Raw genomic sequence first — 288,358 nt, 5'->3', positions numbered from 1 at the left:
TTATCTTTATTCAACACCTTGACACACCCCCTATACAATTCCTTCCCATTCACCTCATCCAAACCCACCTCCTCCAACCCTCTCAAATCCAGCAATAACGCCTTTCTTTCTGACTCTGGGATATTTGGTGTAATCCCTATTTTTGGAAATGAGACGTCTTCATCTTGCACCTTCTTCTTGTGGCTACTAAGCATACCCCATTCTTCCGCTGACAGAGCCTTCCTACAGCTCCCCAGCATTTGTCCGACAATCCTTTCCGACCTCATCCCCAAATGTTCTGCCACCCGTCTTCCATCCATTAAGGCGGGCCCAGCCATGGCCATTAACTGTCTTAAGGTGATGATTTTCCCCTTCACCAGAATCTTGGAGAAATGTGGAACAGCTGCAGTTGTACAATCCAGTCTTGCCCCATACACCAGAGGTTCCTCCAACAGCCAATGCACTGACTCCGCTGAAGTTCTTCTGGACACCTTCATTACGCTCCACACTCTGAGAAGGCCTCTGTAAAACGGAGGTACTCCTTCCCTAGAAATCTGGCTACTATCAACCAGAAATAAAGCCTTCTTTAAACCTAATCCTCCAACCCGCTGTAATATAAGACCTGTCACCCCTCTCCACACCACATTTTCCGGTCCATAAAGCAACCTTTGAATAAACTGAAACCGAAAAGCAGCAGCCCTACTAGCAAGATGTACAAGACCTTGTCCCCCCTCCTCTTTTGACAAATACAAAACACTTTGTGGAACCCAGTGATACTTATCCCAAAAGAAATCCACAATAATTGCCTGTATCTTAGCCAGAAGGCCAGATGGTGGTTCTAAAACTGACAACCGATGCCACAGTGCAGAGGCAATCACATTGTTAACTATAATAGTGCGCCCCCTATATGACATACGAGATAGTAACCAACGCCATCTCCTCATCCTCCCTTCCACCATTTCAACCACCCCACTCCAATTTTTTTCCATAGTCCCCTCATCTCCTAGGTACACTCCAAGATACTTAAAACCTCCCTTACACCATTCTAGCCCCCCTGGCAAAACCATGATCCCTCCAGACCATTCTCCAATCTGTAAAGCACAACTCTTTTCCCAATTTACCTTTGCAGAGGATATTCCCCTAAAACGATCAACCATTAGACTCAAACTATCCACCTCCGCTTGATTTTTCACTAGCACAACTACATCATCAGCATAGGCTGAAAGACGAATAGGAGGAATATCCTCTGAAAGGCACACCCCTGCAATGCGACTTCTAATGCTATTTAGTAGTGGCTCTATAGCAATAGCATATAACATCCCAGACATAGAACATACTACCTAATACCTCTACACACTTTAAAAGGAGCACTCAAACCACCGTTAACTTTCAATACACTTTCAATGTCACCATATATCACCTTTATCATGGCAATAAAACCAGAGCTGAACCCAAACGCCTCAAACGTGTGCCATAAATATTGATGTTCAACTCGGTCAAATGCCTTTTCCTGATCAATTGAAATTAGACCAGCATCCAACCCAATAGCCTTAGAGACGTCCAAAAAATCACGAATCAGAGAAATGTTATCCCCTATCTGCCTGCCAGGAACACAGTAGGACTGATCCGTATGTATGATTTGCCCCATCACCTCCTTCAGCCTGTTGGACAAAGCCTTTGACAATATTTTATAATCAGTACACAATAAAGCCACCGGCCTCCAGTTCTTCACCTCCCTCAGGTCACCCTTTTTAGGCAGTAGGGTGAGGACAGCCCTTCTGCAGCTTATTGGTAGTAACCCTCCGGTTAAACTATCATTAGCTACTTCTAACCAATCCTCTCCCAACATAGCCCAAAAAGACTTAAAAAAGTCAACGGGAAGCCCATCAATGCCTGGTGCCCTTCCATTTTCCATGCCATTTAATGCAGTGTATAAATCCTGCAAAGACAATGGTTGCTCAAGCTCAACCTGAGCTTCTGCAGGCACCTTTGGGAGCCCATCAAAGAACTGCTGTGTCACTGTTTTGTCCTCTTTGTACTCACACTTGTAGAGCTCAGCATAGAACTCTACTGCCCTCTTTCTAATTTCACTAGGGCTAGTGAGCTCTTGTCCAACAGCTGATTTGAGACAATGAATAATTTTTCTTTGTCCATTCTTTTTCTCTAAACCAAAGAAAAATTTGGATGAGGCATCCATTTCAGATATGCCCTGAAATTTACTTCTCACCAATGCCCCCTGTGCTCTGATACCCAGCAGATCTGCCAATGCAGCTTTTCTCCTCTTGAGGGCCTGAGTATGGCCTCGATCTCCTGTGGTCTCAACCAACGTCATGAGTTCCACTATTTCAATCTCTAGGGCTTTCATTGATCTGGTGATATCCTTGGTGACATTCTCCGTGTATTGATTACAAAATTGTTGAATCTGGATTTTCCCTATATCCCACCATTGTTGAAGGGATACAAAACTGGCCTTTTGAGACCTCCACCTCTCCCAAAAAAAACTGAAACAATTCCTGAAGTGAGCATCACTCAATAAAGTTATATTAAAATGCCAGTATGCACTTTTAGGTTTTACATCGTTAATGAACACCACCTCTGTTATTAAACAATGATCAGAAAATCCCACTGGAGTTATCACACTTGATTTACAGACCTGAGATTGATGCTCAAAAACATAAAACCTATCTAACCTGGCCATAGAGATGATGTTCTCTCTCACATGCGCCCAGGTGTACTGCCTTGTTCTTCCATGTTGACTCCGCCAAATATCACACAGTTCATTTGTTACAATAAGGCGTTTTAAAAACGTCCTTGAGGCTATATGAGGTTCTTGGTGATTTCTATCTAAATCACTAACTGTGCAGTTAAAATCCCCAGCAATAAACAAATAATCTTCTTTGTTACATTTCTCAATGGTATTTGATAATGTCTCTAAAAAACATACCCTCTCAACTGTCACCACTGGGGCATATACATTTATCAGACACATATTGATGTTTTCATACCTTGCTCTAACTTTTAATAACCTCCCCTCAACTACCTCTTCAACCTCATATGACAAAGGCAAAAACCCTTTTGAGAACAAGATAACCACACCCCCACTTTTTGAGTTTTTATGACTACACAAAACTGTCCCCCCCCCCACTCCTGTTGCCACATAACTTCATTTTCCAAATTACTATGCGTTTCTTGTAGAAAAATTATGTCACTTCCCTTTCCCCTCATTAACTCATACACCATGGCTCTTTTTTTAACATCTCTTGCCCCATTTACGTTTAAAGAAGAGATCTTAAAACTGCTCATGGATAAGAAAAAAATACAGAGGAAGATACAGCCACCACATCTCTTTACAGAGTTAAAACTGCAACTGAACTCTTTCATTTTCTTTAGAATTTGCATCACTTATTACTCTCGTGACCACTTTCTTGAGTCTAGCAATTTCAGGGCTTTTCAAACCTCCCCCTGTAATTTTTGACATCAGAAACTTTGCTGATTCAATAAACAATTCACGTTCAGGGAAAAAATCAGTTACATTGTAATCCTGCATATATTTCTTCCCTTTTGTCAACTTCAGAAATTGACGTATCTTCTCGATCCCATACCTCCCTTCCACCCCATCTATCTCACTATATTGTTGTGACGCGTCAGATGACTCACTCTCGCTATCCTCCCCAGAAGAAAACCCCATCTCTACAACCTGTTCATCTTCACCTGATTTATCCATCTCTACCTTTCTCTTAGAATTAGACCCTTCACCACCCCTTAAATTCTTCCTTTTACTCCTCGGTATTTTGAAAACATCCGCTTCCTTTTCCGTTATTTCAATCTCCTCTTGACCTCCAATTTCATTTTCCAGCACCACCTCAGCGACGGCAGTCGCAATCTCACCTACTGTTTCCCCTCCCTCTTTGTTCTGATCTACCACAATTGCCCCCGTATCCACAATGCCTTCCTCTCCTACTTTTCCAACCACATCTGCCCACCTTCTCTCTTCCCCTACACCTGTAGTATTTTCATCCCTTCGCTGTGGTACGTTAGTTGCACCCGCACTAAAGCTACTACCAGGCTCAGCGCGTTCATTCTCGGGACAATTACGCACCAAATGCCCCTCTCTTCCACATCCAAAACATTTCATTGATTCAGTAGATGCATAGAAGACATAATCAAATCCATCAATCTTAAAACTAAACGCTAAATTCAGTTCATCTCCTTCCTTCTTTAAAATCATATGCACTTGTCTCCTATGAGACACGACATGTTTCAACAACGGAGATTTGCATCCAAAAAGAACCTTCTTTATTGTAGATACGATTTGACCATGGCGAGATAACTCTCGCTCTAACACTTCATCTCTAACAAATGGTGGCACGTTAGAAAGCATAACTTTCTTCGCAGGATTCATAAGCGGAAATACCGGCGTCTGTGTCTCCCGCAACACAACACCCCTCTCAACTATCTTATTCACCTTTTCAATTGAATCTAAGAATATCACTACAGCGCTATTCATCCTTGAGGCTGATTTGATGCTATCATACCCAATGATAGCACCCACAGCCAAGCTACATTCTTCCACTGAACACCCAGCCGCAGCAGGAATTTTTACTCCATGCCTCCGACTAAGTTTTTCAAACTCTACATTTCCGCGAGTGGCCATTGCAACCAGCCCCACCCGCTGGTTGTGCCCTCGCGAAAAAACAACCTCAAAGATCCCACCACCCCTATACGTGCTCAAAGATCCCACCACCCCTATACGTGCTTAGTGATAGTTAAACAATATATCCGTAAAACAACTAAACTAATCAATATATATATATATATATATGTACATACCAAAACCCAATAGAGTGAAAAGAAATTCCATTCGCTCTCACAAACACTCTGCTTGACGACTCACTCCCAGCATGCACTCCGACGAGAGAGAGAGAGAGAGAGAGAGAGAGAGAGAGAGAGAGAGAGAGAGAGAGAGAGAGAGAGAGAGAGAGAGAGAGAGAGAGAGAGAGAGAGAGAGAGAGAGAGAGAGAGAGAGAGAGAGAGAGAGAGAGAGAGAGAGAGAGAGAGAGAGAGAGAGAGAGAGAGAGAGAGAGAGAGAGAGAGAGAGAGAGAGAGAGAGAGAGAGAGAGAGAGAGAGAGAGAGAGAGAGAGAGAGAGAGAGAGAGAGAGAGAGAGAGAGAGACATTCTGTAGTTCTGAGTAGAAGTTGGAAGTTTACATACACCTTAGCCAAATACATTTAAACTCACTTTTTCACAATTCCTGACATTTAATCTCAGTAAAAACTCCCTGTCTTAGGTCACTTAGGATCACCACTTTATTTTAAGAATGTGAAATGTCAGAATAATAGTAATATAGAGAGAATTACTTATTTCAGCTTTTATTTCCTTCATCGCATTCCCAGTGGGTCAGAAGGTTACATACACTCAATTAGTATTTGGTAGCATTGCCTTTAAATTGTTTAACTTGGGTCAAATGTTTCGGGTAGCCACAATACGTTGGTTGAATTTTGGCCCGTTCCTCCTGACAGAGCTGGTGTAACTGAGTCATTTTTGTAGACCTCCTTGCTCGCACAAGCTTTTTCAGTTCTGCACACAAATCTTCAATAGGATTGCGGTGAGGGCTTTGTGATGGCCACTCCAATACCTTGACTTCGTTGTCCTTAAGCCATTTTGCTACAACTTTGTATGTATGCTTGGGGTAATTGTCCATTTGGAAGACCCATTTGCGACCAAGCTTTAACTTCTTGACTGACGTCTTTAGATGTTGTTTCTATATATCCACATAATATTCTTTCCTCATGATGCCATCCATTTTGTGAAGTGCACCAGTCCCTCCTGCAGCAAAGCACCCCCACAACATGATTCTGCCACCCCCGTGCTCCACGGTTGGGATGGTGTTCTTCGGCTTGCAAGCCTCCCCGTTTTCCCTCCAAACATAACAATGGTCATTATGGCCAAACAGTTTCATCAGACCAGAGGACATTTCTCCAAAAAATCCCCATGTGCAGTTGCAAACCGTAGTCTGTTTTTTTATGGCGGTTTTGGAGCAGTGGCTTCTTCCTTGCTGAGCGGCCTTTCAGGTTATGTCAATATAGGACTAGTTTTACTGTGGATATTGATACTTTTGTACCTGTTTCCTATAGCATCTTCACAAGGTCCTTTGCTGTTGTTCTGGGATTGATTTGCACTTTTCGCACCAAAGTACGTCCATCTCTAGGAGACAGAACGCGTCTCCTTCCTAAGCGGTATGATGGCTGTGTGGTCCCATGGTGTTTATACTTGCGTACTGTTGTTTGTACAGATGAATGTGGTACCTTCAGGCGTTTGGAAATTGCTTCCAAGGATGAACCAGACTTGTGGAGGTCTACAATTTGTTTTCTGAGGTCTTGGCTGATTTCTTTTGATTTTCCCATGATGTCAAGCAAAGAGGCACTGAGTTTGAAGGTAGGCCTTGAAATACATCCACAGGTACACCTCCAACTGACTCAAATTATGCCAATTAGCCTATGCCAAGCTTCTAAAGCCATGACATAATTTTCTGGAATTTTCCAAGCTGTTTAAAGGCACAGTCAACTAAGTGTATGTAAACTTTTGACCCACTGGAAGTGTGATACAGTGAATTATAAGTGAAATAATCTGTCTGTAAACAGTTGTTGGAAAAATTACTTGTGTCATGCATGAAGTAGATGTTAACAAACTATAGTTTTGGCAAGTCAGTTAGGACAAGAAATGTGTGGAGTGATTGAAAAATCAGTTATAATTCCAACTTCAACTGTATATATCAGCTACCCAATATATATATAAAACAACACCTCCCCCATAAGCATTTCTGCCTATTCTATCCTATCTATCCTTGTATTGCTATTGCTGTATCATCAAAATACTTATTTAAGTGAGTTTCAGAAATGGCTAATATATGAATGTTATCTGATGTTATCAAGTGATTGATTTCATGAACACTATTTCTAAGGCTACCTATATTAATATGGGATATTTTCAGCCCTTTCCTGTGTAGCTTCTCAGAGAAAGACATAACATGGAGAAGAACAAACAAAGCAAGAGAACAAAAAGTAAAACATTCATCAGTCCATTAACCAGTTGGTGTGTGTAAGTGTGTGTGTGTGTGTGTGCTGCGGGGTTGAAGCTACAAACCCATAGGCTTGGCTCTCTCATCCCTTCTAGGCTTTTGGGTCAGGGTTAAGCTCAACACAGGGACACATCTGTGTGTGCGTGAATGCATGCTCACAGTTACGTACACTGTTAGAAGAGACAGGGTGATCCAATAGAGAGGAATGAAAGGAGTAATCCAGGAATGTCTATACTCGGGCATGATTATACTGCATATTTACTGGTGCTACACCATCATAACCCTATAGAATGCACTATAGTGACATCTCCTCCCTTCCTTACTGTGACACAGAGACAGGGAATGAGCTGTGATTCATTTAGAGCCAAGACTTTGAAACACAGTAATCTAATCAGACTTTAATTAGAATAGCTGAGCATATAAAGTTAGTGTAACGATCCCTGTATGTTGCCAATTCAGGAATATGGGTAGCATCCGTGATCAAATCAAGTTTATAGAAAACCCATTCAACTCACCACTCATAACAATGATAACAAAGATAAGAAGCAAAGCTGCTTCAACAATTTCATTATAATTGAATAGAAGGGAGTATAATCTGTTTAAGTAGAATACAGTGGTTCCCCTCGGGCCATACATCATCTGTATTCTGCACCTTGCCCACCGCAGGTCCCTATTCATCCCGTCTGACAGGTAGTGGAGGTAGTGGAGGTAGAGAGGTGAGGCTCTCAGTTAGCTGACAGTGATGGATGTCTGTAGGCTCAGCTACCCAACTCAGCCCTTCCTTTTACTCAATACATTTCAAGCTTAATTGCCTCCACCATGTACATTCCTCCTACAGAGAACCATTAACTTCTGGTGTTGGCCCTAGACTGTAGCACTCAATACTTCAATAGGATACGTGATAATTAACACTATTTCAAGTTTAGGAGTCAGAACCCTGAATCCATCACCAGAGGGCTACAGTTGGCCTACGGACAGGGGGAACCGTAAGAACAGTGCCCTGCCATTCTCTTTATTGTCTTAGATAAAGAATAGAGTAGCATGGGTTCAAACTACAGTATAAACTGTAAAAGTCAAGGTTCAGCTTCATCTAGGCAACCTGTAAACCAACAATGAACTATAAATCAAATCAAATCAAATCAAATATTTACTGTATTTAATGTAACAATAAGTAATATATGCCGTTCTTATAAAAATAAGAAGGGATGCAGTCAGTCTCTCTTCAGCTCATCTTTATAACCATTGAATCCAAAGCAATTTACAACAGTGAGTGAATGTATAAACCTTAGGGCAGTGTCTCTCTCAGCTGTAGTGAAAAACAACTTTCCCTGTAATCCTCCCTATTGATAATGCTACTAAACTGACCCTCTCCCTCAGTAGCTAGTGATGTCCCTTCTTACTGATGTCATTAGGCTGACCTCTCACTCAGTTGCTAGTGAGGTCACTAGGCTGGGTACTGGGACCTCGGAAATCTCTGACTTCCGACATCAGTGCGTTCAAGACAACCAGGAACTCTGAAAAAAACGAGATCCGACTTGGATCCATCTTTTTAGAACTCCCACTTTCTGGCCTGAAGATCACGGACGTCATGATTTGACCTTGTTTTTTTCAGCGTTCCCAGTTGTCTTGAAAGCACCATTATTCAGTAGCTAGTGCTGTCCCTTCTTAATGATGGCACTGGGCTGACCCTTCACTCAGTAGCCATGTCCACAACATTCTAATTATAGCACTGCCACTGAGTCCTGAATTAACAATGATGTAGCTTACTAATGATGATACTGTAGCTGACCCTCTCACTCAGCAATGATGTTCTGCTCTATCTACACTACAGAATGAATAATGTTCTGCTCTACAGTACGTCACTACACTGACCTATGAGTCATCACTGATGTTCCTCAGAAGGGAAATGTGTCATGTGGCAGGAGACCAGAACTAACCCATGGTCTGATGTCTCATCCTCCTAGTCATGGATGATGTACCCTGTCTGTTTGTCACCACTCTCCAGCATCTAGAGCCGCCTTTCTTAAAGTAGGGGTCGCGACCCATGGGACCTGTTAATGGTGGGTCGCGACGTGTCAGTGTACATTTATAATTGTTTGATTAATTACTGGAATTGATTTGGCCAAGTGCACGTGCGCTCTCTGTTCAATGCGCTTTCTGCTTAATTTAAGCAGCGGCCTCTGCTCAGTTTGGCTGCTGCGCGAGTGTGAGAGGGAGATGCCCGTGTGCTTTGCGGTTTACCGGATCTTGTTTTCTGTAGTTTTCTTGAAGATCACTTCACGACACACGTTGCAGCGCTGTCGTTCAGGCAGCTGATGATGCGCTGTCGTTCAGGCAGCTGATGATGCGCTGTCGTTCAGGCAGCTGATGATGCGCTGTCGTTCAGGCAGCTGATGATGCGCTGTCGTTCAGGCAGCTGATGATGCGCTGTCGTTCAGGCAGCTGATGATGCGCTGTCGTTCAGGCAGCTGATGATGCGCTGTCGTTCAGGCAGCTGATGATGCGCTGTCGTTCAGGCAGCTGATGATGCGCTGTCGTTCAGGCAGCTGATGATGCGCTGTCGTTCAGGCAGCTGATGATGCGCTGTCGTTCAGGCAGCTGATGATGCGCTGTCGTTCAGGCAGCTGATGATGCGCTGTCGTTCAGGCAGCTGATGATGCGCTGTCGTTCAGGCAGCTGATGATGCGCTGTCGTTCAGGCAGCTGATGATGCGCTGTCGTTCAGGCAGCTGATGATGCGCTGTCAGCTACTGACTTGTCTTTTTTTAAATTGTACTATTATTATTTTTTATTGTCAATCAATCTTTTTTTTAAGGATTTTTTATTAACAACAAATCAATACATAAAGCACATGAGGGAACACAAGCATACATAGATGACAAACAATGGACAATCAAGCTAGGGGGTACAATATCACATTACAATTACACAAGGACCTTAAGGGACATAAGTACATATACTTACAATTCTAACAGCTTTTTTGTTAGTAGAGCATTTAACCGTCTTAAAATACAGTTCAATTTCTTTTTGTAGGGTACGAAAATGTAGTTTTCTGTTTGTAAATGTACGTTTGTGTATATCAAATTTGGCCAAAATAATTCTTATTATAATTATTATTTCTATTGTATGTAAAGAATCTCTCCACAATAGTGTAAAATCTTCATAAATGTGTTCAAATATAAACCTACTGATGTCTCAGCTACTGACTTGTCATTCCCACTCGCCATCACTCACCACTGTCATCAAACGCACTCATGACTGACTGAGCTCAATTGTCATGAAATGCATATACAGCGATGAGTTTCTCTCTCTTTCATACAAACTTATAACAAGGAGCCCCCACAATGTGTTTTGTGTGTGGAAGTGCTTAGTAATGAGACTTGCATAACAAACAAATTAACAAAATGATACGTCCTGACCAAACATCCACAACATCACGGTAAGCCCAGGGAGTTCTTTCAGAACAGAGCAGAATGCTTCAGGAAACAGTGCTTCGACAGTGGAACAGTAACGTTAAGTCAGCTAGCAAGGCATTGTTGTCATTTTATAACAGGCGATAAGCAGTAATAAGGGAGTACTAACTAACGTTAACTCTCATAGTAGTAGATGTGAGCTTCTCTTTCAAACAATCCCCTGGCCTTGTACACAGCTAATAGCTAACATCCGCCAAAGCAAGCTAGCTACTGATAGTGAAACCCTAAGTAACAGTACAGATGAAGATTAAAAATTATCAGGCCTACTGTACATTTTACTGTAGAAATGATTGTTGAAACCTAGTCTAGGTTGGAACTGTTGCTGTTAAAATACAATAATAATTGTTATTCTTAACTGGAATAAACTGATTGAAGCAAGATGTTTTTTGAGGCAAACACACTCACACAGTTCGGTCTCCTGGCTGGCTGAGAAAGCAGTAGATGTTCTGGTCCCGTTTGGCACCACATACCTATGCGAGTCAGGGTTCTCAACTCTTAAAATAAAATAAAATAAAAAAAACAAGTAGAGAAACACACTCAATGCTGAGCATGACCTTAGGGTTGCACTGTCAAAAACTAAGCCCAGAATAGAGACTTGTTGAAAACTTCAACCAGCCACACACCTCTCATTAGGACTGTGTGTGTGTGTGTGTGTGTGTGTGTGTGCGTGTGTGTGTGTGTGTGTGTGTGTGTGTGTGTTTTGTTTTCTGGTCTACATCTGTGTGATGTGATCAATCAGTTTATTCCAGTTCAGAATGAAAATAATTTATTGTATTTTAACAGCAACTGTTCCAATCTAGACAGATATGTACAAGTGTTTTTAATGGGGAAAAATAAACATGAATGGCAATTTATATGGGTACTTCATTTCATTGTCATTTGTTTTTGTCTGTATTGCATTTGTTTTAGGCATAAGGGCAATTAAATGTACAGATATTTACATATAGTTGCATGTTTTCATCAGCTTGGGTCCCAGGAAAACACAGAATTTCTAATTTGTGTCCCAGGCTGAAAAAGTTGAACCACATGGAGCAGAGCGCCTAGTCCTACTCCCTGTATTGCACTGTATCGCAATGCTTGGAAAGTGTTACATGGAGGGAGGGAGGTAAATCCTTTCCTCATTCATTGGAGAAGAGAGGTTTTGGCACAGGCACTGTGTAAGGTTCTGGGTGTAGCTGGTGCAGAGGAGTCAGGCGCAGGACAGCAGAGATGAATACATGAAGTAATACCAAGCCCACAAAGATCGGACCAAACTTACAATAAAACAATCGCTCACAAAAACCATGGAGAAAAACAGAGGGTTAAATAATGAACATGTAATTGGGAAATTGAAACCAGGCGTGTAAAACAAAGACAAAACAAATGGAAAATGAAAAGTGGATCGGCAATGGCTAGAAGGCCGGTGACGTCGAACGCCGCCCGAACAAGAAGAGGGACCGACTTCGGAGGATGTCGTGACACACTGTCAGGAAGCCCGACACTGCTTTTAATAATTGGATCTTGTTTTTAGCCTTTGATGACACTGTTTAGAATCTGAAATATCTAATAAGTCAGGCATTCTGTTTAAAGCTGTTGCCCACCGCAGGTTATCCTGTCTGACAGGTAGAAAGGTAGAGGAGGTGAGGCTCTCATTTAGCTGACAGTAATGGGTGTCTGTAGGCTCTGTGATGCTGTGATACTGGGTTAACGGTATCGAAAATGTTTACACTCACTATTGTAAGTCGCTCTGGATAAGAGCTTCTGCTAAATGACAAGAAATAATAAGAAAATACATGTAAACTTAGATTGGACCATTTGCTGAATAGCCTAGTGGTTAAGGCGTTGTACTAGTAACCGAAAGCTTGCAAGATCGAATCCCTGAGCTGACAAGGTAAAAAATCAGTCGTTCTGCCCCTGACCCACTGTTCTAGGCCATTATTGAAAATAAGAATTTGTTCTTAACTGACTTGCCTAGTTAAATAAAAGGTTCAATACATTTTGAATAAGGCAGGGTTTTTAAATAATTCAATGTTTATGTCTTTAGGATGGATGACATTCAGCTGTGTAAGGAAATCACTCGCCTCAAGAAGGAGCTCCAGAAACTGGTGTCCGTACCAGGTATAATTCATGTTGACATTGTGTGCCCAACTATTATTTATTTATTATTATTATTCTTTTTTATATTGTTTTCTTCGCTTTAGTTAGGGCAATGAGTATGAGAATAGTGTTTTCTAGACATACTGTAAAACTTGCCGTCAATGGCAGTAAAGATTGCCTCTGATTGGACAGACAATCTCTTCCTGACCTCTGTCCAACACCACATCCTCTACAGCACATATGTCAGAGTCAAGGCCCGCGGGCCACATCCGGCCCGCAAGAAGGTTTTTTACGGCCCCTGGGATGATCTTGATTTATTATTAGAACCGGCCCGCAGCAAGCCGGCAGCCCGCAGATCTTTTACACGCACCAATACTACATTTCCCACAATGCAAAGGTGACGCACCGAGCAGTAGGCTGCTTCATTTCAATATTTATTGGCACAGCAGTCGTCAGCATCACAGTAAAATTAACTTTCAGATACCCATCAAAAATGGCAAAACGGAAGGTGGATACTGAGAACCGGGGGTTTCAAACAAGGTGGGAGTCGGAGTATATGTTCACGAAGGTAGCTGGAAAACCTGTGTGTCTTCTGTGTGGAGAAAGTGTGGCGGTACTGAAAGAGTATAATCTGAGACGACATTATGAAACGAAACACGCGGACAAAAACAAGAATATGGACATGGAACAAAGGCTACAAAAGGCAGAGGAATTAAAACGAGGCCTCAAATCTCGACAGGCTCTGTTCAAAAAAGCCAAATCACAAGGCCAGGCTGCTGTCAAGGCCAGTTTTATTTTGGCAGAAGAGATCGCTAAATCAGCCCGGCCATTTACGGAGGGGGATTTCATCAAAAACTGCATGATTAAAGTTTGTGACGAAGTTTGCCCAGAAAAAAGGCAACTCTTTTTAAATGTGAGTCTGAGCAGAAACACCATTGCCGAGAGAGTAGACCAGTTGTCCATCAATCTAAAAGAGCAGCTTGTGAAAAAGGGAAAAGATTTTATTGCATATTCCTTGGCTGTGGATGAGAGCACCGACATTTCTGACATTGCCCAGTTGTCAATTTTCATCCGCGGAGTGGACTCCAACCTAAGCGTGACAGAGGAGTTTTTGGCTTTACGTCCTATGCATGGCACAACTACGGGGCATGATTTGTATGAAGAGGTGTCAAGATGTGTAAATGAGATGGAGCTGCCTTGGGAAAAACTCGTGGGTTTGACAACCGACGGAGCACCTGCGATGTGTGGACACAGGAGCGGACTGGTGGCGAAGATACGGGAAAAGATGCAAGAGGAAAACGCGACAGGTGAGCTGACAGCTTATCATTGTATCATACACCAGGAAGCGTTGTGCGGTAAAGCCTTGAAAATGGAGCATGTAATGAGCATCATCACGCGCACAGTTAACTTTATCAGAGCCAAAGGTTTGAATCACCGCCAGTTCAAGGCATTTCTGACGGAGTTAGAAACGGAGCATGGTGATTTGCCTTATCACACAGAGGTGCGATGGCTAAGCCAGGGAAAGGTGCTTCAAAGATGTTTCGAGCTTCGTGAGGAGATTTGTCTGTTCTTGGACAGCAAAGGGAAAGACACAACACAACTCCGAGACGAAATGTTTCTGTGTGAAATGGCTTTTCTGTGTGACATTACGAGTCATCTGAATGCAATAAACTTGCAGCTGCAGGGTCGGGATCGTGTCATCTCTGATATGTACAGTACAGTGAAGGCATTTAAAACCAAACTGACTCTGTGGGAGACGCAGATGCGGAAAGAAAATTTGAGCCACTTTCCCAGCTGCCAGACCATGAAAGAGAAGCTCTCTACCAGTGCGTTCCCGAGCACACAGTTGGCTGATAAAATAGGTATGCTTGCCGCTGACTTTCGACGCCGATTTGCTGACTTTGAAGCACAAAAAAGCAGGTTGGAACTGCTCGGTAACCCATTTGCTGTTGACGTGGAAAGCTCACCACCAAACCTCCAAATGGAGTTGATTGACCTCCAATGCAATGATGCACTGAGGGCAAAATATGCGGCAGTGGGTGCTGCGGAGTTCGCCCGTTTCCTCCCCGGCACAATGCCCCAGCTGCGCATCCAGGCTGCTCAAACGTTGTCTATGTTTGGCAGCACATACCTGTGTGAACAACTGTTTTCTTTGATGAACCTGAAAAAACATCACACAGAAGTCGACTTACTGCTGAACACCTCCACTCAATTCTGAGGATTTCTTCAGCTCAGAGCCTTACCCCGAACATTGATGAACTTGTGGAAAAGATGGGACACCACCAAGTATCACCCTCAACCTCAAACAAGTGAACATTACTGTGCAATCACATATTTAGAGTTTTTACTCAGTTCAAGTTTAAAAGTTAAAATTTAATATTTGTTTTCACTGCATGTTACTTCTCCTTAAACAAAGTGTTGTTTTTGATTAATAGATTTTTGCACTTTATTTTTTTGTATTTCAATCCAATTATATTTTAAAAATATTTCAGTTGAGTGGATGATAGAAAATTGCTATTATTGTTTTTTCTTTGAAGTAAATTTAGCCCACTTTTGCTAAAATAGAAAATATAGTCTACTGATGGTGCCTTGAATACCGGTTTCTTTCATTTAATGTTCATGTTATGGGGATATTTATATAAAGGAAATTTGTCTTTTGTGTCTGTTGAAAATTAAAGATTACTGACAGAGCCATAAGAAAATATTGCTTTATTTATCTGATCATATTGTAATATATTTGTTAGGTTTTCAGTAGGTTCAATTAGGTTCACTAGACTATATGCGTCATTTAAAAATTTTTCAATGAACATTCGAACAGTCCGGCCCTCGTCTTGTAGCTGATTTTTTTATTTGGCCCTCCGTCCATTTGACTTTGACACCCCTGCTCTACAGGTTCAGAGTACACAGAATCAAGAAGTGGCGTTGTGCCATAAGCATAAACACTTCTCGACAAACGATACCTATCTTTCATAGTCAGCTGGGACCAATTCATTTGTGCTTAATGAAACTGACATTGTCTTTGTATCCTGTGATATGTGTAAGTTGTTTTCTGATTTCAGATTTTTCATGGATTGTAAGTGCTGTAAAATAATTGGTAACAGTTCTGTAGGTGTTCTTATGCATGCATTCATAAAGCCTTATAACAGTTATATTAAGGCCAGAGGGGGTGTGATATATGGCCAATATACCATGGCTAAGGGCTGTTCTTATGCACGACGCAACATGTGGTATATTGGCCACATATCACAAACCCCAGAGGTTCCTTATTGCTATTATAAACTGGTAACCAACATAATTAGAGCAGTAAAAATACATGTTTTGTCATACCCATGGTATACAGTCTGATATACCATGGCTTTCAGCCAATCATCATTCAGGGCTTGAACCACCCAGTTTATTATGTCTGATATACCACGACTTTCAGCCAATCATCAACCAGGGTCCAAACTACCCAGTTTATAAAACACATTATAACATTTGTAATAAGCTGTCATAACTAGGTTTAATGAATCATAATTTACTGCATAAGATGTTATAAAACCGGTTATATTTGGTTTTAAAAATGACTGTTCATCCTGTCATATATTGAGTTTGTTCTACCACTGATTTAACCCCTGTTGACAGTGTATATATTTTGGTAGATATTAGGGAAACATTGTTTAAAGAATGGTTTGAGTTTGTCACTTCTGTCATGATAATGTATACAGTATCTCTTCACAGGACTCTGTTATTATATACAAATTATACAGCTATTACATTTTGTGCATGGTGAAGGGACTACTGACCTCACTTAATAATTATTTGGTAAAACTTTATTGTAGGTGTCCTTATGCATGCATACACAAAGCCCTTATAACTTTTGTCATAAGTTGTCAAAAGTTGTTGTAATTAGTTAAGAGTCACTGCATGATATGTTATACAACTGATTATAATGGGTTCTGAAAATGACTATTCATCCTGTTGTCATATGCTCTGTCAACGGTTAATAACAACTACTATTTTACAGTCTGCGTGACAACTTATGTCATATGTTATTACATGCTGCATAAGAGTCTGCATACCAGATGTTTTAACAGGATGTAATGTAATTTACTAATCTCTGTGTCACATTATTACACTGAACGGAATGATGGTTGTCATAACCATATCATATGCCCATATAGAGTGTGCACAGACACCTTAGTAAAGTGACATTCATTTTAGGTGTTATAAAAGTTATGAATCTGCTTATACCATGTGATGAGTTGAGAGTATCACACAATGTTACCAAAGTATCTCCAAGAAATATAGACAAATGGGAGCACAGATGTACTTAGGATTTATTAAATAAAAAAATGACACTTAACGTCAACAACTTGCCAAAAAAAAACACACGTTTAAAATGAAACGGAAGCAAATATAATTTTACAACAAAAATTTAAATTGCTGGGGTAGCCATTTTGACATTTACATAATTTAGCATACGCTCTTATACAGAGTGACTTACAGTAGGGAGTGCATTCATTTCCTACTTTTTTTAATCCGGCCCCTGGGCCCAGATTCACAAAACACTCTTAAGAAGAAATGTCTTCTTTACTGCCATTTTTCCTTACCTATAGACTTGTGAAGAAAGTTAAGCAAAGTTCATATTCCTCAAAAAGGTTATTGGAAATGTTATTGCGTTATTTCTTATGTTTCTCCTTAAGCCAAAGGTTAAGAAGAAATTAGATTCTTGAACATAAAGCTCTTGGATTTGTTCTTGGAAATGTTCTTATTTCCCATATAGCTAAGCCCTTGTCTTAAATTCAGGGCAGTGAGAAAATAAGCTAATGATAGCAGTATTTATTATTTTAAACTCAAGAACAGGTTTTAGAACAGTAATCTCAGTACGAAATATGCTAACATGATTGTTTGCTAGCTACAGGAGTAATTCCTTACTTTGCAGAACATCCCACAATATATTATTTCACATACTTTCACGTATCCAATGAAATGTTATTGAGAGCTCTTGTGCCAGCGAGATCATACCCCAACCAGAAGCCATGGATTACAGGCAACATTCCCTCTGAGCTAAAGGGTAGAGCTGCCGCTTTCAAGGTGCGGGACTCTAACCCGGAAGCTTACAAGAAATCCTACTATGCCCTGTGAAGAACCATCAAACAGGCAAAGTGTCAATACAGGTGTCACACCCTGACCATAGTTTACTTTGTATGTTTCTATGTTTTGGTTGGTCAGGGTGTGATCTGAGTGGGCATTCTATGTTACATGTCTAGTTTGTCCAGTTCTATGTTCGGCCTGATATGGTTCTCAATCAGAGGCAGGTGTTCGTCATTGTCTCTGATTGGGAACCATATTTAGGTAGCCTGGGTTTCACTGTGTGTTTGTGGGTGATTGTTCCTGTCTATGTGTTTTCACCAGATAGGGCTGTTTAGGTTTTCGTTACGTTCATCACGTTCTTTATTTTGTAGTGTTTGTATTGATTCGTGTTTTACGTTTGTTCATTAAAACATGGATCGAAATCTACACGCTGCATTTTGGTCCGATCCTTGTTCTACCTCTTCATCAGAAGAGGAGATAGAAGAAAACCGTTACAACAGGGCTAAGATTGAATCATACTACACCGCTCCGACGCTCGTCTTATGTGGCAGGGCTTGCAAACTATTTGATAGGAATTTTATGAATAATGACTAAACAATATCTACATTTAAATAGAACTATAACTAATTAAACTATACCCTGTTTTATTATATCTGATTAATAATGTTAATTCATAAGGAAGATATTATGTAGCATGAACAAGGAGTAATTAAACATAATAAACATCATTCCAACTTAGTTGGAGAGGTATGTGTTGTATGTGTTTGGAGTAAGCAGAGAGGGTCATTAACCTATGGTTGAACATTAACTCTGGGGCGTTTAGATAAGGCAGCAAGAGTCTACCTAGGTTTTCCATTATCTGGCACTGTCTGCTAAATAGTGATAGATGATGGTGAGACTTCAGAGGTTAATCTTGATATAGTGGGTGTCTGGAGTGCGCTAGTGGGTTGGAATAAACTTTTGAACCTGCTTTGTTTTGGTCGAGAGGAGGTGATTCATTCTATAACCAATGACATCATATTTTGTATATAAACTGTTGTTCGTGGTTCAATGGGAGCGCTCTCACGAGAATAAATGCTATTGGCTGGTTCTGAGACTGGTCTCTGTCTATTTTATGCAAATAAGGCTCATACAAATTCTTAGAAACAGACAGAGTGATTGAACAATAGACACATATAGGAATTATTAAATTCTGTTGACACTATTACGGAATACAAAGGGAAGCACAGCCGCGAGCTGCCCAGTGACACGAGCCTACCAGATGAGCTAAATCACTTCTATGCTCGCTTCGAGGCAAGTAACACCGAGGCATGCATGAGAGCATCAGCTGTTTCGGATGACTGTGTGATCACACTATCCGTTGCCGAAATGAGTAAGACCTTTAAACAGGTCAACATCCACAAGGCTGCGAGACCAGACGGATTACCAGGACGTGCTCCGGGCATGTGCTGACCAACTGGCAGGTGTCTTCACTGACATTTTCAACATGTCCCTGATTGAGTCTGTAATACCAACATGTTTCAAGCAGACCACCATAGTCCCTGTGCCCAAGAACATAAAGGCAACCTGCCTATATGACTACAGACACGTAGCACTCACGTCCGTAGCCATGAAGTGCTTTGAAAGGTTGGTAATGGCTCACATCAACACCATTATCCCAGAAACCCTAGACCAACTCCAATTTCCATACCGCCCAAACAGATCCACAGATGATGCAATCTCTATTGCACTCCACACTGCCCTTTCCCATCTGGACAAAAGGAACACTTATGTGAGAATGCTATTCGTTGACTACAGCTCAGCGTTCAACACCATAGTACCCTCAAAGCTCATCACTAAGCTAAAGATCCTGGGACTATACACCTCCCTCTGCAACTGGATCCTGGACTTCCTGACGGGCCGCCCCCAGGTGGTGAGGGTAGGTAGCAACACATCTGCCACGCTGATCCTCAACACTGGGGCTCCCCAGGGGTGTGGGCTCAGTCCCCTCCTGTACTCCCTGTTCACCCACGACTGCATGGCCAGGCACGACTCCAACACCATCATTAAGTTTGCAGACGACACAACAGTGGTAGGCCTGATCACCGACAACGACAAGACAGCCTATAGGGAGGAAGTCAGAGACCTAGCCGGATGGTGCCAGAATAACAACCTATCCCTCAACGTAACCAAGACTAAGGAGATTATTGTGGACTACAGGAAAAGGAGGACTGAGCACGCCCCCATTCTCATTGAAGGGGCTGTAGTGGAGCAGGTTGAGAGCTTCAAGTTCCTTGGTGTCCACATCAACAACACACTAGAATGGTCCAAACACACCAAGACAGTCGTGAAGAGGGCACAACAAAGCCTATTCCCCCTCAGGAAACTAAAAAGATTTGGTATGGGTCCTGAGATCCTCAAAAGGTTCTACAGCTGCAACATCGAGAGCACTGGTTGCATCACTGCCTGGTACGGCAATTGCTCGGCCTCTGACCGCAAGGCACTACAGAGGGTAGTGCGTTCGGCCCAGTACATCACTGGGGCTAAGCTGCCTGCCATCCAGGACCTCTACACCAGGCGGTGTCAGAGGAAGGCCCTAAAAATTGTCAACGACCCCAGCCATCCCAGTCATAAACTGTTCTCTCTACTTCCGCATGGCAAGCGGTACCAGAGTGCCAAGTCTAGGACAAAAAGGCTTCTCAACAGTTTTTACCCCCAAGCCATAAGACTCCTGAACAGGTGATCAAATGGCTACCCAGACTATTTGCATTGTGTGCCACCCCCAACCCCTCTTTTATGCTGCTGCTACTCACTGTGTATCATATATGCATTGTCACTTTAACTATACATTAATGTACATACTAAGTTTGTGGAAATGTGAAATTAATGTAGGAGAATGTAACACATTAGATCTGGTAAAAGAAAATACAAACCCAAAAAATGTTTTACATTTTTTTTTTATCCATCATCTTGAAATGCAAGAAAAAGACCATAATATAATATTGCTGTTTAGGCACAATTTAGATGTGTGTGTAAAGATTCAGATTGATCCAGTGAAGCATTGCAATGCTGGACAATATTCTGCCCAAATGTGTCGAATTGGTCAATTGATACATTTTCAAGTACATAACTATAGAGAACATACAAAAATGATATGGTAACATAACATTTAAGTTTACACACTCCCAGAAATGTCATACCCGATGGATCATTAGCTTATACACTAACTTTCACACATCTAGATGGCTGGGCGGGGTGGGTGTGGAGCCGGAGACAGCAGCGGTTCAAACTGTAGAACCCAGTTCCTACATTTGAATATAAAAATTGACAAACCTATGCTACATTTTATCTCTAGGACCCTCACATGCTGACCAGACACATCACGTGCGCGAGCATCGCAAAATAAATTTAGAAATCCATGTTAGTCAATTATTGCAAACACACTGCTCGCGCGCGCCAACGAGAGTCTGCGACACCAAGGGCTAAGATAGAAGTTGTTCCTATTTCTGACGCAGATCGCGGTGAAAGTCCTGCCTCTCCCATCTCCTCATTGGTTTATAGAAGCAGGTACCTACGTGGCATCATTGGTTATACCTACGTGGGTGATTGAAAGACGAATTGTGTTGCCCGTTGTCGTGGTAATACAATGATAGTAGTGGATTAATTTGTCGGAGTAGAGGACCTTGTGTAGTTCAGGTAAAATAACAAATCAATGTTTATATCCCAGGACAAATTAGCTAGCAATAGCAAGCTATCTAAATAGGACAAATTAGCTAGCAAGTGCAAGCAAACTAGCTAAATTGCCATACATGTTTAATGCTTTTCGACCTGTCCCCAAATTAATGTAATTGGTTCAGAGTTTGTTTTGATATTTTAACCTGCGTGTCGTGATCGCGTTTGGGGGGGGCAAAATATATGTATGCACGATAGCGCACGATGGCGCACGCGCGCAGCCGGTTTGAGTTCCGTGTCAGGATGACAAATCAGAGCAAGATACTGAATGTAAGTACATTATTTACCTTCAGAGGTTTTTTGTTGCTGTGCACTCTCCTCAAACAATAGCATGGTATTCTTTCACTGTAATAGCTCATGTAAATTGGACATTGCAGTTAGATTAACAACAATTTTAGCTTTCTGCCCATAGAAGAAAGTTTGCTGTTACTTACAACGTCATGCTAATCACATTAGTGCACGTTAGCTCAACCGACCCAGTATAGGGACACCGATCCCGTAAAGGTAATTGCATTTAAAGTGTAAATAAAAGAGGATGTTGATGTGAAATGTGCTTAATTCCACCTGTAGCTAGTGAAGTTACCTAGATAGCTAGCCATCGGTGGGCCAACTAAATGTTGCAATTGTAACATCAACTAGCTACTTTTACCTGATTTAACTAGCATTTTTTCATAATATACCTGTCATTGTTACTGTAGCCTGCACATGCAACTTCTTTTTTTCACAGCTGTCACATATCCTGTTGTGCCCCAGCAACGTTGATTTTGTGTCGGTTTCTTTTCAACATTGTTGTGTTTTCTTGGCAAGTTGTTAGTATTATAATAATAATGTGTCCTTTTTTAAATAAATAAAAATCTTAAGTACATCTGTGCTCCCATTTTCCCATGTTTCTTGGAGATCCTTTGGTTGGATAAAGCTTTGTCATACTCTCAAATCATCCTGTTGTGTAAGCACATTCATAACTATTTTATAACATCTCAAATTATTGTCACTTTACTTAAGGTGTCTGTGCACATTCTATAAGGGCATATGACATGGTTATGACAACCATCAATGTAATAATGTGACACAAAGATTGGTAAATTACATAACACCCTGTTATAACATCTGGTATGTAGACTCTTATGCAGTGGTGTAAAGTACTTAAGTAAAATACTTGAAAGCACTACTTAAGTCGTTTTGTGGGGTGTCTGTACTTTACTATTTATATTTTTGACTACTTTTACTTTTACTTCACTACATTCCTCAAGACAATTATGTACTTTTTACTCCATACATTTTCACTTACACCCAAAAGTTACACTTTTAATGCTTAGCAAGGCAGGAAAATTGTCTAATTCACACACTTATCAACAGATCATCCCTGGTCATCCCTACTGCCTCTGATCTGGTGGATTCACTAAACACATGTTTCATTTGTAAATGATGTCTTAGTGTTGGAGCATGCCCCTGGCAATCCGTACATTTAAAAATACATGTAAATTATGCCGTCTGGATTGCTTAATATAAGGAAGTTGACATTTGAAATGATTTAGACTTTTACTTTTACTTTTGACACTGAAGTATATTTTAAACCAAATGATTTTAGACTTTTTACTCAAGTAATATTTTACTGGGTGACTTTCACTTCTGCTTGCGTCATTTTCTATTACGGTATCTTTACTTTTACTCAAGTATGACAATTGGGTACTTTCTCCACCACTGCTCTTATGCAGTATGTAATAACTATCATGACGTTGGCCTGGGGGTAGGTTTATGACAGTCATAAATACCTCTCCCCCCTTTTCCTCTCTCTACCCTACTGATGTGACATTTGAAAATCCTTTGGATAACATAGAGATTCTGGGAACATCAGAAGGTGGGGGGGAAATTAACTATATTCTGGTAATCCGACCAATTGAACATATGCGGTGGTACTTAATGAATATGATGTCAATGATAGGATGACACAAACTCTACAGTGGAAAGTCTGCACATTGTAGTTATCGGATGTAGTTATCGGATTCACATGGAATTGTTGTTCAATTTAAATGTTTGATAACATTTAAATGAGATGAAATGTAATTTTAGCTTCCAAATTAGAGATTTGGGTTTTAATAAGGTTAGGGCTCTGCTCAATCAGTGGGCCGCCCCTGTGAAGAGACATGGGTTATAAAACTTTTCAAACACACCCTTCTCGCTCCACTATATAAAGCCTTGACGAAAATGTAACCTCCTGTTCCGAGGATGTGAGGACGACGGTCCATACGTTAAAAGGACTAACATGTCAACTACAGAACTAAGCCAACCGCAGCGTGAGCTTTGGTTGCGAATGGTATGAACTTTGAACTCTTATTCACTACAGAAGTAATACCTCTTAGCCGTTGAGTTAGCAACAGCAGCTGCAAACGTGGGCTAGGAAAGAACAGACAGAGTACCACACAATGACGTTACTACAACGTATCCAATTTACCACCAGAGACATTCTTCAAAGGACAAAGGACTCGGTTGGGCAACACGGCATTCCATCTACCACCAACCTACCGAAGCGCAGATCAGAGTAAATATTTATTGCATTTTCCTTTTCCAAATGGGTGGTAATTTAGAATGCATAAGATGCTGTATTTACGATAGAGACATCGCTTCTCCCTTTGTTCCTCAGTCTTCCCGCTCTTTCACTCAAACCCAACCCCCCTTTTCTTTGTGTAACCAGCTGTCATATCTGTTCCGCCCGCTAGGGACTTTTTCCTTTATGACGTAATTTGTCATCAAGGTATGATTCATTCTGTGTATATGTAATTCTGTGTGATTAGTTAGGTATTTAGTAAATAAATAATTAAACCCAATTTTGTATTGCTGATTCAACTTGTTAGCCAGGGTTCGTGAAGATAACTAAGAATTAACAACTTTCAGATGAGACTGAATGAAATAAGGTGACGATTAATATTGACTGCTATTGATGTAAAATATTACTAGGTCTTTAAGAGTTTATTCAGAAGATAACAGCTCTATAAATATTATTTAATGGTGCCCCGACTCTCTAGTTAATTACATTTACATGATTAGCTCAATCAGGTAATATTAAGGACAGAGAAATGATTTTATAGAATAGCATGTCATATCACTTAATCCGGCATAGCCAAAGACACGACATAACATATGACATAAGTTGTCATTCAGACTGTGTAGTAACAGTTGTTATTAACAATTTACATTAGAGCGTGTGAAAACAGGATGAAAAGTCATTTTTAACACCCATTATAACTGGTTTGATAACATCTCATGCCATGACTCATAACAAATGCCAACTACTTTTGACAGCTTATGGCAAACGTTATATGATACATAGATTTTATAAAGGTGTTGTGAATGCATGCATAAGGACACTTACAGTAAAGTGTTAAAACTAAAAAAACGAAAACTATGATGATAACGAGAAGACATTCCATGGGCAAAAAAACGAGAACTATTACAAATTACTTTTCATTTTAGTCAAAGAAATAGTGACGAGACAAGATTTCGATATGCGTACCGCGGCGCAAGACAGAGTAGAGCGAGTAAACATGATTGTTTCTAGTTGCGGCACCTGGCTTCGCATCAATTAAAAATATTGACGAGTGACTGAAGTGACCCCCTGGGAACTGTGTGGGAGAGCCGGGCAGATCAGCTGAATCAGACCGCGCAACTGAAAGATGTCAATTCTGCCATTGAGAGGATTACATAAAATATTCTGCATGCATGCATATGTTTAGGATTGGACTAAACAGATGAAATTGCAAAACTCACATTGGCAAAATGTATTTCAGTTGCCGGGCTCTCCCACACAGCTCCCAGGTGGTGACTTCAGTCACTCGTCAAACTTTTGAACTGATGCTAGGCACCAAGGTAAAGTTGGTTTTATATTCACACATTCGGACATTCAGCAGACATTCAAAAGATATTCAGCAGACATTCGCCAAAAGCGTAAATGTATAACTAATGAATTGATTGTCATAGACACATAAAAATAGATATGGTTTATTCTATAAATGTCTAGCATACTTTTACAACCTTTATTTTGAATACAAATTCCAGTTTTGATTTGATAGAAATACATAAAATCTATAAAATGCCATTAAAAGCGGTATAAATCAATAACTAATTCACCGTTTGTCACAGAAACATCAAACTAGGTATGATTTATTCAATTTTTTTCTATTATGTGACTAAAATGGCTGTGATTAAAACTTGACAAAAATTGTCCAGAGTTTTAGTTGACTGATAATAATTAAAACTAACAAAGGATGAAATGGCTAAAATGTGACCAAGACTAAAAGGTATTTTAAGACTTTAACTTAACTAAATCCAAAATGAACACTGCTCCTATCACCATATGATGGAACTGGATATTCAGAGCTTTTTGACTCATCTAATAGAATATATGTCTGATTTTGATGCTTACATCATCATGAAAAAGCCCCTGAATGGAGAGGTCAACTACTGAGAGGTCTTGAACTGCAGACTAAGGTGCAGTGGAGTGTAGATAGTCAAATGGCAGACATACTGTAAAAATGGCACTAAATGGCAATGAAGTTTGTCTGTCCAATCAGAGGCGATCTCTTCCTGACCTCTGTCCAACACCACACCCTCTACAGGTTAAGAGTACTCACAGAACCAGGATGTGGCATTGTGTCATAAGCACAAACATTTCTCGAGAAATGATACCTATCTTTCATACTCTGCTGCTCAGTCTGTTAGTCGGGGCAGCAAAATGGCGACAGCCAGGGACTCAATCAGTTGTTCAATCTGTCTGGATCTACTAAAGGACCCAGTGACTACTTCCTGTGGACACAGCTACTGTATTGGGATGTATTGATGGCAGCTGGGATCAGGATGACCACAAGGGTTTTTACAGTTGCCCCCTGTGTATGGAAAGATTTATCCAAAGGCCTGTTCTGAAGAAAAACACTCTGTTGTCTGACTTAGTGGAGAATCTGAAAACAGGACTCCAACCTGCTCCTCCATCTCACTGTTATGCTGAACCTGGAGATGTGGAGTGTGATTTTTGCTCTGGGAGAAAACTCAAAGCTGTCATGTCCTGTCTGGTGTGTCTGGCCTCTTACTGCGAGACTCACCTCAAGCCTCACTATGAATCTCCTACCTTTAAGAAGCACCAGTTGGTTCCAGCCACCACACAGCTACAGGAGAAAATCTGCTCTCATCATGATAAACTACTAGCGGTTTACTGCCGCTCAGATCAGCAGTTTATCTGTTATCAGTGTTTGTTAGATGAACATAAAGGCCATGAAACAGTATCAGTTGCAGCAGAAAGGATTGCTAAACAGAGAGAGTTGGGGGAGAAATCCCAGCAGAGAATATAGCCATCTCATATAAAGGGATAAGCAGAAAAGACGGAAGCGGCAGGTTGTTTGGGAAGAATGATCAATCCTGGTGTTTAATCTGCTCTGACTAAAGCTCCACCTTCTACCACAATGATGAACAGACTGATATCCCTGTCCCCTGCTCTTCCAGAGTAGGAGTGTTCGTGGACCACAAGGAAGGAACTCTGTCCTTCTACAGTCTCTCTATAACCTCCATAGAGTCCAGACCACATTCACTCAGCCCCTTTATCCTGGGTTTGGGTTTAGGCCTGATAATTTTATTTGCAACGAAGCAGATTTGGAGATACTGGCATTCACACAGATATGCACTTTGATAATAACATAGACCTGCTTCAAGCAATTGCATCTTGTGATCTGGAAGTATTATCTAACAAAAATTGTTTATCCATCTATTTCTCTTGTCTAATTGTATCCACTGCATGTGTGACCTTTCTCACTCTGGGTAAATTCCTTTGAAAACGTATGTTGTCTTTGTATCCTGTGATTTGTGTAAATTGTTGTGGATCTTCTGATTTCTGATTTTTCATGGGTTGTTGTGCTGTAAAATAATTATTAAGTGAGGTCAGTAGTCCTTTCACCAAGAACAAAACGTAACTGCTGTATAATTTGTAAATAATTACAATGATGCTTCAGCAAAACAGAGTCATGTGTTAATATCAATTTGAGGAGAGATACTATCATAGAATAAGGAATTAGAGTACTAGAATAGACATTAACTTTCTTATCAGCCATTTTGGTCCGGGAGTTGGTCAATCATGGTTTGCCAGTGCTGTGATAAGATATCAGCTTAATTCACTAACAGGTACTGAGAAAATAAATTCTGTTACTTTTTTACTTGTTACTTTTGTTCAATATTTCCATTCTGGGATAGTTGTTCAATTAATTGCTAGCACTAGTTGCTCGCGCTGCTACATTGGCTACAATGTAAACAGACGTAGCTAGCTAACATAAAAGCTAACTTTGTCGACGCTGCAGTTCCCAGTTTAGGTTAGAGGTCACGTCAAAGTACATTTTTTAAGTGCTCTGAGAACGTCAGGTGTTCTTGGAAGATCACCCTAGAAAGAACGGGAGAACGCTGAACATAAATGCGCATTTTGGAACACAACATTGTGTAAAATAAAGACATTTAATAGTTGCTCTGCACTGTAGCCTATGTTTGTTAGCTAGCCAGTTTTAGAGGAATGATTCCATAAATGTAGCTAATTAACTGCCAATATGCCAACATTCCATTCAAACAATGCAGTCCATCCACAGCCATACACTGGCTCATATAGGATTTATCAGCACTTGTTGTAAATGCAACAAGTATTGATATGGTATCATATAAAAGCTCTCACAGCTTTCCAAGAAAACAAAAATGGAGACATTTATGATCTGTTTACATGTATTTTAGAGGCTATTTATACAGAAAATGTGTATAAAATCCATATAAACTCCATTTATAATTATATGACAATATTTTAGATTGACAATAATTATATTACACAATTTCTGATATATCACATGCCTTACTTCTATTTTCCTGCTTAAATAAGATTAGGATTATGCCTCTACTGCCAATTAGACTGGTTTGGAGTTATCCCTGATGGGGCTGACATTTTCTTTCCATTCTGGAATTTTGAGGGTTTATGACATCGCCCCTAGAGCAATTTAATAATATCTATCTCTATGGATACTACAGTATATACAGTGCCTTCATAAAGTATTCATACATATGGACTTATTCCACATTTTGTTGTGTTACAGCCTGAATTCAAAATGGATCAAATAGATTGTTTTTCTCTCACCCATCTACACACAATACCCCATAATGACAAAGTGAAAACATGTTTTGCAAATTTACTGCAAATGAAAAACAGAAATATCTCATTTAGATAAGTATTCAAACCCCTGAGTCAATACTTTGTAGAAGCACTTGTGTCAGTGATTACAGCTGAGTCATTCTGGGTAAGTGTCTAAGAGCTTTCCACACCTGGATTGTGTGACATTTGCCCATTATTCTTTTCAGAATTCTTCAAGCTTTGTCAAGTTTGTTGTTGATCAGTGCTAGACAACCATTTTCAGGTCTTAACATAGATTTTCAAGTAGATTTAAGACAAAACTGTAACTCGAACATTCATTGTCTTCTTGGTAAGCAACTCCCGTGTAGATTTGGCCTTGTGTTTTAGGTTATTGTGGAAAGCAGACTGAACCAGGTTTTCCTCTAGGATTTTGCCCGTTTTTAGCTCTATTCCATTTATTTTTTATCCTGAAAAACTCCCCAGTCGTTAATGATTACAAGCATACCCATTAGGGTTGGTCAATATTTGGGAAGACGGTATGCTACTCCCAAATATCGCGATATCCGATATATTCGCTTTGCGCCGTTAATGACTAAATCATTCCAGACTGTGCAATTGTTGTACTTATTAACAATATTATGGTTACATTCTCATGAATGAATCCTCATAAGGCATAGTTAATTCATTTAGACTTCATTTTCAACATATTGATACAGCTTAACTGATAAAACTGCACAGTTTTGATTAGAGTATAGTCTTGCACATCACGATATATCATCAATGTCAAATATCACGATATTCGATTTAATCCTATATCGCCCAACCCTAATACTCTGAGATGACGGAGCTGATCAGAGCCCGGGAGAGGGCGAAAGGAATTCTGGCTGAAGAGCAATTGGAGCAACTGAAGCAGGAGGTGGCTGAGCTGCGGAGGAGAGATACTGAGCTGGAGGAAACTGAAGATCACATCCATATCCTCCAGAATGTCCAGTGTCTCTGTGTCCCGCCTGGATCTGAAGCCTTAACCAGCATCCCTGTCAACCAACATGTCTCCTTTGAGGACGCAAAGAAATCAGTCTCCGGACTAAAACAGCGACTGTAGGATGTGTTGGAGGAGGAAATTGCCCATATATCTGGATATGATCAGCTCACAATATATCTTAAACCAACAAACTGTACCTGTCTGTGGGGAACAGAGATGTGACATGGAGATGTGACAATATCCTGACCATCCAGACAGATTGACCTTCTACCCTCAGGTGCTGTGTAAGGAGGGCCTGCTACTAGGAGGTAAACTGGGACATGGATGGGGTGGTCTCAAATAAAGGGATCAGCAGAAAAGACTGAGACTTTTTGGGGGAAGAATGATCTCATCCTGCTGTTTAATCTGCTCTCGCTACAGATGCTCTTTCTACCACAATGATAAACAGACTGTCCCCTGCTCTTCCAGAGAAGGAGTGTACCTGGACCACAAGGCAGGAACTCTGTCCTTCTACAGTCTCACTATAACCCTCCTCCGTAGAATCCAGACCACATTCCCTCAGCCCCTCTATCCTGGGTTTGGGGTTGATTTTAGTGGGTTCTGTGAAGATAATGCCATTACACATGTGAACTTTGATAAGAATGTAAGCAGAAAATTGCATCTGGTGATCTGTTTCTTTTGTCAAAATGTATCCACTGCATGTGGGACCTAAAATCATTTGTGCTTCATAAAACGGATGTTGTCTTTGTATCCTATGATGTGTAAATTGTTGTGGATTTTCTGATTTCTGATTTTGTATGGGTTGTGAGTGCTGTAACATAATGATTAAGGGCTGAATTCAATCCCTATCGCTGAAGTTCAGCGCTGTAGCGCAATTTTAAAGGTGATGATAATTTCCTATTGAGCCGAAGTATGCAGCGCTTACCGTGAATGCAGTCTAACACGGGAACATTACCTTTAAATTTCTATCACCCTGTAGCACTACATCACCCTTCAGCACTACAGACTAAATCCAGTCCTAAGTAAGATAATTAAATTCTTCACCAAGCACAAAATGTATGTCGTGTCAATAATGATTACAATAATGCTTCAGCACAGCAGAGTCGTGTTATATCAACTGTGTAATCATACATTATCATGACCAAAGTGATCAAACTCAAGCCACCCTGTAAACAAATGTTTCCCTAAAAATGAAATACATAAATATATGTGTATATCTCCATTGTCAACAGTGATTCATCTGGTGGGAGAACAAACTCCTATCACCTTAAGATGCGTTAGGGGTTAAAGTTAGGGGTCATGATCTCCAATAAATATCTGATTTTATTGATCAAATCATCATGAAAAAGACCCTGAATGTGGCAGCAGTTTGAAATCCACCACTGACAAAATCCCACTTTAACCGCTGATCGTCATAACATATTCTCTGTTACAGACAATGACAAGTCCAACGAGGACAGACAGAAAGAGGAGGATCTTCTCCAGCAGATTCACAAGCTGGTGGAGACCAGAGATTTCCTTGTTGATGATGTGGAGTTTGAGAGGCTAAGGCAAGTGTGACCGACTGGGGTTCGAAACCAGGTGTCATGCTCACCAGAACACTTTTATCCCTTAATGCTTAGGCATTACCTTGGGGTGCCAATGTACAGTAAGTCGTCAGGTCTCAGACCAGGTCATCATGGGAGCGTGGTTCTGAACCACCTATGTTCCATCTGTCTTGTCCCCCCCCCCCCCCTCCCCCTTATTGGTTTGGTCTCCAATGACATCCTGTCAGAAATACAAGCCAGTTCGACTCAGTTACATACAAACCACAGGGAATATCTCCATTCTCAGATTTTCTTACTGTTGAAATACAACATCTGTGTTTTAGTCTAGGGGACAGTGTGCTGTGAAACCCTAGATCCCACTGTACATGCACAAGTTTGTTCACAGAACAGAGGGCGGCGCCATACAAGCGCCAAAAGGCATTCTGGGTAGTGAGAAGCAGGAAGTGACGAGGTAATATTTTTTGTTTTTGAGGCATGTGAAGACACCTAGGCAGAAGACAGGGCATGAGGATATGGAGTCTGAGTCATCGCTAGTAGGAACAGACAGAAATGTAGAGTTTGGAGTTCCACTCATCCATCTTTCTCTCCTCCTCTACAGGGAAAGGGAGGAGGACAAAGAAATGGCGGATTTCCTCCAGTCCAAGTTCCCCAGAAACTCCAAGAAGAAAGGTGTGTGTAGTCATAGTGCGTCATAGTGAGTGTTTATTATTTTCCATTCAAATGCTCAATTGTATGTCTCAACGTTTTCAGGTATTCACTATGATACACTAATAGTCAGTGACCTTGATTTGATGGCCATGTCTTTTGGACAGTTACACGCCTCTTTCTTGTTCAAGTCTTTCTTCACGACAGAAGCATTTAGTTATGAAATTATGGATTTCACCCACAAAAATGTACACATACAGTTGAAGTCGGAAGTTTACATACACTTAGGTTGGACTCATTAAAACTCGTTTTTCAACCACTCCACAAATTTCTTGTTAACTAACTATAGTTTTGGCAAGTCGGTTAGGACATCTACTTTGTATGACACAAGTCATTTTCCCAACAATTGTTTACAGACAGATTATTTCACTTAAAATGTACTGTATCACAATTCCAGTGGGTCAGAAGTTTACATACACTAAGTTGACTGTGCCTTTAAACAGCTTGGAAAATTCCAGAAAATAATGTCATGGCTTTAGAAGCTTCTGGTAGGCTGATTGATATAATTTGAGTCAATTGGAGGTGTACCTGTGGATGTATTTCAAGGCCTACCTTCAAACTCAGTGCCTCTTTGTTTAACATCATGGGAAAATCAAAAGAAATCAGCCAAGACCTCAGAAAATAAATTGTAGACCTCCACAAGTCTGGTTCATCATTGGGAGCAATTTCCAAACACTTGAAGGTACCACATTCATCATCTGTACAAACAATAGTACACAAGTATAAACACCATGGGACCACGCAGCCGTCATACCGCTCAGGAAGGAGACGCATTCTGTCTCCTAGAGATGAACGTACTTTGGTGCGAAAAGTGCAAATCAATCCCAGAACAACAGCAAAGGACCTTGTGAAGATGCTGGAGGAAGCAGGTACAAAATAATCTATATCCACAGTAAAACGAGTCCTATATCGACATAACCTGAAAGGCCGCTCAGCAAGGAAGAAGCAACTGCTCCAAAACCGCCATAAAAAAGCCAGACTACCGGTTGCAACTGCACATGGGGACAAAGATCGTACTTTTTGGAGAAATGTTCTTTGGTCTGATGAAACAAAAATAGAACTGTTTGGCCATGACCATTGTTATGTTTGGAGGATAAAGGGGGAGGCTTGTAAGCCAAAGAACACCATCCCAACCGTGAATTATGGGGGTGGTAGCATCATGTTGTGGGGGTGCTTTGCTGCAGGAGGGACTGGTGCACTTCACAAAATAGATGGCATCATGAGGAAAGGACAATTATGTGGATATATTGAAGCAACATCTCAAGACATCAGTCAGGAAGTTAAAGCTTGGTCGCAAATGGGTCTTCCAAATGGACAATGACCCCAAGCATACTTCCAAAGTTGTGGCAAAATGGCTTAAGGACAACAAAGTCAAGGTATTGGAGTGGCCATCACAAGCCCTGACCTCCAACCTATAGGACATTTATGGGTAGAACTGAAAAAGTGTGTGCGAGCAAGGAGGCCGACAAACCTGACTCTGTCAGGAGGAATGGGCCAAAACTCACCCAACTTATTGTGGGAAGCTTGTGGAAGGCTACCCAAAACAAGTTAAACAATTTAAAGGCAATGCTACCAAATACTAATTGAGTGTATGTAAACTTAAATAAATAATTTTCTGTACTATTATTCTGACATTTCTCATTCTTAAAATAAAGTGGTGATCCTAACTGATCTAAGACAGGGAATTTTTACTATGATTAAATGTCAGAGATTGTGAAAAACGGAGTTTAAATGTATTTGGCTAAGGTGTATGTAAACGTCCGACTTCAACTATATTTGAACTGGCTCCCCACTGAGCAACATTTATTTTCATCAGCGTGTATTCACCTCATATCAGGTGTGTGTGTGCATGCATGTGTCTGCATACCCTTGTGTCTGGGTGAGTCTGAATGTGTGTGTCATTATGTCTGACCTGCTACAACATCACCAGTGCTCCACCTGGTACATCCCCATATCCTCTGACTGACTCCACCTCCTCTTCTCCAGGTCAGATTCCAGCCAGACGGCTAACGTCCAGGGCCCAGCAGACCTCGTCCCCATTCACCAAGACAGGCCTGTCCCTGCTGAAGGAGTGCTGTGGCTTTACCTGCTCCATCATGTAGGTCGGGCCCTCAGGGGCTCTAACATGGAGCCAAAATAGAGCCCTGTTACATCACAGTTTCAGCTTTCCAACCCGAGTAACACTTGAAGTATGGACAGACAATGAGCTAGTGGAGAATTTTCAAGGATATTTTGGGGATGTCGCCAGGATGAGATTGATAGTGTTTTATCTCCCAGTCTATGCTACATCCCGTCTGGGCTGTGTTTCTCTCTCTCTCTCTCTCTCTCTCTCTCTCTCTCTCTCTCTCTCTATCTATCTATCTATCTATCTATCTATCTATCTATCTATCTATCTATCTATCTATCTATCTATCTATCTATCTATCTATCTATCTATCTATCTATCTATCTATCTATCTATCTATCTATCTATCTATCTATCTATCTATCTATCTATCTATCTATCTATCTATCTATCTCTCTCTCTCTCTCTCTCTCTCTCTCTCTCTCTCTCTCTCTCTCTCTCTCTCTCTCTCTCTCTCTCTCTCTCTCTCTCTCTCTCTCTCTCTCTCTCTCTCTCTCTCTCTCTCTCTCTCTCTCTCTCTCTCTCTCTCTCTCTCTCTCTCTCTCTCTCTCTCTCTCTCTCTCTCTCTCTCTCTCTCTCTCTCTCTCTCTCTCTCTCTGTCACTCTCTCTCCCGCCTTTCCTCTCCCCCTTCCCCCTCCCTCTATCTCTCTCTGTCTTCTCTCCATCATTAGGGCTCCAGTCCTATCTGCACTTCTAGTTGGGTTCTATACCTATTGTCCCCTCTCCGCATAAGGCTCATCCCCCATGAGGCTATGCAATGATCTTCCATCGTCTGTATCAGACTATTCTCATTCATCATTGTCAGAGTCCCTCCCACTGCCTCTCCCTGCCTCTCAATGGTGTCACCAATGCTCTCAGAGCAGTTCATCCTGGTTAATCTCACTGGCTTTGGTACCTCTGTACCTAGAACCTGTCCCTTCACAAAGATTGGATGTAAACGTAATTTGCATAAGTCAGATATTGCTATTAAATTATGTACAAAGCGCTGCTTGTCTACCAGTGGCAGATGTTAAATATTGCTACCCCGGTGAAGATGATTATTTATGATGCATGAGACTAAACCCAACAGTGAAGATGTACTGTACAGTATTTTCTAATTGGAACATCATACATACATCTCTTTAAGCCCTGTTTAGCCTCCCTAACTCTTTTACCTTTCAAATGACTGTAGTTGCCTTTGAACAGACTTCACACTGGCTCACTAATTCATAGTCAGCGTTAATTGATGGCAGCCTAATCATGCTGCCAGGTCAACGTTAGCCAAGCATGCAACCGATGGGCTAATTCATGTTTTGTGATAAGATTATTGTTTCATGATAACATGACACTAATGTCAGAATTTAAGCAACTCACTAAGTCATTAGTCACTGATTTGGCAACTATGTCCAATTAAGAGGCCTTTATGGGTGACTGAACATACCGATCAACGGAGCTTAACAAATGAGTCATCGCACGCTTCCTTTCTTGTTGTTGTTGTTATTCAATACATACACTCAAATTATATATTTTATGGAACTGCAAAATGACTCATCCTTCCACATTGCTGACTTCACACACACTAAAGGTTAGTGTACAGTATACCGATCAGCAGAAAAGGTTTCCACCTTAACAACAGTCATTTTGAGTGGAACTGCAGCTCACTGCAGCTAACATTGTTGCACTGTATTACTGACAGCATGTTATTACTGACTGCATATTTATACTGACAACCTGTTATTACTGACAGCATATTATTACTGACCGCAGGTTATTACTGACAGCGTGTTATTACTGACCGCATATTTATACTGACAACCTGTTATTACTGACAGCATATTATTTCTGACAACATGTTATTACTGACAGCATGTTATTACTGACAGCATAGTATTACTGACAACATGTTATTACTGACAACATGTTGTTACTGACAGCAGGTTATTACTGACAGCATATTATTACTGACAGCATGTTATTACTGACAGCATATTATTACTGACAGCATGTTGTTACTGACAGCATGTTATCACTGACAGCATGTTATTACTGACAGCATGTTATTACTGACAGCATGTTATTACTGGCAGCATGTTATTACTGGCAGCATGTTATTACTGGCAGCATGTTGTTACCAACAACATGTTATTACTGACAACATGTTATTACTGACAATATGTTATTACTGACAGCATATTATTACTGACAGCATATTATTACTGACAACATGTTATTACCGACAACATGTTATTACTGACAACATGTTATTACTGACAACATGTTATTACTGACAGCATATTATTACTGACAGCATGTTATTACTGACAACATGTTATTACCGACAGCATGTTAAACTGTATAGGCCTACTGTAAACTGGCCAAATCCAGTGTCAGTAATTGTCAGTAATTACTAAGCAGTCCGTGTCAACACGGAACCACAGTTCAGTGTCAAGTCTCTCCATGGAGATGATAACGTTTCAGCCCTAGACTCCACTTGTGTCTTTTCTGTATAACACAGTGGGTACATAATAGGGCACTTAGTAGGGCACTCCAGTGTGTGATGGTGATGACAAGGGTCCAGGACGAGTTAGCCAAGCACCCAGAATTGGAGTCGTGAGTGTACACTCCACACACAGGGATCAAGGACTCTTCATCGCAGAGAGCCATTGCCATAGCAACCACAGCGTAGGCAGTCCGAACGTACTGTATACAATGAGAAAAAAGCGCTGCATTACACACACACACATGGTGGTTTCTGTTGGGTGTGTTTTTATTTATTCTCTAAAATCAGGGTTTATCTGAAGTCTCTTCTGAAATCAGGGTTCCTCTGAAGTCTCCTCTGAAATCAGGGTTCCTCTGAAGTCTCCTCTGAAATCAGGGTTCCTGTGTCAGGAGGACTTCGAAAGCTGGTGTCGAGGGGACTTCGATAGCTGGTGTCGGGAGGACTTCGAAATCTAGTGTCAGGAGGACTTCGATGGCTGGTGTCAGGAGGACTTCGAAAGCTGGTGTCAGGAGGACTTTGAAAGCTGGTGTCAGGAGGACTTCGAAAGCTGGTGTCAGGAGGACTTTGAAAGCTGGTGTCAGCCAGACCAAGAGAGATGGAGGAGAGGAAGGAGAAGCTAGTGTGAGTCATCAGTAGTAGAGAGAGGAGAGAGCTCAGACAAAGTTCCTGTTGTTGGTGAGCTGCCAGAAAGGTTAGCCTTGTCAATCAAACAATCCGGTGACCCCCACGCTCTATCTCTGCACCTCACAACGCTTTCCTCTGAGCAGGGGGGACACGGGGGAAGTGACACGCGGGTGACATGTAACTGTCATCACAAGGTTGCTATGACCTCCCTTGTTTTGGCAGCATACCACTGCTGAGTTGGTTCTCTCTCCTTGTATCACAGCAACAATGCTGGATTCTAGTGTTAGTTGTCAAGAACTCAATACTTCTGCATACGCAGGTGACATGTAACTGTCATCACAAGGTTGCTATGACCTCCCTTGTTTTGGCAGCATACCACTGCTGAGTTGGTTCTCTCTCCTTGTATCACAGCAACAATGCTGGATTCTAGTGTTAGTTGTCAAGAACTCAATACTTCTGCATTGCTCTCCCACCTAATCCGAATCTGTCAACCTCAACTCAATACTTCTGCATTGCTCTCCCACCTAATCCGAATCTGTCAACCTCAATACTTCTGCATTGCTCTTCCACCTAATCCGAATCTGTCAACCTCAACTCAATACTTCTGCTTTGCTCTCCCACCTAATCCGAATCTGTCAACCTCAACTCAATACTTCTGCATTGCTCTCCCACCTAATCTGAATCTGTCAAACCAGTATATTCACATAACAGTGCCCTCCAGAGGTATCATGCCCATTGAAACTGAGGGACATGTACCCACTTAATATCATCCGTTTGTAGGATGAAATTGAAAAAAAAACACAGTAGTAGTGATTGAGAGGTTGTTGCACACTTTAAGCAAGTCGATGTTGATGGGATGTTGAGTGTAGCCCAAAGGGTTTATCTTACTTGAGGATTCCAGAATGCACTCTAGTGTGTGTGTGTGTGTGTGTGTGTGTGTGTGTGTGTGTGTGTGTGTGTGTCAAATCCAGAGCGGAATTTCAAGAGGATGCGCTCGGGTCCTACTTTAAAGTGCGTAAGATGGAGACACTTCAATTATCTTGTATTACTCCTTCTCCACACTCTTTTGTCACTTTCTCTCCATCTCTCTGTTCTTTCCCCCCTCCCTCCTTCTCTGGAGCCTGATGTCTCACTCGCTTTATCTCTTTATCTCTCTCTCTTGCACTCTCCCTCTCCCTCTCTCTGTCTCTCTCTCTCCCTCTCTCTCTATATCACTCTCTCTCCCTCTCTCTCTCTCCCTCTCTCTATATCACTCTCTCTCCCTCTCTCTCTCTCCCTCTCTCTATATCACTCTCTCTCCCTCTCTCTTGATTCTCTCTCTCTCTCTCTCCCTCTCTCTCTCTCTCTCTCTCTCTCTCTCTCTCTCTCTCTCTCTCCTGTCTCTCTTTCTGGGTGTTAGGGAGCAGGATGTGTCTAATGTTCCACAGTCATATGGCCTCTCATGAAATCTGTCAGAAACGAGTAAAAACAAGTATTTTTGTATTTGACAGACCTGTTGTTGTTGGAAAGGTTTCATTATTCTGTGTTCATTGATTGTACAGTATGTTTTTATTAGATGTGTGTCTATCCTGAGAATAGTGTGTAAAGTCAATGCTTCAGCGGCTGTATTTGTTACTGCATGCATATTGTAGCAATTTTGAATTGAATCGTGTAGCTTACTATATTTATGTCCAGCCATTCAACATCTTTGCTTCACTGAAATATGTGTCGTAACTGGGTTATAATTCAATTTCCAAAGAACCTAAGTGGAACAGGACAAAGCGTAATTGTAAGATGATATATTAAAAGATTGTGTATGTATAATCTGTGCCAAATATTTGGGAATTGTAGGGAATTGTGTAGCATAACAAAATAAGCTATGGATTTAAATGTTGCATATTGAAAAATAAATATTGAGAATAAAATGGTAATAAGAAATTGTTTATTCCTACTAACTTGTGCTCCGTTTGTGTGTCCATTTGCCTCAGCTGCAGAGTTCGACCTGCCCTGCACCACTGCCCTAGAGAGTTATTTTATCTCAGCAGGGCCAGTATTGGCTAACGTTGCTAATTAGCGGCACAGTGGCATCTGCTGCTATCAGGATGCTAATTGCTGGAGCGTTAGTACCTTGGGCTTGGCTGTTTCATGATTTACAAGGTCTATGCCCTGACGGGTTTGTCTATAAAGAGTTACTCGGACTGATGGAGAGACCTGGTGGGTTACATAATAGTTTGAATGCAAATGTTAACCGTGCTACACCAACTCTGTGGTTAAACTGCTGCAACAGGTGTTGAGGGTTTAAAATGTGATAAGTGTGTTAAAATATTGTAACAAGTATTGAAGAATGAAACATTGTAACAAGTGTTGAGTGCTAATGGGAAAAGTGGGAAAAATAGAATTTCCTCATTTAATACAAACAAGATTTGAGTCATCTTCCATACATCCATCTATCCTTCATCCCTTTTACGTACGACACATACACACACACACACACACAGACACACACACACACACACACACACACACACACACACACACACACACACACAGACACACACACACACACACACAGACACACACACACACACACACACACACACACATCATCTAAATAATCAGGTGATTAGGATGCAGCGAGTTGCCAGCACAGAGACCGGATCACAGCTTATCTTCTTCTCATTATGTCAACAGCACCTAAATGCAAATGATGTTGTGGTCACAAGAATGACACAGGTCTGCAGAAGAACTGAGTGACTCAGAAAGTTACTGTTCATTGAAGTACAGTTGGTATTGTAAGTATTCACCGCCCTTGGAGTTTTTCACATTTTGTGGAATTGAAATAGATTTAATTGTCATTGAAATAAACAAAATACTTGATAATGCCAGTGAAAATATATATATATATATTTTTTTACAAATGTATAAAAATTAAATAACTAAAATATAGTTGCTGCATAAGCATTCAACCCTCTTTTTTAGGCAAGCCTAAATTAGTAAAACATATAAAATATGACTTAACAAGTCACACAATACGTTACATGCACTCACTCTGTGTAAAAAAAGGGTTTAACTGATATTTGAATGACTACCCCTTCCTCTGTCCCCCATACTTACAACATCTGTAAGGTCCCTCAGTCAAGTACTGAGTTGCAAGCACAGATTCAACTACAAATACCAGGGAGCTTTTCAAAAGCTCGAAAGAAGGGCAGTGATTGGTAGATGGGTAACAATAACAAATCAGACATTGAATATCTCTTTAAGCATGGTCAAGTTAATAATTAGGCTGTGGATGATTTATTAAACAACCCAGACACAAAGATACAGTCGTCCTTCTGAACTGAAACTGCTTAGGGATGTCACCATGAGGCCACTGATGATTTTAAAACCACTACAATGGCTGTTATGGGAAAACTGAGGATGGATCAATATCATTGAAATGACTCCACAATAATGACCTCAATTACAGAGTGAAAATAAGTATACAAATTTACAGAATAATGAATATTCCAAATCCTGTATGCAACAATGCACTAAAGTAATACTGCAAAAAAACATGGGAAATGAATGCACTTTTTGGCATAAAAAAAAACCTTATGCTTGGAGCAAATCCAACACAATATCAGGAATCTAGGTGAGCCAGATGCAGACTGTTGAAGTAACAATGTTTATTATAGCAACAGGGGCAGGTAAAGACAGGTCAAGGAAGCTAGGGGTCGGCCTCCCGGGTGGCACAGTGGTTAAGGGCGCTGTACTGCAGCCCAGGCTCTATTGTAACCGGCCGCGACCGGGAAGTCCGTGGGGCGACGCACAATTGGCCTAGCGTCGTCCGGGTTAGGGAGGGCTTGGTCGGTAGGGATGTCCTTGTCTCATCGCGCACCAGCGACTCCTGTGGCGGGCTGGGCGCAGTGCGCGCTAACCAAGTTTGCCAGGTGCACGGTGTATCCTCCGACACATTGGTGCGGCTGGCTTCCGGGTTGGATGCGCGCTGTGTTAAGAAGCAGTGCGGCTGGTTGGGTTGTGTATCGGAGGACACATGACTTTCAACCTTCGTCTCTCCCGAGCCCGTACGGGAGTTGTAGCGATGAGACAAGATAGTAGCTACTACAACAATTGGATACCACAAAATTGGGGAGAAAAAGGGGTAAAATTCACAAAAAATGTTTTAAAAATGTAAATAAAGGAAGCTAGGGGTCGATAATCCAGAGTATAGGGGCAAAGGTACAGGACGGCAGTCAGGGTCAGGTCAGGCAGAGGTCGGTAATCCAGAGGTGGGGCAAAGGTACAGGACGGCAGGCGGGCTCAGGGTCAGGACAGGCAGAGTAGTCAGGCAGGAGGGCTCAGAGACAGGATAGACAAGGGTCAAAACCAGGAGGGTCAAGAAAAGGAGAGACTAGGAAAAAGCAGGAGCTGAGAAAAACGCTGGTTGACTCGACAAACAAGACGAACTGGCAACGGACAAACAGAGAACACAGGTATAAATACACAGGGGATAATGGGGAAGATGGGCAACACCTGGAGGAAGGTGGAGACAATCACAAGGACAGGTGAAACAGATCAGAGTGTGACACACAATACATCGCTGAGTAACTGCCTCCTTATCTTCAAGCGCAGTGGTGGCTGCATCATGGTATTGGTATGCTTGACATCGGCACCGACTGGGGAGTATTTCAGGATAAAAATAAACGGGATGGAGTCAAAATCCTAGAGGGAAACCTGCTTCAGTCTGCTTTACACCAGACACTGGGAGAGGAATTCCCCCTTCAGCAGAACAATAACCTACAGCAAAAGGCCAAACCTACACTGGAGTAGCTTACCAAGAAGACAGTGAATCAAGTGATCAAGTTGTGACTTAAATCTGCATGGAAATCTATGGCAAGACTTGAAAATTGCTGTCTAGTCATGATCCCCAACACCTTCCTTGAAGAATTTAGAAAATAATAATAGGTAAATACTGCACAATACATGTGTGCAGAGCTCTTATGAGACTTACCCAAGAAGACTCACAGCTGTAATTGCTGCCACTACATGTATTGATTCAGGGGGGTGAATACTTATCTAATCAAGGTATATTAGTGTTTTTTTTTTCATTAATCTTTATAAAATGTTATAAAACTGTCTTCCACGTTGACATAACAGCATATTTTTTGTAGATCGTTGACAAAACATGACAATGAAATCCATCTGAATCCCACGCTGTACCTTTTAAGAAACCCAAGGGGGGAAATACTTATGGTAGACAGTGGATATCACCTTGGATCATTAAGAGATGTGACCGTCATTTATAGGAGAATGAAGTCCCTTGAATAATATATTTTATTTTCAATAAAAGGCAGGAGGGTGTTGAGCAATGAGCCTGTGAATGTGAGTGTCTAGAATAATACGATTTGAGTGTTGTGTGTGTGTGTGTGTGTGTGTGTGTGTGTGTGTGTGTGTGTGTGTGTGTGTGTGTGTGTGTGTGTGTGTGTGTGTGTATTGTGTGTGTGCTCCTGTCAGCTCAGCCCAGTCCAAGCTCTTCTCTGTCCTGGTACTCCGATGGTGGAACCAGCTTCCCCCCAGGAGCTAGAACAGTCCCTGCCCATCTTCCTGAAAACATCTGAAACCCTTCCTTTTCAAAGAGTATCTTCAATCAAAAATAAATCAGAATAACCGATAGCTACTTTAATGAGGAAAAGTGTACTTACTATGACAGTGATATGTGGTTGTTCCACCGAGCTATCTTGAGGTGAATGCGTTAACTGCAAGTCGCTCTGGATAAGAGTGTCTGCTAAAGGACTCAAATGTCACATTCGTCTCTCTGTTTGTATTATGCCCTTGACATTTATGGAAATCCTCTATTGAAGTCAACCATATAATTTGCCATTTGGCTGCTCTAATCATTGAGTGGTATTATCATTCAATGAGTGGTGTCATCATTACACCACTAGAAACTGCATTGTTGGTTAAGGGCTTGTAAGTAAGCAATTCACTGTAAGGTACCTGTTGTATTTGGCGCATGTGACAAATAACATTTGATTTGATCTCTCTGATATGCATTGGATATCACCTTGGATCATGTGACTGTCATTTATAGGAGAATGAAGTCCCTTGAATAATATATGTTCATGACGTTTAAATAAGCAAGGGATGACAGGGTATTGGGTGGTGAGTCTATGTGAATGAAGTGTCTTGAATAATACGATTTCAGTGTTGTGTGTGTGTGTGTATTGTGTGTGTGTGTGTGTGTGTATTGTGTGTGTGTGTGGTCCAGTCTGTTATATCCTCCACAGCCAGAGTAGCTAGTTAGATCTTTTAGACTAGTGTTGGTGTTCACTATGCTGGGTGTCTCTTACAACTCTTCAGCTGATCAGTATATTACGTGGATAATGGCTTACGAGGCTGTGCATAGCCAGACGATAGTCGTAGACGTGTTATGTATCTGTGTTACCAGCGTCAAGGTGGGTGGCCTAATGGAGATGTCAACAAATTACAGGGGACAGCCTTGATGGTGATTGGACGCCAAGTGTTACCATCTGACCCTTGACCAAACCTCTATAGTATCCTGGGGACCTGACGGTGTCTGTGATTGTTCTGGCAACAAGCGTGAGAATATAGTGTATATGGTGTGCATGCCACACACACACACACACACACACACACACACACACACACACACACACACACACACACAGAGAGGCAGCTTTCTCTGTCTTACACACACACACACACACACACACACACACACACACACACACACACACACACACACACACACACACACAAAACACACAAACACACACACACTCCTCAATGCGTCTCTCCTGAAGTGTGCTGCATTGCAGAGACAGTGGATGACTCATCCTCAGGTTTCAGGCAAACACACTTTGTATCGCCATGGGTACCAGAACCCATAAGCCCTTGCTGTGTACATGTACGTTAGTCACGTCATGTACGTTAGTCACTTGTTTCAGCTATTGATTCCTGTAGACCATTTTGGAGTTAGCTTTCCTAACTGTTGAATACCCATCCTACCGTAACTAATTTAATTATCTGATAAAAGCATATAATTGACCACGTGTTGCACCAAAGATGCATTATCTTAGAATTCCTTTTGTTGGGGGCTAATCATAATTGATCTGGCTACGCTGCATGAGTGAAAAAGCAATGCAAACCTTGGTACCGTGCTGGGTAATTCAGCTATCTGATTGATTCTCTCTCCCTCATTCCTCTCCCTCTCTCTCTCTCTCCCTCCATTCCTCTCCCTCTCTCTCTCTCTCTCTCTCTCTCTCTCTCTCTCCCTCTCCATTCCTCCCTCTCTCGCTCCCTCTCTCCCTCCCCCCAGCTAGTGACCTTGGAATCTTGGTTAAAGACTCTGATCAGCTGACATTAAACATTTATGTACAATCAATTTTTGTGCTAAATCCTTTTCTTTCGAAATAAGATAGGTTGCCATTAGTATACATTCTCTATACATTATTTATCGACATTTGTTTAGGGAAGAAGAGAAACTTCTTACTGTCCTACATGTCTTAAAATACAGTAGAGTAAATGGGCTCAGATTACAGTACTGATTTTCACACCATAATGCATCCATCCCATTGTCCCTATTAAAGAGGAAGGTTAGAGAGACCTCTGTCTCTCTCTCTCCCACACATACACTACAGAGATGCAAGTGTGTGTGTGTGTGTGTGGGGGGGGGGGGGGGGCATTAACCTTCTAGGAACGTATACTTAGTTTATGTGCATTCTGCAATTAGCAACCTTCACAACCGGATCCTACACCCCACTGTTCCTTAGCCAACAACAGCCAACAACCTGCAGCATTTACATATATATGGGGAAGTCATTATTTTCCGTCAGTGAACGAGATGCTGCTATGTATAGGCTTGCCTGCATGTCATTTGTGGTTTAGTTGATGGAGATGTCTGAGCTGTCAGTCAGATTTGTTGGCCCAATGGTAAGCCTATTGCATGCCCATAGCACACACAACTGGTCGTACGCAATCAAATGTTTGAAATTAATTGAATTAGTTATATTTAGTTTTTTGTACTTTACCCCCCTTTTCTCACCAATTTCGTGATATCCAATCGCAATCTTGTGTCATCCCTGCAACTCCCCAAGAGGCAAAGGTCGAGTCATGCGTCCATCCGAAACATGACCCCCGAAACCACCCTTCTTAACACCGCTCGCTTTACCCGGAAGCCAGCTGCACCAACGTGTCAGAGGAAGCACTGCGCGCGATGGGCCAAGTAAAGCCCCCCAGCCAAACCTTCGCCTAACCCGGACGACGCTTGGCCAATTGTGCGACACCCTACGGGACTCCCAGTCATGGCCGGTTATGACACAGCCTGGGATCGAACCCGGGTCTGTAGTGACCTCTCAAGCACTGCGATGCAGTGCCGTAGACCGCTGCGCCACTCGGGAGGCCGAAATGATCATTTTTTTAAAATGTTTATGGTTAATGCCTTTTGCTTTTTCAATTTGTTTCAAAGGTCACACACACACTTGTGGAAACTAACAGGCACTCATACTTGAACCTTTCCACACTAAGGTTGAGATTCTCATCAAGATCCTAAAATTGTTTTCTCTCAGAGGGTTTGGGTTAAATGCGCAAGACACATTTCAGTTGAATGCATTCAGTTGTACAATGGACTATGTATCCCTCTTTCCCTTTCTTTTCATCTATTTTACAGGGGAGTTCAATGAGAAACAAGAGTGTTTTATTTATTTTTTAAAGTCTTAGTAATTCGACTGATTCAGTGTCATGAATTCTGGTGGCAAAAAAGGAAACTGAGTCGTAGCTGTGGCTCAGGGGAAATTGAACATGAACTGATATTAATCTGACGGAGAAATCTGAAATTGTGTTGTTCTTTCAGGATAGGGTCGGACTGTTGAATGTGATTTTCTGAGTTTTCTCTGCCTTGGTCTACCGTTAAAAATTTTGGAGATCAACATTTATGAATGATATACAGTGGGGCAAAAAGTATTTATTCAGCCACCAATTGTGAAAGTTCTCCCACTTAAAAAGATGAGAGAGGCCTGTAGTTTTCATCATAGGTACACTTCAACTATGACAGACAAAATGAGAAGGAAAAAAATCCAGACAGTCACATTGTATTTTTTATGAATTTATTTGCAAATTGTGGTGGAAAATAAGTATTTGGTCAACAACAAAAGTTTATCTCAATACTTTGTTATATACCCTTTGTTGGCAATGACAGAGGTCAAACATTTTCTGTAAGTCTTCACAAGGTTTTCACACACTGTTGCTGGTATTTTGGCCCATTTCTCCATGCAGATCTCCTCTAGAGCAGTGATGTTTTGGGGCTGTTACTGGGCAACACAGACTTTCAACTCCCTCCAAAGATGTTCTATGGGGTTGAGATCTGGAGACTGGCTAGGCCACTCCAGGACCTTGAAATGCTTCTTACGAAGCCACTCCTTCATTGCCCGGGCGGTGTGTTTGGCATCATTGTCATGCTGAAAGACCCAGCCATGTTTCATCTTCAATGCCCTTGCTGATGGAAGGAGGTTTTCACTCAAAATCTCACGATACATGGCCCCATTCATTCTTGCCTTTACACGGATCAGTCGTCCTGGTCCCTTTGCAGAAAAACATGATGTTTCCACCTCCATGCTTCACAGTAGGCATGGTGTTCTTTGGATGCAACTCAGCATTCTTTGTCCTCCAAACACGACGAGTTGAGGTTTTACCAAAAAGTTATATTTTGATTTCATCTGACCATATGACATTCTCCCAATCTTCTTCTGGATCATCCAAATGCTCTCTAGCAAACTTCAGACGGGCCTGGACATGTACTGGCTTAAGCAGGGGGACACGTCTGGCACTGCAGGATTTGAGTTCCTGGCGGCGTAGTGTGTTACTGATGGTATGCTTTGTTACTTTGGTCCCAGCTCTCTGCAGGTCATTCACTAGGCCCTGGGTTCTGGGATTTTTGCTCACCGTTCTTGTGATCATTTTGACCCCACGGGGTGAGATCTTGCGTGGAGCCCCAAATCGAGGGAGATTATCAGTGGTCTTGTATGTCTTCCATTTCCTAGTAATTGCTCCCACAGTTGATTTCTTCAAACCAAGCTGCTTACCTATTGCAGATTCAGTCTTCCCAGCCTGGTGCAGGTCTACAATTTTGTTTCTGGTGTCCTTTGACAGCTCTTTGGTCTTGGCCATAGTGGAGTTTGGAGTGTGACTGTTTGAGGTTGTGGACAGGTGTCTTTTATACTGATAACAAGTTCAAACAGGTGTGGAGGACAGAGGAGCCTCTTAAAGAAGAAGTTACAGGTCTGTGAGAGCCAGAAATCTTGCTTGTTTGTAGGTGACCAAATACGTATTTCCACCATAATTTGCTAATAAATTCATAAAAAATCCTACAATGTGATTTTCTGGATTTTGTTTCTCATTTTATCTGTCATATTTGAAGTGTACCTATGATGAAAATTACAGGCCTCTCTCATCTTTTTAAGTGGGAGAACTTGCACAATTGGTGGCTGACTAAATACTTGTTCTCCCCACTGTATGTACTAAAAAAACTCGCAAACTTGAACTCTTTATAGGCTCCCTGCGTTCTCAGGACAGTACTACAGTACGCATCAAAACAGCAGCGTTCTAGTAGTATAATTCCATCTCACAGTGATAGCACGAAAGTAAAGGGTAGAAGCCATATTTACGAGCTGGCAGTTACAGCTCACAATTCGAAGACACGAATAAAGAACATCCCATTTTCTCTCCCATCACAGTGAGTGTGATGACGCAGGTAATGCAGGGACTTTGACATTCACACCGACTGGCTTCTTCATGTTTATCCCACATCTCACCTATGTCGTTGTCACATCTTCAAGTGGGGTCTGGTGGAGTCAAGTCAGAGGAGTTCTTGACTGAACAGGAACGCGCATCAGAGAGTTCTTGCAAAATGGCGTGCAATTAGGAAATCCCTTGAACACTAGTTCTGGCACACCACTTGTTTGGTTTCTTTAGCCAGAGAACGCTTCTTTTGGAAGAAGATGAGAGAAGAAATGGGACACTGTGTGACAAGTGTCCACTGCTGTCTGAAGCAAAAGAAACCAAACAGAACAACAAGAACACCATTGCAAAGCATCGAAACCTTTGCTCCATTTGAGATCATCTCAATCAACTACCTTCAACTTCAATAAGAATTTGTTCTTCACTGACTTGCCTAGTTAAATAAAGTATTCAATAAAAAATAAAAACATCTGGAGAGAAGCAGTTGTGGTATTGAATACATTGTGGTTTTGGTAGACCACTTCACAAAGTTTCCCCAGACTTATGCTACACCGAACAAGTCCAGCAGGACTGCAGCACGCAAGATCTTCAATGACATAATTGTGTGATTCGGCTAACCATCAGGGGAAGAAGTTCGAGAATGAACTGTTCGGAAAGTTGCAAAGCTACAGTGGGATACAACCCTCAATAACGACACAATACCTTCCACATTCAAATCCAGCAGAAATGCTTCAACAGAACGGATTACCTCACAAAGTTGTTCATCCCTATAACTCAACTGTACATGAGTCAACCCTTTTTTTTTCGTCATTGGACTAGAACCAATACTGCCAATCGACCTGCTATTCCTGAGAGAAGAAGAAGGAAGAACACGAACTCGAGCAGGATGTGCAGAGAAAAGGAAGACTTCGATGCAGGAAGTTAACTACAATCAAAGTACATGGAGTTCAGTACTGGAACCTGGAGACCATGTCCTGATAAGAAACCTGTCACAGAGAGGAGGACCTGGTAAAATTTGTGCTTACTGGGAAAACAATATCCATGTGGTCAAAGAAAGAAGGGGAGTGAACTGTCTAGTCTCTGTGGTTAAACCATTGGATGGAATCGGACAACAAAGAATCTTACACAGAAATCTTCTGTTACCCTGTCCTTACCTCATCGATGGTCAAAACACACAGCAAAACACAGAAACCAGAAAGAGAAAAACACACAAAACACAACAAACCTGAAAGAGAAAAACACACAAAAAACAACAAACCTGAAAAAGAAAAACACAAAACACTCATTTAAATTGTTCTTAGAACAGTAGGGAGGCAGTACTTCAGTTGGTACTTCAGTCTTTAGTTCAGTACTTTTCAGTTGGACCAGGTTTCAGACTTGGAGAACGGAACACTAATGGCAAAGGAATGGTAATGGTTCCTTGGGTTATTGAGTGATAGGATCGAAGGCAAGAGAGAGAGAGTGAGAGAGGAGGACAGGGATTTGGTGGCCTTAACGGATGGCATTTGCCAATGAGTGCTGGGGCTTGAGCGTAATGACTGCACATCATGTGAGGCCAGTGACGCAGGGAGGAGGACGGAAGAACAAACTGCGAGAAAACTGCTAGAAAATATCTGGTCCTGGGAGACCGGTGAGTCATCCATCCATCTGCGTCATCTGAATGGAAGAGAGAGAGAGAGAGAGAGAGAGAGAGAGAGAGAGAGAGAGAGACAGAGAGAGAGAGAGAGAGAGAGAGAGAGAGAGAGAGAGAGAGAGAGAGAGAGAGAAAGAGAGCGAGAGAAAGAGAAAGAGAAAGAGAAAGAGAAAGAGAGGGGGAGACAGAGAGGGGGAGAGAGAGAGAGAAAGAGAGAGAGAGAGAGAGAGAGAGAAAGAGAGAGAGAGAGAGAGAGAGAGAAAGAGAGAGCGAAAGAGAGCGAAAGAGAGCTAAAGAGAGAGAGAGCGAGAGAGAGAGAGAGAGAGAGAGAGAGAGAGAGAGAGAGACAGAGACTTAAACAACAGTAGGCAGGTAAGTACACAGTTGATAGCCTCAATGTATGAAATGACCTATGGACAAAGGGACGCCTGCTTTTAATACATGTGTTGTTTTCCTGCTCCTGTGAACTAGTACAACATGGTCTGTCCTGAACACCTGCCAATTAGTATTCATTAAACAGTTGTAGATGGACAATATACAGACACCAATGCTTAGGGAGGTGTGTAAGTAACTGAGCAACTGTGACACCTGCAGGTGCAACAGATTCAGGTTTCCTTCAGGTTTCGGCCAAACTCCGGTAGATCTGAATATGTTGCAAAACAGTAATGACACTGTAGACCTGTGTGTCACTTACTATAGGAAGTAATAATGGCCTAGCAACCATCCCATACCTTACATGCAAACATCATCCCAGAACTTAATCTCTGTGTATCATAATAGTAGCCTACCTAGTCTAGCAATCATCCCATACTTTACATGCAAACATCATCCCAGAACTTAATCTCTGTGTATCATAATAGTAGCCTACCTAGTCTAGCAATCATCCCATACTTTACATGCAAATATCATCCCAGAACTTAATCTCTGTGTATCATAATAGTAGCCTACCTAGTCTAGCAATCATCCCATACTTTACATGCAAATATCATCCCAGAACTTAATCTCTGTGTATCATAATAGTAGCCTACCTAGTCTAGCAATCATCCCATACGTTACATGCAAATATCATCCCAGAACTTAATATCTGTGTATCATAATAGTAGCCTACCTAGTCTAGCAATCATCCCATACTTTACATGCAAATATCATCCCAGAACTTAATATCTGTGTATCATAATAGAAGCCTACCTAGTCTAGCAATCATCCCATACTTTACATGCAAACATCATCCCAGAACTTAATCTCTGTGTATCATAATAGAAGCCTACCTAGTCTAGCAATCATCCCATACCTTGCATGCAAACATCATCCCAGAACTTAATCTCTGTGTATCATAATAGAAGCCTACCTAGTCTAGCAATCATCCCATACCTTGCATGCAAATATCATCCCAGAACTTCATCTCTGTGTATCATAATAGAAGCCTACCTAGTCTAGCAATCATCCCATACCTTGCATGCAAGCATCCTCCCAGAACTTCATCTCTGTGTATCAGATTGGCTGTCTCAAGCTGTTTCTCTCTCCATTTCTAAAGTTACTCTGACCTCTACCGACAGTAAAGTGTAAAGTCATGTCAGTTTTCAGTTCATTTCCAACATTTACAGGTTGTTGTATGTTTTAGCTTTTTTCCACTAGAGGGTGGCAAACATTCATTCATTCACCGCATGCCTCGGGCTGGTAATATATATACTCAATAAAAATATTAACACAACATGTAAGGTGTTGGCCTCATGTTTTATGGGCTGAAATAAACATCCCAGAAATGTTCCTTCCTTACAAAAGTATTTTTAACTCAAATTCTGTGGATAAATCTGTTTATTAGTGAGTGCTAGTGAGTATTTCTCCTTTGCCAATATAATCCATCCACCTGACAGGTGTGGCATATCAATAAGCTGATTATACAGCATGATCATCACACAGGTGCAACTTGTGTTGGGGACAATAAAAGGCCACTCTAGAATATGCAGTTTTGTCACACAACACAATGCCACAGACGTCTCATGTTTTGAGGAAGTGTTCAATTGGCATGCTGACTGCAGGAATGTCCACCAGAGCTGATTCCAGGGAATTTAAATTGGAATGTTCTACCATAAACTGCCTCCAACGTCGTTTTAGAGAATTTGGCAGTACGTCCAACCGGCCTCACAACTGCAGATTACGAGTAACCATGCCAGTCAAGGACCTTCACATCTGGCTTCTTCACCTGCGATATCGTTTGAGGAGTATTTCTGTCTGTAATAAAGCTCTTTTGTGGGGAACAATTGATTCATATTGGCTGGGCCTGGCGCCCAAGTGGGTGGGCCTATGCCCTCCCAGGCCCACCTATGGCTAAACCCCTGACCAGTCCTGTGAAATCCATAGATTAGGGCCTAATTTATTTATTTAAATTGACTGATTTCCAGGGTTGGGTAGGTTATTTTCTAAATGTAATCCGTTACAGTTGCTACCTGTTCAAAATTGTAATCAGTAATGTAACTTTTGGATTACCCAAACTCAGTAACGTAATCTGATTACATTCCGCTACTTTTAGATTACGTTCCCCTTAAGAGGCATTAGAAGAAGACACAAATGTATGATACCATTTGAACAACGTCTATTGCAGGATAAATCAACGTTAAGGTTTACATAGCTGACCATAAATGGATGGTAAATTTTACTTTATAGGTTGGTTATGTAGGCTTCTTCTAACTCATCGCTTTCTACTACATATAATAATGTGGTTAAATTGTATCTTTACATTAAAAACCAAAGTCAATCAGAATTCCAGTGAGTCCAATTAATGTTATGCTCCTTGATCTTCAAGAATAGGACTTGGAAATATGGAAGTATAGATTAACCAAATTGTTTTACCCGAGCATGACCCCTTATTCGCCAGCCCTACTCTGTTGTTTATGATTTTGTTGTCATGGAGGACTGATTGGGCTCGTTGATTCAAGTTGAAAAATAAATGCTGCGCTCATCAAATGGCATGCTTTGAGCACTACTGAAAAGTGCTTTTTACATGTACAAAATGAATGCCATATGCTGCCTTTGCTATAGGTCTATTGTTTACCTTTTTGTTGGTGACACTTTGATATCTTGATAATGTGCAGCTTTTTAAAGGGCAAATACACAGATGAAACGATAACAAAACGGTCGCCCGGCCTCTGTTTTGGTAATTAGCTGAGGGATGGGCCTGGAGAAATGTAACCACTCTCAGATAAATAGACAGAGCTATGGATGCAAGGACTGAAAATCCATGATATAAACATTGTTTTAACCACGCTATGAGGCTATACCGTGTTTGTTACATTTACAATGTTTAAAAACATTGGAGTAATACAAGCTTATATTTTGGGGTGACCGTTGAACTAAGATCATGAGGCATTTATAAGTTATATTCTTCAAAAATCTAATTATATATATATATATATATATATATATATATATATATATATATATACTTAAACAACACAATGTAACTCCAAGTCAATCACACTTCTGTGAAATCAAACTGTCCACTTAGGAAGCAACACTGATTGACAATAAATTTCACATGCTGTTGTGCAAATGAAATAGACAACAGGTGGAAATTATAGGCAATTAGCAAGACACCCCCAATAAAGGAGTGGTTCTGCAGGTGGTGACCACAGACCACTTCTCAGTTCCTATGCTTCCTGGCTGATGTTTTGGTCACGTTTGAATGCTGGCGGTGCTTTCACTCTAGTGGTAGCATGAGACGGAGTCTACAACCCACACAAGTGGCTCAGGTAGTGCAGCTCATCCAGGATGGCACATCAATGCGAGCTGTGGCAAGAAGGTTTGCTGTGTCTGTCAGCGTAGTGTCCAGAGCATGGAGGCGCTACCAGGAGACAGGCCAGTACATCAGGAGACGTGGAGGAGGCCGTAGGAAGGCAACAACCCAGCAGCAGGACCGCTACCTCTGCCTTTGTGCAAGGAGGAGCACTGCCAGAGCCCTGCAAAATTACCTCCAGCAGGCCACAAATGTGCATGTGTCTGCTCAAACGCTCAGAAACAGACTCCATGAGGGTGGCATGAGGGCCCGACGTCCACAGGTGAGGGTTGTGCTTACAGCCCAACACCGTGCAGGATGTTTGGCATTTGCCAGAGAACACCAAGATTGGCAAATTCGCCACTGGCGCCCTGTGCTCTTCACAGATGAAAGCAGGTTCACACTGAGCACATGTGACAGACGTGACAGTCTGGAGACGCTGTGGAGAACGTTCTGATGCCTGCAACATCCTCCAGTATGACCGGTTTGGCGGTGGGTCAGTCATGGTGTGGGGTGGCATTTCTTTGGGGTCTCTCCAGAGGTAGCCTGACTGCCATTAGGTACCGAGATGAGATCCTCAGACCCCTTGTGAGACCATATGCTGGTGCGGTTGACCCTGGGTTCCTCCTAATGCAAGACAATGTTGCACCACAGATTGTCCAGGAGTTGGCCACCTCATCAGGAGCATGCCCAGGCGTTGTAGGGAGGTCATACAGGCACGTGGAGGCCACACACACTACTGAGCCTCATTTTGACTTGTTTTAAGTACATTACATCAAAGTTGGATCAGCCTGTAGTGTGATTTTCCACTTTAATTGAGTGTGACTCCAAATCCAGACCTCCATGGGTTGATAAATTTGATTTCCATTGATAATTTTTGTGTGATTTTGTTGTCAGCACATTCAACTATGTAAAGAAAAAAGTATTTAATAAGAATATTTCATTCATTCAGATCTAGGATGTGTTATTTTAGTGTTCCCTTTATTTTTTTGAGCAGTGTATATATAAACTCAGCAAAAAAATAAACATCCTCTCACTGTCAACTGCGTTTATTTTCAGCAAAGTTAACATGTGTAAATATTTGTATGAACATAACTGAGACAAACTGAACAAGTTCCACAGACATGTGACTAACAGGAACGGAATAATGTGTCCCTGATCAAAGCGGGGAGGTCAAAATCAAAAGTAACAGTCAGTATCTGGTGTGGCCACCAGCTGCATTAAGTACTGCAGTGCATCTCCTCCTCGTGGACTGCACCAGATTTGCCAGTTCTTGCTGTGAGATGTTATCCCACTCTTCCACCAAGGCACCTGCAAGTTCCCGGACATTTCTGGGGGGAATGGCCCTAGCCCTCACCCTCCGATCCATCAGGTCCCAGACGTGCTCAATGGGATTGAGATCCGGACTCTTCGCTGGCTATGGTAGAACACTGACATTCCTGTCTTGCAGGAAATCACGCACAGAACGAGCAGTATTGCTGGGGGCATTGTCATGGTGGAGGGTCATGTCAGGATGAGCCTGCAGGGAGGGTACCACATGAGGGAGGAGGTCTTCCCTATAACGCAAAGCGTTGAGATTGCCTGCAATGACAACAAGCTCAGTCCGATGATGCTGTGACCCTCCAAATCGATCCCGCTCCAGAGTACAGGCCTCAGTGTAACGTTCTTTCTTTTGACGATAAATGTGAATCCGACCATCATCCCTGGTGAGACAAAACCGCGACTGATCAGTGAAGACCACTTTTTGCCAGTCCTGTCTGATCCAGCAACGGTTTGTGCCCATAGGCGACGTTGTTGCCGGTGACGTCTAGTGAGGACCTAACTTACATAAGGCACGTTCACGCAGATGAGCAGGGAACCTGGGCATCTTTCTTTTGGTGTTTTTCAGAGTCAGTAGAAAAGCCTCTGTAGTGTCCTAAGTTTTTGTAACTGACCTTAATTGCCTACCGTCTGTAAGCTGTTAGTGTCTTAACGATCGTTCCACAGGTGCATGTTCATTAATTAATTGTTTATGGTTCATTGAACAAGCATGGGAAACAGTGTTTAAGCCCTTTACAATGAAGATCTGTGAAGTTTTTTGGATTTTTACGAATTATCTTTGAAAGACAGGGTCCTGTGTGTTATTAGTTCAAGCACACTCTGTTTGTCTATTGTTGTGACTCAAATTTGATGACCAATTTATACAGAAATCCAGGTAACTCCAAAGGGTTCACATACTTTCTCTTGCCACTGTACTCATTCAAGGGTTTTGCTTTATTTTTTGTATTTTATACAGTGTAGAATAATAGTGAAGACATCAGAACTATGAAATAACACATATGGAATCATGTAGTAACCAAAAAAGTGTTAAACAAATAAGAATATATGTTATATTTGAGATTCTTCAAAGTAGCCACCCTTTACCTTGATGACAGCTTTGCACACTCTGGCATTCTCTCAACCAGCTTCATGAGGAATGCGTTTCCAACAGTCTTAAAGGAGTACCCACGTATGCTGAGCACTTGTTGGCTGCTTTTCCTTCACTCTGCGGTCTAACTCATCTCAAACCACCTCAATTTGGTTGAGGTCGGGTGATTGTGGAATGCCGGTCATCTAATGCAGCACTCCATCACTATTCTTCTTGGTCAAATAGCCCTTACACAGCCTGGAGTTGTGTTGGGTAATTGTCCTGTTGAAAACAAATGATAGTCCCACTAAGTGCAAATCAGATGGGATGGAGTATCGCTGCAGAATGCAGTGGTAGCCATGCTGGTTAAGTGTGACTTGAATTCTAAATAAATCACAGACAGTGTCACCAGCAAAGCACTCCCACACCTTCACACCTCCTCCTCCATAATTCACGGTGGGAACCACACATGCGAAAATCATCCGTTCACATACATCCGTTCACCTTATCCGTTCACCTACCATTCACCTACCCTCACAAAGACACGGCGGTTGGAACCAAAAATCTCAAATTTGGACTCATCAGTCCAAAGGATAGATTTCCAACGGTCTAATGTCAATTGCTTGTGTTTCTTGGCCCAATTGCTTGCGTTTCTTCTTCTTGGTGTCCTTTAGTAGTGGTTTATTTTCACCAATTTTACCATGAAGGCCTGATTCACGTAGTCTCCTCTGAACAGTTGATGTTGAGATGTGTTTGTTACTTGAACTCTGTGAAGCATTTATTTGGGATACAATTTTGGGCTGGTAACTCTAATGAACTTATCCTCATCAGCAGAGGTAACTCTGGGTCTTCCTTTCCTGTGGCGGTCATCATGAGAACCAGTTTCATCATAGCGCTTGATGGTTTTTGCGACTGCACTTGAAGAAACTTTCAAAGTTCTTTAAATGTTCTGTATTGATTGACCTTCATGTCTTAAAGTAATGATGGACTGTCATTTCTCTTTGCTTATTTGAGCTGTTTTTGCCATAACATATTATGGCAAAAACAGCTCAAATAAGCAAAGAGAAATGACTACGTGAATCAGAACTTGTTCTTTTACCAATAAGGACTATCTTCTGTTTATGGCCCCTACCTTGTCACAACACAACTGATTGGCTCAAACGTATTAACAAGGTTCACTTGTTAATTGAAATGCATTCCAGGTGTCTAAATCATGAAGCTGGTTGAGAGAATGCCAAAAGTGTGCAAAGCTGTGATCAAGGCAAAGGGTGGCTACTTTGAAGAATCTCAAATATATATATATTTTTATTTGTTTAACACTTTTTTGGTTACTACATGATTCCATGTGTTATTTCCTATTTTTGATGTCTTCACTGTTATTCTAAAATGTAGAAAATATAAAAAATAAAGCAAAACCCATGAATGAGTAGGTTTGTCCAAACGTTTTACTTTATCTTATATATATATATATATATATATATATATATATATATATATATATATATATATATATATATATATATATATGTATTATAAATCTATAAATCCAAAAATGGATGTAGCAACTACAGATTGGCCAAATTTGAGCATGTGTCCATTAGGACTATGGATTTTTTTTTTTTCCAGCATGAATTAGATTGAGCAATAAAAGCCCCACTTTGATTCCATAGGCTTGGATCCGCACTATGCAGCTGTTGCAAGAGCGCATTTTTCACTGGCTGTCCACTGGTTTCAAAAATATTTGTGAACAGCCATCCACAACAACCACAAATTGGATAATCTTTGGATGCCAACAGCAGTCGCACAATTGGAAGACATAGCTTGGACTGTAGCCTACAAAATCCTATTTATTCCTGCTCGTTTCCCGCGATCCCATCAAACACATTTGGTGTGTCATCATAGTGATCTCTGATTTGACTCGCTCAGGTGGAACAAATTTAAATTTGCGCCTTTTTTCAAAGCTGATTTGAATGTCTTGAGAAAACAGAGAAGTGTCAAATATTTTTTTCCGCAAACATCCTTTCTGAATTTAAAAGTAATCATCGAAGTAATCATCAAGTTATTTAAAAACAATCTGTAATCTGATTACACTATTGCTGCTGGTAATGTAACGGTTTACTGTTACCGTTTTTTGTAATCCTTTACATGTAATCTCTTACTCCCCAAATTTGCTGATTTCCTAATATGAACTGTAACCGTAAAATTGTAACAGTTGCATGTTGCGTTTATATTTTTGTTCAGTATAGTAGTCAAGGAGTGGACAAAAGACTTCTGATTTGTGATGATGGGATGTTGTTTTCTCATCTTTTTATACAAATGTATTAGCTACATTATTAGCTAATCCAGACCAGATAAATCTAATATAGTGGGTTATAAAGTATGCATAATAAATGGAGGCAGTTATGTGTCCATATCACATTAGTTGATAGGCTACAAATCCCACAAATAAATGGACCTTGTTGTTCACGGAAAAATATCGTAATTTGGGTGTAATAATCAATCGAAAGGCAATTTGTTGTGGGAGATGCTTTACCACTTCATCACAATAACTTGAGTTTAACTTGGTGCAAACAAATTGATGGGATGGAGAATTCATATTCAGAGGATGTGGTATGTGATGGACATGTCAAAGACCAGTGAATGGGCCTTTTTCGTTTGATATTATCCAATTATTATCCAATTTATTCACTGCAAGTATATCATGGCAGCATCCACCCGTCTGCAGGTGAAACGTTATGACTCGGGCGGATAATCAAGAATATCAAGGTTTTCAAACGGGCGGAATTTCAACCAATCGCTTGTAGACTTCAGGCGGTGGAATCCAATCATATTTGATCTTTGGATAGTGGGTGTGCCGCACGTCTGGTCCTAGAGGCGGGAATAGAAAAGTGCTGCATGGCGAGTTTGGTTGAGAAGAAGTTGGATGGTGGGGGTGTACCATTGATGAGAAGCGGCCGAAAAAAGGGAATATTTGCAGAAATTTCAAAGAATTCTGAGGAATATTACTTTGTTCTGCTTACCATCAGTATATTCATAAAAGTGTCTGACTTTCACTATCATCTGCACCAGGTGAGTTTATTAGAGTCGTTTTCATAGGGATGCCGGGGTGGCTAGCTGGCTAACGGATTATTTTGCCATGACTTTTCAACGATGGAAGACCTCAACCTTGCTGGATAGTTGACTCCAAACTAGCTAGCTAGCTAACATGCTCAATTGTTTCAATGACATTTTCTAGATAAAAAAAATAATCAATTGAATTAAGTGATCGTTTTAATAATAGCAAACTAATTGATATGCTCATTATAGGAACAATCTAAAATGTCTTTCCAGCTATACATTTCAGTGATGGTGCATGCAGCACGAGGACCCTAAACTGCATCAGAACTCCTTTGGATGTTAATTGCTTTAGCTCGTGCTTAACATATGGTATTTTAACACATTCATGTACTGCTCGGTTATGATAATAGAAGTTGAACTTTTATTTAGAAATTCAATATTGTATAAACTATGCTCACCAATGCAGCTAAATACAGAGCTTGCCCGACAATGTTAGCTAACGTTACCTAGCTAACATTACAGCAAGAAACAGTGTGATGTGGGCAATGCATTTTATTCTAACCAGGTTTACTCGGCAAGTTTATCAGCGAAGGGCTTGGTAATTTCAACAAAGGCTGGCAATGCCTTGGCTGGATGACTTGTTTGGCGTGCGGTCAGATATCATAGCGGTTTTCTGAGACGTAGAGAGGGGATGCAGTGGCACTACAGTACGCTTAGCTGCACCCTGATCCCTCTATCCAGGGATCTGGCCCAGTTTCGGGTTGAAGCAACACCGTGTAAACACCCTGCTTGCCGTCATCAGCTGAAGCTGGCATGCCCAGTTGTGTGAGCGGCGTCAATACATCTCTTGATTTTCTGTCAATATTCTCAAGTACAGCCTAATCTACTCGAGCCATAGGCTTTATCAAAAGTTCATATAGTTTTCAGAAAATGTTCCCACTATCAGTCTAGAAATGCTGAATAGCTCATGTCAGCAGTAATAGACTATTACAATAAGATAGTGTTATCGGAGTTGATGACATCATATCCCAATCATTCTTATCACAGTAAGAAATTACATGGCACGCTTGGCTACTACCTGGATCAGGAAGTGTGCTTGGTTGCTTCTTCCTATTTATTCTGGTCTAGTCAGCTTAATCAGGCTCTGTAAACACTAGATACTGATACAGAAGCTGGTGGTGGTGGTCTGTGAAGCATTTCAGCAGGGCTGGGCTTCATGGAAGACTGCAATTCCTCCACTCCTCCGTGGATGCTTCAGGCAAGGATATATTATGTTGTTTTTCTGCAGTCATGGTGCGAAGGAGGCTGAAGTGTTCTCCAAACACTGATCTAGGGTCAGCTTTCCCTCTTGGCTCTCCCTTCCAATCCCTAGCCTAGCTGAACTGGAAGTCATACATATGCAGTGTATGACAGACAGACCGTGGATCTATCTCTGTAGAGGGAGAGTCTCTAGTCTACCCACACATAGCTTGGCTCAGACATCAGGGTGATAATTGTCATGTGTGCTGTCTGAGGAAAGTCTCTTTTTGAGGGAGTTGGTGAGAGGGACACTGAGGGTACTGTACTTGGACTGGGAATGTGTTACTGTAGGAGAGAGTCTGATTTACAAGGAGACCTCAGAACTCAGCTCAGCTGTCTGTTGTTTTGGTATTTAAGCTCCAGATTTGGAGGATTACTGGTACTCTGTATCCCAAACTACCCCTGGGCATCACATTCATCATTAGATCTACAGGAGAGCTTCGGTAGGGGCTAGGGGTCGACCTGAGTTTTTAAATAATGGGTATAACTCAACCAATGTGTTAACTGTTTGTGTCTCCCCTCCAGGTGTCCTAGTGTGTTCTGGTTGTACCTCAGAGATGGCACAGCGGAACGGGCAGGAGGACCCGGAGCGGTACCTGTTCGTGGACCGCGCCGTGGTCTGCAACCCGGCCACGCAGGCCGACTGGACGGCCAAGAAGCTCGTATGGATCCCCTCGGAGCGCCACGGCTTCGAGGCGGCCAGCATCCGCGAGGAGCGCGGCGACGAGGTGGTGGTGGAGCTAGCTGAGAACAGCAAGAAGGCCATAGTGAACAAGGACGATATCCAGAAGATGAACCCTCCCAAGTTCAGTAAGGTGGAGGACATGGCTGAGCTCACGTGTTTGAACGAGGCTTCAGTGCTGCACAACCTCAAGGACCGCTACTACTCTGGCCTCATCTATGTAAGTAGGATAGAAGTCCTGCTTTTGACTTCTGACTTGAGAAAACCAGGTGTAGGCTTATTTACCTTACATTGGTATCTTAATGTAGTGAACCAGTAGCCTTTCCCCTCCCTTTTTGGTATATTGTACCCAACTGCCCATCACATCAATCAGCATTGTCCAATACCAAACCCACAGAGACCCCCAAAACCATTTGTCCTTAGTTACACCACCATATCCCAGGGTTCTAATAAGTTGGCAATGGCATTAGCAATGTCCCAGATAACCAGCGTTTCCCTTGTGATTACGACCCACTTAGTGACATGACATGCATTCCTGGAATAGATGGAAAGTCAGTTAGCCGCCTGAGACCCAGAGAGAAGGGAGGACAACTGTGATTGCCTCCACAGTTCCACAGCACCAGCTATTCCTGTGGTTCTCTCCCCAGGTGGCTGCAATAAGAGGCAGAAGGACAGCTCGGGAATGAGGTCATTTTGGGATGTTAATGAAGCAGAGGTTTTATTGTTTTATTGTTGGACATCGCTAAAATACTTTTAAAACACCAGGAAATCAACTCCAAGTGATTTTAATTTTGGAAATCTGTTCAAGTATTCCCACACATAATAGAGAGAAACATGGAATCATATAGGAATGGTTTTAAATTATTATGTTTTAGTCAAATATTATATCGGTTTGAGCTTCTTGCTTCAAATTATTTGTAATTATGTACCAGCCCCGTGACCATCTGGTCAATAAAAAAATGTTGATGATCCCTACTAGTAACAAAGTGGGCCATTTGTCATAGTAACTGACCTGCTAGAAATGACAAGAAGGCCTCTCGACCCAAACCCCATGCCCCGTCCAACACACTCCCTGGCAGGGGCTGGATTGCTAGGTGAGCACCAGGCTTTAGCGAGGCCCTGTCAGTGCTCCATCCATCCATGTGGCTAGTAGTGCTAATGTAATGGCTCCCTGCCAATGGGCCTGATCTGCAGTAATCAGCCAGCCAGGGAGGGAGGCTCGTGCTGAGTCATTCACACAGACTAACTGTACCGCCTTCACAGGGCTCTTTGTCTCCCTGCAGATAAGCAACAGCTGGCACAGAATAACTGGCATATTTTCAACCTTCAGTAGTACTGTACCTAATCCACTACTTGATTAAAAAATAACTCCCTGTCAAGTAGGGCTGACCACATTTAGTCAACTGGTCGATTGTTTGGTCGTAAATAGATTTAGTTTTTCATGGTGCACAAGACACCTGTCTATTTTTCACCTGTCCACAGAGATGGCACAGCCCATCACTCTTATGAGACGTGTTACTGATATTGTAAATGGTTATATAATTTAAGAATAATGGTGCAACACTAATAAATATATTATTTTATAACAAATGTGCTTTCTCCGGTGAGGGATAGCGGTCGCTGTCCGTGGTTCTGAAACGTAATCTTCAGGGCGCTGTTGAATTGGCGCCTTTCTCTATATGTTGCTTAGTGCATAATGGCGTAGTTAACCAGCATGTTGGTGTTGAGAACAATGTGGCGGAGGCAGCAGCGGAGTGAGGACATAAGGAAGCAGCCCTTGCCTTAATTGTCTAAGAAAATTGAGGAGAGAGGAAACCCCAACTTTATTAAGTCTATAATCAATAGCCTAACTGTTAAACGTGCCTGGCTTTATAAATCATCCATATATATCTACATTATATAACCAATAAGACAAATCCTGCTTCTGTTGTCAGAATGAGTATTTGTTTAATAGCCTACTGATTTCGTGACCACCAAGCCTCATGCAACCTTAAAATGTAGAATAAAGAAATGTCACAAATTCAGCTGTTTTTAATCTTTGCTATGCTGTAATAAAATCTTTACGACGTTTTTTTTTGTTAGAACAGACTCTGGTATTACATTTAATATATTTACTGTTGTTTACACTTTTCCAAACGGGCAGAAAAATGATATGGTAATCTAACTGCTCCTGTTTGACACACATAATGTGCATGCAGCTCTCGCTCCTATAGCCTCCTTTTTCTTGATTTTCTTGTTCTTATTTAGCTCTCGCTCCGAAACAATGATAATACTGTGATCTAAAAGCAGCTGTTTGGTACACAATACTCACACAGCACTTGTTCCTATATCCCCTCCTTTTTCTTCTTCTCCAATAGTTTCCACGACTAAGTCAAATGTCTTCCACACATCTGACTTCCCCTTTCCCTCCAGAGCAATTCCCCCGTTTTCTTTTTCATGTCCTCCGCATCCATTTTGCTGTCACATGGGTTACGATGTTCTGAGTTTGTTATAACAAATGTATTGATGTGATTGTGATAGGCTATAGGTCAGGACCTATTGGTCACGTGCATGCCAGTTATACATGTTTCACGTAAAGAGAGCAAGGGATGGCGGGAAAAGGTCATGTTTTTTTTAATACAAATGAGGTATTTTGGTAACAGAACCTTTCAGCCAGAGAAACAAGTAAGAAACTAAATGGCTGTAATTATGTGGCAGATTCAGCACGGACAGCGCGATAAACACTTGCTGTGCTGCGGTGCCTGTTTACAGAGGCACTCGCTGTCATTTGTTTTTAACACAGCGTGGCCATCGGGCTCCCTCTTGAGCTATTTGTGTCTTAATTATTTAATCAAACAGTATGCTTAAAGCATCAGACAAGCTCAGTGTATATAGTTGGATTTTATTCAAAGACATAGGGTGTGTCTATATATGGAAAAATACACGTTCTACAGATGACTCTCAGTCGACCAAGATTTTTTTTTGTCAGAGACAGCCCTACTGTCAAGTTCGCTAGATCTGTATTTGGTTTGGGCGGTATCCAGATTGTCATACCGGCTATGTGCCATCCTGGGATATTCGGTATTACCGGCACTGAACACTAAGGGCGCTATTTTCAAAAAGGGAAAGGGGGGATACTTAGTTGCACAACTGAATACATTCAACCGAAATGTGTATTGCACATTTAAAGATGCACTATGCAGAAGTCACCATTTCTTGGTTTCTGAAATGTGTATAGTTTGCCTACTTTCGGTTTATTTATGCATGCCGGGAACAGTTGTTTTTTTGGGAGTTACCTGACTTGCTCAAGGGAAGAACGGCAGATTTTTTCACCTTGCCGGCTCGTGCATTCGAACCAGCAACCGTTCAATTACAGGCCCAATGCTCTTAACCACTAGGCTACCCCTAGGCTACTCAACTGAACATCTTTAATCCGCAGGTTAGCAATGCTAACAGGTACATGTAAAATCCCATAGGGAATGCTAACTAAATGCTAACGAGAGCATTGCGAACATTTTATACATTTTATCCTAAACTATTGGCAGGACAGCCATCCCTGCTAATAAAGTTTTACAAGTAACAAAAAAAATGCTACTCACAGTTTGCTGCATGAACAAAACAAAAATTAGACAGCAAGGCTCTTGATAAGGGTCTCCGTTAGCAGGTAATAGCCCATAAAAAAATTTGAAAAGCAGAGAAATAAAATCGGCAACAGCCTGTCTTTGGCAAGGATTAAAAAAATTCCCATAGCGAAATAATGCTTTTTAGCCTATTCATTGATGGAAATACTAGTGGATGTAAATACATTTGACTTGTCATGCTTTTTGGTCTATAGGTTCATTTGCATAATTTAGTTTGATGAAATTGGCGCTTGTGTATATTTGTTATGTATCTTATTTAGCACACATGCATAGCATACAGATACAGAGCTTTTGAACGGTAAATCTGTCAGACAGCGCTTTTATAAGCCCAATCATTGCACATTAATTTTATATTGTGTGTTGAAAATAGTTTGCTTCAAAGTAACCTAGGCAAATCTGACCATATCTGTGGAGGCAATTACTTTTATAAAGACTTCCATATGCCATTGAAACCAGTAGTGTATTGTTTTATAAAGACTTCCATATGCCATTGAAACCAGTAGTGTATTGTTTTATAAAGACTTCCATATGCCATTGAAACCAGTAGTGTATTGTTTTATAAAGACTTCCATATGCCATTGAAACCAGTAGTGTATTGTTTCATAAAGACTTCCATATGCCATTGAAACCAGTAGTGTATTGTTTTATAAAGACTTCCATATGCCATTGAAACCAGTAGTGTATTGTTTTATAAAGACTTCCATATGCCATTGAAACCAGTAGTGTATTGTTTTATAAAGACTTCCATATGCCATTGAAACCAGTAGTGTATTGTTTTATAAAGACTTCCATATGCCATTGAAACCAGTAGTGTATTGTTTTATAAAGACTTCCATATGCCATTGAAACCAGTAGTGTATTGTTTTATAAAGACTTCCATATGCCATTGAAACCAGTAGTGTATTGTTTTATAAAGACTTCCATATGCCATTGAAACCAGTAGTGTATTGTTTTATAAAGACTTCCATATGCCATTGAAACCAGTAGTGTATTGTTTTATAAAGACTTCCATATGCCATTGAAACCAGTAGTGTATTGTTTTATAAAGACTTCCATATGCCATTGAAACCAGTAGTGTATTGTTTTATAAAGACTTCCATATGCCATTGAAACCAGTAGTGTATTGTTTTATAAAGACTTCCATATGCCATTGAAACCAGTAGTGTATTGTTTTATAAAGACTTCCATATGCCATTGAAACCAGTAGTGTATTGTTTTATAAAGACTTCCATATGCCATTGAAACCAGTAGTGTATTGTTTTATAAAGACTTCCATATGCCATTGAAACCAGTAGTGTATTGTTTTATAAAGACTTCCATATGCCATTGAAACCAGTAGTGTATTGTTTTATAAAGACTTCCATATGCCATTGAAACCAGTAGTGTATTGTTTTATAAAGACTTCCATATGCCATTGAAACCAGTAGCCTATTTCTCTCATGTTCTATTGGTTTTCAACTTTCTTTCATTGTCCGGTAGCCAAAGGGACAATCCTAGTCATTTTAGCAACCCATGCTAGTTGTTGCATATTAGAATTCCCCCAATTTCTACATTTCTAACTGTATTTTACCACTAATTGCATTATGAAACCAATTTTCACACGTAGCCTACTGCCCTGGGCACATTGCTGTGGTTATAATGTGAAGAAATCATTGTTTATTGACATTTTAAGCTAAATGTTCTGATCTGTTGCATCAGACTCATTGCTTTAGAATTGTTTCTAGGCCTAGGCCTCCTGCTGGTTGTATGAATTTGGGATCTATCGTCCCACAACTGTCAGTCTTTTTGTGCTATTTCTTTCTCGACAAGCTGACCAATAGAATAGGTCAATTTTTCTAGTATGAGGAGTAGTAGATTGACAGGGTCTTTTGATTTTGCTGTTCGTTACGCATCTTGTTGGCTGAGGAAAAGTAAATGTAACATCTTCAAAGTGTGCAGTGGAATTCAGTAAGAAGGACGCACGTCGTTGCATCCTCAACTTGCGTGTTCTGTTAAGATAAATGACCATAATCTAAATGGGGTTTCTGTCATTCTGAGCACGCCCTAATCAGGTTACGCACCCAATGGATATGGGTCGGGGAAATTTATCAAATGTCCTGGTTAATTAAAATGGTGCCCGTCAAATGTCCAGGGTCACATTTTCCTAAAGGAAACCCTGCTCTTGATCCGGGAGGGGATTCTCTGTTGTTACCAAACGAAGAAGCGAACCACTAAATTAGCAAACAAAATGCAGAACTGCAGAGCATTTAGCAACCTTTAGACAGTTAACTTAGTTATAAGATATCTAGCTGGCAAACATTTAGTTATGAATGTAACTACATTACCTGGCGCGTGCTGCACGACTGCGTGTGACTCACAAGGCTCCGGTCTGTCGTTGTTTTGTGCTTGTAAACATATACCACGTGACTGGGGACTACCGGTAAGCTTCATTATGAAAAATGTGACAGGTGAAATTAAGAACGCAGTCTTGATCTCCTAACTGATTGCACAAGTTGAGTGCAGGCATTTACTTAAAGTAGCTACAAATACTCAAATGTGTTAAACTTCAAAGAAATAGTTTCAATGGCAATGACGGTATTGAAAAACCATCCTGTGAACTAGAGGTCGACCGATTATGATTTTTCAACGCCGATACCGATACCGATTATTGGAGGACCAAAAAAGCCGATACCGATTAATCAACTGATTAAAAAAAAAAATAATAATATTTGTAATAATGACAATTACAACAATACTGAATGAACACTTATTTTAACTTAATATAATACATCAATAAAATCAATTTAGCCTCAAATAAATAATGAAACATGTTCAATTTGGTTTAAATAATGCAAAAACAAAGTGTTGGAGAAGAAAGTAATATGTGCCAATATGCAATATGTGCCATGTATGTGCCATGTAAAATATGTGCCATGTAAAAAAACTAACGTTTAAGTTCCTTGCTCAGAACATGAGAACATATGAAAGTTGGTGGTTCCTTTTAACATGAGACTTCAATATTCCAAGGTAAGAGGTTTTAGGTTGTAGTTAATATAGTATTTATAGGACTATTTCTCTCTATACCATTTGTATTTCATATACCTTTGACTATTGGATGTTCTTATAGGCACTATAGTATTGCCAGTGTAACAGTATAGCTTCCGTCCCGCTCCTCGTGGGCCTGGGCTCGAACCAGGAACACATCGACAACAGCCACACTCAAAGCAGCGTTACCCATCGCTCCACAAAAGCCGCGGCCCTTGCAGCGCAAGGAGAATAACTACTCCAAATCTAAAAGCTAGTGACGTTTGAAACGGTATTAGCGCACATCCAGCTAACTAGCTAGCCATTTCACATTGGTTACACCAGCCATTAGGCTGATAGGCTTGAAGTCATAAACAGCACTGTGCTTGTGAAGAGCTGCTGGCAAAACGCACAAAAGTGCGGTTTGAATGAATGATTACGAGCCTGCTGCTGCTCAGTCAGACTGCTCTATCAAATCAGACTTAATTATAACATAATAACACACAGAAATACGAGCCTTTGGTCATTAATATGGTCAAATCCGGAAACTATCATTTAGAAAACAAAACGTTTATTATTTCAGTGAAATATACGGAACCGTTCTGTATTTTATCTAACGGGTGGCATCCCTAAGTCTAAATAGTCTTGTTACATTTCACAACCTTCAATGTTATGTCATAATTACGTAAAATTAAGGCAAATTAGTTTGCAATAAGCCAGGCAGCCCAAACTGTTGCATATACCCTGACTCTGCGTGCAATGAACGCAAGAGAAATGACACAATTTCACCTGGTTAATATTGCCTGCTAAACTGGATTAGTAGTTATAACTAGTGATTATGATTGATTGTTTTTTATAAGATAAGTTTAATGCTAGCTAGAAATGTACCTTGGCTTCTACTGCATTCGCGTAACAGGCAGGCTGCGTGCAATGGTTAGAGCGTTGGACTCGTTAACTGTACGGTTGCAAGATTGAATCCCCTGAGCTGACAAGGTGAAAATATGTCGTTCTGCCCCTGAACAAGGCAGTTAACCCACAGTTCCTAGGCCGTCATTGAAAATAAGAATGTGCTCTTAACTGACTTGCCTAGTTAAATAAAGGTATAAAAAAATAAAAATAAAAAAATAAAAAATCGGAAATCGGCCCCCAAAAATACAGATTTCCGATTGTTATGAAAACTTGAAATCGGCCCTAATTATCGGCCATTGCGATTAATCAGTCGACCTCTACTGTGAACTATTTCCATATACCCCAGTATACGTATATACGGTATACTGCCCAAATCTAATCTGGAGGCCTTTGTCGCTCTTCCATTTCACTGTCTCTCGCTCTCTCCCTCTGTCTCTCCCTCCATCTCTTTCTCTCCCTCCAACCCTTTTAAAACATTTGTTTGAACCTCCTTAGGCATCATAGTTTGTTATTTTTTCAAATTTCCTCAGATCAAGTAAAGCAATGCATGAGTTACCAGGGGGGAAGTAGACTGCTGTAATTAGTAGTTAGCATGTCATGACAGCCTAGAAGCAGCATGTGCTGCCTGCAGAGAAGTGTATTTCTATTTTAGACAATTACACCCTGACACAGTTTGGAGGGGGAGATATTCATTTTATTCTGAGAGCTTTATATTATGTATATAGTGCATTCGGAAAGTATTCAGACCTGTTGACTTTTTCCACATTTCGTTATGTTACAGCCTGATTCAAAAATGTATAAAATAGTGTTTTCCTGTCACGTTCTGACCTCTATTTCCTTTGTGTTGTATTTATTTAGTATGGTCAGGGCGTGAGTTGGGTGGGCAGTCTATGTTTGTTTTTCTATGTTGTGGGGCAGTTCTATGTTTTCGGCCTAGTATGGTTCTCAATCAGAGGCAGGTGTCATTAGTTGTCTCTGATTGAGAATCATACTTAGGTAGCCTGGGTTTCACTGTGTGTTTGTGGGTGATTGTTCCTGTCTTTGTGTTTGCACCAGATAGGGCTGTTTTGAGTTCTCACGTTTCTTGTTTTCGTTAGTTTGTTCATGTATCGTGTCTTCATTAAAATACAATGAACAACCACCACGCTGCTTTTTGGTCCGCTTCTACTTCACAACAAGAGAACCGTTACAGAATCACCCACCACAACAGGACCAAGCGGTGTGGTAATGGGCAACGGAGAAAGCAGCAGCAGGAGCAGCGCGAGGAGGTATGGACATGGGAGGAGGAATTAGACGGAAGAGGACCCTGGGCTCAGCCAGGAGAATATCGCCGTCCCAAAGAAGAACTGGAGGCGGCGAAAGCGGAGAGGCGCTGGTATGAGGAGGCAGCGCGGCGTCGTGGATGGAAGCCCGGGAGTCAGCCCCAAAAATTTCTTGGGGGGGGGCTAACAGGGAGTATGGCTACGCCAGGTAGGAGACCTGAGCCAACTTCCTGTGGTTACCGGGGGGCTGGAGAGACCGGGCAGGCACCGTGTTATGCTGTGGAGCGCACGGTGTCCCCAGTGCGGGTGCACAGCCCGGTGCGGTACATTCCAGCTCCGCGTATCGGCCGGGCTAGAGTGAGCATCGAGCCAAGTGCCATGAAGCCGGCTCTACGCATCTGGTCTTCAGTGCGTCTCCTTGGGCCGGCTTACATGGCACCAGCCTTGCGCACGGTGTCCCCGGTTCGCCTGCATAGCCCAGTGCGGGCTATTCCACCTCGCCGCACTGGCAGGGCGACCGGGACCATTCAACCGGGTAAGGTTGGGCAGGCTCGGTGCTCAAGAGCTCCAGTGCGCCTGCACGGCCCGGTCTATCCGTCACCACCTCCACGCACCAGCCCTCCGGTGGCAACTCCCCGTACCAGGCTGTCTCTCCGGCCCATCCTTGCAGGGGCTCTCTCCTCTCCAGCGCTGCCGGAGTCTCCCGCCTCTCCGGCGCTACCAGAGCCTTCCTCCTCTCCAGCGCTGCCGGAGTCTCCCGCCTGTTCGGCGCTAGGAGAGCTACTCAGCCCAGCGTTGCCGGAGCTTCCCGTCTGCCCAGCGCCGCCAGCGCCGCCCGTCTGCCCAACGCCGCCAGCGCCGCCCGTCTGCCCAGCGCCGCCAGTGCCGCCCGTCTGCCCAGCGCCGCCAGTGCCGCCCGTCTGCCCAGCGCCGCCAGTGCCGCCCGTCTGCCCAGCGCCGCCAGTGCCGCCCGTCTGCCCAGCGCCGCCAGTGCCGCCCGTCTGCCCAGCGCCGCCAGTGCCGCGCGTCTGCCCAGCACCGCCAGTGCCGCCCGTCTGCCCAGTGCCGCCAGTGCCGCCCGTCTGCCAGGAGCCGCCAGTGCCGCCCGTCAGCCAGGAGCCGCCAGTGCCGCCCGTCAGCCAGGGGCCGCCAATGCCGCCCGTCAGCCAGGGGCCGCCAGTGCCGCCAGTCAGCCAGGGGCCGCCAGTGCCGCCAGTCAACCAGGGGCCGCCAGTGCCGCCAGTCAGCCAGGGGCCGCCAGTCAGCCAGGGGCCGCCAGTGCCGCCAGTCAGCCAGGGGCTGCTAGAGCCCCTCCGCCCGGAGCAGCTGCCCCTCTGTCCCGAGCAGCTGTCCCTCTGTCCCGAGCAGCTGTCCCTCTGTCCCGAGCAGCTGTCCCTCTGTCCCGAGCAGCTGTCCCTCTGTCCCGAGCAGCTGTCCCTCTGTCCCGAGAAGCTGCCCCTCTGTCCCAAGCAGCCCCTCTGTCCAGTGGGGTCATTGAGAGTGGTGGGCATGGTGAGTAAGCCACGGAGGCGGACAATAAGGCGGACTAAGACAATGGCGAAGTGGGGTCCGCGTCCCGCGCCAGAGCCGCCACCGCGGACAGACGCCCACCCAGACCCTCCCCTATAGGTCAAGGTTTTGCGGCCGGAGTCCGCACCTTTGGGGGGGGGTACTGTCACGTTCTGACCTCTATTTCCTTTGTGTTGTATTTATTTAGTATGGTCAGGGCGTGAGTTGGGTGGGCAGTCTATGTTTGTTTTTCTATGTTGTGGGGCAGTTCTATGTTTTCGGCCTAGTATGGTTCTCAATCAGAGGCAGGTGTCATTAGTTGTCTCTGATTGAGAATCATACTTAAGTAGCCTGGGTTTCACTGTGTGTTTGTGGGTGATTGTTCCTGTCTTTGTGTTTGCACCAGATAGGGCTGTTTTGAGTTCTCACGTTTCTTGTTTTCGTTAGTTTGTTCATGTATCGTGTCTTCATTAAAATACAATGAACAACCACCACGCTGCTTTTTGGTCCGCTTCTACTTCACAACAAGAGAACCGTTACATTTCCCCTCATCTATCTACACACAATACTCCATAATGACAAAACAAAAACAGGTTTGTAGAAATTTGTGCTAATTTATAAAAAAAATAAAAATGCCATATTTACAGAAGTATTCAGACCCTTTACGCAGTACTTTGTTGGAACACCTTTGACAGTGATTACAGCCTCGATTCTTCTTGGGTATGATGCTACAACCTTGGCACCTGTATTTGCGGAGTTTCTCCCATTCTTCTGAGCAGATCTTCGTAAGCTCTGTCAAGTTGGATGGGGAGCGTTGCTGCACCGCTATTTTCAGGTATCCAGAGATGTTGGATCGGGTTCAAATCTGGGCTCTGGCTGGGCCACTCAAGGACATTCAGAGAAATGTCCCGAAGCCACTCCTTCGTTGTCTTGGCTGTGTGCTTACGATCGTTGTCCTGTTGGAAGGTGAAAATTCCCAGTCTGAGGTCCTGAGCACTCTGGAGCAAGTTTTCATCAAGGATCTCTCTGTACTTTGCTCCGTTCATTTTTCCCTCAATCCTGACTAATCTCCCAGACCCTGCTGCTGAAAACCATCCCCACAGCATGATGCTGCCACCACCATGCTTCACCGTAGGGATAGTGCCAGGTTTTCTCCAGACGTGACGCTTGGTATTCAGGCCAAATAGTTCAATCTTGGTTTCATCAGACCAGAGAATCTTGTTTCTCATGGTCTGAGAGTCCTTTAGGTGCCTTTTGGCAAACTCCAAGCGGGCTGTCATGGGCTTTTTACTGAGGAGTGGCTTCCGTCTGGCGACTCTACTATAAAGGCCTGATTGCTGGAGTGCTGTAGAGATCGTTGTCCTTCTAGAAGGTTCTCCCTTCTCCATACAGGAAATCTAGAGCTCTGTCAGAGTGACCATCGGGTTCTTGGTCACCCACCTGACCAAGGCCCTTCTCCCTTGTTTGCTCAGTTTGGCTGGGAGGCCAGCTCTAGGAAGTCTTGGTGGTTCCAAACTCCTCCATTTAAGAATGATGTAGGCCACTGTGTTCTTGGGGACCTTCAACGCTGCAGACATTTTTTGTTACCGTTCCCCAGATCTGTGCCTTGACACAATCCTGTTTCGGAGCTCTACGGACAATTCCTTCAACCTCATGGCTTGGTTTTTGCTCTGACATGCACTGTCAACTGTGGGACCTTATATTGACAGGTGTCTTCCTTTCCAAACCATGTCCAATCAATTGAATTTACCACAGGTGGACTCTAATCAAGTTGAAGAAACATCTCAAGGATGATCAATGGAAACAGGAAGCACCTGAGCTCAATTTTGAATCTCATAGCAAAGGATCTGAATACCTATGTAAATAAGTTATTTCTGTTTATTATTATTTTTTTTATAAATGTGCAGATAATTCAAAAAACCTGTTTTCTCTTGTTCATTTTGGGGTATTGTGTGTAGATTGAGGGGAGAAATATTTAATGCATTTTATAATAAGGGGTCTGAATAATTTCTGAATGCACTGTATATATAGATATTATATAGAGGATATTTTGTAGAGAATATTATATATACAGTTCTGGATAAAATGAAGAGACCACTGCAAAATGATCTGGTTTAACTATGTATGGGTATGTGTTTGGGTAAAATGAACATTTTTGTTTTATTATATAAACTACTGACAACATTTCTCCCAAAATACAAATATTGTCATTTAGGTCATTTATTTGCAGAAAATGACAACTGGTCAAAATAACAAAAACGTTGCAGTGTTGTCAGACCTCGAATAAAGAAAACAAGTTCATTTTCATTTTTAAACAACACAATATTAATGTTTTAACTTTGGAATAGTTCAGAAATCAGTATTTGGTGGAATTACCCTGATTTTCAATCACAGCTTTCATGCGTCTTGGCATGCTCTCCACCAGTCTTTCAAATTGATGTTGGGTGGACTTTATGCCATTCCTGGCGCAAAACTTCAAGCAGCTCGGATTTCTTTGATGGCTTGTGACCATCCATCTTCTTCTTGATCACATTCCAATGGGGTTCAGGTCTGGAGATTGGGCTGGCCATGACAGGCTCTTGATCTGGTGGTCCTCCATCCACATCTTGATTGACCTGGCTGCGTGTCATGGAGCATTCTCCTGCTGGAAAAAACAATCCTCAGAGTTGGGGAACATTGTCAGAGCAGATGGAAGCAAGTTTTCTTCCAGGTCAACCTTGTACGTGGTTTGATTCAGGCATCCTTCACAAAGACAAATCTGTCCGATTCCAGCCTTGCTAAAGCACCTCCAGATCATCACAGATCCTCCACCAAATTTCACAATGAGTGTGAGACCTGGAGAGGCCTACAAGCCAGTGTCTCAGCAAGGTCTTTCCCAGACCGAAATTTCAAGGCAAACAGGGGTTTCCAGATATGCTGTCAAAGCTCTTTTGAAGAAGCACAAAGAAGCACAAACGGGCAACGTTGAGGGCGTAGACGCAGTGGTCGGCCAAGGAAGCTTACTGCAGCAAATGGAAGAAACATCATGCTTACTTCCCTTAGCAAACAGAAGATGTCCAGCAGTGCCATCAGCTCAGAATTGGCAGAAAACAGTGGGACCCTGGTACACCCATCTACTGTCTGGAGAAGTCTGGTCAGAAGTCGCCTTCATGGACAATTTGCGCCCAAAAAGCCATACCTCCGAAACAAGGCACAGCGACTCAACTATGCATGAAAACACAGGAACTGGGTGCATAAAAATGGCAGCAGGTGCTCTGGACTGAAGAGTCAAAATGTGAAATATTTGTCTAGCAGAAGGTAGTTTGTTCGCCGAAGGACTGGAGAGCAGTACATGAATGAGTGTCTGCAGGCAACAGTGAAGCATGGTGGAGGTTCCTTGCATGTTTGGGGCTGCATTTCTGCAAATGGAGTTGGGGATTTGGTCAGAATGAATGGTCTCCTCAATGCTGATAAGTAAAGGCAGATATCATCTGGGAGTCATCTGATTGGTCCCAAATGTATTCTGCAGCGTGACAACGACCCCAAACATACAGCGATATTCATTAAGAACTATCTTCAGCGTAAAGAAGAAAAGGAGTCCTGGAAGGGATGGTACGGCCCCCACAGAGCCCTGATCTCAACATCATCAAGTCTGTCTGGGATTACATGAAGAGAGAGAAGTACCTGAGGCTGCCTAAATCCACAGATGAACTGTGGTTAGTTCTCCAAGATGTTTGGGCCAACCTACCTGCTGAGTTTCTTCAAAAACTGTGTGTACTTAGAAGTGTACCTAGAAGACTTGATGCTGTTTTGAAGGCAAAGCTTGGTCACACCAAATATTGATTTGATGTAGATTTTTCTTCTGTTCATTCACTTTGCATTTTGTTAATTGATAATTATAAACTATTAACATGTCTATTTTTGAAAGCATTCTTACGTTACATTTTTTTTCCACACCTGCCTAAAACTTTTGCACAGTACTGTGTGTTTTGGTTGATGTATGATCCTGTGACTTTAATGACTCTCAGGTCACAGGTCTCCTCTGTCCCTCTGGTGGTGCTGAAGATATTGGTTTGTTTTTGCGAGGCTGTACATTGCAGTTTCTTTCTTGTAAAATAGGTTTCATATGCACTCCGGTCATAAAAGAACAACACCGAGGTATACAGGGAGCTCTGCCGATCCTGAACTCTCCTGGTGCCACAGGTTCTTGACCCCTGACTACCCTATGCTAATGAGAATGTTATAGGCTGAGAACTGTAGGACTCAGAGCCAAAGATAGTTAATAGGCATGACTGGTGCCGACCACGTTAAGATCCCCTCCCTGCAATCCAATACAGTAGAGGCCAGGGACATTTCATAGGGAACAGTCCCACTTTGAAACTGCCACTGACTCAATCCTCAACAACTCTGATGTGCTCCAGGTGCGTATTGAACAGAGGCTGTTGAGGTGGTAAGGAAGGACACTTGCCTCCAGATGTCTGTTTTTGGTAGTACTGAGCAATAAACATTTTTTCCCCCCTGTGAGCTCAATGCGCATGTTGCACAGTTTCTCTAGAAATTAATCAGATACAGCCTGAACTGTGCAATGTAGTAGGGAGTTTCCAACAGGGCCAATATTCCACATAGTTTAGTAAGATGCGGTAATTAACTACAATGGCCATAATCCATTGCGCATCTACTTGTCCGGTCTGTGTTTCTTTTACGCCGGCTGCAGAAGAGATAAAATAATGCGTGATTGTGAGAGGATATAGAGAGCAGCTGTTGCTCCTCAAGGTGTCTCTACCTGAAAGTGCATAATCTAAATGATTGATAATTGGTATTCAGCAGTCATGCCTTATTTACTTTGAAGATCTACAAAATAGTGATTTTGTCAAGACAGTATAGGCATCAGCTCTATAGAGATGAGATAATGACTTGGAATTAAACAATAGTCATCAAATAAAACACACAACAAGTGAGATATTTGAGTAAAGTAATGTGAATGAAGGTTAATAGGTGATAAGCAGTAATGGACAGTCACTACCATCATGGGACTTTTATTTATTGTTTTATTATGTGTTGTTACAGCATTTAACCCACATAATGCATAGTGCATTTAATGTTTTAATAATCGAAATCGAAACAGTGAAATATTTTTTTTTAATCGAACCGACCTCAGATAGCACTAATTGCTCAGCACTCGTTTTTGGTCAGCTGCATAGCATTCTCGTTTCCCCTTGTGGTCTGCGGCCAACCTCAATGCCCCCAGGAAAGGGCTAGCTTTTGGGCTGAATGTGTGATGTGTTATTAAATGCATGTGTTTCTGTAACCTTTTAAGTAACAGTATCTGCTGTATCCTTTGTACTGAAACAGTGCAGACTGGGAAGACGGCCCAAGGCCTGGAGCTTTGAGTTGATGTTTGGTTACCTTCATCTGCAGACATCCCCTCTTCAGTCTCCCCTAAGCCTGGATTTCACTGGAGCATGGGTCTCTGTTCTCAATTGAAACCAGTGCGTCAGTTATGTTTTTCCCATAAACAATATCAAGAGAATATTTTCTTTAAGTCCCCATAAGCAGACAGACGGGACCCAAACCACTCCTTTCCTGCCTGATGCCTCAGACTCGCAGCCTGGTCACAGGACCGCTGGGATGAGTATGAGGCAGAGATCAGTATGCAAACACAGCACACAAACATTCACACTGTGTAGATGGAGCAAAACGGCTTGCTCTGCACTAGTGCGCCGTTGGTCTCCTCCCACGCTCAGACCCCAATGCTATTGGACCACTGGAAATGAAGCACTGCTCATAGTGAACAATATTAGACCATTCTCTCTATAAACCCTTTGAAAATTCTATTCTCCATAATCATCACCTCTTTTCAATATGCTATGACAATTAAAACGGAGTGGCACTGAGCTAAGCTTCGCAGATGGAACAATGTTGAGAATGAGAATGAAAACATCCACTCTCTCCATGGAGAGGCCCTCAACTCTTGCCGTTGCTCAGCTACGCTCAGCTTGGGCTTGGCACGGGGGACCACTTGGACATTTCCGGAGAACTGGGAACCTAGTCAACTGTGTCAGAGTTCTCCTTTGTTAACCACAGCCTGGCTATCTGGGTACACTACTTTGTTGTACTGAGAGACAGGTTCTTGGCACACGCCTCCCTCCACCTAAGGCATCGTGCTGTGTGAGATATATATTTTCTTGGCCGGCGTCTCACCCCGATCTCTACTGTATTGAGAGAGAGGGACAGGTTCTTCGCCAAGGCCTCCTTCCCTTCATATACCTCCTACACGTCTCACCCCCGCCTGCAGACCCAGAGCCCCACTAATCCACCAAGTACTCCCCAGGGGGTGCCATCCAGGCTGGGCAGCCGAGTCCAATCTCTCCCTGACCCCACTGCTGCCTCTGGGTCTGGGCTGCGCCAGCCGGAGTGCTGATCCGTTTGCCTGGCGCTGCACCCACTGTGGCGGGCAAGGGGAAGGGGCGACACGTGGTGTGGTGTGTCCGCTGGCCCTACTCTGCTGCCAGCTAAAGGTGAGGCTTGCAACTATGTGGGGATCGGTGGATTCCGCAGGAATCTCTTCCATAACTCCATACATACTCATCGAGCAGTGCACCAAGATGAATTGCACTAGAATGTTAGTTACCCCTGTGTAGCTACATACCCCTTGCTAGTGACCCCTGCATCCATAATTTTTCTCCCCAAAAAGCGACCTAGTCCCCCAATGTGACTCATGAACATTCGTCCCGCTGTTCTTGATTTCTTCCTTTTGTGGTGTATCTTTCTTGACATTTTAATTGCATTGTTAGGAGCTAGTAACATAAGCGTTTCGCTGCACCGCTATAACGCCTGCTAAATTGTGTACGCAACCAATAAAGTTTGATTTGATTTTGATTTGAACAACAAATCTCTGCTTCCTCCCGAGCTTGTTGTTGCTGTGGCTGGACCATTACCAGGCTAGAGCATATCTCTGCCCTTCCGAGGGATCTGTCTGTGTACATATGAAAGACTGGCCATCTGGTGACCCACTCACCCCTCCCCTAATGCGCACCATGATATATATCACCCAAAATTACTGCACCACGTGTCCATTCTACAATGGTGATGGTGATTGTCTCATTTCCATTCATCATGACCTTCAATATATTGGCATTATTTTTATACCACATAACACAATGCCACAAACCCCAGTCATGCTGCAATCAAATAGAGTACAGTAAAAGTCCCCTGTGGTCCAAAGACTGAGATAAGAGGTGTAGCAGCTAGCTGGTGTGTGAGCGGACAACTTTGTTTTCTCTCCCAGAGGATAAGGAGTGTGTGTGACTCAATCGCATTTCCCGCTGCAGGCAGGCGACAGCTGTGGCGGTGAGCTTTGCTCCGCAAGAGTCTTTCAACTAGGACCCTGCCGCTACCCCCACCCCCCACCAGTATGCCGCAGCCACACCGCCATTGTTCCAGCTCAGCAACTTGGTTAGCCGACCTTTGGCCCCTCTGCAGCCCCCTGTCTTTTGCCTCCCCTGCCCCAACACGATAGACAACATAGTTACATGACATGAATGTGTCTCTGCCGCCCAGCCAAGCTTGGACTGACCGAGAGAGAGGGACTGAGAGATGGAGAGAAAGGGTGCATGGATACAGAGAGAACGGCAGAATGGGAAATGGACCCTTCTGCATAATCACCCGTCCCCCCTCTTACTTGGTTAATGGAATATCCTGGCCGGCAGACTGTAGACAGGGATTAACCCTCTCCTGGCCTGCCCTCCCCCAGTCTGACACTGCAGGGATGATATGGCAGTTTTGTACGCAACTGCAACGACCCCCATTTAGAGGTCTGCATTAGTGTTAAAGAGATCAGATTTGTTGCTCTCTGTTTCGGGTTATTACAATGCATCACACACAGCGTAACTCATTCCCTGGCTTGAGTGTGTTGGACTGCACTGAATAAAGAGCCGTCCTCTCAGCCGGATGCAATGAGCTGGTGGCGGAGGAGGAGAAAGCTGTGAGTGCCATGTGGGAGGAATCTCAAATGGTGCAGCACTTTGGCAGCCATCCTCCTAGCAGCATCTATATCACAGAGACTGTTTCTGTATGATCAGTTTTTGGAGGTCAGGGGGAGAGTGAGAGATAATGGAAAATAAATCTCGGCCAGTGTGCGCGGTGGCTCTGAACCAGAGGCAACCAGTCCTTTTATGATGCCTAATCATTATGATGGTAATGCTTTATTCTCAGTGCCTGTAGCAGCAAACTGAAGGTCAACCTTATCATTAGGCTACTTTGATACGGACCAGCAATGATCTTCGTTCTCTCATTCCCTCTATGCCACCTGTATGCATCCTTTCACATCTTCATTGTCCTTCCACCACCATACAAGCCAAGGTCAGGATATTATTCTGTTTGTGCTTAGTCACTGTCCACTAAGCAGTTCACACTCCTTTTCGTCCCCACAGTGACTGAACGTACGTACATACCCCAAACAGAAGCCATGGATTACAGGCAACATTCGCACTGAGCTAAAGGGTAGAGCTGCCGCTTTCAAGCTGCGGGACTCTAACCCGGAAGTTTACAAGAAATCCTGCCATGCCCTGCGACAAACCATCAAACAGGCAAAGCGTCAATACAGGGCTAAGATTGAATCATACTACACCGGCTCCGACGCTCGTCTTATGTGGCAGGGCTTGCAAACTATTACAGACTACAAAGGGAAGCACAGCTGCGAGCTACCAGACTAGCTAAACCACTTCTATGCTCGCTTCGAGGCAAGCAAAACCAAAGCATGCATGAGAGCATCAGCTGTTCCGGACGACTGTGTGATCACGCTCTCCGTAGCCGACGTGAGTAGGACCTTTAAACAGATCAACATACACAAGGCTGCGGCGCCAGACGGATTACCAGGACGTGTGCTCCGGGCATGTGCTGACCAACTGGCAGGAGTCTTCACTGACATTTTCAACATGTCCCTGATTGAGTCTGTAATACCAACATATTTCAAGCAGACCACCATAGTCCCTGTGCCCAAGAACACAAAGGCAACCTGCCTATATGACTACAGACCCGTAGCACTCATGTCCATAGCCATGAAGTGCTCTGAAAGGTTGGTAATGGCTCACATCAACACCATTATCCCAGAATCCCTAGACCCACTCCAATTTGCATTCCGCCCAAACAGATCCACAGATGATGCAATCTCTATTGCACTCCACACTGCCCTTTCCCTCCTGGATAAAAGGAACACTTATGTGAGACTGCTATTCATTGACTACGGCTCAGCGTAGTACCCTCAAAGCTCATCACTAAGCTAAGGATCCTGGGACTAAACACCTCCCTCTGCAACTGGATCCTGGACTTCCTAATGGACCGCCCCCAGGTGGTGAGGGTAGGTAGCAACACATCTGCCACGCTGATCCTCAACACTGGAGCTCCCCAGGGGTGCTTGCTAGGTCCCCTCCTGAACTCCCTGTTCACCCATGACTGCATGCCCAGGCACGACTCCAACACCATCATTAAGTTTGCAGACGACACAACAGTGGTAGGCCTGATCACCGACAACGACGAGACAGCCTATAGGGAGGAGGTCAAAAGAGACCTGGCCGAGTGGTGCCAGAATAACAACCTATCCCTCAACGTAACCAAGTCTAAGGAGATGATTGTGGACTACAAGAAAAGGAGGGCCGAGCACACCCCCATTCTCATCGAAGGAGCTGTAGTGGACCAGGTTGAGAGCTTCAAGTTCCTTGGTGTAAACATCAACAACAAACTAGAATGGTCGAAACACATCAAGACAGTCGTGAAGAGGGCACGACAAAGCCTATTCCTCCTCAGGAAACTAAAAAGATTTGGCATGCTTTCTGAGATCCGCAAAAGGTTCTACAGCTAAAACATCGAGAGCATCCTGGTTGCATCACTGCCTGGTATGGCAATTGCTCGGCCTCTGACCGCTGGGCACTACAGAGGGCAGTGCGTGCGGCCCAGTACGTCACTGGGGCTAAGCTGCCTGCCATCCAGGACCTCTACACCAGGCGGTGTCAGAGGAAGGGCCTAAAAATTGTCAAAGACCCCAGCCACCCCAGTCATAGACTGTTCTCTGTACTACTGAGCATGTAGAGGTCTGTAATTTTCATCATAGGTACACTTCAACTGTGAGAGACGGAATCTAAAACAAAAATCCAGAAAATCACATTGTATGATTTTTAAGTAATTATTTTGCATTTTACTGCATGACATAAGTATTTGATCACCTACCAACCAGTAAGAATTCCGTCTCTCGCAGACCTGTTAGTTTTTCTTTAAGAAGGCCTCCTGTTCTCCACTCATTACCTGTATTAACTGCACCTGTTTGAACTCGTTACCTGTATAAAAGACACCTGTCCACACACTCAATCAAACAGACTCCACAATGGCCAAGACCAGAGAGCTATGTAAGGACATCAGGGGTAAAATGGTAGACCTGCACAAGGCTGGGATGAGCTACAGGACAATAGGCAAGCAGCTTGGTGAGAAGGAAACAACTGTGGGCGCAATTATTAGAAAATGGAAGAAGGTCAAGATGACGGTCAATCACCCTCGGTCTGGGGCTCCATGCAAGATCTCACCTCGTGGGGCATCAATGATCATGAGGAAGGTGAGGGATCAGCCCAGAACTACACGGCAGGACCTGGTCAATGACCTGAAGAGAGCTGGGACCACAAAGAAAACCATTAGTAACACACTACGCCGTCATGGATTAAAATCCTGCAGCGCACGCAAGGTCCCCCTGCTCAAGCCAGCGCATGTCCAGGCCCGTCTGAAGTTTGCCGATGACCATCTGGATGATCCAGAGGAGAAATGGGAGAATGTCATGTGGTCTGATGAGACAGAAATAGGGCTTTTTGGTCTAAACTCCACTCGCCGTGTTTGGAGGAAGAAGGATGAGTACAACCCCAAGAACACCATCCCAACCGTGAACAACGGAGGTAGAAACATCATTCTTTGGGGATGCTTTTCTGCAAAGGGGACAGGACGACTGCACCGTACTGAGGGGAGGATGGATGGGGCCATGTATCTCGAGATCTTGGCCAACAACCTCCTTCCCTCAGTAAGAGCATTGAAGATGGGTCGTGGCTGGGTCTTCCAGCATAACAATGACCCGAAACACACAGCCAGGGCAACTAAGGAGTGGCTCCGTAAGAAGATTCTCAAGGTCCTGGAGTGGCCTAGCCAGTCTCCAGACCTGAACCCAATAGAAAATCTTTGAAGGGAGCTGAAAGTCCGTATTGCCCAGCGATAGCCCCGAAACCTGAAGGATCTGGAGAAGGTCTGCATGGAGGAGTGGGCCAAAATCCCTGCTGCAGTGTGTGCAAACCTGGTCAAGAACTACAGGAAACATATGATCTCTGTAATTGCAAACAAAGGTTTCTGTACCAAATATTAAGTTCTGCTTTTCTGATGTATCAAATACTTATGTCATGCAATCAAATTCAAATGAATTACTTAAAAATCATACAATGTGATTTTCTGGATTTTTGTTTTAGATTCTCACAGTTGAAGTGTACCTATGATAAAAATTACAGACCTCTACATGCTTTGTAAGTAGGAAAACCTGCAAAATCGGTAGTGTATCAAATACTTGTTCTCCCCACTGTACAGTGCCTTGCGAAAGTATTCGGCCCCCTTGAACTTTGCAACCTTTTGCCACATTTCAGGCTTCAAACATGAAGATATAAAACTGTATTTTTTTGTGAAGAATCAATAACAAGTGGGAGACAATCATGAAGTGGAACGACATTTATTGGATATTTCAATCTTTTTTAACAAATCAAAAACTGAAAAATTGGGCGTGCAAAATTATTCAGCCCCCTTAAGTTAATACTTTGTAGCGTCACCTTTTGCTGCGATTACAGCTGTAAGTCGCTTGGGGTATGTCTCTATCAGTTTTGCACATCGAGAGACTGACATTTTTTCCCATTCCTCCTTGCAAAACAGCTCGAGCTCAGTGAGGTTGGATGGAGAGCATTTGTGAACAGCAGTTTTCAGTTCTTTCCACAGATTCTCGATTGGATTCAGGTCTGGACTTTGACTTGGCCATTCTAACACCTGGATATGTTTATTTTTGAACCATTCCATTGTAGATTTTGCTTTATGTTTTGGATCATTGTCTTGTTGGAAGACAAATCTCCCAGTCTCAAGTCTCATTTCTTCCAGAATGGTCCTGTATTTGGCTCCATCCATCTTCCCATCAATTTTAACCATCTTCCCTGTCCCTGCTGAAGAAAAGCAGGCCCAAACCCTGATGCTGCCACCACCATGTTTGACAGTGGGGATGGTGTGTTCAGCTGTGTTGCTTTTACGCCAAACATAACGTTTTGCATTGTTGCCAAAAAGTTCAATTTTGGTTTCATCTGACCAGAGCACCTTCTTCCACATGTTTGGTGTGTCTCCCAGGTGGCTTGTGGCAAACTTTAAACGCCACTTTTGATGGATATCTTTAAGAAATGTCTTTCTTCTTGCCACTCTTCCATAAAGGCCAGATTTGTGCAATATACGACTGATTGTTGTCCTATGGACAGAGTCTCCCACCTCAGCGGTAGATCTCTGCAGTTCATCCAGAGTGATCATGGGCCTCTTGGCTGCATCTCTGATCAGTCTTCTCCTTGTATGAGCTGAACGTTTAGAGGGACGGCCAGGTCTTGGTAGATTTGCAGTGGTCTGATACTCCTTCCATTTCAATATTATCGCTTGCACAGTGCTCCTTGGGATGTTTAAAGCTTGGGAAATGTTTTTGTATCCAAATCCGGCTGTAAACTTCTTCACAACAGTATCTCGAACCTGCCTGGTGTGTTCCTTGTTCTTCATGATGCTCTCTGCGCTTTTAACGGACCTCTGAGACTATCAAAGTGCAGGTGCATTTATACGGAGACTTGATTACACACAGGTGGATTGTATTTATCATCATTAGTCATTTAGGTCAACATTGGATCATTCAGAGATCCTCACTGAACTTCTGGAGATAGTTTGCTGCACTGAAAGTAAAGGGGCTGAATAATTTTGCACGCCCAATTTTTAAGTTTTTGATTTGTTAAAAAAGTTTGAAATATTTCAATAAATGTCGTTCCACTTCATGATTGTGTCCCACTTGTTGTTGATTCTTCACAAAAAAATACAGTTTTATATCTTTATGTTTGAAGCCTGAAATGTGGCAAAAGGTCGCAAAGTTCAAGGGGGCCGAATACTTTCGCAAGGCACTGTAAATGCATAGTCACTTTAACCATATCTACATGTACATACTACCTCAATCAATCAATCTGACTATCTGGTGTCTGTATGTAGCCTCGCTACTTTTATAGCCTCGCTACTGTATATAGCCTGTCGTTTTACTGTTGTTTTATTTCTTTACTTACCTATTGTTCACCCAATACCTTTTTTGCACTATTGGTTAGAGCCTGTAAGTAAGCATTTCACTGTAAGGTCTGTTGTATTCGGAGCACGTGACAAATAAACTTTGATTTGATTTGCTTCATCATCATTAGTAAATGGTGATAGTGGTGATTCCCTGTGGGGCACTGAAGGGATTTGTTAGCTCTTTCTCATTACATGACAACTGGTCCACAATTGTTTCAGATGGTTTCTCTTTACCTGGCAAACGTGTATTCGTAAATGTTACAAAAAAAGGTGATATCAAATCATGGTGTCTTCAGATTCCCTGTTTTTCACACTGAATGACTTAATCTTCTTTCTCCTGCAGACGTACTCTGGCCTCTTCTGTGTGGTGATCAACCCCTACAAGTACCTCCCCATCTACTCCGAGAACATCATAGAGATGTACAGGGGGAAGAAGAGACACGAGATGCCCCCTCACATCTACGCCATCTCAGAGTCCGCGTACAGATGCATGCTCCAAGGTAAGTCTCAATTGGTTATGGTTATCCCTCCCTTTACTGCAACCATCAATGTCACTGCACAAAATATGCGCATATGTTTGCTACACAGGGAAATTGTATAAATGATCTGATTCAGTCTACTGGAACCAGAAAGTCAAAGCCAACTTAACCGGTTGTTTTGGGATTAAGGCTGTTGTTGAGAGGCAGTCAACCGGTAGGAACGGTACATACTGATATTAGGACAGCCTTGTCTCCACTGTGGCAGGTTATCTCCCAGGTCTGTGATGTTAATTGGAGCCTGATTGGATCATTTGTCATGTTAATTGTACATTGTCAGTTCCCCAAGGCCAGATGTTGCTGTTGTGTTTCAATTTAAACTGTTGCTAGGGGATGAACAGGCCATTGTGTCATCATTTTAGTTTTGTCGATTTTTTTAGGGGGGGGGATTCTGTAAATTGTCAAAATGTTACTTTTCCCCCTGTTGCCTTTGGCAGGGCATCTCCGTTAGCTCTACTGTTACATTACTCAAGGCTTTCGCTCTCAAGTAACCGAACCAAAACAAGCCACATGTCGCCATCGCCAACGCTCATAAAAGTTGTTTTACAGTCGCCCTGTGATCTAGGGGATTACTACTCAATTTCAACAGCTTTAGGGCCATTCATTTCATTAGAAGGCTTAATTGAAACCATCAGCTGAACCATGGTTTGTTGCATACTAAAGTCACCCCAATTATTTTGATTTAGTGCACTGGCCAACTGTAGTAGTTGCCCTATATTCATGCAAGCATCTCCAGCATTATGGTATCAAATTGCACACATTGAGGAAAAAGGGCTCGGTGGAAACAGTCCAAAGGAGCTGATCTTATTTTTCTGTTCATATTTCCACCTCCAGAGAGAAATTAATTTTGCCAGCAATGTCTGGAATGTGGGGAGCACAGTGGAAAGGGGAAGTGAAGGATGACTGCTTTTTTCCCCATGAAGTGCTGATAACTCTATAACTCGATAACTATGCACTTCTCAGCACCACTATGGGCTATAAGCACCAATGGGTCTAAATCTCAGCTTGAGAACCCAAAGCCTTTAGTCACTGCAGAGAGAATCCACTTCAGACCTCTTCAGATTGCCAGAGGCTTTGACTTTGTCTCTGGCATGGTCAAAGTCTGTTGACGCACCGCAAGTCTTGGGTGAAGAAAAACATACACCAAAAGTTTTATTAGAATTGCATCTGATTCCATAACACAAGAAGGGTGAATCTATGTGACTCAAGTAGATTCACAATCCTATATGTGATGTTAAATCCAGCTAATAGACTTCATCCCATTTGGGTTGGTTTTTACTCAACCGTAAATCTTCCAGGGGTTCGTGATGAGCGAGAACTTATCCCCTGCAGCGTCTACTAGCCTATAGGTTCTGCCCAGCAGGAGAAGCCTGCATAACCTCCTATTCCTCACATCAGTGGAAAAATAGTGACGGGAAGAATTGATTTACAAGGAGTTGCTTAAAGAAAGCACCCATTTCTCTATCATTCTGGTGCCAGTAACCTATTGCTTCTTTCAAACCACATACTCCATCTTTTTACCCCCTAATTGCCAATGTTCTTGGCTTTCTCTGAACAGCTCTGTTTCTTTCTTGGAATATATTGATCACCTTTTTTGCCTGTTGACATTTGGTTTATTTCATGTCTTTTGTATCTTATACTCCAAGTAGAAATAGCCACATTATCTGTCACAGACACCCATTATTTTTTTACCTTTATTTAGCTAGGCAAGTCAGGCAAGAAGAAATTCTTATTTTCAATGACAGCCTAGGAACAGTGGGTTAACTGCCTTGTTCAGGGGCAGAACGACAGATTTTTACCTTGTCAGCTCAGGGATTTGATCTGGCAACCTTTCAGTGACTAGTCCAACTCTCTAACCACTAGGCTACCTGCAGCTACCTGCTGATCTGTCCTGTCCCAGACACCTGACTAAACCAACATATCATTCCAGGCAGCAAACAATCCTTCCCAGTCCCCCTTTCGCTCCTCTTGACCTCCGCTAGCGGAACCCCTCGACAACATTCCGCTGAAAAGGCAGCGCGCAAAATTATTATTATTTTTTTTAGAAATATGTAACTTTCAAACATTAACAAGTGCAATACACCAAATGAAAGAAACTTCTTGTTAATCTACCCGTCGTGTCCGATTTCAAAAAGGCTTTACAGCGAAAGCACAACATATGATTATGTTAGGTCAGAGCCTAGTCACAAAAACACCCACAGCCATTTTCCAGCCAAAGAGAGGAGTCACAAAAAGCAGAAATAGAAATCAAATTAATCACTAACCTTTGATGATCTTCATCAGATGACACTCATAGGACTTCATGTTACACAATACATGTATGTTTTGTTCGATAAAGTGCATATTTATATCCAAAAATCTCAGTTTACATTGGCGCGTTACGTTCAGTAATGTTTTGCTTCCAAAACATCCGGTGATTTTGAGCTACATCAATTTACAGAAATAGTCATCATAAACTTTAATATAAGATACAAGTGTTATGCACAGAATTAGAGATACACTTCTTCTTAATGCAACCGCTGTGTCAGATTTTAAAAAAACTTTACGGAAAAAGCAAACCATGCAATAATCTGAGTACGGCGCTCAGACAGCAAATCAAGCCATACAGATATCCGCCATGTTGGAGTCAACAGAAGTCAGAAATAGCATTATAAATATTCACTTAACTTTGATGATCTTCATCAGAATGCACTCCCAGGAATCCCAGTTCCACAATAAATGTTTGATTTCTTCGATAAAGTTCATCTTTATGTCCAAATACCTCCTTTTTGTTTGAGCGTTTAGCCAAGTAATCCAAATGCTCAATGCGCGATCGCTTAGTTCAGATGAAAAGTCAAAAAAGTTATATTACAATTCTTAGAAACATGTCAAATGAAGTATAGAATCAATCTTTAGGATGTTTTTAACATAAATCTTAAATAATGTTCCAACCGGAGAATTCCTTTGTCTCCAGAAATGCAATGGAACTCAAGCTAACTCTCACGTGAACGCGCGTGACCAGCTCGTGGCAGACCACTGACTCAATCCCCTTCATTCCCCCCTCCTTTACAGTAGAAGCATCAAACAAAGTTCTAAAGACTGTTGACATCTAGTGGAAGCCTTAGGAAGTGCAATTTGACCCCATAGACACTGTATATTCGATAGGCCAAGAGTTGAAAAACTACAAACCTCAGATTTCCCACTTCCTGGTTGGATTTTTCTCAGGTTTTCGCCTGCCATATGAGTTCTGTTATACACAGACATCATTCAAACAGTTTTAGAAACTTCAGAGTGTTTTCTATCCAGATACTACTAATAATATGCATATATTAGCAACTGGGACTGAGTAGCAGGCAGTTTACTCTGGACATGCTTTTCATCCAAACGTGAAAATGCTGCCCCCTATCCCAAACAGGTTAACTCTTTTTCTGGATCTTGGAGTGAGGGGCAGCTCCCCAGCAATACTATCTAGGTACAGACTCTGGATGTACATAGGGCTGTGCTATTGGTGTGGATACACATCATGGAGCATCATCCCATTACTGTCACAACAGACATCATAGAGAGATGTCTGAGAGAGTTGTCTCTCTTTCCCTCTGCCTGATATAGCTGGGAGGCACCACACGCTGGGAGCTGTGACTGGGACCAGACCAATGAGAGCAGAGGGGATGACCTGCATTTCGCAGCACAATGGGACCTTTTGTCTCTGTGGCGAGGGCTTGTCCGTCCAGTGGGGGTTGGTTGTGACGAGTTGGGCAGTCCCGTCATCCAGGCCCTGCCTGGTGTCAGTTTAGACAAGGAGGAAGTTCTCTCTCAGTGTGGAGAATGTGTGCATTGACACTTCAAGTAGCGTCCTCTGTGAAGAATCTCTCCAAAGACACTGGTTGGATGTACTGGTAATGTAGTGGTAATGCCACTATTGGACATTGTATGTGCATGCAAATACATAGTGCTTCCCCAATCATACTTTTGTTATGAGCCCTACTTGTCCCATGACCCAGTGAGTTTTTCCCATCACCCCCTTCACACCCTCCAGCTTTCTCACACCCTGAGCATCTGCATGGATGTAGGGGTGGGGGGCAGGGACTGGAGACTTGGACTCGGAATAAGTGCCATTCCAAATCACTTCTTTGTTTTCGCTTCATTTCACCCATTTAAATGAGGCATCGGTTTCTACCAATAACCAATGTAGAAATGATAGGATACCTCTCAGGACCTGCAGTCCCTATGAACTTTTATGCAGGCTTGTCACAGTGGTAGTCATCGCCAGTATAGTCATCATGGCTAACCAGCCAACCAGCGGTTTGGCTCAAAAAGACATTTGTAGGTTGGAGATTAGCAGATACCAGCTGCTGCTCTGCCCCTGAGCAGGCCTATAACCTGATTCAGTTCAGTGATTTAGGCGCTGGTACCCTGTACTGGTTGTATGAAAATGTTGCTGGATCACTGCATAGTGTCATGGATATCATCACGGCATTATCTCAGTGCCATGATTTCATCCCTAAATGCTGTGATCGTGATGATAGTATCACATCCCTTTGGACATTGAAGTTCAAATTTAGCCACGAGGAACAGGCATTTGCTTCATGTCATTTATCAGCAGATTCAGCAGCTTATGTATACTCAACATGAACAATGCACATTGGTCAACATTTCTGCAACTGTGCCAGATTTAGCCAGCTGGATCATTTTCATCTGTAGTCCCTTAAGGGTGTCTAAACCTTTCCAGGGGCCATTCATTATCCCAGCATTTCTGAGATGCCAGCCAATTGCCAGATGGAGGGTTAAATGAGGGGTAACGTTACAAAGCCCGGTTTTGTAAATAGGCCTCCCCCCACCACAACTAGACCCACACATCTGCCATTAATTACTTCTCCAGATACTTTCCATAATCTCCCTCATTTTTCTGGACTGATGGCGTCCAGTCAGTTACAAGGGGCTAATTTGAACATTTCTGGAACGTGTCGTTAAGAAATGCGAAGCGCTAATGTTCTCTTGAATGCAACCATGTGTTGGTTGAGAGAAGAAACGCCCATGTCAGCATGGGGATTTCAAGAGTGGACTGAACTCGCATCAACGACAACACTGTCCCTCAACAACATAGTTGTCCAACAGCAAGGCTTTGTGAGATTGAAGAGAAGAATGGCCTCTGTAAGGACTCTCCCTTGTATTTGGAAAGGCCATTAGGTCCACTCAAGGCAGATCTATATTGGCCTCATAAGCTTTGAGCAAATAAGCCTACATTTGTCTCATAGGAACCCTCTCCGTCACTAAATGAATCAATCAAATAAAATATGTGCAAAGGACAGTAACTCATGTCTTTTGATAATAGTCTCAAAGATAACGAAATGTTAAGGAAATGGTGTGGAGGAACATTTCCGTGGATGGAGACCTCATGTGCAATGTACAGTCTAGACTCAAAAAGGATTGTGGGTGTGTTATTACGATGTAGGCCCAGTGTGTACACTCTTGAGACCCGCTCTGCATCCCTTGACCCATCTGGTACCAATAAGACCTGTAATAGTAATGGCCAAAGTTCTTTTGAAAAGAATCCAAGGCTTTGTGCCTAGCCCGCCTCGTCCATCCTGTGAGTACTAGAACACACGTGAGTACACACAGAGATGGTTGTTATTCTATTGAAAAAGAGACCCGCTACATTGTTTAAGGAATTCCAAGTAGAGTCAAGAAAACACAGGCTTGATCTAATTTTCTGAATCAAATCACATTTTATTTGTCACATGCTTACTTACAAGCCCTTAACCAACAATGCAGTTCAAGAAATAGAGTAAATATTTACTAAATAATCTAAAGTAAAAAAATAAATATCAAAAAGTAACACAAGAAAATGACAATCTGTTGTTTTGGTGAGTGTTCTCTTGCTTTTACCTGGTTCAGAAGAACAGTGACCAGATGCAGTTATGGATGCTGAAAGTACTTGATGAATTACGGTACTGATTAATGTGTTTAATCAAATTCAATCCCTCATTTCCTCTATACTCTTAGAAAAAAGGTTTCCAAAAGGGTTCTTCGGCTGTCCCCATAGGAGAAACCTTTTTGGTTCCATGTAGAACCATTTATGGTTCCATGTAGAATCGTCTGTGGAAAGGGTTCTACATGGAACCCAAAGCTGTTCTAGTTGGAACCAAAAGGGTTCTACCTGGAACCAACAAGGGTTATTCAAAGGGTTCTCCTATGGGGAAAGCCAAGGAACCCTTTTAGGTTCTAGATAGTGTGCCATGGGATTGTACCATGGTACCATGGGATTTTTATTAGCCTAATAGTTGGAACAGGTTGTGTGTACCATGGGATTTTTATTAGCCTAATAGTTGGAACAGGTTGTGTGTACCATGGGATTTTTATTAGCCTAATAGTTGGAACAGGTTGTGTGTACCATGGGATTTTTATTAGCCTAATAGTTGGAACAGGTTGTGTGTACCATGGGATTTTTATTAGCCTAATAGTTGGAACAGGTTGTGTGTACCATGGGATTTTTATCATCCTAATAGTTGGAACAGGTTGTGTGTACCATGGGATTTTTATTAGCCTAATAGTTGGAACAGGTTGTGTGTACCATGGGATTTCTATTAGCCTAATAGTTGGAGCAGCTTTGATTGAGTTAGCCTGCTCTGTTGCATTTCTCATATGTTATGGAATTGAGATTAAATTTGTCCCATTCCTCCCCAATTTCCAAGTCTTTCTGGCCCTAAACTCATTCAACCTGCAGGGAATTTTTACCCTGAATATCAGCAGATTCAGCACTCCTCGGATGTTTCCAGCTGCCAAACATGGGAAGGATGTCCCTGGAGACACTCTGCAGTCTGAGCACCTAAACGACCGTGCCCTCCAGACAGAGCAGAGATCTAGCTGTTTCTTTAGCCTCCCCTGAGATCCACGGCAGGTCCGGCAACACTGCAGCACATAGCCATTTTCCCTAGAGATATAATGCGAGCGTGGTTGATGTCATAAACCTATAAAGTTCTGGAATATGCTGACAATGATCCATTTCTATGGCCTTTTCCCTCTAGGGTTTTTAAAACAGTTGGCATTGAGCCAGTAGAGCCAAATACTCCACCATCACTATGCCAACGCTCCACCATCACTATGCCAACGCTCCACCATCACTATGCCAACGCTCCACCATCACTATGCCAATGCTTCACCATCATTATACCAATGCTACTTTGTACCACATTGAGGAAGCTAGAGAATATCCATTACCCTTGAACTTTTAAGTGTTTCTTGCAGTGACCAAACCTCTCTGCTGGCCATTACAGTTCAATGGCAAGGAATGCAGGGGTGGCCATTGGGCTGCTGTATATCCTCTGGGTGAATAAAGAATAAATCATTGTCTACAGAGGTGGGAGGAGGCTAAGAGGACTCCTTATGACCCTGGGCCTGGGAGGAATGAAACCACACAGGACAGTGAGAGGGCAAGACCTGCTGATTACCGTTTCCTTTTCTGTCCGGGGTTAGGGTGAGACTGACTGCAGCTATAGCCAAGTCATCCCTTTTCTGTTGTTTAAGGATTTTGGTTCTGTAGTGACAGTTCGAGGATAGAGAGAGAGGAATGACGTTAAAACATTTGATGAATGCGTTTGATCTCACCCGTGGAATTCAGCCTCGGTCAGTCCTCGATTGAACGATACAAGGGATGGGAAATGTCATCTCTCAACGTTCCATGGTGTCCAAAGTGTTCAGTATTCTACATGTGCTTCTCCCCTTGAAACACCTTTCATGTTTTGTCTTGAATTTAATTTATTAGAACATCTTGACTCAGGAATACAATGGCTTCAGATCAGGAGACCCAGGTCCACGTTCTCCCCTTCGTTTTGGCCTTGGCTTGGACTGAGCCCTGGTCGTTACAGGAATCCGTGCTCTAAGGGGGCCTTTCTGACGGTCCGGCAGGTGGTCTTGTGGCTGGCTTCTCCGGGAAGTTGTAGATGAGGTCACAATCAGTTCCTCTAGTTTGTGTGACTAATGAAAAATCACTTCAAACCACTACCCGCCAAATTCCTGCGCGGTGCGGTTGGTCGCCCGTCTCGGGACAGCTGGTTCTGTTCCTCAGTCAGGCCTGAGCCACATTGGCTGTCCACTCATCTGAAAAAAATACACTATGTGCCGTACTCACAGGGAGAATTCCTCTCTGTGTTGTCACCCAGTATGGATTGGCTTTTGGCAGAGCTAACATACAGTAAATGAGCCCTGTTGAAAGTCCTCAGGGCCTTGGTAAGCTCTTAATAATGGGCTACTTTTTTGTCATCAGACTTTCAACTGCTGGGTCTCTATTACTTTACCAGAATGGCAGGTGTGTGTTACATTGCATTATGCCCCGTGATCTAAGTATTCTAAATATTGAAGTAGGACAAGGCCTCAGGCTCTGGCTTAATTGAGATTCCCTTCCCTTACTTTCTGTCACTCCCCGTCACTCCTTCTGTCCTTGCTGTGGCAGCTGTAGTCCAGTAGTACACAACCTGTCTCCTGTAATTTATCTCACTCCTGAGGTAAATATTAAACACAGATTTCCTAGACGTGTACTGTACCAGGTGCCTTGGTCTGGGTCACGTAAACAACACACACTGAATAAATGTCCAGATGTCCGGGGCTGTCTAACTTCTCAAAATGATGAATCTGCCTAGTTAGCCTAGCCTAACACATTTCTCTTCTAAGGACCCATTTCTCAGGAAAGATCCACGTTGGAAATGGAAACTAGATTTGCTGGGTCTGTCCGTATCAGAAGCCCTGCCACTGCAGTTTAATGGCCCCATAGCAGAAGCCCTGCCCCTACAGTTTAATGGCCCCATAGCAGAAGCCCTGCCACTGCAATTTAATGGCCCCATAGCAGAAGCCCTGCCACTGCTGTTGAATGGCCCCATATCAGAAGCCCTGCCACTGCAGTTTAATGGCCCCATTATCAGATGCCCTGCCACTGCAGTTTAATGGCCCAATATCAGAAGCCCTGCCACTGCAGTTTAATGGCCCCATATCAGAAGCCCTGCCACTGCAGTTTAATGGCCCCATATCAGAAGCCCTGCCACAGCGGTTTAATGGCCGTTTCAGGGGCCAGGGGTTTTGCCTCTTAGACCCCATTCACAAGCAGGCACTCCACAGTGTTTGTTTTTGTGAGTGTTATATTGACTGCATTAAGCACAGATGACGGCTAACAGGGACCAGGCACAGAGAAACAGTCCAAAACCCCCTATTGACCGCCTGCCAGCTGTTAGCTGTCAAAAACAGCTTTGCAGGCTGTGAACGCCTCTCGACCAATCATAATGCCTTGCTGGAATTAACTGTTTTATAATGACACGGTAACATGGATTTAACAGTTGACATCAATAAGGGATTATAGCTTTCACCTGGATTCACCTGGTCAGTATATGTCATGGAAAGTGTCATATTTTGTACACTCAGTGTAAATACAGTATAATCTGACTAGACCCTTGAGCACTGCTGGAGTCCTGCCCGATGTACAGGCTATTAACTGCTCCTGAGGTGTTATACTAACAAACTGACCACTCTAATGCTTTAATGGGATAGCTTTTCCATCCTTCTCCACACATTGTAGACTGCAAAATTGGCCAAGTCCACCAGCAATCCTTCGCTCCCCTGCTTGCTGAATTACAGTTAAACTGTCAACAACATTTTAGGATGTTGGACCTGGTCCTTCTGAATGTACAGGCCAGGGCAACAAAACCCACATCTCATTTTTATTGTGGAAAGGCTGTAAACACCCAATGTTCCTCAGTCAGTCAAATGGATAGAGCAGTCCATACATGTTCAGTACAGGTGTTTTCCGTATATGGCCGGGTATTTGTCCATACATGGTCAGTACAGGTGTTCTTTGTACATGGCCAGGTATTTGTCCATATGGTCAGTACAGGTGTCGTCATACAGCAGATGTGAACGAGAGGCTTGCCTTCTGCCTTAGTCTAGAGTGAAGCCGAAATCACATGGAGAGACGCCCTTAGCGAGCGTTAATTCACATACACTGCATAGCGTATGCCAATGAAAATCCATAATTAACAGTTATCTAGGTTCCCTATGAAGCCCCTGAGAGTTATTGTTGTGAGTTCCTTAGATGTCCTACGGGAGCCACCGTACGTACCTGTGCTAAACCCGAGTCGTTTATAAACAACCAAGTCTTTCTTGTTCTTCTACGTAAGCGGTCCTCAAGTTTTCCAGACGTAGCCTGCCAAGGCTACATGCCAATGCTATCAACACAGGTAGTCTGCGACCTTAGCTTACAGCCCAATACATTTTAAACTACATATTTAGTCTACTTAGCATAGAGGAATTGTAATGATCTTCCCTAATTATTTTCTACAAACGACCCCAAGCAATCTATCTGGTTATTTTACCAGAATTGCTCCGTGTAAACGCGTGAAAAATAGAATTGCTTGCTAATTTGACGTGCTATGATGCTGTTGACACTCACGGAATGTCTATTCTCTCTCACCCATATGCATTCTATTTCCAGCATGAGCACACTTTTCGTTAGAATTGAGCTTGATGCTCGTGGCTGGCAGGGATGTGAACTGGAATGTGTGGAATGAGTCCGGTCACTGCATCAATCCAGCAGGGGTGGGGGGGATCTGAAGGGGAGGGGGGTAGTGGGGAAGCAGCCTGCCCACAGTCTACAGTGTGAGATAGGACCTATCCCCCCTGTCTCGTGGCTGGTTGGAACTTCCCCTGGAGGAGCCAGGCCAACCAACAATGATCTTCATTTTACTCTGGTTTGGACTCTGATATCTGCTGACTGACATACTACTGCTCACCACACAACACTTGGATGATGCCTTATTTGTTGAAGAGTGCATCTGCTATAAGTTATCAGTGCTCAGTTCATTTTGAGACATTTCCTCTTTTTTCTTAAACTGATGAAAACTAGACTATCCTCAATTAAAGCTACAGACCACCAGTTTGTCTTCATTATCCACCACGGCCCAGTGGATGTGTTGTGCCTCTATTTATATCAAACTGGTTTCTGAGGTCTTCCTCCTTCAAAACCACTTTGTTAACAGCACAGGGTCACAATGAGCTCACTGTCTGTGGGCTGAGATCAGCTCCCTCTGCCCCCCTCTGCTCTTCTCTCCCTCGTCCTATCCTCCCTTGTCTCCTCTCCGTCACAAACGCCACACGCAGAGCCACTGTGCCCAAGATGTCCTCCCATTTTTCACTTTGTCACAGGTTTGAAAGATGGTGATGTGTGTTTTGTTTTTGTTGTCTATGGTCTGTGGAGGAGCTCAAGTGGAGCCATCCATCCAAGCCTGGTGTTGAACTTGTTAATTAGGCTATAAATTATTAAGTAATTATTCTATTATTTTGAGCATTAATAACAAAACTTTGGTACTGCCTTTTTCCCTCCCATGAGACAGTCCGTTACTAAAGAATTGGCCAAACACCGTACAACTGAATAGGTTTTTAAATCATTTGTATTCTTTCCTCAAATATTTTAACAACCAATCCTATCCTATTCCGTGGAGCAGCCTCGTGAGGCCATCCAAAATAATCAAGTCATGTGAAGCTGGAAAGAACACTACCAATCATGTGAATCCCACACAACGGTTCTCATGACTAGACTATAAAACACTGTTTCAGAAATAACAGCTCTGCTTGGTTCTCCATCTATGCCCACCCCTCAAATAGTCATCAGAGTTTTACGATCTTGGAGAGGTTGTTGAGGTCAATGCATTGGCATGAATGAATGGAATTCAAGAACGTCCTCTTGACTCGATTATATCCTTCCCGCATCTGCAGCTGGCCAGATAAAGTGAGAGATGTTCCCACATCAGCCTTGCTGTCTGGGCTGTGTTTGTGTCTGAAAGAGATCAGGGTTTTTGATGTGAAGGGAGATACAGGAAGGATGATACAATGATGTGTTGCTCGTGCTTCTCAGTACGGCCGTGCATAGAGCAGTGGATGATGACATCATACAATGAAATGCCTGTAAATCCTTGTGCATCAGTGAGAATGTGTCAAGCCAGGCCCCCCGTCCGTCATCAAAGCCAGGAAGAACCTGCTCAAATCAAGGAAGCTGCACTGTCCCTGATGAGCCATCCAGTTGTGCCTGAGTCCCCCCCCCCCCACCCTGTTTTCCTCAGGCATCCCTATCTACAGAACAACCCATCCAGCTCTGGCCTCTCTCCTCTCTCCAGTTCACTCTTTCAAACCAGCCCTCTCCCTCCATCAGAAGACCGGGCCAGGACTGCCTCTCTCTCTGTGACAATACTGGGCCAAATTAGAATAGTTACGGCTACTGTAGCGAAGGACATTAGCATTTCTTAAGAGTTGGTGCGTGCAGTTTCATGGTTGAATGACCGCAAATGAGCTCATCCAGGACAGAAATTGCATCCGAACATTCCCTCCAGGAGGCCAGGTCCAGACAAAGCCTCACCTTCAGGGACATTGAGCAACTATTCAGGTATCATCCCTTCCTCTGATGGCTTTTAAAGGGTCTTAGTCTATTGCACAGGCTTGTGTCGTTACCGTGTCCAGGGGTGTGAAAGACCTTAATATCCGAGAGAGAGAGTGTCATTTCCAGTGACTCAGGAAGAGGTCATGGGAAATGTCAGTGTCCAGCCGCCATGTGTAGAATCTGTAGCGGAAACGGTGAAAGACTGTTGGCCTCAGCTCAGACAGAAAAGGGGGAAAACCCATTTGGAGAAGGGAGAAGCAAATGAAACATGTCCCGCTTCTGAGTCTGGTTTAATATCAAACGGTTTCCAATGTAGTTCTTCAGATGTGGTCAAAAACATGATTATTACGTCAAAGAATTAATATTTGCGACGCAAAGCAAACATTAATATGACCGGCTGCCAACAACAAATGGCAACATCATGCCATGTAGCCAATAATACATTGGTGGTATAACTAATTTAATTGCACGTCAAGACTTTTCTCCACAAGCCTTTTAATCCGCTAAGTGAGGATGAATGGAGAGGCAATTTACAGTACCTACTTGAATGCCCAGCAGCAACCCAAACTCAGTGTCAGACAAAGATGGAAACCAGTAGCACCTCTCTCTCTGTTCCTAAGAGATGGTGAAGACCTGCTAGATTTGAACACGACACGTTAAATTCATCACTTGTTACATCACAGCGACAATTCCAAATTTCACATGAATTCATCGGATTGCTTTGTAGTGCACCCATCTAGCCGTCTCGTAGGTCGGGGTGAAATTCCTGAGATTATTAGGAAATCTAATAAAACCAATGTTGTTTTGGCCGATTACATTGCACTCCACGAGGAGACTGTGTGGCAGGCTGACTACCTGTTATGCGAGTGCAGCAAGGAGCCAAGGTAAGGTGCTAGCTAGCCTTAAACGTATCTTATAAAAAACAATCAATCTTAACTTAATCACTAGTTAACTACATATGGTTGATGATATTACTAGTTTATCTAGCTTGTCCTGCGCATATAATCGATGCGGTGCCAGTTAATTTATCATTGAATCAAAGCCTACTTCGCCAAACGGGTGATTTAACAAGCGCATTTGCGAAAAAAGCACTGTCGTTGCACCAATGTGTACCTAACCATAAACATCAACGCTTTCTTAAAATCAATACACAAGTATATATTTTTAAACCTGCATATTTAGTTAATATTGCCTCCTAGCATGAATTTCTTTTAACTAGGGAAATTGTGTCACTTCTCTTGCGTTCTGTGCAACAGAGTCAGGGTATATGCAGCAGTTTGGGCCAACTGGCTTGTTGCGAACTGCGTGAAGACTATTTCTTCCTAACAAAGACAGCCAACTTCGCCAAACGGGGGATGATTTAATGAAAGCGCATTTGCGATAAAAGCGCAATCGTTGCACGAATGTACCTAACCATAAACATCAATGCCTTTCTTAAAATCAATACACAGAAGTATATATTTTTAAACCTGCATATTTAGTTAAAAGAAATTCATGTTAGCAGGCAATATTAAACTAGGGAAATTGTGTCACTTCTCTTGTGTTCATTGCACGCAGAGTCAACAGTCTGGGCCACCTGGCTCGTTGCGAACTAATTTCCCATAATTATACGTAATTATAACATAACATTGAAGGTTGTGCAATGTAACAGTAATATTTAGACTTATGGATGCCACCCGTTAGATAAAATACAGAACTGTTCCGTATTTCACTGAAAGAATAAACGTTTTGTTTTCGAAATGATTGTTTCCGGATTTGACCATATTAATGACCTACGGTTCGTATTTCTGTGTGCTATTATATTATAATTAAGCCTATGATTTGATAGAGCAGTCTGGCTGAGCGGTGGTAGGCAGCAGCAGGCCCGTAAGCATTCATTCAAACAGCACTTTACTGCGTTTGCCAGCAGCTCTTCGCAATGCTTCAAGCATTGCACTGTTTATGACTTCAAGCCTATCAACTCCCGAGATTAGGCTGGCAATACTAAAGTACCTATTTGAACATCCAAAAGTGAAACGTGTATGAAATACAAATGGTATAGAGAGAAATAGTCCTATAATAACTATAACCTAAAACTTCTTACCTGGGAATATTGAAGACTCATGTTAAAAGGAGCCACCAGCTTTCATATGTTCTCATGTTCTGAGCAAGGAACTTTTTTTTTTTTTTTTACATGGCACATATTGCACTTTTACTTTCTTCTCCAACACTTTGTTTTTGCATTATTTAAACCCAATTGAACATGTTTCATTATTTATTTGAGACTAAATTGATTTTATTGATGTATTATATTAAGTTAAAATAAAAGTGTTCAATGTTCATTTAGTATTGTTGTAATTGTCATTATTACAAATATATATATACAAAAATGGGCTAATTAATTGGTATCGTCTTTTTTTGGTCCTCCAATAATCGGTTTCTGTATCGGCGTTGAAAAATCCTAATCGTCGATCTCTACTTGAGATAGCTGTTTTTCAGTCTCTCGGTCCCAGCTTTGATGCACCTGTACTTGCCTCGCTTTCTGGATGGTAGCGGGGTGAACATGAAGTGGCTCAGGTGGTTGTTGTCCTTGATGATCTTTTTGGCCTTCCTGTGACATCTTGTGCTGTAGGTGTCTTGGAGGGCAGGTAGTGTGCCCCCGGTGATGCGTTGTGTAGACCGCACCACCCTCTGGAGAGCCTTGCAGTTGAGGGTGGTGCAGTTGCCGTACCAGGCGGTGATACAGCCCGACAGGATGCTCTCGATTGTGTGTCTGTAAAAGTTTGTCAGGGTTTTAGGTGACAAGCCAAATTTCTTCAGCCTCCTTCAGCCTCAAAACTTTGGAAATTAAATAATTTGGGTCATTGACGTCCTTGAAAAGCTGATAACGCTTAGCCTAGAGACAAGTGTTAGTCCTTTGGTGAATACAGGAAAATACACACCCCCTATGAAGGAGAAGATGCATCCCTGTCTTGAATGATTGACTACGGTACCTCACAGGAGACAATCTAATAATGCGTCACAATCCGTTCCATCCACCTTTCCACTGCTCATCATGACTCTCCCAGATTGGATGGAAACTCTTTAAACCTAATAAGGAGTGTATTCCCAGACACAATCATGTTATTGATGTCTTCTGGGCTAAAGGCCATCAAACATAGAAGTGCTCCTCCTTGGTAGAGTTACAGATTGGACAGAAGGCTGTCTTCAGGGCTACGATGCTGTTCTGCTCCTGATGAGTCATTGCTGGTGTGAGCAGCTCTCTCTCTTATGCTATATTGGTCATGGTCTATTATAGTCCAGTCTGAGAACTCGGCACATGGCACTTAGGCTATGAAACTTCATATGGGAAATCTGGTCAGTTATGTTCCCACCTTTCCCTCTATAAACTAGCTCACTGCTGTGCTTCTGGGCCCTTACTTTGGGTCAACCTCATGCTCTGCCTCTTACTGTGTGGCAGCCCCATGCTCTGCCTCTTACTGTGTGGCAGCCCCATGCTCTGCCTCTTACTGTGTGGCAGCCCCATGCTCTGCCTCTTACTGTGGGTCAGCCCCATGCTCTGCCTCTTACTGTGGGTCAGCCCCATGCTCTGCCTCTTACTGTGGGTCAGCCCCATGCTCTGCCTCTTACTGTGTGGCAGCCCCATGCTCTGCCTCTTACTGTGGGTCAGCCCCATGCTCTGCTTCTGTGGGTCACCCCTATGCCCCTTACTGTGGGTCTACCCATGCTCTGCCTCTTGCTGTGGGCCACCCCTATGCCCCTTACTGTGGGTCTGCCCATGCTCTGCCTCTTACTGTGGGCCACCCCTATGCCCCTTACTGTGGGTCAGCCCCATGCTCTGCCTCTTACTGTGGGTCTACCCATGCTCTGCCTCTTGCTGTGGGCCACCCCTATGCCCCTTACTGTGGGTCTGCCCATGCTCTGCCTCTTACTGTGGGTCACCCCTATGCCCCTTACTGTGTGTCAGCCCCATGCTCTGCCGCTTACTGTGGGTCAGCCCCATGCTCTGCCTCTTACTGTGGATCAGCCCCTTGCTCTGCCTTGGTGAAAAGAGCCCAGTCCTCGTCAGACTCACAGCCAGAACAGACCACAAAGGTCTATCTGTCGTCAGTGGTCTCCGCCGGAGCCCAGAGGAAGGGACTCACTGCAGAAGGGAAGGGAGCTGATGGCCTTTGTCTTATCTGTGGTACTCCAGCTTTGCCAGGCATGTGACACAGCTGAGAGGCCTGAGGAGGCGCTGATGCTGGCAGCCGAACCACAGTTAGTTCCCATGATCTCACACCTCACCACCCCCCACCTCAACACCCCCCTTACGCTCCTCTCTACTGCCACTCTCTGGTGCAAACCTGGCCGGCAGCCACGAACTTGGGTTCATTTGGAGCCCACTGCTTCCGGGGACTGATCGGATGCCTCCCATTGTGTCAGTTTGGTCTGGTGGCAGACAGTGCTTTATGTGGTGTATACGAGTGCGAGGAATGAAGTCTTAGAAACATGATCTGGTGGCAATTACTTGGACTACTAGCATGAATCTTTACATACTAAATGTATTATAACTCTGTAATATGATCATAATGATCAATACTTTGTATTTATGTATATTTTATCTAAATGTTTTTTTATTTTATTTTTTGAGTGGCAGCCCACAGGTAAATATGAACTGAATATTAAATTATATTAATTTGTATATTGTACCTGTACCCTCCCCCCCAATGAAAGACTTACAAAATATATGAAACTGTGGTTACAAAAAATCTAAAATATTTCCATCACCTATTAACTGGACAGATGTTAAGTCATGTACATTAGCGTCAACCACCAGTACTGTGTAGAGCTGTTCTGATTCTCCAGTAACTTACTCTAATCTGAAGAAGTTATGCAACCCAATGTCAAATCTGCTTACAATGAATGAAATCCAGTCGAGTTAAGAAAATTAAATCAAACCAGCTGTTCCCTGGACACCATATGTGAATTGATTGCCCCCCATCAAACTTCAGAACTCCTGCTGTTAGGCGACCTAAACTGGGACATGCTTAACACCCCGGCCATCCTACAATCTAAGCTTGATGCCCTCAATCTCACACAAATTATCAATGAACCTACCAGGTACAACCCCAAATCCGTAAACACAGGCACCCTCATAGATATCATCCTAACCAACCTGCCCTCCAAATACACCTCTGCTGTCTTCAACCAGGATCTCAGCGATCACTGCCTCATTGCTTGCGTCCGTAATGGGTCTGCTGTCAAATGACCACCCCTCATCACTGTCAAACGCTCCCGAAAACACTTCAGCGAGCAGGCCTTCTTAAAAGACCTGGCCCGGATATCCGGGAAGGATATTGACCTCATTCCGTCAGTAGAAGATGCCTGATTATTCTTTAAAAGTGTTTTCCTCACCATCTTAAATAAGCATGCCCCATTCAAAAAATGTAGAACCAGGAATAGATGTAGCCCGTGGTTCACTGCAGACCTGACTGCCGTTGACCAGCACAAAAACATCCTGTGGCGTACAGCATTAGCATCAAATAGCCCCCGCGATATGCAACTTTTCAGGGAAGTTAGGAACCAATATACACAGGCAGTTAGGAAAGCAAAGGCTAGCTTTTTCAAACAGAAATTTGCACCCTGCAGCACAAACTCCAAAAAGTTCTGGGACACAATAATTGAGAATTTCAATAAGTATTGTTCTACAGCTGGCCATGCTTTCCACCTGGCCACCCCTACGCTGGTCAACACCCCTGCACCCCCCACAGCAACTTGCCCAAGCCTCCCCCATTTCTCCTTCACCCAAATCCAGATAGCTTATTCTGAAAGAGCTGCAAAATCTGGACCCCTACAAATCAGCCGGGCTAGACAATCTGGACCCTCTCTTCCTAAAGTAATCTGCCGAAATTGTTGCAACCCCTATTACTAGCTTGTTCAACCTCTTTCGTATCGTCTGAGATCCCCAAAGATTGGAAAGCTGCCGCGGTCATCCCCCTCTTCAAAGGGGAGACACTCTAGACCCAAACTGCTACAGACCTATATCTATCCTACCCTGCCTTTCTAAGGTCTTCGAAAGCCAAGTTAAACAGATCACCGACCATTTCGAATCCCACCGTACCTACTCCGCTATGCAATCTGGTTTCAAAGCTGGTCATGGGTGCACCTCAGCCACGCTCAAGGTCCTAAACGATAGATATCATAACCGCCATCGATAAGAGACAATACTGTGCAGCTGTATTCATCGACCTGGCCAAGGCCATATAACTCTCCTTCCGTGGCCTCCAACTGCTCTTAAATGCAAGTAAAACTAAATGCATGCTCTTCAACCGATCGCTGCCCGCACCTGCCCTCCCGTCCAGCATCACTACTCTGGACGGTTCTGACTTGTGGAATATGTGGACAACTCCAAATACCTAGGTGTCTGGTTAGACTGTAAACTCTCCTTCCAGACTCACATTAAGCATCTCCAATCCAAAATTAAATCTAGAATCGGTTTCCTATTTCGCAACAAAGCATCATTCACTCATGCTGCCAAATATACCCTTGTAAAATTGACTATCCTGCCGATCCTTGACTTCGGCGATGTCTTTTACAAAATAGCCCCCAACACTCTACTCAGCAAAATGGATTCAGTCTATCACAGTGCCATCCATTTTGTCACCAAAGCCCCATATACTACCCACCACTGCGACCTTTATGCTCTCGTTGGCTGGCCCTCGCTTCATATTCGTCGCCAAACCCACTGGCAACAGGTCATCTATAAGTATTTGCCAGGTTAAACCCCGCCTTATCTCAGTTCACTGGTCATCATAACAGCACCCATCCGTAGCATGCGCTCCAGCAGGTATATCTCACTGGTCACCCCCAAAGCCAATTCCTCATTGGCCCCCTTTCCTTCCTGTTATCTGCTGCCAATGACTTGAACTAATTTCAACAATCACTGAAGCTGGATACCCATATCTCCCTCACTAACTTTAAGCACCAGCTGTCAGAGCAGCTCACAGATCACTGCACCTGTACATAGCCCATCTGTAAATAGCCCATCCAACTTCCTCATCCCCATACTGTTATTTCTTTTTTCTTTTTTACTCCTTTGTACTCCAGTATCTCTACTTGCACATTCATCTTTTGCACATCTATCATTCCAGTTTTTAATTGCTAAATTGTAATTGTTTTGCCACTATGGCCTATTTATTGCCTACCTCGCTTATCTTACCTCATTTTCACACACTGTATATAGACTTTTTTCCTATTGTGTTATTGACTGTATGTTTGTTTACTCCATGTGTAACTCTGTGTTGTTGTTTGTGTCACACTGCTTTGCTTTATCTTGGCCAGGTTGCAGTCGCAGTTGTAAATGAGAACTTGTTCTCAACTAGCCTACCTGGTTAAATAAAGGTGAAATAAAAACATGTAATAAAAAACCCATTGTGGTGCCCTCGTTCACCTCAGCCAATTAGATGAGAAGGAGCTCCGTGATTGGCTTGTTGTCGGCAACCTGTCTCAACCTCACTGTCACTTCAAATGGCTCCCTCCTGCTTCTTTCTCCTCTCTCTCTCTCCTCTATTTCCTGCTGACTGTAAATCACATTGATGCTCTGCCTTCTTCCTAGAGAGCTGTGTTTCTGTCATCAGCCAACCAGTTCAGTGATACAGGGCTCTAAAATAACAAGACTGTACATACAGGGAAAGATGGCATTTGGTTGCAGTATTGCGCCTACCGTGGTCTGACTGAGTTCAATGAGTTCATGTGTAAACTGTTTTCACATAGGCTACATGTACATGATGGACATAGCCGACATACAGCCTTAGAAAAAAAGGTGCTAATTAGAACCCTTTTGGTTTCCATGTATAACCCTTTCCACAGAAGGTTCTACATGGAATCAAAAAGAGTTCTACCTGGAACCAAAAGGGGTTCTATGGGGACAGCCGAAGAACCCTTTTGGAACTCTTTTTTTCTAAGAGTGTAGCTTTCAGCAGTTTTACGCTCAGCTTCCCTCAATTCCCCAGCCTAATAGCGACAAGGTACACTGTCAGCCCTTATCTCTGTAATGCAGAGGTTTGGCACTACAAAGCTTTCCTTTGAAAGACTCCTCGATTCCTCCTCCATTTTGTGTGCCTCAGAACACCTGTGAAATGTCTGGATCCTGAGGCTTTTGAAATGTTTAGTGAAATTACATTTCGTTCCTGGTGCAGACAATGACCTTCAACCTGTTTGAAGGGAGTATCTCATTCGATGGCAAACTCACCAAGCTCAGTAAAGTTGGCTATGTTCTGTAAAATGACTTTGGTGTACGTCTGTCAGTGATACATTTGGTACAAGAACTCATTTCATTTTGAAAGAGGGATTTTGGGGATTGGGCCATTGCCCGATGAGTATGCTAAATGCTGACACTGTGTATAATTTCTCTCTCTCTCTCTTTCTCTCTCTTTCTCTCCCCACCCATTTCTCTATTTCCCTCTCTCCCCCTCTCTCTCTCCCTCTTTCTCTCTCCCTCCCAGACCGAGAGGACCAATCAATTCTCTGCACGTGAGTAACCTCTGAGCCTTGTCTGCCCAGCCCTTTTCTTCTCTCTTTCCGTGTAACTGTGTTGCATGGGTTGCTGGATTTACAGGAAAGTGTCTTCTCAGTTTGATTCCTCGCATCCAGCCTGCATACCACACGTCACTGGTTTGGACCAGATGGTTTAGAAAGGCCATGCAGCGCCAGCTTAATTGCATAACATTCACGACTCAATTATCTTTGTTATGCGCGTCTCTTCATCACCTAGTTGTCCCGAAAATGAAATGGGGAAATGACCTGCTGCATTGCATTCCTGCAGAAGCTCTATTCAACTACGAATGAAGTGTAGCCTATTGAAGCCGACATGAATGTACTTAGCACTGATTATAGGTCGAAAGAGGAATCGATTGAATTGAACTAGAACAGAGCCAGAGGCCTCTATAGCTATTTCAAAAGGAGCAACTTAGTGACACAGAACAGTGAGACAGACACTTACGGGAAAGAGACTTAGGCTTGGGGCAGGGAAGCTGGGAAGCTGGGAAATGTTTGGTATTTCTGGCGCGCACACACACACACACACACTTTACCCTTTACCCTTTACCCGTTGGCTGTATTCCAGTCTAGCGCCCAATATCTACAGATGACATTAATGCTGCCAAGAAACATGTCAGCGTGGCATCTCATTGTAAGCCCCTGTGACAGGCCTACACCGATGATGTGTAAAAGAGTATACAGGGTAAAGTTTCTCCAGGTGTGTGTGTTCTCTCCCTGCGCTGGTCTGAACCCAATCCACCACCACCCAAAATGTCCCTGGAGCCGCCAGGGCTACAAGCCACCAGTCAACACATATTTTCCTAACCTCTCACCATACATGACTAAGTCTGGAAGCATGGAAGAATTTGGATGGATGTCGGAAGTGTGGCTTGAACACTATCATAAAATCTCACATCTGCTCTGATGCTTTTATATGCCAACTGTGACAAACACACACACACACACACACACACACACACACACACACACACACACACTGTAGGAGATGGTGGTCATAGCAATGTAAATGCTGCACAGAGATGCCATGTGATTGTAAGTCAGTCCCTGAGAATATGAGTCGTCTCCTCTGCAGCAAGGCGAACCAACCTGAGGAATCTAACACTTAAAGTTCAATGCCAACCTCATGGACATTGACGCAATCACTCACTCACGGTCTGTGTCTAAAATAGCACCCTATAGCACCCATGCCTATATAGTGCACTACTTTTGACCAGAGCCCCTTCATTTCAGACGCAGCCAGAAACACCCTCTGTTCCCGGTGGTTATTGAGCTCAACACTAAACACACAACTCATCAGCCATACAACATATTCATAATACTAGACTAGACTACGATAGGACTTCACCACATAGCCAGGTAAGGGGAATATGAAAGAAACAACACATTACTTTGTTATGGTAATTCGTTTTACACTCAGTGAGTATTCAGGGGCCTTGTCATTTATTTGAGGATCATCATGTCGTTAGTTTTATTTTGCAGATCATTTTGCTCAAATAGATATAACCTAGCATTGAGCTTGAGATCTGGGAGAAGGTTCAATGGTAACCACCCGCGATTATGTAGAATGAGTACCTATTTTAAAACCACTGGTATGCATTGTGTGTTGACGTTACTGTACAGTAAGTGTCACTTGGGGATAGGATTCTTTCTGCATGGCTTGAAGAGCTTGCAAAAACATACTTCCTTGCTCTAAAGCTGTCATCGCTGTGGGTCCGTGAGTCCCGCCCTCAACCACAGCCGCTGAACTAAACTAGCGCAAAGAAAATAAACAGCACATATAGATACACAAAAGCCCAGCTACACACCGCCTCATCCGATAAACCTTGCAACTGTGGTTTATTTTCATTCATTTGTTGTTTAGCGGAGTTGCAGGGAGCAGAGCGTGGCTAGCTCTCTCAATCCCAGCTCCAGTCTGTTTATGGAGTTTCCCAAGTGCCATAATCTCCTCGCAAAAACATCTGCCAGTCAGAAAGACAGTTCCGACACGCACGCACGCACGCACGCACACACACACACACACACACACACGCACGCACACACACACACACACACACACACACACACACACACACACACACACACACACACACACACACACACACACACACACACACACACACACACACACACACACACACACACACACACACACACACGCACACTTCATTCATCCCCATCTACTAACCTAGGAATCTGTCTTGTGTGTTTTCTATCTTCTCAGAGGTGAATCTGGTGCTGGAAAGACAGAAAACACTAAAAAGGTCATCCAGTACCTTGCACATGTGGCTTCCTCCCATAAAGGAAAAAAAGACCACAGCATTCCTGTAACTGTAAGTTTCTGTCTTTTCTTTCTCTATATTCCCCCTGCCATGTTTATCTCCCTACCACACCTCTAGATCTCCCCCTAAGCTCTGTTCTAAATGTCACAGTTACAGTATGTCTTTCTATTGAGGGGTAACTGATGAAAGAGGAGAGTTAACAACTTGTACGGCCCACAATGTCCCCCTAATACCAGGCCAGTCTGATCCACAATGTCCCCCTAATACCAGGCCAGTCTGATCCACAAAATCCCGTAATACCAGGCCAGTCTGATCCACAAAGTCCCCTAATACCAGGCCAGTCTGATCCACAAAGTCCCCTAATACCAGGCCAGTCTGATCCACAAAGTCCCCTAATACCAGGACAGTCTGATCCACAAAGTCCCCTAATACCAGGCCAGTCTGATCCACAATGTCCCACTAATTCCAGGACAGTTTGATCCACAATGTCCCTCTAATACCAGGGCAGTTTGATCCACAATGTCCCCCTAATACCAGGATAGTTTTATCCACAATGTCCCCCTAATACCAGGATAGTTTTAAGCACAATGTCCCCCTAATACCAGGCCAGTCTAATTCACAATGTCCCCCTAATACCAAGCCAGTCTAATTCACAATGCCCCTCTAATACCAGGCCAGTCTGAGTCACAATGTCCGCCTTATACCAAGCCAGACTAATTCACAATGTCCCTCTAATAGCAGGCCAGTCTGAGCCACAATGTCCCCCTAATACCAGGCCAGTTTGATCCACAATGTCCCCCTAATACCAGGTCAGTGTAATCCACAATGTCCCCTAAATGCCAGGCCAGTTTGATCCACAATGTCCCCCTAATACCAGGTCAGTGTAATCCACAATGTCCCCCTAAATGTCAGGCCAGTTTGATCCACAATGTCCCCCTAATACCAGGTCAGTTTAATCCACAATGTCCCCCTAAATGCCAGGCCAGTTTGATCCACAATGTCCCCCTAATACTAGGTCAGTCTAATTCACAATGTCCCCCTAATACCAGGATAGTTTTATCCACAATGTCCCCCTAATACTAGGATAGTTTTACGCACAATGTCCCCCTAATACCAAGCCAGTCTAATTCACAATGCCCCTCTAATACCAGGCCAGTCTGAGTCACAATGTCCCCCTTATACCAAGCCAGTCTAATTCACAATGTCCCCCTAATACCAGGCCAGTCTGAGCGACAATGTCCCCCTAATACCAGGCCAGTTTGATCCACAATGTCCCCCTAATACCAGGTCAGTGTAATCCACAATGTCCCCCTAAATGTAAGGCCAGTTTGATCCACAATGTCCCCCTAATACCAGGTCAGTTTAATCCACAATGTCCCCCTAAATGCCAGGCCAGTTTGATCCACAATGTCCCCCTAATACCAGGTCAGTGTAATCCATAATGTCCCCCTAAATGCCAGGCCAGTTTGATCCACAATGTCCCCCTAATACCAGGATAGTTTTATCCACAATGTCCCCCTAATACCAGGATAGTTTTATCCACAATGTCCCCCTAATACCAGGATAGTTTTATCCACAATGTCCCTCTAATACAGGACAGTTTGATCCACAATGTCCCTCTAATACCAGGACAGTTTGATCCACAATGTCCCTCTAATACCAGGATAGTTTTATCCACAATGTCCCCCTAATACCAGGATAGTTTTATCCACAATGTCCCCCTAATACCAGGCCAGTCTAATTCACAATGTCCCCCTAATACCAAGCCAGTCTAATTCACAATGACCCTCTAATACCAGGCCAGTCTGAGCCACAGTCTGAGTCACAATGTCCCCCTAATACCAAGCCAGACTAATTCACAATGTCCCTCTAATACCAGGCCAGTCTGAGCCACAATGTCCCCCTAATAACAGGCCAGTTTGATCCACAATGTCCCCCTAATACCAGGTCAGTTTAATCCATAATGTCCCCCTAAATGCCAGGCCAGTTTGATCCACAATGTCCACCTAATACCAGGCCAGTCTGATCCACAATGTCCACCTAATACCAGGCCAGTCTGATCCACAAAGTCCCCTAATACCAGGCCAGTCTGATCCACAAAGTCCCCTAATACCAGGCCAGTCTGATCCACAAAGTCCCCTAATACCGGGCCAGTCTGATCCACAATGTCCCCCTAATATCAGGCCAGTCTGATCCACAAAGTTCCCTAATACCAGGCCAGTTTAATCCACAATGTCCCCCTAATACCTGGCCAGTCTAATTCACAATGTCCCCCTAATACCAGGATAGTTTTATCCACAATGTCCCTCTAATACAGGACAGTTTGATCCACAATGTCCCTCTAATACCAGGACAGTTTGATCCACAATGTCCCTCTAATACCAGGATAGTTTTATCCACAATGTCCCCCTAATACCAGGATAGTTTTATCCACAATGTCCCCCTAATACCAGGCCAGTCTAATTCACAATGTCCCCCTAATACCAAGCCAGTCTAATTCACAATGACCCTCTAATACCAGGCCAGTCTGAGCCACAGTCTGAGTCACAATGTCCCCCTAATACCAAGCCAGACTAATTCACAATGTCCCTCTAATACCAGGCCAGTCTGAGCCACAATGTCCCCCTAATAACAGGCCAGTTTGATCCACAATGTCCCCCTAATACCAGGTCAGTTTAATCCATAATGTCCCCCTAAATGCCAGGCCAGTTTGATCCACAATGTCCACCTAATACCAGGCCAGTCTGATCCACAATGTCCACCTAATACCAGGCCAGTCTGATCCACAAAGTCCCCTAATACCAGGCCAGTCTGATCCACAAAGTCCCCTAATACCAGGCCAGTCTGATCCACAAAGTCCCCTAATACCGGGCCAGTCTGATCCACAATGTCCCCCTAATATCAGGCCAGTCTGATCCACAAAGTTCCCTAATACCAGGCCAGTTTAATCCACAATGTCCCCCTAATACCTGGCCAGTCTAATTCACAATGTCCCCCTAATACCAGGATAGTTTTATCCACAATGTCCCCCTAATACTAGGATAGTTTTAAGCACAATGTCCCCCTAATACCAAGCCAGTCTAATTCACAATGCCCCTCTAATACCAGGCCAGTCTGAGTCACAATGTCCCCCTTATACCAAGCCAGTCTAATTCACAATGTCCCCCTAATACCAGGCCAGTCTGAGCGACAATGTCCCCCTAATACCAGGCCAGTTTGATCCACAATGTCCCCCTAATACCAGGTCAGTTTAATCCACAATGTCCCCCTAAATGCCAGGCCAGTTTTATCCACAATGTCCACCTAATACCAGGTCAGTGTAATCCACAATGTCCCCCTAAATGCCAGGCCAGTTTGATCCACAATGTCCCCCTAATACCAGGATAGTTTTATCCACAATGTCCCCCTAATACCAGGATAGTTTTATCCACAATGTCCCCCTAATACCAGGATAGTTTTATCCACAATGTCCCTCTAATACCAGGACAGTTTGATCCACAATGTCCCTCTAATACCAGGACAGTTTGATCCACAATGTCCCTCTAATACCAGGATAGTTTGATCCACAATGTCCCCCTAATACCAGGATAGTTTTATCCACAATGTCCCCCTAATACCAGGCCAGTCTAATTCACAATGTCCCCCTAATACCAAGCCAGTCTAATTCACAATGACCCTCTAATACCAGGCCAGTCTGAGCCACAGTCTGAGACACAATGTCCCCCTAATACCAAGCCAGACTAATTCACAATGTCCCTCTAATACCAGGCCAGTCTGAGCCACAATGTCCCCCTAATAACAGAACAGTTTGATCCACAATGTCCCCCTAATACCAGGTCAGTTTAATCCATAATGTCCCCCTAAATGCCAGGCCAGTTTGATCCACAATGTCCACCTAATACCAGGCCAGTCTGATCCACAATGTCCACCTAATACCAGGCCAGTCTGATCCACAAAGTCCCCTAATACCAGGCCAGTCTGATCCACAAAGTCCCCTAATACCAGGCCAGTCTGATCCACAAAGTCCCCTAATACCGGGCCAGTCTGATCCACAATGTCCCCCTAATATCAGGCCAGTCTGATCCACAAAGTTCCCTAATACCAGGCCAGTTTAATCCACAATGTCCCCCTAATACCTGGCCAGTCTAATTCACAATGTCCCCCTAATACCAGGATAGTTTTATCCACAATGTCCCCCTAATACTAGGATAGTTTTAAGCACAATGTCCCCCTAATACCAAGCCAGTCTAATTCACAATGCCCCTCTAATACCAGGCCAGTCTGAGTCACAATGTCCCCCTTATACCAAGCCAGTCTAATTCACAATGTCCCCCTAATACCAGGCCAGTCTGAGCGACAATGTCCCCCTAATACCAGGCCAGTTTGATCCACAATGTCCCCCTAATACCAGGTCAGTGTAATCCACAATGTCCCCCTAAATGTCAGGCCAGTTTGATCCACAATGTCCCCCTAATACCAGGTCAGTTTAATCCACAATGTCCCCCTAAATGCCAGGCCAGTTTGATCCACAATGTCCCCCTAATACCAGGTCAGTGTAATCCACAATGTCCCCCTAAATGCCAGGCCAGTTTGATCCACAATGTCCCCCTAATACCAGGATAGTTTTATCCACAATGTCCCTCTAATACCAGGACAGTTTGATCCACAATGTCCCTCTAATACCAGGACAGTTTGATCCACAATGTCCCCCTAATACCAGGTCAGTGTAATCCATAATGTCCCCCTAAATGCCAGGCCAGTTTGATCCACAATGTCCCCCTAATACCAGGATAGTTTTATCCACAATGTCCCCCTAATACCAGGATAGTTTTATCCACAATGTCCCCCTAATACCAGGATAGTTTTATCCACAATGTCCCTCTAATACAGGACAGTTTGATCCACAATGTCCCTCTAATACCAGGACAGTTTGATCCACAATGTCCCTCTAATACCAGGATAGTTTTATCCACAATGTCCCCCTAATACCAGGATAGTTTTATCCACAATGTCCCCCTAATACCAGGCCAGTCTAATTCACAATGTCCCCCTAATACCAAGCCAGTCTAATTCACAATGACCCTCTAATACCAGGCCAGTCTGAGCCACAGTCTGAGTCACAATGTCCCCCTAATACCAAGCCAGACTAATTCACAATGTCCCTCTAATACCAGGCCAGTCTGAGCCACAATGTCCCCCTAATAACAGGCCAGTTTGATCCACAATGTCCCCCTAATACCAGGTCAGTTTAATCCATAATGTCCCCCTAAATGCCAGGCCAGTTTGATCCACAATGTCCACCTAATACCAGGCCAGTCTGATCCACAATGTCCACCTAATACCAGGCCAGTCTGATCCACAAAGTCCCCTAATACCAGGCCAGTCTGATCCACAAAGTCCCCTAATACCAGGCCAGTCTGATCCACAAAGTCCCCTAATACCGGGCCAGTCTGATCCACAATGTCCCCCTAATATCAGGCCAGTCTGATCCACAAAGTTCCCTAATACCAGGCCAGTTTAATCCACAATGTCCCCCTAATACCTGGCCAGTCTAATTCACAATGTCCCCCTAATACCAGGATAGTTTTATCCACAATGTCCCCCTAATACTAGGATAGTTTTAAGCACAATGTCCCCCTAATACCAAGCCAGTCTAATTCACAATGCCCCTCTAATACCAGGCCAGTCTGAGTCACAATGTCCCCCTTATACCAAGCCAGTCTAATTCACAATGTCCCCCTAATACCAGGCCAGTCTGAGCGACAATGTCCCCCTAATACCAGGCCAGTTTGATCCACAATGTCCCCCTAATACCAGGTCAGTTTAATCCACAATGTCCCCCTAAATGCCAGGCCAGTTTTATCCACAATGTCCCCCTAATACCAGGTCAGTGTAATCCACAATGTCCCCCTAAATGCCAGGCCAGTTTGATCCACAATGTCCCCCTAATACCAGGATAGTTTTATCCACAATGTCCCCCTAATACCAGGATAGTTTTATCCACAATGTCCCCCTAATACCAGGATAGTTTTATCCACAATGTCCCTCTAATACCAGGACAGTTTGATCCACAATGTCCCTCTAATACCAGGACAGTTTGATCCACAATGTCCCTCTAATACCAGGATAGTTTTATCCACAATGTCCCCCTAATACCAGGATAGTTTTATCCACAATGTCCCCCTAATACCAGGCCAGTCTAATTCACAATGTCCCCCTAATACCAAGCCAGTCTAATTCACAATGACCCTCTAATACCAGGCCAGTCTGAGCCACAGTCTGAGACACAATGTCCCCCTAATACCAAGCCAGACTAATTCACAATGTCCCTCTAATACCAGGATAGTTTTATCCACAATGTCCCCCTAATACCAGGCCAGTCTAATTCACAATGTCCCCCTAATACCAAGCCAGTCTAATTCACAATGACCCTCTAATACCAGGCCAGTCTGAGCCACAGTCTGAGTCACAATGTCCCCCTAATACCAAGCCAGACTAATTCACAATGTCCCTCTAATACCAGGCCAGTCTGAGCCACAATGTCCCCCTAATAACAGGCCAGTTTGATCCACAATGTCCCCCTAATACCAGGTCAGTTTAATCCATAATGTCCCCCTAAATGCCAGGCCAGTTTGATCCACAATGTCCACCTAATACCAGGCCAGTCTGATCCACAATGTCCACCTAATACCAGGCCAGTCTGATCCACAAAGTCCCCTAATACCAGGCCAGTCTGATCCACAAAGTCCCCTAATACCAGGCCAGTCTGATCCACAAAGTCCCCTAATACCGGGCCAGTCTGATCCACAATGTCCCCCTAATATCAGGCCAGTCTGATCCACAAAGTTCCCTAATACCAGGCCAGTTTAATCCACAATGTCCCCCTAATACCTGGCCAGTCTAATTCACAATGTCCCCCTAATACCAGGATAGTTTTATCCACAATGTCCCCCTAATACCAGGTCAGTTTAATCCATAATGTCCCCCTAAATGCCAGGCCAGTTTGATCCACAATGTCCACCTAATACCAGGCCAGTCTGAGCCACAATGTCCCCCTAATAACAGGCCAGTTTGATCCACAATGTCCCCCTAATACCAGGTCAGTTTAATCCATAATGTCCCCCTAAATGCCAGGCCAGTTTGATCCACAATGTCCACCTAATACCAGGCCAGTCTGATCCACAATGTCCACCTAATACCAGGCCAGTCTGATCCACAATGTCCCCCTAATACCAGGTCAGTGTAATCCACAATGTCCCCCTAAATGTCAGGCCAGTTTGATCCACAATGTCCCCCTAATACCAGGTCAGTTTAATCCACAATGTCCCCCTAAATGCCAGGCCAGTTTGATCCACAATGTCCCCCTAATACCAGGTCAGTGTAATCCACAATGTCCCCCTAAATGCCAGGCCAGTTTGATCCACAATGTCCCCCTCATACCAGGATAGTTTTATCCACAATGTCCCTCTAATACCAGGACAGTTTGATCCACAATGTCCCTCTAATACCAGGACAGTTTGATCCACAATGTCCCTCTAATACCAGGATAGTTTTATCCACAATGTCCCCCTAATACCAGGATAGTTTTATCCACAATGTCCCCCTAATACCAGGCCAGTCTAATTCACAATGTCCCCCTAATACCAAGCCAGTCTAATTCACAATGACCCTCTAATACCAGGCCAGTCTGAGCCACAGTCTGAGACACAATGTCCCCCTAATACCAAGCCAGACTAATTCACAATGTCCCTCTAATACCAGGCCAGTCTGAGCCACAATGTCCCCCTAATAACAGGCCAGTTTGATCCACAATGTCCCCCTAATACCAGGTCAGTTTAATCCATAATGTCCCCCTAAATGCCAGGCCAGTTTGATCCACAATGTCCCCCTAATACCAGGCCAGTTTAATCTACAATATCCCCCTAATACCAGGCCAGTTTGATCCACAATGTCCCCCTAATACCAGGTCAGTTTAATCCACAATGTCCCCCTAAATGCCAGGCCAGTTTGATCCACAATGTCCCCCTAATACCAGGACAGTTTGATCCACAATGTCCTCCTTATAACAGGCCAGTCTGATCCACTGGTATTTAAAGTGCAGTGGATTAACTCCAACTCCAACCCAAAATTAATTTCATTTAATTTGCGATTTTCATGAATAGTTAACGTTGCGTTATGGTAATGAGCTTGAGTCTGTATTCACGATCCCGGATCCGGGATGGGGAGATCAGAGAGGTTAATCCATATCAGATAGATCCATATGATAATGGGGGCATAATCATTAGAGGACAACAGTGTCTGACAGTGGACATGGGCTGTGCGATGAGGTCACGAAAGGGTCAGGTCCTTCTGTAGTTATGTGATGCTGGAACATTACCACGGCAGTCAAAAATAGGCTCATTAAGCAATAAGGCACGAGTGGGTGGGGTATATGGCCAATATATCACAGCTAAGGGCTGTTCTTAGGCACGACACAACGCGGAGCTATTATAAACTGGTTACCAACTTAATTAGAACAGTAAAAATACATGTTTTGTCATACCCGGGGTATACAGTGTGATATACCATGGCTTTCAGCCAATCAGCATTCAGGGCTCGAACCACCCAGTTTATAAAAATGTACCAATTGATAAAATGTGCCAATATATACAGGATGTTTTTTTGCATAACATGCCTGTAAATGTGTTAAGAATCCATATAGACGCGCTCCAGTCCCATGATGTGTGTTGCCAAAGTGAACACATCCTACAGTAGCACCTATAGTGGGCTCTATAGATTGCGCTGGCGTGCACAACCCTCTAACATATTTGCGTTTGTTTATTTGCAACAAACAGCCAGAGTCGCCTAAACCAGTAAAACTACAGGCAAGTCTTTACACTTTCTTCTCAACACCTCGTTCATGTGCATGTTGCATCACCAACTTTCTTCTCCCAAACGGACCTACTGTTATGTAAAGCTAGTGGCAATTTAATATATTTATGTCTTGTGAAATGGTGCCATTGGTTATTTTCTTGCACACTGTGAAGAATGCAGAGTATGTGTAATGTTGACATCTGCGCAAGAATTAGACAAACAAAGTTTGGGTATTGACCCAGATTCTCTTTCTATCAGGCGGAAAATAATCATGTCGTAAGTAAACTTTAAATCTGGCATGAATATTTATGTGAATGCAGCTTTTCCATGTATACCTGTGGACCAATGCAATGTACTGTACTGTAAAATGTGCTTGCAAATGTTGTAATTCCACACTAGATGAAAGTCATATACATGTCTTTGTTGTGTTTGGTCACCACCAGTCAAAGTTTGGCAGACAATGCCGTACTATGTGAGCTATTTTTGAACAATGCCGAGTAGAAGTTGAGCAGTAAGACGTTGAAATAGAGATGAAGGCATATATTCCTGAGTCTGAAGATGGAACTGACACACACAGACACACGTTCTTCTATCCTCGTGGGGACCTAAAATGTATTTCCATTTAAAATCCTATTTTCCTTAACCCCTAAACCCAACCGTAATGCCTAACCCTAACTCTAATTGTAACCCTAAACCTAACCCCTAAGCTTAAAGTAGCCTTTGTCCTCATGAGGACGTGGGAAATGTCTCCACAAGGGAGAATTTTCCTCGTTTTACTATCCTTGTGAGGGACATTTGGACATTTCAGTTCCCCACGAGGATCAGAAGAACAAGACCAGAAACACACACGAGGTCAGTTAATGGACATTACTGAAAAGCAGACTGTCTGGCTGTGGTTGTCATTACAGTAGTTAGTTCAGTAGCTTAATATTATATATTAATACCACCAGCTGCTGTAGGTCTTGTTGATACTGTGAAGATCATGGAAATGGCACATGAGGGCAGATGAGCACCTGAGGGCAGGTGTTCTGAATAAAGATGTGACGCTCACTATGGCACACTGCCCCCAAGGCTAATATGAGAAACATATGGATTTGCAACCGTCAGTGAGATAGCTTCTTGGAATAGAGCCTCTCAGAATAACATATCCATTCCCCTGCTTCCTGTTTTAGTGTACTACTGTAGATTTCACTTAAACCGTTTGCCTTTATGCATTATTTAGCCCAGTCAGAATTGTCTTTAAGTACTACCTGTAATTGTCTTACTTGGTGTGTATGTACGGTATGCATATCCTGTATGTGTGTTTAGCATCCATGACCATTAACACTTCCTGTTTATTTCCATGGTAACATTTGACAATCTGCCCCTTGACTACAGAGTGGAGCCCTGTTCTATGTGAGTAGCATGTAGTCCGTCCCTCACCTCTCTCACCCACCGCACTCCACTCACTAGACTAGCTCAAAACACAATGGGCAGAATATCCTGTAAAGGTGCTGCTATTGTCTCTGTGTACTATTCTGTATGTCTGTCCCTTTTATGGTTGTCAATGGGGACCCAATTGCAGCTTTTGTTTCTATCACCTTTGGGACTAAACTAGTTTAGTTTTAATCCACTCCATGCACTGTGTGGTGTCCCTGTTCTTACCTATAGTTGGCACTGCTTCTTTCAAATATCTCAGATTCTGGAAAATAAACATGACTTCCTGGTTTAATACATACTAATAAACACGTTTCCCACTTCCTAACTGACATATATCCCATTTGAAACAATCATACACCACAAGTCATAAACAGTGCATTTGTAATATGTTCCACTGTTATACTGGCAGACATTGAGCAAGACTCCTGTCAGGACCTCGTCACAAACTTCTCTCCCGCGTTCAATTTGGCTCCCGGTGAGCCTGCTGGAGAGCTTTTCACTCGCGAGGTGCTGGTGCTGCCAAATAGCCATAGCAGGCTTTACTAAATAGTCAGTTGCCTTCCAGCTAACTGGAGCTGGAGTAGGACTCTGGAGGAGAGCAGCTAGGGAGGGAGAGCCAAGGGGACCACAGCCCAGAGCTCAGCTCAACGGACTCCCCCAGGGAGATAGGGCCATGACATGGTCCAAGACCTACAGCAGCCTCTCCTCTGCTTGATCTACACAGACCCAGCCACAGAGCGCCCAGCAGGGACGATAATGGGGATTTTAATCTTTGTACTTTATTGAATTCACCACGGGGTGTTGACTGTGAATTTTGCCGTTTGTGTCTCAGTGGCAGTGCTACTTAGCTCACTAATGAATCCCCTTAGAACTGCTTCTTCCTGTCTTCGCAAGCCTTTCATCTGCTCCCTGCTTTGCCATGAGGGAGGAGTTTACACAGAAAGTTATTCTGACTTCCCCTGGAGGGGTGGGGGTTTGTTCCTGTTCCCAAAACCACAAACACAAGTCCAGTTGCCTGCTTCATTCGCACTCTCCCAACAGTCACTGAAGTGGTATTCTGCTTGTGAACATGTGCTTTGTAACGTCTGTCCAGCAGTGACTTCTTGTGGACTTGGAGAGATTTGTAACGTCTGTCCAGCAGTGACTGCTTGTGGACTTGGAGAGATGTGTAACATCTGTCCAGCAGTGACTGCTTGTGGACTTGGAGAGATTTGTAATGTCTGTCCAGCAGTGACTGCTTGTGGACTTGGAGAGATTTGTAATGTCGGTCCAGCGGTGACTGCTTTTGGACTTGGAGAGATTTGTAATGTCTGTCCAGCAGGGACTCTGCTTGTGGACTTGGAGAGATTTTTAATGTCTGTCCAGCAGTGACTCTGCTTGTGGACTTGGAGACATTTGTAATGTCTGTCCAGCAGGGACTCTGCTTGTGGACTTGGAGAGATTTGTAACGTCTGTCCAGCAGTGACTGCTTGTGGACTTGGAGAGATTTGTAATGTCTGTCCAGCAGTGACTGCTTTTGGACTTGGAGAGATTTGTAATGTCTGTCCCGCAGGGACTCTGCTTGTGGACTTGGAGAGATTTTTAATGTCTGTCCAGCAGTGACTCTGCTTGTGGACTTGGAGAGATTTGTAACGTCTGTCCAGCAGTGACTGCTTGTGGACTTGGAGAGATTTGTAACGTCTGTCCAGCAGGGACTCTGCTTGTGGACTTGGAGAGATTTGTAACGTCTGTCCAGCAGGGACTCTGCTTGTGGACTTGGAGAGATTTGTAACGTCTGTCCAGCAGGGACTCTGCTTGTGGACTTGGAGAGATTTGTAACGTCTGTCCAGCAGGGACTCTGCTTGTGGACTTGGAGAGATTTGTAACTTCTGTCCAGCAGGGACTCTGCTTGTGGACTTGGAGAGATTTGTAACGTCTGTCCAGCAGGGACTCTGCTTGTGGACTTGGAGAGATTTGCAATGTCTGTCCATTGACTCTGGTCTGTGGAGCAGATGTGAGCCCACATCCCCACCTGGCCTCTTCCTTGAAGATTTAATAGGACGGTTTTGACTGTTCCTCTGGCCCCCCAGTCTCCACAAACTGGGCCAAAGCACTGCCCGGAGGCCCTAACACTGATAACAAGTGAGGTTGAACAGGCTACAGAGGAAAGATTGAGAATAGAGAGGAGTTATTTCACAAAAGATTACATTCATTTCATAGTCGTGTCAATGTTAAGTGGTAAACGCTAGCATTGCCCGCAGTCACACTAACAACAACTATGTTATCAACAACTATGTGTCCCTGAGTTCTTCCAGGCCCCCTACAGTAGTTGACACTGTAGTGAATAGCCTCTTAACGTGGCTATGACGGTTTCCAGACACTGTTCATCAGAATAAGTGTAATGCATTCTATCAACAGTCATTTTATGGTCTTCTTGCTCACATAAACCGGATTATGTGGTACAATACATGTCCCGGAGATCTTCCAGGCCTGTCAGTTGTTGGCACGGCTAGTGATTAGCCCCCTTACATGACAATGATGGTTTCTGGAATCTGCCAGAACAAGAGTAACACACTCTGGAACGCTGGAATGTGGGTCAGCTTGTAATGCTCCTAAAGTGGACCCCTGCTGGTGTTTTGTGTTCGGCCCTTTGTTCCTACCCTCTCCCCAGTCTTGTCCTAGTCTGTAGACTGCGTTTGGCAGAGATTGGCAGCTTGTGGACATTAAACAGTCTCCGTTATGTCCTCTGTTCTAGTTTGTTCTAAAGCGTGTGGTGTTGTCAAGTTGTGCCATAAAGCACTGCGTTATAGAGACAGCGTGTGACAATGACTATAGGAAATGGTAAGACCACACTAACAGATCTGGGATCATGCTATAATTAACTGTCTGTGCAATCTGCCACTGGCAGATCAATTCATTCCTGCTTCATTTTCAGCAGCACGAAAACTCAATGAAAACAGCAGTCGGGCTCTCTGGCCCAGCTCTGGCAGCCAAAGATCACATTACGCGTCTCACGTCTGAACGCAAGGCTGATTTCCTAACCCCTAACTCATCCCACAGACATCCCTGGAAAAACGCCACAGTCTTGAGCGATCAAAATGTGTCTGGTGAGCTTGACGTAATGGGAAAATCCCATTCTCACCTAGCCGCAGAAAGGAAAAGCTCAAAGTACGGGCCATGTTATTTTTTTGGTGGGCCATCTTGGATTCCCCAGTCATGACCAAGACTAGAATGAGGTTCTGGATGGGATCGTAATGGGCCACCTGTCTAAACATCTGCACAGGGTCATGTTCATTAGGGTATACTGTAGCAACAGAAGATGAAAACCAGTGTTTCTTATTGGACACGTTTGGATACCACCTTTACATTTCGGAGCGTTTCGTTCCATTTCATACCTATTGAACATTCTATTCCGCCCTGGCAGTCAGCCAGATAGGATCTACGATAGGTGTGAGAAGTGAACAGAGCACCATTCCCTCCCTCCCTCCCTTAACGGGATCTCTAATGATGACGGATTTTTCCTTATAGGATTGAGTGTGTCTCTGGCTTGTGTCAGTGTGTTAAACTGGTCTGTTTCCCCAGTATCTGTCAGTGTGCTAAACGATTGAGTCCGTTTCCTCAGGGTCTCTATCTCAATCACTAACTGGAGAGATATGGCCTTCCTCTCTGAGTCACCTCATTCGCCCCAACTCATCCAGCACCCACCCATCCGCCTGGCTCACAGCAGCGAGCTCCCCACACGTAATACACCACCACGCTGAGACACAGCTGTGTACTGTTCAATACATGAGACATCTGTGGATAGATTTATTGGTTTGTCTGTTGCACAAATATACTGGTACTTTTCATGATTGTACTGTGTACCTCGACAGTGTAAACAGGGATTGATTGGATTAGGTTGTACTGCAGGCTCGATGGTTAGACAATGGCTTCCATCATCAAGATGGCGCCGACAGACATTGGCAGCTCTGCTTCTAGCTCCTAAGCAACGTTGGAGCATTTATTTTCTTTCTTTGTTGTGATTTGACAAGCATTTCGCCACACCCGCAGTTACATCTGCCAGAATATGTGTATGCGACCAATAACATTTGATTTGATTTGATGCCTTTGATGTTGGTCTCACAATAGAAAGAGGAGATGCAAGCCCCGAGTCCAGATGGGTTTGAACATTCGCTTGTGGATGTGTTGAGCTTCAACTGAACCATATGCGGTGTGGAGAGAGTCATTGCAGTTCTGCTCTGTTGTGTTCCACCACTGAGGTTCCACCACTGAGCAACAAGGTTCTAATCCATTCCATTCCAAACCCAGAGGTTCTACACTGAGTGACCAGACAACAGGAAACGCGTGCCGTTAACGCACAGAACAGGCCCAATTTATTCAAAGAAATTAGATTCTCATCTCTTTCTCCCTATCCCCTCCATCTCTTTAGTTTTAGTTGGACGTACTGTTGTAGGATATTGAGCAGAGAGACTGTAAAGTGGTTTCCTGAACATGTTCCATTGATCTGTCTTTTACAGCGTTACAATACCTGTCGTTTCCTGTCCAATACCTGTCAATTCTCTCTTTTCTACTAGTTTTTATGGTCATCAACATTACTGGGGAAACAGTGTCCGTCCGCCTACATATGTTTCATGATCAATAGTCTGTGTGACATTATGTGATTGTTAGATTGACATTGACGAACATAAAATGGGTCATTGTGTGTATTGGGGGGAAAAAATTATCCTGGGCCAAATTTTTTTGTGCATGTTATTTGTTAAAGGTTTAGTTGGGGGAAGGGGGCATATGTGCTTGGACCCAGTGCTTGGCTGTAATATCGCTCCTCTTTTTCAGGGTGAATTGGAACGTCAACTCTTACAGGCCAACCCCATCCTCGAGTCCTTCGGCAACGCCAAGACAGTGAAGAATGACAACTCATCACGATTCGTAAGTAAAGCATGTATACATATTTCCCCAAAATAATGCCATTCTCAAGACCGTATCGAGCTTCATTTGAAGTCTTCCCTATGTTTATAATGTATGTTCCTCTGTGGCTTACTAAAAGCCACTCATGCCATCTCACTCACTATCTCTTGCTCAAATAACTGGCACTTGAGACAGATTTAGCTGGCATGTGTGTTTGTTGGGAGTTTTCCAAAACTTCCTGGAATCTTTTGATGATAAGGAAGAGAAATCAATAGAGAGGAATGTATTTTATTATCTTTCTATTATTACACAGGAACATTGCAGCAGGACAAGAAACGTTTCTGCTATTCATTAATGACTGCTTTGATTCTGGATCCAGTTTAGATTAGAGAGGTTTGTTCTGTTTGTTCACAGTCAGGTCACAGCCTCATGCACAGGGGTAGTAGTCTAATCCAGACCCCAGGACAGTAGAGGCCAACAGGAATGTAGTCTAATCCAGACCCCAGGACAGTAGAGGCCAACAGGAATGTAGTCTAATCCAGACCCCAGGACAGTAGAGGCCAACAGGAATGTAGTCTAATCCAGACCCCAGGACAGTAGAGGCCAACAGGAATGTAGTCTAATCCAGACCCCAGGACAGTAGAGGCCAACAGGAATGTAGTCTAATCCAGACCCCAGGACAGTAGAGGCCAACAGGAATGTAGTCTAATCCAGACCCCAGGACAGTAGAGGCCAACAGGAATGTAGTCTAATCCAGACCCCAGGACAGTAGAGACCAACAGGAATGTAGTCTAATCCAGACCCCATGACAGTAGAGGCCAACAGGAATGTAGTCTAATCCAGACCCCAGGACAGTAGAGGCCAACAGGAATGTAGTCTAATCCAGACCCGAGGACAGTAGAGGCCAACAGGAATGTAGTCTAATCCAGACCCCAGGACAGTAGAGGCCAACAGGAATGTAGTCTACTCCAGACCCCAGGACAATAGAGACCAAAATGAATGTAGTCTACTCTAGACCCCAGGACAGTAGAGGCCAACAGGAATGTAGTCTACTCCAGACCCCAGGACAGTAGAGGCCAACAGGAATGTAGTCTACTCCAGACCCCAGGACAGTAGAGGCCAACAGGAATGTAGTCTAATCCAGACCCCAGGACAGTAGAGGCCAACAGGAATGTAGTCTAATCCAGACCACAGGACAGTAGAGGCCAACAGGAATGTAGTCTAATCCAGACCCCAGGACAGTAGAGACCAACAGGAATGTAGTCTAATCCAGACCCCAGGACAGTAGAGACCAACAGGAATGTAGTCTAATCCAGACCCCAGGACAGTAGAGACCAACAGGAATGTAGTCTACTCTAGACCCCAGGACAGTAGAGGCCAACAGGAATATAGTCTAATCCAGACTCCAGGACAGTAGAAACCAACATGAATGTAGTCTAATCCAGACCCCAGGACAGTAGAGACCAACAGGAATGTAGTCTAATCCAGACCCCAGGACAGTAGAGGCCAACAGGAATATAGTCTAATCCAGACCCCAGGACAGTAGAGGCCAACAGGAATGTAGTCTAATCCAGACCCCAGGACAGTAGAGGCCAACAGGAATGTAGTCTAATCCAGACCCCAGGACAGTAGAGGCCAACAGGAATGTAGTCTAATCCAGACCCCAGGACAGTAGAGGCCAACAGGAATGTAGTCTAATCCAGACCCCAGGACAGTAGAGGCCAACAGGAATGTAGTCTAATCCAGACCCCAGGACAGTAGAGACCAACAGGAATGTGGCCAAATGAGGATAAAATACAATGGCCTGGACTGGTCTCAGATCTGTGTATGTGCTTTAGCCAACTCATCTGACTACAGTAGTTGACTAAAGCACATACAGTTCTGGGACCAAACTAATCAAATGTAGCCTTATTGTGATGTGACTCAGAGGGAGAAAAGGGAAGGCCTTGCAGCACAGTGTGAGACCTGGTTGAGGGAGACGTGGATGCGGTGAAATGGTTTGTCTGCTTTTCTCACCCTCCGTTTCTCTCTCCCTCAAGGGAAAGTTCATCCGGATCAACTTTGATGTCACCGGATACATCGTCGGGGCCAACATCGAAACTTGTATCCTTCCAAACAGCTAGCTTAAATGTTCCATGCAAGCTATGATATGAATCATTTACATAAACGGACAGATTTTGATGGGTATTGTTGTATTATGCTAATTAGATTCCAGCTGGGGCCGCATAAATCTACTCTAGGGGGTTAATATCTTTCTTTACTGTATAAAGGCTGCCCTTCCTTGACTGTGATGGGACAGATCTACTGGAGAAATCGAGAGCTGTTCGCCAAGCCAAAGACGAGCGCACCTTCCACATCTTCTACCAGCTGCTGTGTGGGGCAGGAGAACATCTCAGGTGTAAGTAGTCTGATATGTACCATCAGCATAACTTCAACGACCCGGACCCATATGGCCTCTGTAAAGAATAGTCACCCTCTGACATGCAGAACATTGTTTCTCTAGCCGTTGGCCTGAGGTGTCTTGACGCCCACTCAGACTCAGTGTCGCTCACTAGCTGGTATCACAATAACATCACCTGTCAGGCATGTTTGCCTTTTGTCCTGTGTGACCTCGGAGCAGCTATCTCCACGTCATTTCCCTTTCCTCTGTGCAGCGGACCTGCTCCTGGAGGGCTTCAACAGCTACCGCTTCCTGTCCAACGGCAACGTTACCGTCCCTGGTCAGCAGGACAAAGACAACTTCCAGGAGACCATGGATGCCATGCACATCATGAGCTTCTCCCACGACGAGATCCTGGGTACCACCCTCCTCACTCTCATCTGTCTGACTGTCAACTTTTTAAAGCCCGTTGTTACATCAACACTTTACAGCTTTGCAGTAATTATTATAACTATTATTAGTAATTATTATAACTTTCCATGCTCATAACAGTTCCATGTATTCCAACAAACACAGAGCAGTGTGTGCCGTTCATGGTAAGTTTATGATAACGTCCTCTGTGCTTGCAGCCATGCTGAAGGTGGTCTCCTCCGTGCTTCAGTTTGGGAACATCGTCTTCAAGAAGGAGAGGAACTCAGACCAGGCCTCTATGCCTGAGAACACAGGTAGGTAGTTGGCAGTTGTCACATGTATTGATGTCAAGGAAGCTCCTCACATTCTCACGTTCAGACCTTATCGTCCTCTTCCTCATCTTCCTCCCAGACCTGTGCTAACCAGGCTGGGTCACACGTCAGAGCTGTAACTATTTAACCTTCCCATCTCTCCCTGGCCCTGTCACACACCTTCAAACAACATCATTATTCAGATTTACTCCCCTACTTTACCTCGAACAAAGAACAAACGAAAACGTTGCCTCAACCGTGCGTGTTACTGCTGCATTCCTGGTATTTAAAGAGGAGAGGGTAGCAAGTGCGTGTCAATGCCGTGGCCCAGACAGTTATTACCAAATGTGGAAAACGGATCTAGGACAGAAGCAGATGTTTTTAGCAGGCTCTACGCTGGCAACTCTACCCCTGGAAATGATGCAGATGGTATCGTTCTTACCTCTCCAGAAGCTCCCGCTGTGACAAATATTTAAAATTCAAACATCTCCCCCAGGTCCAAAAGACAAATATCATTAAAGCCGTTTTGACATGTCTTAAATCAAGTCTGTGTTGTTAACCCACGGGTGTTCTAAATAGCTGTGTGTTTAACTACCCCCTACCCTGAGCTCTAGTCCAGACCTGGTTTCAAGTACTATTCTAAGTTATTTCAAATACTTAAGCTGTGGTTGGTTGAGCTTGCATTTTGCAATGGAACCAATACAAAAGTCCCAAAAGTGCAAACCCCATTCACCTGACACTCCAGACAGACTAGAGCCAATGCCCAAACTACTTGAAATATTTCAAATAGTATTTGGATCCAGGTCTGCTCCAGGCATACCTTAGAGTTACTGGACTGGCAGGGGGAGGCAGTCAGTTCTTGCTTATTATTCTTTACCATTAACGGTCAAATGTGAGCAACTTCTGGCAGAAGGGGGAGAATGTAATTCTTAGCTACCGACTATGTGGCGCTGTGGCCTGCTGCCAGTGGTATGAATTTTCTGGTGGTCTCAAGCGGTGGTGGAAAGTCCTATATGGTTTTTACTGTTTTCCAACTCACTGGTGTTTATGGGAATTGGAGGATTAATAGGGTTATCTGTCGGGTCTATATAAAAAAAAAAAATATATATATATAATCATATCCCAATAACATTTAACCTCAAATGTTGCTTCTTCTTTCCCTGCTACTGCTTTGAGTCTATGTAAGGGATATTTGAGTATTGTAAAGTTATTTGTGTTGCCTGTAATCACATCTTGAGAACGAACGTTTAATGTTACTACTGTTTTCCCTGTTTTTCACCCCTCCTCTATCTCCCTCCTCCTCTTCCTCCTCCTCCTCCTCCTCTCCTCTACCAGCGGCCCAGAAGTTGTGTCACCTGTTGGGGCTGAACGTGATGGAGTTCACCCGGGCCATCCTGTCTCCAAGGATCAAGGTGGGACGAGACTATGTCCAGAAGGCCCAGACCAAAGAACAGGTAAAACACAAACGCTACGCCACAGAAGCTCTCATTGCGTCACTCATCACCCCTTTATGGACTCACTGTACTGCTGACTCTGGATCAGGATAAGGTTAGTACTGTGGGGTGTGTTTCCCGTCCACCTCTGTGTTAGATTTAGAACAATAGAGAGGTCTAGCCGTGCGACCCCAAGGCTGAGAATGGCAGACTCACTTGCCAAGTCATACCAGAGAAAGACAATCTAATAAGGAATGCATATTTCTCTCTCCCCCACCCCTCTGTCTCGTTTTCTCTCTCTAGGCTGACTTTGCAGTGGAGGCTCTGGCCAAGGCCACATACGAGCGTCTGTTCCGCTGGCTGGTCCACCGCATCAACAAGGCCCTGGACCGTACCAAACGCCAGGGGGCCTCCTTCATCGGCATCCTGGACATCGCTGGCTTTGAGATCTTCCAGGTACTTAATTGCGTAGGCCTCTACAGGTACTTCAATACATGGCAAATAAGGCCTCCACAAGGTCCCTCCATTTCTTCCATATACAGAGAAAACAGCTAGAGAAGAGAGAGGGGACTTGGTTTGGTTCATCCTGTCTATGGAACTGGTCATCTGAATCGTCTAAGGATGTTTTTTTGTAGGTAAATGATCTGATTGACATTTTTGGGAAACAGCTGATCATTTATCCTGTGGACCAATTGCACTTTGAACCCATTCCCTCCTCAGGGTCAATTATGGGAATCTCAGCACTTCTGAAAATGCCTCTTGGGTGTCATCCTCATTTAGTTTTATATCATTCACACCAAGGTCATTCGTTGGACTATCACTTGATAGACAATACTTATCATGCGAGGCTCGTTCAACAAGAGGCGAGTTCAGACGGTTCAGACATTGTTGACATGAACCTTGTCGTCGATAGAACACTCGATTTCCCAAGATCACTAAATCTGGTGCTGAAATCCCAACATGTCTGTTTCCCTTCTGGTTTGTGGCAGCTGTTTATTCCCCCACTAAAACTTTTGGCTGCAGTGTTGTAATGTTGAGCCAAAAGAACAGGAAAATAAATCACGATCCCTGGGATCAATTTAGTGAGAGCAAACAAAAATCAATCAGCTGCAGTTATTGTTTTGGCTTTTTGGTTAAAAAGACAAAACCCTCATAGTTCAGAACGAAGACTGTAAAAAGCAGGAGGTTACCGGTGCCAGTTTGAGCTGAAGGAATCTCACCATTTTGGCTATGGAGAAGTGGTATTCATTGGTGTTTCATAAATGAAATAATGTAGTCTGGTTGATTTTACATATCTGAAACTCCTTACAAATCAATTTCCCCCTAGGGATGAATTAAGAAATTATCCATCTTACTGCTTTCTTCACTTTTGAGACAAAGTTCCTTGAGTTTCTGAGTTCTGAAAAGATCAAATCAATTTGTATGCCTTTCTCCTGTAGCTGAACTCGTTTGAGCAGCTGTGCATCAACTACACCAACGAGAAGCTGCAGCAGCTGTTCAACCACACCATGTTCGTCCTGGAGCAGGAGGAGTACCAGAGGGAGGGCATCGAGTGGAGCTTCATTGACTTCGGCCTGGACCTGCAGCCCTGCATCGACCTCATCGAGAGGCCGGTCAGTATCCGTTTAAGGAGTGTGTGTGTGTGTCCTGTGGTGTTGTGCTGTTGTCGATACTTGGGTCATGTTCAATGAGCAGCTAACGTTTTGAAACAGAGTGAATCGGTAAGGAACGTTTTTCCCCGGTGTCCTATTGAACACGGCCCTGTTGTGTGCTGTCATCCTGCAGGCGAACCCTCCTGGTGTGCTGGCTCTATTGGATGAGGAGTGCTGGTTCCCCAAGGCCACAGACAAGACGTTCATCGACAAGCTGGTCCAGGAGCAGGGCACCCATTCCAAGTTCCAGAAGCCCAGACAGCTAAAGGACAAGGCTGACTTCTGCATCATCCACTACGCTGGCAAGGTACGGACCGGTGAGATTACACATAGGTGGTGGAGGATAGTTTAAGGGATAGTTGACATTTTTTTTGTAACCCAAAGATTGGTGTAAAAATCCAGAAAACTATCGAGTCAAAGATTAAACATGTACAATACACTGGGATGGATTATAGACAGATTATTTTCCTCTGAGGCGGTTTTTGGGGCTATTTTTATGTATCCACTTACAAATGACTTTGGATTACGTCATCTGCACTACTTGTAGACCCCAGAGCCTTTGGCTTGTAGTATTCTTGGAGGAACACCAGGTCCTTTCAAGCTGCAGAACTTACTTCTAGAACTTCCAGATCTTCTGATTTCTCTGAGGTTTTCCCCTTGTAGTGGTCTTGGAGACACCAGGTCCTTTTGGAAAGCCACTGTTATAATGTGTCCTGAGGCATTGTCTGTTCCATCACTAGCCCCTATCCTGTTCCCATCAACCTCTGGCTGCTGGATCGCTCTTGACGCACAGCTTCTCCTCTGTGGTATTCAAATTCCGCAGGAGGGATAGTCCTGGTTTTATGTATCAGATATGTGGGAGAAGGTTTGGCTAGTAGCTCTAGCGTCCAGTCAGTGTTGCGCAATTAGAGACCCGGGCCCCTTTCAGTGCAGGCAGTCCTGCGGTACACCGTAACCACATCTGTTCAATATTATGTCGACGTCGTCTTTAAACACACTGGCCTGGAATGATTTGGAGTCTTATGTCATCTCTAGTGAAATGAATTTGGAACCTCAACAGTCATTTTGTTTGTACATCACCACTCTCCGACAGTTCAATTCCATAAACTTTATTCATCCCGGAAGGGCAATTATTGCTAATATCTCTCACGGCCTGGATGGTTCTGACCTTCTCCCCCCTCCCCAGGTGGACTACAAGGCAGATGAGTGGCTGATGAAGAACATGGACCCCCTGAATGACAACGTGGCCACGCTGCTCAACCAGTCCACTGACAAGTTTGTGGCCGAGCTCTGGAGAGACGGTAAGTTACGTCCCCGGTCCCTGTCCTGTCCACATGGTTGACAGAGAAGGAATGTGTTAGCACTGGCTTGATGATTAACAGTTATTATTACTTAGATTGGTTAATTCATCATAATTCAGGCCTATTTGTTTTAGAGATTTAGGGACAATGTTTGCTGCTTATTTAGCTAACATGGTACCAATAGTAATCAGTCGGACTTCAGCCTTCTAACCTCTGTTTGTGTTTTCACCTTTTTCTGTTTTCATTTTCTCTTCTGTCAGGTGTTTTTATCCCCCTGTCTCTCTGTATCGTAGAGATACAGAACAATGTCACTAGTCTTGATGAGCCTCCAGGTGAATGTTATGACTGTAGCTGTAGAAGGTTCCATGCTTAGCAGCGCAGCATGGTGTTGTCCATAGAGATGGATGATGTTTTATGTTATGACATGCTGATGTAGATCCATGGCTTAGCAGCGCAGCATGGTGTTGTCCATAGAGATGGATGATGTTTTATGTTATGACATGCTGATGTAGATCCATGGCTTAGCAGCGCAGCATGGTGTTGTCCATAGAGATGGATGATGTTTTATGTTATGACATACTGATGTAGATCCATGGCTTAGCAGCGCAGCATGGTGTTGTCCATAGAGATGGATGATGTTTTATGTTATGACATGCTGATGTAGATCCATGGCTTAGCAGCGCAGCATGGTGTTGTCCATAGAGATGGATGATGTTTTATGTTATGACATGCTGATGTAGATCCATGGCTTAGCAGCGCAGCATGGTGTTGTCCATAGAGATGGATGATGTTTTATGTTATGACATGCTGATGTAGATCCATGGCTTAGCAGCGCAGCATGGTGTTGTCCATAGAGATGGATGATGTTTTATGTTATGACACGCTGATGTAGATCCATGGCTTAGCAGCGCAGCATGGTGTTGTCCATAGAGATGGATGATGTTTTATGTTATGACATGCTGATGTAGATCCATGGCTTAGCAGCGCAGCATGGTGTTGTCCATAGAGATGGATGATGTTTTATGTTATGACACGCTGATGTAGATCCATGGCTTAGCAGCGCAGCATGGTGTTGTCCATAGAGATGGATGATGTTTTATGTTATGACATGCTGATGTAGATCCATGGCTTAGCAGCGCAGCATGGTGTTGTCCATAGAGATGGATGATGTTTTATGTTATGACATGCTGATGTAGATCCATGGCTTAGCAGCGCAGCATGGTGTTGTCCATAGAGATGGATGATGTTTTATGTTATGACATGCTGATGTAGATCCATGGCTTAGCAGCGCAGCATGGTGTTGTCCATAGAGATGGATGATGTTTTATGTTATGACATGCTGATGTAGATCCATGGCTTAGCAGCGCAGCATGGTGTTGTCCATAGAGATGGATGATGTTTTATGTTATGACACGCTGATGTAGATCCATGGCTTAGCAGCGCAGCATGGTGTTGTCCATAGAGATGGATGATGTTTTATGTTATGACATGCTGATGTAGATCCATGGCTTAGCAGCGCAGCATGGTGTTGTCCATAGAGATGGATGATGTTTTATGTTATGACACGCTGATGTAGATCCATGGCTTAGCAGTGCAGCATGGTGTTGTCCATAGAGATGGATGATGTTTTATGTTATGACATGCTGATGTAGATCCATGGCTTAGCAGCGCAGCATGGTGTTGTCCATAGAGATGGATGATGTTTTATGTTATGACATGCTGATGTAGATCCATGGCTTAGCAGCGCAGCATGGTGTTGTCCATAGAGATGGATGATGTTTTATGTTATGACATGCTGATGTAGATCCATGGCTTAGCAGCGCAGCATGGTGTTGTCCATAGAGATGGATGATGTTTTATGTTATGACATGCTGATGTAGATCCATGGCTTAGCAGCGCAGCATGGTGTTGTCCATAGAGATGGATGATGTTTTATGTTATGACATGCTGATGTAGATCCATGGCTTAGCAGCGCAGCATGGTGTTGTCCATAGAGATGGATGATGTTTTATGTTATGACACGCTGATGTAGATCCATGGCTTAGCAGTGCAGCATGGTGTTGTCCATAGAGATGGATGATGTTTTATGTTATGACATGCTGATGTAGATCCATGGCTTAGCAGCGCAGCATGGTGTTGTCCATAGAGATGGATGATGTTTTATGTTATGACACGCTGATGTAGATCCATGGCTTAGCAGCGCAGCATGGTGTTGTCCATAGAGATGGATGATGTTTTATGTTATGACACGCTGATGTAGATCCATGGCTTAGCAGTGCAGCATGGTGAAGCCTAGCTCCATACAGAGGCTCCCGTCGCTTCTAGGCTGCATGTCATTGTTGGTCGATGCCTATGTCTCGGTACTAGTATAGTAGTCATTAGACTAATGGATGGCAATACCTTTCAGTAATGCTCTTCTCCTGCTAGCATAAGATACTGCCTACTTAGACTGAATTGGTCTGAAAAGCCTGTATTATTGTTTTGTTCAATTCAAATTATTTAATGATTACACCATGAAGAAAATACAACAAAACAATAATACAGGCCTTTCAGACCAATTTAGTCCACTTCCCGGAGAGTAGTTAAGGTATAGGTACCTAATCATTTGGTCACGGAACCTATTTTGTATTAGAACCAATACTGAAGTGTCTGCCAATTTACTACTTGAGAATATGGGAGACCTAATGTCTTATACAGACTGGTGTCACGCTTCATATATCCTTGTTGTTGACAACACACACAACCGGAATTATTCACAGATGTCTTCCTATTTCCACACAATCTGTCACGGTTCCCTGCCCCAATAGGGCATAAACCAAACATTATCCTAATTGCTGCTGCTTATACACACAAATCACGTTCAAAAAATATTTGCTTTTCTAACCGTGAATGAGGCTCTCCTCCAGAACTTATAGGCAACCTTCTATCTCCATCCACGTTCCTCCTTTGTCCTTCCCCATGGACTACTTCTCTACAACCTACCATACTAGTACTCAAGCATGCCACTTTATCCATACACACGCACACACTCTACGGCCTCACGGCCATTGCGGCTGGGGCTTTTGTCCCACTTACGGATCTCGCAGGGGAACACCCCCACTAGAGACCTATCCTAAACGGAACTTACCTTACATTGTAGTGTCACCCATGGAACTTGCAGAGAACTAGCTCTACTCGGAACCTATTCTTACGGAAAACCTCCCCGTAACCCTATATTTCTATGGATCTTGCAGAGGAACACCCCCACTTGGGACCTATCCATACGTAACCTACCCTCCCCCAATATTTTACGACTGGTCGTAACACGATGGGACTACTGAATAAACTTAGGCTTTCTAGGTCCGTGTCCTATAATTCGTTCAGCCTACGACTCTCATCTCCCCAAAATGTCAGAATGAGTGGTAACAGGTGTAGGAACTGTGCCTAGCTTGTTTTTGGTGCCGGCTCCTGTTTCACTGATTCGGACTCTTTAGTTTGACTGTAAATCGTGGTGAATCCTGCCGACAACTCCAACTGTTAGGTTCTGAACAAGTAGAGTAAAAACTCACGGACAACTAGAAAAAGCTCAAGCCAAGTTTATTCACCCACTGGGTCATACAGCTGCAAAGACAAAGACATGTTTACACAAGCACATATATTTATACCCTCCTACTAGGAGGAGTCAACTCCTTGCACATCTAGACAGCTAATACACCTATGTTGCTAGTCAGTAACTTAATTGGTTCCTCTCACTGGTGTCGTCATGGCCTTGCCTGATGCTGGAACCTTTGTGGGCGTGGAAGTATGTGTGTGTGGGATAGGACTGTTCCTTCTCACTTCATCTGACCTGACCTCGGGCTTGAATTCCTAGCTCCTCCCTAACTCACGACTGACCTACATTATCAGTGACTGAAACCAGACCGTTGCCCTTTGCCTCCCTCCTTAGGAGCCATGAGATTTAACAATAGCATGTTTGACAGAATGTCAACTTTCTGCACTCCCTCTTGTCTCAGTCAGTAACTTTCCATACACCTAGTTCCAATCCACCCTCCATTGACCCCAACATATACATTCCTTATACATGTACAGTAATCCAGAAGATCTAGTCTGGTAACATGAAGAAGTATTTCAAGCTAGAATCCAACAATAGTGACAGATTCACACATTACTTTCCAGTTGTTTTTGTCTCCTCGGCTATAGAAGGTTGTAGCATAGAGACAAACCAAAGATATCCCATATGCATCGGCGTCACATCTTTCCCATGTATTTTACAACTTGTTTCTAGCACAAACATTTCGTTATTGATCACTTTATATAATCAGTAGTTTTTTTTAAATATACATTATATATATATATATATATTAAGCTAACAAGGGTCAGGCCTATGCCATTTTCTTTAACAAAATCCACACTACCCTTGCATACCACCTCAATTCGCGCCCTGATTTTAAGTTCACACACCAAGCCCTCCACTGACACTGAGATATTTAAGGAGTGTAATGGTGTCTGAAGGACTTGGCTGACAAAGTCTATGGAAGGTAGACTACAATTTAATCTGTCAAACAGGTAGGCCTACCTCTTATTTCTTGAATAGGAAGAAATCGTCTCCAACACAAAGCCCTCTTGTTGTTAGTAGCCTGAAGTCAAATTAAAATGAAGATCGTTTAAATTAATTAGGACTTGAACTAGCCTTCCAGCACCCATGCGCTGTCCATCTCCGCGGCTGCCGCTTCATCGTAATGTAAGCTATGTAAATTACTTGAATATGGTTTATTGTGAGGTCAGTAACTCTGATAAATAGCTTCATTATGGGCAACGAAACATATGTTTTTTATTAAAATCAATTATAGCAGTAGCAAGCTTACCTCCGGTCCTCCTTTTTGTCTTCACGCTCTTCCTCAAACTGAACAGGACATCAGTAGGGCTAGTCCGCGCACACAAACATAGCATTTTTGGGACAGAAATGGTTAGGCTGAACAAAAGATTTTAGGCCTACATCAACAAGAGCAGGGCAGGCCAGCCTATCAATTGCAGTGTGTAATTACAACTCTCCCTCGCTCTCTCTCACTCTCTCTACCGCACCTACCGTCTCGACCTCTGAATGCTCGACTATGAAAAGCCAACTGACATTTACACCTGAGGTTGCACCTTCTATAACCACTATGATTATTATCTGACCCTGCTGGTCATCTATGAACATTTGAACATCTTGAAGAACAATCTGGCCTTAATGGCCATGTACTCTTATAATCTCCACCCGGCACAGCCAGAAGAGGACTGGCCTACTCCTCAGAGCCTTTCTAGGGGATTTTCCTAGCCACCGTGCTTCTACATCGGCATTGCTTGCTGTTTAGAGTTTTAGGCTTGGTTTCTGTATAGGCACTTTGTGACATCTGCTGATGTAAAAAGGGCTTTATAAATCAATTTGATTGATTGGTTGAGAGTGTAGCCTGGTTGTACACCATCCCAGCGGCGCAAAAACATGAGAAGGAAGTACATTTTTATGAGAAATATAATGTTGCTCTGTGCTTTTCCAAGCATACTCTTCATATAGCCTAGGCTTATAGCATATAGTATAGTCTATGGATCATTTTATTGAGACCACAGTAGTGGCACTTGATATTGCGCACCAAGCAGAGAATCAGGGAGGCGGGGCAGCATCGGGCACACATCCAGATATAATGAGCAACGAATTCTCAAACACTGAGCAATACACTTTTAGAAAAAGGGTTCTCCGGCTGTCCCCGTAGAATCAACCTTTTTGGTCCAGGTAGAACCCTTTTTTGGTTCCAGGTAGAACTATTTTGGGTTCCTTGTAGAACCCTCTGTATAAAGGGTTCTATATTGAACTCAAAATGGTTCTGCCTAGAACCAAAAAGGCTTCTTCAAAGGGTTCTCCTATGGGGACAGCCGAAGAACCCCTTTAGGTTCTAGATATTAACTTCTTCCTATGAGTGTATGACATTTAATCTCTTCCGAATGACATGACCCTCCCCTGGACCAAATAAAAAAATACTGAACCCTCCCCCTGACTGAAATTGAAAAAGCATGACCCTCCCCCATTTTCCTCCGGGTAACAATAGTGTAAATTTCGACCGCTTCCTTACAGTATGTTGGAATGGTTAAGAGCACTGGTTATTCAGTATTTCGAACCAAAGCCTGTTCTCCTTTCTGGAATCTGTATTTTCCCTTTCCAAGGCATATATTTAAGCATAAAGGGAATTAAAGAATTGAGGCTTGACTGACGAAAGATTAATGGCATTCATTTCCACCTTTTATTTTTTTAAAGTAGCAGAGAATTGGAACCACATGTAGTATTTGGCATTTCTCTTGGCCCGATTCTACAGTACTACAGACGTTGATACACAGCAGGTGTGACAGTGGTACAATATCTACAGACTGAATGCAAAACGTCTGGAACTTTGTAGGACATTCCTGGAGTTTTGTTTGCCTGAAAACATAGGAGCCAAATAACACAGTTGGAGGTTTGATTTTGATGAATTACCTGTATGGACTCTTGGATAAACAATGGTTAATTCATCAGCATGCCTCGTATCAAAACTGTTTTATGCAACGTGTTGTAAATATGACGCTTGTCAACACACCAGCCCAGCAATAATGACACACCAAAATAAAACAAGGCATGTTGTGAATCTGAAGTTATGGATATGATGTGGCCCTGTGTGACTGACTGTCAGATTATGCTAATATGATGCAAAAAGCCAACGTGTACGAAAGGTCCCAGGCTGTGAAATCAATGCCTTTTGTTTCATACCAAAGAATAGGCCTTTCATTTGTGGTTATTCTAAAAGGGTGTCACTCTGAATGACTGCTGAAAGGAGTAGTGTGAGAACATAGTGCTCAAGAAGACTAGCGACCATCCCTCCCCTCATCAGCTGTACCGAGCCTGAAGAACGTTTACGAATACAGACCCTGGAACCAAGCATGTATACTGTATAGCAGTGGTTCCCATCTCCAGTCCTCCAGTACCCCCAACAGCACACATCGTTGTTGTAGCCCCGGATAAAAACTCCTGATTCAACTCATCGGGGGCTTGATGATTACTTGACGTGTTGAATCAGTTGTGCTTGTCCGGGGCTACAGTTTTAGGTGATCCTCTAGCCCTGTCCTTGCCCCGTCCGCACCAATCCACAGAGGCTGCCAGTCATACCTAGTGGTCCTCATCTATCCACACCCGCAGCTGACACACATTGCTGCTGGCTGCTGCTACTCCCGGCATCCTGTGTCTGTCTGTCTGTCTGTCTGTCTGTCTGTCTGTCTGTCTGTCTGTCTGTCTGTCTGTCTGTCTGTCTGTCTGTGATTTAGCTCCCAACACCTCTCTCCAACTCCCCCCCCCCCCCCATTCTAACCCTTTTCCTTCCCTCTCTCGCCAGTGGACCGCATCGTGGGCCTGGACCAGGTGGCGGGCATGGCGGAGACGACGTTCGGAGCCACCTACAAGACCAAGAAGGGCATGTTCCGCACGGTGGGCCAGCTCTACAAGGAGTCCCTCACCAAGCTCATGGCCACCTTGAGGAACACCAACCCCAACTTCGTCCGCTGTATTATCCCCAACCACGAGAAGAAGGTGAGTAGTATATCCTGTCATACTTTACATGTCAGTCTAACTATACCAGGCCACCTGTTCTATACTATAGCCAACAGGGGTGAGACTTGAATTGATCTCTTAATTTCAGGGTTTTCTCTGAGTATATGTTGCTAGACCTTCTGTAGGTTAATAGGTAATAGTCTTTGCTTGTATACCTGTACCAGATTTGTGCATTATTTATTTATAACACTTCTCTCTCCCATGTCAGGCTGGTAAGCTGGAGCCCCACCTGGTTCTGGACCAGCTGAGGTGTAATGGAGTTCTGGAGGGAATCCGTATCTGCAGACAAGGCTTCCCCAACCGCATCGTCTTCCAAGAGTTCAGACAGAGGTAACCACGGAAACAGGACACATAACTACTGTGCTTGTGTTCTTTGTCTTCACTGTGAGCCGACTAGACTGCCCTCACTTACAGTGATCTCTGGGTATATGCCAGTGTGTTAACTCCTAATACTTCTCTATTTATCCCAGGTACGAGATCCTGACCCCTAATGCCATCCCCAAGGGCTTCATGGACGGGAAACAGGCCTGCGAAAGGATGGTAAAGGACTTCCAATGTTATCTATTAACTAACACAATGAGCAAAAGTGTTGAAACTTATGGAAATATGAGTTGTGTCATTGCACCAGCCTGTTTAAAATGACACAATTAACAAACAAAAAATATCTGATTTGCATGCTGACTTTTCTCATTTACTCGTATTCTTCTGTGTATTGTAACAGATCCGAGCGTTGGAACTGGACCCCAACCTGTTCCGTATCGGCCAGAGTAAGATCTTCTTCAGGACCGGAGTCCTGGCCCACCTGGAGGAGGAGAGAGACCTGAAGATCACTGACATCATCATCTACTTCCAGTCTGTCTGCCGCGGCTACCTGGCACGCAAGTGAGTCATTAGGGTTAATGATGGATTCAGAACTTAATTCATATTTATATAGCCAGACCTTCCAGACTTCAAATCACTTTACATAGTAAGTACCATGACTCAGCAGCCCCACTGTCTGTCCCCTATCACTCAGTCAAGTAGGTTTAAATGTCCACCTCATTACTGAGGCATGTTCATGCCCTTTGATTTCAATGCAACTCACAAAAACGACGGCATAAGTACAGATAAGTTATGATGTTGCTAAAACGGTATAAAGTCAAAATGACACTGTGTGCGTTATGGTTTGGGATACAGCTGTGGCCAAGTTAAGTAGTGAAAGTAAAGCTGTATGGGATATCAGTCTCTTAATTATGTCTCTCCTCAGGGCGTTTGCTAAGAAGCAGCAGCAGCTGAGTGCTCTGAAGGTCCTCCAGAGGAACTGTGCTGCCTACCTCAAGCTGCGCCACTGGCAGTGGTGGAGACTCTTCACCAAGGTGAGTGGGGGTTTTACTGATGGAGCGTGCCGCGAGACCACATCTACACACTCTGTTAACAGGATGCATATGGCCATTTCTCTACACCTTATCCTATTCCTTTCTTCCATTCCTCCCTCCCCTGACCTTGATGGGACCCTCCTTGAAAGATTAGTGGAATCTGTGTGGGTAGCTGGACAGGTAGGATGACTGACAGTGAAGGTGAACAGGTGGTCACGTGTCAGGTGACAGAGGAATGGATGAGACTGAGGCAGGAATTCCTTTAACCATAAAGTGGTATATTTACTGAGTAGTCTGTGGTGCATCACAAAGGAAACAAATAACATGTATCCAATCAGATTCATAATCAAAGATCAAACCATATCATTCATTATTAACATAAGTTAGGGAATTCAACAGTCCAGTTCATTAAGAAGTCAATAGTAATAATCCAGGAGTCATTTAGGCTCGTAACTATTTATCATAAATTATGAAAGAATACAAACAGTGAATGGTTACAATCTATAATCCCCATTATCAAAGTCAATCAGTTAGCAACAATGACGTTTCTCATTTCACTCTTTCAATTGTCTTCATGTGTACATATAATTAATTTCAATACATATGAACCAAATCGATTGCATAATTGGCCTATGAGGATCCGTAGGGCCGTGATCATTGACAATTCACATTACACAATATGTTTGAAGCGCGCTCCGCGGTAATAACTATTAAGAGTAACTGAATGGCCCACTCTCCCGATCGCCACAGATAATTCAGATGAAAGGTAAGAGTCGGTGGACTTACGTGGATTCATGGACACACAGAACTTCTGGATCAGATGGAGTTAAGGAAGAGAAAGCAGCGAGATCAGGCGATGGCAATTTCCTCCTTTTATGGAGTTGAGATCTGTCGGACATTTCCACCTGACCTGATTAAAGTGCCCCTGGCCCAGCTGAGTAAATGGCAATGAATTAAAGGATTATTCCACCAACTCCATGGGCCTTTTCTACACTCCTCCTGTTTCCCTTCCAGGTGAAGCCTCTGCTCCAGGTGACTCGGCAGGAGGAGGAGATGCAGGCCAAAGATGAGGAGCTGGTCAAGGTGAAGGAGAGGCAGAGCAAGGTGGAGGGAGAGCTGGTGGATATGGAGAGGAAACACCAACAGGTGAGTTACTACCTGGAGCCGTACCTGAACCCAATGCCATGGTTCCATACCTCAGTCTAGCTATTCTTCTGAAATATGCACTGCTGGAGATAAAACAACATATGAACTTGCTCCAGCCGTTGTGAATGTTGTTGGCTTCCATAGTTCATGCAGTGTAGTAGATGTCCAGCCACTAGGTTTGAAGGTTGAGTAGTATACTCTTAGAAAAAAGCCTTCCAATGGGGTTCTGTTGTTGTCCCCATAGGAGAACCATTTTTCGTTCCAAGTAGAACTATTTTGGGTTCCATGTAGAACCCTCTGTGGATAGGGTTCTACATGGACTTCAAAAGGGCTCTACCTGGAACCAAAAGGGGTTCTTCAAAGGGTTCTCCTATGGGGACAACCAAAGATCCCTTTTCGGTTCTAGTTAGCACCTTTTTTATAGGCTTGAGGAGGTTTGACCTTTCAACATTCTAATCGAATAACATCTAGAAAAGAAGCGTAGGTCAACTTTGCTCTCTATCCTCTGTGTCCCCCACAGCTCCTAGAGGAGAAGAACATCCTTGCAGAGCAGTTGCAGGCGGAGACGGAGCTGTTTGCCGAGGCGGAGGAGATGAGGGCCCGCCTGGCCGCTAAGAAGCAGGAGCTAGAGGAGATCCTCCACGACCTGGAGTCCAGAGTGGAGGAGGAAGAGGAGAGGAACCAGAGCATGCAGAACGAGAAGAAGAAGATGCAGACCCACATCCAGGTCGGAGAGAGACGCATATATGCACATATGGATGCAGCATGGACACCTGCGCTCACACACACACATACACACACACACACACACACACACACACACACACACACACACACACACACACACACACACACACACACACCATCAGTTCATGAGTTAATGTTGGTTTAGATGGAATTCATTCAAACTAAAACTATTGATAACTTCAGCATTGCAGTACATATCCTTGTGCTGAAGATACTGAGTGTCTCTGTTGGTTGAACATATGTATGTCCATTGTCTATCCATAGGATCTAGAGGAGCAGTTAGATGAGGAGGAGGCAGCCAGGCAGAAGCTGCAGCTGGAGAAGGTGACGGCCGAAGCCAAGATCAAGAAGATGGAGGAGGACATTCTACTGCTGGAGGACCAGAACTCCAAGTTCCTCAAGGTCAGACAAGAATGCACACTTAAGCCTGATTTACACCTTCTGCTTCCAAACCGTCCGCTAGGTCCTCTCGAACAAAACGTAATATCGAATGTCCCCTCCCAACACTGAACGCTGAACCCTGTGTGAACGGTAGCGGGCATTTGATTGAAGCAGAAGGCATAAATTAGGTATTAGACCTGTATAGAACCCTAAAGGGTACAGGGAATAGTAGAGATTTTTAGGATGATCTTAATCTGATACAAATTATTTATTACAAAATGCCATGAAGGAGAAGCTAAAGAACCACATGAGGCTCTGGAGCCACACGTTGCAGACCCCTGTTGTAGAAAACTGTAGAGAGGTTTAACATCTCTCCACCCAACAGGAGAAGAAGCTGCTGGACGACCGTGTCGTCGAGATGACCTCCCAGCTGACAGAGGAGGAGGAGAAGGCCAAGAACTTGGGCAAGGTCAAGAACAAGCAGGAGGTGATGATGGTCGACCTGGAAGGTAAAGGCTTCACGTGGCTCTTCCTCAATTGGTCTCCTCGATTCCTTGCTCTCTTTCTTCCTCGCTCTCTTTCTCTACCTTCATTGGAGGAGAAGGTCCAAGGTCCTTCCCATCAGGCATTCTTCTCCAATGCGTTTTGATGATGCAAGGAATTGAGGAAAGTTGTAGAACTTACTGTAACTCCCTCAACATGGCAGACGTTCAACTGCATATAATAACATTAAGATGAGACTACAGACTAGATAAGATGAAGACTTCTCTGGTAATGTGATTCTGCGTATGCATAGGAATTCCATTTCAGTTCGGACACCACAATGACTTAATGGCTTACCAAGCTGAAGAATCTGGTTACTTCTGCTTAAGTGGAATGTTGCAGTGGATACTTTTGAGTGGTGGGCCTACATCTATTTTCATCGTTTGGTTGACCCCGCTGCCCTTCCACCTTGTGTGTCTGTCTGCGTACGTGTGTCTATGTGTGTGTGTGTGTCATCAGAGCGCCTGAAGAAGGAGGAGAAGACTCGTCAGGAGCTGGAGAAGGCCAAGAGGAAGCTAGACGCTGAGACCACGGACCTCCAGGACCAGATAGCTGAGCTGCAGGCCCAGATAGAGGAGCTCAAGATCCAGCTGGCCAAGAAGGAGGAGGAGCTACAGGCTGCTCTGTCCAGGTGAGATACTCGTCTCCAGCCCCAAAATGGATTCTCAATAACGAAATAAGAAAATGTTTTGAAACGGTGAAATCGAATGAAATGGAGGATGCACTATGTGAAAGCTACCTGGATCAATAAGCTTTGCCCACCATGCAGGCCGGTACCGCGCATGTTGCCTGTTCCTATGGCAACCTGCCCGACCACCACTGTGGTCCAGTAAACCATACCGGCTAGATCTGCACCCACACATATACTCCCACTTCCATCGCCTGTCCCCATAGCAACAGTCCACTCTACAGGGCCCAAGCAGTTGAGACCCGGCAGGCACACACGCATTAAATAATACCACAGTTTACTAAAGAATACTACAGTACTTACTATAGAATTCTGTAGTATACAGTAGAATAGCATACTACACACTGTAGAATCCCTCAATCGTGTGTAGTACTTAGTATAGAATTGTGTTGTATACTGTAGAATACTATACTACACACTGTAGTATACCTCAATCATGTATAGTACTTACTATAGAATGTTGTAGTATACTATAGTAAATACTACAGTATGCTACAGACCACAAAAACACTACAGTAATGACTGTAGTATATACACAGATTAGCAGGTGTTGTAGCAGGTGCAGCGAAATGCTTACGTTACTAGTTTCAACAGGGCAGTAGATTGTAAATACTACAGTACACTACAGTAAAGTCCGCAAAAACACTACAGTGAATACAATATTATTTAACCACAGTATACTACAGTATTTTTTCATGTGTGCAAATACCCTCATGTTGGCTTTGAACTCAATATGTAAAAGCAGCCACACAGTCCAGCTGCTTAGTTGTTCAGTGGCATCGGTTCACTCTAAACTTAACTAATGCCTTCCTTAGTGCAGTGCGTGCTGCTATGCTGGCTATCACCCTCACTAGAGACATAGCACACACGCACACTCCGAGGCAGATGGATAGAGATGGATGATATGCCCCATCCAAGTCTCTCACTGCATTTCCCAACGGAAAGGAAAAGGAATCTCAGCGTGGGCATGGCAGCCATGACGGATCGTCTCACACCTCAGAGGGATTTGATCACGGAATCTGTTTGCGCTTCACAGACGCTTATTTTTAATAGCTTCTGAACAGGACTGCCGGACTCAAGGAAAACACGACCAGGTTTGGCTTGAAAAAGACCTGTCTCTTGGAAGAAGGAGAAAGAGTGTCAACTTGCATCCAAGTATTACCTCGATTGTTAATTTAACATTCTTTGTAATCCGAAGCCAATTCAGACCTAATTTAGTGGAAAATATTAATGAGCAACACATTTGTTCAATTAAGTCCCTTTTGATTAGGGAAACTGAGACCACGTACTAATGAGCTCCTCATCTGGCAGCAACAGAGGTCATTGGCATGAAGGTGAAGTCCAATCATTTATATGCGGCGAATTCAGGTGGTGACTGTAGCGAATTCAGATGTAGACAGTGGCGAATTCAGGTGTAGACAGTGGCGAATTCAGGTGTAGACAGTGGCCAATTCAGGTGTAGACAGTGGCCAATTCAGGTGTAGACAGTGGCCAATTTTAGGTGTAGACAGTGGCCAATTCAGGTGTAGACAGTGGCCAATTCAGGTGTAGACAGTGGCCAATTCAGGTGTAGACAGTGGCCAATTCAGGTGTAGACACTGGTGAATTCAGGTGTAGACTGTAGGCCAATGGAAGACAGTCTCCCCTAAATGACCTTCTGAAATCATCACTTGGTCATAGGCTAGTTGATTAAACCGTTACTTAGGCTACAGTATTCCAGTTGGAATTGTATGACTGTTTATAATTGTAGGGCTATTGAATTACCATAGTCTGGATAGTTGCTATTTGACTATAATGTCTCATTAGTAGCTATAGTAATATTCATGGCTTCATCAGTGTAATACCTAATTGGACATGGAGTCATTAGTTGGTCCTGGCAAAGGCACAGGCCTCTTCAGAAGCTCTAACGCAGGAATGTCTAAGGAATGCAGGCAGGGCTCAGGAGTCAAATGAAAGTTGATTGGTTGCATACACAGATTAGCAGGTGTTGTAGCAGGTGCAGTGAAATGCTTGTGTTACTGGCTCCAACAGTGTAGCAGAATGTCTCTCATACACAATACACATACACAAATAATCAAAACAAGAAATCAAGAAATGACAGAATGAGTCTAATTAACAATCCAGGGGTAGATATATTAGAGTGAGTATGTGTCAGAATCCATAATAATAATAATAATAATAGTAGTTTAATCTTGCCTGACTGCCAGCAACAACACATATTCAATCTCATTATGGCCTCGCTCGCAATGGCATTTCTACTGACAGAGAAAGGCACAGACAGACACGGTCAAGAAACTCACTGCTCGGACACACACACAAACACACACACACACGGCAGACTGACTAACACACACGGGTCGTCATGAGCTCACTCGCTGTAAGGTCGATCACACTGCCACCCTGTGTTCACTGGGATTTTGTCACCACGCTGCAGTCTCACTTGCTAGGGCCTGTATGATTTTGAAATGATCAGCCATTTTGGGAGATTTAGAGAATGTGCAGTGATTTCATGTAGCAGTTTTGTGTAGCATGGTTTTACCCATCTCTGGTACTATAGAAGCACTGCTCAGATGAACGCCCCACAACATGATTTCTCACCTCTTCATTGAAATGGAATGTATCCTGACAATAGCTAGCTAATCTAACGATTTCTATGTTGTTGTTTGGAATTGATTTTGGAATTGATTAGTTGTGTGTGTGTGTGTGTGTACCAGGGGTGATGAAGAGGTGGCCCAGAAGAACAACGCTCTGAAAGCTGTGCGGGAGCTGCAGGCCCAGCTGTCAGAGCTGCAGGAGGACCTGGAGTCAGAGAAGGTGTCCAGGAACAAGGCGGAGAAAGTCAAGAGGGACCTCAGTGAGGAGCTGGAGGCTCTGAAGACTGAGCTGGAGGACACTCTGGATACCACCGCTGCCCAGCAGGAGCTCAGGTACTGGGACACTGCTTGTCAGATGTACTGCTCTCTGCTGCGCTGATACGCTTATATGTTTACTGTAGTCCCAATATGTTTATTCGGTGCTTTTAGAAAAGGATAAAGAGCCAATGTAGGGTCGCACTGAAAAAGTGGCACTGTCATAGTTTGGCAAAGTACCTGCGTGTGTATCTGCATGAGGGCTATGGAGAGACGCAGCACCTCAGGGAGGTGTAAGGTTTAAGGGTCTACCTTCCTTCCTAACCCCTCTCTCCTCTCCTTTCTCTCCTCTCAGGACCAAGCGAGAGCAGGAGGTGGCTGAGCTGAAGAAGGCCATCGACGAGGAGACCAAAAACCACGAGTCTCAGGTCCTGGAGATGAGACAGAGACACTCCACCGCCCTGGAGGAGCTGTCTGAGAATTTGGAGCAGGCCAAGAGGGTGGGTCTATAATCAGAGACAATGCATCTGTCAATCATCTAGTAACATATCATTACATGCTTAGCAGGCCTAGAGGCTAGGTCCACCATCAGACATGACACCTGCCAACCATAACGTCGTTATACAATAGTAACACCACATGTTTAGCAGGTCAAGAGGGTGGATCTCCTCCAACGATGTATATAAAGCCTGGATTGCTGATGATATGTATTGGCCATTGAGAGGCTTTGAAGCCACCGGTCGGCCATATTGACACTCCCCAGTAGGAGAAGTCCTCCATATGAATGAATGGAATTCTACAGTATTTAAATGAAATGTTTCAAGGACATAATGACATGTATTTAAGTAAGTTGTCATGGGGACAGTAGCATTAGTAATCTCTAAAAAGTCTAGTGTTTTTATATTTGATTTTCATTAAAAAATATATATATATTTATCTCACAATAAAATGTAAACGTATGCATTAAGGTGTTTCTAATACACGTGGCAAAAACGAATGTAGACATTTAATAAATGCATTTCTTTAGCTTCCAAACTATTTTTTTTTTACACTCCCAAGATATAGGCACGGTGGCTTCAACACAGCACCCCCAATGTATACCACAACCCCTCTCTCTCCTCTTTCCGCTGCAGTTCAAGTCCAACCTGGAGAAGAACAAGTGTACCCTGGAGAGTGACAACAAGGAGCTGGTGAGCGAGGTGAAGGGGCTTCAGCAGGCCAAGACAGAGTCAGAACACAAGAGGAAGAAGATGGAGGCTCAGCTGCAGGAGTTCCTGGCCCGAGCCACCGAGGGAGAGAGGGCTAAAGTGGAACTGGCCGACCGCACACACAAACTGCAGGTTAGAGGCCAAGTCAACGGGCCGCGCTGTCTGTCGTTGTCTCTATGTGTTGGAAGTCAATTGGTTTCTCAAAATGGGAGTGAATATGTTTTAATGTGAATATGAAGAGATATTTATTGACCTTTGTCTGTAGACGGAGCTGGACACTGTCTCCGCCCTGCTGGAGGACGCTGAGAAGAAGGGAATCAAGCTGGCCAAGGATTCAGCCGGCCTGGAGAGTGCGTTACAAGACACACAGGTGAGCAGAGAGTCCTTATACGTCATTACATGCTCTAATAGTTGAAATCGAAGTTGGAGGTATTGTAATGTGCTATGGAAGCGAATGTCCTTTGATGACGCTTCATTATTGGAGACGCTTGTAGCTAATGCCAATCGGCTGTATAAACAGCATATCACTCTCTCCATCCAACGAGTCTCATTGTAAGTGATGTTTCACTACTGTTGGGTCTTTGCGTCTTTTGTGTGTGTGCGTGCGTGCGTGTAGGAGCTGCTCCAGGAGGAGACTCGTCAGAAGCTGAACCTGAGCTCTCGTATCCGTCAGCTGGAGGAAGACAAGAGCACCCTGCAGGAGCAGCAGGAGGAGGACGAGGAGGCCCGCAGGAACCTGGAGAAACAACTGGCCACGCTGCAGGCTCAGGTATGGACCCCACTGTTATTCTTAATGTTTCACTGCCAATAGGACAGGGTTTTCCAGCTGTGAACACCCACCATTTACTACAGGTTGTGGTAGCTAGATTCCTGACTCACGAAATAGGTATTGGGTATAAGTTGAATCCAGTGTTGGGGAGAAGTAAACTACATGTAGTTCTACTAGTAATCTAACTACATTTTGTAGTAGCTTGGTGGTAGTTTAACTAAATTCAAATCTAGGTAGTGTTGTCAGTAGTTAGGCAATAAATGTTTTTATTTTTCAGCATCAGACCTGCCTAATTCTCTCATGGAACATAGTTTTTATTTAATAGGCTAAATAACACATTCTGTTAACATATGACCCTAAAGTGATCTATTCTTGCTATTTGTAGTGTACGACATATCAGATTTTACATATCATTTTTCATGAAGTAGTTTGGAAGTAGTTGTCATGGAAGTTACCACCAGGGACACCTGAAGTCAATTTTAAATGAATCATTCTTTATTAAATGGATAGGTTGACTGGATAGGTCACAGTCAAACTAAAGTACCGGTCTGAAGTGAGCTCTGGCGGGGCAGTCCCGTTAGATCTCTTATATACAGCTTACACAGGCAAGTTATATTTGCATGATTTAGCTTATTCATTATTCATAATGAATTCATCATTAACGTTTAATTCATGCATGTGACAGACCAGTACCTCATGAGGCTTCTTCTCTCCAAGCTGAGACCTTGAAACTGAGATATCTCTTTCCGTTCTCAAAATAATGTTCTGGGCGTACTGCCAAATTGCAGATACTGGTCGTGAGGGTTCCTCCCGGGCACGATCAGTCACTTGCATGAACCCAGTCGAATTGTTTATTAGAAAAGCACAAACATAAAATGTTCCTTCACACATTGAACTACTTTTTTAAAGTCACTTTAGTTAAGTAAACTGATATTTTTCTTAAGGGTAGCTTTAGTGTAGTTTAACTTATTTCACTGTGAAGTAATTGCTATCTTGGTAAAATACATAGTAGCTTCCCCAACACTAAGATGATGTAATGTGGTTTTTCAAAAAAAGACCACTGTCATTTTCTGTATATCAAATGCTCACTCACAAAGCTGTGAACATTATTTCCTCATGTAAGAACCACAGAAAAAACAACAACAACCTGAAAACCGTTGTCTTCTCTATCTAGCTGTTTGAGTCGAGGAAGAAGCTGGATGAGGACTTGGGGACCCTGGAGTCTCTGGAGGAGGTGAAGAGGAAGCTGCAGAAGGACATGGAGCTGACCAGCCAGCGGCTGGAGGAGAAAGCCTCCGCCTTCGACAAGATGGAGAAGACCAAGACCCGCCTGCAGCAGGAGCTGGACGACCTCATGGTGGACCTGGACCACCAGAGGACCATCGTCTCCAACCTGGAGAAGAAGCAGAAGAAGTTCGACCAGGTGTCTTATCATCTCCATTTGTCTCTATCCTTTCCTCTATCTTGCTTCCTTTTCTCCCTCCTCTCACCTTTACTTATCTCCTTTCCCCCTCCGCAAAATAAAGGTAGACTTGCCATTATTGAAGGAATGGCTGTTTTTGTGATTTCTTGATTCCAATGATTGCCTTCATTAACATTAACTTACCAGTAAGACATTGCTTGCCATCCTTCTTCATCACTATCTTCTCCCTCTATATTAGCTCCTGGCTGAAGAGAAGACCATCTCTGCCCGCTATGCTGAGGAGCGTGACAAGGCCGAGGCTGAGGCCAGGGAGAAGGAGACTAAGGCTCTGTCTATGACCCGGGCTCTGGACGAGGCCCTGGAGGCCAAGGAGGAGTTTGAGAGGCTCAACAAGCAGCTGAGGACTGAGATGGAGGACCTGATGAGCTCCAAGGACGACGTGGGCAAGAGCGTACGTAGTTTAAACCCCCCGTACAGAAGCTGAAGGTTCATAAATACCTTATACAACCCAGTCCTAAGCCTTGACTTGGCTAGGCTCATCCAATGAGGATTGATAGAACCAAAATGTACAGGTTTTGGTATGTTTCTTCCAATATGGCCACCAATCCACCCACCACAGAATGAGTGAGAATCCCTGTGTTACAGGAGCTGGTGGTGGTTCCTAAACGTTGTTGGAGACCTTACACACATGAAGCCTTCTGTAAATTACTTCATTTTGAAAGAACGCTGTCTACCCACCATAGAATGTTGCTTTGAGTGAAAGTTTGTTTGACTAATCCTATGGGATGGCTTCCTTATGACAGTTTTCGACCCAGAAAAGAGATGTTGCTGCTAACAGTCTCTCCACGTCCCCCTGTGTGTAGGTCCATGAGCTGGAGAAGTCGAAGCGCACCCTGGAGCAGCAGGTGGAGGAGATGAGGACCCAGCTGGAGGAGCTGGAGGACGAGCTGCAGGCCACGGAGGACGGCAAGCTACGTCTGGAGGTCAACATGCAGGCCATGAAGGCCCAGTTCGACAGGGACCTGCAGGCCAGAGACGAACAGAACGAGGAGAAGAAGAGGACGCTGGTCAAACAGGTACAGAGACGAGCAGAGAGGACCCTGTTTAGGGAGTAACAGTCAGACCTCTAATAGAAACTCGGGATTTAGCCTGGCCAACAGTTCGGAAGGAAATAATCACCATATTATTATATGGTCAAAAACGTATGGACTCGTTGTGTACTTCCCATCCATCTTCACCCTAACCGTTATTGCATCCGAGCAAGCTAGAACCCAAACTAGGTTTCATCACTTACTTGGTGTTTTCATCCCTCTCTGTAATATCTTGTTGTCTGACCCCTGACCCCTTCCCCAGGTTCGTGAGATGGAGGCAGAGCTGGAGGATGAGAGGAAGCAGAGAGCCCTGGCCGTTGCAGCTAAGAAGAAGCTGGAGATGGACCTCAAGGACCTGGAGGGGCAAATAGAAGCATCCAACAAGGCCAGAGATGAAGCCATCAAACAGCTCAGAAAACTACAGGTGAGACTTCATACAGGATTTGTGTTTGCTTGTTCATTCTCAAGTTGTGTTGATCTATTATGTAGATTTATAAATATTGAATCTTCCAACCAGGAATTCTGGGAATATTGGGAAAGTTAGCAGAATTTTGCAATCCTACAATGTCGATATATTTTGCCTGATTAATTAAGAACTCCTAGTTGTCTGATCTCTGATAATCAGCAATATTATTTCTTACACCTGTATCCTTTTATCATTAAAATGGACTGGTAGCCCCTGCAGGTATGGTATCTGTGCCTGTCTGTCCACTGTGTAGTCAGCTTTAATGTATCTTAGATTAGAATATGTCCAGGACTACCAACGTCTGTATTTAGATGACATCCCTGATGCTGTAAACTCTAGTTGTCCAAGTTGGTCTCATTTGTAGCTTCCCCGCTGGCCTTACACTATTATATTCAGTACAGCTACGGGGTTGGGGTCGGTTCTATTTCATTTCGGGAAGAAAAACTGAATTTGTAACATTTTCTCGTAAGCTGCATTTTATACAGGCAGCCCAATTATGGGCAACAGATTAATCTGATTGGTTAAAAGACCAATTAGTGGCAAACAATATCAGAATTGGGCTGCCTGTGTAAATGCTGCCATAGAGTATTGAATAAAATCTAATTTGAAATGGAGTTGACCCCTAACTGACCCCTAACTAACCCTGTAGAGTTGCCCCAGAACGTTGGTCTCACTCTTTGCCTCGCCGCTGCCCCCTGCAGGCCCAGATGAAGGACTACCAGAGGGAGCTGGAGGAGGCCAGAGCATCCCGTGATGAGATCTTTGCACAGTCTAAAGAAAACGAGAAGAAACTAAAGGGCCTGGAAGCTGAGATCCTACAGCTGCAGGAGGACCTGGCGGCTTCAGAGAGGGCCCGTAGACACGCTGAGCAGGAGAGAGACGAGCTGGCCGACGAGATCTCAAATAGCGCCTCTGGAAAGTGAGTCGCTACATAGCTGATTAATGATCAAATTCAAACATGATATTTTCCAGATTTAATGGTGCAACATGCAGAAATCGCTGGTTGCTAAAATTGTAACAGGTCACCTAATTTCAGGTTCTGTGACAAAACAAACAATGTATCGTGTGTAGAGAATCATTGTACCATCTAAACCGCTATGAAATATATTTTCAATAACCCAAAATATTGTATTTTCAGCAGTTTGAAGCTGGTGTACAAAACTGAAAGTAAAAGACGCACAAACGAAACTTAAGAACGGCAAGCATATGAATAGCGCATGTAGAACAGATCTACCGCTTCTTAGACTTGCTTTCAATGAGAATGACAGATCTATAACTCACATTTCTATCTGAATTTGGTCAGGTCACCCAAAAAGTTACATACTGCCGCTTTAAGTGGACCAGCAGCCTTCCCCCCGTGATTTCTATACTGCGTTCTGTACCAACCACATCACCGAATCAATCACTTGTTTGTGTCAGGTCGGCCCTGCTAGATGAGAAGAGGAGGCTGGAGGCCCGCATCTCGCAGCTGGAGGAGGAACTAGAGGAGGAACAGAGCAACATGGAGCTGCTCAACGACCGTTTCCGCAAGACCACCATGCAGGTACAGTACAACTCTCACATTGTCAAACACGTACACAGCTCATGAAGGTACAGAACAGGTAAAACTCTCCTTAAACCGGCATTGTCTCTTGACGTTTTGAGGAGGAGATCGGACAAGAGGAAAGTCATTTTGAGATTCACTCATACACAGAGATGATTCCTGGACCATTCTATGGCCTGGAGAGTAGTCTATAATGAACTGCACTAACAAGTAGCACACCAGACTACTTCCTGGGACCCACAACTAACGGTTTTATATAGAGATGGACAAAGAGTGACCCTCTTTCCCTTTATCCCCATTTCTATCCCAAGGTGGACATCCTGAACACGGAGCTGGCTGGGGAGCGCAGCGCTGCCCAGAAGAGTGAGAACGCCCGTCAAGGAATGGAGAGGCAGAACAAGGAGCTGAAAGCCAAGCTGGGAGAGCTGGAGGGGGCAGTCAAGTCCAAGTTCAAGGCTGCCATCACCGCCCTGGAGGCCAAGATACTGCAGCTGGAGGAGCAACTGGAGCAGGAGGCCAAGTAAGAAGCCTTCAATATACTGTACTAAATAGACGTCAGAATGGGGGTCAGAGTTTAAAGATGGGAGGTTACCTAGAATTAAATGAGGGCTTGAATAGGTGGACTCTAGCTCATACACTCAATGTAATGATTTACCCATACTCAATAGACCGCTAGAGGTAGGAGTTTCCCCTAACCACAGATCTATAATCACATTACAAACTACTCAGAATCTGGACCTTTACAGGCCCAGTGCAGTCAAAAATGTGATTTTTCTGTGCTGTGTATATACATTTCCACACCTGGAGGTTGAAATAATACTGTGAAATTGTGAAAATTATGATGATGTCCTTTTAGTATAAAGACAGCCTGAAAGTTTCAGCCCGTTTTGGTGGGATGGAGTTTTTGCCTGCCTGGTGTCATCACAATATGGTAAATTAGTTAATAGACCAATAAGAAAGAGTTCCAAACTTTTCTGCCAATAACAGCACCCCCCCCCCCCCCCCCCCCCCCTCCCCACTCCCTGACAGTCCTCGTTAAATTCTTACTTGAGAAATTGCTCTTTGCCAAGAAGCTATTTTTGTTTCTTTTTGACCATTTTAATTGAAAACAATCACCGTAAGGCACTTCATTGTTACCCAGAAATGATTTGATATTGAGATGTATATGACTGCATTGGACCTTTAACATTAGGGGGCTGAAAACATCCACTACCGTTCAAAAGTTTTGGGTCACTTAGAAATGTCCTTGTTTTCCATGAAAACATACATGAAATGAGATGCAAAAGGAATAGGAAATATAGTCAAGTTGTTGACAAGGTTATAAATATTTATTTTTAATTGAAACAATAATTGCTTTCGTCAAAGAATCCTCCATTTTCAGCTATTATAGCCTTGCAGACCTTTGGCATTCTAGTTGTCAACTTGTTGAGGTAATCTGAAGAGATTTCACCCCATGCTTCCTGAAGCACCTCCCACAAGTTGGATTGGCTTGATGGGCACTTCTTACGTACCATACGGTCAAGCTGCCCCCACAACAGCTCAAAAGGGTTTAGATCCGGTGACTGTGCTGGCCACTCCATTATAGACAGAATACCAGCTGACTGCTTCTTCCCTAAATAGTTATTGCATAGTTTGGAGCTGTGCTTTGGGTCATTGTCCTGTTGTAGGAGGAAATTGGCTCCAATTAAGCGCCGTCCACAGGGTATGGCATGGCGTTGCAAAATGGAGTGCTAGCCTTCCTTCTTCAAGATCCGTTTTACCCTGTACAAATATCCCACTTTACCACCAACAAAGCACCCCCAGATCATCATATTGCCTCCACCATGCTTGACAGATGGCGTCAAGCACTCCTCCAGCATCTTTTCATTTTTTCTGCGGCTCACGAATGTTTTCCACCTCAAACTTAGATTCGTCTGTCCATAACACGTTTTTAACATCTTCCTCTGTCCAGTGTCTGTGTTCTTTTGCCCATCTTAATCTTTTTTTTGTGTTTTTTTTTGGCCAGCCTGAGATATGGCTTATTCTTTGCTACTCTGCCTAGAAGGCCAGCATCCCGGAGTCGCCTCTTCATTGTTGACGTTGAGACTGGTGTTTTGTGGGTACTATTTCATGAAGCTGCCAGTTGAGGACTTGTGAGGCGTCTGTTTCTCAAACTAGACACTCTAATGTACTTGTCCTCTTGCTAAGTTGTGCACCAGGGCCTCCCATTCCTCTTTCTATTCTGGTTAGCGCCAGTTTGCTCTGTTCTGTGAAGGGAGTAGTACACAGCGTTGTACGAGATCTTCAGTTTCTTGGCAATTTCTCGCATGGAATAGCCTTCGTTTCTCAGATCAAGAAAAGATGGATGAGTTTCAGAAGAAAGTTATTTGTTTCTGGCCATTTTGAGCCTGTAATCGAATCCACAATTCTGATGCTACAGATACTCAACTAGTCTAAAGAAGGCCAGTTTTTTTGCTTCTTTAATCAGAACAACAGTTGTCAGCCATGCTAACATAATTGCCTTTAAAATGATACACTTGGATTAGCTAACACAACGTGCCATTGGAACACAGGAGTGATGGTTGCTGATAATGGGCCTCTGTACGCCTATGTAGATATTATATTCAAAATCAGCCATTTCCATCTACAATAGTCATTTATCAATTCGATGTTATTTTAATGGACAAAAAAAGAAGCTTTTCTTTAAAAAACAAGGACATTTCTACATGACCCCAAACTTTTGAACGGTATTGTACGAGGTTGCCTAAAGTGGAGGCTTTTACTACATCCTGATGCAAATGTATGTCCCCATCAGATATGAGTCAGTTACACTATTTACCCACTTTCCCGTTATCACTCTTTTTTCTCCCAGGGAGAGGGCAGCAGCCAATAAGATTGTCCGACGCACAGAGAAGAAGCTGAAAGAGGTGGTGATTCAGGTGGAGGACGAGCGTCGCCATGCCGACCAGTACAAGGAGCAGGTGAGTGGTCGTCTCGGGTCCACATTGAGTTTGAAACAATCTGTTCCGACATTTAGAAAGGGTGAGTAAAAGGCCATGGATGCCATGTTAGCTACTAATTCACTATAATCAGAGTGTCTCTGTCTCTCTCCTATTCCCACCCACACTCTTCTGTAGCTTTGGCTCTCTCTCGCTCTCTCTCTCTCTATTCCCACCCACACTCTTCTGTAGCTTTGGTTCTCTCTCTGAATTCCTCTGTCTGTCCCAAACTTTTGTCTCCAAACCTTTGTCTCCAAACCTTTGTCTCCATCCTTGTTTTTCCACATTTTCTCTCTCTCTCTCTCTCTCTCTCTCTCCTCTCTCCTCTCTCTCTCCTGTCTCTGCCCGTGCACTTGCAGTGTTTTAATCTTGAATTGGCCCATGAATTTGCAATGTAAATACGTTGAATTGTGCCAATAAAATTCAAATCCTCCCCCTGTCAGATGGAGAAGGCCAACTCTCGAATGAAGCAGCTGAAGCGTCAGCTAGAGGAGGCTGAGGAGGAGGCTACCAGGGCCAACGCCTCACGTAGGAAACTACAGAGGGAGCTGGACGACGCTACCGAGGCCAGCGAGGGCCTGACCCGCGAGGTCAACACACTCAAGAACCGCCTCAGGTGCAGCCCCTCATAACACTCTGTATATACACTTCACATAGTTATTTATGCCTATCAGCAATCCCTCTGCCAGTTTCTTTAAAACAAAGAAGAAGACATTCATTCACTTCCCATACATGTTCATCAACACACCTATAGATGCAACAGGACACACACCTGTCATAGATCTGTGGGTGTGATAAATGACCATGTATGTACAGTTGAAGTCAGAAGTTTAGATACACTTAGGTTGGCGTCATTAAAACTTTTTCAACCACTCCACAAATGTCTTGTTAACAAACTATAGTTTTGGCAAGTCGGTTAGGACATTTTTCCAACAATTGTTTACAGACAAATGATTTCACTTATAATTCACTGTATCACAATTCCAGTGAGTCAGAAGTTTACATACACTAAGGTGACTGCATTTAGACAACTTGGAAAATTCCAGAAAAGGATGTCATGGCTTTAGAAGCTTCGGATAGGCTAATTGACATAATTTGAGTCAATTGGAGATACCTGTGGATGTATTTCACGGACTACCTTCAAACTCAGTGCCTCTGCTTGAAAACATTGGAAAATCAAAAGAAATCAGCGTCAGAAAAGAATTGTAGACCTCCACAAGTCTGGTTTATCCTTGGGAGCAATTTCCAAACGTCTGAATGTACCACGTTCATCTGTACAAACAATAGTACGCAAGTATAAACACCATACGACCACGCAGCCGTCATACCGCTCAGGAAGGAGTTCTGTCTCCTGGAGTTGAACTTACTTTGGTGCGAAAAGTGCAAATCAATCCCAGAACAACAGCAAAGGACCTTGTGAAGATGCTGGAAACAGGTACAAAAGTATCTATATCCACAGTAAAACGAGTCCTATATTGACATAACCTCAAAGGCCGCTCAGCAAGGAAGAAGCCACTGCTCCAAAACCGCCATAAAATAGTCAGACTACGGTTTGCAACTGTACATGGGGACAAAGGTTTTGGAGAAATGTCCTCTGGTCTGATGAAAGAAAAATAGAACTGTTTGGCCATAATGACCATTGCTATGTTTGAAGGAAAAAGGGGGAGGCTTGCAAGCCGAAGAACACCATCCCAACCGTGAAGCACGGGGTTGGCAGCATCATGTTGTGGGGGCATTGCTGCAGGAGGGACTGGTGCACTTCACAAAATAGATGGCATCATGAGGGAGGAAAATTATGTGGATATATTGAAGCAACATCTCAAGACATCAGTCAGGAAGTTAAAGCTTGGTTGCAAATGGGTCTTCCAAATGGACAATCACCCCAAGCATACTTCCAAAGTTGTTGCAAAATGGCTTAAGGACAACAAAGTCAAGGTATTGGAGTGGCCATCAGAAAGCCCTGTTCTCAATCCTATAGAAAATTTGTGGGCAGAACTGAAAAAGCGTGTGTGAGCAAGGAGGCCTACAAACCTGACTCAGTTACACCAGAAACTTATTGTGGGAAGCTTGTGGAAGGCTACCCACAACATTTGACCCAAGTTAAACAATTTAAAGGCAATGCTAGTAAATACTATTTGAGTGTATGTAAACTTCTGACCCACTGGGAATGTGATGAAAGAAATAAAAGCTTAAATAAATCCTTCTCTCTACTATTATTCTGACATTTCACATTCTTAAAATAAAGTGGTGATCCTAACTGACCTAAGACAGGGAATTTGTACTGCAATTAAATGTCAGGAATTGTGAAAAACTTGAGTTTAAATGTATTTGGCTAAGGTATGTATGTTTATGTATGTAAACTTGCAACTTCAACTGTATTTGCCTGTCGTCCTCAGGCGTGGAGGCCCCATCAGCTTCTCGTCTAGCCGTTCAGGCCGCAGCCGGCAGCTCCAGATCGACGGAACCTCCGTGGACAATTCTGACGACGACGCCGACAGCCGCGCCAGCGACCACAACGACACGCAAGCCTCCAACCAGACCGAATAGACGCTCCCTGCTAATCCTACCAACCCTATCAATTAGCCAGCCTGGCAGAATGGTGACTACAACACCTCAGCCTCTCCATCTGTCCCTGTCCACGAGTCAACAGCAGGGAGAACCAGGGTCCTGTTCATTAGGCACCAAAACAGAAGAAACAGGGAGTGACTACCTGGATTTGTCCATAAGGAACCACTTGTTTTCATTTTCCGTTGAAAGATGCTTTCAAAAGTTTTTCTACGGTGTGTTCTAATGGATACAACCCAGACCACCCCACCCCCCAGAAATGCTCCATTCCTGGGGATGACAAAACAATTACTCCCACTTGAGCGGCTTTACTCTGCCTTACTCTAACAATATTCCTACTCTACTCTGGCTAGCTGCTCGGCCCGGCGAGTGTCCCCCTTAATATAGTCCTCCCTAGGCGTGGAATTATGTGCTCCGCTTTAATGAGTATGTAAACTTAATGTACAAGTGCTTTTTACTTATGAACTATGCGTGTGTGCACATGTGAGTATGTAAGGTATGTGTATGCCCCTGAACGCCAAACTGCAAGGAAAGGAGCGAAACTAGGAAACGTTCCCCTTTGTCATCCTCCTCCCACATGAAACAAAACATTGTCTTGTGTCACCAAATGTAAAGCCACCATCTCTTCCCTGGCTTAAAGCAGGCCTAACAAAACTCTCATCAGAGAGGACATAGTCCTATTCAACAGTAGGTCAGAGGTCAATGGACTGCCTCCGCTTCCCTCATTGCACGAGTCTGACGTACAGACTGACGTACAGACTGTTGTTCCACTTCCAAACACTACAATGAAACAAGATGGTGGATTCACACAGTCTTGACCTGTTCTGGGAGAAAAACATGGAATGGAAAGGACGTATTAACTGTGAAAAGCTTTTCTCCACTTGCCACAGCATCTCGTCACAACACTTTAAAAGCAATTGGTGACTGACTTCTTATAGGAATCACATAGGTCATGATGGACGTTGTTGGTTGCTGTATTTTGACCAGTTGGAACACTATTTGTCCTGTTGTTCAGGAAGAAGCGTTGAAGGCAGTGAGGTGTGGTGTGCTTAGATAGATGGTCGCTGGCGTACGTATCACAGAGAATCGCTGGAAACTGCACGTAACTGCACAATGAGTGTTCATATGCCCCTGTAACTGGAGCCAGGAAACCCCAAGCTTCTCTCTGAGTGGTCACATGATGTACAATACAGCCCCTTAGTCCAACACTAATGTTGAGAGCTTCGATTGAACGTGTAGTTTGACTAGCTAAAGCCTACCGCTCAGAGCAAGGGGGGCCCCGACATCTCACTGTGTTTGTGCCATGGTTTGGTTGTAAAGTAGGACCCCTAACTCTCTTTTAGTATACGCTGACACACCAACTACCAAGCACTTAGTATTCCTAGATATAACAGCCTTCCACTGGGGATAGCATCTCAAACCTCTAAAACTATTAAGCCACTCTTAACGTCCCAGAATGTCCATATTCATCAGCGCTCTCTATTCTTCCTTTGGCATCTCTGTTCAGTATTATGGTAATGAATGGAAACTGCCACTTTTACTCCAATGTTAGCTCAGCTGTGATGACATGTTTATTTAAAGTGCCTTAGACACTAGATAAGAACATCTGTATTAAACAGAAGGGCGTGTAGTTGAGCACCTGTATTAAACAGAAGGACGTGTAGGTGAGCACCTGTATTAAACAGAAGGACGTGTAGGTGTACATCTGTATTAAACAGAAGGGCGTGTAGGTGTACACCTGTATTAAACAGAAGGACGTGTAGGTGTACATCTGTATTAAACAGAAGGACGTGTAGGTGTACATCTGTATTAAACAGAAGGGCGTGTAGGTGTACATCTGTATTAAACAGAAGGACGTGTAGGTGTACATCTGTATTAAACAGAAGGACGTGTAGGTGAGCACCTGTATTAAACAGAAGGACGTGTAGGTGTACATCTGTATTAAACAGAAGGACGTGTAGGTGAGCACCTGTATTAAACAGAAGGACGTGTAGGTGTACATCTGTATTAAACAGAAGGGCGTGTAGGTGTACACCTGTATTAAACAGAAGGACGTGTAGGTGTACATCTGTATTAAACAGAAGGACGTGTAGGTGTACATCTGTATTAAACAGAAGGACGTGTAGGTGTACATCTGTATTAAACAGAAGGACGTGTAGGTGTACATCTGTATTAAACAGAAGGACGTGTAGGTGTACATCTGTATTAAACAGAAGGGCGTGTAGGTGTACATCTGTATTAAACAGAAGGACGTGTAGGTGAGCACCTGTATTAAACAGAAGGACGTGTAGGTGTACATCTGTATTAAACAGAAGGGCGTGTAGGTGTACATCTGTATTAAACAGAAGGGCGTGTAGGTGAGCTGTGTGTGCTACATATAAAGCTAACGAGGCAAACCCTGGTGAACGGAAAACAAACACTACTCTTTTCTTCTTCTAACCCTTCGTCTTGTGTATTTTTGCCGTGTGTCATATCATACCCAGTGCGATACCTCCCCTCCCGCTCATATACCTGTAGCAATGTCTCTCTCCATAGGTGGTGTGAGTGTGGGTCAGAAATCAGTGTTACTATTAACTATGTGAGATGTGGAGCCTTCTGCTCCCCCTTCAAGAGCAGAATGTGATTTCATTTGGTTAAAAGCTTTAACATCTATGTAGTTTTACTTGTGTTTGTATTATTATTATTATTATTATTCTCAGACTGGCTGTTGACGACCAGGATTTCATTACAACAGCACCCCCCCCCCCACCATGTTATTTCTTGTTTGCCTCCTGTATTTCTAGACTACAGTCATTTTTTTTGTAAAAGACAATAAAGTATATTCATTGTAGAAATAATGTGATTCCACTTTGTCCCTTGCGGAGGAGCCCCTACAGACTTTAAATTCAGTCATGCATGTTTCTTTCCCCAGATTGGAGAGCACAGAGGGTAGCTACGCCTGAAGGGCCTGGACAGATATGATGGGTTGTTTTAGGGAAGTGGTCTAAATTCAGTAAGGAGTCGGGAGAAGTTAGAAAACAAAAACTACTCTTGTGATTTGAACCAGGGACCTGCTTCAGATGACAACCCAGATGTTATACTCTCCACCAGCCGGGGGGCAACATCATTGGCGTAGCCAGAAACTTGTCAGGTGGGCCTGCATCAATTTGGGCAGCTAACTTCCTGCAATTTTGCCATTGGGTAGAGGAAAATGTGCAGTTTTATAACTCATCTCGTGCTATTCTACACATTTTGAAAATGTAGCATTTTTAAGACTAATTGCAGCTAAAATATAGGTGTGTTGACTGATAAACGTACTGGATTATGAGTTGTCTTGTTTGCTAAATGAACTAATGAAATAGGCAGTAGCATGGTCATCATAGCCATAGAAGCACAGTGGCAAATGGCTCAATGCAGTCATTCATAATCATGGTTTATTGGGGGTGTGGCTTTCAGTTCATTTTTTGCAGCTCAATGCAGTCATTCATTCATCTGACTAACCCAGTGCACTGCTTGCTATGAATTCTCTGACTGTTTGCATATTTAGGTAAAAAGACAATGTCCTTTTTGGAACATTTTACAAGTAAAGAGCAGATTTGTTTTTGTCCTGGGCAGGTGAGTGGAAGGGCTCTACCGCATGGCATTCACCTGTCCAGTCATTTCTAATCAGTTACTTCAAGGGAGGAACAAAGGATGCACTTTTTAAAGAATCCAAACCGGGCCAAGAATTGGGAAAACTCCAGAGCCTTCCACAAGGCTAGGGCCTGTTGTTACCTGGAAACCACCGGCATGGGTGAGAAAGGTCAAAGAGCAACAAGTGTAATGATGTATTTTGACGGTGACGGCCCGATTCGATCCGTTAGAAGATCCGCGATACAGCGCGATTGAGGTTTAAAGGCAATGTCTCCGCAGTTGCAGGAGACTGCATTCACAGTAAACGCTGCTGATGTCCACTTAATAGGAATTTACCTTTACATTTAAACTGCATTGTAGCACAGATCTTCAGCCTTATGGATTGAATCGAGCCCTGACCTTTCCAGGGTACAGAAAGTGAACACGAATGTTGATATAATTGAGGGACTGTCATGGACTTATGACAAATGTATGAAAAAAAACGTATTGCAATGTTTTAAGGCTCCCGAGTGCAACGTCTCTTCACTTGGGGCACCCAAGTGACACAGTGGTCTAAGGCACCGCATCTCAGTGCAAGGCTTCACTACAGTCCCTGGTTCAAATCCAGGCTGTATCACATCCGGCTGTGATTGGGAGTCCCATAGGGGGGTGCACAATTGGACCAGTGTTGGCTGGGGTAGGCTGTCATTGTAAATAAGAATGTGTTCTTAACTGACTTGCCTGGTTAAATAAATAAAAAAAGCTGTATTTCATCTGAAGCGTTACAGTTCGCACACTAGAAATGTTAAGGTAAATTCTGATTGAGCTGGCAATTGGAAATTACCTTTAAGGCAGGAACATTGTCTTTAAATGAACTTCCACAATACGGATTGAATAGAGCTTCCTTTAACAGGTGTCTCGGAGTGTAGTTGTGCCCTACAATACAGATTGAATAGAGCTTCCTCTAACAGGTGTCTCGAGAGTGTAGTTGTGCCCTACAATACGGATTGAATAGAGCTTCCTCTAACAGGTGTCTCGAGAGTGTAGTTGTGCCCTACAATACAGATTGAATAGAGCTTCCTCTAACAGGTGTCTCGAGAGTGTAGTTGTGCCCTACAATATGGATTGAATAGAGCTTCCTTTAACAGGTGTCTCGAGAGTGTAGTTGTGCCCTACAATACAGATTGAATAGAGCTTCCTTTAACAGGTGTCTCGAGAGTGTAGTTGTGCCCTACAATACGGATTGAATAGAGCTTCCTTTAACAGGTGTCTCGAGAGTGTAGTTGTGCCCTACAATACGGATTGAATAGAGCTTCCTCTTAACAGGTGTCTCGAGAGTGTAGTTGTGCCCTACAATACAGATTGAATAGAGCTTCCTCTAACAGGTGTCTCGAGAGTGTAGTTGTGCCCTACAATACGGATTGAATAGAGCTTCCTCTAACAGGTGTCTCGAGAGTGTAGTTGTGCCCTACAATACGGATTGAATAGAGCTTCCTTTAACAGGTGTCTCGAGAGTGTAGTTGTGCCCTACAATACGGATTGAATAGAGCTTCCTCTAACAGGTGTCTCGAGAGTGTAGTTGTGCCCTACAATACAGATTGAATAGATCTTCCTTTAACAGGTGTCTCGAGAGTGTAGTTGTGCCCTACAATACGGATTGAATAGAGCTTCCTTTAACAGGTGTCTCGAGTGTAGTTGTGCCCTACAATACAGATTGAATAGAGCTTCCTTTAACAGGTGTCTTGAGTGTAGTTGTGCCCTACAATACGGATTGAATAGAGCTTCCTCTAACAGGTGTCTCGAGAGTGTAGTTGTGCCCTACAATACGGATTGAATAGAGCTTCCTTTAACAGGTGTCTCGAGAGTGTAGTTGTGCCCTACAATACGGATTGAATAGAGCTTCCTTTAACAGGTGTCTCGAGAGTGTAGTTGTGCCCTACAATACGGATTGAATAGAGCTTCCTTTAACAGGTGTCTCGAGAGTGTAGTTGTGCCCTACAATACAGATTGAATAGAGCTTCCTCTAACAGGTGTCTCGAGAGTGTAGTTGTGCCCTACAATACGGATTGAATAGAGCTTCCTCTAACAGGTGTCTCGAGAGTGTAGTTGTGCCCTACAATACAGATTGAATAGAGCTTCCTCTAACAGGTGTCTCGAGAGTGTAGTTGTGCCCTACAATACGGATTGAATAGAGCTTCCTTTAACAGGTGTCTCGAGTGTAGTTGTGCCCTACAATACAGATTGAATAGAGCTTCCTCTAACAGGTGTCTCGAGAGTGTAGTTGTGCCCTACCTTCAGAACTAGAAGTGTTCTTTTGAAAGACATCGATCACAATGGAGGACGGAAGACAGGGACAAAGAAATGAATCAGGACCTATTGAAAACCAACTGTATTTTATTCCATAAATCAACACACAAAAATCATCTACAAAAGAGACCGAATTAAGTAACCAGTTACCATGAAATGTAATCTTTACCCCCCGCCCCAAAAGCTTTAAAATGTCACCTGCTCCAGTCACAGAAAAAACAACTTTTCACCATGACATCCTGACAGACCACAGACAAACACTCATGGGTACATTTCAAAGAGAATGATAGGAAAACACACACACTGACCAAGGCACCCCATCTATATGCTAGGAAACTCATCTTTGGCGCCATTCTTGGTGCAGTTGGTCGACATTCATACTGACATTGGAAGGAAGGATGATAAGAGATGGACAGAGGCAAGAAAGCCAGAGGTCCCTCCCCTCTGACCTTCTCCCCCAATGGGTTTTGAGAAGACGACTAGGAGAGAGGAAGTGAGGAGTATGCTATTGAGATCTTCCCAGATATAGGAAGAGAGTAAGGAAGAACAGTTTCTAGAGAGGTATTCAGTAGGTGAGAAGGGAGAGTTCTTTAGATGGGAAAAGGACTCAGACATACGTACACACAAACATTCACAACTCCCAGAAATGCATTGACAGCTGAGTAAGAGGTTGAAAGCCAAGCGACGACTTGCACTTTTGCATTGAAGCATTTATAGTCCTGCATAGTTCTTTAATGAAACTTACAACCTAAGGCGTTTTGTCATATTGAGTGTGTTTGAGTTGATAAGCGTTTTTTTTTTTACAAAGCAAATTAATTACAATTTAAAAAAAAGTTCAAGTAGGCTACAATCTGGCATCTTTGTCCCCTCTCTCACCCTCCAAGAGGAGTCTAGCTTTTACAGTTCAAGTTTTTTCTCCAGAAAAGGTCCAGTGTGATTATACAGCACCAAAGACACGCTGAGCAAGAGAGGGGAATATTCACTCTCTCAAACACACACACAACAGAGAAAAGAGGGTATGCAATTTGCACACACACAGCACAGACCGACCTGGAAAGAAAATACAATATATAATAATATATGTAGGTTGTGTGTACGTACACACACACACACACACACACACACACACACACACACACACACACACACACACACACACACACACACACACACACACACACACACACACACACACACTAAATATTGTTGTTTTTATCCCTGTGTAAATTACAAATAATTTATCAATATCTATATTAGCTATATTACCTTAACCCTTAACAGTCAGTTGTGGGGAGCAGAGAAGACTTTAAAACAATACAACTCAATGGACACACCATCTCACATCGGAGACAAGTTAACAACTACCTTTCTCAGACAGTCAAGACAACGACCAAAAAATAATATATACTCAAATCTGCTTTAGACGAGAAAAAATATAAACAGACTTAAATTCAAATTAAATGACTTCGCTAACAGCGTGCTCCCTCTCCTGGGTGGTTTTCATTAAGGAACGGACACACTGGTAGCGTTTGCAGGCCGAGAGTACTTAGCACCTCTGAACAGAGTGCCAGCCGTAATTTGCAAACGGATTCTACATGTAGAATCGAGCGAAAATGTCATCGATCAGACCGTCACTGGCGGGGTGGTCCGTAAAACAGACCGCGCCAAACGACCGGATCGACACAACATAGCAAAACACTTTTTCGAAAACGAGTGTTCAGGCAGTCCGTCCTTGTTTCTGTATTTATTTTTCTACGTTTGGAGCCTAATGAATACGACCCTGTCCTCATTCCACAGTGATAAAGGTCGGTCATGTAAACATGTTGACACGAAAAAAAAATGTAAGGAAAAAAAGTTTCATTTATCATTCACCCGAGGTCCATTTTAAATCCAGTAATAATAAAAATACAGTTCAATTAAATTCAGAAATTGTCATGGTGAGGGGGAATTGATTCTTCAGGTCCATATTGAGGGAAGAAGGCTCCACCCCCCTGTATTATTACATCATTATGTCCATCTGTCCAATCAAAGTGATCCTAGTGGATGTCTCTGTCCGTCTCTATTGGTCAGTGGGACTTCCTCTTCATGTCGCCACCCTGGCTTTGGTTCGCATCTGAGGAGGGGGGGGGGGGTAAAATAATAATACATGAAGATGCAGAAACATACCCAACACACAGGGAGGGTATTCTTCATCGACAGACAAGACACGTGCCTCTAGTGTTAACCTAGGCATGCAGATCACCACTAACACTGGAGCAGGCAGACAGGTTGGGAAAGAAGACTTTACAGCCAAACAGCGAGTGAGCGATATCAACATGACGCGGGGAATGACAACACAAGTGGGGGAAGGGAAGAGGAGGGAGGGAGGTAGAGGAGGAGGGAGGTAAGGGAGGAGGAGAGAAGTACGGGAGGAGGAGGTGTGAAGTTTACCTGAGAAAGCAAGCTGCAAGTGAGGAGGTAGAGCAGCCTGTGACCCTGACTGGAGACTCTTATACAGATCTGAGGAGAGATGGAGGGAGGGGTGGACAGACGAGAAGAAGAATGGAGAGGGGGAAGGGGTTGAGGAGAATAAAGGTGAGAAACGGAACATTAAAAGATGAAAGTAGAATTGAAGGAAAGCATCAAATCAGAAAGTGAAGGCAGATAAAATGGGGATTAAAGAACACAGGAGTGAAGGAAGGAGAGGATGGATGGATGATGGATGGATGGATGAATGATGGACGGAGGGGGAGAAGGAGTGAGGGATTGGATGAGAAAACGAGACAGGCAGGACAAGAGTTACAGTAAGAAACCTGCAGTAGAGGCACATTAGAGCTGGTTATACTTCAGTATGGATCCACAGCACGCACACACACACACTGCACACACACACTGCACACCACAACACTGACCATGAGTAACACAAACTTAAGACTAGATGAATCTCAAGGGACCACAAACAAATCTAACTGCGGCTCCATATATTTTGCCATCTTAATAAACACTGATTTTCTTTGTCATTTGATCAAATCCATCCAATAAAACGTCATACTAATGAAGTAGCAAATTATGTAAAGACGTTTATCACATCATGTTGTACAGTACAGACTTTTTCTGTGGTATTAAGAGCCCTAAAAGTTCTACTGAACCGTAGAGAACTAATGCTTTATTTTTGATCCTATACATTTGCATGCCCGGTGCTTTGAAAGATCAGTCTTGTGGAGCCACTGCCAGGTGGGCACCAGTTGCCAATTACTCACCCATTAAGTCGCTCTGTGAGAGGCTGTATCCTGAGTTGGCGCCCGTGCCCAGGCCGCTGACCCCCGGGGCTCCAGGAGGAGTGAAGTTGAGCAGCGAGGGGAACTGGAAGGGCAGCGAGACGGGCACCAGCCCCCCCAACATCCCAAAGCCAAGTGGCCCGCCCAGGAGGGGACTGCCAGCTGACACCTGGGGGGGAAGAGAGAGAGAGAGAGAGAAGGGATCAGGTGACATGTGAAGTGCCTGACACAATCTTTTCCCTTCTCTTCTGTTCTGACAACTTGGCCAAGTCTTTGCAGAACATGCTCAAAACTCTAGCGAGACAAATGCAGTCAGTATCTAAAAGGTGCTTCTCTTGATCCTGTTTTTCACTCTTCTTGACACTTTTTCTGGTCGCCTGTGATTGGCTGACTCACCTGCGTCAGGTGTGAGGTGACGGAGGGTGTGGCCATGGTTGACGTGGGCACCCGACTGCCTACAGCCTTGGATCCGCCCACGGCCCTCTGTCTCTGACCGTGATTGGTCGAGATCGTGCCGGAGGGGGAGGGGCTGTTGTCCGGGCGACTGGTGACGGGCGACATGCGCATGGGGCTGCTGTTGGAGGTAGCGCTGCTAACGCTACTACTGCTAATGACAGACGGAGCCTTCTGGCTCCCCGCGAAGCTATAACTGCCCTGGCCCGACTTCACCTGACCCCCACCTTGGACACTAAATGGGGGGCGGAAACCGGCAGTCTTGGGGGACTGGTACTGGAGAGGGCTGGAGATCATTTGAGAGTGAGAGAGGAGGTTGGAAGAGGAGGAGGAAGGGGAGGAGATGGGAGGAGGGGTGGGGGCAGGGGGGCGAGGGGTGAGCTTAATGATGGGGGAGGAGTTGTTGCTGTGGGAGGACTTGGTGAGGGTTGCCTGCATGGGGGTGATGAAGTTGGACTGGTGGTGGGGCTTGGATTTTCCCTGGTGGTGGGAGGGGGACTGGGAGGGTGAGGAGCCCACCGTGGAGGTGAGGTAGGAGGGTTGCTGGGTGCTCTTAGAGTTGAGCTGCTGGGGGCTCTTGGAGTTGAGCTGTTGGGGGTGTGAGTGGGAGTTGGTGGCACGGGACTGAGGGGAGGAGGAGGGCATGTTGCTCATCATGGCACTGCCATTACTACTGCTGTTGGCTTTGACACTGTTCTTCCCCAGTCCTGGTATTGCCACCCCCATGCCCAGGGCGACCTTCTGATGGGGGGGCAGGAGCGGAGAGGCTGTGGGAGGGGGACGCTGCTTGGTGGGCGGGGAGGGGGACGACGGTGGGTGGAGCTTACTCCCTCCAGTCATGCCCCCTTGCCTGTGAGTGGAGGTCGCCATGCTAACATTGTGTCTCTGAGTCTGTCCCATAGAGCCTGCCCCTTTCATCACGCCGTACACTCCGTCGGCGCCACGAGACACCAACGTGGCCCCCGCGAGCTGCATGCGAGCCGACGACGCCGTGGAAGTGGAGGGAGAGGTAGATAGTGTGGTCTTAATGTTGGCCATCGATGGCATCGTCACCGTTGTCGACGAGTTGGCGTTTATCTTGGAAAGAGAATGTGAGGTGAGTAGGGAAGACGAGGGGGAGTAGTGAGGGGTGATGGAGGGGGGGGAGGAGTTGGGGATCTGGAGAGGCGGAGGAGAGAGGGGGGAGGTGAGGGTGAGGTCAGTGACGCTGCCGTGGGGACCCAGGCCCTTGGCGGCTTGGCTGAGGAAGGCGAGGGCGTGGGAGACGGAATCCAGGGAGGGGGCGCGGAGGTCCTCGTCCAGCGAGTCGGACAGGCAGATGGGCTCCAAGGGGGACGAGGAGGTCCCTCGGGCCTGGATGACGGAGGGGGTGGAGGGGACGTGGGGGAGAGAAGGGGTGGTGGCGGTGGGGAGATTGGGCCTCTGCTGGATCCATTGGCCCTCCTGGAACACAGGGATAGGACAAAGGTTTGCATTGGACTCGCATCAGAACACATGGCACCGCAAGTAATACCAAATAACCATCTTGTAGAAAAGGTTACAAACGTCAGTTGAGAGTGAAGAGATTTCACTGACCTTTGCTTTAGCCCTGGGGGTGGGGACCATCCTTTTCTTGGCCCTGGACAGAGAAACCAATGGTGTGTTAAGTTAACATCTGCACAGGAATGCTAATCCATCTGTCAATCAATCATCTGTTTATTCAGATATTCTGTACATCTTCTATCCATATAGTCTATACATCCCATCACATACTGTGTGTGTGTGTGTGTGTGTGTGTGTGTGTGTGTGTGTGTGTGTGTTTCTATATTGTTTTTTTCCCCTCATCAATCTACCCCATTATCATAAAGCAACAACAGGGAAACGGAAATAACGTTTACATAAGTTTTCAGAACCTTTACTCAGTGCTTTGTTGAAGCACCTTTGGCAGCGATTACAGACTCAAGTCTTCTTGGGTATAACACTAGAAGCTTGGCACACCTGTATTTGTGGAGCTCCCATTCTTCGCTGCGTATCCTGTTGGAAGGTGAACCTTCGCCCCAGTCTGAGGTCCTCAGCGCTCTGGAGCAGGTTTTCATCAAGGATCTCTTTGCTCCGTTCATCTTTCCCTTGATCCTGAGTAGTCTCCCAGTTCCTGCCGCTTAAAAATATTCCCACAGCATGATGCTGCCACCACCAGGCTTCTCCGTAGGGAATGTGCCAGGTTTCCTCCAGATGTGATACTTGGCATTCAGGCCAAATAATTCAATCTTTCTTTCATCAGACCAGAGAATCTTGTTTCTCATGGTCTGAGAGTCTTTAGGTGCCTTTTGGCAAGCTCCAAGCGGGTGGTCATGTGACTTTTACTGAGGCGTGGCTTCCGTCTGGCCACTCTAACATAAAGGCCTGATTGGTGGAGTGCTGCAGAGATGGTTGTCCTTCTAGAAGGTTCTCCCATCTCCATAGAGGAACACCTCCCTGACCAAAGTCATTTTCCCCTGACTGCTCAGTTTGGTCTGGCGGCCAGCCCTAGGAAGAAACTTGGTGGTTCCAAACTTCTTCCATTTAAGAATGATGGAGGCCACTGTGTTCTTGTGGATCTTCAATGCTTCAGACATTTTTTGGTACCCTTCTCCAGATCTGTGCCTCGACAAAATCCTGTCTCGGAGCTCTACGGACAATTCCTTAGACTTCAACGCTTGGTTTTTGCTCTGACATGTAGTGTCAACTTTGCCTTTCCAAATCATGTCCAATCAATAGAATTTACCACAGGTGGACTCCAACCAAGTTGTAGAAAGATCAAAGATGATCAATGGAAACAGGATCCACCTGAACTCAATTTCAAGTCTCATAGTAAAGGGTCTGAATACTTATGTAAATAAGGTATTTCTGTTTTTCTATTTTTAATACATTTGCTAAAATTTCTAAAAACCTGTTTAGGCTTTGCTATTATGGGGTATTGTGTGTAGATTGATGAGGAAAAACATGTATTTCATCAATTTTAGAATAAGGCTGTAACGCAACAACAGTCAAGGGGTCTGAATACTTTCCGAAGGCACTGTATATTTATACTATGGACCCCGACATTACTCGTCCTAATATTTCTAAATCCCATTCTTTTACTTTTTAGATTTGTGTGTATTGTTGTGCGCTGTTAGATATTACTGCACTGTTGGAGCTGGGAACACATGCATTTCGCTACGCCCGCAATAACATCTGCGAAATATGTGTATGCGACCAATAATATTGTATTTGATCTGTCAATCAGGCATATATACAATAAAAGGTATAATTGCCATTATAAAGCCAACTTATTTATAAGGTCCAACTACAGTTGAGATAACTTACATGTTGACAGTGAGGTGACTGTGTACAACACGGCTCTCCTTGAACAGCATCCTGGCCTGCATCCAGCCCTTGGGCCACAGTGGTTTGACCTCGTTCTCCATGAAGGCCTTGAGGTAATCCTCCACGGAGAGAGAGCACTGAGACGACTCCAGTTCATAGCAGCTCAACTTCACACGCACCAGGTTACACAGCAGTGACCTACACACACGCACACACGCACACACACACACACACACAAATGAAGAAAGCTTACTAATCTTTTATATTTTCAAATCAGCCATTTTCTCTATGACTTTGCTCGAGAATTTCACTTTAGTGTCTAGGCCGGATTACTATAAAAGCACTTTGTGACAACTGACAAATAAATTAGATCTGATTGAGGGCAGTGGATGGGCCATTACCTGAGCTTGTCGTCCCAGACAAACTTCTTCCGTGGGCCCATCATCCTCTTCCCCGGCTTCCCCTCGTCCTCCTCCTCTGATCCGTTCTTCTCTCCCTCGCCGGGCTGCTGCCTGCTAGGGTCCAACACACACACATCTCAGAACCAACATATTCTACCAACCTCAATATATTCCCGCAGAGGCAGAGACGCATATAAATGAAAGCAGTGAAGAACACAGGCAGAGTGGAGCACTACAAATAACCTAACAACCATTATGGATTAGCGATATGGCATTACAGTATACCAGGGGTACTCAACTATTTAAGAAGGTCCGGTCATACAAATTACCTAGGTGGCAAAAGTCAGGATGAATTTAGTCATTTATTGGCGTAGTAACAACGCCCCTTCCAACAACTACAAACTGTTCAAATTGTTCACATCCTTCTTGTTGGTGGAGAAATGTTTTGCCGTTTTAAAGCTAATTTCCTGCATTTCTACACATTTTACCATATGATACCTGAGTGAATGACTCAACAAAATCAAATGGGGGCCCGCTGGGTGTCGAGGCCCCTGGGCGTACCCATATACCTAACATGGGCTATTTGATCAACTGGACATTTCTGACAGGTACTAAATCAAAATGGCTCTCTGTCAGGGGATGACAAACTGCCCAATGCAATACCAAATGTAAAGTCGGGAGCCGCGGTCCGTATTGACCACCTTCTGGGTCCGCATCCGGACCGCGGTCCGCCTGTTGAGTTTGGCTGCAGTACACTATGGAGTATTGTAGTCTTCTTACTTGGCAGCCTTGACCATGCAGTCCAAGTTGTATCGTTGGATCTGCTCGGGCATCACACTGCACACAGCCAGCTTCAGCTTCAACAGGGGCGTACGCAGACGGTCGTCCTGGATGTTGAGGCTAAGCTTCTTGAGGCGTTTGAGCAGGGCCTCCTTATTGCAGGGCACAAAGGCCTCCAGGTGAGAATACACCTCCCCGCGGAGCCCCATCGGCTGCTCCTGCACCTGCAGCTCAATACTGGGGGAGGAGAGAGTGGAGGGAAGGGAGAGGAGCGACAGAGGGAAGTAACAGGAGTGAGAGAAAGGGGGGATGGAGAGAGAAAGATGGTAAGCAAGGAAAAGGGATAAAGGAGAGACGACAAAGAATAAAACAATTTGAGCGAGAGAGAAGGATGTTGGGAAGAATGTGGAACAGAGTGGGGGTGAAAAAGACAGGGAAAGAGATGAAGAATCGACTCCAATATCAGCAGTATGACACATTCAGGGTGGAGACGGAGAGAGATGTACAACGTGTCAAAAGAATGACAAACTCACTCCAGTAGGATGTTATTCATATCCAGGGTGAAGAATTTCTTCCTTCCCTCTTGATCAAACTGATGAGAGGCCTGTGAAGAAAGGAGGTTGGTGAGCATACTGTCTTCCATGGAAAGATGCACAAAAGCAAAAATAAGCCTTCCGTGTCAGTTATCAAAATGGCTGCATCCGCATCTTGCCAGTTTTTGCTCATCCTCGATTTGTCACTCTCTCTTTCTTCTCTCTCCCTTTTGGCCACCAGTTGTCTGTTGCTAGTCTACCTTTCTTTCATGTGTTTTGCTCTCATCCGCTCTTCCTTTCTGCTCTGCTCCTCTCTAACCTCTCTTTGCATTTTTATCAGCCTGTCAAGAAATGCATTACAAATCGTCCAAGAACTGAAACACTATTTTAAGTGATATCGTCATGGTTTAAGAAAATGGCTGCCACACATTTCAACTGTACAAAATTCCAGGAAGTTACTCAACAATTAAATCAAGGGATGTTCACATAAACATTAAATAACCAAATAAATAAACCTATGATAAACTGGAAAAGCCTCATCAGTGAGACTCATCAGTGAGACTCATCAGTGAGACTCATCAGTGAGACCTACCGCCCGTAAGTCCTCGATGCGCTTGATGAGGGGAGCAGGCAGGCCGTCAGGGAGCGGAGGTGGGTGTAGGAGACCCCCTGAAACCCCCAGCCCCCTCCCTAACCCGCCCCCACTCGGCTTTGGCGCTGAAACTCCAATTCCCATCAGGCCATTCTCTCTCCCGGGCGTGGCCACGTGCGGATTAGCCGAACTGTCCAGAAGGCTGAAGTCCAGGTCACCCAGAAGATCCTGAAGCTCCTTCTCATTTGCCGAGCCCAGCAGTGACATCATGGTGGGGTCCGCGGTGAGCTCGGCCAATGAGACGTCGTTGTTAGCCGCGTTAGCGTGCAGGTGGGAGTTAGCCAGCAGGTGGTTGGCTCGCGGGGCGTTGGCCACGGAGCTACCCATGCCGGGGTGCGGCGCGGTGGGGTTCATCTTCCTCATCTCCTGCTTCTCCCGGGTGAAGCGGCGCAACATGGCTGCCAAGCACAAGGAGTCCTTCATCAGCTTCTTCCTCTTCTTCTTCTCTGGCCGGTGGATGTTCATCAGAGACGACACCCTGGGTCAGAAAGACAAGAGAGAGGGGTGAAGAGGGGAAAGAGTGCGAAGAGAAAAGGAAGAAAGAGAAAGGAGAGAGAAAATATTGAGGGATATTCTGATGTGTAATCTCAAAGACAAGAAACCTATAAGCAAGGCAATGTATTTTCAATATGATACAAGGGAAAAAAACAGTCTCGTAATATCTGCTGGTCTATTTCTGGGAATAGGAGTATTTATGGCAGCGGAGTGATCAGCCTATCAGAGCGTAGCTAATGGAGCCTTTGTTAAGGACACTTGGCCTGTCACACAAGCCCACGAGCCATTCAGAGAGAGCATCACATTGTATCATGTCATAGCCAGACATATCTGTACATGGGTAGGAATGAACAAAAATATGATGAATTTGTCTATTGTATTCTATGCTGAAGTGCACACATTTCAATTTCAGTACACATTTGATAGGGTTTGACGCGGGGAGGTATAAAAACTGAATCAAAAACCATTACAAGACATTTTGAGGAATGGTTCTTGCAATGTGCTCAGTTCTATTTGAGAAATATGCATAGAACCGCAATGTCCCCTTAGATGATTTGCTCTTACAGCAAGAACAAAATCATCCAAATTATTCAACAACCATTCTATCTGAAATTGTAATCTGTGAAGGTACAGACATGCCTGACAGGCACAAGAAGCAGCGATTTATCCATCCCATTATCCTATCATCTCACCCTGGTTTGGGCACTCTGTTCTTCCGGGGTTTCTTCTCCTCCAAATTGTTTCCTTCTTTCCTCCTTCGTCTCTTGATCACTTGCTCCTCGCCATCCTTCAGCTCCTGCTACCACCGGAAGGCACAGACACAACTCATGAAAAACCAAAACCAGTTGGATAAACACAAATAAAGCAGGTTTGTCATACTCCTATCAGGGATGGGGTCAATTATTCTCATCAGTTCAGTAAGTAAACAAAAATTCATGGATTTTCTCATTGATTTTGAATGAATGAGAATTTCTGTTTACTTCCTGAATTGATATCACTGAAATGGAATTGACCCCAGCTGACTAATATAGTGTAATTTCACTGTATACAATACGTCATGCCAGTATCCCATCCTTACTCTGGGTTTGACATCCTTGCCCCCATCCTCTCCCTCGGACTCGGAAGCAGCTCTGAACTGCAACGTGCCCGTGTTGATGTAGAACCCTCCCAGCTTGGTAGTCAGGGAGGCCGGGACCAGCTCGTCATACTGTCACAGAAAACAAAATGGCAGCTGTTACATTCATAGCACACAGGAGAGAGCATAGACGCAGAACACAGAGTAACTTCAATGAGTCTCTGACAACAACAAAAAACAACAACATGTCACTGTGGTGCTGTGGTTGATTGACAATCTTTTTTTTTTTTTTTTACCCCTTTTTCTCCCCAATTTCGTGGTATCCAATTGTTTTAGTAGCTACTATCTTGTCTCATCGCTACAACTCCCGTACGGGCTCGGGAGAGACGAAGGTTGAAAGTCATGCGTCCTCCGATACACAACCCAACCAAGCCGCACTGCTTCTTAACACAGCGCGCATCCAACCCGGAAGCCAGCCGCACCAATGTGTCTGAGGAAACACCGTGCACCTGGCAACCTTGGTTAGCGCGCACTGTGCCCAGCCCGCCACAGGAGTCGCTGGTGCGCGATGAGACAAGGACACCCCTACCGACCAAACCCTCCCTAACCCGGGCGACGCTAGGCCAATTGTGCGTCGCCCCACGGACCTCCCGGTCGCGGCCGGTTACGACAGAGCCTGGGTGCGAACCCAGAGTCTCTGATGGCACAGCTGGCGCTGCAGTACAGCGGATTGACAGTCTTAAGCCTGCTCCAAACAGGAAGCGAAACTCCAGAGAGGAGTTTGCCAGAATCGAGCAGATTCCTGTTTTCTCCACCTATAATACAGCCTAACATGCCTTCTCCACATGAAGGGGTGTAGAAGGTAAAAAATAAAGGGATACTTACAGCCTCTGAGTTGTCAATGAAAGGGTCGGTCTCGTCGTAGCCGAAGCCGATGTCAATCAGATCCTGCATTCTATCCTTCCTCTTCCTCTTTCCTGCTGCATTCGCATTGCCCTGTGTCACAGGCGATACATACTTTCACATCTACATACTGTATAACCAGTAGTCAGAAACGAGAAAAACATGGCTTATAACCAGATATAACAGGCTTAAAACTTGATACAACTAACTATTAACCAGATAACAAAAAGTCAAACTAATCTTAAAACTTGTATCTTATAAGTGGTGTTATTAGAGCACAAGGTTTTACCACGGCTCCAAAAAAAGAACATACATATTTGTTCTCAAACTTCTTGGCCAGGGCCTCCACCTGCAGTCGTTCTCTCTCGTCATTGTTGAAATGGTCGCTAGGGTCAAGGGCAGGAGGCAGGATAAAAGGAGTTGGAGTCTGAGTCGGGGCTGGGGCTGGAGAAGGAGTGATCTTTTTTGCCTAGAAAGGGGGGGAATGGGTGAAGAAAAGTGTACTGTAAAAGAAATGGACTTACCCACAATAAAAAAACAACGAACAAAGTCACAAATAATATTGTGTTGTTATTGTACTGGATGTAAAGCATATTGTCATGCAATCATATTGCCCAAATAGCATTGGTGAGGAAGCATTTATATTTATATTTACAGCTGGTTTATAAAGTAGTATCACTTGTACAAGTTGGAGAACAATGTATTATATATTCAGCATAATCGCTATGCAAATATGTAACAAAAAAAGCGTAAACTACTGTACCATGCAATGATGTCTGTACACACCACCGAGTGTCTTGGTAATATAATACCGATATTTGCACTCCCTTTATTTAGGATACATCCTTGTACTTTCAAACCTACTCCATATATTCAGCCCTGACTGATCTTCAATATGTCACCCATAGGAGGCTAAACTCAACTGTACTGGGGCACTTATTCTACGTGCCATATTAATGGCTGTATGACTGGTGTAAACTAACAAGAGAGTTGGCAAGTTAACAAGAACAGGAAACAGGTAACGCCAGACAACCTTTATCACTGCATGTGCATTAGGCGTGCCTACAACTGTAATCTTGACGTGCCGTTCGAGTTGAGTACCAAGTGATTTGAGTGAATGGCTTCATGAATGGCTGAGTTAGGGTCTTTTGTGTGAAGTCCGTGACTAGTAATTTCCTCCCACCGACCACGCTATTCCGTGGAAAGACAAGATACACCCACTTTCATATCCTATCTTACAACAAGTCCCCACTAACCAAGTTAATAAAATCAACTGGTGTTGATCCATGTCTTTCTTGGCCAAACAGGAGTCATACCTGGATGTTTTGGATGAGTTCGCTGTAGTTAAACTCGGCCGACGATTGATCGCTGGGCTCGGACAGAGATAGATTCAATCGCACGGTAATCCGTTTTCCTTCAGCGTTGTCCTTGTCACTACTAGTTTTGCCGAAAAGCCCACCGCTACCATCTGCCCCGGACGCTTTCGTGTCGCCCTCGCATTCCACATCCAAGTCGATGTCGGCCTCGTCATCCTCCAACCGGCGTTTCCTAGTCTCCGTGGCTGATCCAGCAGCGAAGGCCGAGAGGGTGACAAATTGTACTTTTCTCGGTTCGGCCATTTGGATGTGCTGCCTGTCTGAACCTCGCTTCGGACAGACAGCGACAGCGCGAGCTACTTCGCGAAACTACTTCAAATTGGCAAATTGAAGGGGTTTGCGCGAAAATGCAATGGCTATTTAGTGGCTAATAAGATGTAAGGGGGTCATCCGCACAATTCGAATTGAATTTCAGGGGATGAGATGGTCGGGGAAAAGTTGTTTTTTCGGTAGCTACTTGCATCCTCAATTGCTATGGGATCGAGATATTCAAGGTGGCCATCTTGGATTTCAGGAGTAAATAAAATATCAGAGAGAGGTCACTGGGCCTGCGCGCACAGACAAAACGGAAGGAGCGTGAGCGAGGGCGGTTATCATGGCCAATCACCGCATTCGCCCCCATTTTAATCCCACCCCTATCACAACAGGCGATAATAAGAACATCTGAAGATGGCACTAGTATTATGACCTTAACGGAGATGTCTTTTGTGAAAGGACATTTTATCAGATCACGTCTCCAGAATAATTTATGCATTTTGCTCACTAATATAGAAAATGGATGGCATCTGTTTTGATGCCATTCTTATGTCATCCATTCAGTCCTGAAATGCTGAATTGTGCGTTTTTCCACAATGACCTAGCTACACTCACAGTAAATCCCAAAAGGAACCAAACAAGCCAGTTGGGTGGCTCTGTGAGTTACCTATGACGCAACACAAGCAAACATTGGTGGACACCTGTTGAAATTGATGGGTTTTGTGTTCAGTTATTTTGTAGAGACACTACTTCCTTTAATTTAGATGAGGAAGAAGCTGATTAGCAATAGGGCATTTTGGACTTCAAAAGACAGTACATGTACTATTTCATTCAAATGTATGCCTACAGTATTTGTGTCAGTATGGCCACAAAAAAAACAACATCATGACAGAACTAGTGAATGAAAAGAGAAGAAACAATAGAGAAAAAGGTCAACAACCCTTTATAAAGAGAATACGGTTTAATACTTGTATCAGCATCATTTGAGTAATACAAAATACACATTTCAATACAATTGATTGGCAAGATTGTACAGAATTATATACATTGCAAATAAAACATGTATTTCATGATATAAATATTGTGACTCGTACAAAAAAGCGCATCAATACACATTGTGCATGACTCATGAGAACAGGTTATTTTGTAGATTTTTCACTAGTAAAAGAGTCTGATAAAAAATGCACATGTAAACCACATATATAATGTAATAACAACATGTAGTAAGTGTATTATGTGAGTTAAGCACGTTATGACATTGCTATGTCAGAGGAACCCTGTTGTCTTTGGCCCATTTCCTCAGAGCTCTGATAATGTACTCCACCTGGGGGTTCTGTGTGCTCCTCAACAGGGGCAGCACCTCCTTCAAGGTTTCCCTGTGGAACCACAGACAATGGTTATTAGTGATGGGAAGTTAGGAACAGGTCATATTGTACAATGGCAATTTTTTCATAACATTACCATAACGGTTGTCAATAAAGTTAAAAAGAAAGAGCTTGAATCACAAAAGTCACACTTTACCGTGCTATGTAAATTACACAAGGCACAAAAATGATGTACCAAAACATCTCTGTGGAGGACAAGATTTTCATATTTGATGTGTTGGTGACTGTATAAGTATAAGTATAAGTCCAAATTGTCCAAATTGGACTAAAGACTAAGAAACTTAGCCAATACTTACTTCGACTCTCTGCCTGCCAGTATGAGCTGGAAGATTCCGACACAAGCCCCTCTCTTGCCCTCCCAGTAGTTGGAGTCGGGATCCAGCTTCTCCAGAGAATCAAACGCTTTGGCTGCCCAGTAGAACTGACCCATCTGAAAGCAGACAGACAGAGCAACATTTAATTGCATTGAATATTGAGAAAGCTTGGCCTTTGCTAATCTCGTCCCCAGTCTATTGTGGAGGAAGTCTGGTGTGGGAGATTAAGCCATTGCTGACTTGTGGTTAGCCTGGAAACTAAGTTAGTAGAGAGAATAGTAGTGAGCCTCACCTGATAGCAGTCATTGGCAATGAGTTGTAGGAGGCTGAAGGAGTCTGGCGAAGCCCCCATCTTCAGATACAGCTCCCAGGCTAGTCGGCCTTTCTGGTTCATGATGTCTGAGCGAGAGGAGAGACAACACTATTTAGATAATATATGTATTTAAATAAGTTAGTAATATATTTAGTTTCTTAGATCATGCATGTGGATATCGTATTGACGTAAAAGGTATTGAAAATGTATTGACAACAAATGGATAATGTATTTCAGACTGGATACATACAGCAGCGAGTCAGCCAGCTCAGGTATACATAGTCAGTCTTCATCTTCTCACCCTGGATCAGCAGAAATATCTGAGTCCAATATAAAAGAATGTTACAACATGAACTTTGAACTGATTCAATACACTACTCATGCAAGCAGTAATGCATTTTTCTATGTTGACAGTATGTACCTCCTCTGCTTCTTTGAAGTTGCCCAAGGCAGCTTTGGCCTGGGCGTAGTTGAAATTGAACGTATCCTCGGTATAGAAGTAACTCTGTTAATGACAAACCAAAAATAAACAAACAGAAATTATGCTTGCCTCCTTTCCCCAAGTATACATGTTAATTCCACACCAATCCATAAATATGTCAAGCACTCAAATGCAAAAAGAAAAAGAAAGTGATTATGTGTGTGCAAACATGCCTAAGTGGTGTACTGTCCTATTGGTCTGTATGCTACATGTTTTGGGCCATGCAAACCTTGACTGAGTTGAGGTAGATGAGAACGTCTTCAAACTGCCTCAGAAGGAAGAAACAGGAAGCCATACACTGTCTTCCAGGTATCGTGTCTGAGGAGAGTGAGATGCAGACAGTGAGACAAAGACGCACATGCTCACTCCAACGCAGATACACACACACACACACACACACACGCTAACTCCTAGCTTCTTGGTTGAATCGCTTTAGATTCATTCATTCACATTACCGCATTCGCTGGCTGAGCCTCCGACCAGCTGGAAGAACTGTTGAGCAATCTTCAGGTGATCCCTCTGCAGCAGAGATACAGGCAGGGACGAGGAGGAGGCAATAGAGACAGTCAGTCAGTCAGATTTCAGTGACGATCTACTTAACCAGGTTTATAAGACATTCCTAATCTACTCAGACATTTCTACTGTGTGGTCCTAGGAGGTTTTCGGGTAGTTTGTCAAACACTTACTCACCGATCCAATTTCTTGACCCAAAGCGGCATTCACCACTCCTTTCAAAATGTACTCCTTAACGAAATGGATTTTGTTAAGACACTGCATGTACGCTATTAAGGCTTTAGTCTTTAAACAACAAGACTTCCTCTGCTTATGACACCTGATAATGTGAAACTATTACTACCTGTGGTGTGGTTGGCTCCAAGTCTTTTATGAGGGTGTAAGCCTCTTGAACATCATCTGAAACATAAAGATGCACATTATTGATGATAAAAGAGCCATTCAACGTTTCAATGTTAGGATTAGGATTCAAAGACAACCACCAGTGGCTAAGGCCCACCTTGTCTGAGGTAGTAGATGACCAGGTTCAACCGAGCCTCAGAGATAACATCAATCAACGGGGGCAGCACCTGCAACGCCCCCTCCCCACCACGAAACACCACCTGGGGTGATAGAGGTCAAAGGTTATAGAGCATGGGGTCACTGTCTTGCAAACACAGTCACACAACAGAGGTGGTGGAATGGGTTACCAGGTTATGCCGGATAAGCTCCTTAGCAAACTCAAAGGAGCAGGAGGAGATGTCTATGAGGTTCTTTAACTCAGCCTGAGAGAGAAAAGAACAAATTTAACCACATTATTTATTGCTGTACAATGACAAGTGTAGGCATGAACATCGACTGTGGTTGTTACGCGTGTAGATGCACGGCAGTCTGTTTTGACCGTAGACGCATACAGAGTTGCTTTACCTCAGCTGCCTTGCCATTGTACAGCCTGAAGTGGTTGCAGGCCTTGAGGTTGAGAGCGATGGTGGATTCAGGAATACTCTGCAGATACACAGCCAACACCTCTTGGGAAACATCATAGTAGTCCAACTTGTAGTAGCACAGCGCTACGTACACGTTAAGAGCCAGGAAATCTCTGGTTAAAATAAATATGTAAATATGGTAAATATGGTAAAACACGCAATAGCTAGTCCTATAGCTCACACTGCGTTCTTGAATAGAAGTCCTTGTGCATCTTTCTCTCTTGCTTTTTGACTGCACCGTCCAATATAATGCACTTTTCTCCACTTTCTCCAATGCATCTTCCTCCACTGCAAAATAACTATAGCCTCCCTCCATATTCTTGTCTCGGTCTCAACACAAGGAAATGTGTCCTTCCTATTTTCTAATACTTCATCCTAAATGTATGGCTTATGGTATGTTTACTGTATATAGATATAATAATTTACAGTAAAATTGACACTGACTCATTCAGACAATCCACAATACCTATTGGTACTAGTGGGACCACTGTAATCTGGCATATGAGGGACTTGTGGGACTATGCTCTTGTCTATCAGTGATTTTGATGAAGGGACATGGGAGAATGGCCCAGTATAAGTACCTATTCTGTAGCAGGATGCGTTTGTAGATGTCGATGGCCTCCTGATAGTGTGATCTCATGTAGTGGATGGAGGCCAGGCTCAGCTGGTCCTCAGTCACATCCTCCAGGTTCTGGTGGAAACCCATCAGCTTCTTCTCATCGTTGAACTGGGAACAGAAAGGAAAGGCATGGTTGGTTTGTCTATTGGTTTGTTATTACACAAGTAGGTGTGCACCTACAGTAGCATACAGTTGCATTACAAAGAAAGAGAAAAGTACACTGAACAAAAGTATAACATGTTTCATGAGCTGAAATAAAAGATCCCCCAAATTTTCTATACGCACAAATAGCTTATTTTGCTCAAATTTTGTGCAAATTTGTTTACATCCCGGTTAGTGAGCATTTCTCCTTTGCCAACACAATCCACCCACCTGACAGGTGTGGCATATCAGGAAGCTGATTAAACAGCATGATCATTACACAGGTACACCTTGTGCTGAGGACAATAAAAGTCCACTCTGAAATGTGCAGTTTTGTCACAAAACACAATGCCACAGATGTCTAAAATGTTTGAGGGAACGTGTAATTGGCAAACTGTTGCCAGAAAATGTAATGTTAATTTCTCTACCATAAGCCGCCTCCAACATCATTTTAGAGAATTTGACCGTATGTCCAAATGGCCTCACAACCGTTGTGTGGGCGAGGGGTTTGCTGATGTCAATGTTGTGAACAGAGTGCCCCATGGTGGCGGTGGGGTTATGGCATGGGCAGGCATAAGCTACGGACAACGAACACAATTGCATTTTATCGATGGCAATTTTAATGCACAGAGATGACGTGACGAGATCCTGAGGCCCATTGTTGTGCTATTCATCCGCCGCCATCACCTCATGTTTCATCATGATAATGCATTGACCCATGTCGCAAGGATCTGTACACAATTTCTGGAAGCTGAAAATGTCCCAGTTCTTCCATGGCCCGCATACTCACCAGATATGTCACCCAATGAGCATGTCTGTGATGCTCTGGATCGACATGTACGACAGCGTGTTCCAGTTCCCGCCCATATCCAGCAACTTCGCACAGCCATTGATGAGGAGTGAGACAACATTCCACAGGACACAATCAACAGCCTGATCAACTCTATGCGAAGGAGATGTGTCACGCAGCACGAGGCAAATGGCGGTCACACCAGATACTGACTGGTTTTCGGATCCACGCCCCTATCATGTTGCGTTTATATTTTTGTTCAGTATAAGTATTGAGAGCTGAGCGATTAACTGAAATGTTGGTTATTTTTACGTCTTTAAACAACTAACTGACCGATGCCGGTTCAATTATTTTAATTACATTTTGTGCTCAATGCACAGTTTCTCTACAGATAAATCAAATCAAGCACAAACTGTACGATGTAGTAAGGGGTTGTAGTTTCCAAAATGCCAATATTCAACATAGTTTAGCAAAGAAAACGTGGTAATTAACTACAATGACCATAATCCATTGCGTGCCTACTTGTCTGGTCTGAGAAGGAGAGAAGAGAGAGAATAACGTGTGATCGAGAGGGATAGAGAGCAGTTGCTTCGTGACGTATCTCTACCTGAAAATACATGATCTATGATTGATAATTGGTATTCAGCAGTCATAAAAGTATGCCTTAATTACTTTGAAGAACTAGTAAAATAGTTTTTGTCAGACAGCATAGGTATCAGCTCTATGGTGATGAGACGATGACTTGGAATGAAATAATACAGTCATCAAATAGGTCTAAAACAAATGTAACATACACAACAACTGAAATCTTTTATTAAAGTAATGTGAATCAATTATGGTTAACATATTAAAGAATTCAGAAAAGTAACAGTTCTGACCTTATGAGCCAGGTGGAAGAGCAGGCGATTCTGAAGTGCACACTTTGGAGCTACAGGAAAAAAGGAGGAACACCTTATCGACTAGGGCAAGAAATAGAAACAGGAGGATGAAAAACAGAACATTTACAAAACATGTTAGCTAAATACTCACCCTTGTTTGCAGCCTCCTCTGCCTCTCTGTAGAGTCCCAGGAAAAACTGAGTGCAGGCCAGATACACCCACACCTCCCCTGGTTCTTCTAACCGGAGTGTCAAGGCCCTGTACTCCTTTCATGGATATAAATAGACATATGTGTCAAATAGAGTATTGTAAAAATGGCTTTTTTTCAGACAATAATTAATTTGACTGAACAAACACGCACGCACGCACGCACAGACACACACAAACACACACACACACACACACACCTCCATTGCTCTCTTGTAATCCCCCAAGTGAAAGGCACAGTAGCCAATCCAAAGGTCTGCATGCTCCTCTTTTTCTCCAACATCTCGCTGTAACTGGAAGACAAAGCAACACATCAACAGTAGGACACAGTGCTCTCGCTCGCTCCTTCTCAACGCTCACACACACACACACCTATGCAACTGTAATAAGGAAACAGAAAGACCTTAAGAGGACACAGGACTTTCACAGATCGCATGATATCTTGTCACATTTATTACAGAGTTGCTCATCATTCATTTGCTGATTGCACATGACAGCTAGCTACATGAGTTCCTATCTGGCTACCTCTAACAGAGTTTGTGCCCCAAGGTAGTCTCTCTGGTTGAGGTATTCCTCCAGGCGAGGGCTCTTCTTGGCTTTGTTTTTCTTCTTCTTCTCACTGACGCTAGCTGCAGAATCTCCACCTACTGCTGGCTTCACCCGAGACAGAATCTGGATGGATGTGACAAGGAAGAGAATCCTTATTGTGGACATGACAGCTGGCAATTTGTTTACTAAAGCGGGAATCAAACACTATTTGCACATTTGGTAAGATAGACGGTCATGTTTTAATAGATGTAGTGTAGCACTTATCCTGTCAAACTAGCTACCTGCCATTACTTTCAAATTAACCTCGTCACATATCACAGATAGGTGAAATAGACTGGTAGCTGGCAAGCGACAATGATTAATCTAAAAAGCTAACTAGCTAACGTTAACTACACAGCAAGACTTTTAGCTAACAAACTAGTATGTTACTCAACTAGTAGGCTAACTTGTAAGACTTACCATGACGGCACAGCAGTTACCCTTGCATTATGTCACTGTTCAGTTTGGAGAAATTGATTATAGCTAGATAACAACACTTGGTAACGTTAGTGGTAAATTTGCTACACGTTAGCACTATTAGATTTTTTTCTAGCTATAATTAGCATAGCTGGCTGGCTAGCTAACAGTGAACAAACAGATACGAAAAGAAAAGACACATTTTCTTTTCGCTGTCTAAAATTGTTATCAAAGAATAGCATGAATAAGTAAGGTGAACGAAGAGCATCAAGCTAGCTAACGTTAGCCACTAGCTAATGAAACATCTGACTGTGATTTCCTTGCCGTGTGGGGATTACGCTTGTGTTGCCTAGCAACGTTGTTCATCCTTTTCACGTCAGGATCAGATGTCGAAATGCAAATTGACTCTGGATTTAACCCCATTCACGTGCATATTCGTCAAATCAAAATTGCCAACCGCATGGCATTGAAACATTGGTTTCGTCACATGTATTCGGAACAGCCCCAGTGGCCTAATGGATAAGGCACTGGCCTCCTAAGCCAGGGATTGTGGGTTCGAGTCCCATCTGGGGTGATACTATTTTCCAGAGACTGAAACTTTCATTGGGTAGGCATAATAACGTGAAATCAGTCTTGATAAAGGCGCTCTTGCCTGCAAAGTGGACTGCTGTTCATGTCATTTGTAGCTTATGCCTGTGCAACTCCAGTCCTCTGGGTCTGATTGGTGGACACGATGCCAAATAGTTCAAATCTGTCAAGAACTTTCTACAATCAACCTGTTATGCACAAATTCACATCACAGATTTGAACTATTTGGCATCGTGTCCACCGACATCTGATCCTGACGTGAAAAGGATGAACAACGTTGCTAGGCAACACAAGCGTAATCCCCACACGGCAAGGAAATCACAGTCAGATGTTTCATTAGCTAGTGGCTAACGTTAGCTAGCTTGATGCTCTTCGTTCACCTTACTTATTCATGCTATTCTTTGATAACAATTTTAGACAGCGAAAAGAAAATGTCTTTTCTTTTCGTATCTGTTTGTTCACTGTTAGCTAGCCAGCCAGCTATGCTAATTATAGCTAGAAAAAAATCTAATAGTGCTAACGTGTAGCAAATTTACCACTAACGTTACCAAGTGTTGTTATCTAGCTATAATCAATTTGTGCATAACTGTTTAAAGCTAGAATCCTTAATTGAAACAAGTTTTGTAATAGTTGAACTAAGCTTTATAAATTATATTTTTCAAGAAACAAAATGTGTCTTTACTATTCAAGTCCAAAAATGGATGCAGCAACTAAGGATTCCATCTTTAAATATCAATTGTAAACTGAACAGTCACTATAATATTTGTATGGATTTCTGTGTATCCATTGTGACTCTGTGGTTGAGTGTTGAAGGCCAAACTGAAGACACCACATGAGTAGATGACAGATTAAATTCTATGTCAATGTGAAAAACACAATATAATAAACCCATGTATTTGTAATCGCCCTCACCCCAAGAAAAATAGACAAGTTTAAAAACAATAAGCCAAGTTTATTGACAGTCACTGTTTAAAGCACAGCTTTTGACTCTTGATTGACACCACTTAGGACCAATCAGCGGAGGCACCACCCCACTCGGTAGCCTGGGCGGTGGGGGCAGCGGACCAATCCTCTGTGGCGGGCTGGGCACTCCAATCCTCTGTAGGAATACAATCATGTGTGTGAGAAAATCCAAATCAAACCATTTATTGTACAGACATTTCCACAGTCAAGAGAAAGAGAAATTGTGTTTCTCCCGACAGGATCCACAGTGAGGATTTGAGGCTTCACTACAGGTTTATGAGAGAACTACTCTACCCCCCTGTGTTAGTCATATAGGACATTTTAGGTCCTAGATGGGCAAAAAAGGGGCAATACTTTCATAATTTACTTTCAGTAGATCTTACCAGCAAAGCCTTCAGCTGCAGCTGGGGCCTTGGAAGGTGCAGCGGCTGAAAAGGAGAATTAAACAAAGTTTGAGTCAAATGTATTCCGGTAGACATTTTGTTTTGTGATTGTCAAAATGTGCTACTCCATCCACCTTTGCATTTGTGGCCTCCACTCCTGTGTATTCATTGCTTACCCTCGGTGAAGCTCTTACCCTCAATGCCAGCAGGGAACTGCTGGATGGGCACAGAGGGCACTGCCACTCCCTCGGACCAGTCGGCCACCTCGGGCTGGGCAAAGTCAGCCGTGGGGGCGGTCCACTCACCCTGGAACTCCTCCTTGCCAACAGCCTTCTCGGCCGCGGCCTGCTCCTCCTTCTCAATCTGGATCGGGACGAAGAGGTTAGAAGTTAGGGATGTGACAGTCACAATTTGCGTGAGCGCTCAGGTAAGCAGGCACCACAGGTATATAGATTCTTAGCGCAAGCATACAACACTCCAACACCACATCAGAAGCATATTTTGCTTCTCAAGTTGTTCCATCACTGATTGAGATAGGTCAGTTACTGTTTCAGACTGCCATCTCACCCACAGTGATGGTTTTACTATTCCCTTCCAACGACAACTCACCCAGTCACTGACCGGACAAAGCAAGTGCTTTTAGAAGGAGAATGTGCATTCGAGGTCTCCAAACTCCATTCCTGAATAGCTACATGGTGAGCAGGCTTTTGTTCCAGTCCAGCACCAACACATCTGATGCAATTAATCGTGGTCCAGACAGAGGCCCATGATTAGTTAAGTTGTATCAAACAATTAGTGCAGGGCTAGAACAAAAACCCCAAACACACAGCTCTCCACAATCAGATTTGAAAACCCCTGGTATAAACAGTGTTTGAACCATAGTGTCCCAGTATATCAGTTACCTCCTCTGGATCTCTGTAGAAGTAGAGATCAGGCATGACCTCCCAGGGGTGTTCCCTGGAAATGGTGCCCCTCATCCGCAGCACCTCCCTGGACAGCATCCACCACATCAGACCAACAGAGTGGTGGCCCTGGAACACATCAGACAACAGTCAGTTAGACATAGGGTTGTATAGTAAGTCAATGACGATTATGTGCACTGGCAACAGTCAGTCATACAGAGACACGAAGGCCGTCAACAGAATTGATCAGTCTAAACTAGTAGAATTGGTTAGTGGATTAACTGATACCAAGTAAAAACATGACTACATGGGAGGGCATCTTCAAATACTGACGAGGAAGTACAAAGGAAACTCCCTAGGTAGGAAGAGACCGAGTAGGGTTCATGGTTGTGGCTCAGGTCACTATCAAACTCCAGTCATGGGGCAGCAGCCCTACTGATGTTAGCGAAAACCCGGCCAGATCACTCTGGCACACTTCCGACACCTGAACACAGACATGCGACCGTGTCAGGCTTTAATTGTGTGCTGCATATTTTCATCAGTCTACCAGGATATCTGCGGAAGTCCCCATCTACGCTTTCACTTTGAGGAAACACCATTGGGGACAAAACTGATATGATAGGCTGTTAAAGTCATTCATATATATATATATATAAATGTGAGACCACTAGAATATACATCTGTAGTCTATGGCCTGTCTGTACCTTGTTGTTGCAGGGGATGGCGATGTCCACGTATCTGAGGGGAGAGTCGGTGTTGCACATGGCGATAGTGGGGATGTTGACGTAGGAGGCCTCAGTCAGGGGCTGGTGGTCGGCACGGGGGTCTGTCACGATCAGGAGGCGGGGCTCACGGAAAGCAGCCTGGATCTGATTGGTGAAGGTTCCGGGGGTAAAACGACCGTGGAAGGTGGTGGCGCCGGTGGCGGATGCAAACTTCAGCACAGCCCTCTGGTTGGAGGAGAACGGAGAGTGGAGTTAGTGGATTGGCTAACAAGCAGGTGATCCAGCCAAGAATATAACTTAGCAGTAATTTAGTATGTTTTGGTTGTGGCTCAGGTTACTATCAAACTCCAGTCATTGGGCAGCAGCCCTACTGATGTTAGCGAAAACCCGGCCGGATCACTCTGGCACACTTCCGACACCTGAACACAGACATCACAGTGCCAGGCTTTAATTGTGTGCCGTTTAGCTAGTCACCCACAATTACATCAGGCCAACTGAGCTGACCAAAGTAATGTTCATTAGGGGACACCAGGAAATAAAAACAAGTTTCTTATTGGACAAGTTTAGATAGTACCTCTCCTCTTTAGACCGTTCACTTCCATTTTGCACCCCCTGAACATAACCCAGGAGAAACTCTGGGCCCTCGAATATGTCAGGTGAGCTAGCAGTGGGGGTCTCACCTGTCCAGTGTTCCTGGAGGAGATGACGCAGACATCAGCTGGGTTCTCAATGGCCACGATGGCACGGGCAGCCAGCAGCAGCTTCTCCCATGTCTTCTTCAGGTTGATGATGTACACACCTGAGGGGACAACCAGTTACATTATTTACATGTTGATACCCGACACGCATACAGCCATAATGTCTATACACATCCTAGCCTTTCTCAGGACAATCCATGAAGAAAAAGACTGTACCCATTAAAACTGACTGAGGACTGGTGTTTCACCCACATTAAGCTCATTATCTACTGGATAAATGTCTGAGCTAGAGAAAAACATTCAATATTAGGAAGAGATGTTCCATCACTGATTGAGATGGGTCAGTTACGGTTTCAGACTGCCATCTCACCCACAGTGATGGTTTTACTATTCCCTTCCAACGACAACTCACCCAGTCACTGACCGGACAACGCAAGTGCTTTTAGAAGGGGAATGTGTATTTCAGAGGTATCAACAACTCTGATCCTATAAACTTGTGTGCAGACTATTGTTCCTGCACCTGTTTCAGTGTATCACGTCAAGACCACAAATAGTTGAATTACGTATGATAATGCAGGGCTGGAAGAAAAGCATTCACATCCTCCAGTCAAAATATGTGCGAGTTCAGGAAGTCTTCAGATCATAAAGTGACAAATAACCAGGGATCTCGTATTCCTCCACTCACCATCACTCTTTCTCTTGTACGTGTAGTGCTCCATCTGGAAGTCCATGTTGGTACCTCCCAGGTGGGTCCCGGCTGCCAGGAACTTGAGCACATCCTCCTCCTTCATCTGCAGCACATCCAGACCTCCGGACATCGTGACCACTTTTCCTAAGTTACGAGTTATGTGGAAAAGCTGCAGGAAAAAAAAGAGACAGGTGAGATGTTACATAAAGGTAGGGAAGCAGAGAATGGTTGCAGTTGGAACTGAGGGGTCATTGTGGCTCAGGTCACTATCAAACTCCAGTCATGGGGCAGTAGCCCTACTGATGTTAGCGAAAACCCGGCCGGATCATTCTGGCACACTTCCGACACCTGAACACAGACATCAGACCGTGTCAGGCTTTAATTGTGTGCTGAACAACTGTCAATGCTGCAATGCTTATAATTATTTAGTGTACTTATACAGGCACTTGCAACAGCATCCGTTTCTAAATACAAAATGTACAATTATTAAATAAAAAATATTGTTGCAGTTCCTTATGAATGACATCTGATCTCTTGAGTGATGATCGACATGAGCATGTGGGGAAGAGGGGCGGCAGGTAACAGTGGTTAGAGGGTTGGGCCAGTAACAGAAAGGTTGCTGGATCTCATCCCTGAGCCAACAAGGTACAAATCTGTTGTTCGGCACCTGAACAAGGCAGTTAACCCACTGTTCCCTGATAGGCCGTTATTGTAAATAAGAATTTGTTCTTCACCGGCTTGCCTTGTTAAATAATGGTTAAATAAAAGTGTTGTATAAGCAGCAGGTTTAGTCCACTAACCCCAATTCAGTGCAATATTACTGACCAATTAATATCAATAAATACAATGTTGCAAAAGAGCCTTACATGCGTGAAACTAGTCTAATTGAATTTATGGATGTTGGCTACCTCAGTTATTAGTATCCAACATCTTCAATGGATTTCACGAGCACGCATGGCTAACTAGCTACTAGTGCTAAGGTTAGTAGTAGCTACATGGCTTTTGGCCTAGCTGTCTAACATGTAATTCGCTATTTACAGCTGTTGGATTTATACGGATATGGGAAACATTTAGACACAATTTCCTAGTTGTTCGTAACAAGGCTTTAATATTGGTCTCCGCAACTTTTACCTCAAGAAAATATAAAATTGTTATCTCACCACGAGACAACGCCGTATGGAGTTCTGTACCTCACGGTAAAAGAGAAAGAGAAACGGAAGTGACGTATTTATATACTGTAAATTCCACCAATCATCTTCCATTTCCGTCTCCATGATTGTAGTAGAACCAATTCATAAAAAGGTCGATAGATGGTAGTCAAATCATTTGAGACTAAAGTGCTATGAGAACGGGCATAAATTGTGATGGAAGCAGTTGTTACTTCAAATTCTGTTAAATGTATAATTAAATACAGTAAAGTTATTGCCAAGAGATCATGCCTTCACCCCATATAGTAATGATTGATTGAACGGCTTTATAGTCTGTTTATGTCAGTAAAATTATAGGTTACCATTTTGAGGTACTTATATCTTTGAATAATTTGATGCCATTTCAATTAAAACATTATCTAATTCGGGTACTGTTCAAACGGAATATAAAATCCACTGCTTTGAAATTAAATCAATTCAGGCCACATCATAAGAAAGTGAACAGTTACAGCCGGTTCCTGTCTGGGATGAAATACATAGTCAGGAGAGAGAAGAGGAACACTGCAGCCCGCCTGGTTTTCAACCTTCCCAAGTTCTCCCGCTCCGCCGCAAAATCCACTGGCTTCCAGTGGATGCGAGCTTCGAACTGGAAGCCAGTGGATTTTGCGGCGGAGCAAGACCATGGTGCTTGCCTACGGAGCATCAAGAGGAACTGCCCCTCCCTACATTCAGGCTATGCTCAAACCCTACATCCCAATCCAAGTACTCCGTTCTGCCACCTCTGGTCTCTTGGCCCTCCCACCCTTATAGGAGGGCAGCTCCCGCTCAGCCCAGTCTAAGCTCTTCTCTGTCCTGGCACCCTAATGATGGAACCAGCTTCCCCCTGAAGCTAGGACAGCTGAGTCCCTGCCCATCTTCCAAAAACACCTGAAGCCCTACCCTTTCAAAGAATATAAAATAATCCCCTTCCTCACCTCAAGAAAAAGTATACTTACTCTGCCTGTGATATGTGGTTGTCCCACCTAGCATTCTTAAGATGAATGCACTAACTACCAGTCACTCTGGATAAGTGTAAATGTAGGAAGCAATGAGTCATACAAGACCATATCTATCTATATCTAATGGCTGATAATCCATTGAAAGACCAGACTTCTCTGTGAACTCCTCACTCGTTTGATATCTCATCACTGTCTTTTAGTTTCCCTCTCTGTCACTGGTTAACCACCTTACTCTGCTTATATCGGCCAAGTCTGTTTGCATTATGGATTGGTACAGTACTCACGAGTGTATGTATTTCTCATGGTTATGCAGGTTATTTTAACAGGGTCAATGGTAAGTGTGAGAGTAAATACAGTGGATTGGTGTTTCAAGGAAGATCTGTCCTACTATGCAAGGAATCTGTGCTGTTAGAGAATGCTTGCTAAAGAGGTAATTTAAGAATACGTTATCCTGACCTCAGTCTTAGTGACTGTGTCCTTGTGCATATCAGCATGTGTCGATCACACTGATTATTTCCCCCCTATCCACATCAGGGAAAGTCAGCTGTGGGGCTGTCTAGTGTAGTGCCTGTCTCTTCCTCAGGACACATGGACCCCGGTGTTCTGAGGACATGAGCTGTAGCCTGTCACTGTCTGTTATGTCAATGTGGTGTTGCTTTGAAGAGACCAGCGGGCTATACAACAAATTAGGATCAATGAGTTAGCCAGCTAACTTTGATAAGCAACCAGAAATAACTATTGATCTTCTGGTTCATTATAAAAGCTTAACTTAGATGTGTGTTCATTTGTTTAATCAATTAGATCATGCCCATCTCATGCTTGTTTTAATAAAAAATGTATACTTAAGACTATTTAGGCAAGTTATCTGGTTAACTCCTTGATCAGCGTTGTAGTAACCCCTGGTACTGAGGTTGGAGCCTGAAAATACAGCAGCTCAAGGTAAAGAGACTCACAAAGGATGATAACATGATGAACCAATGTTGAAGTTAATCTAGGCAAAGATTGAATCAAATAAACACCAGGAATTGTACAAAAATGGGGGGAATTTTATTCACTTAAAAACAAAACAGGCACAGCATCGGTCTGAGCAAACTCACACACACAGACAAAATATTGACAATAATAACAGACAATATACAGTGTAAAGTCACAATATCAAGGACAATAGTGATAGCGATGATAATCGCCAAGGTAAGAATGTTATGGCAAAAAACAACTTGGTGTAACGACAACACAAACACACAGACAAGGGCTGAAGAGCTACCAATTCTCAAGAAATGTCAATCACCCCAGTCCTTTTACCAGCCGCTGCAAAGGGGCTTGAATGAATGAATAAATATGCGTTGAATTCTAAAGTGCAGTCACTGACTGGCATTGAGCTAGGGTTAACTCAGTGTTTCCCCTCTCAATGACTCAAACTACTCAGCGGCCAGTTTATTAGGTCCGTTCACAAAAATGGTTTCACTCCTACAGACAGTGAGTCACGTGGCCGTGGCTTGCTATAAAAAGCAGGCAGACAGGCATCAACGCATTTAGTTACCAGTCGATTGAACGTTAGAATGAGAAAAATGAGTAACCTACGCAACTTTGAGTGTGGTATGATCGTTGCTGCCAGGCGCGCCGGTTCCAGTATCTCGGAAACGGTCGGCCTCCTGGGTTTTTCACTCACGACAGTGTCTAGGGTTTACGGAGAATGGTGCGACAAACAAAAAACATCCAGTAAGCGGCCGTCCTGTGGGTGAAAACAGCTTGTTGATGAGAGGTCGAAGGAGAATGGCAAGAATTGTGCAAGCTAACAGGAGGGACACCAACAGGCAAATAATGGCGGGGAACGGCATTTCGAGATGCGCAACTCATCTATCCTAGTCTAGGATGGCCTATTGCAACAGACAACCACACCGGGGTCCGGTCCTATAAGTTATAAACAAGCGCTTCCAGTGGACACGTGATCTCCAACACTGGACAACTGAGGAGTGGAAAAACATTGCCTGGTCAGACGATTCCAGGTTCCTGTTGCTTCATACTGATGGCAGAGTCAGGATTTGGCATAAACAACAGGAGTCCATTGCCCCATCCAGGCTGGTGGCGGTGGTGTCACGGTGTGGGTAAAGTTTTCCTGGCGCACGTTTGGTCCCTTGATAGCAATTGAGCAATGTTTCCACGCCCCAAATAATTCAGGTTGTTCTGGAAGCAAAGGGGGTTCGACCCGGTACTAGATGGATGTACCTAATAAACTGGCCACAGTGTATATTGAAGCTGTTTTGTCCTTTTCATTTGTGTGTGTAAAACCCCAAAACAGTTGGCAAACAGTGATTGTAGTGATGGTACTGGATTTAAATCAGTTTCTCTCAGCCATCTCTGGTCCTCAAAGCTTCAGGCTCTATAGACTGAGTATTCCAAACATTAAGAACACCCTCCTAATACTGAGTAGAGCTCACTTAGTGTATATTTTGAATCTGTAACAATACTTTTAAATATAACACATCTCTTTAAAACTGACATGTTCAAAAAATAATACCCATGACATGGCACACTGGACACTGTGGGTTAAAAAATATACACGTGTATGGGCTTCCAAAAATGAACTACTCAAAATGCTGAATACATAGGCCTATTCATTTACAAAACTAATAAGAGACCATCCAGGACCATGGCTGTGCATCACTGATATGGATTCCTATATTTAGCTGGGTAGTGTACATTAGTGCACACCGTAGCAAAATGTTTTGCATTGAAAAACAAAAACATTTTACATGTCATTTAGGACAAGATGAGCTAGTCCCTCCGGTTTGCTTTCTTTTTGTGACTACTGAATCTGGCCCATGTAATACAGTGATGCTGAAGCTGCATGTTCATGATCGTGATGTTGACTATTGTCTCACAATGCTACAGCACAATGGGGGCCAGAGTTGCATTGTCTGGGTTCCAATGGCATTGACTAGAGCCAATTATCCATCTATGACTCTGGGATTGACTATCATTACTGGTTAGATAAAGCACATCCGGTCTACAACACTGCAACCAGAATGGAATGCACTAGAAATGAGATCCCAGTTGAATTGGGTATAGAGAACACCTGCTGTACACTATTTTAATATGGCTAAGTATGCCAATGCCAAGTTGCTAGTAGCTAATTGTGCAGTTGCGGTATAGAAAATATCAGCCTCGTCTTTTTCGACAATGCACAGCAATATTGTCTTGATTGTCCAAGCTAGTAAGAAATATTTTAGTCAGTCAATAAATATCTTATTTCCTTCAGTCAGTCGACAGGTCACAATAATCACTGTGCTGTTATAATGTATTCTGCCAGTCATTTGTAAATATGTTGCGTGGTTATGGCACTGGGTAGCTTTGTCCAGTCCACTACACTTTTAGCCAGCAGATAACCTCTTGCTGAGCTAATTCAATCAAAGCTGCTGTTTCGTCTTGGGAGTGTTAGAGACACCTAGATGTTAGTCCCAGTCATTCATAGTCATAGACAGTGGTAGTGGGTGACAGTCGGCGACAGTCTCTGTCACTGGAGTGGTATCCAGAGCTAAACCACAGTGGTCATAGTCTGAGGGTCTGCCCAATAGAAATATAATTATATAATTCTCTATGGTCTCCCCAGTCTGAGAGGGTCTCCCCAATATAAATAGATAATTATCTATGGTCTCCCCAGTCTGAGGTTCTCCCCCATAGAAATATATCATTATCTATGGTCTCCCAAGTCTGAGAGGGTCTCCCCCATAGAAATATAATTAGATCATTCTCTATAGTCTCCCCAGGCTGAGGTTCTCCCCAATATAAATAGATCATTCTCTATAGTCTCCCCAGTCTGAGGTTCTCCCCCATAGAAATAGATCATTATCTATGGTCTCCCCAGTCAGAGGTTCTCCCCCATAGAAATAGATCATTCTCTATGGTCTCCCCAGTCTGAGAGGGTCTCCCTAATATAAATAGATCATTCTCTATAGTCTCCCCAGTCTGAGGTTCTCCCCCATAGAAATAGATCATTCTCTATGGTCTCCCCAGTCGGAGAGGGTCTCCCCCATATAAATATATTAAATACATCCCTATGGTCTACCCCATAGAAATAGATAGTTCTCTATGGTCTCCCCAGTCAGAGAGGGATCAGTTCAGTTCTCAGAAAAAGGGGATGTCATTTAAGGTCAGGGTTGACAATGTAAGGACATACATCAAACATTCACAATAACTCTCATAAACATCAACATGTAAAACACACACTCTTCCATGCCACAGACACCCACCTCTTTCTTTCCCAAGCTAGTTGCAGTGATAAACAGTCCCTACACCTCCTCTCTCCCTCCTCCTTCACTCCTTCTCATCCTCCTCTCTTTCTTCTACTTCATACTGCTGCTTTGTATAAAAGCATATTCCTCCTTTATCAGTTCCTCCCTGTCTCCTCTCCTCAGGACTTGAGTCCCATGCGGGCCATCAGCTGTTCGTAGACGGTCCAGGCCATGGCTGCCATCAGAGTCCTCCTCAGAGAGCGTGGCACAGCCCCACGGAAGAAACCCCTCAGACCATGCTCCTGAAGGAGAGAGAAGAGTTCACTGTTCAGTTGGTAAAAACAATAGTGTGCGCAAGAAGAGATGTTCAGTCGCTTTTGGAGGAACATTTATGTTCAATAAGAAGTGCTCCATAGTGATATCTCATGTATTAAAATACCCTCAGAATAGGAACAATTGGAAGACCAAGAATGGTACCTTACACATAGGAAATTAATCATGTAGTGTATATTTTCATTAAGATTCAGGCCTCACCGTATAGATGTAGCGAATGGCGTCCTTGGTGGTCCAGTGGGCGGGGCTGACCTGGATGTGAGTCTTGACCACGTCAGCTGGCTGGGTGACCACAGAGGCTAGGACTCCGGCCATCACCCCACAGCCAAAGTTCCCTAATGGGGCATAGGGTGACGAGCTCACCTCTGAGAGAAGAGACCGCACAGAGAATGGTCAGACCTACACGGGCACTAACAGAAAATACAGCGTCAGGCAACCTAGTGGTTAGAGTGTTGGACTAGTAACCGAAAGGTTGCAACATCGAATCCCTGAGCTGATTAGGTAAAAATCTGTCGTTCTGCTCCTGAACAGGCGGTTAACCCACTGTTCCTTGGCCGTCATTGTAAATAAGAATTTGTTCTTAACTGACTTGCCTATTTAAAAAAGGTAAAATAAACATGTCATTATTCTGGATTACTTGGAATTCACATGCAAGCAATACCCCACATGGCGTTTAATAGCTGTTTACACTAACAGACGCCAATGTAAAGAAATCCTGCTGAAGTAACACACTTGACTATTCAGTGTGTCGGTGTGACATTTTGTAGTCTCTCACTCGCCCTCTTCCCCTCCTCTCACATAGAGAGTGTGTTTCTCTTACCCGGTGGCAGGGACCTCTTGGCCTGGCTGTAGAACATGACATAGATGCCAGAGAAGGGGGCGTCTCGGAGCAGTGTGGCCGTCAGCCCGGAGAACAGAGCCCTGGGTCCCTCCGTCTCACACACGCTCTTCAGAGCTCCCAGGACGCTCACGTAGTTGTACCGTCCGCTCTGCGCAACGCACACAGTAATACAACACATTATACACTACAACCACAGTAGATCACGTAGTTATACCGTCCACTCTGGAATACCTACAGATTACCAAGAGGGTTGGGGTCGGTTCCATTTCAATTGACTAAATTGAAATGGAATTGACCCCAACTCTGAATACAGCGAAGGACGGCTCATAGTAATGACCGGAATGGAGACAATGGAATGGTATCATGGTTTTCATCTGTTTGATACCTTCCCATTCACTCCATTCCGGCCATTATTATGAGCCGTCCTCCCCTCAGCAGCCTCCACTGATTGAAAACTAACTCAATACACAACATTACACACAACTACTAGCAACATTTAAACACTAAACCAGATAGATATCCACCACCTCTGGAAACCAACGGAGCCCCATTAATAAACAGATGACACGTAGTCATACAGATGAAAAAACTAGCAGGTGACATAGTTACATTAAACATTTGTAGTCGTGACAGATCCTCTACGCACAGCTAGATGCTCAGTCCTTATAAAACCAACACAACAGAATTTATTCAAATGCAGATAGAAGCGTTTAATTCCCAAGGCAATCAGCTCTCATCAGATAACCTTCTCTCTCTCCACGCTCTCTCGCCTCTCTTTTCCCTTCATCTTCTCCTTCTCTCTCTGCGGTGGCAGGCTGCTAATTCTACCATCATCTTCTCTCTAATTCTACCTTCCAGCTCCAGCCCAGACACCAGAAATATCCCAGCCTATCTGCTAGTGCTTGTTCTATGTTATTACTGAACCACCAACTCCTCCCCTTCCTCCTTTGTTTACTTCCTGACTTCATTCTCCCTTTTCTTTACACACATTCTGATTCTGAACCATTCCTCATCTTAATTCATACATCCTTCCAACCCTTCTTCTATCCATTCATGCTTATCTTCCTCCTAATCAATCCTAAACATACATGGCTGTAGCAACCCTCACCTCATCCTTGCTCCTCTCCCTCCACCTCCTTCTCTCCATCCTACACCATTGCCTCAAAGTATTTTTCCATCCTGATATAGTTGTAACAACCTCTCGCCCACTCAACCATGCCTTAATCCCAGCTCCTTTCCCTCTCCATCTTTTATTTTAGTCCATCCCCATTCACAACACCGAGAAGAAGCTCTCACCTCGAAGCGTGTCTTGATGACGGTGACAGGCAGCATGCAGACCCCAGCCACGGCCCTGGCCCCGGCCCCCAGCAGCACAGCCTCCCCAGCGTTAGGGGCCCGGCCCTCCTGGAAGTAGTGCTGCTTCAGTGAGTAGAAGGTAGAGAAGTAGATCCCTACGCCTGGGATACAGCGCACAAAAGACTGGAGAGAGATAGAGTATGAGGACAGAGATAGAGGGGAGAGAGAGAGTGCGAGGACAGAGAGAGAGTGCGAGGACAGAGAGAGAGAGTGCGAGGACAGAGAGAGAGGTGAGAGAGGGAGAGAGAGAGAGGAGGGCGAGATAGAAAGTCCAAGATTTAGATTGTAGCTGAATTCTTCTTTAAGGTAGAAACTATGGTGAAGTGGATAAAGACGGTGGAACTCAGACATGACATCCACTGAGTTTTTAAACGACGGAGCGCGACATGGTTCAACAACAATAAATCAGCACAATCAACTTTTTGGGGGTTTCAAATTGCTGCCGTCTTGGAGCTAGAATTGTTATCATCATGTATATTGTGCTAATGAGAACACGATAAAAGAGTCAAGGAGAGCCATGTACAATTCGGGGAAATGCGCAAACGAGGCATTTGTGATAAGTACAGTTGAAGTCGGAAGTTTACATACACCTTAGCCAAAACTTAGCCAAAACTCACAATTCCTGACATTTAATCGCAGTAATAATTCCGTCTTAGGTCAGTTAGGATCACCACTTTATTTTAAGAATGTGAAATGTTAGAATAATAGGAGAGAATTATTTATTTAAGCTTTTATTTCTTTCATCACATTCCCAGTGGGTCAGAAGTTTACATACAATTAGTATTTGGTAGCATTGCCTTGAAATTGTTTAACCTGGGTCAAAGGTTTCGGGTAACCTTCCACAAGCTTCCCACAATAAAATGGGAAGACCCATTTGCGACCAAGCTTTAACTTGAGATGTTGCTTCAATATATACACTTAATTTTCCTCCCTCATGATGCCATCTATTTTGTGAAGTGCACCAGTCCCTCCTGCAGCAAAGCACCCCCACAATATGATTCTGCCACCCCCGTGCTTCACGGTTTTGATGGTGTTCTTCGGCTTGCAAGCCTCCCCCTTTTTTCCTCCAAACATAACAATGGTCATGGCCAAACAGTTCTATTTTTGTTTCATCAGACCAGAGGACATTTCTCCAAAAAGTACAATCTTTGTCCCTATGTGCAGTTGCAAACCGTAGTCTGGCTTTTTTATGGTGGTTTTGGAGCAGTGGCTTCTTCCTTGCTGAGCGGCCTTTCAGGTTATGTCGATATAGGACTCGTTTTACTGTGGATATAGATACTTTTGTACCTGTTTCCTCCAGCATCTTCACAAGGTCCTTTGCTGTTGTTCTGGGATTGATTAGCACTTTTCGCACCAAAGTATGCTCATCTCTAGGAGACAGAACGCGTCTCCTTCCTGAGCGGTATGACGGCTGCGTGGTCCCATGGTGTTTATACTTGCGTACTATTGTTTGTACAGATGAACGGGGTACCTTCAGGCATTTGGAAATTGCTCCCAAGGACGAACCAGACTTGTGGAGGTCTACAATTTGTTTTCTGAGGTCTTGGCTGATTTCTTTTGATTTTCCCATGATGTTGAGCAAAGAGGCACAGAGTTTGAAGGTAGGCCTTGAAATACATGCACATATACACCTCCATTTGATTCAAATTACGTAAATTAGCCTATCAGAAGCTTCTAAAGCCATTACATAATTTTTTGGAATTTTCCAAGCTGCTTAATGGCACAGTCAACTTAGTGTATGTAAACCTCTGACCCACCGGAATTGTGATAAGTGAAATAATCTGTCTGTAAACAATTGTTGAAAATATTACATCTGTCCTAACCAACTTGCCAAAACTATAGTTTGTTAACAAGACATTTGTGGAGTGGTTGAAAAACGAGTTCTAATGACTACAACCTAAGTGTATGTAAACTTCTGACATCAACTGTACATGGGGCCGCCATCTTTATGCATCTCTGCTATTGTTCACACAAAAGAAAACAGTTGTAAAAAAAAAAAAAAAGTTCAGTCGTTTTTGGAGAGTGACGTGAAGAAGGTCTGGTTCTTAGAAAATGATTCACTAACCAAAGTGATACAGTAAGTCAGACTTTGATCACAGACTGTGTTAAAACAGGGAAAGTAAACCACAAGATGAACAGGGAAGCCAGACTGCTTCGATTAGACTCTCACCGGTGACACTCCCTTCCACAGGCCCAGGAAGCTCTCTGTCCGAATGACCTGGATAAGCACCGTCATCATCCCCACCTTAGGAGCTCTGAGACAGGAGATAAATAAATGGTTACACACACACACACACACACCCATTAAGCTTAGAGACTGGATACTTGAAAATAAGCGAAAGTCTAAAAAGACACCTGTAGATATGTTCCCAACACGTCTTCGGGGGTCAATTCTAGTGAGGAGTTGTTAGCATGGAAGTGTGTCTAATTAGCATATATGGGTCAAATGAGGGGATTCAAACTGTCTGAAAGCTACTGAAGAGGGGTTCTACCCTGCAGTATGTGTATCTCTCAGCGTGTTTGTATCGGTGTTTATGCAAGTATACATGCGCGAGTGTGTGTGCCTGTATGTCTCCGGCTCTTTCTGTGTATGTGTGTCCTAAAGACTAGAGCTGGGATGAGAAACCAAAAATTACCGACACTGACATTCCATATCATACTGAAGAAATTTTGCGAATGCATATATGAAAGCATCACGCTGCCGGAACACAACACTTTCATCTAGGCCGTTTTATTTGAGCCAATCAGAGCCGTGTTCTATCCCAAGCTTCCAACACCTGCTGTTGGCAGTTCTCCCAAGTGATGTTGCGAGTGGCCTTGTTCATTAGCGGGGTCAAATGAACAGAGACAAACAAACTGCCGTCCCAGAAATCCAAGAACAATTGCTACCAAATAAGGACGCTGTGTCGGTTGTTTGGGCCTATTCTGGTTTTCAACCCAGTGACATTGAGCAGAGTGAGGCGATGTGCTTGAACTGTCGCACAACTATAACAACCACTCGAGGTAACACCAACAACTGTTTCCACCCTTTGAAACACAGGCAGGTAATACAGCATGACGAACGCATGGCGAAGAAGAATTAGACAGAGGTCAACAAGTGTCATGACTAGGGCTGTCATGAAAAGTTGTCAGCGGGTGACTGTGATGCAAATAACTGCCTGACTAACGGTAATTGACTGTTAACTAACATAAACGTGTTTAGCCTTTCTGACTACCACACATAGCCTACAAGCCACTGATGCAGACCTTTGGAACATATACATTTTAAGTCAAATAAATCCATTTAATATTATTTTATTTAACCTTTATTTAACTAGGCAAGTCCGTTAAGTACAAATTCTTATTTACAATGACGGCCTAGGAACAGTGGGTTAACTGCCTTGTTCAGGGGCAGAACGACTGGCTTACAGCATTCCGATAAATCCATTGGATATTTTAGGCAGGTCTAAAGAAACATTATGAGGAAGAAAATGTAGCCTATTTCAGAAGAACACAGTGATTTAAAGGGAGAATGAAGGGCTGAGTACCGGACATTAGCAGAAGTTAGCAAGTTTGGTAGGCAATCAGCGGCATCAGAGCGCAGTTTTGGAGCCTCGTTACCGAGACTCAACGGGCATGTGGAATTTGACTGCGGCCATGACTCATAACTAGCGGTGTGGCGGTAATATGGTCACTATAACAGCCTTAGTCATGACAAGAGCAGTGCCCAGGGACAACAACGCAACAAGGAATCGTTTGCATACACAACTTACTATGCAACACACACTAACCGATGGAATGAAATTACAGATGACATAACGTACCACATCGCAAAAGAAGATGGTTCACAATCTGGACAAGAAATACAATGTCATGGCAAAATAGCATCGGAGCTGAAACGGGTGCAGCGCAGTATTTGGCAACAACTGAAATGTGATCCAGTAGGACGGCGAAGCCCTACATGTCATTGACACTGCACAACATCGAAGCTGAAGCTGCGCTGCAGGTGCTTTGTAGACGGTTTAAAATACAGGTCTCTTCCTGTCGCAGTGTTACATCATCTTTTAAATGCTGGATGACCTGGTAACCAAATAACTTAGGATAATATATTATGGCCATTTCTTTGACACAGTGTAAATAGGGTGCAAACGGAGAGTAACTGTGCACCTTGAATCGCAACAAATGTGTCCATTTATGGCGATATGGATTGTTGTCCGTATTGCCGAGCTCCACTACATACCCAGGCTTCATGGTGTTCTGCAGGGTCTGCAGGCGTGTCTTGACCAGGTCCAGAGGCTGGAAGAGCAGCGTGGAGCAGGTACCGCTGAGGGAGCCACACATGAAGGCCTTGAGAGCTGGATGCGCCTGCGGGGGGGGCATGGAGCGAGAGCGAGATGGGAGGAGAGAAGGGGGTGAGAAAAAAAGAGGACGAGGGATAAGCACACGTCCACATGTCGTTTTATGTGTGACTGATGCTACGTACACAGGCATGTAGGAAGGCAATACAGCTTACACCGCACATTCTGCTTGTGAAAACACAAAAGACGCCCTAAAAGGCTACGCACAGTACGGAAACATGTTGATGATGTATGCACAAGTACACGCAGATATAACAACACAACCAGTGGTGATGGAGATGCGTGCAGACAGTCAACACACTAACAAAGGAGCTGTCATGGCGAATCACATGGAGACTGAGCGTTCTCATTATTCACACGTCTGATGGACATACATGGAAGGGGGAGATGTACACAGACAAACACTAAATATAGCTCGAGACGCAGGGATAAATGGGACACACACTGATAAATACCAACACACAGGCGCACGTACATACATACATAAACCATTTCACTGCACACTCCCCTTACTCATCTGGACAAAAGGAATGTATATGTGAGGATGATGTTCATCGACTACAGCTCAGCCTTCAATATCATAGTGCCCTATAAACTCATTACAAAGCTCACGACCCTGGGTCTGAACTCCTGCCTATGCAACTGGGTCCTGGACTTCCTGACGGGCCACCCCCAGGTGGTGAAAGTAAGCAACATTACGTGCTCGACACTGAATCTCAACACTGGGGCCCCACAAGGGTGCGTCCTCAGGCCCCTCCTGTATTCTCTGTATGGCCTCACACAGTTCCAACTCCATCCTCAAGTTTGCTGACAACACAACAGTAGTAGGCCTGGTTACCAACAACGACGAGATGGCCTACAGGGAGGAGGTAGGCACTCTGACGGCATGGTGCCTGGTAAAACAAAGGAGCTGATTGTGGACTTCCGTAGGAACCAGGTCGGACAGCCCCCATCCTCATCAACAGGACCGCGTGGAGACGGTCAAGAACTTCAAATTCCTGTGTAGATGTCTTAGAAAAGCTAAAATGGTCAAATCACACGGACACCGCGGTGAAGGCGGCAGAACAACTTCAGGAGGCTGAAGAAATTAGGCCTCTCTAAGAGGGCCCTCAGTGTTCTACAGGAGCACCATCGAGAGCATACTGTCGGGCTGCATCACAGCCTGGTACGGCAACTCCACTGCCTCTGACCGTAAGGCACTTCAGAGGGTGATACGTGCAGCCAAACGCACCACTGGGTGCACACTGTCTGCCCTCCAGGACATCTACAACACCAGGTGTTGCAGGAAGGCCAAGAAGATCATCATTGACCTCAGCCACGGCCTGTTCTCGCAGCTTCCATCACTCAGATGCAGGCAGTACAGGAGCATCATGGCTAAAACTGGAAGACTGGCCAATAGTTTCTACACCCAGACCATCAGGCTGCTGAATAGCTACCACGTCAGCATCCTACTACCCCCTCCCCCTGGCTACTCCCCCATGGACATTTCCTCCCCACCCCAATGACATTCATCATTGTTGCAGATGTAAATATGTATATTCTTCTTATTATTTCTATTGTTTTATTTCACTTGGTCCCCACACCCCCTCAACAGTCTTTAGTCAGCCTGGTGCTCCCCCTATGTTCACCCCCTCAACAGTCTAAGTGAGCCTGCTGCTCCCCCTGTTCATCCTCCACCCCCTCAACAGTCTTAGTCAGCCTGCTGCTCCCCCTGTTCATCCTCCACCCCCTCAACAGTCTTAGTCAGCCTGCTGCTCCCCCTGTTCATCCTCCACCCCCTCAACAGTCTTAGTCAGCCTGCTGCTCCCCCTGTTCATCCTCCACCCCTCAACAGTCTTAGTCAGCCTGCTGCTCCCCCTGTTCATCCTCCACCCCCTCAACAGTCTTAGTCAGCCTGCTGCTCCCCCTGTTCATCCTCCACCCCCTCAACAGTCTTTAGACAGCCTGCTGTTCCCCCTATGTTCATCCTCCACCCCCTCAACAGTCTTAGTCAGCCTGCTGCTCCCCCTGTTCATCCTCCACCCTCAACAGTCTTAGTCAGCCTGCTGCTCCCCCTGTTCATCCTCCACCCCCTCAACAGTCTTAGTCAGCCTGCTGCTCCCCCTGTTCATCCTCCACCCCCTCAACAGTCTTTAGACAGCCTGCTGTTCCCCCTATGTTCATCCTCCACCCCCTCAACAGTCTTTAGTCAGCCTGCTACTCCCCCTATGTTCATCCTCCACCCCCTCAACAGTCTTAGTCAGCCTGCTACTCCCCCCATGTTCATCCTCCACCCCCTCAACAGTCTTTATTCTGCCTCAATGGACATGTATTTATTCATCACTGCTTCAGTTATGTTTATAGTGCTATTTCTATTGTTTTTTATAACAATTTATTGTTTTATTTCACGTAGTCCTGCAGCAGATGTTCACTGTACCATCCAACTACACCTGCAACCCTGTACATGTGAATTTTAAACACTCAATCTGAAACACATGGACACACAAACATACATACAAACAAAGACATATAGATGCTGACAGGCGGATGATGCCGGGTCTCAAATACTGTAATCATGGTGATTAACAATTACTTTTAAAAGCATGTAGACGCAACTGCACAACAGCATAGCACGAAAACGCATCCACATTGGCACTTGACAGTAACACACACACGACACTGGCTATCCTCCCTACCTTTCCCAGGATGCTTGAGGGTTTGCCTCCTTGAGAATCCTGTTTCTGTTGCATGTCTCCCTCTTTCACCTCTCTCCCTCTCTGTGCTGCTGCTACGAACAGCATATTACAAAATAAGACATCTCCATCTCTCACTTCCCTCTCTCTCGATCTAAAACACAATGGTTTGCTTCTCGATCTAACACACAATGGTTTGCTGCTGCTACCCCTCTTCTCGCCCCCACCCACAGGCTTCTAAATTGGTTTCTCTCTCAATTGCTCGTTGATTCGCACACACACACACACAACAGAACTGCGCTGCTCTCTCCCCTCCCCTCTAAATCGCTTTCTGACAAATTTTGTCTCTATGAAATGTGAGTCATGCAGTGGCTGTGTCTCTGTGTGTGATTTAGACTGTGTGTGTGAGAGAGTGTCTGTGATTTAAACTGTGTGTGTGAGAGAGAGAGAGTCTGTCTCTGTGTGTGTGACACTAAATATGGGTCACTGAGAATTGGATGGTGGTGGGAGACTGGTTATGCAAATGAATGTGTGACTTTCAGCCTGTGTGCACTATACAGTCTTCCCCAGGCCAGGATGACATAACCAATGTAAAATTAGTGTAGTAGAATAGTACAATGTTTGCACAGAAAATACTACTTTCTCCGTCTATGGCAGCCTCCTTTATCCCGACGCCACAGGCTCAGGCCCACAGCACATTATTCTCATCATTACAAAAAAAAGTCCTATTTTTCTAAAGAATGCCATGGCAACAAACAACTATGACCAATAAAGGGCTGCCTATAGAACATTAAACGGTGTTGGGCCTCACCTCCATGCACTTCGGAAGATTTCAACTCCTTACTTCTGGAGAATATAGTCAAATCCTGCTTTTGACCGCAGGTATTCAAACCAAATCTTTGCAGAAAACGAATTTAGCTAACTGTTTGTGCCATCATTCTGTTACCAAACATTGCACCTGCAATGTTCAAGAAAATGTGTTTTAGTAACATTTGTGGAATTTGGTAGAAGTAGTCCTTGTGCAGAGAGTTGTATGGTTTAACTCTGCAGTCATTGGTTTTTATTTGACATACATTTTAAAGCTGCAATATGTAACTTTTGGGTGAAGACCAAATTCACAGAAATTGAGTTATAGATCTGTCATTCTCATTGAAAGACTAATTAGACCTGCTCTATGTGCATATTTCTATGCGTCCTGTTCTTAATTTCGTTTTTTGCGTCTTACTTTTGTACACCAACTACAAACATCTGAAGATATATTTTTGGTAATGGAAAATATATTTCACAGCGGTTTATATGGTTAAAAAAACGATACCCAACACTTTTGTCATATAAACTTAAATTAGGCGAACTATTAGATTTTTAGCAACCAGGAAATGGTGGAGCGTTTTCTGCAGTTTTAATTAAACTGAATCTTCTGAGACTGACTATCACTGTCAGGTTAGTTCGCTTGTATAGTAACAAAGACGAAGATGCCAGACGCCTGTGAACTACAGTGTTCATGTATACATTTGTAGCTAACGTTACTAACTTACCAGTGCCAACTCCATTTTTGATGATGCAGTGGATGAATCCTGAAGGAGCGATTCGAGCGCCTCCTTCCCTTCTCTTGCCGTCTTGTCGCTGTTTGTTTACAGCCCCAACTACAGTGAGGGGGTGAATAGCTATACCAATTACATACGCACGTCAACATAATGATGCAATGTTTTCCAGACTCGCTACAGCTACTGAACTATAAAATGACATCAGGTCAAACTGAATATATTAGTTCACACTGAGCACACCTCTTTAGCTATCGAAAAAGTGGTCAAATGAGATGGACACGGCACGCAAACATACCTTACCTGGCTTTGAAGTTCGCTAGGGATCGATTATTAATTTCAAAGACATTTTGCCGGTAAATCGGTCACTACACCAACTAGCGAACTGTCAGCTGAACCAAAAACTAGAAACTTAGTAAGCGCGGACCTTTGAGTAATACTAGAATTGTGTTTCGCGAAAATACTAATTTTACTCGTTAGGTAGCTAGCAAACTGTCTCACCAAAATTACGCAAGCTAGCCAACGTTAGCTGTACTGACTTTGCAAAAGTAGTTGGCTGGCTTTGTACTAAAACGTTTGACTGCTCACAGCAACCGACGTGTATTCATCTACTAGCTAGGAAAATATAATTCACTAGATTTAAAACGTAGACAGCTATGCAGTTGCTGCCATCCACCTTTTTTAAATATTTTTACTGTCAATGACAATGTTGTTCGGTGTCGGGAAAAGTGAAACCTGCGTAGTGAGAGATCAGCAATTTCCCCCCCACGTCGCCCCAAGCACCTCCTCTCTACCCTGTACCAGTCGGGGCCAACCGGTTTCATCTCGCTTTCCACTGCAAAATATAGTGGGAGGGAAGCATAGGCAATATTTCTAGTTATACTCTGAACCCTCTGGTGGTGTACTTGAGGACTGCATGTGTGTAAATACTGAAGCTAATTTGTGGTATCGCTCCTGTTAGTGTGAGAAAATGGTTTCACTGCATCAATATTAATTAATTTCAGGGTTAAATATTGCAGTCATATCCTTTTAATATTATTTTATTGACACATGGCATCTGATAAAATACTGAAATAAAACAAATTGTCAATATACCCCTCAGTTACAATTCATTAAAACAGTGAAAATTGCACATAAGCATACATCCCCACTAGATCTTGCAGAATCTCTAGAAACTCAATTGAAATGTGAAAGTGCGATAACAGCAAAAAAGTGACCGAACTAGATTAAGAGTATCCATTCTTCGATATGAAGTAGAATTCACACCATGTAGTATTCACTGCCACTCATGTGCAAAGAAGAGTGCCATCTAACCCACCACCACTCTCCCTATTTAGCAGAGCACATGGATCAACCCAAAGCAGTCAATAATTTCAAGAGACCAATAACTAAATCGGAGAAGACCACGCACGTTTCAGCATAATACGATTTGCAAGTGTTTAGGCTGCAGTTATGCTCAGTGTATGTACCAACTCCATTCCTATGTGACCGTTAGGTATAAAGTGCAGGCTTTAACTGTAGATGTAATAACGGTGTACAAATGTCCTAATGTGATGCAAGTACTACAATATGTGGATTAAAAGTGAAGTACTACTGTGTGCAGAAAATACCAGTGGAAAAAAAAACAAACACCAGAAGTACATGATACAACACTAATAACCCATATTAAATCACTGCATTCATAAAGACAAAAACATGTGCACAGCGAAAGATGGCAGAAACAGTATCATACAAGTTCCAAGGGAAAAAGAGGTTGCAGCAGATAGTGGTGTATTCTAGCCACACTAACAATTTAAGCAGCTAAACCATGTCTGAATAATATACTTTTTATAATATTGAAAATGGCTGAGTAGAAAAATGGATCTGGAAAGTCACATATTTGGAACGCTAGCCTCAAAAAAAAAAAAAGTCACATTCATGAGAAAATATAATTTGGCCACAGATTTGTTTTGCACACAAGCACAAAATGCCTTGTACAGATTGAATGTGAATGAGTAAATCTATGAGAACGATCTCAGATGTCCGACCTGAACAAAACATAGTCAAAAATGGACATGGAAGAGAATAGTATAAATCTTGGTATACAATTATTTGTATGATAGCAAGGATAGCTGATGGAGCAGGCAGCTATAGAATGCACTATTTAAATCCATGATAAATGTTGCATTTCCAGTATGGTCCCTGTAAAAGTTGGCTGCTCCCTCCTGTCACGTTCATCTCACTCAGGTATAGGCTTGGACGCGTCGCTGGTCAGATCCATCTCCTCATCACTGTCCCCCATGCCTGTGCGATTCATGACACGGCGCATGTTTAAAGGCAAGTCCCCGCGCCTGCAAAGAGTAAATCAACGACTTCAGAGATATTTGGTAACAGGTTTTATGACTGCAATTATTTAAATACATTTTGAGATCCTTTTATGCTTGTTCAAAGTCGAAAGACCCAACACATTGTATTTCTGTAAAAAGGTGTGCCAAAAACACCATAACTATAAAAAGGCTGTTGTATTCAGTGAATTAAGAATGTTTCCAAAAGCACATTTCTGACATGATCCCTTATTCTACCCGACATACATTCTACACCTATGGAAAAAAACAGAACGTGCACCCAGGGGGGCCCCACGACCACGTTTGGGAAACCCTGCTCTACACAATCCATTTCTAACGAAACCTTGTGCAACATTTCACTCTAATGAATATAGGGAGGGATGGACCATACCTGAGCTTGCTCTTCAGGGTGCTGACCTCTCGGGTCACGGCGTCTTGCGACTCAGTGGCATCGTCAAGCTCCCTCTGCAGCTTCCTGCGGTTGGCGTTGGCCCGTGTCACTTCCTCCTCTGCCTCCTCCAGCTGACGCTTTAGCTGACGTGTGCGGTTGTTCGCCTTGTCCGCCTGTGGAGTACAGGCAGAGGACCTTCGATCAGTGGCTGCAAATATATGTATCCTTCATCTATGGAGTCACTATACAGTGACTGTGCAAGGTGGTTCAGTGGGCTGCAGCTATACAGCATGCGGGTTTGTTGTTTTCCCAGATATAGGACAGGTCTGCACAATCTGAATAATTAACTCCCCAGATCTCTACAATAGAATTTGCAGCCGTCGTCTCGCTTGTCTGGTTACATTGCACCTGGGACTATACACACCACAGGAGGTTGGTAGCACCTTAATTGGGAAGAACGGGCTCCTAGTAATGGCTGGAGTAGAATGATATCAAATACAAACATATGGGTTTGATGCCATTCGCTCCATTATAGAAATTCAGCAGCCTTCGCTGATATACATTACACCCATGTTGCTACTGATATAGGGGTAGGCAACTGATGTTGGAGTAGGTAACTGATTGAGTTCTACACAGAGTAGACCCACCTCTGCTTTGTACTGCTCGGTGTTGCGTCTCTCGTCCTCCACCTGCAGCAGCACCTCCTTCAGCTTCTTCTCCGTGCGCCTGACCAGCCTGGACGAATGCTGACGCTCCCTAAGAATAGAAAAAAAAAGTCAAGACATGACTCATGAAGGGGTGTTTACTCCTAACCTGCTTCTCAAAATTCATTGGTTAGTCAAAGGGGAGGGACCTTGGATCCTCTCCTACAATACATTGAAAAGGAAACAAGGAGAGAGGACGTGAGGAATTGAGGGAAGACCAAGGGAGACCGCACCAATGGTTTTTACTTACTTGAACTCCAAGTCCAGTTGCTCCTCCAGCTGCAGTATCTTGGCCTCCAGGGCAGCGATAGAGGCCTTGTATCTGGACTTCACAGTCTCCTCCAGCTCCTGCAGCTTGAGCTTCAGCTCCTTGTTCTGCCGGTCCAGCTGGGCCCGGGTCCCCTCCAGGCGCTGGGCGGTACTGCGCTCCGCCGTCAGCTCAATGGTCAGCTGGTCAGTCTAGAGCGAAGTGTGTGGAGGTATGAACAAGACTATGCATTGAGATGAATTGGACAATGTAGTGGCCAGCCCATAACGTTAGACATGGTGTATTTGTCTCAGTGTACTTTTCCTACAAATAGAGCTCTAATGACTGCGGTTGAAACACCACAAACTCAATTATTCTTCAACCAGAATCCCTATTTTCCCTTCATGTCCTTGTGACTAACCCAGATAAATGAAACACTTTCCTCGCTACAGCTCTTCTGCTTTGCAATCAGTTCATTACCTGCAGTGTGGTTCTCCTCAAGCGGTCGTTGACCATCTCTGTGTTCAACTGCTCCTCCTCCAATTCCTCCTCTAGCTTAGCGATACGAACCTCCAGCCTCCTCTTCTCATCCACCGTCAGGGAACTGAGGGTGGGGGGGAACATTTTGGTTGGGAGGAAGAAAACCATGACAGACCTTGCAAATTCCATGCAAATTAATGCAATTTCATAGTGTTTCTATGAGGTGTCTGAGCCGTACTTCTTAGCGTTGTGGCTGTTGAGCTCATCCTGCAGTTCATCCCGCTCTGTCTGGGCCTGTTTCTTGACTCGCTCAGCAGACGCCAACTCCTATGGAAGATGGAGAGGAGTATAAGAACAGACAGTGGGGATGGAGACAGTGAGCCAGAGCCTTGCAGACAGACATACCTCCTGGAGATGGATGGTGTCAGCCTCCATTGCCTTGACCTTCTTTTCGTTCTCCTTGGCCATGTTGAGGGCCTCGTCCCTGGACAGACGCAGATCCTCCAGCTCCCTCATCTGATCTTTCAACAGGGCCTGTATAGGAGAGAACCAAAGGACTGAGTCAAGTACCACACCAGACTGTAGGGCTTGGTATCCTTCTACTGAAAAAGACCGCACACTGCCTAATTTGTAGTGAGCGGTGAACTACGTTTTTGTCAGTGTAAACCTAACAGCTGTTAAAACATGCCTTCAACTCACTTTTGGTGCATAGAGAAGTATGTGAGAGATCTAACCATTCTCAAAACAAGAAGCTAGTTAAAACAAAAACCCATCAAATTTACAGCTCTGCACTCAGGTAATTACTTCCTGCTAAAAGTCTGACTTGGTTTGTTCAAGGGACCAGCTGTGACCCCTCTGGTTCTAAACTGAGACCAAATCCATTAACTAGGTCCATGGTCACAAGCACCAAGTGCCATCTGATATGCATGCACCGATGAGAGCAACCACCGCCAGGGACAAGTGAACATTAACCAACTTCAGAAAAGTCACTAGGAACAAGCCTGTTCCCCAAATCCTCTTTCCTCAGCCCTGAGTACTCACTGGAAGGAAACCGCTAGCCATATCCTCACTTTCTTCCACTTTAACAGGAGACTCACTAAGCCTACATGCTACAGGAACTGTCAACCGCGCCTCAACAGGAAATGTCAAAACCAGTGGATCTGGCTTTTCCAAACTATTTTTCAAGCTCTTGATTCCCCTCACAAAAACAGCAGTGAAACCCTGCAAAAAACAGATCAGGTCTCCCAGCAGATCCACACTAGCATCACGACTGGGAAGAATCTCCCTCACACGGTTTAGTGAGAAAATTGTCAGATAAATCTGACACCCAAACAAGCTCACGGTCAGCCTGCTGAGGAACCACAACCTTAGCTACTTTGACAAGAAACATGTCTGTAAACAGACACACAAATCTCTCAACCTGCAGAAGGCACACATCTCTGCCCAGAAGGTCTCAGCTAGAGACAAGAATTTCCTGGGAGCCACCATCTAGTTTAGCAAATCCACCGCCATCGTTTTTTTCCCATCAGCACTCTAAAGATGATTAACTTTACAAACTGGGCTTAACTCAAAACGCCCCTTGAGAAACTATGCTCGGGCTGCATTCAGTACAAAACAAAGTGGAAAGTAATTTAATCAAGTGCTGTTCTGAATGACCAGTTGACAAAGGGAGTTAGGGAACCCTGTTAGCATGACCACTGTCCTTTAAATAAGTCATTCATCACGCCATACCCAACAAGCGGAGAAAAACGCACCTGTCTGTTAAACAATCCTCGTCATCTGGGATCCTTGGGACGTCTCCCATTTGAAGTTGAAAAAGATACTTAAAGTAGGGGTTAAGGTTTGAGATGTACCAAGGAGCACAAAAAGCACTGACCATTCAAAGTAACCTCTACCATTTCTGCCACCTGCAATAACTGATCCCTCATTAGCTTGAGGAAACTCCAACATCCTCTACCCCTACACAATACACTGCTGGCTCAAATGCCCCCATAGGTAAAATCAGTGTGCCAAAGAAAACCAATAAATCAACTGACAAGTTATCCATTAGCTCACCGCTAACCAAAAACATGCACATGCTCCAAGCCTAAGAGAACCACTGCGAGGGGGAAAAAAATATAATAAAAAGCATGCCATGCACAATGCTACCAACCATAGCAACAGTTAGCCACTAGCCTAGTGCTAACAGATACTCAGACTCCCAACTGGGAAATCTAATCCTGCAAAACAGATTACATTTTTTAAAATATTTAAATGCCCTACAGTAGATAAATACCAGCTGCAAACAATGTTCTAACCTCATGGCCGCCACCACAAACATTTGTTGACCAAAACCCATCAGCTGAAACTCACTAGCACTGCGCCAAACATCTCCTAGCTTACTTTAGATAGTTAGCATTCGCTCACGAAACTGCCAACTTCATTCAGACAGCAAGCAAGCAGAGACAAACAAATGGTATCCACAAGGTCATCAGATTCTGGGTTTGTAGAAGATCTTGCATTATCCTTTTAAATAAGTAACTTCATGCTTCGAGCCAACACCCCACCACATGGAACAAACGTAGCTTCAAGAACATTTTGGGGAAACACGTCTTTCAGGAGAGACAGTTACACAACATAGCAAATGTTCAATATAACTGAACACACCCCAGGAACAAGCCACCTTACCTTAGGTCCAGCGCCTTCATGACAACTTGGTCGGCCAGTCCAAGCAGGTTATTATTTGTTCAGGTGGTGACAAAACAAATGCCTACAGAAGGTATACCCAAACTAAAAACAAAAGGCCTCGTGGCCAACAAACACAACCAGCAGCCTCAAGCTATGCCAGCTGGGACACTGACTATCATCTTCACTGGCAGCACCTATGTGCAAATAAAGGCTTAGCTCAGCATCTTAACCCAGTTGCTGCTGCCACCTGGGGATGGAGTGTGGTAGTGTACCATGGTAGTGTGTTTGTCCTAAAACTAACCTTCACCCCCATAACATAACGCGATGCACAAAACCTATTTGGCAGGGAATACTTTTTGTAGATCATTGATTCTATACCTCAATTTGCACAAGCTGATCCTCGCCAACGGACTTGGAAGTCGTAGGAAAAATACATTGGTCAATTAGGGTCAGTTAAAAAAGGGGAGAGTCAATGAAACCAACCATGGAAGTATAATGTCGCAAATTAAGGGGGTAGCCCCGACCGAGACTCGAACCCGGGTCTAGCGACTGGTAAGCCAACACCTTTTAATTGACTGGAAACAGCTTGTGTCAATTACAAAACATTTCCTACATGTAGCAACACAAACAATCCTAGAAATACCAGTAAAAGCAGAGTGCCTCAAAAAGTAGCCCAAAACTCACTGCCCTCCTGTGTGCGTGCCTCTGTATTACCTGCAGTTTCTTCAGCTGTTTGAGGGCCTCGTCACGGCCCTTGTTGGCCATGCTGATGCCTGCCTCCAGCTCTCCCAGGTCTGCCTCCAGCTTCTTCTTAGCAGCCGTGGCCAGGGCTTTCTGCCGGCGCTCATCCTCCAGCTCGGTCTCCATCTCACGCACCTGGGGAACATCACACAGATCCAAGGTTGTTTATTAGGTTAGAGTTTTTTTTTAAATTAAATTTATTTTATTAGCATTTCTTATTGTATAAGTTGTCTGTTCCGGGTTTCAGACTGCTTTCTTCTAATTGGCATATAATGAACACAACCCAGTACCTGTTTGACCAGCTGCTTCCTCCTCTCTTCACCCTGCTCGTCTCTGGCCTGCAGGTCCCTGTCGGACTGGGCTTTCATGGCCTGCATGTTGACCTCCAGACGCAGCTTGGCGTCCTCCGTGGCCTGCAGCTCGTCCTCCAGCTCCTCCAGCTGCACGCGCATCTCCTCCAGCTGTTGATCCATGGCACGCTTCGCTTTCTCCAGCTCGTGGACCTGCACAAGATGCAAAAAGGAGGAATAAAATAAAAACATCTTCATTCAACAATGAGGGAGGAATGGTGCATTCACATTTTGCGGCATTTGGAAATGTTCCAAACTATCCTCACGATTTGCAAAACACATTGGAGGAGAAGGTCAGACTGGATTTGCATTTTTAGGAGTCTATAAGGCAGGATGCAATGAATTGAGAACTTGATTCACCCACTAGCAATAGTTCCACAACAACATTCGTGATCGGACTTACACTTTTACCAACGTCGTCCTTCGATGAGACCAGGTCATCCATCTCTGCCTTGAGGACCTTGTTGGCTCGGTCCAGTTCATCCTTCAGGTCCTTAATGGTCTCCAGCTCGCGGGTCAGAGTCAGGGCCCGCGTTTCCTTCTCCCTGGCCTCTGCCTCAGCCCGGTCCCTCTCCTCAGCATTCCGGCTGGAGATGCTCTTCTCCTCAGTCAGCATCTGTTACAGGGACAGGCGAGAAGGTATTTTAGTAAGACAGAGTCAAATCCAATTTTTTTGTTTTGATAGCGCTCGAAGCAAATATGAACCGAAAACGATTGATCTATTCATCATCATATGATGCTATAGAACCTCTATGCCATCATCACCCATCAAACAATTCACCTGGTCAAACTTCTTCTGCTTCTTCTCCAGGTTGGACACAGTCTGCCTGAGGTTGTCCTGGTCCACCATCATGTCATCCAGCTCCTGCTGCAGACGGGTCTTGGTCTTGTCCAGCTTGTCATAGGCCGATGCCTTCTCCTCCAGCTGTTGGACCACGCCCTCCAGCTCCCGCTGCATACGTTTCTTGTTCTCCTCTGCCCCCTCCAGGGACTGGGTCTCCAGCTCCATCTTCTTCTTCATCTCCGTCAGCTGAGGATAAGGGAAGAGTATGAGAAGTTCGGTAGAAAAAGGTCAAAAAGGGAGAGGAAGAGATGCACATGAAATGTACCGGTAGTGCCGATTGGTCAAGCTAAAGCATCAAGTCGTGTCAATACGTAAAATACATTAAATGCCTCAGACTTCATGGTCTGTATGTCCTAGCGTACAAGGTGGCATAGTTCAAATCTGGATTTTGAGAAAATAGGAAGACTTCTGTAAGCATTCAGTAAGGTGGTGTAATACATGCACGATAGGGGAAACAAAACTGGATAGTATTATGGAGATAAGAGGGACAGAAGAACGAGCTAGCAACCAGAGCTTGGAGGGTGTAGAGCTGGTACTAACCTGAGCTTGGAGGGTGTAGAGCTGGTACTAACCTGAGCTTGGAGGGTGTGGAGCTGCTTCTCCGTGTTCTTCTTGCCCTGCTCCTCTTCCTCCAGCGTCTCCCTCAGGTTGTTCTGGTCATCCTCCATCTGACGCAGACGAGTGGAGAAGGAGAGCTTCTGACGAGTTTCCTCCTGGAGGAGCGCCTAGAAAGACAACAAAAAGGAGGGAAAATATGGTTAGTGTGCTTTTAAGGCCGTTTCTAAACAGCACAACATAGGTGTGTGCGCGCGCGTCTGTTGGCGAGCGCGTCTGTGACCGTACCTGTACATCCTGCAGTTGAGACTCCACAGTGGAACAGTCTTTAGTTGCCTTGATGGACTTGCTCTCAACCACACTCAACACGCTGTTGACGTTGTCCAGCTCAGACTAGACAAGACACAGAAAGGAGGAATTAACAGCCATTTAACCACATCTTCCAGAACCACGTCAATCCATGATCCCTAATATAAATGCATATATTCATTACCATCCATTAACCCCCCCCCCCCTTTTGTTTTTACACTGCTGCTACTCGCTGTTTATTATCTATGCAGTCACTTCACCCCTACCTACATGTACAAATTACCTCGACCCCCCCGTATGTAGCCTTATTGTATTACTTTATTTTGTACTTTAGTTTATTTAGTAAAAATGTTCTTCACTCCATTTCTTGAACTGCATTGTTGGTTAAGGGCTCGTAAGTAAGCACTTCACTCTAAGGTTTACTACACCTGTTGTATTCGGTGCATGTGACAAATACTATTGTATAATGTTAATCTATCCATCCACCAACATAATACTTTGAAATCGCCCAAAGTGTTCTGGATACCCCATTCATTCACCCTCTTGCCTCATGTCATCCCTTTCTCCATCAGCAACAGCCAAGCCACAGTATCCAACATCCAGTCCACACCTACCTGCATCTTGGCCACCTTCTCGGCCAGCTCCTTCCTTTGCCTCTCGCTCTCAGAGTGTTTGATCTGCAGTTCCTGGACCTGGGTCTCAGCCTTCTTCCTGCGCTGCTCTGACTCGCTCTTCCCCTGGGTCAGGGTCTTCAGCTCGATGGCCAGCTCATTATGTTCGCTTTCCATAGCCTGCTTTGCTTTCTCCACTGATGCCTTGTTCTGAACGAGCAGACACATGGGCAGGAGGTTACATAGGCGGTTCTCTACCGAAATACTATAACGTACAGCTTGTTTTACTTCAGAGAAAGAGTTAATGTTCATATTGTACTGTTGGTTATATAAATTCATGCTGATGAAAACTTCAATATGAAATACAAACTATTACAGTAAAACCTTGAAAGTTACAGGCTGACTGGTCAAATCGAGAGGCAATATAAAATTAAAATTCCACCATTCACACAGTCATGTTAAAGAACCATATGCCCCCCCCAACAGAGAGAAATTCCCATTTTTATTATTTTCACCTTTATTTAACCAGGCAAGTCAGTTAAGAACAAATTCTTATTTTTCAATGACGGCCTAGGAACAGTCTGTTCATGGGCAGAATGACAGATTTGTAACCTTGTCAGCTCGGGGATTTGAACTTGCAACCTTTCGGTTACTCGTCCAACACTCTAACCACTAGGCTACCCTGCCACCCCATGATGCCTACATATGAACAGTATAATGCAGTAAAAAGAGCCCTCACCCTCTTGGCCTGCTCCAGTTGTTCGTTGAGCTCATCAAAGGCCTGGTTGTGTTTGTGCCTCATGTCCGCCACCTGCTGCTCGTGCACTTTGGCCTCGTCCTCCAAAACCTTCTTTAGCTGGGTCACCTCAGTCTCACGCTTGGTTCTGAACAACAGGACGGAGCGATTAAAAGTGGTGGAGGAAGAGGGGAATTGAGGACTGGCCCCATGTGTCTTCTCAACAGGTAATGGTCTATAACTAAAACTTGACATTTACGCATAGTAAACCACTGTCCTTCACCTCCAACTGTGTGTGTGTGTGTGTGTGTGTGTGCACGCTCCCAGTACCTGAGCTCTTGTTGTGTTGCAGTGGAGTCCAGTGTGTCCTCCAGCTCAGTCTTCAGAGCCTCCAGCTCCTCTCCCAGGTCCCTGCGGTGTTTTTCAGCCTTGGCCCTCGCAGCCCTCTCCAGTTCCAGGTCCTCCTGCAGCTCAGAAAGCTGGGCCTCCAGCTCCCGGATCTTCTTCTGGGCTGTGTTCTTGGCCGCAGCCTCCTCCTCTATCCTGGAGGGTGGTGGGGAGTAAAGAAGGATGGGGGTTAGAGTTTAAAGCATTGAAATTAAAAGTCATACAAGATTATTCTCGACTTTGGTTTTACTGTATGGGCTTAAATGAAATCCTAATAAACAGCAGATCAAACTCTTTCAATGGAAAGTAAAACATCTCGTTCAGGCCAACCAAATGCGGGCCGCAAGCTAATTAAATGTGGCCCTGCGTTTTTTTCTTCATACATGCGCCGTCATTTATAAAATAAAAAAAATACACACATCAGAAAGTGAATTTAGGCCCCTTTCTCCAATCAAGCATTGCCCTTCCCCCTCACCTGGCCAGCGCAGCCATTAGCTCCTCCTCCTTCTTGGCCAGCTGGGCTCGGAGCTCAGCTATCTGGGCGTGCAGGTCAGCCATCTGGTCATTCAGCTCCGTGGAGTCCCCCTCGAGCTTCCTGCGGTTCTTTTCCAGCTCCTGACGACTCTTCTCCTCCTTCCTCAGACGGTCTGATGGAGAGGAAACCAGGGTTGTCTCAATACTACTGCCCTCACCGGCGCTTTTCAAATCAGTACAGACGAAGGATAAGAGACAAGGAAAAGTGGTTCACCTCAAACTTAGAATCTATGTCATTGTATGTCTACGGTCCACCTACCCTCCAGGTCAGTGATCATGGCCTCGTGCTTGTTCTTGAGTTTCTGCAGGCTCTTGGACTTCTCCTCCTCCTCAGTCAGGTTGGTGGTGAACTCTGAGATACGTTCCTCCAACAGCTTCTTCTCCTGCAAGTAAACAAATAGCCCCACACACCCCCCTAATTTACTCTGAATAAAAATTGGTCCATGACTACTAGCTTTATTGCTGGGCTGAATGAATAACTGCCTAATTGATTATTTTATTCTTCCATCCGTCTGAAAAAAAAACATGCTAATGCATCAAATTGTACTACAAACCTTATTGAGTTTGTTATTCTGGTCATCCAGCACCATGACATTCTCCTCTATCTTCTTCAGCTTGGCATCTGTGGTCATCTTCTCCAGCTGCAGCTTCTGCCTGGCTGCCTCCTCCTCATCCAGCTGCTGCTCCAGGTCCTACAGACGGACGAAGGGAGAGAGATGGAACGTTTTCATTCAGATGTTTTCAACTCAAATCCTTCTATCACTCCCTTCCTCTCCAAGTTCATTAAAAGCACCACACCCCTTGGAGGGTGAAATGGAAGGGAAAATGAAAACCAGTGAAAATTGACAATTTGATAGGAGAAATCAAGTTCATATCTTTACATTTGTCTGACAAGTTGACCACAAGGCTCAATTAAAGGAAAGTTACAGTCCACCATAAATAATATATAAAACTAAAAAAAAAACTACCGTGATGTTGGTCTGCATCTTCTTCCGCTCGGTCTGTAGCTGGGTGACCCTCTCCTCTTCCTCCTCCACTCTGGACTCCAGGTCATGGAGGATCTCCTCCAGCTCCTGCTTCCTGGTGGCCAACTTGGAGCGCATCTCCTCCGCCTCGGCACACAGCTCCGTCTCCGCCTGCAGCTGCTCCTGCAGGGCTAGCTTCTCTGCATTCAGCTGGGGAGGGAAGGGCATGTGTTAGAAACAGGGCAATGATACACAGCAAGGCTGAAATGCTGGTTGGTTTATGATGGAAGTAATTCACTCCATCCATCAACAATGTATAAGACACTAGGGGCAATTTCCTGGACAGATTAAGCCTTGGACTAAATAGCAAACTCAATGGTGACTCAGATAAATACTTTTTAGTCCAGGACGAGTCAATCTGGGAAACTACACCAATAAGGCATATTGAAAAGGCACCAATTCATAATCATTCTGAGTGTACCAAGTCATTACCTTACATTTGGGGCTTAGTCCAATCCATAGAAATAGAATTACTAGAAGGACCCTCCATACCTGTTGCTGCTTGGCTTCAAACTCCTGCAGCTGCTCCTCAGCTTGCTGCTGCCTCTCCTTGGTCTTCTCCAGCTCATCCTCCCTAGCCTGCATCTCCTCCTCCTGCCTGGTCACCTGCAGCAGAGGCTTCACCTGGGGGAGTAGGGGAAGAGGACGGGGACTCAAGACAATGCAAGTAGCTGAGGAGTAGGGGATGAGGTCTGCAACACTGATATTAGGATGCTCCCATATGGATTTGCAACAGTGTGTGTACCTTGGTGAAGAGCCTCCACCACTGCCAGTTCCTGAGTTTGAGGTAAGCAGCACAGTTCCTCTGGATCACCTTCATAGCAGTCAGCTGCTGCTGTCTCTTTGTGAAGGCTCTGGAGACAGAAAATAAAAAAAGTTCACCAATATAAATGATGTTATTGGAATATGTGTGCATAGAATGCTCACACACCAACTAATATACAGTAGAAAAATCACAAGCCAAACCTACTGCTCTAAATGACAAATTCCTTACTTGCGGGCCACGTATCCACGACACCAGGACTGGAAGCTGATGATGATGTCGGTGATCTTAATATCCCTCTCCTCCTCCAGGTGGGCCAAGACACCGGCCCGGAAAAACACCTTACTCTGGCCAATCCGGAACAGGTTGGAATCCAGCTCCAGGGCCTTGATCTGGGCAGAGGAAGGAGAGAGAGGATGACATTTGGGAATGACATTGGAAGACTGCTGAATGATGGTTTGTTCTGACGCCTCTTACCATGAGCACACAGGCTTGTTTGCCGTCCATGAATCCCTTGGGAATGGCGTTGGGAGTGAGGATCTCATATCTGGGAAAACAGGAGAAGTTTAAGGTAAGACACTGAAAAACAGTAACAGACTAGTCTGCTCACAGTGAAGCTGATAGGTAGGAGATGAGCACACAAAGATAAGTTTCCGTAGTTACCTCTGTCTGAACTCCTGGAAGACGATGCGGTTGGGGAAGCCTTGTCTGCAGATACGGATACCCTCCAGAACTCCATTACACCTCAGCTGTTCAAGAACCAGGTGGGGCTCCAGCTTACCAGCCTGAGTGACGAAGTGAAGAGGCAGGATTTTAAATATAAATGTTATAGTATATGTGCTAAAGCAAAGACTGCCTGTGCCTCGTATTTATTATATATTTATTATTTAAGTTTATAGTCAAAAACACTTTGATCAATGGAAGAGTTGGTGTCTGTAGACACCATACCTTCTTCTCGTGGTTGGGGATGATGCAGCGGACGAAGTTGGGGTTGGTGTTCCTGAGAGTGGTCATGAGGTTGGACAGCTGCTCCTTGTAGAGCTGGCCCACGGTGCGGAACATGCCCTTTCGGATCTTTGTGGCCCCATGCATCCCCCCATCAGACATCCCAGCAACTTTGTCCAGGCCCACAATACGGTCCACTGAGAGAGAATGAGAAGGAGCAACAGGATCATAGATAACACTTATCTTTCCTGCAGTTCTTTCACCATATAGTTTCAGTTCAAACACAGAAAGGTTGCTGTAGTTCTATTGGCCAACACCAATCATGCAGTTCCATGTACCAACAGTAGGTGACACTATTAGAGTCTACAGCCCAACCCAGTTACTTTCTAGTCTAGTGGAGGTGTCTGAGGGGAGGATGGCTCATAATGAATAGTTTTCAGGCATTTGATAACCATCATTAGGAGCCCTCCTCCCCTCAGACGCCACAGGTCTAGTCAGCTCTCAGTATCTCACGAAACTTACCGTCTCTCCAAAGCTCCGACACAAACTTGTCAGTGGACTGGTTGAGCAGCGTGGCCACGTTGTCATTCAAAGGGTCCATGTTCTTCATCAGCCACTCATCTGCCTTGTAGTCCACCTGGGGAGGAACCATTTTGTGATCACATAGCTGACCAGTCAAGTTGTGGTATTACCAAGTCTCAGGTTCAAGATAAATAAGGGTTGCAAAACTAAGTTTCTTCAGAAAACCCAGTTGTAGGATCTCTGAAAACTTTCATAAAGTCCCACATTTTACCACCCAATTAGATTCCCCACGAGTGGTAAACTGACCTTTCCAGCGTAGTGGATGATGCAGAAGTCGGCAGAGTCCTTGAGTTTCTTGGGCTTCTGGAACTTGGGGTTGTTGCCCTGCTCCTGAACCACCTTCTCCACAAAGCTCTTGTCCGTGGCCTTGGGGAACCAGCACTCCTCATCCAGCAGCGCCAGCACACCAGGAGGACTGGCCTAGGAACAGCAGAGAGAAAGGTGGAGACATAAATTCAGCGCATGTTGGGTTGTGCAGGACATGCTAACTTTAGGGGATATTGACTTGCATTGGTTTTGTGAAGAAAGAGAAGAGGTGGTAGCGGCAATAGACTTACATGCTTCTCGATGAGGTCGATGCAGGGCTGCAGGTCCAGGCCGAAGTCGATGAAGCTCCACTCGATGCCCTCCCTCTGGTACTCCTCCTGCTCCAGGACGAACATGGTGTGGTTGAACAGCTGCTGCAGCTTCTCATTGGTGTAGTTGATGCACAGCTGCTCAAACGAGTTCAGCTACAGGAGAAAGCGGGGAAAAGACAGAAGGTACACATGAATTAGACAGACCTTGTTGGTGGAAACTCAGAAATGCAACGTTTATCTTAATGCGAGAAGCAGTAATGATGTCCACGCACCATCTAAATAGAGATAAAGATGCATTTTGAAAACAAATTGACAATCAATGACCACTCACGCCAATCCATTGTTTTGTATTCAATGACCAACAAACAAACCCCTTTCCCACGATCTTCATCTCACCTCAAAGATCTCAAAGCCAGCTATGTCCAAGATGCCGATGAAGGAAGCTCCCTGTCTCTTGGTCTTGTCCAGGGCCTTGTTGATCCTCATCACCAGCCAGCGGAACATCCTCTCATAGGAGGCCTTGGCCAGGGCCTCCACCGCAAACTCAGCCTGCTCCTGGGTCTGGGCCTTCTGAACGTAGTCCCTGCCCACCTTGATCCTGGGGGACAGGATGGCCCGGGTGAAGTCGGTCACGTTCATGCCCAGCAGGTGGCACACTTTCTGGGCCGCTGAGGGAGAGAGAAAGGGGTGGGTGAGTGGTTGGTGTTGGATGAATGGAGAACGTAAGGGATTGTCGAAGCCATGAAGGAGGGTTGCAGGAGACAAAGTGTCATTAAGGACCCAAGTTGTGGAGTAGAGGGTGCACACTTTTGTTCCAACCCAGAACACACTTGATTCAATTAAATCACAGAGCTCTTCATTAGTAGAACCAGTTGAGTTACTGACGAACTAAAACAAAAAATGAACCCAGTACCGATCCTGGGGGAACCCCAGAAATGATTAGTGAAAAACAGATGTAAAGTACCTGTGTCATCAGGCATGGAGGCCTGGTCAGAGTTGCGCTCCTTCTTGAAGCTCATGTTACCCAGCTGGAGAACGGCGGACACAGTTTTCAGAAGACCTGATGGAGTACAAGACCATCAATCACAATATATCAGTTATTTACAGAAATTGCATTGATCTTGAAAAAGCTATTTGAATATTGTACTATTACAGGCTAAGAATCAGGTGTGACAGAGGGGAGTTTGTGTACCTATACGCTCCTCCTCTGGGATGCTCATGATGTTGAAGGCGTCCATGGTCTCTACAAACAGGTCACGGTCCTGCTGACCAGGGATGGTCACGTTCCCGTGGGTCAGGAACCGGTAGTTCTTGTAGTCCTCCAGACACAGCTCAGCTGGTTAAAGAGAAAACACATAAGCCATTATAAAAGGAAGATATGGTCTCCCGGGTGGCACAGTGGTTAAGGGCGCTGTACTGCAGCGCCAGCTGTGCCACCAGAGCCTCTGGGTTCGCGCCCAGGCTCTGTCGTAACCGGCCGCGCCCGGGAGGTCCGTGGGGCGACGCACAATTGGCATAGCATTGTCCGGGTTAGGGAGGGTTTGGCCGGTAGGGATATCCTTGTCTCATCGCTCACCAGCGACTCCTGTGGCAGGCCGGGAGTAGCGCACGCTAACTTAGGTTGCCAGGTGCACGGTGTTCCCTCCGACACATTGGTGCGGCTGGCTTCCGGGTTGGATACGCGCTGTTCCTCTCTCCCGAGCCCGTACGGGAGTTGTAGCGATGAGACAAGATAGCTAGTAACAATTGGATACCACGAAAAGGGGGAGAAATGCTTTAATTCTTTCAAGTTATAAAGCTTTTTTTTTTTAATATTGGATATATATATATATATATATATATCTATCTATCTATATCTGCAGGCTTCAAGTAAAAAGTGTTATAATTTGATTTAAAATCAAAACTTATTTTACATTATACTAATAATAACGGCCGGCATATAGCAGTTAAGAGCGTTGGGCCAGTAACCGAATGGTTGTTGGTTCAATGTACCCTTGAGCAAGGAACTCATCCTATTTGTTCCTCCAAGTCACTTTGGATAAGAGTTTTTGCTATAATGACACAAAATGTAATAATTGCCCCCCCCCCCCCCCCCCCCAAAAAAAATGACACGGCATAAACATTGATATAAAACGAGTTTGTTGGTCACTCACAGCGCATTTTGTCCCCAGCTCCTGTGAGCATATAATAGAAGATGTGGAAGGCTCGTTCATCCTTAGCCTGCCGGATGGCTCTGGACTTCTCCAGCAGATCTGGCAACATGGTTCGTCAAGAAAAGAAAACCCCACCACAGACAACCAATAAGTTGTGGAATATTTGATGTTAAAGCTACAATCTATTGTTGCTGCACCTATTTCTGGACTTAGTGATTTTTACCCATTGATTCTTGAAGAATAACTTAAACTGCCTCATTAGCTTAGCTATACTGCCGTGCACCCCCAGGACCCAAAATATAAGCTTGTTTGACTCCAAATGTTTGTAAACAAATGTAAACGTTAAACACTGTATAGCTTCAAGACATGGCTGACACTAAAATGTTGCCATCATGGATGGTCAGTCCTCACACCCATAGCTCTAGCCATGAATTTGTGTGTGTGTTTATTTATCCAAGCCCATCCCTCAGCTTTTTCAACTAACGATTCTAGCGTGAAGGCTGTACGTGTCCTTCAAGAACTATGAAGACGTATTGATCAAAAGGATACAAGTTTCAATGTTGGCTCCCACAATATATCCATTGACGTCAAAGTTGATCCGGATAAACTTCCCCTAGAAAGAGAGAGAAGGCGAGATTTGTCACTTGTATGACCAGGTGGCAGTGGATCCAGTTACAGTCAATATTGGTCTCGTCATTATCGCCACCACATAATTGCGCAAAGACGAAAAAAAAGAAGGTTCTTACGAATCTGGAGGAGTTGTCATTCTTGACCGTCTTGCCGTTTCCGAAGGCCTCTAGGATGGGGTTAGCCTGCAGAAGTTGTTTCTCTAGCTCCCCCTGGTGAAAAAACATATAGATGCAGTATATTCACAAATATACTCACAGGTATACCACATGTTATCATTATGGCAGTAGGATGGCAGGATGACTCAACATGGGCATTCATGCAGTAAGATGCTGCAACTCCTTAATTCATCGCTGCAAGCATTGCATTTCATCTTGGCGAGAAGCATTGGGAGCACCCACTTGACTCCATGCATTTGTCGTGGATAGCCATGTTATTCACACGTACACTCAGCGGCCAGTTTATTAGGTATGACCATCTAGTATCGGGTTGGACCCGGGGCATCAATTCTACAAGGCGTGGTGTTCAAATGTTGCTCAATTGGTATCAAGGGACCTAATGTGCCCCAGGAAAACTCTTCCCCAAACCATGACACCACCAGTCTGTACCGTTGACGCCAGGCAGGATGAGGCCATGGACTCATGGTGCTACGCCAAATCTTGACCATCAGCAGGACTCAACAGGAACCAGGATTTGTCAGACCAAGGAATGTTTCTCCACTCCTTAAGTGTCCAGCGTTGGCGATTGCGTGCCACTGATCGGAGTGGAACTCCGTGTCGTCATCTGATGAAATAGCCCATCCGTGACAAGGATAGAGGAGTTATGCATTCCTCCGTTTTTTGCCTGTTTGTGGCCCTCCTGTTAGCTTGCACAATTCTTGCCATTCTCCTTAGACCTCTCATTAACAAGCTGTTTTCACCCACAGGACGGCCGCTTACTGGATGTGTTTTGTTTGTCGCACCATTCTCCGTAAACCCTAGACACTGTCGTGAGTGAAAAACCCAGGAGGCCGACCGTTTCCGAGATACTGGAACCGGGGTGCTTGGCAGCAACGATCATACCACACTCAGTCATAGGTCACTCGTTTTGCCCATTCTAACATTCAATCAAACAGCAACTGAATGCTTCACAGCTCGTCTGCCTGCTTTTTATAGCAAGCCACAGCTAGTGGCTCACAGTCTGTAGGAGCAAACCATTTTTTTGTGAATGTGATGGTGTACCTGAAACTGTCCCGAGTGTATATTGCCTTAGATCAGTTATCATAGACATATAAATTAGCAGGTGTGCATAGCTTTAAGCAGTAAACAGCAGGATATGCTACCATTATGAAACAAACCAAGAAAGTATGATCCCAGGGAAGCTATAATTTCCAAATAAACCCCCACACTCATTCATGTTAAATATTCCACATTCCGACACACTCTCCCGTCCCAACCACAAGCCCAGCCTTACAAGCATAAAAGATAAGCGCTTAAAGTACATTGGAGACAGTCGCCAAGATCCCAAGACAGCACACAGGCATAGAACACCCAAAACAGATAAATCAGCTTTTGTTGTTGTCCACTTGTTCTAAGACCAACCAGATGAGGTGGACAAAGGCCAGGGAGTGGGACAGGTCAGACAAACATGATTGGGTTACCCCTTCACTACTAATGTGGCCTGACTCATGAGCACTTTGCTGATGGCTAAACACACAACTTAAATTGGATTCTAGGGCTGTTTTTACACAGCGTCCCAATTCTGACCCCCCCCCCCCCCCCCCCCCCCCCACTCCATATCAGATCTTTTTCAGAGCTGATCCGATTGGTCTTTTGACCAATTAGTGAAGAAAAGAAAAAAGATCAGAATTGGGCAGCCTGTGTCAACAGTCCGAAGCATTGTTACTTGATCTGCTTTACTATGCAGTCATTTGAAATATCCCGCAGTACTCTTTTCAGCCTAACACTTCACCACACCTCAAATACATCCTTTCACCTGTACATTACACCACCACACTGCTTGCAGACAGACTGCAGTTAGTAGAACATACATGTACATGGGGGGGGGACACGCTGGCAAGCGGGAGAGATGGCGAGCAATTAACTCACATGTGCTAACGCTGCACCCTAGAGATGGGAACGATGGATAAGAGAAAAGAGTTTATCACAAGTACTAGCCTACAGTGGTAAAACAAACTAATACAGTGTCATGCAACAGTCATTACAGTCCCATCCAATGTCAATGGGCTGTATTCAACAACCTGAATTCAGGAAAAGGGCCTCTATTCATAAAGCGTCTCAGTAGGAAACAGTGCTGCTCAAGGATCAGGTCGCTCCGTCCATGTAATTTCGCTCATATTGAGAGCTAAAATGCTAAAACTGGTCCTAGATCAGCACTCCCTCAGACGGTTTATGAATACTAGCACTGGTGACTACAGGGAGGCGAGTCAGGCAGGTCCGGGCCTGAAACAGGAATGTTAGGAACAACTACCTGGAATAAGTACAGGGGGATGAGAAAATGAGCAGCAGAACAGGAAAACTACAGAGGACAGAGAATGGAGGTGTAGGAAGAGGGGGAGTGAGGAGGTGAAAAGGAGGACTGGTACTAACCTGGTCTTTCTTTGACTTAAAGGAAGAGGCAACGTGTGCCAAATACTGGATCACTTTCTTGGTGTTCTCGGTCTTTCCAGCTCCCGATTCTCCTCTGCAGGAAAGGAGAGAAAAAAAAGGGAGGAGAGAAATTAGATAGAAATGAGAGCGGGAGGGAGAGAACAGGAGTTGCTGATTGAAGGGAACAGACGGCAAAAGACATCTCATCGGAGCTAGACAACAAGCATAAATAAAACAGGGAAGATTGAGCAGAGACATAGCTTACGTGCAGAGGATGGACTGATCTTCACGATCTGAAATAGAAGACAGAAAATACATGTGAGTGTGTGCGCGCGTCACAGGTGTGTATGTGGCACAGGTGTGTGGCATCACATTCTCTCACCCTGCATCATACTCCTGTAAGCGTTGTCTGTGATGGCGTAGATGTGAGGGGGCATCTCGTGTCTCTTCTTCCCCTTGTACATCTCTATGATGTTCTCGGAGTAGATGGGAAGGTACTTGTAGGGGTTGATCACCACACAGAAGAGGCCAGAGTAGGTCTGAAAGTTACAAGAGAAGGGACTGAGCACACAGGCAACACTAACCATCTATACCAAGTTACAAAACCGTTACAAAAATCAGTTGTCCAGAGTGCTGTGTATTTATCAGAAATGTAAATTGTTCTGGATAAGGGTTTTCTGTATACCTGTGTTATTTTACACGTATTTATGTGGATTCTGTCTTTATGTAAATATGTGCATTTGAAGCATGCAAAACCCTCACATAGATGAGGCCAGAGTAGTAGCGGTCCTTGAGGTTGTGCAGCACTGAAGCCTCGTTCAAACACGTGAGCTCAGCCATGTCCTCCACCTTACTGAACTTGGGAGGGTTCATCTTCTGGATATCGTCCTTGTTCACAGTCACCTTCTTGCCTGTGTCGGCTAGCTCCACCAGACACTCCTCTCCCTTCTCTTCCTTGACGGAGCCAGCCACAAACCCCAGCGTCTCCGAAGGGATCCATACGAGCTTCTTGGTGGCCCAGTCGGCCTGGTCTAGGGGGTTGGCGACCTTCCCACTATCTCTGTAGAGGAACTTGTCCGCTTCCGACATGGTGGCTGTAGGATGAAGACAATAACAAACAATAAGACCACCCAGGAGGTAGGCTGGAGAAAGGAACGTGAGCCAGAACATAGTGGCTGTAGAGCAGAGAGGAAAAACACAAGACATGGAAACACCCAGTGAAAAATAAATTGATGATCATGGTTTGGCCCATGAGTTTGTACTGAACACATGACCGGATTTATCGAGTTCGGCTTCTCCCTGTACAATAACTGATTTGTTTCTGACATGGCTGTAGAATGGATACGGAAAATAGGACAAGTGTCCAGAGGAGGGAAAAAAAAAATGCAGACATGCTGAGCTAACCTAAGATTGTTACTATTTTGGTCGAAATGCCTTACTTTAAAGTGAGGGGCAACCACAAACAGCATGCAGGTGCAGTTCAGACCAAATGAGTAAAAGGTACAACTCAACTGATGTAATTATTTTGGTCATACGGCGTCCCATTCCTTGGATTTAGCACTTTAGAGACGACGTTAGAGTGAAATGTTTAAGTGTATAATTCACTCAACCTGTCTAAGTTCAGGTCATATGCGCAGCATGGACCTATATCAAATGACTGTAACCATTTCAGAACAGGTGATCATTGTTGAGAACGCTGAACATGAGCTTGTTCTACAATGTTAAACATGCGATTCCCATTTGCTGAAAATGCATTGTTATGCGTGACATAAAACATGTGTTACATGAAATGGGCTTCTCAGGAATATTTGCCATGTATGAGAGGACGCTCACACACCCCCGCTCGCACACGCTCGCGCATGCTAGAGGTTGTACTATGAGGATGTATTATGAGGATGATCCTCTGTAAGCTTGGTAGATTGTCCCCATGAGACATAAGAGGCGTTATGGACTGACTTTGGCCAAGCATAAACTGGATCAGACTGTAAATGGGTTGTGACAATCAGGAATTGTGCATGCACACGTCATTGGAGTCACACACACACAAAACCAGTGACACCTTTCCATCGTGACCTTTGGCACTTACAAGCTGGTCTTTCTCACTCCTGCTGCTCCCTACATAGAGATGGGCACTTCTCTCCCACAACTGTTCCATAGATGCACCTTAACCTTCCCCTTGTTGTCTTCCTGTTCCTTAATAACCAAAAACAGAACACTCCCGTTATAGCTTGATGCCTATGCTCGATGAAGTTGACAACATCGAAGGGTAGTACTACCTGAACTTACTCTAATAAGAATCGCTTGGTGTGTTGTTGCAAAAAAAAAAGTTGCTACGGTGTGCCATAACGAATGCACTCCAGCTGTCATGTATTACAGAACATTGTCTTACAGACAAGTAAAGAGCGGTGGACCAGTCAGAGGAAGACAAATGAGGGCCCCCTAACTTCCTTTGAAGGGGAACAGAAAACAGGACAGCCAGTGAGGAATGTCTGGAGCAAGTTTAGACAGAAACATTTCATTATACTCAGCCACCACTCCCTTAAGAACAGACACCATGGCTCTTTAAGAATACCTTCACTCTTCAGGTTAAATTGGTGAATACACAGACAGATCCACATCTTACCCTACTACTTCCCCCTTCTATCCTTGGGCCTGTATTCATAAAGCATCTCCGAGTAGCTCTAGTGCTGATCTAGGATAAGGGCCCACCTGTCCATAAGCTTATTCAATATGATCCAAAAGGCTGATCCTGGATCAGAACTCCTAGACTGGGGCGCTTTATGAATACAGGCCCAGGTATTCTAGGTCAATTTCTATTTCTATCTGCTTGCGTCTCTAGCTATGACCCTTTCAAGGGTGTGTGTGTGCGCGTGTGTGTACATACTCATGGCCTCAGGCTACAACACCCAGTCGTAACCAGTTTTTACCTCCATGATAACATTGTAATTACATTCCAGGTGAGATCATTATCTTTAGGATTACATAACTTGTACAGGGTTGCCTTGTCCACCATTATAATGCTATGCCTCTTGTGCTGCATTTACACAGGCAGCACAATTCAGAACTCCCATTTTGTCTTTTGACCAATTGGATCTTATGCGAAAAGATCTTAAGTGATAGTTCAAAAGACCAATAAGTGGAAGAAAGATCAGAATTGGATGTCTGTGTAAACGCTGCCTTATACTGGTTGAAGGCTAATGAAGCTGTGTCCAGATCTATCAGCATATATTTCAAGGTTTTCTCCTGCTTCCAAGCAAAACATCACCGCGTGTTGATCATGTACCCATAGTGCCAGAGGTGGTGACACTAAACAGTGTTGTGTTTCTAACCCATGTCCCCCCTATAAGGGAGAAAGTGTGAAATAATAGGGACAGAGAGAAAGGGGGATAGAGAGGGACAGAGCGATAACATCCAGCTGGATAACATCCAGGTGTCTAAGTTCATTATGGGCTCAGACTGATGCTCTGATTAAAGACAGAGGGGGAGGATCACCTTAAGATCTCTGTGTCCATGCTGTTGGCTGCTCACTACATGTGCCAGCAGGAGTGGACTACTAAACCAGAGAAAACCAGTGAGTAGACAGCTGAAAAATCAGGACTGTTCCCACTCATGATGGCCCAGGCATGCTAGCCTGATCCCAACTCCTTGTCACTCAGACCGAAAAATGACACTGACTGACAAGAAGTTGGCACAAACAGATCTGGGAATCAGGCTGATCTCATGTACATAAGCCCCATCTGAAACACATAGGAGGAATGGGTTCTCGTGGGAAACATGAGGAAATGCAGACAAGATGAGAATGAAAGACTTTCACATGAACGTGGGTTTTCAGCAACAAAGTGCAAACTGTGGGCCAACTTCCACAGGAAGTTGCGTGATATGGTGTTGCAGTGTTGACACATGCATTTCCTGAGGGTCTTATTGCCCAACTTCAGTCTAGAAAAGGACACAACTGACATCCACAATTGATGGTACCCATTGTCATACAGTGTTAAGGGGATCAGAGTGTAAGCCCATGCAGTGGGCTGTGGCTGTCAAGGATTTCCTAGTCACCTTTCAACTCGTATGACTGGCTTGCCAACTCAAATGACTAGTGTGTCAATTAAAAAGGGCAATTACACCACTTTCAACCTAATTTCCATCATCTCCAGCAAAACACCAGTGTCCATCTACATATTTGAAAAATGCACATTAATAAAGTTTAAAAGTCACTGGAGATAATGATTGAGGTTGAAAAGTGGCAGAATTGCCCTTTAACAACTCCTTATCCATTCACTCGAGGGACCTCGGCATGGTTCGTCTTGCAGTTGCCCAATTAGATTAAAGTACTTGAAAAACAAAGGTAAGAAAATGAGTCCTAAACCAGCGGGAAAAATAAGAAATGTATTTGGCGGCCTGGTAGCCAATGCTTTGCGGCCTGGTGGTTAGGAAACCCTGTTATAAATCCCGTATGGCAACTCATCCAACTCTGCTACCAACCAGTGTCATTTACCTATGTTATGCAGTCATTGTATCTCAAAACTGTTGTCAGACAGCATAATAAAGTCCTACAGCACAAGCTGTTGCAGATGGAGGTGGCATGTGATTGGCTGTTAAAAGGGCAGGGGGAAGCCAAGCTAAAGACTGGATTGAATGGAGGCCAAGAACACAAGTGTGTAGAGGTGTTGAAACGTGTTGCTGAGGACAGCAGGGCAGGTCTGTCAGAGCTAGACATTAGCCAGTGGTGACCTCAACACACCTGGTTTTAATCAAACAGCATTTTGAAAAATCGGTCGAATACTAGCTGGGCTTAATTTCGTGGCACAATGGAACCAATGGCATAGTCCCAACAGTGCAAACATCACCCATCTGGCACGCCAGGTAGGCTTAATGCCCCCCTATTTAAAATCTTGACTCTTGGGAAAATGTAAAATGTACATTTGGGACACTCCAATTAGTATGATGTTACATTTCGTATGGTATGTATTAATTTGTGGATGTCCATCATCCATTTCATGTGCTGTTACAAATTTCAATTTGTTGTTAGCTAGGTAACTAACGTTAGCTGGGGTTAGGGGGTTAAGGTTAGCCAACATGCCAAGTAGTTTCAGAGTAGCTAAAAAGTAGTCGGAAAGTTGCTAAAACTGCCCGTGATGGGTTACAAGAAATGCGCTTTATACTTCTGCCCGCTCAACCACCCTACTTATTTTTGTCTTAAATAACCTTCTGTCATACGTAACTATTTTAACTAACTACACAAGTCAGTTAAGAAAAAAAATCTTATTTTCAATGACGGCCTAGGGGAGGAACAGATTTTTTACCTTGTCAGCTCTGGGATTCGATCTTGCAACCTTTCAGTTACTAGTCCAACGCTCTAACCACTAGGCTACCTGGTGCCCTACTATACCAAATGTAACATATCATACTAATTTGTGTCCCCCCCAGATTTACATTTACTATGTTACGTGTAGTCTGAGACCAGGCTGTCTCTTATCATCTAGTTAATGCAGGTACTAGGAGAGGCCGGCATTAACAGTGTTAGTATCTATAATAAAATGGGTGGGGGAAATAACTAAGCAAGATGGTAGATATGATTGCATAACAGCTATGCATGTACTAATCATATAATTATATTTTAAGGTGTGTATGGTCTAGTCCCCAAGGAAAGACTTGATTCCTACCAGGAACATTGCATTCTGCTAAAATAGCTTGCAGACAGCGCAGTGTCCTGAGTAGGACATTCACTGAACTGAACACAGGTTTGGCTCAACAGTTGATAGTTGAATGAAACACCTTTACCATATGAAACAACACAAACACGAGACCCAGTATTTCAGGTGCCAAAACCATTTGATTGCGAGTGTGTGCAAATTGTGTATCCTTAGGGCAGATCCATATCAGGGCGTGCGTGCATTTTGTGCTCCAACCAACCCTCCAAGCCACGGTCTCAAATTACAACTTCAAACCAAGACAAGCAAACATCAGATACATTGGCAGTGTTGAGCAGTGTACTCCATTTAGTCCAACTAGCAAGTTAAATATTTAGTAGGCAAATGTATATTTTTACACATCAGACCTGCCTAATTCTCACTTGAAACATGGTTTGTTTAATAGGCTAAAATATACCTTTTACATTTTCTGAAATGTCAGACTACAAATTTAAAGAACAAATCACTTTGGGGTCATATTTAATCAAAGTGTATTTTAGCCTTCAGTTGAGTAAACCATGTGTTTTTTTTAGGGTAGCTTTAGTGTAGGGTAGCTCACCTTCTTTCAGTGTGAAATGATTGGTAGCTTAGTGAACTATATTTTCAGCGTAGCTTCCCGAAAACAGTAAATTGGTCAACGTAAAGTGCACTACTACAGGGTTGATGGCTGTGGTTTGGAATAGCCACCAAGTTCGGGAAACAGAGTATAGGATTGGACATTGGCTGGGTGTTGTCATTGTTAATTACTTATCACTAACAAGGTGAAATAATCATTGTTTGTATAGGTAGCCTACAATTGGCTTACCCTTGCAGATGCTGCTATCCAGGTTAGCTTTACTCAATGGCTAAAATCAAACTGCAACAGTGCAAGTTTGACGGGACTAATGTGAAATGACTAGAAAGAGTATACATATTAAATCCCATCAACTAGCAATGTAACGTTAGTTTGCAATCTTTCCAAGTGTCCCTTCGTTACTACTACCGACTACGTTCTCACCTGAAGCAGTGACAAGGCTACCTTGACGTCGAGTAGTGCGGATGCTGCTGGACGCGTCACCTTTCGATCTACATTCGCGATAAAAACGCAAAAGCGCACATGACACAGAACTAATAAAAAATAACCTACTTGTCTGTCGTCGTTCGTAGAGTTCCCCGCAACAGACCTCGAAGAGAGTACTAACATATTATAAACAGATCTCATCCCACGAGGATTACGGAGGGACCGACTAATAGGTAACCTTGATTAAAAACAACTTACCTTCTACTTGGGTTGTAGGCACTACGGGGTGAATTCGTTTGCTCTACCGGTTTCCGTGTTTTCAAAGGCAACTTCTTCCGCGCGACAGCAAACTCAAGAAACCCTACTGCAGATTATGTCCTTCTCAATTATCTCCCTTTCTGTTGTCTCTGCGCTGGGCGTGACTGAAATGGGGTGGACATATCTAAACTATGATCCACCCACTTTATCATTCACAGGTGAGAAAGGTCTGACTGCGACCCGTGTCCTCGCCAAGACGAGGTAAGAAACGCCCACGCCATAGAAAGCCCGCCCCTCTTGTACTGGCTCTTGGCTACTTACATTTGAGTAATGTAGCAGAAGCTCTTATCCAGAGCAATTAGGGTTAAGTGCCTTGCTCAAGGACACATCGATTGATTTTTCACGTAGTCTGGTCAGGGATTCGAACCATCAACCTTACGGTTACTGGCCCAACACTCTTAACTGCTAGGTTACCTGCTGTCCCTGTAGCACTTTAGCTAAGCCTAACCCTTTTCCTGACCATAACCTTATTCTCCTATCCCGCTACATGAATTATCCTAACCTGCTAGTTAATTATTCTAACTTGCTACATTAGTTCTCCTAACCTGCTAGTTAATTATTATAACCTGCTACATTAGTTATCCTAACCTGCCACGTAAATTATCCTAACCTGCTACATTAATTATCCTAACCTGCCACATTAGTTATCCTAACCTGCTACATTAGTTCTCCTAACTTGCCACATAAATTATCCTAACCTGCTAGTTAATTATTCTAACTTGCTACATTAGTTCTCCTAACCTGCTAGTTAATTATTATAACCTGCTACATTAGTTCTCCTAACCTGCCACGTAAATTATCCTAACCTGCTACATTAATTATCCTAACCTGCTACATTAATTATCCTAACCTGCCACGTAAATTATCCTAACCTGCTACATTAATTATCCTAACCTGCTAGATTAATTAACCTAACCTGCTACATTAATTATCCTAACCTGACACGTAAATTATCCCAACCTGCTACATTAATTATCCTAACCTGCCACATTAGTTCTCCCAACCTGCTACATTAGTTCTCCTAACTTGCCACATAAATTATCCTAACCTGCTACATTAAGTATCCTAATCTGCCACGTTATTTATCTGAACCTGCCACGTTAATTATTCTAACCTGCCACAGTAGTTCTCCTAACCTGCCACATTAATTATCCTAACCTGCCACATTAATTATCCTAACCTGCCACATTAGTTCTCCTAACCTGCTACATTAGTTCTCCTAACCTGGCACGTAAATTATCTTAACCTGCCACGTTAGTTCTCCTAACCTGCTACATTAGTTCTCCTAACCCGGCACGTAAATTATCTTAACCTGCTACATTAATTATCCTAATCTGCTACATTAGTTCTCCTAACCTGCCAAGTTATTTATCTTAACCTGCCACGTTAATTATTCTAACCTGCTACATTAGTTCTCCTAACCTGCCAAGTTAGTTATCCTAACCTGCTACCTACATTAGTTCTATCTTGCCACGTTAATTATCCAAACTGCTACTTTAGTTCTCCTAGCCTACTACTTTAGTTGTCCTAACCTGCTACTTTAGTTGTCCTAACCTGCTACATTACTTATCTTAACCTGCTACTTTAGTTCTCCTAACCTGCTTTGATAATTCTCCTATCCTGCTAGAACAAGGAAGTAGCCAGGTGCCAAAAGAAGAGGTGACAGGGTTTCTCTGGGCGTTTCAACCCGGGGCGGTTCACCATATTGCAGATAGGTATTTGTGCCTCACCCCCCATGTATCAACCAACAACATCATAATGTGGTAGGAGAAATAGGGTGGGATTTGGAGGGATGATCATGCATATTGATGTGTTTGATTTGGTGAATTATCACTTTCTATTGTCAATTGCCAAAGAATAAACTACCAATACTTTAGCACCATAGTCAAATATCTAACACTTATCTCCAGAGGCAGACCTCACCCAGGCCAATAAATATTTCTATTAACAGATCTGTTTGTTATTTAACCATACTGGATGGTAAGGCTTGGGAAGGAGAGAGGAAGGGGTGTTGTGACAGAAGGTGAGCATCTGGTCTGAGAGAGTAGAGTATGTGTGGAGAAATGCAGGAGTCTTGCCTGTACCTGCCCTTCCTGTAATTTTCTGAGCCAGGTCACAGAAGGCTTGGGGGCTGGAGGGGGGGGGGACAGGTGGGGGAGACGGTAGAAGCTTTGAGACCTTTAGTTGTTGGGAAGAGGGGTGTAGAAAGGTCTGATCTGCAGCCACTCTGAAGGTGGGCTGGTGTCATTAAAGATGCACTAATGATGCTGTAGGAGAATTTCTTCATCAATGTGATTGAAAACCTCACCATGCACTGTACACTTTAGCTTATTTTTAGCATGTATTAAAAACTAGGTAAACATTCGCATGCATTTGACAGACCCTGGCCGAGAGGTGCTGTGACAACTCAGTTCAGGTCAATAGTCACTTTACCCCTACCTACATGTACAAATTACCTCGACTAACCTGTACCCCGCACATTGACTCAGTATTCCCGGTACATGGCCTCATTATTTTATTGGGGTATTTTTTACTTTTGTTAATTTAATAAATATTTTCGTAACTCTATTTCTTGAACTGCATTGTTGGGCTTGTAAGTAAGCATTTCCCAGTAAGGTCTACACCTGTTGTATTCGGCGCATGTGACAAATCTACACACCCTAGGTTTACACCAAGCGCATAGGGGCCACTGAATAACTCATAGCACAGACCACACTGGTTATTTTAGAATGGGCTTGAGTGGAAGTACATGGAATGAAAGTCTGAGACAGGTCACAGTTTATTTCTCACTCCCAATTTCAGCTTCCCTAAACCAAGTTAACTCTACCCAGAGAGGAAGAGACAACGAGAGAGGGTTTACACCCCCGTCAAACTTGGTCCACAATAACCAGACCACCTGCCTTCCTACTTTTTGGACTCAAACTAAAAACAGGTTTCTGTGCAGGGAATGCATTTAAACATCAACTCAGATCATCATTCCTCAAATCATACTTCTCTTTGCAAAACCAAGGCTTAAAAGGCACTCTACCACAACACCGCTTCCCCTAAGCAGCCACACCTCAAACAAACTGAACAAGGGTTATGAAGAGACAGGGGAAAACAGCCAATCACATGTTTCAATGAATCAGTTAACAAAGACTCAATTCGGAGCACCAGGGCTAGTGCATGCACAGTAATAATAGGGCATTCATCACACCTGTGACATATTTATACAACTTTTTGTCACGTCATCCTTGTCACGTCATGAGAGAAGAATGAACCTCCAAAGGCTGTGTTTATACAGGCAGCCTAATTCTGATATTTTTTTCCACTAAATTGGTATTTTGACCAATCACATCAGATCGTTTCACATCAGATATTTTTCAGAACTGATTGGTCAAAAGACCAATTAGCGTGAAAAAAAGAAGATCAGAATTGGGTTGCCTGTGTAAACACAGCCAATTACAGACAGCCAGGTAAGGTGATATGACATGCCTCACAAACCGATCTGGTTAAAAAGCACACAAAAAAGATTCCGCAGGTAAGAGTATGAAAACTAGCCCCAGGCATGACTCACTAATCCCCAAACAAACATGTACCAATCTGTTTCTACCATTCATAAGGAGATACTGTCTTCCACTTCCACTTTCTCAGTTCCCCAATGTAAGCATTTGTGACTTCTCTACCTAATATGGTCAAAGAGGGCCAGAGAACGAGTGAGTGAGAGAGAGAGTGGTAGGGAGGTGTGGTTCTTTGTGCTTGTTCTGTGGTGTCAAGTTACTTTTACAACCCTGCTATTACCCCATCCCCCTCTCCTCTCCTTCAATCAGCCTGGCATCAAAGATGAACAGATAGGCTTCCGAGGAGGCGGGTAGGCGTGTCGCAACAGCTGACACTAAAGTGAAAGCCAGCCACCAGCCACCACTGTCACATGAACATATACTTATTACATATGGTATCTGCAGTCCAGGGTAGAACTCATTTTGTTCAACTGTAGGGGAGAGATATTATGCAGTTAGATTACCTGAGATTACACCAGCCATCTTGATAAAACCAACCTGATTTACAGTTTAAATGTAAGGAGGAATTTGTCTGTCAAACAGTAGTTCACTTCTTAGTATTTGGTGTGTGTGTCACTTCACTCTTAATATCCTGTTAGTCAATTTTGTACCACCACAGTGCATGGTTTGATGTAACACAACATAGGTCATGATGTAACATCCTGTCATCGGCTTCTGGACAACATAGGACAAAACAGGTTAAAAAGTGTAATGGGACTGTTAATGGCTTCAACATACTATTAGTGCAGTAGGACTACAAAGAGCAATACAATGAAAACCTCCAGAGTGAGAGATTACATTATATCCCTTTCACAAGCATCCAAAGACTGTTATTGGAGGGAATGGTCATGTCCAGTCATGTAATGTGGTTGAATAATTTCACTGAGGGGGAACTGCAGACGCAGCACCCAGAGATGTGGAGCTGAGGCTGGGGTGGAGCGAGAGGGTGCAAGGATGAGCCGCTTCTGGACGTGTTTCTGCACATCCACCTCTGCTGTGTAGAGAGAGGGAGGTGTGATGCTGGCAAACTATGATGATTCAGTAGAGCAGTGTTGGGGGGGGGGGGGTTCTCATCACGTTGAATGAACAGGGCTCCCTCCTGTGGACAACTTCAGAAACTACAGGTACAGTAAAAGCAAAGTTACCGGAGAGAAATCCTCTCCTCTACCTGTTAGAAAATAAAAACAATGTTTGCATTACAATTTAGATGTATTATTCAGTATGCATTTGAACATTTCTTTAAATTGAAATGACATCCCATACCATCCTGTCCCCATAGGGCATCTTAAGGAAGATGCAAATAAAACAACCTCCTTTCCAACCAAGGAATATTATTTTTATTAATCAGTGCAAAATAGCGAAACCCAATCTAATAAGAAAGGACAGTACAGTTCATTATTCACGTCTGTAATTAGAATTCTCCATTAGGATTTTTTTCCTTTTTGTTCAGTGTTAAAAAAAAGAAGGCTATTTAAAAAAAAAAAAAGCCAGTGGTAAAACAAAATAAATAAAAACTAAAATTGGCAACAAAAAAAATTCTGTGCACGTTTGAATGGATTTAGGAAGGACATCTCTCAGGTGAAAAGTCCTAGTTTCGCAGCAGAAAAACATTGACATAGAAAGTATTTATTATATACATATGAGTATTAACAGGTGTAAAGTAGGTATAGTGTGTATATATAGTTATTACTAAGATTAGACTAAGTTTACTCTGTGACCATTTGAGAGGTTAGGGCAGGGGTGTCAAACTCATCCCATGGAGGGCCTAGTTGAAGTGGGTTTTTGGTTTTTCCTTTCAATTATGACCTAGACAACCAGGTGAAGGGAGTTCTTTACTAATTAGCGACCTTAATTCATCAAGTAAAAATAAGGAGCGAAAACCACCCAGACACTTGGCCCTCCGTGGAATGAGTTTGACACTTGTTGGTTAGGGAGTACACAGGACCCCATGCAAGCATTAGGCAAGTAGGGAGAGGGGGTTTCTATACTAAAAGGTCCATTGGCAAAGTCTCCCCTCCATCGTTTTTAAACGGCTAAATTCAGGTTAAAAAGGCATTGTTATTCTCTGCTTGGAACAAGCAGAATACAGTAGTAGCAAGCATGGTGGAAACCAATGACACACACACCTCTCCTCTACACATTTTCATCTCCCTACTTCAACTTACAATAATATACACTGAACAAAAATATAAAATGCAACATGTAAAGTGTTTCATGAGCTGAAATAAAAGATCCCAGAAATGTTTAATATGCACACAAAAAGCTTCTCTCAAATTTTGTGCAAAAATTGGTTTAAATCTCTGTTAGTGAGCATTTCTCCTTTTGCCAAGATAATCCATCCACCTGACAGGTGTGACATATCAAGAAGCTGATTAAAAAGTATGATCATTACACAGGTGCACCTTGTGCTGGGGACAATAAAAGGCCACTAAAATGTGTAGTTTTATTACATATCACAATGCCACAAATGTCTCACGTTTTGAGGGTGTGCAATTGGCATGCTGACTGCAAGAATGTCCTCCAGAGCTGTTGCCAGAGAATTTAAAAATGTTAATTTCTCTACAATAAGCCACCTCCAACGTTGTTTTTGAGAATTTGGCAGTACGTCCAAACGGCCTCACAACCGCAGACCACACCAGTCAAGGACCTGCACATCCAGCTTCTTCACCTGCAGGACTGTCTGAGACCAGACACCCTGACAGCTGGTGAAACTGAGGAGTATTTCTGTCTGTAATGAAGCCCTTTTGTGGGGAAAAACACATTCTGATTGGCTAGTCCTGGCCCCCAAGTGGGTGGACCTATGGCTGCTCCCCTGCCCAGTCATGTGAAATCCATAGACTAGGGCCTAATGAATTGCAATTGACAGATTTCCTTATATGAACTCAGTAAAACTTTTTAAATTGTTGTATGTTGTGTTTATATTTTTGTTCAGTATACATCCGTCTTTCTACTGTTTGTGCGCGTCAGCGGTTTTGCACCTCTTTCATTATCAGCCTTTTATATATCTCTCTCCCTCTCCATTCAACATCAATACTACTACTAGCAAATAAATCACAATGACACACACACACACACACACTTCCAACTTCCATCCACGTAATACCCATCTGTGTCTTAACAGAGAACAGAGAACCATCAATAAGAACCTCTCCTGATTATGGACAGACAGGACATGCAGACAGACAGTCTGAATAGGGCCAAAGCATTGGAGCTGAAAGCTTTAAAGAAACTAGGTTTTTAACTTCAACCAAGTACTAACGTGTTCCCTGTAGTATGAGGGACACACCTTAGTCACCCCAATAAAAGTATTTCAGCTTTGGCAGGAGGGAGAGAGTGGAGGGGTCCCAGTTGAGTCCATCTTCAGATTGGAGAGAGTCCATTCATGGTCCAAGTCACACTGGACACCAGTGGTCCAATGGCTTACGGGTTAAGGGTCAGGGGTTAGAGCGGGGCTCTCCAACACTGTTCCTGGAGAGCGCTCATGTAGGTTTTCAACCCTTGATGTAACTAACCTGATTTATTTGATAAACCAGCTAATTATTAGAATCAGGTGTGGTAGATTAGAGTTGGGATAAATAAGTATTTGTTGAACTACAGTAGCTGCAGAAATTGCCCGACGTCCAACTTTCATCTTCCACCTCCTTAGTTTTTGGACACAGAGCCTGACTCATATCTCTTTTCCTCCCTGCCTTTCCCTCCTTCCTTCCTCATAGTTCTTGGACCCAAAGTCGGTCTCTTTCTCATTTTTTCTCTCCTCCTGTCAGCAGTCGGAGAGCTCGGAGTAGGTGTTGGCTTCACCTTCTGTTTTCCTCCGCTGGCGGACTGACTTCTCCTCATCCTAGAGGAACACACAGACAGTCACTACTAACAGCAGGGTGTGTGAGTCTATGATGTTGATATGTTAGTTACACTACTAACAGCAGGGTGTGTGAGTCTATGATGTGGATATGGGGTCTGTGTGTTACACGTACCGCCTGGAAGACTCCGTTCTGACCCCATTCTCCCGGGGAGAGGTCATCGAGTTCCTGTTCCCCCTCTTCCTCCTCCTCTTCTTCCTCCTCCTCTTCTCTCACCGTGTCCATCCCGTCCTCCTCATATTCCGTCAGGCAGTCTGACTCGTCCCCCGCTGTGGGACACACAGACACAGTAATGCGCTATATGAAAGAGACCAGCCCTACCGTAGCTCTAGCAACAAGACTGAAGATTGCCATGTGATGCACTACATGACCGAAAGTATGTTTGTCAAACATCTCATTCAAAAATCACAGGTATTAATATGATGTTGTGACTTGTTGGAAAGGTGGCATCCTATGACGGTGCCACATTGAAAGTCACTGAGCTCTTCAGTAAGGACATTCTACTGCCAATATTAGACTGTTTGAAATGGCCGAATCCTCTAATTTGAAGAGGTGTCCACACCTAGGTATATATAGTCTCTCTCCAGGTATATTCTATCGTAAAGGAGCTACAATTTAAGTAAAGATACATTCAATATATTTTTTTTTAAAGGTGACCAGGGCCCGTATTCAGTCTCCAGAGTAGGAGTGCTGACCTAGGATCTTTCCATAGAAATCTTATTCATTATGATCTAAAAGGCAAACCTGATTCTAGATCAGCAATCCTGCTCTGAGAGGCTTCATGGACACTGGCTCTGGAGCTCTGATTATTATTTTATTGCAGGACACTTGGAAGAGGGAAACGGAGAGGGTAACGGAGATGGTAACAGAGGGAAACGGAGACGGTAACAGAGGGAAACGGAGAGGGAAACGGAGACGTAACAGAGGGAAACGGAGACAGTAACAGAGGGAAACGGAGAGGAAGGGGAAAGGCTCAAACCCTTATCGCCATGGCAGCAGGGTTACTGCTGCCAGACTTCGATACATGTTCCACTTTATAATAGCCTCTTACCCTCAGCAGCATCAGGATCGACGTAGGTCTGGACCGGCTCAATCCTGGACACTATCTCAGCCAGGTCAGTGAAGTCTGACCCTGGACACGTATAGGACTGGAATACAAACAAGACAATGTCATTATGGTACGAGAATGTTAGAATTTGTGTAAAAATGTAATAACGAACACAGCTTAAAAACAAGAGAATGTCATGGGAATGTTATAATAACGTTAGGTAAATGTTATGTTAGGAGAAGGTCATAATGTAAAGACGGTTATAATAACATTATAGAAATGTAACTGTGCTAATGTAAAGTGGAGCAGCTGTGAGATGGTGAATGTAAGATTTGTGATGCGTGTGTGTGTGTGTGTGACTCACGTCTGTCTTGGTCTTGCTGTCGTTGTAGTCTGCCGAGCGGTGGTCCTTGAGCATGTTGTCGATGATGTCACCACGGGCCCATCCGGTGAAGAGCAGCTTGCCGTGCTGGTAGCCCACATCCTGACAGAGAGGACAGGTTAGCCTGGGGTAACAGACCATGTTTTACAGAAACAAGCTACCGCAGCAACAGAGTCTGGTGGAGGCCAAGCTTCGAAGATGGTCTTTTACCGTGTGATTTGTTAGCTATGAACAGGAGACTGTATTTTACCAAAACTTAATGTCAGCTGTTATCTAAAATTACATACAGTTGAAGGCGGAAGCTTACATACACCTTAGCCAAATACATTTCAACTAAACTTCTCACATTTCCTGACATTTAATCCTAGTAAAAATTCTGTCTTAAGTCAGTTAGGATCACCACTTTATTTTAAGAATGTGAAATGTTAGAATAATAGTAGAGAGAATGATTTATTTCTTTAAATCACATTGCCAGTGGGTCAGAAGTTTACATACAGTCAATTAGTAGTTGGTAGCATTGCCTTTAAATGGTTTATTTGGGTCAAACGTTCCCGGGTAGCCTTCCACAAGCTTCCCACAATAAGTTGGGTGAATTTTGGCCCATTTCTCCTGACAGAGCTGGTGTATTCGAGTCAGGTTTGTTGGCCTCCTTGCTCACACATGCCTTTTCAGTTCTGCCAACACATTTTCTATAGGATTGAGGTCAGAGCTTTGTCATGGCCACTCCAATACCTTGACTTTGTTGTCCTTAAGCCATTTTGCCACAACTTTGGAATTATGCTTGGGGTCATTGTCCATTTGGAAGACACATTTGTGACCAAGCTTTAACTTCCTGACTGATGTCTTGAGCTGTTGCTTCAATATATCCACATAATTTTCCTCCCTCATGATAACATCTATTTTGTGAAGTGCACCAGTCCCCCTGCACCCCCACAACATGATGCTGCCACCCCCGTGCTCCACGGTTGGGATGGTGTTCTTTGGCTTGTAAGCCTCCCCTTTTTCCCTCCAAACATAACGATGGTCATTATGGCCAAACAGATATATTTATGTTTCATCAGACCAGAGGACATTTCTCCAAAAAGTAAGATCTTTGTCCCCATGTGCAGCTGCAAACCGTAGTCTGGCTTTTTTTATGGTGGTTTTGGAGCAGTGGCTTTTTCCTTGCTGAGTGGCCTTTCAGGTTATGTCGATAAAGGACTCGTTTTACTGTGGATATAGATACTTTTGTACCGGTTTCCTACAGAATCTTCAGAAGGTCCTTTGCTGTTGTTCTGGGATTGATTTGCACTTTTCGCACCAAAGTACGTTCATCTCTAGGAGACAGAATGCTTCTCCTTCCTGAGCGGTATGACGGCTGCGTGGTCCCATGGTTTTTATACTTGCGTGTGATTGTTTGTACAGATGAACGTGGTACCTTCATGCATTTGGAAATTGATCCCAAGGATGAACCAGACTTGTGGAGGTCTACAATTTGTTTTCTGAGATCTTGGCTGATTTCTTTTGATTTTCCCACGATGTCAAGCAAAGAGGCAGAGTTTGAAGGAAGGCCTTGAAATTCATCCACAGGTACACCTCCAATAGACTCAAATTATATCAATTAGCCTATCAGAAGCTTCTAAAGCCATGATATCATTTTCTGGAATTTTCCAAGCTGTTTAAAAGGCACAGTCAACTTTATGTAAACTTCTGTGCACTGGAATTGTGATACAGTGAATTATAAGTGAAATAATCTGTCTGTAAACAATTGTTGGAAAAATGACTTGTGTCATGCACAAAGGTAGATGTCCTAACCGACTTGCCAAAACTATAGTTTGTTAACAAGAAGTTTGTGGCGTGGTTGAAAAACAAGTTAACGACTCCAACATAAGTGTACATAAACATCCGACTTCAACTGTAACAAAGACGTGATCATGAATGTAAATACACTTTGAACATATCCCAGAGCCTGCATAAGGAGACGAGACCGAGAGAGAGGTGTTGAGAAGGAATTGTGGAACTCACGTAGATCTCGTCAAACTTGCCAAAGTCCATTGTCTTGAAGCGGTCGATGGGTGGTCTGATGTACTCGCAGTAGGCACTCTTCTTAACCACTTCCAGCTGACGTACACACGACACATAGGCCAGCCTGGACTGGATCTCTGCCATGTCTGGAACCTGGGTGGGTATAGACGATAGTGTGTAGGAGTGTGTGCGCGCGTGTCGGTGTGTGGGGCCATCTGCGTTGATCATCATACCTTCACTTTCTCTGCCCAGGGGTTGATTCGTTTCCACAGCAACCACCAGCCCGACAGGCTGTCGCCATAGTTACAGAGGTCCGTCTCATCCTGGCTACCTACGTCGATGGCGATGACAGTCTTGGCGCCCATGTTCCTCGCGATGTCCGCTGTGGGACGTCACGTTGTGACACACACACATACACACACGTAACGACACACAAACACGGACGTACACGAGCCGGCAGCAGGGACGATAAGGAAAACCCAGTCTGGGGTTAATTCCTAATAGGAACCTTGTCCTTCATATACTTTATTACCATATTCAAACTCACTCCACCAGAAACAGACATCCCAATTGGCTGGATTATCACTCACTGGATAATCACATCAAAACTTCATTTAATTTCCAGTTTTATATATAACTCATGTTTTGATGGTCCCAATGTTTGGGTGAATTCTTATCTCCACGTTTTGTACGCTCCTGCATGGTTGATAATGCAGCCTTGGTGTGTGTTTATGGTGCGAGTCCCAGACAGGGTTTGAGACCAAGTAACCCTGTGAAGGGTGTAGGTCTCACCAGTCCACTCCACAGTGTTGACCCAATGTGTTTAGCCTAGCGGTTTAGAGTGTTGGTCCAGTAACACAAAGGTCGCTGGTTCGAATCCCGAAGCCGGGGGGGAATTATTTTTTTTTAAATCAGTCGATGTGCCCTTGAGCAAGGCACCTAATTTCTCATGTAAGTTGCGTCTGTTAATTATCAAATGACAAATGTAAAAATGAACCAAGCCTAAATGTATATCATTAGCGTTAGTTCTATGGGTACTAGCTATCTAAACCCACTGTGAACACTAGATGGTGGCTATGGCATTGCGCCTCCTCTGCCTATTAGATTGTGAGACTAGTCATTGCTTTACCTCGACAGACACTGGGGTCCAACTCTGTGGGTGTGTCCACCCAAAACGTAAAATAATCACACGTATCGTAAACCTCGAAGCCACCCGACCATGTTGCACAAACCGTAAGGAGATTCCACATCTAAATGAACCTGAATCACCCAAAATAGAGACGGATGATGTTCAACTTCATCAGGTTTGTGAAACATGGTTTTGTGAGTCACATTTTTTCCCGGCACGCTACAATGACAACTTCCAGAGGAGATAAGAGTAGCATAGTAGAAGAGATAGACATTTGAGTAGTATGCAGAAGGAAAAAAAAGAATGTTTCAAGTTGTCTTTTTTTCCAGTAGGAATGCAACAGGCAATCCATACATCCATTTGGAATTACTCCCAGGTTGGTAACAGCCTAATGAATACCGGTTTGTTGAGGGGCCTGATACTGCGTGTCGTCTTCATACTGGAAGAGAATGTACTGTCAGAGCCGACTGGTGTCTAGTAAGTCACTGATTCGTTTTATGGAATTGAGAAAGCTAACTGTATATCGTTTGAAAGCTCACCACTCTATCAACACCCAAATCATCTGAGGAACACGATATGTCCCATACCTTTAGATGTTCTCAGCCAGTAAGACACCAGGAAGCCTGACTGACAGACACATAGCATTCTGAAACTCTGTTGATTTAGTGCGGATTTAAAAAGCTTGTGGATACTGGAAAATGGGATACTTTGTACCGCCCGTGTCCACCACCACTAACACACTTGACGCTCTGTGTTGTATTTTCTCCCATCTGATAGGTAAAGATTGGCTATATTTTGAGCAAATTGTTGGCAAATTAAATTGAACATTTCGACAAATGGAAATGATTTCAACGCTCATTCCCACTGCTCAGATGGTAGAAAATGCAACTGAATTCTGTCAAACTGTCATCTCCACCATCGTCAATGACAGCCCCTACTTACCCATGGACGCTCTCTCAACCCCCCCCCCCCCCCCCCTCAACTAAAATAACTCTGAAAATGTCCTACTACCCCCTCCCTCCTCCCTATTCTCCTCCTCATCATCATCTACTTGCCTGGCAGGTTGTTGATGTAGCCCCCGTCCATAAGCAAGTTGCCATCTTTGGGGTCGCAGAGGGGCGGCAGGTACCCTGAGAGGGTCATGCTCGCCCTCACATAGCGCCACAGTGACCCTGTGAGCCACACCCAGGGGGGGGAGGGGGGAGGGGATAACATCTCAATAATGTTGGTGTAACTTCAGGTTGGTCATGCGTTTTGGCAGCAGACCACAGCCCCAAACCAAAGGGTGCCATCCCAATTGGTTAACCCAGAGGTGGGTAACCGCCAAAGGGTTAGCCACGGGATGTGAATGTGGTGCTGCCCAACCTCTCAAATCACTTCTGCATCCCCTGAACCACCTTACCATGCACAGAGACCTGTGTGTGTCAGGTCTACGCACAGGGTACAGGGGGTAAGGGTGCAGCCACAGAGTATCAAGGGTTGGTTCGATCTCCAGACTCTGTCCCCAACCACAACCGTATGCTCCCTGTGAGTTAACCCCTGTGAGTTAACCCCTGTGAGTTAACCCCTGTGAGTTAACCCCTGTGAAAGGTTATCGAGCCAAAGTGAAGCTTTTTCTTTTATAACCATTTACAAAAAAATAGTATCTGTTTTACAGCACTTGGTGAAAACATACAAAAACAAAAAATCACCAAAAATAGAGGTATGAGGAACCTTTTAAACTTCGCCTTCAGTTCCCTGACTCCTCAACTAGACACAAGGAGCACAGGGGGTTGGTAGTCTGGTCACAGCATTTGGAGATCTCTCAGACACTAGTGAACATGTTAGGGGCAACCAGCCAGCCCTGCCCAGAGCTGTGGTCCTGTAATACCACTCCGGACCAGGAGAGGGCAGGGGGAGGCTGGGCGCTGCATGGATTGGAAGGAGAAGGAGCACCAGAGGAAGAGAAGGATGCTGCTGTGTGTGTGGGTGGAGTTTGAAGGGGACATAGGAGACTGAAGAATTTCAGTGTGGAATCATTGAACTGAACTGTTCAGGACTTAGAAGTACTAACAAAACACACAGTCACCATTTTCAGCCCACTTTTAATTTGAGGCTTCAATCAAGCCTTTCACTGACAAGAGTGATAGAACTGTATGCTCGTCTATGGGCATTGGTAGGATCCAGAACACTTTTGGCATCTCGCTAGAAAAAGCTAAAGGGAAACGGGTAGCATCAGCAACACTGTCATCAATATATATGTAAAGAGTAAATATATATAGATGCGTACAGTACACAGACACATGCACATACATGGACAGGGGGAGGGGGAGGTGTAGCTGCTGGGGGAGGGGGTACAAATGGTTGACATAAGCCATTTATAAGCACTGCTCGGTATGACGACATGGGATCAAGCGATGGACGAACGGGCAGACAAATGGACAGAGAAAAAAACCCAGACTACAGACCCACAATTAAAAAACAAAACATGAAATAGCCTATATGGTGACCTTCTCTGACCTCAACACAAAACCTTTATTTCCCCACACCATAGGATCAGCTTCAAAACCCTGAAGAGAACGCTACGTTGTGCTCCTATAGCAAGGTCGATACGCAAAAAAGCTACAACCTATGGACCTACACTGACAAACGAGTGACTGAGGCCCAAGCTTTAGAACGTGGGAAACGACAAGCAGCAAACTGTGTGGAAAGGCCTCAGGGAAAAGCCTGTGTGACATGCTCAGGAAAAAGCAGGCGAGTAAGTGTACACTTGGTGTGTAGTATACCAGCCAAGTGCAGGAGAACTTGGGAGATGAAGTGGAGGAGCATGGAGAACCAAAAACAGGGAGGGGGCGGGGCACCAAAAGCAGGATCATCATGCACCTCTCTGTCTGACCCATGGATATGTACCTGCATGAGCAAAGCCTCACTGCCAATCTGGAGGCATGGAGAGGGGCTTACTGACACTGGGGGGCGGGACAAAGCCAATTCGGAACTGACTTGTGTAGGAGTGTGAACTATTGAAGCCAAATTGAATAGAGAAGTATTGGTGTTAAGAATGGGTGGTTCTGGGTGTAGGGGAGCGAAACATTGCATCCCCTCCACTCACATACCGAAATAGACACTGTATTATTAGCCTAACTTTCCTTCCAAACCATGGGTTCCCAATGTCCGACTGGTCAGGTGGGGTTAAGGTGAGACGGAACGTGGGAAAGAGGGAGGGGGAGGGAGTGGTCGATTGTCGGTCATTTCAAAAGAGCTTAAGGTAGAAGTTGCCCCTAACCCCAGATCTGGGATCAGATGACATAACCCCAATCCTAACATTAACCATCAGGTGGGTGAAAATAATATGACCCTGTATCAGTGGTCAGGAGCAACTTCTACAACTCCTTTTGGGGTTAAGGGGTGAGACGGGGGGGGGGGGGGGGGGGGGGGTGTCGGGGTTTGAACTATGAACTCTGACCTGGGACATTGTTAACATAGCAACCATCCACAAGCAGGTGGCCATCCTTGGGGTCGCAGAGGGGAGGTAAATAGGGGGTGTAGGAGGCACTCGCTCTAACATAGCGCCACAGCGAGCCTGTCAGAATGGAAGATGGAGAGGGGACATCAAACATGGACAGGGAGAGAGAGGCAGAGCCAGAGAGAGAGAGGCAGAGCCAGAGAGAGAGAGAGGCAGAGCCAGAGAGAGAGAGAGGCAGAGCCAGAGAGAGAGAGGCAGAGCCAGAAAGAGAGAGAGAGGAGAGAGATAGAGAGGAGAGAGATTAGGGTTCCAAATTGTCAGAAACGTTCCCAAAGTTCCCATATTTGTTGATTCTGGGGATCCTCCAACTGGGATTTTTGAAAAACCTGGGAACTTTGGAAAGTCTCTCTAAATGTTGTAAACCTAGGAGCAAGATCGAGCTAGAGACAGACAGATGTATATATCGAGAGAGAGAGGGACAGAAAAGAGCAGGAGATAAAAAAAGGGGCAGAACATGTCCAGAGCTCTCAACGTATACAATCTAAAAACGTAAACGACCTGAAATTTTATCTGACGTATACAATAGAAAACCCTCAGTGAACATGGTCAGGTAACATAACGCAACGTTTCTAGAACTAACAAAAAAAACAGAGGCCAGTTCTAGAACTAAAACAGATGGCACAGACAGGACTGTAGTTCGTTTTTAAAATACAGATAGAAAATAACCAAATAGCGTCACAGCATTAATATTACAGTGAATTTCAAACTAATAGCTAAATGGCGTTGTCCTAAACCCCTCAAAGGAACCATGTATTAGTTCCGAAACCTCATTGGAAAATGGAGACCTGCATACACTGAGTGCACAAGACATTAAGAAAACCTGCTCTTTCCATGACATAGACTGACCAGGTGACAGCCATGATCCCTTATTGATGTCACTTGTTAAATCCACTTCAAAATCAGTGTAGATGAAGGGGAGGAGACAGGTTAAAGAAGGAATTTCAAGCCTTGAGACACAGATCGTATACGTGTGCCACTCAGAGTGTGAACGGGCAAGACAACAAAAATGTAAGTGCCTTTGAACGGGGTCTGGTAGTAGGTGCCAGGCGCACCGGTTCGTGTCAAGAACTGCAACGCTTCTGGGTTTCACCCTCAACAGTTTCCCGTGTGAAATCAAGAATTGTCCGCCACTCAAAAAGGACATTCAGCCAACTTGACACAACTGTGGGAAGCATTGGGAGTCAACATGGGCCAGCATCCCTGTGAAACGGTTCTAACACCTTGTAGAGTCCACGCCCCGACAGATTGAGGCTGTTCTAAAGGCAAAAAAGGGGTACAACACAACATTAAGGAGGTATTCCTAATGTTTTGTACACAGTGTATTTCCACTCTTTCCCAGGCTATCAACAGCCACGGTCGTCCTGTTTGGCGTTTAGTTTAGAGTGTTAGAATTATTATTAGCTTGGTCAGATAGCAGCCGGCAACAAACAAGATTACTACAAAATGCACCAACATTCTCAGAGAGAGTGATAGAGGGAGGAGGCCAGTGAAAGAGAGAAGTTAGAGTTAGAAAAATATCAAAAAGGAAGATGGAGAAAGATCCATCTCCAAGCCGGGGAGAGTTAGCTAGCGCACACAACGCAGGATCTAGAAACTTGATGGCTATGACCGTACTCTAAAAGCCGCCATCTTGAAATTAAGCTACAGGTCAAGCGTAACATAAAAAAATAAGACTAAATTATGCCAAATTTACACAACGTCAAAGAGACTAACGTTCATTGGTTGGCTTATGGGAACATGGGGTGTTTGCATAAACCAAAGTGTCACCACCAACTCGTAAAGTCCTCGCGTTACAAATGCGCCAACAGTGCAACTTCCTGTTGAAAAACCCTGAGGTTGGTGTTAAAACTGCCCACTTTCTCAGAGCTGCAGAAAAGCACATTGGGAGAAACTACGGGAAGCGAGGGAGGGATGGAGGGAGAGGCGTTAGGGTGCGGAGGGGTAAAGCAAGGGAAGAGTGTTCTGGATCCTACTTGTTGACACGGACAGGGGTGGAAGGATCAGCGACTAGCACACTACACCTATAGTACACTAGCCTGGTCCCAGATCTGTTTGTGCCATCTACCCAACAATGACCATACGAGTTGGCAAGATGGCAAAACAGATCTGGGACCAGGCTAATAGTAAGCCAAAACAGCAGATGGTGAAAGTGTCCCCATATAAGCAAAGGGAAGTCATTAGGGAAGTCACTGTGGCATGGTTTGTTTGGTGTTGTTTTAAAGACATGTTTTAAACATAAAAACAGATGTGAGAAAGGTAGGAGGAATAACCTGAGAAAGAGAGCAATTGAGATGAGCAGTGGGAGTGTACTAGGCTGTGTCAACAGGAAGTGACATCACACTAGGGAGGAGATAGGTAAATAGAGAGAGCATCGTAAAGCTTTGCTCTCGCCGTTAGTAAACATGCCAAGTGCAGACAAGCATTGAAGATATAACTGGAGGACCCCACAACCTTGACACCCCAAATCCAGGAGGATTCATTTGCTTAATTTGCCCATGTGGCCAGAAATCAGTACATAAATAACGTCAACTAATATACAGTGCCTTGCGAAAGTATTCGGCCCCCTTGAACTTTGCAACCTTTTGCCACATTTCAGGCTTCAAACATAAAGATATAAAACTTTATTTTTTTGTGAAGAATCAACAACAAGTGGGACACAATCATGAAGTGGAACGACATTTATTGGATATTTCAAACTTTAACAAATCAAAAACTGAAAAATTGGGCGTGCAAAATTATTCAGCCCCCTTAAGTTAACTTTGTAACGCCACCTTTTGCTGCGATTACAGCTGTAAGTCGCTTGGGGTATGTCTCTATCAGTTTTGCACATCGAGAGACTGACATTTTTTCCCATTCCTCCTTGCAAAACAGCTCAAGCTCAGTGAGGTTGGATGGAGAGCATTTGTCAACAGCAGTTTTCAGTTCTTTCCACAGATTCTCGATTGGATTCAGGTCTGGACTTTGACTTGGCCATTCTAACACCTGGATATGTTTATTTTTGAACCATTCCATTGTACATTTTGCTTTATGTTTTGGATCATTGTCTTGTTGGAAGACAAATCTCCGTCCCAGTCTCAGGTCTTTTGCAGACTCCATCAGGTTTTCTTCCAGAATGGTCCTGTATTTGGCTCCATCCATCTTCCCATCAATTTTAACCATCTTCCCTGTCCCTGCTGAAGAAAAGCAGGCCCAAACCATGATGCTGCCACCACCATGTTTGACAGTGGGGATGGTGTGTTCAGCTGTGTTGCTTTTACACCAAACATAACGTTTTGCATTGTTGCCAAAAAGTTCAATTTTGGTTTCATCTGACCAGAGCACCTTCTTCCACATGTTTGGTGTGTCTCCCAGGTGGCTTGTGGCAAACTTTAAACAACACTTTTTTTATGGATATCTTTAAGAAATGGCTTTCTTCTTGCCACTCTTCCATAAAGGCCAGATTTGTGCAATATACAACTGATTGTTGTCCTATGGACAGAGTCTCCCACCTCAGCTGTAGATCTCTGCAGTTCATCCAGAGTGATCATGGGCCTCTTGGCTGCATCTCTGATCAGTCTTCTCCTTGTATGAGCTGAAAGTTTAGAGGGACGGCCAGGTCTTGGTAGATTTGCAGTGGTCTGATACTCCTTCCATTTCAATATTATCGCTTGCACAGTGCTCCTTGGGATGTTTAAAGCTTGGGAAATGTTGTTGTATCCAAATCCGGCTTTAAAACTTCTTCACAACAGTATCTCGGACCTGCCTGGTGTGTTCCTTGTCCTTCATGATGCTCTTTGCGCTTTTAACGGACCTCTGAGACTATCACAGTGCAGGTGCATTTATACGGAGACTTGATTACACACAGGTGGATTGTATTTATCATCATTAGTCATTTAGGTCAACATTGGATCATTCAGAGATCCTCAATGAACTTCTGGAGAGAGTTTGCTGCACTGAAAGTAAAGGGGCTGAATAATTTTGCACGCCCAATTTTTCAGTTTTTGATTTGTTAAAAAAGTTTGAAATATCGTTCCACTTCATGATTGTGTCCCACTTGTTGTTGATTCTTCACAAAAAAATACAGTTTTATATCTTTATGTTTGAAGCCTGAAATGTGGCAAAAGGTCGCAAAGTTCAAGGTGGCCGAATACTTTCGCAAGGCACTGTACATGACTTTTTATAAATCCCTTTGCTCTTACAAACTAGTGGACATTACCGGTGATAACAAAAGGCACGCAACATGTACCAACACTGGATTTGGGGGTAGGCTTCCTTCCATAAGCCAAAGGTTGTGGCCTTTGACTCCAAGAGGTCAGCAGGGGTCATACTGCCAGCCTCTAGGACTATTCTAGCTACAGTTAGTGGTAGTGCATTTCTCACTCAGTCAGTCATCCCATACATAAACAATCCATATATTAAGTGTGAGTCAACGGATGAACATAACAAACAAGCAGGGAAAAGAGGACTTTCAGTGTACCAATTGTATGACCCCCCTATTAATATTATACAGCTGAAAGGCATGCAGAATCTAACCAATTTATCTCAAACTCCTAATTATAACAACACCGAGCGATCTTAAGGTGAAGGCACTAACTGTAAATCGCTCTGGATGAGAGCTAAATGACCCCAATGTAGGATTTTAATCTCATAACGCATACTCCAAATTAGCCAGCTGTTATCGGCAAACGCCGAATGACATTAGGAATGCATGATCATGTCAATCCCACGGTAGTTTGAGCGTACCAGCGTGAGTGGATTGAGTTAAATAGCGTTACATATACATATATATATATATATACACATATATATATACACATATATATATACATACACATATATATATACACATATACATATATATATACACATATACATATATATATACATATATATATATATATATATATATATATATATATATATATATATATATATATATATATATATAGTTATATAGTGTGTGTTTATCTGACTGCATGAGAGTTATCCTAACAGCTATATCCAATTTCCACTCAAAATCCCGCAGAACTAGGACAATTACTTCTGTAGTGTGGTCAAGACAACTTAAAAAAATCTAGTCGTCCATTTATAAACAGCGATAGAGCAGAGGGGGGAGGGGCCAGCGGTTAGCTGCCTGTCACTCACCGTCTTGGTGCACACGCATGGCGGACGCCGTGATGTCAGTAGTCACGTTGAAGTAGGGCAACCACAGGTCCTGATGGTTACATAAACCACACATTCCATATGAATTGGGATAAGGAACGTTCAGACGGATATATATTACGTAGAACAAATATGCCTCTCCAAAATGTGGAGCAGGTATCAACGGCTGCTCTATTCAAGACATTTCTATCTGCAACTGTTCACAAGGTTTGCCTACTGAACCTAGCCCAGTTTCCTTCACAGACAGACATCTCTAGTAGCACTGACAGACAGTGTGACCTCTCACCTCAGCCTGCTTGTCCTGGAACACTTTGGAGATGCTGGTGTTGAAGGCGGCGCCGGTGAACATTGAGGTGATGGGATAGGTCAGGTCAAGGATGGTTTTGAATACGGAGTTCATCGCCTGGAGGGAGGGAGGGAAGGAGGGAGAGACAAAAAGGTTAATATTGAGCGTGTCTGAGATCAGTCGGACCGCACAGAATCACTGATCCACAAATCACCCCGTGTCCCACATGACCACTCATTATGTGGTCAAGACGAGTGATCCTGTGTCTCGCCATGCTCAAACTGATCCCCTCTAATACGCTACATGTCACCTGACAAAGGAATGTGTCAAACGGTCAGATACAGGAACAAGAGAAGTGCATGATGGTGGGAGGATCAGACGGTGGGAGGATCAGACCTTGGACCACTCGCGTGCTCTCTGCTTGGTGCGCACCGCACTCCTCTCCTCGGCGTACAGCGCCCCGATGAACGACCCGATGGACGTCCCGCCCACGATGTCGATGGGAATCCCTGCCTCCTCCATGGCCTTGATCACTCCCACGTGGGAGCAGCCTCTGCGAGAGTGACAGAGACAACAACCAATCAGAGAGGAGGAAATTCACTGTCTGTTTGAGGACTAAAGAGACCAACTTTGCCTGCATTTCTTCCACTCCTTTCATTAATTTGAAAAGATCTGACAGAACAAGACTAATTCAATACTACAGATACACCGAAGGACATTAAGGTTACAAGAAATCTTGATAATAATCAACAGACAGGACTTCTCACGCAAAGAGCTGTGGTCCCATGACTGTCATTGAAAACATGCATTTGATGATGTAGATAGTGTGGAGTAAAGAATGTACTACTTGATCATTTACAAAAAGAGAGGTGTTCCTATAAAAACCAAGTCCACTGACCTGGCTCCTCCTCCTCCTAGCACCACAGCGATGCTGTTCCCAGTCAGTACCCGGGCCAGCCGAGAGAAATCACTGTGTCGGTCCGCTGTCTTCTCAAACACCTTCTCATACACCTCCCTCTGCACAAAACACACACAAAGTCGAATTCAGATGAGAATCAGAGCAATTCATAGGCTTCCATGCGCTTGAAACGAGAGCTTGTTCAACTATTCAGACTTGGGCCTGGTTAGCGACAGTTGTTATCCACCGAAGCGCTGTAATTGGTTGGTAAGCTTGTCAATGGATCATGTCCCCAAAACGACATGGGCTGGGATTCCCAAAGCCTTTGTAGCTAAAGCACTATGTTATTTCTCATGAAAACCAAAACTCATGTTACTCGTAGAACAGCAAAGGGCTTCATTTTGAGCGGTCACGCCGTGCAGGATAAAACAAAAACATATATATAGAATGGATTAAGAGGACATGCTCAACAGGCTATTAAAGTATATATATTTATATATATAAAAAACACTTTCTTGCAAACAGACTAGCCTCCGCTCTTACCACATCGTCAGAGCTCTCTTTACAACTGTCCTCATCCTCCATTTAATGGATAAACAATCAGATGAGGTCAAAGGTCGGTGTGTAACGAATGAATAAACGAATTGAAAGAAAAGACAAAACAAACTAAAGTTAGGAAGAGAGAAAGTTTTAAAAAAAAAAGAAACTAAAGAAATCATGGCATCTCCCCAGGGAGTCGCACCAGTTTTGAGGGGCTGCGTCGTGAGAAGACCCGGCGGGGGCAGCGGAGGTGGAGGTGTCCGGAGCACCAGCTCCTCATGTTGAGCCACTCTACGGTCCTGGAGGGCCCCGTGCCGTCCTCTTTATGGAGCAGCACCAGCTGTTTCAGGGCCCTCACCGCGGTGTTCTCCAACATCTGCTCTAACTAGAGGAGAGAGAGAGAGGCATGGTTAGATACAGTACGGAGGATGAGATGCAGTCAAAACTAGACTGCTTTTAAAAAATAATCTCTACAAATAAGCTTAAATATGAGGTTAATGTGTAATTTCACAACTAAAGTTTTAAATTGAACAAACAAATGTAAGTAGGCAGCTTGTAAGTAGAGTAGCTTCAAAAGTCAACCAATACTCCAAACACTAGCAACCCATCCTCCAATTGAGCCCTACCCAAATCAACCTCCAGCTCTTCACCCCGTCCCTCCTACCTGTCCCAGCGCAGGTTCCTGTTCCCCCAGGCCCACGATGAGGATGCAGTCAGCCTGTCTGATGCAGCGCTGGGTCCAGGGAGTCATACTGCTGTCTGTCTGGTACAGGACTATCCTGTTGATGTCCTCCTGCTGGGCCAGCCAGCCAGACAGACGGTACTCGTGGATACTGTTGCGAGGGGAGAACGAGAGTTTAGAACAACCAACTGGTATGGATACTGCAGAGGGAGAGAGGAAGAAGAGAGGATAAAAACGGACCTATCCAGAGCGGAGGCCCCCAGTCGCTCTCTGATGATGTCACTGGTCAGCAGCAGGGCAGGTCCTACACACATCAAGGACAAATAGAAATAGGTTTAATATTTCAGAGAGAACAATTGATGGATATAAAATTGGATATCATGGTCGCTCAATGTGGCAATTTAGTTGACAGAACAACTTTATTGTCCACAGAATCTAGTCACATTAGGCAGATGTTTCATATTAGCCAATAGTGATTACAAGACGTTCAAGTCATAGTCAGGTTGGATCGACAGTTGCTATGCTAGTCTCTAGAGGTGTGTACCTATGGCGCTGAGGGCGTGGCTGAGCTCCAGGTTGAAGGCGTTGATTGGCACCTCGTCACAGATGGGCAGTACGGCCACAGTGGACAGGTTACTGGCCGGGTTGGTGACGTCAGGGCTGGACGCTACGCTGGACCGGCCGAGGGCAGAACCTGGGGGGGGGGGGGGGGGTTGAAACGGAGAGAGAAGTACATGGCTTTATCTAGAGGACAAAGAGGGAAAGTGTGTGTATGCATACAGTACATGCCTGTGTACACACACACCTGAAAATGGTCCTCGGGCCTGTTGCAGGTTCCCCAGGATCTTCTGTCCCAGCAGGTGGATCAACCTGGTGACCACCTGTGGGTACCTCCTCTTGATGTTGTTGAGCGTTCCCTCTGGGAGCTTGACCAGCTCTGTGTCTCTGACCGCGTGGACCGTGGTGGCTCTGGGCTGTCGGGTCAGAGCCTCAACCTGGGGAAAACAGGAGGAGATCGTAAGAGCTCCAAAACCATGGGATTTAAAAAGGTACAGAATCCCCAATGATCTAATACAACCCAAATATACACTATAAACACATAGGTCTAATATAAATAAATTAGGTTTACTTTATTCTGAATATTAGCTTTATAAGCTAATATAGCAACAACATATACAGCCTTTACGTGAAAGACCAGAACGATGAGAGCTGTAGAAATGGGCCAAAGTCTCACCACTCCTATGAGGTCTCCTCGACCGTACTCTCCTACCAGCTCCTTCTTCCCGTTAGCTTTACGTATAACAGAACGCAGACGTCCATTCAGAACTATGTAGGTGCAGTCCGACTGGTCTTCCTGCCTGGTGATAGGACGAGAGGAGGTGGAGGACAGTCAGTTCTCATCAGATTCCCCCCCCAAAAAAAGAGTTGTTTGGTTTCAGGACAGTGTTCATTTGAACGTGTCAAAGAAAAATATATTGTCAGTCAGAAAAAGTTTGCCTGCTTGTAAATAAGAACAAACTCACTAATACAGATTTTCTGGTCAAAATTTAAAATACCTATAGAGGGCTCTGCCGGCCTCCACAGCCATCCAGTCTATGGCGAAGTCCATCTGTCTGACGAAGGGGGACATGCGGATGGCTACGGTGTGGGCTGCACTCAGAACCACACTGGGCTGTTCCCTCATGATCCTAAAGACAGGGGGCAGCACAGAGCACACAAGATCAGGAAAAACACACAGGCAGTATCTTAGGGGAGGCAGTCACTACGCTTAAATACCACAGCAACTGATAAATAAAGCTAGGGTTAGGGGAAGTGTTAGCCACTTCCCTCCTTTCTACCACGACCAGATAGATAGTAATAACCAGCATCTTATCAGCAGTAAGACAGTTGTGACATAGAACGAGAAATGCATGTCTGGAACTGAAGCCAACCTACTTATAACAGATGGTTTAATATTCAGTCAGTGACAGCTGGTATATTTCATGTAATCATTCAACAAACTGCATACCTCTAATTCTAAACCCAAGTTAGGCTTAAACTAAAATTGTCCAGCTTAATGCCCAGACTGTGAACGATACCCCTTTCACACAGAAGGGTTTAGCCCAGGGGTAGGAAACCCTGTTCCTGGAGGGCCACGGGTACAGCAGGATGTTGTTCCAACTAGGCACCACACCTGACCAACTGAGCTAATTGAGCAGTTAATCGCCTAAATTTAACACAGCTGGTCTTCCAGGTCGGTTAAATCAAAAACAGGAAGTGCCTGCGGCCCCCCCCCCCCCTAGTCTCTAGTCTGGTCTCTACTAGACACCCACTCGTAGAAGTCAGACTTGGAGATCTTGAGGAAGGTGCAGTCTCTGTTGGCCTTGATGGTGAAGATGAGGGGCTCTCCAGTCAACACGGCCAGCTGGCCCACCATCTCACCCGGCTGGGTGACAAACAGGCACACCGCATCCTGCTTGTCGATCATCCGCTGGTACACGTGGAGACAGCCGGACAGGATAAAGTGGAGACTCACATCCTGAGAGGAGAAGAGGGAGTTCAGATTTCACATCTCATCATGTTTTGGTGTGTTTAGAGGGGTTGAAGAGAGGGGAGGAGAATAGAGGGGGAAGGAGCTGGGGAGGAGAGAATAAAGTGCATGAGAAGACATCTTCCCTCTCTCCAAGCCTCAGTAAAGTACCTGGTCTCCTTGTCTAGCCAGCACGGTTCCTGCCTTGGCATGGTGCAGAGTCACTCTCCCATTCAGCAGAGCGGGGTCCTGGCAGAAGAAGGAAAAAGAACAGAACGAGAGAAAGAAAGAGTGAGACAGCATTTGAGGGAGGGAATGAGGAAACACTCTTGGTGGTAAAACAACATCTGGATTCCCTTTTTTCTCTCCTGGGCTGCAAATCAAGAGGGTTGGCAAATATACGGAAGGAGACAGAACTTTCAATATTGTACATTTCAGATGCTCGGTGCCAACCATAACAGTAGATTGTGAAATGGAACTGTAAGAAGCTTAGATAAAAGGAGTCAGAGGGAGAAAGTGCTGGGTGATGTCCAGTAAGGAGACATGTTTTCAAATGGGGAGGTACTACTTGAACTTGTCCAATAAGAACACTTTTAGGTTTTGCGTTTCAAAATGCCTCGTCTAGACATGGTACATTATCCCACAGGACAAAGTAACTTGGTGACAGTTTAACGCAATAAATCGGATAAATACCACATGATTACATTGATACTAGAGTCATGGTTGCATAGATAGCAACCATCGACTGACCATGTGCTAAGGTTACTAAGTAGTAGTTAGTACTAACCTCTATCCTCATGAGTTTGAGGAGCTCCTTCAGGGCCTCCTCGAACAGGGCAGGGCTGGGGCGACCAGGGACGGGTCCTGGTCCTGGTGAGAACTGGTTGTCCGGACCCCCCTCCTCCTCGGGGTACAGGTACACCCCCGATGGCACCTCGTCTACGGTCACCCTCCTCTCCCGCTGGTCCTGGGAAAGAAACAGAAAACATAGAGGGACATGAATGTCAATTACTGTACCCTGTGCCTGGTCTACTTGGAAGTGCAGATCTGTGTCGTACAAAGACAAGAGTTAGTGGTCTACGTTGAAGTGCAGATCTGTGTCGTACAAAGACAAGAGTTAGTGGTCTACTTGGAAGTGCAGATCTGTGTCGTACAAAGATAAGAGTTAGTGGTCTACGTTGAAGTGCAGATCTGTGTCGTACAAAGACAAGAGTTAGTGGTCTACGTTGAAGTGCAGATCTGTGTCGTACAAAGACAAGAGTTAGTGGTCTACGTTGAAGTGCAGATCTGTGTCGTACAAAGACAAGAGTTAGTGGTCTACGTTGAAGTGCAGATCTGTGTCGTACAAAGACAAGAGTTAGTGGTCTACGTTGAAGTGCAGATCTGTGTCGTACAAAGACAAGAGTTAGTGGTCTACGTTGAAGTGCAGATCTGTGTCGTACAAAGACAAGAGTTAGTGGTCTACGTTGAAGTGCAGATCTGTGTCGTACAAAGACAAGAGTTAGTGGTCTACGTTGAAGTGCAGATCTGTGTCGTACAAAGACAAGAGTTAGTGGTCTACGTTGAAGTGCAGATCTGTGTCGTACAAAGATAAGAGTTAGTGGTCTACGTTGAAGTGCAGATCTGTGTCGTACAAAGACAAGAGTTAGTGGTCTACGTTGAAGTGCAGATCTGTGTCGTACAAAGACAAGAGTTAGTGGTCTACGTTGAAGTGCAGATCTGTGTCGTACAAAGACAAGAGTTAGTGGTCTACGTTGAAGTGCAGATCTGTGTCGTACAAAGACAAGAGTTAGTGGTCTACGTTGAAGTGCAGATCTGTGTCGTACAAAGATAAGAGTTAGTGGTCTACGTTGAAGTGCAAATGTGCATTTTCGATTTGATTTCAAATGTAAATACATGTTCTATACACATGTGACTAATATCCAACTTTGTGTGTGTGTGAGCGCATGCATTCGTGTATGCTAACCCGTGTATAGGTGGGTGGCGTGTTGCCGTCCTCAGCGGAAACTGAGATCCGTCCTCTCTCGTAGGCCATGTCGAAATCCGACCGCAGATTCTTCTGCATGCCTGTGTGTAGACACCACACACACACACACACACACACACACACACACACACAACAGAAATCATGTTGACACAAACACGTGTAAATGCCACAGTCAACAGTCTTGAGAAGCAACAGAGCTAAGTTACATACTAGGAACATAAAGTGCACTAATGTCAAATTAGGTCCCTAACATGCAGTAAAAACTGGACTCAAGCCACAGAGCTAAAGTTACATACTAAGAATGTCGATGCTACCATACAGACAGAGAGAAAAGAACGGAAGAGGACAGAGAGAAAAGAACGGAAGAGGACAGAGAGGGATCGAGAGACCGACAGAAAGAGTTAGTCACCAGCGATGTCTACAGGCATGGAGATGGTCCTGCTGAGGGTTGGTGGGACTGTGGCTCCATCCTTCCCAGGATCTGATGCGTCCTTCACAGCGGCCTCGCGGTCCTCCGCGGGCACGGTCAGGCTCCCGAAACGCTTGCCGTGGCGCTGGGGGCTGGTGCGGGGCACGGGGTGGGGGGACAGGGGCAGCAGGCGCAGGAGCTGCATCTCCTATAGGGACGGGAGGACAGGGGCATGGGGGGGGGGGAAAGAGAGAGCGAGAGAGAGAGGTTAGGATCAATGAAGGCAGGCTAGTGTTGAATTAGCATCATTATAATTACCAGGTCAGCATTGAAAAGTGACTAGCGGTAGCGTCAGCGTTGAATGACTCAATCGTAATGAAAACAGCATGTCTGATGTAGCTTCAGCTAACGAAGTAGCATTCCTGGTAGATGAAGTAACAAACAGAATGTCCATGTGTGGGTGTGTGTTGTTTGAGGATCTGGGTGGTATAATGAACCGTGGCGCTGTGTGTGTGTGTGTGTGTGTGTGTGTGTAAGGGGAGCTTGACTCACGTGGCTAAAGAGCTCGTTGGTGAGCCCTAGGTAGTTGTGCAGCGCCAGAACGGTTACTCTTTGGAGACGAACCATGATGATCTGCATGAGAAGACAGAGGGAGGAAAAGGTCACGTGAACACCAAGAGAAAACGCATATCCACACCTAGTGACAAACACACACACACACACTACAGCTTACCTGGACAACCCGCACCAGGCTCTCAGGGTACTTCTCGAAGATGGAGAGGAAGGCCTCGACAGGTAGACGCAGTACGGTGGACACCTCAGCCGCCCGCGCCGACACCGTCCTGTACGGCTTCTGGTGTCCCTGAAACACACACACACACACTCTTAGAATATACTGTACTAACTCAATATTGGTGACTTTACAGACATTTTGGAGACTTGAGACATTTTACAAGTTCCTGTTTTCAGCAGTAAAGGGAGGGGAAGTTTGTGTTGGGAGTGGTTTTTACATGCTAGCTAGGTGTACCTGAAACAAACACAATGACAAGGCTCTTTCATCACTCTCCTATTTATTTAACTAGGCAAGTCAGTTAAGAACACATTTTTATTTTATAATGACGGCCTACTTGGCCTACTACTGCGATGCAATTTCTTAGACCGCAGCGCCACTTCGGGAGGCCATATAGCAGTCAATGAAAAATGAAAGCAGCCGTTTTGCTGCAGTGACTTGGGTGAAGCCTTTTTAAAATGTCCCTGTGACCCACGCACTAACAAAGAACTGAACTACTTAACAAAATGTTTATAGTCTCAAACCAAGAAGAGGGAACTAGCAGAACACACTAGCAGAAACCATTGCTTTAGAGACATTTTCCATTTCCTTTTCTCAGCCGTAAAGCAAGGGCTCATGGATGTTTGTGTCAGTGAGTTCCCAGGACTAAATATAGGGGTTACATTCTAGCTACCAACTCCTCGACTGTAAAGGATCATGTGTTTAATGGCTCATTGTATACTTATTGGAAGTGTAAAAAATCCCACCAAAAGTCAAAGCTGATTTAAGCCACACATAGTGCTTCATGATATAACATTAAATTGCGAAATCATCATGATTTTGATAGGATTCAACTTAGCCTCCAAAGCTGAGGCTATGATTCAACACTAGATTGCCCTGACTTGTTCCTTGACTAAGTTCAAATGTCTGACTGAAACGTGAAAGGGAAAGACAAAGGGGTGACTCGAACAAGAAACGACACGCGTATGGTGATTTAGGGAGTGTGGAATGCGGGACAGGAAGTGGGCGTGTCTTACGGTGATGACGTCCAGGATGCTGAGGAGGCTGTGGACACTGTCTCCGGGGTACACCTCCTTCACCACACCGTCCTTGCCGTCCTAAAAACACACAGGGGTAAAACAGAGTATGTCATAACAAATTAACATAGACAAAAGACACGTACATTTTTGTGTTAAAAAAAATAAAAAGCACAGAAAAACACAGGCAAACAGTACAATTATCTTGAAAACATTATGTTCATGTTAAGTCATTCCAATCTTTGCCCAAATGCAAGTTTATCGTGGTCATAACTTTCTAAATTCCAAGAACATTCCATTTGAGCCTTTTCCTCCACATTGGGATAATCTGAATCAATAAATAATGATTAGCACCTATTAGTTTATGTCCTACTAGAGAGTAAATTGTTAGAGAACTGTAAGCCCCTTATAAAGTCCCTATTTATTTGTTAGCATGGGTGGAGGCTCAATTGCACAGAAGGCAAAAAACAAACAAGAAAATGTAAATGTCTGCCCCCTCCCACACACACACACACACACAGAGAGACGCTCTCTCTCACCATTCCAGTAAGGCACAGTTCTAGTTTTCCATCCTGCACCACGTAGATGCTGCTGTCAGGCTGGCCCGGTCTGAAGACATACTCTCCCTGTTGAAACTGCAGGAACACCATGTGTTTACACAGCTCCAGGAACAGAGGCTTCTCAAAGTGGCCCAGCACACTGCAGGGGGGGGGTAGAGATGGAGAGATTACTACACACACACACACACACACACACACACACACACACACACATCACCTTGCATCATAAATAACTACTCAATTTTATTTGTAGATCAGTCTGTCACAATTTACCCATGATACATGGCGGTTTAGATACTTTCAAACACACGTCTCCTCCATATAGATAAGGACTCCACAACATCCTAACACACACAGAGTACACTCTACACACACAGAAACTCGGAGAAGTCCCTACGTACCGGACGTTCTTGAGCATGTAGAGCACCTCGGAGGGCAGGTGGGAGTTGGCCACGTCAAACTCTGTAAGGTCCGCCTCCAGCACTGAGGGAGGAGGCTCCTTAGCTACCAGGGTGGGCACCTCCTTCTTAAAACGCAGAATCCTGGAGGAAGGAGAGGGGGAGGGATGGAGAGAAGGATGGGAAAGCGGGAGGATAAATGTATAACAGACTATTGTTCTCTACTCTGTAGTCACCAAGTAAGTTAGCGTCATGGATATCAGTAGAGTAGACAGGGTAAACCGTGTTCACACACTTTTTGGCAATGTTGAGCATTTTCTGCTTCTTTTTGAGTCGTGGGCGCGAGGAGGAGGCTGTGCCCACCAGGGAAGAGGTGGACTGGGACACCTGTGAGAGCAAGAGGTCAAAGGGCAACTATGGCAAAAATACGCATTGTCGAACAAAAGGGTACCATTTTACTTTGCTAGAACCCCCAAAACGCATCCCACCACTGCCACTAACCTTGCGCATGATCTTTCGCCCATAGAACATGACCTTGTCCCTCTTGCGGAATCGATACTTGGGGGCCTCCTGGGCTTGCAGGTCTGTGTGAAGTTAAAACATACATATAGATACTAGAGCACGGACACAAACAGTAAGTCAATGTGAGTAAGATAAAGTACCCGTATGAACATTTTAAGACGCTATACAATGCTATAATGTAAGCTAAAACCATATATTCACTAGCAAAACTGAAATTAACACAAAAAAAAATATATATATATATAAAGTTATTGGGCTGACCCCATTTAGTTGACTGGACGATTGTTTGGTCAACAGGCTGTTGGTCGACCAAGATTTTTTTAGTCGAGCAGTTGCAAATGGATTTTAAAAAATTCCATGGCACACGAGACACCGGTCTGATTGGCGCCTGTCTCAGTGGACTAATCCAATGAGGAGGCAGAGGGGATGCCACGGTCCAAGATGAAAGGGGGTGTGGCTAAAATTACATGTCTCTCCCCAGAATGGGCTCTTTCCCACCATTTCGTATACATTCATTGTTTCATAAATTAATTGTGTGAATTCTTTGCCCTCTGATTTTAAGTGTCTATCAATTCCACATTACAGACATCACCAGTAGTAACCAACATTTACCGTTAACTCCCAATCTACAATGTCTGTTTGTTTATGGTAATTTCTGTTAAAATATTATTATGTCTACAGTCGTTTACCGTTCTCATTGTCGGAGTGGACACGTTGTTTGCAGTAATCACAGCCTATGCTACACTTGTGAGAAAAAAGTTGGTTGATTTCATTCCATTTACAAATTGTCAATTTATTAATTGTCTTTTGTTTGGAACACACCTGTCAATGTTGAGTAAGGACGTGCACCTGATTACGCATATAGAAGTAGGCCTAGGCTCCCTGGCCTGCGCGCTAATGGTGGCCTATAAAATGTGCCCATTTGGAGATGTCTGATAGTATTTCTGATTGTCTTAACTCACTAAGCCGTTTTGCTTCTCAAAGAAACGCTTTCTTCACCTCAAAGAGAACGTTAACAAAAGTGTGAGAATGACAATAGTTTGTCAATGCATTTGAAATATATTTCCAGCTCTCTCCCTTTCAATAACCACTCAGCATGAAAGGGAAACATCTAATGCTCTGATCCAGTGGAAATGTCATAAAATACCTGGATTAATTCTTATCCCTTGCACAAATAGCCTACAGCTGTGTCTGTCTCGAGATCACTGGAGCAGGAAACTGAGGGCCCAGAGTATTTTATACAATGTTACAAGTTTGCTAGCAGGAGCTTCTGCAGGACACAGTTGATAAATTGTTTCAAGTTCATTGCAGACAGGCCATGCATTGCCAAAGTAATTGATAGGATACTTATATTTAAAATCAGGATATTTTCTACCTGCAGGCTGCAATGTTTTTATTTGCTGGCTTTATGTAGGCAATTTGTACATAAATGGCAATAGTTGCTTTTAGATTTGTATCATGTTCATTTAGATTTCGATATAATTTAGATTAACCACATGACAATGACTTTGAGATACAAAGATTATTATCAATTAAATTAAACTGTTTCACGAAAATGTGCATACGAAAATCATGACTGCCACGCAGATCGGTAGAAATGTTAAGATTGGTACTCCAAATGTTAAAGGTTGCCGACCCCTGGTGTTGCCTTATTAACGGCAACTTCGGGAGCTTAACGGCAGAATCTGCGAAGGTGAGCAGGAGGGTCAGGAAATGATTTAGGCTATCTTGATCCCTGGCTTCCTCTAGGGTCATGTATCTTAATTATTTAAACCAAACAGTGTGCTTAAAGCATCAGACAAGCTCAGTACATATAGTTGATTTTATTCAAACCTAGTGTATAGATACTTTTAGTCATGAAGGGTGTGTATGTGTGGACACCTGCTCATCAAACATCTCATTCCAAAATCATGGGCATTAATATGGAGTTGGTCCCCCCGTTGCTGCTATAACAGCCTCCACTCTTCTGGGAAGGTTTTCCACCAGATGTTGGAACATTGCTGCCGGGTCTTGCTTCCATTCAGCCAGAAGAGAATTAGTGAGGTCGGGCACTGATGTTGGGCGATTAGGCATGGCTCGCAGTCGGTGTTCCAATTCATCCCAAAGGTGTTTGATGGGGTTGACGTCAGGGCTCTGTGCAGCCCATTCAAGTTCTTCCACACCTGGTATCCGCCAAACAGATTAGTCCGTCAGATTGCCAGATGGTGAAGCGTGATTCATCCCTCCAGAGAACGCGTTTCCACTGCTCCAGAGTCCAATGGAGGTGAGCTTTACACCACTCCGGCCGAGGCTTGGCATTGTGCATGGTGATCTTAGGCTTTTCTGCAGTTTCTCGACCATGGAAACACATTTCATGAAGCTCCCGACGAACAGTTCTTGTGCTGACGTTGCTTCCAGAGGCAGTTTGGAACTCAGTAGTGAGTGTTGCAACCGAGGACAGACAATTTTTATGCGCTACGCTCCTCAACACTTGGCAGTCCCGTTCTATGAGCTTGTGAGGCCTACCACTTTGCCGCTGAGCTGTTGTTGCTCCTAGACGTTTCCACTTTACAATAACTGCACTTACAGTTGACCGCGGCAGCTCTAGCAGGGTACAAATTTGATGAACTAACTTGTTGGAAAGGTGGAATCCTATGATAGTGCCACATTGAAAGTAACGGAGCTCTTCCGTACAGGACAATCTACTACCAATGTTTGTCTATGGACAGTACATGGCTGTGTGCTCGATTTTATACACCTGTCAGCAATGGGTGTGGCTGAAATAGCTGAATGTACTAATTTGATGGGGTGTCCACATACTTTTGGCCATATAGTGTTTATGGACAAAGACACAATCGACGACTTTCGGTCAACCGAATTCTTCGGGGGTCGGGGACAGCACCCCAAAGTTCTTAGGTGTAAGTGAAGGGCAATCGCTAGAGTACCTGAAGCTAGCATTTATTTCATTTAATAATTAACGGAGAAAACACATTGGAGAGAGAATGTGACACGTACTTCTGAGCTGGATCCTCCGCAGCATGAAGAAGATGAGGATGGCGATGAGGATTATGGCGATGCCCGCACCAATCACCATCCCCATCATCTAGAGAGAGAGACGCACATGGACAGAGAGAGACGGACAGAGGGAGAGAGATGTAGAGAGAGGCGGACAGAGGGAGAGGTGTGCAGCCGCTGAGTAAAGCATAATTAGAACGACTTAATGGAATGAAACACTGCACACCAGACCACAACATACGAACAAACCATGCTCGTCTGTAGCTCTTCCTCCACAAACGCCTTGATGTTATTAAACCCTTCCTGTTGGTAGACAAAAAAAGAGAAGTGAACAACCGTGTAAAATAGCCTATATACTATGTAGACAGGGAACTTATTCCAGAGCTGGGAAAGTTCTGTTACGGAGTTAAATTACTGACGTGTAAAGGAATCCAGGCTTTGGGATTTGCCATGCCCAGGGAAAGGAATGGCAGAGGAGAAGGAGGAATGATGAAGTAAAAATGTTTCATCTGGGTTGAATCAGGTCTGACGATTCCCAGAGGGGCTTTTAAACACATCCAGTCACCCAATGTGTTTAGTTTGGCCTAACTATTTATCCTCAACATCCTCTTTTGTCAGCACCCCAACCCACTTGTTCGTTCCGCCTTCCCTTCTTTACCCAGCTTAACTCAAATAGCTCCATATAAATATATGGGACAACATAACTCCCAAACAATACCTTTGATGATGATCATTATTATTATACAGTAAGCCTAATTGCCTTCTGTCAATATTGGTTTAGTTGCCTTGCACCCATGTCAGCCTGGCTCTGAGACCAATAATAGGAAAAGTGACTGCTACTTCTTCACTCTGCTGCACCAGACAATAACACAGATCTAAATTGAGACATGATGCAATCTAATTTGGCTGTGATCAGCTGGCTGTAGCCTGCATGCGAACAAGAAACAGAGCAAATTAGAAAGATAAAAAGGGAATGAGGAAACTTGAGAGAGCATACAAGAGACTGCGAAGGAACGAGTGAGAGAGAGCCAAGAGAGATGTCTAACTCCTATGCCACACACAACCACACAGTTGGGGACCATAGCAGAGAAATTACAGTGAGAGTCTCTTGTCTTTTGAGGTCACTTTAACATCAAATCAATAGGACTCTTTTTTTCCAGAAGGATATCGTAGAACTTGAGTGATGTCCTGCCAAACGGACCTTCCCTGTTCTATTTCCTTCACTGATTAAGACTAGGCCCTATATGACTCATTGAAGGAGTGGAGATCCTAGCTCGGAGATAAGCTTATATACAGTGTTGCTGCAATAGAAAGTGTGTGTGTGTGTGTGTGTGTGTGAGAGAGAGAGAAGGGGATGGCTGAGTTGACCACTGGTCACATGGCCAATCAGATTGTGTATAACTATGGGGCAAGGCCAATGGGCTTTTAGTACTCTGGCTCTCAGCCAATCAGTGACTGAGCTGGAGGAGAAGGGCGGTCAGTGCTTATTGATCAGGAGAAGAGACGAAAGAGAAAAGGACTCAGCTGCAATTATTGATGAGAGGTTGGTTATGGTCTGAGAGATGGTGGATACTGTACATACTGCAGAAGACATTTCGGTTGAATTAATACAGTTGTGCAACTGACTAGGTATCCCCTCACACACTCTCTCTCTCTATGGAAGCGGTACTGTAGTAGTTGGTGAGGTCAATGGGGCCCGAGTAAGTGGTAGAGGACAGGATTGTGTGTGTGTGTGTGTGTGTGTTCTTACTTCCAGAGGGGCATCTGCATGTTCCTGGCCCTCTTGTTCCGAGGTGCTCTGTCCCATTCTAACCCCGCCTCTTCACCAGGCTGGTCCATCAATGGCCTCTAAGGAGACAAAACAGGAAGTTGGCTTTAGACATGCAGGCTACAGTTTACATCTCACACACAAGCAGTAAAGCAAATAGCTTTTTAGTAGCTTGGAAGAGAAACCTGGAGCAATGACTAACAAAATTATTCTAAATACTTTCTAGTATGCAATTATGACTCATTGCTCTTTGTAAAGGTTGTCCAGGTTTAGGGTTGCAAAATTCTGGTTACTTTCCTAAAAATGTCCAGGTTTTCCAGAAATCCCAGGTTGGAAAAGTCCCTGAATCAGGAGGCAACAAGCAGGAATTACAGAATACTCCTGGAAAACCTGGGAACTTTGGGAAAGTCACCTATCCAGGTTTCTCAGAGGTACTGCTGTTTATAGATACGTACTGTATATGTGTTTATGCATAAACAGCAGAGCCTCTCAGCCAATCCCCATCCGTTCCCCTCCCCCACTGAAACTGGCAACATGATCCTCTCCCAGTCCCAAACGGAGTTAGAGATAATAACAGTGCTCCAATGACACACAGGCAACATCCCAAAGGGCGTCCTGTTCCCTACACAGTGAACTACTTTTGAACTGAGCACTAATCAAAAGTAGTGCACCATATAGGTAATAGGGTGGCATTTGGGACACATGATCCAGAGAGACAGACAATCCTGCCGTGCCCAGTTGACATTGGACTACCCCCCCCCCCCCCCCGACCATCTCCCTGAGGGCTGGTCCTCTAAGAGGGTTTACCCCCCCAGCCCTATTTGGGTTAATACTCCTGGGATTTAGGCCTAGCCCTGACCAATGAAACTCCACCCACATCTGTTCCCTTCATCTCGCCTCTTTACTTTTCTTCCTCCCACTCCATCCAGTTATCACAGCAGACGTTCCAGACCCTCCACCATCTCCCCCTCTCTCCATCCCTCCCTCTCGCTCTCTTAACCCATTTGTTGACCCAAACAAATGCAAGTATACAATCCAAACAAAGTCTTTACAGGCTACACGCTGAGCAGACAAACAAGCAGCGAGCTTTGCATTCAAACCTCCATTGACTCCCACTGAAACTGAGCAAACATACCCTAGCTAGGCAAACAGAAAGATATTTAGCCATACAATCTAATGTGATATGGTTAAGGCCTACTACAGTGCATTGGGAAAGTTCAGTGCATTCCCTTCCACACATTTTGTTACGTTACAGTTTTATTCTAAAATAGATCACATTTTAAGAAATCCTCAATCTACACACAATTTTTTTAGAGAAACATTAAAAATTAAAAACAGAAATACCTTATTTACATAATTATTCAGACCCTTTGCAATGAAATTGAGCTCAGGTGCATCCTGTTTCCAGTGATCATCCTTGAGATGTTTCCACAACTTGATTGGAATCCACCTGTGGTAAATTCAATTGATTGGACATGATTTGGAAAGTCACAGACCTGTCTATATAAAAGGTCCCACAGATGACAGTGCATGCCAGAGCAAAAACCAAGCCATGAGGCCAAACTGAGCAATCAGGGGAGACGGGCCTTAGTCAGGGAGGTGACCAAGAACTTGATGGTCACTGACAGAGCTCCAGAGTTCCTCTATGGAGATGGGAGAACCTTCCAGAAGGACAACGATCTCTGCAGCACTCCACCAATCAGGCTTTTATGGTAAAGTATCCAGATGAAAGTCACTCCTCAGTAAATGGCACATGAAAGCCTGCTTGGAGTTTACCAAAAGGCAACTAAAGAACTCTCAGACCATGAGAAACAAGATTCTCTGGTCTGATGAAACCAAGATTGAACTTCTTGGCCTAAATGCCAAGCGTCACATCTGGAGGAAACCTGGCACCATTTCTATGGTGAAGCATGGTGGTGGCAGCATCATCATGCTTTGGGATGTTTTTCAACTGCAGGGACTGGGAGACTAGTCAGGATTGAGGAAAAGATTAAAAGAGCAAAGTACAGAGAGATCCTTGATGAAAACCTGCTCAGGACCTCAGACTGGGGTAAAGGTTCACCTTCAAACAGGACAACAACCTTAAGCACACAGCCAAGACAATGCGGGGGTGGCTTTGGGACAAGTCTCAATGTCCCAGTGAGTTACTCAGCCAGAAACCAGACTTGAATCCGATGTAACATCTCTGGAGAGACTTGGAAATAACTGTGCAGAAACGCTCCCCAACCAACCTGACAGGGCTTCAGAGGATCTGCAGAGAAAAATGGGAGAAACTCCCCAAATACAGGTGTGCCAAGCTTGTAGCTTCATACCCAAGAAGACTCATGGTTGTAATCGGTGCCAAAGCGGCTTCAACAAATTACAGAGTAAAGGGTCTGAATACTCATTTTTAAAAACCTGTTTTGCTTTGTCATTATGGGGTATTGTGTGTAGATGGATTTAAAAAAAAAAAAAAAAAAAATTCTCATCAATTTTAGAGTAAGGCTGTAACACAACAAAATGTGGAAAAAGTGAAGGGATCTGAATACTTTCCGAATGTACTGTATGTACGTTTTGAACTCCAGCTAAAGGGATAATCTATGACATCATGGTCTAGGAACCAGAGGCCATTTTATTTTTATTTTACCTTTATTTAACTAGGCAAAGCAGTTAAGAACAAATTCTTATTTTCAATGACGGCCTAGGAACACTGGGTTAACTGCCTTGTTCAGGGGCAGAACGACAGATTTTTACCTTGTCAGCTCGGGGATTAGATCTAGCAACCTTCCGGTTACTAGTCCAATGCTCTAACCACTAGGCTATCTGCCGCCCCCGAGAGCTGCATTGGATGAAATCAAATCCGAGAGAGTGGCTGACTGTCATATTGCATAGCCTGTCACAAACAGACCTGAAACAGGACGAGTAGCATCAAGGTCTATTCTCTCTCATCCTCCACCATTCATTTGTGTTTGACTCACTTAACCAACTGCTGAAGCAAAACTGTAAGTACCCAAACTACTGAATATCCCTATGTTTATGAATGCCCATTTTAATTAAATACCATGGTAAACTAGGCCTAGCCATGATTCCACCCAGCCAAGCAGTACTGTCTGGCTCTGGAAACATCACATGCTCTGCTGGTCTGTGCTGTATAGACAACAAGGAGGCCCAGGGTTAATCATATAGAATGGAAAACATACACGTTTCCATTGGCTCATCATGACATTTTCCCTGCCCCTCACTCACAGTTGCAGTGCTAGGCTTTGGTCGTGGACAGAATGTGCTCTCGAAGGATGAAATACAATCAATCAGGCAAACATAAAGTACTGCGTGTCCAATGATCCCAAGAGCGAGTGTCCGTGTCCCTTCACCTCAGTGAACATTAAGGGTTGTCAGTGTATATACACTATTGTGTAACACGTAGTAGGCCCATGCTAACTCTATTGCATTCATTGCGCTCTACTACTACAAGGCTAGCAGAATTATTACAGAGTAATAAGATCACTGTCAGTGAAAAGAGTAAATGTTACAAATCTCCTCTAGCAGAAGCAGACACTAGAACTGTCTCTCTCACACTCTCCGGTAACTCCTCCATATAGCTGGGTGGCTATTCCCATTGTCCTCATAAAAACAATGCTGCCAGTGTTGATGTCCCAAGGCCAGGCATGGACTAACTCCCTTTCCCTCTCTCGTCATTCCTCCTCCACTCACACCAGGAGCAAGAATAGCACAACCAAGCCCGTTTTATTTACGTACACTGCACATTCTGGGACAGGGATTAACACCACCAACAACAGCCTATAGCTATAGCATGTTGTTTCTACTGGGTCAGCCTGTCAGACCCTAGAGAACAGACAAAACGACTGTGGGGACAATGGACTGGAACATAGGCTAGGCCTACTAGATTGCTCAAATGAATTGGTCTTGCCCTTTTTGCGTGCTTCGTTTCAGATAACTATACAACAATACATGGCTTACTGATTTGGCTTGGACATGTTTTATTGCAGATAAGGATGGCATCGTTACTGTGGCATGGCAGTTGGGCAATGCAGCAACGATAGAAACTACATGAACTGTGACTTAGCCAACTTTCTGTGATGAGCAATAACTAGGGTCATAGAGAACAGAAACCTGCACACGCATAGTTCCCAACTTGACCGTTGCTCTCTAAAAAGTCTAGAAATTTGCATGAACCATATTACCGTTTTCAAATGTGTAGGTTAAAACTACTTTATAGCTCGTGTGACATGAATTAGTAGCTCATGAGTCGCGTGAACCGTAGCAGGACAGTGTGGCAATAGTAGGTCAGCTCGGGTGTCTATGTCAAAATAGTTGTTGCATAATTCGCAACCCTGGCGTGTGGTCTTGCATTACTAGTCCTCATTAATCACCTGGTCGGCCCTTTAGTAGCTATAAAGAGCCATTTGTAAACAGAGAAGTCGGGACAGGGCCTGTCCGATGAATTGATGGTGACAGAGAGGGTTGTCTTTCTCCACATCAAATCGATCGTGCCTCAACTCGTTCATTTGAATCTAATGTAGCCGCATTCTCGTTCGGACCTGCGCAAACCGTGGGTGTGTTTTTGCGCAGAGTACGGTAATGAAACTGGTGAAGTTATGTTAATTTCGTGTCTAGGCACTGATCTACCTTAGCAGTACTACAGGGCCAAACATGTTCTGGAAAGCCCATTAGAAACTTGAACTCAATTAAGTAATCTCATTATTTTGTAGCTAGTTAGCTAGGTACATAGCTAACAGTTACAATGTGTGCCTCTACACCACAATTCAGTAGCCTGGTTACAGTATAGCTAGCTAAGTTGACACGCTTTGAAACAGCAGGCAAGCATCATACACCTCGCAAACTATGGTCCCCTCTAGTTAGCAGTGGCATTAAATGACCGATAACGCCAACACAACAGCTAACGTTAGATCGTTGTTGACGATGAGACCAACCAGCCGTAGAAAAAAAATCTAATTTAATGTACAAATACAGTCGCTTTCGAATTTCACCAAGTCGGCCCGTGTAGAAAAGCCACCAGAATCTGGTTAATGCAAAGATGCTGTCTTTTGACCTCCGCAGGGACAGTGCTTATTGATTGACATGCTCGGCACAGCCCGCGCACTATCTGGACATTGGTGACACAATCTCTAACAAAGACTCATACATATGTCAATTTATGCAGCTAGACATACCTCCCACTAGCAATTACATGATATTTATTGACCTGTTAAGTGAAAACGATAACCGCCCTTACCTGAACTGCGTGTTTCTCGTCAATCTTTACAGTACTGTCAAATAACACCAATAGCGGAAATTATCTGTATCATAACTCCTCCTATTTTTATTCTACACGAGCCACAGGCCAATCAACAATCTGATATTGTGGATATCTAATCCAATCTGCATTCAGGGATGAAATGTCGCAACATAGCCCGCCTACCTTTAGATGAGAGAAGTAGCCAATCGAGCTGCAAGGTTGAGAAGGGGACGCTATAAATAGACCTGTGATTGGCGAGGTGTATATGACTGACGATTACACTAACCAGTAACAAGGGACAACAAATCAAAAATGTACTGTACAATGTTTATCATTCATGCATGATTTTAGTAAATTAATCTTGATAACTGAACACTCACGTTAGCTGCTAATAAAATATTTATGATGGATCCTTGAACCTAACTACAAACTAATGACAATACATCTCAATCAACTGGGTATGTAGCCCATGACATTGCCCACCTTCTACAGGTGCCATCATTATAATATTAAATTAACGTTTTGTGTCATTTTTAAAAATCAGAATCTTCAGACTACCAAGATGTATATTAGATCGAAAAGATAAGGCAACAATTTATCAAATATAATGATATTCCTCAGTGCTCATCAGTATTTAGTATTGAATGAGGGGTGATTGATTCAATCACTATTGTTATGGTTCTCCTCTTTTCTCTGTAAACCAAGTCACTCGGTCCTCACATGGTCTCTTCTATCATTGCTATGTGGATGACACTCAACTACTCTTCTCCTTCCCCCTTCTGATACCCAGGTGGCGACATGCATCTCTGTGTGCCTGGCAGACATCTCAGCTTGGATGTCGGCCCACCACCTCAAGCTCAACCTCGTCAAAACAGAGCTGCTCTTCCTCCCGGGAAAGGGTTGTCCGCTTCAAGACGTCTCCATCACGGTTGACAAATCCACAGTGTTCCCCTCCCAGAGTGCGAAGAACCTTGGCGTGACCCTGGACAACATCCTGTCGTTCTCTGCAAACATCAAAGCAGTGACTCGTTCCTGCAGTTTCATGCTCTACAACATCCATAGAGTACGACCTTTCCTCACACAGGAAGCGGCGCAGGTCCCAATCCAGGCACTTGTCATCTCCCATCTAGACTGCTGCAACTCTGCTTGGCTGAGCTCCCCGCTTGTGCCATCAAACCCCTGAAACTTATCCAGAATGGCGTAGTCCGCCTGGTGTTCCACCTAAGTTCTGCCATGTCGCCCCGCTCCTCCACATACTCCACTGGCTTCCAGTCAAAGCTCATATAATCTTCAAGGTCCTGATGCTTGCCGACGGAGCAGCAAGGGAAACTGCACCTCCTTTCCTTCAGGCTATGCTCAAACCCTACATCCTAAACCGAGCACTCCGTTCTGCCACCTCTGGTCTCTTGAACCTGCCACCTCTACAGGAGGGCAGCTCCCGCTCAGCCCATTCAAAGCTCTTCTGTCCTGGCACCCCAATGGTGGAACAAGCTTCCCTCTAAAGTCAGGACAGCAAAGTCCCTGCACATCTTTTGAAACTGTCTGAAACACCCCCCCCCCCCCCCCCCTCCCAAAATACTATATAAATACTAATAATACTTTGTTGAGGGTAAATTAACATTATACAATTGATGTGTTGTCTCACCCAGCTATCTTAAAATGAATGCACTAATTGTAAGTCACTCTGGATAAGAGGGTCTGCTAAAGGACTAAAATGTAATCCATACAGTAATTCAGCTAACGACAAACAACACTTAAATCATTCACAATACTCATTTCATACATTAGTGCAAATATGAAAAGTGTGCCGTGAGCCGAGGTAACTAAACTCAGCAAAAGAAGAAATGTCATCTCGCTGTCAACTGCATTCATGTTCAGAAAACTTAACATGTGTAAATATTTGTGTGAACATAACAAGATTAAACAATTGAGACATAAACTGAACAAGTTCCACAGAAATGGAATAATGTGTCTCTGAACAAAGGGGGGGGGGGGGGGGGGGGGGGTCAAAAGTAACAGTCAGCATCTTGTGTGTCTACCAGCTGCATTAAGTACTGCAGTGCATCTCCTCCTCATGGACTACACCAGAGTTGAAAGTTCTTGCTGTGAGATGTTACCCCACTCTTCCACCAAGGCACCTGCAAGTTCCCGGACATTTCTGAGGGGAATGGCCCTAGCCCTCACCCTCCGATCCAACAGGTCCCAGACGTGCTCAATGGGATTGAGATCCGGGCTCTTGGCTGGCCATGGTAGAACACTGACATTCCTGTCTTGCAGGAAATCACGCACAGAACGAGCAGAATGGCTGGTGGCATTGTCATGCTGGAGGGTCATGTCAGGATGAGCCTGCAGGAAGGGTACCACATGAGGGAGGAGGATGTCTTCCCTGTAACGCAAAGCGTTGAGATTGCCTGCAATGACAACAAGCTCAGTCCGATGATGCTGTGACACACCACCGCAGACCATGACGGACCCTGCACCTCCAAAACGATCCCGCTCCAGAGTACAGGCCTTGGTGTAACGCTCATTCCTTCGATGATAAACGTGAATCCGACCATGAGACAAAACCACGACTTGTCAGAGGAGAGCACTTTTTGCCAGTCCTGTCGGGTCAAGCGACAGTGGGTTTGTGTCCATACGCGACGTTGTTGCCGGTGATGTCTGGTGAGGACCTGCCTTACAACAGGCCTACAAGCCCTCAGTCCAGCCTCTCTCAGCCTATTACGGACAGTCTGAGCACTGATGGAGGGATTGTGCGTTCCTGGTATCTCAGGCAGTTGTTGCCATCTTGTACCTGTCCCGCAAGTGTGATGTTTGGATGTACCAATCCTGTGCAGGTGTTGTTACACGTGGTCTGCCACTGCTAGGGCAATCAGCTGTTCGTCCTGTCTCCCTGTCTTAGGCTTCTCACAGTACGGACATTGCAATTTCTTGCCCTGGTCACCTGTAGTCCACATGCCTCCTTGCAGCATGCCTAAGGCATGTTCACGCAGATGAGCATGGACCCTGGGCATCTTTCTTTTGGTGTTTTTCAGAGTCAGTAGAAAGGTCTCTTTAGTGTCCTAAGTTTTCAGAACTGTGACCTTAATTGCCTACCGTCTGTAAGCTGTTAGTGTCTGAACGACCGTTCCACAGGTGCATGTTCATTCATTTATGGTTAAATTTATGGTTCATTGAACAATCATGGGAAACCGTGTTTAAAACCCTTTACAATGAAGATCTGTGAAGTTATTTTGATTTTTTTACAAACTATATTTGAAAGACAGGGTCCTGAAAAAGGCACATTTATTTTTTTGCTGAGTTTAGGTATGTGAGTCTAGGTGCCACATTCAACCTGCAGCCAAATACATACATATACTGCCACCCAGTGGTAAAAACTTGTCAGTACACAATAGCGTTTATTATCTGGGACATTCTACCTGGAACATATCTTTTACATGTGTATCGCATTAGTGGAAACTCACACTGTTCTGAAAGCAGGCTGCCGGTTTTGACAAGCAGAAGTGACATTTCGTAACAGGTTAGGTAGTATTACACAGCAGGTTAGGATAATTAACGTGGCAGGTTAGGAGAGGGTTTCTAAAAATCGGTCCTGCCCCCCCCCCCCCCCCCCCCACCCCCCACTTCTCCAGCTGAGAAGACAGGGAGAGGGAGAACAGTGAGGACAGTATGTACTCTCACTCCAGTTTGCAGCGCGTGTGTGTGTGTCAGAGAGAGTGAGAGTGAGTCTTCTACTCTATGCATGTATTGGATGGTCACCTGTGTTGAATAATGTAAGATGTGGGCCTTGGATGCCTCCAAGTAGGCAACTGAATTTGTATTCTGGGGGGATAGGAAGATAACATTACCTCAGAGCAAAATGCCCAGACAGACACACATTTCAGAGATGAACAGAGTGAAATAAAGTCAAATACGCCTAACATTTAGGGCTATGCGTTTTTCCTGACCATGCACTGCCCATCGAGACAGAGGACTTTAGTGCTCAAAATCCTGTTTTAGCCTGGGCAGCACCATTGAGGACTTTCAACATTTTGAAGTGGTTAACTGGGTGGAACATCCTATGGGTTAAGGAAGGCTCGTATAATTCCATCTGGGTCATCAAGAGGAATCAGCCCATGAATTATACTCATTAGCAAACATGAGTATACATCGCCAACCCCTTGGCTTTATATCTGTTCAAACAACACATCCAGGTGGCAGTGTGCAACCATTCAGTTTGTTTACCAACTCATAGTGGAGGTAGAAGATCATGGAGATGGCCTCAATGGCGTTGACTGTGTGCTCACAGCCATAATGGAACAGATACACGAGTCCATTGCCCCATTGGTCCAATATTGCTATTAAATAAAATATTGCTATTAGATCATGTATAAAGTGTACAATTGCGGGAGTTGATATTCTTTGTCTAATATTGTATTTGAAAGTATTTGGTAAATGAGTGCCACTGACTTGGCAGAGATGGCATCGCTACGCATCTTCAAATCAAATCAAATATTATTTGTCACATGCTCCAAATACAACAGTGAAATGCTCACTTGCAAGCCCTTACCCAACAATGCAGTTTTAAGAAAATACAAACAAAAAGTAAGAGATAAGAATAACAAATAATTAAAGCGCCGCAGTAAATAACAATAGCGGGGCTATATACAAGGGGTATCCGTACAGAGTCAGTGTGTCAATGTGCGGGGGCACCGGTGTTGAGGTAATTATATACATGTAGGTAGAGTTATATTAAGTGGCTATGCATAGATAATAACAACGAGTAGCAGCAAAGGAGGGTAAATCCATTTGACTTTTTGCCCGCACACCTTTTGATTTGAACGAGACCTTCCACACACATTTTCCCATTCATGTATTTTACCATTTTAAAACACAATACAACCACACGTGTAGATACAGTACCATGCCATTAAAGTCACTGAGGATTGACACAAAACGTTTAAACGTATTTCCATTGTGGTCCTCATGAAAATACATGAAAACAAAATATACACAACATTATAACATGGAAACAAAATACGTCTCATAAATAGGGACGAAACCGTAAAAGGAATGAAATAGATGACCATGTAACGTTCATTGAAAACAATTATACTTTATTTAAGCCTGTAGAGTTTTAAAGCATTTTGCCCATAAACCATTTCTTAAGGTGTATCTTGGGGACTTTTAACGTAGGAATTGATATTATATGGTACACCATTCCATTCCTCTGCACCAGTGTTAAGGAAATGGCTTTTTCCAGACATACTCCTATAGCGCAGCGGTCTGATATTGGCAACATTGGCTTTGATGTGATGGCTATGAGAGTCAAATCAATTGAAATTGTATTTGTCACATGCGCCGAATACAACAGGTGAAATGCTTACTCATCACCCCTTAACCAACAATGCAGTTTTAAGAAACATATGTGTTAAGTAAAAATCTAAATAACAAATAATTAAAGAGCAGCTGTAAAATAACAGTAGAGAGGCTATCTACAGGGGGTACCGGTATGTACTGGGGGCACATGTTAGTCGAGGTAATTGAGGTAATATGTACATGTAGGTAGAGTTAAAGTGACTATGCATAGATAATAAACAGAGAGTAGCAGCAGCGTAAAGGGGGGAGGGCAATGAAAATAGTCCGGGTAGTCATTTTATTAGCTGTTCAGGAGTCTTATATAAGAAGCTATTTGGACCTAGACTTGGCGCTCCGGTACCGCTTGCCGTGCGGTAGCAGAGAGAAGTCTATGACTAGGGTGGCTGGATGATTTGTCAATTTTTAGGGCCTTCCTTTTCCTCCGACACACTGCCTGGTATAGAGGTCATCTAATGAAATTAAAATAACCAGACATGTAACCGAGGCCATGGTCATGTATTTTAAATGTTTTTATTTTACCCTTATTTAACTAGGCAAGTCAGTTAAGAACAAATTCTTATTTTCAATGACGGCCTTGGAACAGTGAGTTAACTGCCTTGTTCAGGGGCAGAACGGACATATTTGTACCTTGTCAGCTCGGGGATTCGATCTTGCGACCTTTGGGTTACTAGTCCAACATATAACTTTAAAAACCATCAACAGTTCAATCTGCACCACCCAGAGATAAACCGGAAGCCAGTTCAGTTTCCTGAAACGATTAGGACCAATGTGCGTCCTACAGCTGAGCTTGAGGATACTTTTCATTAGTTTGTTTTGGGCCGTTTGAAGCTTGAACCATAAGATACAAGCATAGTCATAGTGGCACTGGATCGGAGATGTTGTCAGGGTCCTCATAGTCTCCGTATCCAGAAACATGGCTACTCTTGCCAAAACACTTTGTCCTGGAGTAAACCTTTTATAATGACCTTCAGAACCATTAGTTCACCTGTCATGTGTTGGTCCAGTTAACATCCCAAGTATGTAACATAGCATCTTTCCCTCACCGCTACATCATTACACTTGACTGAGAAGTTGGAAGATTTTCTCACTTTGTGTTTGCAACCAAACAGGATACATTCTCTCTTGCCTAAATGCAGAGAGTCTGTTGTCAGATAACCACTTACTGACTTTAGATAGTTGGCTGCTTAGGGTCTTTTCAACATTCTCCTTATTCTAATGGCAGAATCATCCGCACACCGGAACAGAGGGCATGAACAGGCAACATCCATGATATCCAAATTATACTTTTAACCATGTTTTGAGGCTATATAGTGTTTGTTGACATTTTCTTTGTAAAACTATCTAATATTTTGGGTTCTGAAGGGGTACAACAGTTGAATTAAGCTCATGAGGCATTTATAAGTTATATTCTTCAAGGATCAATGGGTACATATCATTAATTTATAAGTCCAAAAATAGATGTAGTTTAGACCCATTCATGTTTTAATATGTTGTAGCTTATGTAACGGATGTGAAACGGCTAGCTTAGTTAGCGTGGGCGCTAAATAGCGTTTCAATCAGTGACGTCACTTGCTCTGAGACCTTGAAGTAGTAGTTCCCCTTGCTCTGCAAGGGCCGCGGCTTTTGTGGAGCGATGGGTAACGATGCTTCGAGGGTGACTGTTGATGTGTGCAGAAGGTCCCTAGTTCGCGCCCGGGTATGGGCGAGGGGACGGTCTAAAATTATACTGTTACACTTAGAGCCTATTACATCATCTGAGGTTTTAGTGTTGTGCCCGCCATCGATTGAGACAAAACATGCTCTTGAATACAGTGTGGGTGTCATGCTTTGGCTGAGAAATGTACTAAAATGGGAGTACAATTTATTTATTTTTACCCAATTTTTTTCTCCACAATTTCGTGATTACTATCTCGTCTCATAGCTGCAACTCCCCAACCGGCTCGACAAAAGGCCGAGTCACGCGTCCTCCAAAAATATGACTAGCCTGACCTAGTTTGGGAAAACCCTGGTGTAAAGGAATAGAAATAGAATGGACCTATGATTGAAATGACACCCACCCTGTATACTCAAGAGCATGCTGTGTCTCAAACAATGGCCGGCACAACACAAAAACATCAGATGATGTAAAGTGGGGTTTAAGCTACATGTGGAAATATGAAAAATATCAAGAGTTAATGAGTTTTTAGATAATTGACGTTAAAGGTTAAAATGTCAATTTTATATAAAAAATTAAAAAAAACATTTTGACAACCCCGTTTGCAAGCTTTTAAATTATATTAAACTCAACCGTTTATCGTTTCCAGTGATGACGACATGGATGTCTCATGGTATGTGGTAAGGTATGCAAAATGAGTCAACTTTGAGTACCTTTATCTCCTGAATGTTTTGGCATTCAGGTCCAAAAAGTCCCTTTCTGACCAATTATTCCATGGACAAACATGTATGGAAAGTTTTGTTAAATCAAGGGATGCTGTCAAAGTGACCGAATTAAAATGGATTTACCCAGGAGAAATGCCAAGACACGTGATGGATTCAGTTGGGTATTGCTATTGGGTTTGCCAAGCTGTACTGCTGTCAAGAAACAATGTGGTGACACTCGAAACAGCCACATGTCTTGAATTGTACAAGCATGCCAACGCTTGTATATTTCTTCTGCAGGTGAGCAAAACGCTGTTTAATCATTGCAAGCACTAATGTAAAACGTAACTGCATTTTCAATGCTAACTCTGCAAACTAAACGTTCGACAACCTTGCAAGTTGTTAGTACCAATATTACAGCCATGGTCGGAATGCAAACACATGAGATTTCAGACGAACGCCTACGTGTGGAAAATGTTATAATTATATGCCGTGCAGGACAAGCACACGTTGCATGGTATAATATTTCCAGAAATGACATGGCTACAAAAACGTTTTATTTACAATACTTGAATTGACAAAATACCTCGAACACGTCCATGTGTTTACCCACACTGCGCAGCTGTGGAAGTGCTTCTATTTCTTTGGTGCATCCATTGGTCGGGAAACAAATAATGAGTGTATATCGCCTACTACCGTGTTGGAGTGTGAGGTGGTTCCAATATGAGGACCCTTACGCACTACTCCAGAATCACGACCGGTTTCTTGGAGATTGTCATATTTCAGAAATACTGAACATCCTCCCAATTTCGCTAAAGTTCCCTAGGCTACTTGGTGGTGAAAAATGCCATATCATTCCAAAAGTGTAGCCTAAACCACCATGGGAGAAATGAAGACCACAATGATCACTTGTTGAGTAGGCCTATACGAAATGCTTGGTCATTGATGATACAACGGTTAAGAAATAGATTGAATAATAGTGGTTGAAATCTACTGTTATTGTGTTTAATATGACAGATGAATAAAACAACCATAGCATCCAAACGTCATTGGTAGTTTCAACTACCGTTTAGCTTATCAAATGGCCACAAGACACAAATAAAACAATATATCAAGGAAAAATCTTATGAAAGCGTATGATTATGGTGGTAGTGATGGGCATATTACAACAGCCGCACAAGTCTAGTCTTGTGAAGGTAGCCTATAATTTCCGTTTTTCTTGTCAAAGTAGACCTAATTCGCACAACAATTAAATTGTTAAGAAACATATATAGCCTAAGGATATTGTTCGTTTAAACATTGCAAGTATCAAGAAAACTTTTTGCCGTTTTTGTTGCAGCAATTTACCATTTCAGTCGTCATAGATGAACGAATTATACACATTTTATTCCAAATATATGGAGGCTAAATACTGAACCTTGAAATTAGAAATTGTTCTCACATTTCAAATGAGGAGAAAATGTAGACCTACATTGGTTCCTGTCAAGTCAATTTTCCCTTTCAATCTTGATGTTCACCGTGTGGTGTAATACGTGTAATCAGTGTTCATTGACCGAGACAAAAGCATTTCAACAGAAGTTTAAATTATAATGTTTATTTACTGAGCTCAGTTTTTACAGGTATAAGTGAATAATTAAAATAAGACCATGTATGTACACAGTACAGATACAGAGATATTTAATAAATATCAATATTCCTGCGTCTTCTTCCATCAGAGTTGCAGGACACGTGAACACTATTTACAATGATATTATTTATATTTCTTGAAAATAAAATCAATTTTATATCATACAAATATCCCATTTGTAATTGGTCTTAAGGCCTCTCATAGTGAAAAAGTACAAATCGTTTATGCACATTTGTTTTCTAAAGTAATATTTCACACCATGAAAATAAACCGGATTTACAGAGCTTGCAACTGGAAAGAAATGCGGCAAATGTACACATGCATAATTCTGTTGGTCATGATTTTTCATAATTGTATGCACGTACAATTGAGTGTGAAAAATCGTCAATATTGAACAAATGACAGACATTTTACAGTTCAAGTAAGCTTTTCGAGAGCTCAAAATAGGCCTAGTTGATATTTGAAGGCACTTTCAATAAGGCTGTTTTTAAGTACTTTTTCGTTGCATGGCGCACAGGGCTATATATTATGCACGAGGATATTGCCGTTGTCTAGGCCTGTTAAATTACATAAACTTAATGTTAATGCCCCCTTTTGTGTATAATCGAAATGGATACAAAAAAATGTATAGATCTAGTGATCAATTACACACGCTGCAAGTGGCAAACGGGTTGTGTTTTAAGGCCTCGCGTGCATTAACAACTTGGCCATTGATAATTGCTCAACTATCAGAAATCGCTATCAGAAATACAAAATAAGGCCTAAGCATATCTAGGCATGAGAACGTGTCCCACAAGTATTTGACTTTAATGAGCGTATACAACATATATCTAAAAATTATCTCTGTAGACAAATATAAGCCTATGGGCTTTCTGGGAAATGTTTGCCTTTCTGGAAAAAATATATATCCATGTTTCAGACAGGGAGTAAGTTAAGTGTTGCAACCATGTTTGAAGACATACAAATGGCATATAATTTTCTCTCAAATGTAAATACACAATCTAGGTCAAGACAAATAATACATTCCATAGGTGACAGGTCCACCGAAGAGTCCCGGAACAGGTAAAGTGGGCCTGTGGTAGGCGTTAGAATGTCCGTAGAGAGATGGAGAGCCCATGTGCGCTCCCAGGGGGAATGGCAGAGCAAAGGCAGGTAGCATGGGTTTCGACGCCAGTTTGTACTTTTCCAACTCGGCCTCCTGAAGTCTCTTGGCTTTAGCCCTTCTGTTTTGGAACCAGATTTTGACCTGGGTCTCGGTTAAATTGAGGGAGTTGGAGAATTCGGCTCGCTCTGCAATGGAGAGGTACTGCTTTTGTCGGAACTTCCTTTCCAGAGCGAGCAGCTGGGAGGTAGTGAAAGGCGTTCGAGGTTTTCGGTTGTTTTTATGTTTCCTTAAAGGACATGGAGGTGGACTTAAGCTTCCTGGGGGGACAAATAAATTAAAAGGTATTGTTATTAAATGAAAAACTCAAGGACTGCTGACCCTTTAAAACAACACATTTCACAGCGTCTATGTGACAATAAAACGTATTTTTTTCTTCACAATTAGTCTCACCAAACAACGTATACATTTTAAGGACATTGCCATAATGTTTATTCCTGCACCGTGGCTTTTAATGGATAGGCCTACCAATTTCCCAATTCTAAAAATAGGCCTATGACAAACATTGTCTAATGGTGCACAGTTTAGACCTATCAGGCTACTCTGAAATAACATTGTATTAATAGACTGATATTGGGACATTTTGAGGCAAATTCTAGAGATTTTTGGATAGACAGGCACGACCACACTGATGACAACATATGTGATCTACTATGTGAGGTAATAACGATCTAATAAATAAACAATAGACTAATAATAGAAAAACTACTGCTATATATTATTATTATAATAGACAAACAATAGGGAATAGTTGGCCTAATTAGCAGGGACTTACGAGGGGGAGTCGAGAAAGATGAAGTCTGGAACCAAGTGTTCTGGTCTTTCTCACAAAAATCTTGATTGTCGTCATTCTGACAGTCCGACACGCTCTGCGAGCTTTCTGGGGAAACTTTCCTCTCAACGTAAAAAGTCCTTGGAGAAAACTGTTCGGTGATCTGCACCGCCGCCGCCACAGGCTTTGGTTGAACGAGACCCGAATCCGAAGAGGGAGAAGAATAGTAAGTCCTGCAGGTTGTTTTCTTGGAAATCAATGATTCGACGCTGAATGGAAGACTGCTCGTCTTACTTTTGTATCCTTTGTCGGTTGTCATATCTTTGGGTTGAAGTTCCTCACACTCCGTATCCGACTGTTCTTTCTGGTGAAGTTTAATCTCGTGGGACGGAGACCCCGGTAGACCAACGGGATTCATCTCAAAGGGGT

At 43.9% G+C, this 288,358-nt stretch overlaps 10 protein-coding genes, 3 non-coding genes and 1 pseudogene across 31 annotated transcripts in view; 4 read left to right on the top strand and 10 right to left on the bottom strand.

The window, feature by feature from the left end:
- LOC110495114 (bMERB domain-containing protein 1) overlaps nucleotides 1–34,102 on the top strand; it is a 53,629-nt gene extending 19,527 nt beyond the window's left edge. Inside the window, exons 3-6 of the mRNA XM_036949488.1 lie at nucleotides 12,554–12,627; nucleotides 30,952–31,066; nucleotides 31,662–31,734; nucleotides 33,760–34,102. Of these exons, the coding sequence (XP_036805383.1) occupies nucleotides 12,554–12,627; nucleotides 30,952–31,066; nucleotides 31,662–31,734; nucleotides 33,760–33,870 (373 nt within the window). The 3' untranslated portion in view covers nucleotides 33,871–34,102. The remainder of the gene's footprint in view (nucleotides 1–12,553; nucleotides 12,628–30,951; nucleotides 31,067–31,661; nucleotides 31,735–33,759) is intronic.
- LOC118940366 lies at nucleotides 26,057–27,880 on the top strand (annotated as a pseudogene).
- A 24,301-nt stretch (nucleotides 34,103–58,403) lies between the features above and the next one.
- On the top strand, nucleotides 58,404–158,004 carry LOC110495112 (myosin-10). Of its 6 annotated transcripts, none has more exons than XM_036949464.1 (43): nucleotides 58,404–58,570; nucleotides 60,383–60,759; nucleotides 84,524–84,680; nucleotides 105,573–105,600; nucleotides 107,849–107,951; nucleotides 116,741–116,770; nucleotides 117,018–117,035; nucleotides 118,137–118,154; nucleotides 122,991–123,083; nucleotides 125,102–125,165; nucleotides 125,362–125,460; nucleotides 125,717–125,860; nucleotides 126,072–126,167; nucleotides 127,500–127,618; nucleotides 127,901–128,053; nucleotides 129,037–129,210; nucleotides 129,383–129,556; nucleotides 130,436–130,550; nucleotides 137,924–138,117; nucleotides 138,347–138,468; nucleotides 138,609–138,678; nucleotides 138,860–139,020; nucleotides 139,385–139,493; nucleotides 140,508–140,639; nucleotides 141,160–141,366; nucleotides 141,651–141,788; nucleotides 142,153–142,276; nucleotides 142,770–142,941; nucleotides 145,713–145,925; nucleotides 146,203–146,347; nucleotides 146,981–147,187; nucleotides 147,321–147,425; nucleotides 147,672–147,824; nucleotides 148,999–149,247; nucleotides 149,486–149,698; nucleotides 150,111–150,323; nucleotides 150,601–150,762; nucleotides 151,506–151,723; nucleotides 152,224–152,347; nucleotides 152,659–152,867; nucleotides 155,199–155,307; nucleotides 155,769–155,941; nucleotides 157,722–158,004. In XM_036949464.1, the coding sequence occupies exons 2-43, from the start codon at nucleotides 60,415–60,417 to the stop codon at nucleotides 157,870–157,872; spliced, it is 6,003 nt and encodes a 2,000-aa protein (XP_036805359.1). In that variant the 5' UTR covers nucleotides 58,404–58,570; nucleotides 60,383–60,414; the 3' UTR covers nucleotides 157,873–158,004. The 6 variants fall into 6 exon arrangements, with proteins under 6 accessions (XP_036805359.1, XP_036805358.1, XP_036805361.1 ...); XM_036949463.1 differs by having other exon boundaries at nucleotides 107,849–107,957; XM_036949466.1 differs by lacking the exon at nucleotides 117,018–117,035.
- Nucleotides 158,005–158,060: 56 nt separating this feature from the next.
- On the bottom strand, nucleotides 158,061–160,681 carry LOC118940365. Its single transcript, XM_036949487.1, has 2 exons — nucleotides 159,530–160,681; nucleotides 158,061–159,496 (listed from the first exon to the last, which is right to left on the bottom strand). The coding sequence occupies exons 1-2, from the start codon at nucleotides 160,220–160,222 to the stop codon at nucleotides 159,476–159,478; spliced, it is 714 nt and encodes a 237-aa protein (XP_036805382.1). The 5' UTR covers nucleotides 160,223–160,681; the 3' UTR covers nucleotides 158,061–159,475.
- Nucleotides 160,682–163,855: 3,174 nt separating this feature from the next.
- On the bottom strand, nucleotides 163,856–177,573 carry LOC110493543 (ubinuclein-2). Of its 3 annotated transcripts, none has more exons than XM_036949475.1 (15): nucleotides 176,978–177,573; nucleotides 175,975–176,130; nucleotides 175,644–175,754; nucleotides 174,762–174,890; nucleotides 174,376–174,482; nucleotides 173,129–173,666; nucleotides 172,537–172,607; nucleotides 172,004–172,240; nucleotides 171,224–171,337; nucleotides 170,823–171,020; nucleotides 169,074–169,116; nucleotides 167,442–168,941; nucleotides 167,028–167,214; nucleotides 166,219–166,287; nucleotides 163,856–165,901 (listed from the first exon to the last, which is right to left on the bottom strand). In XM_036949475.1, the coding sequence occupies exons 1-15, from the start codon at nucleotides 177,278–177,280 to the stop codon at nucleotides 165,855–165,857; spliced, it is 3,810 nt and encodes a 1,269-aa protein (XP_036805370.1). In that variant the 5' UTR covers nucleotides 177,281–177,573; the 3' UTR covers nucleotides 163,856–165,854. The 3 variants fall into 3 exon arrangements, with proteins under 3 accessions (XP_036805370.1, XP_036805371.1, XP_036805372.1); XM_036949476.1 differs by having other exon boundaries at nucleotides 174,376–174,479; XM_036949477.1 differs by lacking the exon at nucleotides 166,219–166,287.
- Nucleotides 177,574–178,232: 659 nt separating this feature from the next.
- On the bottom strand, nucleotides 178,233–185,407 carry LOC110493545 (intraflagellar transport protein 56). The gene is made up of 18 exons (XM_021567885.2): nucleotides 184,907–185,407; nucleotides 184,424–184,570; nucleotides 184,099–184,191; nucleotides 183,843–183,957; nucleotides 183,692–183,741; nucleotides 181,845–181,990; nucleotides 181,205–181,376; nucleotides 180,988–181,062; nucleotides 180,798–180,900; nucleotides 180,642–180,697; nucleotides 180,476–180,529; nucleotides 180,241–180,304; nucleotides 180,015–180,103; nucleotides 179,726–179,809; nucleotides 179,555–179,624; nucleotides 179,284–179,390; nucleotides 178,974–179,107; nucleotides 178,233–178,668 (listed from the first exon to the last, which is right to left on the bottom strand). The coding sequence occupies exons 1-18, from the start codon at nucleotides 184,907–184,909 to the stop codon at nucleotides 178,554–178,556; spliced, it is 1,677 nt and encodes a 558-aa protein (XP_021423560.2). The 5' UTR covers nucleotides 184,910–185,407; the 3' UTR covers nucleotides 178,233–178,553.
- Nucleotides 185,405–185,477, top strand: trnar-ccu. The gene has a single exon. It is a non-coding gene; the product is annotated as a tRNA-Arg (tRNA).
- A 945-nt stretch (nucleotides 185,478–186,422) lies between these two features.
- On the bottom strand, nucleotides 186,423–191,129 carry LOC110493546 (40S ribosomal protein SA). 3 transcript variants are annotated; one of them, XM_021567889.2, is made up of 8 exons: nucleotides 191,011–191,129; nucleotides 189,848–190,019; nucleotides 189,145–189,263; nucleotides 188,444–188,689; nucleotides 187,740–187,868; nucleotides 187,014–187,200; nucleotides 186,838–186,882; nucleotides 186,423–186,590 (listed from the first exon to the last, which is right to left on the bottom strand). In XM_021567889.2, exons 1-8 carry the CDS (start codon nucleotides 191,122–191,124, stop codon nucleotides 186,496–186,498), a joined length of 1,107 nt encoding a protein of 368 aa, XP_021423564.2. In that variant the 5' UTR covers nucleotides 191,125–191,129; the 3' UTR covers nucleotides 186,423–186,495. The 3 variants fall into 3 exon arrangements, with proteins under 3 accessions (XP_021423564.2, XP_021423566.2, XP_021423565.1); XM_021567891.2 differs by having other exon boundaries at nucleotides 187,032–187,200; XM_021567890.2 differs by having other exon boundaries at nucleotides 190,982–191,058.
- Nucleotides 186,676–186,794, bottom strand: LOC118940680. Its single transcript, XR_005037266.1, has one exon. It is a non-coding gene; the product is annotated as a small nucleolar RNA SNORA26 (small nucleolar RNA).
- LOC118940661 lies at nucleotides 188,785–188,926 on the bottom strand. Its single transcript, XR_005037247.1, has one exon. It is a non-coding gene; the product is annotated as a small nucleolar RNA SNORA62/SNORA6 family (small nucleolar RNA).
- A 1,890-nt stretch (nucleotides 191,130–193,019) lies between the features above and the next one.
- Nucleotides 193,020–208,058, bottom strand: LOC110493547 (mitochondrial glycine transporter B). 6 transcript variants are annotated; one of them, XM_021567892.2, is made up of 9 exons: nucleotides 207,607–208,058; nucleotides 207,303–207,410; nucleotides 205,771–205,862; nucleotides 202,978–203,102; nucleotides 200,929–201,013; nucleotides 198,699–198,881; nucleotides 197,382–197,550; nucleotides 196,763–196,926; nucleotides 193,020–196,530 (listed from the first exon to the last, which is right to left on the bottom strand). In XM_021567892.2, exons 3-9 carry the CDS (start codon nucleotides 205,822–205,824, stop codon nucleotides 196,408–196,410), a joined length of 903 nt encoding a protein of 300 aa, XP_021423567.2. In that variant the 5' UTR covers nucleotides 205,825–205,862; nucleotides 207,303–207,410; nucleotides 207,607–208,058; the 3' UTR covers nucleotides 193,020–196,407. The 6 variants fall into 6 exon arrangements, with proteins under 6 accessions (XP_021423567.2, XP_036805379.1, XP_036805378.1 ...); XM_036949484.1 differs by lacking the exon at nucleotides 205,771–205,862 and having other exon boundaries at nucleotides 207,607–208,055; XM_036949483.1 differs by lacking the exon at nucleotides 205,771–205,862 and having other exon boundaries at nucleotides 207,303–207,431; nucleotides 207,612–208,055.
- Nucleotides 208,059–208,357: 299 nt separating this feature from the next.
- Nucleotides 208,358–235,623, bottom strand: LOC110493551 (myosin-9). 3 transcript variants are annotated; one of them, XM_036949469.1, is made up of 41 exons: nucleotides 235,395–235,623; nucleotides 229,212–229,543; nucleotides 228,832–228,988; nucleotides 228,715–228,742; nucleotides 228,450–228,543; nucleotides 227,949–227,966; nucleotides 225,981–226,073; nucleotides 225,784–225,847; nucleotides 225,235–225,333; nucleotides 224,274–224,417; nucleotides 224,046–224,141; nucleotides 223,478–223,749; nucleotides 223,061–223,234; nucleotides 222,750–222,923; nucleotides 222,444–222,558; nucleotides 221,925–222,118; nucleotides 221,640–221,761; nucleotides 221,454–221,523; nucleotides 221,208–221,368; nucleotides 220,959–221,067; nucleotides 220,706–220,837; nucleotides 220,157–220,363; nucleotides 219,743–219,880; nucleotides 219,448–219,571; nucleotides 219,130–219,301; nucleotides 218,598–218,810; nucleotides 218,271–218,415; nucleotides 217,535–217,741; nucleotides 216,900–217,004; nucleotides 216,629–216,781; nucleotides 215,994–216,242; nucleotides 215,616–215,828; nucleotides 215,153–215,365; nucleotides 214,836–214,997; nucleotides 211,860–211,988; nucleotides 211,693–211,781; nucleotides 211,455–211,578; nucleotides 210,978–211,186; nucleotides 210,671–210,779; nucleotides 210,024–210,196; nucleotides 208,358–209,638 (listed from the first exon to the last, which is right to left on the bottom strand). In XM_036949469.1, exons 2-41 carry the CDS (start codon nucleotides 229,536–229,538, stop codon nucleotides 209,527–209,529), a joined length of 5,889 nt encoding a protein of 1,962 aa, XP_036805364.1. In that variant the 5' UTR covers nucleotides 229,539–229,543; nucleotides 235,395–235,623; the 3' UTR covers nucleotides 208,358–209,526. The 3 variants fall into 3 exon arrangements, with proteins under 3 accessions (XP_036805364.1, XP_036805365.1, XP_036805366.1); XM_036949470.1 differs by lacking the exon at nucleotides 235,395–235,623 and adding an exon at nucleotides 235,134–235,152; XM_036949471.1 differs by lacking the exon at nucleotides 227,949–227,966 and having other exon boundaries at nucleotides 235,395–235,622.
- A 4,684-nt stretch (nucleotides 235,624–240,307) lies between these two features.
- Nucleotides 240,308–276,753, bottom strand: LOC110493542 (patatin-like phospholipase domain-containing protein 6). Of its 3 annotated transcripts, none has more exons than XM_036949473.1 (34): nucleotides 276,650–276,753; nucleotides 271,399–271,496; nucleotides 269,898–269,951; nucleotides 269,649–269,736; nucleotides 266,634–266,716; nucleotides 266,428–266,519; nucleotides 266,136–266,276; nucleotides 265,714–265,873; nucleotides 265,175–265,255; nucleotides 264,102–264,230; nucleotides 263,921–264,001; nucleotides 263,369–263,576; nucleotides 262,939–263,039; nucleotides 261,760–261,939; nucleotides 261,144–261,221; nucleotides 260,776–260,981; nucleotides 260,020–260,151; nucleotides 259,698–259,821; nucleotides 259,269–259,458; nucleotides 259,008–259,157; nucleotides 258,704–258,767; nucleotides 258,446–258,614; nucleotides 257,984–258,166; nucleotides 257,242–257,360; nucleotides 256,740–256,896; nucleotides 256,344–256,460; nucleotides 256,040–256,109; nucleotides 250,856–250,972; nucleotides 246,518–246,666; nucleotides 246,285–246,437; nucleotides 244,263–244,382; nucleotides 243,902–243,998; nucleotides 242,965–243,119; nucleotides 240,308–242,831 (listed from the first exon to the last, which is right to left on the bottom strand). In XM_036949473.1, exons 2-34 carry the CDS (start codon nucleotides 271,453–271,455, stop codon nucleotides 242,754–242,756), a joined length of 4,083 nt encoding a protein of 1,360 aa, XP_036805368.1. In that variant the 5' UTR covers nucleotides 271,456–271,496; nucleotides 276,650–276,753; the 3' UTR covers nucleotides 240,308–242,753. The 3 variants fall into 3 exon arrangements, with proteins under 3 accessions (XP_036805368.1, XP_036805367.1, XP_036805369.1); XM_036949472.1 differs by lacking the exon at nucleotides 250,856–250,972 and adding an exon at nucleotides 248,469–248,585; XM_036949474.1 differs by lacking the exon at nucleotides 250,856–250,972.
- Nucleotides 276,754–285,946: 9,193 nt separating this feature from the next.
- Nucleotides 285,947–288,358, bottom strand: part of LOC110493548 (homeobox protein MSH-C) — a 2,541-nt gene continuing 129 nt past the window's right edge. Inside the window, exons 1-2 of the mRNA XM_021567894.2 lie at nucleotides 287,933–288,358; nucleotides 285,947–287,417 (exon numbers count right to left, since the gene is read on the bottom strand). The exon at nucleotides 287,933–288,358 is cut by the window's right edge and continues 129 nt beyond it. Coding sequence (XP_021423569.2) covers nucleotides 287,002–287,417; nucleotides 287,933–288,358 — 842 coding nt within the window. The 3' untranslated portion in view covers nucleotides 285,947–287,001. The remainder of the gene's footprint in view (nucleotides 287,418–287,932) is intronic.

This window comes from Oncorhynchus mykiss, chromosome 17 (genome assembly GCF_013265735.2).
Source record: "Oncorhynchus mykiss isolate Arlee chromosome 17, USDA_OmykA_1.1, whole genome shotgun sequence".
NCBI classification, from domain to species: Eukaryota; Metazoa; Chordata; class Actinopteri; order Salmoniformes; family Salmonidae; genus Oncorhynchus; species Oncorhynchus mykiss.
Note: the sequence above shows the minus strand (reverse complement) of the source record. Positions and strands in the feature narration are given on the sequence as shown.

Excerpts from the sequence above, each read along its gene's own strand:
- LOC110495112 (XM_036949463.1), top strand. The coding sequence starts at position 60,415 with ATGGCACAGCGGAACGGGCAGGAGGACCCGGAGCGGTACCTGTTCGTG. Across the intron at positions 138,118-138,346 it reads TCCCCAACCACGAGAAGAAG|GCTGGTAAGCTGGAGCCCCA; the intron begins GTGAGTAGTATA and ends CTCCCATGTCAG. Across the intron at positions 147,825-148,998 it reads TGGCCACGCTGCAGGCTCAG|CTGTTTGAGTCGAGGAAGAA; the intron begins GTATGGACCCCA and ends TTCTCTATCTAG.
- LOC118940365 (XM_036949487.1), bottom strand. The coding sequence starts at position 160,222 with ATGTACACCTACACGCCCTTCTGTTTAATACAGATGTACACCTACACG. Across the intron at positions 159,497-159,529 it reads CGTCCTTCTGTTTAATACAG|ATGTTCTTATCTAGTGTCTA; the intron begins GTGCTCAACTAC and ends TGTTTAATACAG.
- LOC110493543 (XM_036949475.1), bottom strand. The coding sequence starts at position 177,280 with ATGGCCGAACCGAGAAAAGTACAATTTGTCACCCTCTCGGCCTTCGCT. Across the intron at positions 176,131-176,977 it reads AACTCATCCAAAACATCCAG|GCAAAAAAGATCACTCCTTC; the intron begins GTATGACTCCTG and ends CCCCCTTTCTAG. Across the intron at positions 173,667-174,375 it reads AACAGAGTGCCCAAACCAGG|GGTGTCGTCTCTGATGAACA; the intron begins GTGAGATGATAG and ends TTTCTGACCCAG.
- LOC110493545 (XM_021567885.2), bottom strand. Across the intron at positions 181,377-181,844 it reads CGCATCCTGCTACAGAATAG|AGATTTCCTGGCTCTTAACG; the intron begins GTACTTATACTG and ends TATTTTAACCAG. Across the intron at positions 181,063-181,204 it reads ACAATGGCAAGGCAGCTGAG|GCTGAGTTAAAGAACCTCAT; the intron begins GTAAAGCAACTC and ends TTTCTCTCTCAG.
- LOC110493546 (XM_021567889.2), bottom strand. The coding sequence starts at position 191,124 with ATGGAGACGGAAATGGAAGATGATTGGTGGAATTTACAGTATATAAAT. Across the intron at positions 189,264-189,847 it reads GTACAAGAGAAAGAGTGATG|GTGTGTACATCATCAACCTG; the intron begins GTGAGTGGAGGA and ends TTGTCCCCTCAG. Across the intron at positions 186,883-187,013 it reads GGGTAAGAGCTTCACCGAGG|CCGCTGCACCTTCCAAGGCC; the intron begins GTAAGCAATGAA and ends TCTCCTTTTCAG.
- LOC110493547 (XM_021567892.2), bottom strand. The coding sequence starts at position 205,824 with ATGCAACAGAAACAGGATTCTCAAGGAGGCAAACCCTCAAGCATCCTG. Across the intron at positions 203,103-205,770 it reads CCTCAAGCATCCTGGGAAAG|GCGCATCCAGCTCTCAAGGC; the intron begins GTAGGGAGGATA and ends CCCCCCCCGCAG. Across the intron at positions 196,927-197,381 it reads CAAGAGGTCCCTGCCACCGG|AGGTGAGCTCGTCACCCTAT; the intron begins GTAAGAGAAACA and ends CTCTTCTCTCAG.
- LOC110493551 (XM_036949469.1), bottom strand. The coding sequence starts at position 229,538 with ATGTCGGAAGCGGACAAGTTCCTCTACAGAGATAGTGGGAAGGTCGCC. Across the intron at positions 228,544-228,714 it reads GATCAGTCCATCCTCTGCAC|AGGAGAATCGGGAGCTGGAA; the intron begins GTAAGCTATGTC and ends CCTTTCCTGCAG. Across the intron at positions 221,369-221,453 it reads AACAAGCCTGTGTGCTCATG|ATCAAGGCCCTGGAGCTGGA; the intron begins GTAAGAGGCGTC and ends TCCTCTGCCCAG.
- LOC110493542 (XM_036949473.1), bottom strand. The coding sequence starts at position 271,455 with ATGGGACAGAGCACCTCGGAACAAGAGGGCCAGGAACATGCAGATGCC. Across the intron at positions 250,973-256,039 it reads CATGCGTGTGCACCAAGACG|GCTCGCTGTGGCGCTATGTT; the intron begins GTGAGTGACAGG and ends CCATTCTGACAG. Across the intron at positions 244,383-246,284 it reads GCAAGTTTGACGAGATCTAC|GATGTGGGCTACCAGCACGG; the intron begins GTGAGTTCCACA and ends CCTCTCTGTCAG.